The sequence below is a fragment of the Salvelinus alpinus genome, chromosome 30 (assembly GCF_045679555.1).
Source record: "Salvelinus alpinus chromosome 30, SLU_Salpinus.1, whole genome shotgun sequence".
In the NCBI taxonomy this organism is placed as follows: domain Eukaryota; kingdom Metazoa; phylum Chordata; class Actinopteri; order Salmoniformes; family Salmonidae; genus Salvelinus; species Salvelinus alpinus.
In genome coordinates, this window is record NC_092115.1 from 18703017 (window position 1) to 18991374 (window position 288358).

At 45.9% G+C, this 288358-nt stretch overlaps 3 protein-coding genes across 4 annotated transcripts; 1 reads left to right on the forward strand and 2 right to left on the reverse strand.

Annotated features, from left to right (window-relative positions):
• Positions 1–34368: 34368 nt before the first annotated feature.
• LOC139560170 (chromodomain-helicase-DNA-binding protein 7-like) lies at positions 34369–186694 on the reverse strand. Its single transcript, XM_071376718.1, has 38 exons — positions 186444–186694; positions 160560–162480; positions 155707–156101; positions 134667–134811; positions 129551–129676; positions 129364–129426; positions 117810–117865; positions 117349–117463; positions 117013–117096; positions 115236–115373; positions 114967–115088; positions 105886–106129; positions 104134–104310; positions 103648–103890; positions 103265–103451; positions 102467–102677; positions 102001–102196; positions 101481–101648; positions 101038–101217; positions 100579–100689; positions 94764–94972; positions 92464–92663; positions 91788–91950; positions 90940–91029; positions 49747–49850; positions 48127–48256; positions 47745–47863; positions 45581–45929; positions 45100–45308; positions 42905–43957; positions 42362–42522; positions 40208–40441; positions 39754–39921; positions 39198–39428; positions 37865–38074; positions 37431–37574; positions 36948–37052; positions 34369–36768 (listed from the first exon to the last, which is right to left on the reverse strand). Exons 2-38 carry the CDS (start codon positions 162318–162320, stop codon positions 35788–35790), a joined length of 9582 nt encoding a protein of 3193 aa, XP_071232819.1. The 5' UTR covers positions 162321–162480; positions 186444–186694; the 3' UTR covers positions 34369–35787.
• Positions 186695–191870: 5176 nt separating this feature from the next.
• LOC139560455 (ras-related protein Rab-2A) lies at positions 191871–210637 on the reverse strand. The gene is made up of 8 exons (XM_071377253.1): positions 210373–210637; positions 207143–207214; positions 205784–205851; positions 195386–195468; positions 194913–195005; positions 194367–194478; positions 193272–193340; positions 191871–192142 (listed from the first exon to the last, which is right to left on the reverse strand). Exons 1-8 carry the CDS (start codon positions 210416–210418, stop codon positions 192047–192049), a joined length of 639 nt encoding a protein of 212 aa, XP_071233354.1. The 5' UTR covers positions 210419–210637; the 3' UTR covers positions 191871–192046.
• A 10690-nt stretch (positions 210638–221327) lies between these two features.
• On the forward strand, positions 221328–235137 carry LOC139559958 (carbonic anhydrase-related protein-like). 2 transcript variants are annotated; one of them, XM_071376441.1, is made up of 10 exons: positions 221379–221575; positions 221814–221834; positions 223657–223848; positions 224137–224261; positions 225025–225120; positions 225911–225973; positions 226580–226628; positions 226726–226838; positions 233010–233199; positions 234852–235137. In XM_071376441.1, exons 1-9 carry the CDS (start codon positions 221503–221505, stop codon positions 233142–233144), a joined length of 867 nt encoding a protein of 288 aa, XP_071232542.1. In that variant the 5' UTR covers positions 221379–221502; the 3' UTR covers positions 233145–233199; positions 234852–235137. The 2 variants fall into 2 exon arrangements, with proteins under 2 accessions (XP_071232543.1, XP_071232542.1); XM_071376442.1 differs by lacking the exon at positions 221814–221834 and having other exon boundaries at positions 221328–221575.
• The last annotated feature ends 53221 nt before the right edge of the window (positions 235138–288358 follow it).

Sequence of the window (288358 nt, forward strand, 5' to 3'; positions counted from 1 at the left end):
AGGAGAAGAAAAAGCAGAGCAACACGTCTTCAAAGCAGGGGAGCGGCGAAGGGTTCCTAACAGCCTGTCCAGTAGCATTCTGTCCCCGTGATATCACGGCTCCACCCCCTCATTACGCACAGGCTCACTAGCAGGGGGAAGGGAGGAGAGGTAGGGGGTGAGAGAGGGGGAGAGTTGTTTTGTTGGAAGGGGGCTCGGCCAGAGGGGCTCTTTGTGTTATACAGCAATGTGGTTAATCGAAAGACCTATCATGGACGTCACAACCCCACCCCTCCTCCTCCCCCCTCGGAGTCCTGGGTGGTTAGGGGAGGGGATGGATGGCGTGAGGAGGGGGGGGGGGGGTGGAGAGAGGAGGAGGGGTTGATGAGGCTCGGGGGAGGGGATAGGTCATTAGTCAGCATGGTGAAAAGGAGAGCAGCAGGAGATAGGACACACTTTTTCATACTTCTCTCTCCCACTCTGTCTCTCTCTTTCTGTCTCTCTCTCTCTCCCTCTGTCCTCTCTCCCTCTATGTCCTCCCTCCCTCTCTCTCTGTCCTCTGTCTCTGTCCTCCCTCTCTCTCTCTCCCCCCTCTCAATTCAATTAAATTCAATTCAAGGGGCTTTATTGGCATGGGAAACATGTGTTAACATTGCCAAAGCAAGTGAGGTAGATAATATACAAAAGTCAAATAAACAATAAAAATGAACAGTAAACATTACACATACAGACGTTTCAAAACAATAAAGACATTACAAATGTCATATTATATATATGCAGTGTTGTAACAATGTACAAATGGTTAAAGCACACAAGTTAAAATAAATACACATAAATATGGGTTGTATTTACAATGGCACACTGTGGGATTTTAACCTAGTAGATATGGAAGTTTATCAAAATCGGGTTTGTTTTTGATTTCTTTGTGGATCTGTGTAATCTAAGGGAAATAAAATATGTGTCTCTAATATGGTCATACATTTGGCAGGAGGTTAGGAAGTGTAGCTCAGTTTCCACCTCATTTTGTGGGCAGTGTGCACATAGCCTGTCTTCTCGCCAGGTCTGCCTACGGCGGCCTTTTTCAATAGCAAGGCTATGCTCACTGAGTCTGTACATAGTCAAAGCTGTCCTTCATTTTAGGTCAGTCACAGTGGTCAGGTATTCTGCCACTGTGTACTCTCAGTTTAGGGCCACATAGCATTCTAGTTAGCTCTGTTTTTTTGTTAATTCTTTCCAATGTGTCAAGTAATTATCTTTTTGTTTTCTCATGATTTGGTTGGGTCTAATTGTGTTGCTGTCCAGGGGCCCCGAGGGGTCTGTTTGTGAACAGAGCCCCAGGACCAGCTTGCTTAGGGGACTCTTCTCCAGGTTCATCTTTCTGTAGGTGATGGCTTTGTTGTGGAAGGTTTGGGAATCGCTTCATTTTAGGTGGTTGTAGAATTTAACAGCTCTTTTCTGGATTTTGATAATTAGCGAGTATTGGCCTAATTCTGCTACGCGTGCATTATTTGGTGTTTTACATTGTACACGGAGGATGTTTTTGCAGAATTCTGCATGCAGAGGCTCAATTTGGTGTTTGTCCCAATTTGTGAATTCTTGGTTGGTGAGCGGACCCCAGACCTCACAACCATAGAGGGCAATGGGTTCTATAACTGATTCAAGTATTTTTAGCCAGATCCTAATTGGTATGTCGAATTTTATGTTCCTTTTGATGGCATAGAATGCCCTTCTTGCCTTGTCTCTCAGATCGTTCACAGCTTTGTGGAAGTTACCTGTGACGCTGATATTGAGGCCAAGGTATGTATCGTTTTTTGTGTGCTCTAGGGCAACGGTGTCTAGATGGAATTTGTATTTGTTGTGCTGGCGACTGGACCTTTTTTGGAACACCATTATTTTGGTCTTACTGAGATTTACTTTCAGGGCCCAGGTCTGGCAGAATCTGTGCAGATTATTTAGATGCTGCTGTAGGCCTTCATTGGTTGGTGACAGAAGCACCAGATCATCAGCAAACAGTAGACATTTGACTTCAGATTCTAGTAGGGTGAGGCCGGGTGCTGCAGCCTGTTCTAGTACCCTCGCCAATTCGTTGATATATATGTTGAAGAGGGTGGGGCTTAAGCTGCATCCCTGTCTCACCCCACGGCCCTGTGGGAAGAAGTGTGTGTGTTTTTTGCCTATTTTAACCGCACACTTGTTGTTTGTGTACATGGATTTTATAATGTCTTATGTTTTTAGCCCAACACCACTTTCTATCAATTTGTATAGCAGACCCTCATGCCAAATTGAGTCAAAGGCTTTTTTGAAATCAACAAAGAATGGGAAGACTTTGCCTTTATTTTGGTTTGTTTGTTTGTCAATTAGGGTGTACAGGGTGAATATGTGGTCTGTCGTACAATAATTTGGTAAAAAGCCAATTTCACATTTGCTCAGTACATTGTTTTCACTAAGGAAATGTCTGCTGTTAATGATAATGCAGAGGATTTTCCCAAGGTTGCTGTTGATGCATATCCCACGGTAGTTATTAGGGTCAAATTTGTCTCCACTTTTGTGGATTGGGGTGATCAGTCCTTGGTTCCAAATATTGGGGAAGATGCCAGAGCCAATTGTAATTAGTTGTCTGCATATTTTATCATTTCATTGAGGATACCTTCAACACAACAGGCCTTTTTGGGTTGGAGGGTTTTTATTTTGTCCTGTAGTTCATTCAAGGTAATTGCAGAATCCAGTGGGTTCTGGTAGTCTTTAATAGTTGATTCGAAGATTTGTATTTGATCATGTATACGTTTTTGCTGTTTGTTCTTTGTTATAGAGCCAAAAAGATTGGAGAAGTGGTTTACCCATACATCTCCATTTTGGATAGATAATTCTTCATGTTGTTGTTTGTTTATTGTTTTCCAATTTTCCCAGAAGTGGTTAGAGTCTATGGATTCTTCAATTACATTGAGCTGATTTCTGACGTGCTGTTCCTTCTTTTTCCGTTGTGTATTTCTGTATTGTTTTAATGATTCACTATAGTGAAGGCGTAGACTCAGGTTTTCTGGGTCTCTATGTTTTTGGTTGGACAGGTTTCTCAATTTCTTTCTTAGGTTTTTGCATTCTTCATCAAACCATTTGTCATTGTTGTTCATTTTCTTTGGTTTTCTGTTTGAAATTTTTAGATTTGATAGGGAAGCTGAGAGGTCAAATATACTGTTAAGATTTTCTACTGCCAAGTTTACATCTTCACTATTACATTGGAACGTTTTGTACAGGAAGTTGTCTAAAAGGGATTGAATTTGTTGTTTCCTAATTGTTTTCTGGTAGGTTTCCTAACTACATTCCTTTCATCTATAGCATTTCTTAATATTACTCAGTTCCTTTGGCTTTGATGACTCATGATTGAGTATTGCTCTGTTCAAGTAGACTGTGATTTTGCTGTGTTCTGATAGTGGTGTCAGTGGGCTGACTGTGAACGCTCTGAGAGACTCTGGGTTGAGGTCAATGATAAAGTAGTCTACAGTACTACTGCCAAGAGATGAGCTATAGGTGTACCTACCATAGGAGTCCCCTCGAAGCCTACCATTGACTATGTACATACCCAGCGTGTGACAGAGCGGCTGGTTATGTTGTCATAGTTGTGCCTAGGGGGGCATATGGGGGAGGGAATGCTGTCACCTCCAGGCAGGTGTTTGTCCACCTGTGTGCTGAGGGTGTCAGGTTCTTGTCCGGGTTCTGGCATTTATGTCGCCACAGACTAGTACATGTCCCTGGGCCTGGAAATGATTGATTTCCCCTCCAGGATGGAGAAGCTGTCTTCATTAAGGTATGTGGATTCTAGTGGGGGGATACAGGTAGCACACAGGAGGACATTTTTCTCTGTTAAGATCATTTCCTTTTGAATTTCTAGCCAAATGTCAAATGTTCCTGTTTTGATTAATTTAATGGAGTGAGTTAGGTCTGCTCTATACCAAATTAGCATACCCCCTGAGTCCCTTCCCTGTTTCACACCTGGTAGTTTGGTGGATGGGACTACCAGCTCTCTGTAACCTAGAGGGCAACCAGTGGGTCCGTCTCCTCTATACCATGTTTCTTGTAGGATGACAATGTCTGTATTTCCGATTTCTTTGATGAAATCCAGGTTCCTGCTCTTTAGATCAAAGGCAGATGACCTCAGGCCTTGGATATTCCAGGATAAGATAGTGAAGGCTTTGTGTTCCATAAAGTGTCCAATGTTGTTGGTCGTGTGGTTTGGCCTCAGGCCAGTAAGTGTGAGTAGAGCCTGCTGAGCATCTGGTACATACCATTGGCTTGGACTAGTGTACGAGTGGGGGTTGGGCCTGTTTGCCTGCTCAAGGCTTTGGCATATGTGTGACTTCCATGTTGATTCCATATGTGTGACTTCCATCTATTGGATCTATCACTCCAGTGTTTATCTGCTAAATTGTAATTACTTCGCTACTATGGCCTACTTATTGCCCTACCTCCTCACGCCATTTGCACACACTGTATATAGACTTTATTTTTTTCTATTGTGTTATTGACTGTACGCTTGTTTATTCCATGTGTAACTCTGTGTTGTTGTTTGTGTCGCACTGCTTTGCTTAATCTTGGCCAGGTCGCAATTGTAAATGAGAACTTGCTCTCAACTAGCTTACCTTGTTAAATAAAAGTTAAATATATATTTTTTTTAAAGATATATTGCTCCTGTGTGAAGTGTTGAGGCTGCGTTTGAGAGCGATGTCCTTTAGGGTCCGGGCGAAGGTGGGTACTGCTGCCTTGTAGAGGTGGACCTGGTCATAGAGGCTGTTCAAGTCCAGGGTGGAGTGGTGGGACAGGAAAACATTTGGTTTTTGAGGCACAGTCACAGGAAATACTTGCGTTTAACTGCTGTATGGTAGCGGGGTAGAAGTATTTTCGTGGTAGCAAGGTGGAGATAACCACTTGTGTTGGGGAAAGTAGAAGAAGCTTTTTCAATCACTCCCTTGAGTGCTGTGGCCACCCTTTCCTGCTGTGCTCTCAGATTGTTTATACCTGTGTGTATTAATATGTGGCTGGGTGAACCTAGTTGGTCCTCAGACAGAAGGTCTAGGGGGCGCTGGGTGTATTATTATGTGGCTGGGTGAACCTAGTTGGTCCTCAGACAGAAGGTCTAGGGGGCGCTGGGTGTATTATTATGTGGCTGGGTGAACCTAGTTGGTCCTCAGACAGAAGGTCTAGGGGGCGCTGGGTGTATTATTATGTGGCTGGGTGAACCTAGTTGGTCCTCAGACAGAAGGTCTAGGGTGCGCTGGGTGTATTATTATGTGGCTGGGTGAACCTAGTTGGTCCTCAGACAGAAGGTCTAGGGTGCGCTGGGTGTATTATTATGTGGCTGGGTGAACCTAGTTGGTCCTCAGACAGAAGGTCTAGGGTGCGCTGGGTGTATTATTATGTGGCTGGGTGAACCTAGTTGGTCCTCAGACAGAAGGTCTAGGGTGCGCTGGGTGTATTATTATGTGGCTGGGTGAACCTAGTTGGTCCTCAGACAGAAGGTCTAGGGTGCGCTGGGTGTATTATTATGTGGCTGGGTGAACCTAGTTGGTCCTCAGACAGAAGGTCTAGGGTGCGCTGGGTGTATTATTATGTGGCTGGGTGAACCTAGTTGGTCCTCAGACAGAAGGTCTAGGGGGCGCTGGGTGTATTATTATGTGGCTGGGTGAACCTAGTTGGTCCTCAGACAGAAGGTCTAGGGTGCGCTGGGTGTATTATTATGTGGCTGGGTGAACCTAGTTGGTCCTCAGACAGAAGGTCTAGGGTGCGCTGGGTGTATTATTATGTGGCTGGGTGAACCTATTTGGTCCTCAGACAGAAGGTCTAGGGTGCGCTGGGTGTATTATTATGTGGCTGGGTGAACCTAGTTGGTCCTCAGACACAAGGTCTAGGGTGCGCTGGGTGTATTATTATGTGGCTGGGTGAACCTAATTGGTCCTCAGACAGAAGGTCTAGGGTGCGCTGGGTGTATTATTATGTGGCTGGGTGAACCTAGTTTGTCCTCAGACAGAAGGTCTAGGGTGCGCTGGGTGTATTATTATGTGGCTGGGTGAACCTAATTGGTCCTCAGACAGAAGGTCTAGGGTGCGCTGGGTGTATTATTATGTGGCTGGGTGAACCTAGTTGGTCCTCAGACAGAAGGTCTAGGGTGCGCTGGGTGTATTATTATGTGGCTGGGTGAACCTAGTTGGTCCTCAGACAGAAGGTCTAGGGTGCGCTGGGTGTATTATTATGTGGCTGGGTGAACCTAGTTGGTCCTCAGACAGAAGGTCTAGGGTGCGCTGGGTGTATTATTATGTGGCTGGGTGAACCTAGTTGGTCCTCAGACAGAAGGTCTAGGGGGCGCTGGGTGTTTGGACACCAGACTTTAGACACACTGTGTTTGGGAAAACGTTTTTTTTCTTGTATATATTTCCTGTTAGAGTCCATAAGGAGTTATGAAGTTCCACTGGATATCATAAGGTGAATGCACCAATTTGTAAGTCGCTCTGGATAAGAGCGTCTGCTAAATGACTTAAATGTAAATGTCTTGCTTTTTCTCCTGTGGAAGTTGTCTCACCACAGTCCAGAGTGCAGATATGTCTCTCTCCACCTCCAGCTCTCCGGGTCTGGTTAAGAGAGTGTTGTTGTCCTGGACTGTTGTCTGGGTCTGTGCTGACTGGAGTGTAATCACCTGCTGTTCCAGCTCCACCTGCCTTACCTCCAGTTAGGTGAATTTATCCTTCATTTCAATTATGGAGTGCTTGTCTGTGGGGTTATATAATGAAGAGGTCTGGTCTGACCCGATCTTTCTCAGGGGAGAGCTTCTTCTGCTGAGCTAATTATTTGATTAGGTGAAAGTCCAGCTGAAACTGTTTGGGGTTGCCCTGTACCAATACTGTTCCAGACTTATAGAGATTTATATTAGCTGACTCAGAGTCCTCATTGTCTAATATCCTGAGTTTCCACCTGTCTGTAACACCCCACCCTCTTAACAGAGGGGTAGTGTTAATATAGCACTGTGCCATGCCAGGGGATGGTCTGTGTGGAAGATGAGGTTGCTGATGTTCCATTTTTATAATAGTCAGCAAAAAATGTCTCTTGATTTTCCATAAGGAGCTTCATGTTGTGCTCTTTTCGTGTCGTATCATTCTTTACATATTTTAATTACCTCTGAACAGCGGGAGGCAGCTTCTAAGGCCTCTCCATTTGGTTGGAGTAGACTGTGCTACGCTCCTGCCATTGTTGGGCTAAAGGGCTTTGACACCTCTCACTTGACACGTCAGTGCTAATTGAAGTTGTATCAAGCTTGGTAGCCTTAACTTAGCATTCAGTCCTTATAAAGTAATGTAATGTATTTTCTTCTTGGCTTTGGAAATAAAATATAGCTTCAGACTAAACATTACTCACTCAGTTCCAGGTTGGATGGTGTTTTCAGGTTTTTGTTGTTTTCCAGAGCGTTTGCTGTATAGCTTTGGAATAATCATCCTTGGTAGTTGTAAGCCTTCCAGGTGATTCCGTAATTCTGTCCAAGATCAGGTTGTAGGTTTTGAGTTTTGATTTGGAGTGAAGGTTACATTGTAGAGGGCAGCATCCTGTATATGTCCCTAACAAAAAAATCCAAGTTTATCTAACTTTCTAATCTTTTTTTAAGAACATGCTGAAAAATGCAGGAGCTCATCTGCTCATGAACTCTCTGCTCTGTCCTCCCTCTCTCCCTCTCTCTGTCCTCCCTCTCTCCCTCTCTCTGTCCTCTCTCCCTCTCTCTGTCCTCCCTCTCTCCCTCTCTCTGTCCTCCTTCCCGCTCCCTATCCTTCTCCCTCTCTCTCTCTCTCTGTCCTCCCTCTCTCTCTCTCTCTCTCTGTCCTCCTTCCCGCTCCCTCTCCTTCTCCCTCTCTCTCTGTCCTCCCTCCCTCTCTTTCTCTCTCTCCCTCTCTTTCTCCCTCTCTCTCCCTCTTTCTCTCCCTCCCTCTCTCTCTCTCTCCCTCTCAATGTTCAATTCAATGGGCCTTATTGGAATTTTCTCTCTTTATCTCTCAATATTCAATTCAATTCAAAGGGTTTTATTGGCATGGGAAACATGTTTACATTACCAAAGCAAGTGAAATAGATAAATCAAATCCAATTTTATTTGTCACGTGCGCCGAATACAACAAGTGTAGACCTTACAGTGAAATGCTTATTTACAAGCCCTTGACCAACAATGCAGTTTTAAGAAAATACCAAAAAAAAAGTAAGAGATAAGAATAACAAATAATTAAAGAGCAGCAGTAAATAACAATAGCGGTGCTATATACAGGAGTACCGGTACAGAGTCAATGTGTCAATGTGCGGGGGCACCGGTGTCGAGGTAATTGAGGTAATTATGTACATGTAGGTAGAGTTATTAAAGTGTATAATAACAGAGATTAGCAGCAGCGTGGGGGGGCGGGGGGGCAATGCAAATGGTCTGGGTAGCCATTTGATTAGCTGTTCAGGAGTCTTATAGCTAGGGGGTAGAAGCCTTTTGGACCTAGACTTGGCGCTCCGGTACCGCTTGCCGTGCGGTAGCAGAGAGAACAGTCTATGATTAGGGTGCCTGGAGTCTTTGACAATTTTTAGGGCCTTCCTCTGACACCGCCTGGTATAGAGGTCCTGGATGGCAGGAAGCTTGGCCCCGGTGATGTACTGGGCTGTACGCACTACCCTCTGTAGTGCCTTGTGGTCGGAGGCCGAGCAGTTGCCATACCAGGCAGTGATGCAACCCGTCAGAATGCTCTCGATGGTGCAGCTGTAATAAACTAAAGTTAAATAAACAATCAGAAATGAACAGTAAACATTACTCTCACAAGTTTCAAAAGAATAAAGACAGTCCTGGCTATTTAAAGTAACAATGTGCAAATCCCACACACACCACCCCCTCTGCGTTTGACACTATTGTCCCCTCTCCTCCTAATGACAGTGTGAGAGGGGGCTCAGTGTGAGAGGAGTCTCAGTGTGAGGGCCCTAGCGCCCTCTTCTCCTCCTAATGACAGTGTGAGAGGAGTCTCAGTGTGAGAGGAGTCTCAGTGTGAGGGCCCTAGCTGCCCTCTCCTCCTCCTAATGACAGTGTGAGGGGAGTCTCAGTGTGAGGGCCCTAGCTGCCCTCTTCTCCTCCTAATGACAGTGTGAGAGGAGTCTCAGTGTGAGAGGAGTCTCAGTGTGAGGGCCCTAGCTGCCCTCTTCTCCTCCTAATGACAGTGTGAGAGGAGTCTCAGTGTGAGGGCCCTAGCTGCCCTCTCCTCCTCCTAATGACAGTGTGAGAGGAGTCTCAGTGTGAGAGGAGTCTCAGTGTGAGAGGAGTCTCAGTGTGAGAGGAGTCTCAGTGTGAGGGCCCTAGCTGCCCTCTTCTCCTCCTAATGACAGTGTGAGAGGAGTCTCAGTGTGAGAGGAGTCTCAGTGTGAGGGCCCTAGCTGCCCTCTTCTCCCCCTAATGACAGTGTGAGAGGAGTCTCAGTGTGAGGGCCCTAGCTGCCCTCTCCTCCTCCTAATGACAGTGTGAGAGGAGTCTCAGTGTGAGAGGAGTCTCAGTGTGAGGGCCCTAGCTGCCCTCTTCTCCCCCTAATGACAGTGTGAGAGGAGTCTCAGTGTGAGGGCCCTAGCTGCCCTCTCCTCCTCCTAATGACAGTGTGAGAGGAGTCTCAGTGTGAGGGCCCTAGCTGCCCTCTCCTCCTCCTAATGACAGTGTGAGAGGAGTCTCAGTGTGAGGGCCCTAGCTGCCCTCTCCTCCTCCTAATGACAGTGTGAGAGGAGTCTCAGTGTGAGGGCCCTAGCTGCCCTCTCCTCCTCCTAATGACAGTGTGAGAGGAGTCTCAGTGTGAGGGCCCTAGCTGCCCTCTTCTCCCCCTAATGACAGTGTGAGAGGAGTCTCAGTGTGAGGGCCCTAGCTGCCCTCTCCTCCTCCTAATGACAGTGTGAGAGGAGTCTCAGTGTGAGGGCCCTAGCTGCCCTCTCCTCCTCCTAATGACAGTGTGAGAGGAGTCTCAGTGTGAGAGGAGTCTCAGTGTGAGAGGAGTCTCAGTGTGAGAGGAGTCTCAGTGTGAGGGCCCTAGCTGCCCTCTTCTCCCCCTAATGACAGTGTGAGAGGAGTCTCAGTGTGAGAGGAGTCTCAGTGTGAGGGCCCTAGCTGCCCTCTCCTCCTCCTAATGACAGTGTGAGAGGAGTCTCAGTGTGAGGGCCCTAGCTGCCCTCTTCTCCCCCTAATGACAGTGTGAGAGGAGTCTCAGTGTGAGAGGAGTCTCAGTGTGAGGGCCCTAGCTGCCCTCTCCTCCTCCTAATGACAGTGTGAGAGGAGTCTCAGTGTGAGGGCCCTAGCTGCCCTCTTCTCCCCCTAATGACAGTGTGAGAGGAGTCTCAGTGTGAGGGCCCTAGCTGCCCTCTTCTCCCCCTAATGACAGTGTGAGTGTGAGAGGAGTCTCAGTGTGAGAGGAGTCTCAGTGTGAGGGCCCTAGCTGCCCTCTCCTCCTCCTAATGACAGTGTGAGAGGAGTCTCAGTGTGAGGGCCCTAGCTGCCCTCTCCTCCTCCTAATGACAGTGTGAGGGGAGTCTCAGTGTGAGGGCCCTAGCTGCCCTCTCCTCCTCCTAATGACAGTGTGAGGGGAGTCTCAGTGTGAGGGCCTTAGCTGCCCTCTCCTCCTCCTAATGACAGTGTGAGAGGAGTCTCAGTGTGAGGGCCCTAGCTGCCCTCTCCTCCTCCTAATGACAGTGTGAGGGGAGTCTCAGTGTGAGGGCCCTAGCTGCCCTCTCCTCCTCCTAATGACAGTGTGAGAGGAGTCTCAGTGTGAGGGCCCTAGCTGCCCTCTCCTCCTCCTAATGACAGTGTGAGGGGAGTCTCAGTGTGAGGGCCTTAGCTGCCCTCTCCTCCTCCTAATGACAGTGTGAGAGGAGTCTCAGTGTGAGAGGAGTCTCAGTGTGAGGGCCCTAGCTGCCCTCTCCTCCTCCTAATGACAGTGTGAGAGGAGTCTCAGTGTGAGGGCCCTAGCTGCCCTCTCCTCCTCCTAATGACAGTGTGAGGGGAGTCTCAGTGTGAGGGCCTTAGCTGCCCTCTCCTCCTCCTAATGACAGTGTGAGAGGAGTCTCAGTGTGAGGGCCCTAGCTGCCCTCTCCTCCTCCTAATGACAGTGTGAGGGGAGTCTCAGTGTGAGGGCCCTAGCTGTCCTCTCCTCCTCCTAATGACAGTGTGAGAGGAGTCTCAGTGTGAGGGCCCTATCTGCCCTCTCCTCCTCCTAATGACAGTGTGAGGGAGTCTCAGTGTGAGGGCCTTAGCTGCCCTCTCCTCCTCCTAATGACAGTGTGAGAGGAGTCTCAGTGTGAGAGGAGTCTCAGTGTGAGGGCCCTAGCTGCCCTCTCCTCCTCCTAATGACAGTGTGAGAGGAGTCTCAGTGTGAGGGCCCTAGCTGCCCTCTCCTCCTCCTAATGACAGTGTGAGAGGAGTCTCAGTGTGAGAGGAGTCTCAGTGTGAGGGCCCTAGCTGCCCTCTTCTCCCCCTAATGACAGTGTGAGAGGAGTCTCAGTGTGAGAGGAGTCTCAGTGTGAGGGCCCTAGCTGCCCTCTCCTCCTCCTAATGACAGTGTGAGAGGAGTCTCAGTGTGAGGGCCCTAGCTGCCCTCTTCTCCTCCTAATGACAGTGTGAGAGGAGTCTCAGTGTGAGGGCCCTAGCTGCCCTCTCCTCCTCCTAATGACAGTGTGAGGGGAGTCTCAGTGTGAGGGCCCTAGCTGCCCTCTCCTCCTCCTAATGACAGTGTGAGAGGAGTCTCAGTGTGAGGGCCCTAGCTGCCCTCTCCTCCTCCTAATGACAGTGTGAGGGGAGTCTCAGTGTGAGGGCCTTAGCTGCCCTCTCCTCCTCCTAATGACAGTGTGAGAGGAGTCTCAGTGTGAGAGGAGTCTCAGTGTGAGGGCCCTAGCTGCCCTCTCCTCCTCCTAATGACAGTGTGAGAGGAGTCTCAGTGTGAGGGCCCTAGCTGCCCTCTCCTCCTCCTAATGACAGTGTGAGAGGAGTCTCAGTGTGAGGGCCCTAGCTACCCTCTTCTCCTCCTAATGACAGTGTGAGGGGAGTCTCAGTGTGAGGGCCTTAGCTGCCCTCTCCTCCTCCTAATGACAGTGTGAGAGGAGTCTCAGTGTGAGGGCCCTAGCTGCCCTCTCCTCCTCCTAATGACAGTGTGAGAGGAGTCTCAGTGTGAGGGCCCTAGCTGCCCTCTTCTCCTCCTAATGACAGTGTGAGAGGAGTCTCAGTGTGAGGGCCCTAGCTGCCCTCTTCTCCTCCTAATGACAGTGTGAGGGGAGTCTCAGTGTGAGAGGAGTCTCAGTGTGAGGGCCCTAGCTGCCCTCTTCTCCTCCTAATGACAGTGTGAGAGGGGGCTCAGTGTGAGAGGAGTCTCAGTGTGAGGGCCCTAGCGCCCTCTCCTCCTCCTAATGACAGTGTGAGAGGAGTCTCAGTGTGAGAGGAGTCTCAGTGTGAGGGCCCTAGCTGCCCTCTTCTCCTCCTAATGACAGTGTGAGTGGAGTCTCAGTGTGAGGGCCCTAGCTGCCCTCTCCTCCTCCTAATGACAGTGTGAGAGGAGTCTCAGTGTGAGAGGAGTCTCAGTGTGAGGGCCCTAGCTGCCCTCTTCTCCCCCTAATGACAGTGTGAGAGGAGTCTCAGTGTGAGGGCCCTAGCTGCCCTCTCCTCCTCCTAATGACAGTGTGAGAGGAGTCTCAGTGTGAGGGCCCTAGCTGCCCTCTTCTCCCCCTAATGACAGTGTGAGTGTGAGAGGAGTCTCAGTGTGAGAGGAGTGTCAGTGTGAGGGCCCTAGCTGCCCTCTCCTCCTCCTAATGACAGTGTGAGAGGAGTCTCAGTGTGAGGGCCCTAGCTGCCCTCTCCTCCTCCTAATGACAGTGTGAGAGGAGTCTCAGTGTGAGGGCCCTAGCTGCCCTCTCCTCCTCCTAATGACAGTGTGAGAGGAGTCTCAGTGTGAGGGCCCTAGCTGCCCTCTCCTCCTCCTAATGACAGTGTGAGAGGAGTCTCAGTGTGAGGGCCCTCGCTGCCCTCTTCTCCTCCTAATGACAGTGTGAGAGGAGTCTCAGTGTGAGGGCCCTAGCTGCCCTCTTCTCCTCCTAATGACAGTGTGAGGGGAGTCTCAGTGTGAGAGGAGTCTCAGTGTGAGGGCCCTAGCTGCCCTCTTCTCCTCCTAATGACAGTGTGAGAGGGGGCTCAGTGTGAGAGGAGTCTCAGTGTGAGGGCCCTAGCGCCCTCTCCTCCTCCTAATGACAGTGTGAGAGGAGTCTCAGTGTGAGAGGAGTCTCAGTGTGAGGGCCCTAGCTGCCCTCTTCTCCTCCTAATGACAGTGTGAGTGGAGTCTCAGTGTGAGGGCCCTAGCTGCCCTCTCCTCCTCCTAATGACAGTGTGAGAGGAGTCTCAGTGTGAGAGGAGTCTCAGTGTGAGGGCCCTAGCTGCCCTCTTCTCCCCCTAATGACAGTGTGAGAGGAGTCTCAGTGTGAGGGCCCTAGCTGCCCTCTCCTCCTCCTAATGACAGTGTGAGAGGAGTCTCAGTGTGAGGGCCCTAGCTGCCCTCTTCTCCCCCTAATGACAGTGTGAGTGTGAGAGGAGTCTCAGTGTGAGAGGAGTGTCAGTGTGAGGGCCCTAGCTGCCCTCTCCTCCTCCTAATGACAGTGTGAGAGGAGTCTCAGTGTGAGGGCCCTAGCTGCCCTCTCCTCCTCCTAATGACAGTGTGAGAGGAGTCTCAGTGTGAGGGCCCTAGCTGCCCTCTCCTCCTCCTAATGACAGTGTGAGGGGAGTCTCAGTGTGAGGGCCTTAGCTGCCCTCTCCTCCTCCTAATGACAGTGTGAGAGGAGTCTCAGTGTGAGGGCCCTAGCTGCCCTCTCCTCCTCCTAATGACAGTGTGAGAGGAGTCTCAGTGTGAGGGCCCTAGCTGCCCTCTTCTCCCCCTAATGACAGTGTGAGAGGAGTCTCAGTGTGAGGGCCCTAGCTGCCCTCTCCTCCTCCTAATGACAGTGTGAGGTGAGTCTCAGTGTGAGGGCCCTAGCTGCCCTCTCCTCCTCCTAATGACAGTGTGAGAGGAGTCTCAGTGTGAGGGCCCTAGCTGCCCTCTCCTCCTCCTAATGACAGTGTGAGGGGAGTCTCAGTGTGAGGGCCCTAGCTGCCCTCTCCTCCTCCTAATGACAGTGTGAGAGGAGTCTCAGTGTGAGGGCCCTAGCTGCCCTCTCCTCCTCCTAATGACAGTGTGAGGGGAGTCTCAGTGTGAGGGCCCTAGCTGCCCTCTCCTTCAGGCGCTGGCTCTTTGTAGTGTAATGTAGTGGCAGTGCTAAGCAGGTGGCTGGGTCTGTAAGTATGGCTGCTAAACAATCAGCAGCACCATCTCCTCATCCCCTTAGCAACAATATAAGGTGGGGGTTGGAGTGATAAACACACATCAATGTCCCAGTGTGTGTTGCAGTGATGTCAGGGCAGACAGAATGAAAAAAGAACTGTAATGAAAAATATACATTTTATCAATAATAATTTTGTCATCTTCATGTTTTATCATGTCTTTTCTGCATGATAACATTCTGAATTAGTACTTACTTCCAAAATGTGTGGTGATGTGGTACAAAATGCGCAAGGAGGCCAGGGGAAAGGTAGCCTTTCTCCCGCCCTTCAAACTCCATTGACATGACTTCTACCTTATACTGCCAGCTAACAGATGCCGAAAGGCAGGCCATTCATGGCCTCCGAGTGGCGCAGCGGTCTAAGGCACTGCATCGCAGTGTTAGCGGCGTCACTACAGATCCGGGTTTGATACTGGGCTGTGTCGCAGTCGGCCGTGACCGGGAGACCCATGAGGCGGCGCCAATTGTGGAGAAAAAGTACAAAATAAAATAATTAATTTTCATTGCACTCAAATAATAAATGTGCATGCGTATTAGCATGAAAAAAGCTGGAATGGCAGGAGTACAGGCAGAGCTCGCTGTGAACGTCACATGTCATCTGCCTCCGAGAGAGAGCGAGAGAGAGAACTCAATTAAGCCCCAAAACAGACTGGGGAGTATGGACATCGCTCAGCTCACAGTGGCGATCCATCTTGACCCAATCAATATTCAGTGTCATGGTGAGGTAATTTATGGGGCAGAATCTTTATGAGACAGAGAGAGACATGATAAAACACTGTAGCAGCTGCCTGAAGACGGATGCCTCTAAAACCTGTGTGCATATTTCACCGGGCCGCTCCTTTAATTTAACACCCAGGTCCCAAAATCTGAGCGACAGATATCGCCCAGGTAAAGTATGCGTAATGAGAGTATCGACATGGCTTGCTTTTACTGTGAAATACGGCGCCCAGATAAGGTCTTTATTGTGAATTACTGCACCCTTAATCCAAATGGTCTCTCAAAGATATGGGATGTTGGAATGCTGAAATTTACCTCCTGTTTGTTGAAAGTTGATTTGAATTTCAGAGATATGAGTGATTATTGATTTTGTAGGAGTATTTACATCAGAATGTCTCTGTGAAATACAAAGGTTTATATCATCCAATCAAACACAGCCCCTAGATTTGTGGGATAAGTCAAAAACATCTGAAAGTGCTTGTGGTGAAGGATTATGTGCAACCATTCAATCCGTAGTGCTGAAGATCTGGGCTACAGCATGATTGAAATTAAAAAGCAAAGTTTGCACATTCGCAGAGACCGCATTCACAGTAAACACTGCATATTCCGGCTCAATCAGAAATGACATTTCAATCCCGCTGTAGCACAGCTCTTCAGCTCTAGGGATTGTATCTAGCCCCAACTCAGCAGTACATTCATTAAACACACTTTCCCACCTCGTGGGGAGAATGTCATTTATTGACTTTCTCCAGGATTCCAGTTTCCATTTTGGATTGATTTGTGCCCTGAGTCTTTGTTAGGCCTTCAAGCTATAGGGAATCCCAATGGTTACATGCAGATTCTTTCTGATTTCACAGTTGTATATGTGCCCCCAATGCCAATTCAGTGTTTCCCAAACTCAGTCCCGGGGACCCCAAGGGGTGCACCTTTAGTTTTTGTTGCCCTAAAACTACACATCTGATTCATATTATCAAAGCTTGATGATGAGTTGATTATTTGAATCAGCTGTTTAGTGCTAGGGTAAAAACCACAATGTGCACCCAGGGGGCCCATGGACCAAGTTTGGGAAATCCTGCGTTCATTTCTATGAATAATATTGTTTGTCAGTCTGGCCTTCAAGCTACAGAGATGCTTTCACTGACGAATACAGCACAGTCTCTCTTGGGCCTCAGAGCTACAGGGAAGCTTTGCTGTGAAATATGGTTTATTTTCAGATTTCACAGCTACAGGAGGGACACTTTCCAAGGCTTCCTAAGGCTAAAGAGGATTTAATATCCCTGAGATATACTGTTTTCTCACTCGGGCCCTAAAACTACAGGGAAGCAGAATTTTACTACTATAAATTCCCTGGAGGACCATTGAGTGAAAGGCCCCTGGTTGGTTTCTCTCTCTGGGTTTTCACAGTTAGAGTGGCTGCTAAAATTCAGAGTGAAATCTGGTGTCACTGTGAAGGCCTTAAGTGACAGTACTGGAGGACTGTGTGTGGGTGCGTGTGTGTGACTCCATAGAGTCCAAAAGGACAGAAGAGCAAACACCCATCAATGAAACCATGATGAGTCACCACCTCAGGCCTGATTCAAATGACAGCGTTGTGCTGCAGCATATCTTAAACCATAGATTAAATTGGCTAATAATGTAGAATTATAGGACAGAAGTACATTGTACAAATCCTAGAGTTTGTGCTGTTGTCAGGGATTGTATCAAATTCTAGAGTTTGTTTGTACCCCTTATGTATGATACTTGACCCAAACCTTCCCATAATGCTGGCTAACTGGACTGACCTGACCGGACTGACCTTTCTAGGGAGTTTTTCCTAGCCACCGTGCTTCTACACCTGCATTACTAGCTGTTTGGGGTTTTAGGCTGGGTGTCTGTACAGCACTTCGAGATATTAGCTGATGTACGAAGGGCTATATAAAATAAAATTGATTGAAATTGATTGATTGATAACTGCATGAATGACAGCTGACAGGAAAAGTCAAAGAGCATTAGCAAGGTGTGGAGGTGAATAGTACTAACAGGGGTTTTCTATTGCAGTGTGAATACTGTACAGGTTTTGTGCTGTTGCTCTTTCAGCAGAAACCTAACCTAGCATCCAGGGCCTGATGGTTGGTTCTCTGTAAGTGAGAAAGTGTGCATGCATGAATGTCAGTGTGTAGGTGTAGGAGGGAGGAACTTATGTACACGCGTGTAAGCATGAGTGTGTTTTACTGCCCCAAGTGAATGTGTGAGTGTTTGTGTGTGCGCATCAGTGGGTCTTTGAATGTGTGAGGCAGGGGAGCAGCTTTCACTGGGGACAGGGGGGACATGTCCCCCCACATTCTGAAATGGCATTTTGGTCCCCCCAGTTTTATCATTGGAATGTGATACAAAACGAGGCTACGGTGTGCTTTAGGACCATGCGGACGCATCCGAGCGTCGGACAGGCTGTTTGGAGTGTTTTTCCGACTCAATAAAAAAATACAATAATTATGTCCCCCCCACTTCTAAAACCAAAGTTGCGCCCCTGGTGTGAGGTGTGAGTGTATAAGTGTGTGTGTGTGTGTGTGCGTGCGTGCATGTGTGTGCAGTGACAGGAGCAAGATACTCCTCATGCAGCCCGCCCTCAATGTCACGTGCCACTCATCCGTCTCCCGGGGAACCGGGTGGTGTGAGAGCGTGTGACACTTTTAAATCCCCTCAGGTGGAGAGGAGGACATCTGCCCCCTCCTTTCCCCTCCTCTTTTCTCTCCTTCCCCCTTTCCCACCCCTACCAACCGGTGTCTCCAGCACAGGTTACTGCGATCAATCACGTTGCCGTGACTGCGAGGCCCTGGGTCATCACGGCGATTGCAGATGGCTCTTTATCTGCGAGGAGCAGAGCCCCCGCCGCCATGGATGGGCTGAATTAGGATTTATCCGGATGGTCTGCACTTTCAACAAACAGCCTTCTGGACTGACTAGGGCTGCAGCCTGCAGCAGTATCTGGTGAGAGGTGGACCTCTGGGCAGCTTTAGGCCTGGAATAGCTATTTTGCCTGTCGAAATACTGGACTGACCAGATCTAGTTTGGAATATCTATTCTTCCTGTTGAAAAACTAGACTGGGCAGTTCTAGGTCCGCAATATCTATTGTATTTTGTCTGGTGAATGGGTGGGCTGGCTGGAGATAGCCCTCCCTTGGGTTGTGCCGTGGCGGAGATCTTTGTGGGCTATACTCGGCCTTGTCACAGGATGGTAAGTTGGTGGTTGAAGGTATCCCTCTAGTGGTGTGGGGGCTGTGCTTTGGCAAAGTGGGTAGGGTTATATCCTTCCTGTTTGGCCCTGTCCGGGGGTATCATCGGATGGGGCCACAGTGTCTCCTGACCCCTCCTGTCTCAGCCTCCAGTATTTATGCTGCAGTAGTTTATGTGTCAGGGGGCTAGGGTCAGTTTGTTATATCTGGAGTACTTCTGTGTTATCCGGTGTCCTGTGTGAATTTAAGTATGCTCTCTCTAATTCTCTCTTTCTCTCTTTCTTTCTCTCTCTCGGAGGACCTGAGCCCTAGGACCATGCCTCAGGACTACCTGGCATGATGCTTCCTTGCTGTCCCCAGTCCACCTGGCCGTGCTGCTGCTCCAGACCTGCTGTTTTCAACTCTCTAGAGACAGCAGGAGCGGTAGAGATACTCTTCATGATCGGCTATGAAAAGCCAACTGACATTTACTCCTGAGGTGCTGACTTGCTGCACCCTCGACAACTACTGTGATTATTATTTGACCATGCTGGTCATTTATGAACATTTGAACATCTTGGCCATGTTCTGTTATAATCTCCACCCGGCACAGCCAGAAGAGGACTGGCCACCCCTCATAGCCTGGTTCCTCTCTAGGTTTCTTCCTAGGTTTTGGCCTTTCTAGGGAGTTTTTCCTAGCCACCGTGCTTCTACACCTGCATTGCTTGCTGTTTGGGGTTTTAGGCTGGGTTTCTGTACAGCACTTTGAGATATCAGCTGATGTAAGAAGGGCTATATAAATTGATTTGATTTGATTATAGCCAGGTTTGTATGCAGACCAATGGAAAGGTGTGTGCATGCAGAAGTATGCCCAAATGGCATCCACAGATGTGTATTAACTCATTAGGATTAGTCTCACTCCAGCAGGCCAGCCTTCTATCCTGAGCACTGAGCAGTCACAGGCTGCATCTCAATAGTGATCATGGTTTCCTCTCCTAGTCTCCTTTCACCTTATCTGCACTTATGTGAAAGAGCTGAACAGTACAAGGGAGATTCTCTATAGTAGGACATTGCATTGCTTTCATCTATCCTTTGTTTTCAGGATCAGTGCAGATGAAAATTAAGCTATTTAGGAGAGGAGGCCGTTTATATACAAGACCATTGAATAACAGAATCAGGGAGGTTAGCTTGCTTCTGTCAATCTTGACATGCTTTTAGAAGGTTTGACCTTGTTGTATTGAAGTGCTTTGTGACATTAGGGATGTGAGGGAGCCCTGCACTTCAATGAAATCTAATCTAGCCTACAGTAATTATTCTTCTCTTTGAATCTAGCGTACAGTACAGAGTACACTCAGCCTCCACTACACTTAACCTTGAATAAATGCAATACGTTTGTCCTGTTAATAAGTACATGCATGAATTGAGGGTGTATTGAATATGGTTATAAGGAGACTGATTTAAAGCTGTTATCATTGTGTCATATTAAATGCAATAACTTTAAATACAGTTGAAGTCGGAAGTTTACATACACCTTAGCCAAATACATTTAAACTCAGTTTTATACAATTCCTGACATTTAATCCTAGTAAAAATTCTCTGTCTTAGGTCAGTTAGAATCACCACTTTATTTTAAGAATGTAAAATGTCAGAATAATAGGAGAGAGAATGATATCTTTCAGCTTTTATTTCTTTCATCACATTCCCAAGTGGGTCAGACGTTTACATACACTCAATTAGTATTTGGTAGCATTGCTATTAAATTGTTTAACTTAGGTCAAACGTTTCGGGTAGCCTTCCACAAGTTTCCCACAATAAGTTGGGTGAATTTTGGCCCATTCCTCCTGACAGAGCTGGTGTAACTGGGTCAGATTTGTAGGCATCCTTGCTCGCACACGCTTTTTCAGTTCTGCCCACATATTTTCTATGGGATTGAGGTCAGGGCTTTGTGATGGCCACTCCAATACCTTGACTTTGTTGTCATTAAGCCATTTTGCCACCACTTTTGTAGTATGCTTGAGGTCATTGTCCATTTGGGAGACCCATTTGCGACCAAGCTTTAACTTCCTGACTGATGTCTTGAGATGTTGCTTCAATATATCCACATAATTTTCCATCTTCATGATGCCACCTATTTTGTGAAGTGCACCAGTCCCTCCTGCAGCAAAACACCCCCACAACATGATTCTGCCACCCCCATGCTTCACGGTTGGGATGGTGTTCTTCGGCTTGCAAGCGTTCCCCTTTTTCCTCCAAACATAACGATGGTCATTATGGCCAAACAGTTCTATTTTTGTTTCATCAGACCAGAGGACATTTCTCCAAAAAGTACGATCTTTGTCCCCATGTGCAGTTGCAAACCGTAGTCTGGCTTTTTTATGGCGGTTTTGGAGCAGTGGCTTCTTCCTTGCTGAGCGGCCTTTCAGGTGATGTCGATATAGGACTTGTTTTATTGTGGATATAGACACTTTTGTACCTGTTTCCTCCAGCATCTTCACAAGGTCCTTTACTGTTGTTCTGGGATTGATTTGCACTTTTCGCACCAAAGTATGTTCATCTCTAAGAGACAGAACACATCTCCTTCCTAAGCGGTATGACGGCTGCGTGGTACCGTGGTGTTTATACTTGCGTGCTATTGTTTGTACAGATGAACGTGGTACCTTCAAGCATTTAGAAATTGCTCCCAAGGATGAACCAGACTTGTGGAGGTCTACAATTTTTTTCTGAGGTCTTGGCTGATTTCTTTTGATTTTCCCGTGATGTCAAGCAAAGAGGCACTGAGTTTGAAGGTAGGTCTTGAAATACATCCACAGGTACACCTCCAATTGACTCAAATGATGTCAATCAGCCTATCAGAAGCTTCTAAAGTCATGACATAATTTTCTGGAATTTTCCAAGCTGTTTAAATGCACAGTCAACTTAGTGTATGTAAACTTCTGACCCACTGGAATTGTGATACAGTGAATTATAAGTGAAATAATCTGTCTGTAAACAATTGTTGGAAAAATGACTTGTGTCATGCACAAAGTTGATGTCCTAACCGCTTTGCCAAAACTATAGTTTGTTAACAAGAAATTTGTGGAGTGGTTGAAAAACTAGTTTTAATGACTCCAACCTAGGTGTATGTAAACTTCTGTCTTCAACTGTATCAGATACAATTATTTTACAATACAACATGCAGTAATTAACCTGTCATTATTCATTGGTGTGTTGCTCAAGATTTTTATATTTCAGAGTATGTTCCATTAGTCATCCGATAAAATTGAGGAGTTTACCACATCGGTCACCGGCTTCGTTAACAAGTGCATCAACAACCTCGTCCCCACAGTGACTGTTCGTACATACCACAACCAGAAGCTATGGATTACAGGCAACATCCGCACTGAGCTAAAGTCTAGAGCTGCTGCTTTCAAGGAGCTGGACACTAATCCGGACGCTTATAAGAAATCCCGCTACGACCTCCGACGGGCCATCAAACAGGCAAAGCTTCAATACAAGACTAAGATCGAATCCTACTACACCGGCTCTGACACTCAAAGGATGTTGCAGGGCTTGCAAACTCACAGATTACAAAGGGAAACCCAGCCACGACCAGCCCAGCGACGCAGCCTACCAGATGAGCTAAATGCCTTCTATGCTCGCTTCGAGGCAAGCAACAATGAACCATGCATGAGAGCACCAGCTGTGTGATGTCGCTCTCCGTTGCGATGTGATTAAGACCTTTAACCCATAAGAGTCAAAGCCCTGTCTAAGCCAGGGAAGAATATCTTTTTAAATGAAAAATTGGATTTGGCCTTAGTGCTATTAGCCCACACAAACACATTGAATAACAGATTCACTACATTGAACAACAGATAGTTCCCCCCCAAAAATCTAAAGGAAGTTTGTTCTGAAGTGTCTGTCCTATATCTGAAAGATATAAGAAGATCAGAAGACTTTCTTTTTTTAATCTTTTTTTTTTTTTTTTTTTACATGTATTTAAGGTCCCCCGGTACCAGTTGAAAAAATGAATGGAAGTACAGCGCATTTGGAAAGTATTCAGACCCCTTCACTTTTTCAACATTTTGTTACCTTACAGCCTTATTCTAAAATGGATTAAATGAAACATTTTCCTCATCAATCTACACAATAGCCCATAATGACAAAGTGAAAAGAGGTTTTTAGAAATGGTTTGCTATGAGACTTGAAATTGAGCTCAGGTGCATCATGTTTCATCCTTGAGATGTGTCTACAACTTGATTGGAGTCCACCTATGATACATTCAATTGATTGGACATGATTTGGAAAGGCAAACACCTGTCTATATAAATTCCCAAAGTTGACAGTGCCAAGGCATGAGGTCGAAGGAATTGTCCGTAGAGCTCCGAGACAGGATTGTGTCGAGGCACAGACCTGGGGAAGGGTACAAAACATTTCTGCAGCATTTAAGGTCCGCAAGAACACAGTAGTCTCCATCATTCTTAAATGGAAGAAGTTTGGAACCACCAATATGTTTCCTAGTGCTGGCTGCGCGGCCAAACTGAACAATCGGAGGAGAAAGGCTTTGGTCAGGGAGGTGACCAAGAACCCAATGATCACTCTGACAGAGCTACAGAGTTCCTCTGTGGAGATGAGAGAACCTTCCAGAAAGACAAACATCTCTGCAGCACTCCACCAATCAGGCCTTTATAGTAGTGGCCAGACGGAAGCCACTCCTCAGTAAAAGGCCCACTTGGAGTTTGCCAAAAGGCACCTGAAGACTCTCAGACCATGAGAAACAAGATTCTCTGGTCTGATGAAACCAAAATTGAACTCTTTGGCCTGAATGCCAAGCGTCACATCTGGAGGAAACCTGGCACTGTCCCTACGGTGAAACATGGTGGTGGGAGCATCATGCTGTGGGGATGTTTTTCAGCAGCAGGGACTGGGAGACTAGTCAGGATCGAGGGAAAGATGAACGGAGCAAAGTACAGAGAGAAAAACTGCTCCTGAGCTCTCAGGACCTCAGACTGGGGCCAAGGTTCACCTCCCAACAGGACAACGACCCTAAGCATACAGCCAAGACAACGCAGGAGTGGCTTTGGGACAAGTCTCTGAATGTCCTTGAGTGTCCCAGTCAGAGCCTGGACTTGAACCCGATCGAACATCTCTTGAGAGACCTGAAAATAGCTGTGCAGCGACGCTCCCCATCCAACCTGACAGAGCTTGAGAGAATCTGCAGAGAAGAATGGGAGAAACTCCCCAAATACAGGTGTTCCAAGCTTGTAGCATTATACCCAAGAATAATCGCTGCCAAAGGCGCTTGAACAAGTACTGAGAAAAGGGTCTGAATACTTATGTACTTATACTTATTTGATATTACAGTTTTTTTATTTGTAATAAATGTGAAACATTTTCTACAAACCTGTTTTTGCTTCGTCCTTATGGGGTATTGTTTGTTGATTGATGAGGGGGGGGGGGGAAACGATGTAATCCATTTTAGAATAAGACTGTAACGTAACAAAATTTGGAAAAAGTTTAAGGGTCTGAATACTTTCCGAATGCACTGTATATATGGAGACTTAAGTGCCAAAAAGAAGGGGTTAAGGCAAGTCTTGTAAGACCTGTGGGTGTCCTAGAGCAAAACAACCGACATGCACATGTTCGTGAGAGTCTCACCTTTCCACAGAGGGGTCATATTAGAGTGTGTAGCCCAAACTGTACAGACGCTGCAGACAGTAGTTATCAGATCGGCTGTACCGACTTCAGATGAGTCACTTGTGGGGGTCATAGAGCACCATCGTGTTCCTGCGTCTCCTCTTTCTATAGAGGAGTCAAAATAGTTTTTAGGCCAAACCGTTTGGATGCTACAGACGATTTTGTGAGAAGACAGATATCTCTAGCTTAAACTGACTGATTAGATTTCCGCAGGGGCGCGGACATCAAACTTAGGGAGTTTTAAACAGGTTAATATTCGCAAGGCCGCTGGGCCAGGCGGAATACCAGGATGTGTACTCAGAGCATGCACTGACCAGCTGGCAAGTGTCTACACTGACATTTTCAACCTATCCCAGACCCGATCTGTAATACCAAATTGTTTTAAGCAGGCCACCATTGTCCTGTGTCCAAGAACGCTAAGGTAACCTGCCTAAATGACTATCGCCCAATAGCACTCACATCTGTAGCCATGAAGTGCTTTGAAAGGCTGATCATGGCTCACATCAACACCATCATCCCAGAAACCCTGGATGCACTCCAATTCGCACACTGCTCCAACAAATCAAATCAAATTTTATTTATCACATGCGCCAAATACAACAGGTGTGACAAATACAATTTGATTTGATTTGATTTAGTCCAGGTAGCCATTTGATTAGCTAGTTATCAGTCTTGTTAAGCAGTCTTATGGCTTGGGGTAGAAGCTATTCAGGGTCCTGTTGGTTCCAGACTCGATGCACTGGTACCGCTTGCCATGCAGTAGCAGAGAGAAGGGGAATAGAGACAAGGTAGAGTCACAATTCAACTGCTCAGACATGAGAGGTATGTGGCAGGGTCTACAGCCAATCACGGACTACAAAAGGAAAACCAGCCCGTCGCGGACCATGATGTCTTGCTCCCAGACAAACTAAACAACTTATTTTCTCGCTTTGAGGACAACACAGTGCCACTGACACGGCACGCTACCAAAACCTGTGGGGTCTCCTTCACTGCAGCCAACGTGAGTAAAACATTTAAACGTGTTAACCCTCGCAAGGCTGCCGGCCCAGACGGCATCCCCAGCCGTGTCCTCAGAGCATGCGAAGACCGGCTAGCTGGTGTGTTTACGGACATATTCAATCAATCCTTATCCCAGTCTGCTGTTCCCACATGCTTCAAGAGGGCCACCATTGTTTCTGTTCCCAAGAAAGCGAAGGTAACTGAGCTAAATGACTATCGCCCCGTAGCACTCCCTTCCGTCATCATGAAGTGCTTTGAGAGACTAGTCAAGGACCATATCACCTCCGCCCTACCTGACACCCTAGACCCACTCCAATTTGCTTACCGTCCCAATAGGTCCACAGACGACACAATCGCAATCACACTGCACACTGCCCTAACGCATCTGTACAAGAGGAATACCTATGTAAGAATGCTGTTCATCGACTACAGCTCAGCATTTAACACCATAGTACCCTCCAAACTCGTCATTAAGCTCGAGACCCTGGGTCACGACCCCGCCTTGTGCAACTGGGTCCTGGACTTCCTGACGGGCCGCCCCCAGGTGGTGAGGGTAGGTAACAACATCTCCACCCCGCTGATCCTCAACACTGGGGCACCACAAGGGTGTGTTCTCAGCCCTCTCCTGTACTCCCTGTTCACCCATGACTGCGTGGCCATGCACGCCTCCAACTCAATCATCAAGTTTGCAGACGACACTACAGTGGTAGGCTTGATTACCAACAACGACGAGACGGCCCTCGGAGTGTGGTGTCAGGAAAATAACCTCACACTCAATGTCAACAAAACAAAGGAGATGATCGTGGACTTCAGGAAACAGCAGAGGGAGCAGCCCCCTATCCACATCGACGGGACAGAAGTGGAGAAGGTGGAAAGTATTAAGTTCCTCTGCGTACACATCATGGACAAACTGAAATGGTCCACCCACACAGACAGCGTGGAGAAGAAGGCGCAGCAGCGCCTCTTCAACCTCAGGAGGCTGAAGAAATTTGGCTTGTCACCAAAAACACTCACAAACTTTTACAGATGCACAATCGAGAGCATCCTGTCGGGATGCATCACCGCCTGGTAACAACCGTAAGGCTCTCCAGAGGGTAGTGAGGTCTGCACAACGCATCACCGGGGGCAAACTACCTGCCCTCCAGGACACCTACACCACCCGATGTCACAGGAAGGCCAAAAAGATCATCAAGGACAACAACCACCCGAGCCACTGCCTGTTCACTCCGCTATCATGCAGAAGGCGAGGTCAGTACAGGTGCATCAAAGCGGGGACCGAGAGACTGAAAAACGGCTTCTATCTCAAGGCCATCAGACTGTTAAACAGCCATCACTAACATTGAGTAGCTGCTGCCAACATACTGACTCATCTCTAGCCACTTCAATAATGAAAAATGTATGTAATAAATGTATCACTAACCACTTTAAACAATGCCACTTTATATAATGTTTACATACCCTACATTACTCATCACATATGTATATACTGTACTCTATACCATCTACTGCATCTTGCCTATGCCGTTCGGCCATCGCTCATTCATATATTTTTATGTACATATTCTTATTCATTCCTTTACACTTGTGTGTATAAGGTAGTTGTTGTGAAATTGTTAGGTTAGATTACTTACTTGTTAGATATTACTGCATGGTCGGAACTAGAAGCACAAGCATTTCGCTACATTCACATTAACATCTGCTAACCATGTGTATGTGACAAATAAAATTTGATTTGATTTTAATAGGTTTGTCGTGCCCTCTTCACGACTGTCTTTGTGTGTTTGGACCATGATAGTTTGTTGGTGATGTGGACACCAAGGAAGTTGAAGCTCTCAACCTGCTCCACTACAGCCCTGTCAATGAGAATGGGGGCGTGCTCGGTCCTCCTTTTCCTGTAGCCCACAATCATCTCCTTTGTCTTGATCACGTTGAGGGAAAGGTTGTTATCCTGGCACCACACTGCCAGGTCTCTGACCTTCTCTACAGGCTGTCTCATCGTTGTTGGTGATCAGGTCTACCACTGTTATGTCATCGGCAAACTTAATGGTGTTGGAGTCGTGCCTGGCCATGCAGTCATGAGTGAACAGGGAGTACAGGAGGGGACTGAGCACGCACCCCCGAGGGGCCCCCATGTTGAGGATCAGCGTGGCGGATGTGTTGTTACCTCCCCTTACCACCTGGGTGCGGCCCGTCTGGAAGTCCAGGATCCAGTTGCAGAGGGAGGTATTTAGTCCCAGGATCCTTAGCTTAGTGATGAGCTTTGAGGGCACTATGGTGTTGAACGCTGAGCTGTAGTCAATGAATAGCATTCTCACAGAGAAATTCCTTTTGTCCAGGATGGAAAGGGCAGTGTGGAGTGCAAAAGAGATTGGATCATCTGTGGATCTGTTGGGGCGGTATGCAAATTGGAGTGGCTCTAGGGTTTCTGGGATAATGGTGTTGATGTGAGCCATGACCAGCCTTTCAAAGCACTTCATGGCTACAGATGTGAGTGTTACGGATCGGTAGTCATTTAGGCAGGTTACCTTAGTGTTCTTGGGCACAGGGACTATGGTGGTCTGCTTGAAACATGTTCGTATTACAGACTCAGGCCGGGACAGGTTGAAAATGTCAGTGAAGACACTTGCCAGTTGGTCAGCGCATGCTCGGAGTTCACGTCCTGGTAATCCGTCTGGCCCAGTGGCCTTGTGAATGTTGACCTGCTTAAAGGTCTTACATCGGCTACGGAGAGCGTGATCACACAGTCGTCCGGAACAGCTGAAGCTCTCATGCATGTTTCAGTGTTGCTTGCCTCGAAGCGAGCATAGAAGTAATTTAGCTCGTCTGGTAGGCTCGTGTCACTGGGCAGCTCATGGCTGTGCTACCATTTGTAGTCTGTAATAGTTTGTAAGCCCTGCCGCATCCAACGAGTGTCGGAGCCGGTGTAGTACGATTCAATCTTAGTCCTGTATTGATGCTTTGCCTGTTTGATGGTTCGTCGGAGGGCATTGCGGGATTTCTTATAAGCGTCCGGGTTAGAGTCCCGCTCCTTGGAAGCAGCAGCTCTACCCTTTAGCTCAGTGTGGATAGTGCCTGTAATCCATGGTTTCTGGTTGGGGTATGTACGTACAGTCACTGTGGGGACGACGTCATCGATGCACAAATTGATGAAGCCAGTGACTGATGTGGTGTACTCCTCAACGCCATCGGAAGAATCCCAGAACATATTCCAGTCTGTGCTAACAAAACAGTCCTGTAGCTTAGCATCTGCTTCATCTGACCACTTTTTTATTGACCGAGTCACTGCTGCTTCCTGCTTTAGTTTTTGCTTGTAAGCAGGAGGATAGTATTCTGGTCAGATTTGCCAAATGGAGGGTGAGGGAGAGCTACCTGCATTGACCCTTTAAAAAAAAAAAAAAACTATGCACAGACGCTGGACTCTACCCACACACATACTTACACCCTAAAACACACACACGCCCACACATACCATGCGTACATATGCATACTGATGCCACACACACACACTTTCCCACTCACCACATATGCTGCTACAGCTCAGTCTATGATCTATCCTGTTGCCTAATCACTTTACCCCTACCTATATGTACTGTACATAGCTACCTCAATTACCTCGTACCCTTGCACATCGACTCGGTACTGGTACCCTGTGTATATAGCAGAGGTGGGACTAAGTCATTGTTTTACAAGTCACAAGTAAGTCTCAAGTCCCAAGTCAAGTCCCAAGTCAAGACAGGCAAGTCCGAGTCATGTCTCAAGTCAAGACCAACATGTCTCAAGTCAAGTCTCAAGTCCTAAACTTTGAGTTTTGAGTCCTAACAAGTCATAATGTGCTCTTCACCAAATGTAATACCATTTCATATTTTTAACAAGAGTAATAATTAGTATATTACATTTACGCAAATCATAAATGCTTTTAAAAATATATATTTTTATTACTTTCCAACAAACTCTATATTTCCATGGAAATACATGGGTAGCCATGAGAAAGACCTGCCCCCCATAGCGATCGACTATCGAGGATCACTATGGGAGCGCAATCGGGCGATGTAGGCTTGTACACAATTGCCCAACCAATAGGGGGAGCTGTTAGCACTTTTTTTTTTTTGACATTGCCAAATTAAACTGCCTAGTACTCAATTCTTGCTCGTACAATATGCATATTATTGTTATTATTGGATAGAAAACACTCTCTAGTTTCTATAACCGTTTGTCTCTGAGTGGAACAGAACTCATTCTACAGAACTTTTCCTGACAGGGAGTGAGATTTCAGAAATCTTGGCCTCTGGTCCCAGGTCAGTTTTAATGTCCCTGTGAATGCTATGAGGATACAAACACTGCCTACGCCTTCCTCTAGATGTCAGTAAGTGGTGACAATTTGAATGGAGTCGATTGCGCAATCAGGGCCTGTATAAAACACCAAAGACCGGAAGGAGCTTTCTTTCGGACCCTGCGCTCGACGCACGATGGACGTCGGACTGGCCTCTTTCCAAGCCTTGGTTTAGCCAGTAATATATCGCCGGTCATGTTTTTACTCGTTATAGGTGTTAAAAACATCATAAGGTAGTTAATTTAAACCGTTTTATAGCAATTTATATCCGTTTAGTGCGATTTTGAGGCATTTATTTGTGACGTCCTTCCATGAGCTGGGCACTTTTCCTGTACATACCGAACGTTAGTGGCCATTTCGACGGGACAAGAGGACATCTTTCGACCAAAAGACGATTAGACCGGAGAAAGGATACATTGCCCAAGATTCTGATGGAAGAACAGCTCATAGTAAGAACTATTTATGATGATAAATCGCTGTTCTGTTGAAAAATGTTAAACGCATATATCGCCATTTTGTTTTGTGTAGCTTCGCTTTGGCGGACCCGGTATTGCACAGTAAGGATAATTTTAGAAATGTAATTCAGCGATTGCATTAAGAACTAATTTGTCTTTCGATTCCTGTCAACCCTGTATTTTTTAGTCAAGTTTATGATTAGTTATCGATTAGACTAGATCACTCTCAAAGATGGCGCCCGACATTTTCAGGCCAGTTTTGCTACTATTCTCATTGTATAACCACGTTTTTTTGTGGCTAAATATGCACATTTTCGAACAAACTCTATATGTATGTTGTAATATGATGTTACAGGAGTGTCATCGGAAGAATTCTGAGAAGGTTAGTGAAAAAATTTATATATTTTGGTGATGATAACGTTATCGCTCCCTTTGCCTTGAATTCATGCTGGGGTAACGTTTGCACATGTGGTATGCTAATATAACGATTTATTGTGTTTTCGCTGTAAAACGCTTAGAAAATCTGAAATATTGTCTGAATTCACAAGATCTGTGTCTTTCCATTGCTATGCTTTGTCTATTTTTATGAAATGTTTTATGATGAGTAAATTGGTAATACACGTTGCTCTCTGTAGTAATTCTAGTCGCTTTGGGGAGATTTGTGATGGTGGCTGCAATGGCAAACTATGATTTATACCTGAAATATGCACATTTTTCTAACAAAACCTATGCTATACAATAAATATGTTATCAGACTGTCATCTGATGAGGTTTTTTCTTGGTTAGTGGCTATTTATTTCTTTATTTGGTCGAATTGGTGATAGCTAGTGATGGAGTGGAAAAATAGTGGAGTAAAAAAAATGGTGTCTTTTGCTAACGTGGTTAGCTAATAGATTTACATATTGTGTCTTCCCTGTAAAACATTTTAAAAATCAGAAATGGTGGCTAGATTCACAAGAAGTGTATCTTTCATCTGGTGTCTTGGACTTGTGATTTAATGATATTTAGATGCTACAATTTACTTGTGACGCTATGCTAGGCTATGCTAGTCAGCTTTTTTACTGTGGGGGGTGCTCCCGGATCCGGGATGAGTACCAACTAAAAGTTAACACACACTCACTCTCTCTCTCGCTCTCTGTGGTTACAGTAGGCTAACGTGTGTCAATGGTTTTAGGAACAGTAGTAACATCAGTCAGGATTTAGGCTACCAACTGCCTAGCCAGTTGTAGCTCAATCTTGGGTGCAATGATCACGTTCCTGCACTGACTGACTGTGTGGAGGCTCATTGATTTAACATTACGTTAGCCTACACTAGCAAAGTTATAAATTATATAGCTGTCGGCTATATTAGCCACGACTTACCGTTCTTTGTGCAGCTTCAAATGTCGAACAAAGTTGAAAGTTGTAATTTTCTTCCTGCATGTTTTGCAAGTTGCAATCCGTTTTTTGTTGATACAGCGTAGTCTTTATATCTGAAAATAATAATTTTGGGTATCATCTTTCCAAGGGCTCCATCTGAATTCACCTGCCGACGTTCCTCTGCACTCCCATGCGCAACATTTCTCAGCTCGCACAATTTGATTGGCTGCTGTCCGATTCAAACTGTAATCCATTAAATGAAGAGTTGATGTGCTGAACACTTTTTTTAATAGCATAATCTTTTATATTTGGGCTTGGGGAGGGTATCATCGGCTATGAAAAGCCAACTGACATTTACTCCTGAGGTGCTGATCTGTTGCACCCTCGACAACCACTGGGATTCTTATTATTTGACCCTGCTGGTCATCTATGAACATCTCCACCCCTCATAGCCTGGTTCCTCTCTAGGTTTCTTCCTAGGTTCTGGCCTTTCTCGGGAGATTTTCCTAGCCACCGTGCTTCTACACCTGCATTGGTTGCTGTTTGGGGTTTTAGGCTGGGTTTCTGTACAGCACTTTGTGACATCAGTTGATGTAAGAAGGGCTTTATAAATACATTTGATTGATTGATTGATTGATCAAGTCAGTCCAAGTTAAGTCACGAGTCATTGGTGTTAAAGTCAAAGTCGAGTTGCAAGTCATCATATTTGTGACTCGAGTCCACACCTCTGGTACATAGGCATGTTATTTTTACTCGTTATTTATTATTCACTGTGTATTTATTCGTGTCACTATTTCCTTTTTTTCATCTATAACTCTGCATTGTTGGAAAAGTACCCTTAAGTAAGCATATCACTGTTAGTGTACACTTGTTGGCTTCGAAGCATGTGACAAATACAATTTGATTAGATTTTTTATTTTAAAAAATGTGTTTATTTTTCCTTTTCAAGTGTCCCTGTCTAACACGGAAAGCTTCCCAGACACAATTAATGCTGGGAAAGCACAGGAGAACTATGTATTTCACGACCCACTTCACAATTATGAGAGACGTTTGTCAGAGGAAAACCAGTCCCCTCTCCATCCGCTAGAGTAAACACACACAGGGTCTCCAACTCCCCACCACACGGGCTGCCTCGTCTGCCCCTCCTGTCAGTGTGTGTCATATCAGTAGGTCCATTGGGAAAGCTGCCATTTATGACAACTGCCCGAGTTACCAGACCGACAGCCACCAGCCAGCATATGGGGCCTCCAATGGCCCAGTTGATTGGAGCATGGTGTTTGGAGCACAAATCTTAGATTCCTGCATGGGCCAAATATGTTCAAAGGCCCAGTGCAGTCAAAATTGTTATTCCTGTGTTTATCATATTGTACAACAGCTGATCAAACTAACACTGAGTTTACCCCTCCCCACTCAGACCACTCCCAGACACTCCTAGCAAAATTGTTGTAAAATTGTAACATGGAATGAATAAATGTTTTTCCTCAATCTACACACAATACCCCATAATGACAAAGCAAAAACAGTTTTTTAGACATGTTTGCAAATGTATTAAAAATAAAACAGAAATACCTTATTTACAGAAGTATTCAGACCCTTTGCTATGAGACTCAATTTAGCTCAGGTGCATCCGGTTTCCATTGATCATCCTTGAGATGTTCCTACAACTTGGAGTCCACCTGTGGTAAATTCAATTGATTGGACATGATTTGGAAAGGCACACACCTGTCTATATAAGGTCCCACATTTGACAGTGCATGTAAGTGGAAAAACCAAGCCATGAGGTTGAAGGAATTGTCCGTAGAGCTCCGAGACAGGATTTTGTCGAGGCACAGATCTGGGGAAGGATACTAAAACATTTCTGCATCATTGAAGGTCCCCAAGAACACAGTGGCCTCCATCATTCTTAAATGGAAGAAGTTTGGAACCACCAAGACTTCTGAGAACTGAGTAATCAGGGGAGAAGGGCCTTGGTCAGGGAGGTGACCAAGAACCCGATAGTCACTCTGACAGAACTCCAGAGTTCCACTGTGGAGATGGGAGAACCTTCCAGAAGGACAACCATCTCTGCAGCACTCCACCAATCAGGCCTTTATGGTAGTGGCCAGACAGAAGCCACTCCTCAGTAAAAGGCACATGACAGCCCACTTGGAGTTTGCGAAAAGGCACCTAAAGGACTCTGACCATGAAAAACAAGATTCTCTGGTCTGATGAAACCAAAATTGAACTCTTTGGCCTGATTGCCAAGTGTCACATCTGGAGGAAACCTGGCACCATCCTGGTGAAGCATTGTGGTGGCAACTTCATGCTGTGGAGATGTTTTCAGCGGCAGGGACTGGGAGACTAGTCAGGAGAGGGAAAGATGAACGGAGCAAAGTACACAGAGATCCTTGATGAAAACCTGATCCTAAGCGCTCAGGATCTCAGACTGGGGCGAAGGTTCACCTTCCAACAGGACAACGACCCTAAGCACAAGGCCTAGCCAGAGCCCGGACTTGAACCCGATCGAACATCTCTTGAGACCTGAAAACAGCTGTGCAGCGACACTCCCAATCAAACCTGATAGAGTTTGAGAGGATCTGCAGAGAATGGGAGAAACTCCCAAATACAGGTGTGCCAAGCTTGTAACGTCATACCCAAGAAGAAGACTTGAGGCTGTAATTGCTGCAAAAGTTGCTTCAACAAAGTACTGAGTAAATGGTCTGAATACTTGTGAAAATGTTATATTTCGTTTTGCTGTTATTATGGGGCATTGTGTGTAGATTGAGGGAATACATTTTTTAATGAGGGTGTAACATAACACAATGTGGAAAACGTCAAGGGGTCTGAATACTTTCCGAATGCACTGTACATTGCTTTGGAAGCATCTGTTGAAAGACCATATCATGAGGCATATGTTAGAACATCCCAGTAAAAACCCAAGTTCATGACCTTTAGGACTCAATGACTGTGGTGAAATTCTCAAATGGCCTCACTACATCCATATTGGCTCCTTCTCATGACTATAAAGATCAGGACTAATTAGGGTTGTATGAGATTGCTTTCACCTATAAAGACTTTCTGATCAGGTGAGGAGCTGGCCATCAGCCACTCTCTCGGTAAGTGTCCCCTTCTTTCTTAGGGTAGATGGATAGTGTGGCTGTTCTAGTGTTTTGCAAAATTACATGTGCAGACAATTATTTTGCTATGAAATTAAATATGTCTGACGTGATTCTTAAGTGAATGTAGTTGATTTTATTGAATTGTTAGTGGATATTTGTAATAGACAGAAGCAATGAACACATTTGTCGAAAAGTGGTCCATCTGCACTTAACCCTTTATTTTCAGATTCTGGGATATTTACGTAATTTTCTGCTGCTTTCTGACAATATCACCACCATGAATCAACCAACGTCATTTAACACTCAAAATAGACATCTACATTTAACATCTAATTCCAAAACAGTCACAACAAGCACTCTGGGTTTGGTTTCCTAGGCGAATATCATGATTCACTTTTATTAAAAGCGTCATAACAACAGTTCATCATACGATGTTCCAAAAAAATAACAGACACACAAAAAAACCCATTTACAACGTATGTCTGTAAACTTCAAGGCTAGTTAGAATTGAGGTAATGCTGTTCAGCTTGGTGGCTAAAAGAAACAAAAAGTCCATTCAAAGATAAAAGGTACCTGATTATTTGACTCTTACACCAGTGCATCATCAGGAATAGAGTGAGACGAATAGATTGCAGAACTTTTTAATGTCATCATTTGTATGCGATTTCATTTCTCTTTTTCACCAACACTTGTGGTTGTAGTTGTGTTTAAATGGGAGAGCAATGTTTGAAACATTCAAAAGCTGCCTTCGGTTATTGCTGTCTCCCTCCGCGTTGTTAGAGAGAGGTCTCTCCTCTGCTCGGCTTTGTCAGTGTCAGACTAAAAACAGGCAGGAGACCCAGGGCCATCGGTCGCTGTGAAACTGGAAAACTGTTTCTATAACCAGTGTGACTTGGAAGAGTCAGACAATATGGGTGTTAATAGTAGACAGAAAACTGGTACTGAGAAGGGTAATGGGAGAGGAACGGTTGGAGGGTGACGGTAGGATCGTCCGATTGAAACGGGGGAACAGTCAGGTTGGATTGTTAGAGTGTAAGACTACAGGAATAGACAGTCGGGTGTGTGTGGGTGTTGACGGGTGTGTGTGTGATCGTCAGTGAGAGACTGGGAACAGTCAGATTATTAGGCCTGATTTGTGAGAACTTCATCCTGCTCTTAAAAGCAGAACAGTACAACAGCAAAATCTAAATTACCCATGATCCTTTTCATCAGCAGCATATAGACAGACGCTTAATGCCGTTAAATTGTACGCCACTGGAGAGTTACGAGATGCTACTTACTGTCACAATATCCACCAAAAAATTAAATAATAAATGAAACAGAAAAGCAGCATAGCACTATTGGAACGATTAATTCCTATAATAATATTTGAGGAAATTTCCCATTTCATCTAGAATGCACCGTTCAGTGAACAAAGACCAAAAATAACACCCGCAAAACTCTACTTCAGTTAGCTTTTTCCCTGACTATGCCATTAACAATACATTAAGAGCCTTTTAGCTACATATGCTCTCCCTGATTAAAATGTTTACCTGTCAAAGAAACAAAAACGAAAAAACAAATTCATATGTTTGGATATCAGTTTGGTGGGGGGGGGGATCAAAGGCCAGTTAGATTCAGTCACTCTTCTCTTCCTCAAGGGCATCCTCTCCTTCCTCCTCGGCCTCCAGGTCTTCCGGTGAGTCGGCTTCCTCTGCCAATGCTGAGGCCTCATCTTCTAGCGCAGACGACTCTGCAGTCTTCTCCAGGCTCTCAGCTGAGTCACTGTCATCAGCAGTCTCTGGGTCTGCGGTAGCGGCAGCAGGGCGGTCCAGGGCAACCTGGCCGGGCTCCTTCTCCTGGCCCTGAGCTCCAGAGGCAACCCCCATGGCTCCAGCCATGGCACTCTGCAGGTCGGCCAGGGCAGTGGGGGGGAAGCCAGGCAGGGTGAGACCTCCCAGGCCAGGGGGCAGGAACATGTAGGGGGAAAAGAGCCCCGGGGCCATGGTGGAGAGCAGGAAGGGATTGAAGGCCAGTGAGGTAGCTGACATGCCGGAGGCGGCCATAGCGGCAGCAGCCACATTCAGAGCCGCGGCCTCCCCATTAGCCTTGCTCGACTCTGCCTTCTCCCCAGTGTCGTCCTTCTCCTCATCCTGCTCTTGTCCACCCTCCCTGGCGTCTCTCTTCGATGTCTCGTCCGAATCGCCCTCGTCGTTGGTGCCGTTGGAGGCTACAGCAGGCGTGGCTGCAGCCAGGTTGCTTGCGAACAGGCCTCCCAGGCCAAACATGTTGGGCAGACCGCCCATACCAGCCATGCCAGGCAGCATGAGAGGCAGCATGGCCGAGGCGTGTTTAGCGTCAGCCCCCCCCATGCCGGGGAAGCCCATGAGCTGCAGCTGCAGACTCTGGAGGCTCTGTAGGCCCTGCAAGCTGGTGAGGTCCATGCCTCCAAACAAGCCGTTTATCAGCAGGGGGTTAAGGCCCCCAGAGGATGCCTTCTGGGCCGCTGCTGCCTTGGCGATCTCCGATTTGGGACGTCTTCCCCGACGACGGACACCCTCCTCACGCACCAAGGGCCCAGTCAGGAGACGGTCGAACATGGCCTCAGGGAGGAAGCCCTAAGGAAGGGAGAGGAGACCACAGTTAGTTTGGCAGTCAATGACAATTTAGCGATTAGGCATCAATTTCTTCAGAGTTCAAACTGCTTGTTGAAATTCCATCAGATAAAGTCAAAATATAAAACAAGTGCTGATTGGAATCATTTGATGGCTAAACAGGAGAATGACAAATGACTCACCGATTGCTTGACAATGTCAGTCCAGTCTGGAGCGACGGCAAAATCTGAGTTCTCCAGGAGCCATCTGGGAAGATCCTTCATGGGAGGGGCCATGGCGCCACCCATCTGGGAAAGAAATGGAACAAATGGTTCATAAGCTACCAATACCTTCAGTTCTGCTATGAAAAGACAAATTAGGTCTTTGAAACTGTTGCGACACAGCGACCAATACATTTGTGAAAATTGATTTATACCGAAATGAGCCCAAACCTTTCTTTCCCGAAATGAGCCCAAACCTTTCTGTACCGAAATGAGCCCAAACCTTTCTGTACCGAAATGAGCCCAAACCTTTCTGTACCGAAATGAGCCCAAACCTTTCTGTACCGAAATGAGCCCAACCCTTTCTGTACCGAAATGAGCCCAAACCTTTCTGTACCGAAATGAGCCCAAACCTTTCTGTACCGAAATGAGCCAAAACCTTTCTGTACCGAAATGAGCCCATACCTTTCTTCCGTTTCTCCGGTTGATCACGGGAACCTTCTCTTCTCCGGTGAGCGTGTTGATGTCGATCTTGTTGGGGTTCCGGCAGCGGTGTCTCTTTTGCTTGGGTTTGGGGAACTGGGAGGAGAGGAGCGTCTCCTCACTCTTCTACAGTGAGGCAGACGGGAGAAGGAACAGGGTTTAGGAACTATGACAGGACCAGACATCTGAGATTTAATACTTTATAGTATACTACAACCGTTACAAAATGGAATAGCTAAATGTTATATTTTGTAACCATAGTTGAATCACTGAAAGGGTTGTGGTAAGATTGATTTAGGAAAGGGAACAGGGGGTTGAAGGTAAAGGGTAAGTCATATTCCACATGAATGGATTGTTCCACTGGATAAGGAAATCTGATAAAAAAATATTTTATACAAAAAAAGTCTAGTACATACTGGTGTGTACGCAGTAGGCATGTCCATGGTGTATGTGGGGTGCTGTCTGAGCCAGTCACTCAGGTCTTTGTTAGAGGGGGTACCAGCCTCCCTGTCCTCCATAGCGCTGACAGAGGGGACACAGGCGGAGGTGCTGGGAATGTTGTGGCGGTGGGAACGTGGGGACATCTGCAACCCCTCCACTGAAGCTTTGGTCCTCTCTGAATCCTCCTGTTGCGCGAAGGCAGGAGAAACTCTGTTCATTACCATGTCAAATTAAATCATAATCTGTTCATTACCATGTAAAATTAAATCATAATCTGTTCATTACCATGTAAAATTAAATCATGATCTGTTCATTACCATGTAAAATTAAATTATAGAGTATGTGTGTGTGATTTATTAATTATTATTTTTAATCAGATATATACTGAGAAAGAATAAACGCAACATCAGCTATTTCAAAGACTTTACATAGCTCATAAGGAAATCAGTCAATTGAAATAAATTCATTAGACCCTGATCTATTGACTGGGAATACAGATATGCATCTGTTGGTCACAGATACCTTAAAAACAATTGGCCTCACAATGGGCCCCAGAGTCTCGTCATGGTATTTCTGCCCATCCCATAACCTCAAATCCACCATGAGGCACTCTGTTTACAACTTTGACATCAGCAAACCGCTCGCCCACACAACGCCATACACATGGTCTGCGGTTGTGAGGCCGGTTGGATGTATTGCCAAATTCTAAATCTACGTTGGAGGTGGCTTATGGTTGAGAAATTAACATTCAATTTTCTGGCAACAACTCTGGTGGACATTCCTGCAGTCAGCATGCCAATTGCATGCTCCCTCAACATTTTGGACATCTACTGTATTGTGTGACAAAACTGCATATTTTAGAGTGGCCTTTTATTGTCCCCAGCACAAGGTTTACTTGTGTAATGATCATGCTGTTTAATCAGCTTCTTTATATGCCACACATGTCAGGTGGATGGATTATCTTGGCAAAGATTAAATGCTCATTAACAGGGAAGTAAACAAATTTGTGCACCAAATTTGAGAGAAATAAGCTTTTTGTGATTATGGAATATTTATGGGATCTTTTATTTCAGCTCGTGAAACATGGAACCAACACTTTACAGTTGCATTTTCCTTCAGTGTAATTAGATGTTTTCATTCCTATCAAATTGATTTGAATGTAGTTTAGTCTAATTGCCTTTTCCCAAAAAGATCCAATATGTACAATGTTCAGGGCATTTTACAAAAATGTTCAAAACTATATCCATCTGTGTATTTTCTTTATAATTATTGACGTAACATGTATTTCTCTAGTAATGAGTCCTGTACCGTGGCTCCTCTCATGAACAGCAGCTCCAGCCCCTCCACATTTTTCCTGCGGCCCCGCCTCCTCCTGGTGGGCAGGTCAGCCTCGGCCAATGAGCAGTTGGCCCTGTGTCTGGAAGGTGTGGCCGGCTGCAGAAGCTCCATCTGTGCCTTGAGGGCAGCAGGTGAGACCATGCTGCTGGAGTAGCTCGCCGGGGAGGGCGCTGAAGACTTGTGGTGCTGGTGCAGAATACCCTGGAAAAGATAAACCAGTATGGAAACTTTTAGAGTAAACGAATAGACTAAAATACAATACCCGTAACAAAAATGTTTAATATAATACAGTCCATAGTGCTTTACATATTTGATTAATTTATATAAATAGTTGTTATGATAAATACATTTTATTTTAATGGGATCCATTTTAATCATACACATGATCCCATTGAGATAAAAAATATTGAAAATCAGGGACCTGACCCAAAACTATAATTAAAAAATGATACAATGCAGTTGTAAAAAGTGAAGCATAATTCTCATTTCTGAATTTAGTATTAATTCCTAATTCTAAAGACCGTGCCTTGGTAAGATCCATGGCCTGGCTCTGGGACTCTGCAGCGTGAGACTCTCTGAGCTGGGCCACCATATCCATCAGGTTCCTGCGCTTGGCCGCACGCTCTGCCTCTATCTCCACCTTCCTCCGCCTGCGACGACGCTGCTTCGGCAATGATATGCTCAGAGCATCCTCCTGTACGGAGGAAGGGAAGGAGGGAGGAAGAGAGGGATGATTAAGATGTGATCACAACAACAATTAAAATCAATGAAAGTAAATTGCAATGATGTAAGGAATAAGTGTTTTTATGATTAATAAAGGAATATCTATTTACAGACTGCATCAATACATTAACTTCAATCAATTTATTGTGAAGGACTAATATCTCGATAAATTGTGCAGTTAGAACGAACTAAACCTACTTTGGGAGGGTAGGGATAGAGTCTTCGGTTAGCGGTTTCAGGCCTAGCTAGCGACTTACATTAGCCTGGGGCGAGAGGGTGAGGTCCTCGCTGCCACTGAAGCTGGTCTGAGCGGCCGCTGCCATCGACAGTTCGGCCAGGCTCTGCCTCGGCATGGGGCTTTCAGACGTCATGGGGCCGGGGTATCCAGGCAACAGGCCCGGGAAGTCGAAGAACTGGCGTCGGTTGGCGGGCCACTTGCCCTTGATGACCGCATCGCAGATGTTGTCCATGCGATTGATCATGACACGGTCCTGGAAGGTCGGGACAGAGCAAAGAGGAATGGGTTAATTCTAGAGCAGGGGTTGGAACCTTTTATAGAATACCACTAGAGCACTGGACTAGTACTTTCATGATGGAGTGATGTCTGACTTGAACAGGGCTTTGCTTGTTTTCCAAAAATTCTTTACAAACTGATTTGTGTTGTATCAATAGAGAACTTAAAGGGAACTCATGGCTTCCATTTTTATGTCTGTGTGTGCAGTTTGACAAAAGTATGTGGACACTTGCTTGTCAAAAATCTCATTACAAAATCATGGATATTAATATGGAGTTGGTCTCCCCTTTGCTGCTATAACAGCCACTCTTCTAGGAAGGCTTTCCACTAGATGTTGGAACATTGCTGAGGGGACTTGCATCCATTCAGCCACAAGAATATTAGTGAGGTCAGGTACTGATGTTGGTCGATTAGGCCTGGCTCGCAGTCAGCTTTCCATTTCATCCCATAGGTGTTTGATGGGGTTGAGGTCAGGGCTCTGTGCAGGCCAGTCAAGTTCTTCCACACCGATCGACAAACCATTTCCGTATGGACCTCGCTTTGTGCACGGTGGCACTGTCATGCTGAAACAAGAAAAGACTTACCATAAAGTTGGAATCGTCTAGAATGTCATTGTATGCTGTGGCGTTAAGATTTCCATTCACTGGAACTAAGAGGTCTAGTCCGAACCATGTAAAACAGCCCCAGACCTTTATTTCTCCTCCACCAAACTTTACAGTTGGCACTATGCATTGGGGCAGGTAGCGTTTTCCTGGCATCCGCCCAACCCAGATTTGTTCGGACTGCCAGATGGTGACGTATTATTCATCACTCCAGAGTCCAATGGAGGCGAGATTTACACCACTCTAGCTGACGCTTGACATTGCGCATGGTTACCTTAGGCTTGTGTGCGGCTGCTCGCCCATGGAAACCCTTTTCATGAAGCTCCAACAAACAGTTAATGTGCTTACCTTGCTTCCAGAGGCAGCTTGGAACGCAGTAGTGAGTGTTGCAACCAAGGACAGATGATTTTTACGTGCTAATTGCTTCAGCACTCGGAGGTTCCATTCTGTGAACTTGTGTGGCCTACCACTTCGCAGCTGAGCAGTTGTGGCTCCTAGAGGTTTCCACTTCACAATAACAGCACTTAGTTGACCGGGGCAGCTCTAGCAGGGCAGACATTTGAGGTGGTGGCATCCTATGATGGTGCCATGTTGAAAGTCACTGTGCTCTCCAGTAAGGCCATTCTACTGCCAATGTTTGTCTGTGGAGATTGCATGGCATGCTAGCAGTTACACTAATGCTAGTTAGCAACTTCCTTCAAACTGCAGACAGACATAAAAATGGTACCCACGAGTTCATCTGACTCCGGGGAAGTAGATAACGGGCTTCATTGTCAAAATATTGAAGTATCCATTTAACACTCTGTCCAAGGAGTACTTTATGTACACCAAACATTAGGAACACCTTCCTAAAATTGAGTTGCGCACAATTTTTATCTTGATTATTCACCCTCAATGTCACACACATAATCCATGTCTCAAGGCTTAAAAATGCTTCTTTAACCTGTCTCCTCCCCTTCATCTACACTGATTGGTGGATTTAACAAGTGACATCAATAAGGGATCATAGCTTTCACCTGGATTCACCTGGTCAGTCTGTCACGGAATGAGCAGGTGTTCTTAATGTTTTGTACACTCAATGTATAAAGTGTGCGCATAACGTCCACTGACAGTTCCAACAATGTGTGTTTTTATATATTTGAATACATATGTTTAAAAAAATATATTTGTATATATTATTGGGAGTCACTGGTCAACATAACGTGTGTTTTCATTTGTGTATTCATATAATTCACCACTACATTAATACATATGAGAATGTATATCTGACTGAATGTATATCGTTTACTACCAACCTTGGGCCAGAAGGATGAGGTGGTTCTCTCCTGGAGGGCCGGGATGGCAGAGGGCTCTCCGTCCTCGAGGCAGAACCCGTCGCGGGTCTCGTCTCTGGCCGTGGTGCTCAGTGAGGCGTTGCTCTCCTCGTCAAAGTTCTTCTGCTCTGAGGTGGCGCCCGCTGAAAAACAACAATAGTGCTTTGTCAATACAAGCCACAGGAGAATCTACAAATGGCTTCATATATAGTACTTCCTTAATACTAGACACATCAGAATACTACAAGAACCATACAGTGTGTCCTCAATTCAAGCCTAAGCAGCTTAATTATACAAACACACAGCCATGTAGTCCTTTCTAAATGCCATCTAAAGCAGACCAACTACATACCGCCACTAACTGTTGTGTCTGGCTTCAACATAAAGCAGTAGACCCAACTGTTTGTCTAGACTTTTACAGACTCACTGTTGATGGTTTAAAATGAATTCAAACACCAATTGCCCTAAAATGGGATTTTTCCTTGTGAAAATACTTTAAGCAATGGAGTTAGGAGTAGGACCTACCTTCAGCTTGAGAGGACTTCTCAGACTTGTCGTCTTCCTCCATCTTCTCCTCATCGGGCCCTTTCTCAGCCACTGGTTTAGGAGACTTGGCAGGGCTTCCTTCTTTCTCATCTCTCTCTTCTTTCTTGGTTCCCTGCTCTTCTGATGCTTTAGGAGACTCTGGTTTCTCCTGGAAGTCCAGCTTTTTGTCCTGGTCCTTGGTCTCCTCAGTGGGAGCTTTGTACCCCTTCTCGGGTTTGGCCTCCTTGGAAGTCTCTCCGTCAGCGTCGCCGTTGACCTCCATTTCCTCCTCTTTGTCTTCCTCCTCTCCCTTCTCTTCCTCCTTCACCTTCTTGGGAGACCCGGCCTTCTCTTCCTCCTTCACCTTCTTGGGAGACCCGGTCTTCTCTTCCTTCTTCGCCTTCTTGGGAGACCCGGCCTTCTCTTCCTCCTTCACCTTCTTGGGAGACCCGGTCTTCTCTTCCTCCTTCACCTTCTTGGGAGACCCGGCCTTCTCTTCCTTCTTCGCCTTCTTGGGAGACCCGGCCTTCTCTTCCTTCTTCGCCTCCATCTCTTCTTCCTTGCCTTCGTCTGGTTTCTCAGGTTTAGTACATGGAATGTCGTTACCTTCCTCTTTCATCTCCTTCCCTTCTTCGTCCTCTTGGACAGGTAAGGATTTTTCAGCACCAGCAGTAGCTGTAGCCTGCTCAGTGGAAGAGGAAGAAGCAGTAGAGAGAGCTCCATCGCGGGGCGGCTGAGGCACCCCAGCCAATCCCCCCTTGGTGAACTTCCTGTGGGCCTCCAGGAAGCCCAGCGCAGGGTCGTTGAGGATGTGGTAGTCAGTGCGACTCACGCCGTGCTTGGAGGCGCCCAGGAGGAGGTCGTAGTCGTGCCGGCCGCAGTCCCACCACTCGGGCAGGTCGGAGCTAGGCTGGCAGAGGCGCAGGCGCTCACCTAGCAGGGAGTTGGGCAGCACCTGCTCGCGAATGCGACGCAGCAGCTCAATGCGGTAGAGGGTGCGTGAGGCGCGTTCCTCCGTGATGGGGTCGATGATCAGGGTAGGGTCTGGGAGCTCTGCCAGACAGAAAAGAGGGTGGGGAAGGTAAAGAGTAAGAGGGTGGGGTAGGTAAGGAGTAAGAGGGTGGGAGGGAGGAAGGAGAGTGGGGTAGGTAGGTAAGGAGTAAGAGGGAGGAGGGTGGGGTAGGTAAGGAGTAAGAGGGTGGGAGGGAGGAGGGTGGGGTAGGTAAGGAGTAAGAGGGTGGGGTAGGTAAGGAGTAAGAGGGTGGGTGGGAGGGAGGGAGGAGGGTGGGGTAGGTAAGGAGTAAGAGGGTGGGAGGGAGGGAGGAGGGTGGGGTAGGTAAGGAGTAAGAGGGTGGGAGGGAGGAGGGTGGGGTAGGTAAGGAGTAAGAGGGTGGGAGGGAGGAGGGTGGGGTAGGTAAGGAGTAAAAGGGTGGGTGGGAGGGAGGGAGGAGGGTGGGGTAGGTAAGGAGGAAGAGGGTGGGAGAGGTAAGGAGTAAGAGGGTGGGAGAGGTAAGGAGTAAGAGGGTGGGAGGGAGGGAGGAGGGTGGGGTAGGTAAGGAGTAAGAGGGTGGGAGGGAGGGAGGAGGGTGGGTTAGGTAAGGAGTAAGAGGGTGGGAGGGAGGGAGGAGGGTGGGGTAGGTAAGGAGTAAGAGGGTGGGAGGGAGGAGGGTGGGGGGAGGGAGGGAGGGAGGGAGGGAGGAGGGTGGGGGGAGGGAGGGAGGGAGGGAGGGAGGAGGGTGGGGGGAGGGAGGGAGGGAGGAGGGTGGGGTAGGTAAGGAGTAAGAGGGTGGGAGGGAGGAGGGTGGGGGGAGGGAGGGAGGGAGGGAGGGAGGAGGGTGGGGGGAGGGAGGGAGGGAGGGAGGGAGGAGGGTGGAGGGAGGGAGGGAGGGAGGGAGGGAGGGAGGAGGGTGGGAGGGAGGAGGGTGGGAGGGAGGAGGGTGGGAGGGAGGAGGGAGGAGGGTGGGAGGGAGGAGGGAGGTGGGAGGGAGGAGGGAGGAGGGAGGAGGGAGGAGGGTGGGAGGGAGGAGGGTGGGAGGGAGAGAGGAAGGAGGGTGGGAGGGAGGGATAGAGAGAGATGGGGAGAAAGGAAGAGTTGTTATCTGTCTTTTCAGGGAAAGGTCCTTTGCTTTAGCGCAAGCAAATTTAACTATGAGTGAGGGTTGTTGTGGTCGGAGACAACAGAACTAGATAATTACCAGTGTTGGCCTTGACCTGCATGCGACACACCCGCTTGCACATGGCCACGAAGGAGAAGTAGTATTTCTCCAGGCTCTCGTCACTCTTCTTGTCCAGCCGGGCGAAGGCCCTGAACTGGGTCCAGTCAAAGCGCTGGCGGTCCGTGTCATAGATCACACCAAACGTGGACACAACCCGGTAGAAGTCTGATTCCTCACGCCTGGTCCACCTCAGGGAACAAGACAAGGGAAGGGTTAATCCAACAACCAATGCATGCGTAGTATATTGATACGGAGACTGGAGCATTGTGGGTACTGTAGTACAGTTAGAAGTAGGGCTTCTCAAACGATCAAACAGGAACAGTTGATATTCGAGAGCTTCTTGTAGTTCTAATGCCTTCTATACAGCAGGCTAACAAATTCTACTGTTTATTATACACAAGTCATCATAAACTGTTCAAATGGTTTATCTTGTACAGCATCAGTCATCAGAGATCTATACCTCTGACGCCTCTCTTTGAAGGCGGCCCCTCCTTCCGCCAGGAGCCCCGTCGTCTCAGGCATAAAAGCGCCGCCCTTGGCCATATAAGGACTTCCCTCTGTCATGAATGCTCCGTCCTCCTGCACGTAGGCCCCTCCTCCGTCTGTGACCATGGAGAAGAGATGTTCTCGGGGCTGGCGGCGGCGGCGTCCGTCGGGCCGTGCCATGGCTTCCTGGCGGAGCTGCTCCCTCTTGTGCGTGCGCTGGTAGGCCGTGATGAGGCGGCGGAGTCTAGCGGTGAGGGCCGAGGCCGCCGGCCAGTACAGACGACCCGCCCCTCTGCTGCCTGCTACATTCTCACCTGGTTTAGCTGGGAGGAGGAATATTAGGACTACTAAATGAGTCTGCATACCGTTGAGAAGATTCTGAAGAGCAACTTTGGTTTCTTTGGATGCGCACATTGGTTATTTGATACAAAATAGAAATGTTTAAATTACTTAAATGATGGACTGATGAATGGTAAATGATCCTCTGATTTGTATCAGATTGCTAGCAAATGTCATTTTCAACCTTTTTATTCCACTTATCCCAAATGGTGTTTTGTAATATACAGTGGGGCAAAAAAGTATTTAGTCAGCCACCAATTGTGCAAGTTCTCCCACGTAAAAAGTAATTTTCATCATAGGTACACTTCAACTATGACAGACAAAATGAGAAAAAAAAATCCAGAAAATCACATTGTAGGATTTTTTATGAATTTATTTGCAAATTATGGTGGAAAATAAATAAAATAAAATCACCTACAAACAAGCAAGATTTCTGGCTCTCACAGACCTGTAACTTCTTCTTTAAGAGGCTCCTCTGTCCTCCACTCGTTACCTGTATTAATGGCACCTGTTTGAACTTGTTATCAGTATAAAAGACACCTGTCCACAACCTCAAACAGTCACACTCCAAACTCCACTATGGCCAAGACCAAAGAGCTGTCAAAGGACACCAGAAACAAAATTGTAGACCTGCACCAGGCTGGGAAGACTGAATCTGCAATAGGTAAGCAGCTTGGTTTGAAGAAATCAACTGTGGGAGCAATTATTAGGAAATGGAAGACATACAAGACAAGACCACTGATAATCTCCCTCGATCTGGGGCTCCACGCAAGATCTCACCCCGTGGGGTCAAAATGATCACAAGAACGGTGAGCAAAATTCCCAGAACCACACGGGGGGACCTAGTGTGGTAATATCAAGTAATGCAAGGGGAAGAAATGGCACAGCAGCCAATTTGGGATGGGGTGTGGATGACCACACACCATAGCAGTCATCATAGCAGTCAACCTTTGGTCCCACCTGCAGAGAGCTGGGACCAAAGTAACAAAGCCTACCATCAGTAACACACTACGCCGCCAGGGACTCAAATCCTGCAGTGCCAGACGTGTCCCCCTGCTTAAGCCAGTACGTCCAGGCCCGTCTGAAGTTTGCTAAAGTGCATTTGGATGATCCAGAAGAAGATTGGGAGAATGTCATATGGTCAGATGAAACCAAAATATAACTTTTTGGTAAAAACTCAACTCGTCGTGTTTGGAGGACAAAGAATGCTGAGTTGCATCCAAAGAACACCATACCTACTGTGAAGCATGGGGGTGGAAACATCATGCTTTGGGGCTGTTTTTCTGCAAAGGGACCAGGACGACTGATCCGTGTAAAGGAAAGAATGAATGGGGCCATGTATCGTGAGATTTTGAGTGAAAACCTCCTTCCATCAGCAAGGGCATTGAAGATGAAACGTGGCGGGGTCTTTCAGCATGACAATGATCCCAAACACACCACCCGGGCAACGAAGGAGTGGCTTCGTAAGAAGCATTTCAAGGTCCTGGAGTGGCCTAGCCAGTCTCCAGATCTCAACCCCATAGAAAATCTTTGGAGGGAGTTGAAAGTCCATGTTGCCCAGCAACAGCCCCAAAAGATCACTGCTCTAGAGGAGATCTGCATGGAGGAATGGGCCAAAATACCAGCAACAGTGTGTGAAAACCTTACAGAAAACGTTTGACCTCTGTCATTGCCAACAAAGGGTATATAACAAAGTATTGAGATAAACTTTTGTTATTTAGTCAGCACAATTGGTGGCTGACTAAATACTTTTTTGCTCCACTGTATGACAAAGCTAGACAGGCCAGTCATTCACTTACATTCACCACTCTCAACGTCCACAGTCTCCTCTTTGTCATCCAGGGGTGAGTTCGCGAAGTCCTCCATCTCATCTTTAAAGGTCATGCGGAGAGGCTTGTACTCTGGGTCTTCATCCTCTCTGTACACACAAGAAAACAGGGATGAAAGAAAGAGAAAGAAGAGGGAGAAATTACTCTTCAAATTAAAAACAGAATGAAACAAAGGAGCAGGGAAAAGAGGGGAACACAGGAAAGATAATGGAAAGATGAGGGAGATGGGAGGTTGGAATGAAAAGGAAAAAAAGGTGGTGAGAGAGAAAAGATGAACAAATGGAGAGAGACAGGAGGTGGAAAAGAAGAGGAGGAAAAAAGTGGTGGTGGTGAATATTGGCTAGTGTCTTACCCCTCCGGACCATCTGCCATCATGTCCGCCCCCCTCTGCTCTGCAGCGATGGCCTTGGCGTCGGGCATGCCCACCCGCTCCAAGAAACACAGCGCAGGGTCGGCACGCATCGAGTTATACTTCTCATAGCCTGGATAGACAGACAGGAAGACAGACAGGAAGAGAATGAGAGAAAATGGGTATGACAGTGATTGAATTACCGAGTTCTACTTTTCACATCGGGGGAGGAGGAGAGAGGGAGTGGGTGAGAGATTATTGAATTATTATGACTGGGAACCTACATGCACAGGAACAAGGCCCAGAACTAAGTCCAGTTTGAATGACAATTCACATTGAAACTATACAGGCGACACACACCTAGCCGTCAATCACGAAAGACACCGTAGCATCAATCATAAAAGATAACGAAATGCAATACAACGCCAGAAGGATCCACTTGCATACAGAGATAAAACTAAACCATTATGAAGTTCACAATCAGAATAAAACCCAACTGCCATCCGTATCAAACGCAGCTGAAGAGGAGAGAAAAACAGAAAGCATGACCCCAGGGCCCAGATGCAGACAGAGGGCAGCGCCTGTTGGAGTGTGTGTCTGACTGGTTGTGTCAGTGGGTGTGTGGGGAAGAAAATCTGTGTAAGTGTGTGTGAGGCTTTGCCCAAGTGTGCCAGCGAACGAGAGAGAGATGCCCGTTGAAGTCGTCCAAGCAGAACAGATAAAAGCCTGCAGATCCTACTAAGCACGGCGGTGGGAGGAGGGAGGGAGGATGGAGGCACAGGCTGGACAACCGTGACAGTGAGCAGACCAGACCATCAGCCCCCCCCTCCCTCCCCAAAGCCCCCGGCAGAACATCACATTTCAATTAGGATTTATGCGGTGACACATTGTTCCTAACCGCCGCTGCGCCCCGAGCCAAGCGCTAATCATGAGGGGGTTTATAGGCCATCACTCTTCCCTCTTGCAGTCCTGGAGAGTGTGCGTGAGTGTTGTGTGAGACAGTGTGTGTGTACGTTGTGTGCGTGTAGGGTGTGTGAGGCAGAGAGCAGCATCCTCCCCAGGTCTCCCAAGTGAATGAGGATTATGATTAACTATAGGCTAGCTGTATTGTATCCATGTGTGTTTGAGACAGCGCCCGTGTCTGTGTGTGTGTATGCTCGTCAGGGCTGAGGCACAGGGTGGCAATTACAGAGAATAATGACAATTATCCCAAATTAATATTAATCACCATCAATATAATTACCACTATTAAATCATTACAGCTTCTATCTTGTTTGGCACTGTAATACAATTCAAATGGTCCAATGTAAACCAGCTAGCTCATAGCTAGAAGAGATTAAACAGAAGTGCTTCAACCAACTGTGGTGGACAGAACACTGTCTAACCATGAAGTAGAACACGTCCACAACACCGACAGCCTCTTCTCGGGGGGCTGGACATGGCCACCAATCAATCACCTGATGTCTCACTGAGCCAGCTGTGCTCCGCGGTCGCTAAGGGAACACCAATCAAGCTGAAGAAGCCAGGGGTGTGTGTGTGTGTGTGTGTGTGTGTGTGTGTGTGTGTGTGTGTGTGTGTGTGAGTGTGTGTGTGTGTGTGTGAAGCGGAGGGGTTGGGCTTTACCGTGTTTGAAGACACCGATGAGCAGCGATTTGTCTGCCTTGCTGTCCCACCAATCGGCGGGCACCTCGGCGTGGAAAGGCTGCGGGATCCAGATATCCATTTCACTGTGGGCCCAAACCAAGGAGAGAGAGAGAGAGACAGACCGAGAGACAGGTGGAGAGACAGGCGGAGAGACCGGCGGAGAGGAAAACGGATTAAAAGGGTCTAAAATCAACACGCAATCATTTAATCTGATGTGTGTCTAATGGGCCCATTCTCCAGGGGTCTGGGAGGAATTATGGTCATTAGACAATTCTGGAACATCTCGACAGAGGCCAAATGGCACACTATTCACAATATTGTGCTATGACCAGAGCCAAAAGTAGTGCACTATATATGGAATAGGGTGCCATTTGGGAAGTAGACCCATCTGGAAGGAGACATAGGCAGAAGAGGCCTAACACCATCACCCCTACCAGACTACTGTCCACAACACCATCACCCCTACCAGACTACTGTCCACAACACCATCACCCCTACCAGACTACTGTCCACAACATCATCACCCCTACCAGACTACTGTCCCCAACACCACCACCCCTACCAGACTACTGTCCCCAACACCACCCCTACAAGACTACTGTCCCCAACACCACCACCACCCCTACCAGACTACTGTCCCCAACACCATCACCCCTACCAGACTACTGTCCACAACACCATCACCCCTACCAGACTACTGTCCACAACACCATCACCCCTACCAGACTACTGTCCACAACATCATCACCCCTACCAGACTACTGTCCCCAACACCACCACCCCTACCAGACTACTGTCCCCAACACCACCCCTACAAGACTACTGTCCCCAACACCACCACCACCCCTACCAGACTACTGTCCCCAACACCATCACCCCTACCAGACTACTGTCCACAACACCATCACCCCTACCAGACTACTGTCCACAACACCATCACCCCTACCAGACTACTGTCCACAACATCATCACCCCTACCAGACTACTGTCCCCAACACCACCACCCCTACCAGACTACTGTCCCCAACACCACCCCTACAAGACTACTGTCCCCAACACCACCACCACCCCTACCAGACTACTGTCCCCAACACCATCACCCCTACCAGACTACTGTCCACAACACCATCACCCCTACCAGACTACTGTCCACAACACCATCACCCCTACCAGACTACTGTCCCCAACACCATCACCCCTACCAGACTACTGTCCCCAACACCATCACCCCTACCAGACTACTGTCCGCAACACCATCACCCCTACCAGACTACTGTCCGCAACACCATCACCCCTACCAGACAACTGTCCCCAACACCACCACCACCCCTACCAGACTACTGTCCACAACACCATCACCCCTACCAGACTACTGTCCCCAACACCACCACCACCCCTACCAGACTACTGTCCCCAACACCACCACCACCCCTACCAGACTACTGTCCCCAACACCACCACCACCCCTACCAGACTACTGTCCCCAACACCACCACCACCCCTATCAGACTACTGTCCACAACACCATCACCCCTACCAGACTACTATCCACAACACCATCACCCCTACCAGACTACTGTCCGCAACACCATCACCCCTACCAGACAACTGTCCCCAACACCACCACCACCCCTACCAGACTACTGTCCACAACACCATCACCCCTACCAGACTACTGTCCCCAACACCACCACCACCCCTACCAGACTATTGTCCCCAACACCACCACCACCCCTACCAGACTACTGTCCCCAACACCACCACCACCCCTACCAGACTACTGTCCCCAACACCACCACCACCCCTACCAGACTACTGTCCACAACACCATCACCCCTACCAGACTACTGTCCCCAACACCACCACCACCCCTACCAGACTATTGTCCCCAACACCACCACCACCCCTACCAGACTACTGTCCCCAACACCACCACCACCCCTACCAGACTACTGTCCCCAACACCACCACCACCCCTATCAGACTACTGTCCCCAACACCACCACCCCTACCAGACTACTATCCACAACACCATCACCCCTACCAGACTACTGTCCACAACACCACCACCCCTACCAGACTACTGTCCACAACACCTCCACCCCTACCAGACTACTGTCCCCAACACCATCACCCCTACCAGACTACTGTCCACAACACCATCACCCCTACCAGACTACTGTCCCCAACACCACCACCCCTACCAGACTACTGTCCACAACACCACCACCCCTACCAGACTACTGTCCACAACACCATCACCCCTACCAGACTACTGTCCCCAACACCACCACCACCCCTACCAGACTACTGTCCACAACACCACCACCCCTACCAGACTACTGTCCACAACACCATCAGACTACTGTCCACAACACCATCACCCCTACCAGACTACTGTCCACAACACCATCACCCCTACCAGACTACTGTCCACAACACCATCACCCCTACCAGACTACTGTCCCCAACACCACCACCCCTACCAGACTACTGTCCACAACACCACCACCCCTACCAGACTACTGTCCACAACACCATCACCCCTACCAGACTACTGTCCACAACACCATCACCCCTACCAGACTACTGTCCACAACACCATCAGACTACTGTCCACAACACCATCACCCCTACCAGACTACTATCCACAACACCATCACCCCTACCAGACTACTGTCCGCAACACCATCACCCCTACCAGACAACTGTCCCCAACACCACCACCACCCCTACCAGACTACTGTCCACAACACCATCACCCCTACCAGACTACTGTCCCCAACACCACCACCACCCCTACCAGACTATTGTCCCCAACACCACCACCACCCCTACCAGACTACTGTCCCCAACACCACCACCACCCCTACCAGACTACTGTCCCCAACACCACCACCACCCCTACCAGACTACTGTCCACAACACCATCACCCCTACCAGACTACTGTCCCCAACACCACCACCACCCCTACCAGACTATTGTCCCCAACACCACCACCACCCCTACCAGACTACTGTCCCCAACACCACCACCACCCCTACCAGACTACTGTCCCCAACACCACCACCACCCCTATCAGACTACTGTCCCCAACACCACCACCCCTACCAGACTACTATCCACAACACCATCACCCCTACCAGACTACTGTCCACAACACCACCACCCCTACCAGACTACTGTCCACAACACCTCCACCCCTACCAGACTACTGTCCCCAACACCATCACCCCTACCAGACTACTGTCCACAACACCATCACCCCTACCAGACTACTGTCCCCAACACCACCACCCCTACCAGACTACTGTCCACAACACCACCACCCCTACCAGACTACTGTCCACAACACCATCACCCCTACCAGACTACTGTCCCCAACACCACCACCACCCCTACCAGACTACTGTCCACAACACCACCACCCCTACCAGACTACTGTCCACAACACCATCAGACTACTGTCCACAACACCATCACCCCTACCAGACTACTGTCCACAACACCATCACCCCTACCAGACTACTGTCCACAACACCATCACCCCTACCAGACTACTGTCCCCAACACCACCACCCCTACCAGACTACTGTCCACAACACCACCACCCCTACCAGACTACTGTCCACAACACCATCACCCCTACCAGACTACTGTCCACAACACCATCACCCCTACCAGACTACTGTCCACAACACCATCACCCCTACCAGACTACTGTCCCCAACACCACCACCCTTACCAGACTACTGTCCACAACACCATCACCCCTACCAGACTACTGTCCACAACACCACCACCCCTACCAGACTACTGTCCCCAACACCATCACCCCTACCAGACTACTGTCCACAACACCATCACCCCTACCAGACTACTGTCCACAACACCACCACCCCTACCAGACTACTGTCCCCAACACCACCATCACCCCTACCAGACTACTGTCCACAACACCACCACCCCTACCAGACTACTGTCCCCAACACCACCACCACCCCTACAAGACTACTGTCCCCAACACCATCACCCCTACCAGACTACTGTCCACAACACCATCACCCCTACCAGACTACTGTCCACAACACCATCACCCCTACCAGACTACTGTCCACAACACCACCACCCCTACCAGACTACAGTCCACAACACCATCACCCCTACCAGACTACTGTCCACAACACCATCACCCCTACCAGACTACTGTCCACAACACCATCACCCCTACCAGACTACTGTCCACAACATCATCACCCCTACCAGACTACTGTCCCCAACACCACCACCCCTACCAGACTACTGTCCCCAACACCACCCCTACAAGACTACTGTCCCCAACACCACCACCACCCCTACCAGACTACTGTCCCCAACACCATCACCCCTACCAGACTACTGTCCACAACACCATCACCCCTACCAGACTACTGTCCACAACACCATCACCCCTACCAGACTACTGTCCACAACATCATCACCCCTACCAGACTACTGTCCCCAACACCACCACCCCTACCAGACTACTGTCCCCAACACCACCCCTACAAGACTACTGTCCCCAACACCACCACCACCCCTACCAGACTACTGTCCCCAACACCATCACCCCTACCAGACTACTGTCCACAACACCATCACCCCTACCAGACTACTGTCCACAACACCATCACCCCTACCAGACTACTGTCCCCAACACCATCACCCCTACCAGACTACTGTCCCCAACACCATCACCCCTACCAGACTACTGTCCGCAACACCATCACCCCTACCAGACTACTGTCCGCAACACCATCACCCCTACCAGACAACTGTACCCAACACCACCACCACCCCTACCAGACTACTGTCCACAACACCACCACCACCCCTACCAGACTACTGTCCCCAACACCACCACCACCCCTACCAGACTACTGTCCCCAACACCACCACCACCCCTATCAGACTACTGTCCACAACACCATCACCCCTACCAGACTACTATCCACAACACCATCACCCCTACCAGACTACTGTCCGCAACACCATCACCCCTACCAGACAACTGTCCCCAACACCACCACCACCCCTACCAGACTACTGTCCACAACACCATCACCCCTACCAGACTACTGTCCCCAACACCACCACCACCCCTACCAGACTATTGTCCCCAACACCACCACCACCCCTACCAGACTACTGTCCCCAACACCACCACCACCCCTACCAGACTACTGTCCCCAACACCACCACCACCCCTACCAGACTACTGTCCACAACACCATCACCCCTACCAGACTACTGTCCCCAACACCACCACCACCCCTACCAGACTATTGTCCCCAACACCACCACCACCCCTACCAGACTACTGTCCCCAACACCACCACCACCCCTACCAGACTACTGTCCCCAACACCACCACCACCCCTATCAGACTACTGTCCCCAACACCACCACCCCTACCAGACTACTATCCACAACACCATCACCCCTACCAGACTACTGTCCACAACACCACCACCCCTACCAGACTACTGTCCACAACACCTCCACCCCTACCAGACTACTGTCCCCAACACCATCACCCCTACCAGACTACTGTCCACAACACCATCACCCCTACCAGACTACTGTCCCCAACACCACCACCCCTACCAGACTACTGTCCACAACACCACCACCCCTACCAGACTACTGTCCACAACACCATCACCCCTACCAGACTACTGTCCCCAACACCACCACCACCCCTACCAGACTACTGTCCACAACACCACCACCCCTACCAGACTACTGTCCACAACACCATCAGACTACTGTCCACAACACCATCACCCCTACCAGACTACTGTCCACAACACCATCACCCCTACCAGACTACTGTCCCCAACACCACCACCACCCCTACCAGACTATTGTCCCCAACACCACCCCTACCAGACTACTGTCCCCAACACCACCACCACCCCTACCAGACTACTGTCCCCAACACCACCACCACCCCTACCAGACTACTGTCCACAACACCATCACCCCTACCAGACTACTGTCCCCAACACCACCACCACCCCTACCAGACTATTGTCCCCAACACCACCACCACCCCTACCAGACTACTGTCCCCAACACCACCCCTACCAGACTACTGTCCCCAACACCACCACCACCCCTATCAGACTACTGTCCCCAACACCACCACCCCTACCAGACTACTATCCACAACACCATCACCCCTACCAGACTACTGTCCACAACACCACCACCCCTACCAGACTACTGTCCACAACACCTCCACCCCTACCAGACTACTGTCCCCAACACCATCACCCCTACCAGACTACTGTCCACAACACCATCACCCCTACCAGACTACTGTCCCCAACACCACCACCCCTACCAGACTACTGTCCACAACACCACCACCCCTACCAGACTACTGTCCACAACACCATCACCCCTACCAGACTACTGTCCCCAACACCACCACCACCCCTACCAGACTACTGTCCACAACACCACCACCCCTACCAGACTACTGTCCACAACACCATCAGACTACTGTCCACAACACCATCACCCCTACCAGACTACTGTCCACAACACCATCACCCCTACCAGACTACTGTCCACAACACCATCACCCCTACCAGACTACTGTCCCCAACACCACCACCCCTACCAGACTACTGTCCACAACACCACCACCCCTACCAGACTACTGTCCACAACACCATCACCCCTACCAGACTACTGTCCACAACACCATCACCCCTACCAGACTACTGTCCACAACACCATCACCCCTACCAGACTACTGTCCCCAACACCACCACCCCTACCAGACTACTGTCCACAACACCATCACCCCTACCAGACTACTGTCCACAACACCACCACCCCTACCAGACTACTGTCCCCAACACCATCACCCCTACCAGACTACTGTCCACAACACCATCACCCCTACCAGACTACTGTCCACAACACCACCACCCCTACCAGACTACTGTCCCCAACACCACCATCACCCCTACCAGACTACTGTCCACAACACCACCACCCCTACCAGACTACTGTCCCCAACACCACCACCACCCCTACAAGACTACTGTCCCCAACACCATCACCCCTACCAGACTACTGTCCACAACACCATCACCCCTACCAGACTACTGTCCACAACACCATCACCCCTACCAGACTACTGTCCACAACACCACCACCCCTACCAGACTACAGTCCACAACACCATCACCCCTACCAGACTACTGTCCACAACACCACCACCCCTACCAGACTACTGTCCCCAACACCACCACCCCTACCAGACTACTGTCCCCAACACCACCACCCCTACCAGACTACTGTCCCCAACACCACCACCCCTACCAGACTACTGTCCACAACACCACCACCCCTACCAGACTACTGTCCACAACACCACCACCCCTACCAGACTACTGTCCCCAACACCATCACCCCTACCAGACTACTCTCCCCAACACCACCACCCCTACCAGACTACTCTCCCCAACACCACCACCCCTACCAGACTACTGTCCCCAACACCACCACCCCTACCAGACTACTGTCCACAACACCATCACCCCCACCAGACTACTGTCCACAACACCATCACCCCCACCAGACTACTGTCCACAACACCATCACCCCCACCAGACTACTGTCCACAACACCACCACCCCTACCAGACTACTGTCCCCAACACCACCACCCCTACCAGACTACTGTCCACAACACCATCACCCCTACCAGACTACTGTCCACAACACCATCACCCCTACCAGACTACTGTCCCCAACACCACCACCACCCCTACCAGACTATTGTCCCCAACACCACCACCACCCCTACCAGACTACTGTCCCCAACACCACCACCACCCCTACCAGACTACTGTCCCCAACACCACCACCACCCCTATCAGACTACTGTCCCCAACACCACCACCCCTACCAGACTACTATCCACAACACCATCACCCCTACCAGACTACTGTCCACAACACCACCACCCCTACCAGACTACTGTCCACAACACCTCGCTCTGGATAAGAGCGTCTGCTAAATGACTTAAATGTAATGTAATGTACTGTCCACAACACCACCACCCCTACCAGACTACTGTCCACAACACCATCACCCCTACCAGACTACTGTCCCCAACACCACCACCACCCCTACCAGACTACTGTCCACAACACCACCACCCCTACCAGACTACTGTCCACAACACCATCAGACTACTGTCCACAACACCATCACCCCTACCAGACTACTGTCCACAACACCACCACCCCTACCAGACTACTGTCCACAACACCATCACCCCTACCAGACTACTGTCCCCAACACCACCACCACCCCTACCAGACTATTGTCCCCAACACCACCACCACCCCTACCAGACTACTGTCCCCAACACCACCACCACCCCTACCAGACTACTGTCCCCAACACCACCACCACCCCTATCAGACTACTGTCCACAACACCATCACCCCTACCAGACTACTATCCACAACACCATCACCCCTACCAGACTACTGTCCGCAACACCATCACCCCTACCAGACAACTGTCCCCAACACCACCACCACCCCTACCAGACTACTGTCCACAACACCATCACCCCTACCAGACTACTGTCCCCAACACCACCACCACCCCTACCAGACTATTGTCCCCAACACCACCACCACCCCTACCAGACTACTGTCCCCAACACCACCACCACCCCTACCAGACTACTGTCCCCAACACCACCACCACCCCTACCAGACTACTGTCCACAACACCATCACCCCTACCAGACTACTGTCCCCAACACCACCACCACCCCTACCAGACTATTGTCCCCAACACCACCACCACCCCTACCAGACTACTGTCCCCAACACCACCACCACCCCTACCAGACTACTGTCCCCAACACCACCACCACCCCTACCAGACTACTGTCCCCAACACCACCACCACCCCTATCAGACTACTGTCCCCAACACCACCACCCCTACCAGACTACTATCCACAACACCATCACCCCTACCAGACTACTGTCCACAACACCACCACCCCTACCAGACTACTGTCCACAACACCTCCACCCCTACCAGACTACTGTCCCCAACACCATCACCCCTACCAGACTACTGTCCACAACACCATCACCCCTACCAGACTACTGTCCCCAACACCACCACCCCTACCAGACTACTGTCCACAACACCACCACCCCTACCAGACTACTGTCCACAACACCATCACCCCTACCAGACTACTGTCCCCAACACCACCACCACCCCTACCAGACAACTGTCCACAACACCACCACCCCTACCAGACTACTGTCCACAACACCATCAGACTACTGTCCACAACACCATCACCCCTACCAGACTACTGTCCACAACACCATCACCCCTACCAGACTACTGTCCCCAACACCACCACCACCCCTACCAGACTATTGTCCCCAACACCACCCCTACCAGACTACTGTCCCCAACACCACCACCACCCCTACCAGACTACTGTCCCCAACACCACCACCACCCCTACCAGACTACTGTCCACAACACCATCACCCCTACCAGACTACTGTCCCCAACACCACCACCACCCCTACCAGACTATTGTCCCCAACACCACCACCACCCCTACCAGACTACTGTCCCCAACACCACCACCACCCCTACCAGACTACTGTCCCCAACACCACCACCACCCCTATCAGACTACTGTCCCCAACACCACCACCCCTACCAGACTACTATCCACAACACCATCACCCCTACCAGACTACTGTCCACAACACCACCACCCCTACCAGACTACTGTCCACAACACCTCCACCCCTACCAGACTACTGTCCCCAACACCATCACCCCTACCAGACTACTGTCCACAACACCATCACCCCTACCAGACTACTGTCCCCAACACCACCACCCCTACCAGACTACTGTCCACAACACCACCACCCCTACCAGACTACTGTCCACAACACCATCACCCCTACCAGACTACTGTCCCCAACACCACCACCACCCCTACCAGACTACTGTCCACAACACCACCACCCCTACCAGACTACTGTCCACAACACCATCAGACTACTGTCCACAACACCATCACCCCTACCAGACTACTGTCCACAACACCATCACCCCTACCAGACTACTGTCCACAACACCATCACCCCTACCAGACTACTGTCCCCAACACCACCACCCCTACCAGACTACTGTCCACAACACCACCACCCCTACCAGACTACTGTCCACAACACCATCACCCCTACCAGACTACTGTCCACAACACCATCACCCCTACCAGACTACTGTCCCCAACACCACCACCCCTACCAGACTACTGTCCACAACACCATCACCCCTACCAGACTACTGTCCACAACACCACCACCCCTACCAGACTACTGTCCCCAACACCATCACCCCTACCAGACTACTGTCCACAACACCATCACCCCTACCAGACTACTGTCCACAACACCACCACCCCTACCAGACTACTGTCCCCAACACCACCATCACCCCTACCAGACTACTGTCCACAACACCACCACCCCTACCAGACTACTGTCCCCAACACCACCACCACCCCTACAAGACTACTGTCCCCAACACCATCACCCCTACCAGACTACTGTCCACAACACCATCACCCCTACCAGACTACTGTCCACAACACCATCACCCCTACCAGACTACTGTCCACAACACCACCACCCCTACCAGACTACAGTCCACAACACCATCACCCCTACCAGACTACTGTCCACAACACCACCACCCCTACCAGACTACTGTCCCCAACACCACCACCCCTACCAGACTACTGTCCCCAACACCACCACCCCTACCAGACTACTGTCCCCAACACCACCACCCCTACCAGACTACTGTCCACAACACCACCACCCCTACCAGACTACTGTCCACAACACCACCACCCCTACCAGACTACTGTCCCCAACACCATCACCCCTACCAGACTACTCTCCCCAACACCACCACCCCTACCAGACTACTGTCCCCAACACCACCACCCCTACCAGACTACTGTCCACAACACCACCACCCCTACCAGACTACTGTCCACAACACCACCACCCCTACCAGACTACTGTCCACAACACCACCACCCCTACCAGACTACTGTCCACAACACCATCACCCCCACCAGACTACTGTCCACAACACCATCACCCCCACCAGACTACTGTCCACAACACCATCACCCCCACCAGACTACTGTCCACAACACCACCACCCCTACCAGACTACTGTCCCCAACACCACCACCCCTACCAGACTACTGTCCACAACACCATCACCCCTACCAGACTACTGTCCACAACACCATCACCCCTACCAGACTACTGTCCCCAACACCACCACCACCCCTACCAGACTATTGTCCCCAACACCACCACCACCCCTACCAGACTACTGTCCCCAACACCACCACCACCCCTACCAGACTACTGTCCCCAACACCACCACCACCCCTATCAGACTACTGTCCCCAACACCACCACCCCTACCAGACTACTATCCACAACACCATCACCCCTACCAGACTACTGTCCACAACACCACCACCCCTACCAGACTACTGTCCACAACACCTCCACCCCTACCAGACTACTGTCCCCAACACCATCACCCCTACCAGACTACTGTCCACAACACCATCACCCCTACCAGACTACTGTCCCCAACACCACCACCCCTACCAGACTACTGTCCACAACACCACCACCCCTACCAGACTACTGTCCACAACACCATCACCCCTACCAGACTACTGTCCCCAACACCACCACCACCCCTACCAGACTACTGTCCACAACACCACCACCCCTACCAGACTACTGTCCACAACACCATCAGACTACTGTCCACAACACCATCACCCCTACCAGACTACTGTCCACAACACCATCACCCCTACCAGACTACTGTCCCCAACACCACCACCACCCCTACCAGACTATTGTCCCCAACACCACCCCTACCAGACTACTGTCCCCAACACCACCACCACCCCTACCAGACTACTGTCCCCAACACCACCACCACCCCTACCAGACTACTGTCCACAACACCATCACCCCTACCAGACTACTGTCCCCAACACCACCACCACCCCTACCAGACTATTGTCCCCAACACCACCACCACCCCTACCAGACTACTGTCCCCAACACCACCACCACCCCTACCAGACTACTGTCCCCAACACCACCACCACCCCTATCAGACTACTGTCCCCAACACCACCACCCCTACCAGACTACTATCCACAACACCATCACCCCTACCAGACTACTGTCCACAACACCACCACCCCTACCAGACTACTGTCCACAACACCTCCACCCCTACCAGACTACTGTCCCCAACACCATCACCCCTACCAGACTACTGTCCACAACACCATCACCCCTACCAGACTACTGTCCCCAACACCACCACCCCTACCAGACTACTGTCCACAACACCATCACCCCTACCAGACTACTGTCCCCAACACCACCACCACCCCTACCAGACTACTGTCCACAACACCACCACCACCCCTACCAGACTACTGTCCACAACACCACCACCCCTACCAGACTACTGTCCACAACACCATCAGACTACTGTCCACAACACCATCACCCCTACCAGACTACTGTCCACAACACCATCACCCCTACCAGACTACTGTCCCCAACACCACCACCCCTACCAGACTACTGTCCACAACACCACCACCCCTACCAGACTACTGTCCACAACACCATCACCCCTACCAGACTACTGTCCACAACACCATCACCCCTACCAGACTACTGTCCACAACACCATCACCCCTACCAGACTACTGTCCACAACACCACCACCCCTACCAGACTACTGTCCACAACACCATCACCCCTACCAGACTACTGTCCACAACACCACCACCCCTACCAGACTACTGTCCCCAACACCATCACCCCTACCAGACTACTGTCCACAACACCATCACCCCTACCAGACTACTGTCCACAACACCACCACCCCTACCAGACTACTGTCCACAACACCACCACCCCTACCAGACTACTGTCCCCAACACCACCATCACCCCTACCAGACTACTGTCCACAACACCACCACCCCTACCAGACTACTGTCCCCAACACCACCACCACCCCTACAAGACTACTGTCCCCAACACCATCACCCCTACCAGACTACTGTCCACAACACCATCACCCCTACCAGACTACTGTCCACAACACCATCACCCCTACCAGACTACTGTCCACAACACCACCACCCCTACCAGACTACAGTCCACAACACCATCACCCCTACCAGACTACTGTCCACAACACCACCACCCCTACCAGACTACTGTCCCCAACACCACCACCCCTACCAGACTACTGTCCCCAACACCACCACCCCTACCAGACTACTGTCCCCAACACCACCACCCCTACCAGACTACTGTCCACAACACCACCACCCCTACCAGACTACTGTCCACAACACCACCACCCCTACCAGACTACTGTCCCCAACACCATCACCCCTACCAGACTACTCTCCCCAACACCACCACCCCTACCAGACTACTGTCCCCAACACCACCACCCCTACCAGACTACTGTCCACAACACCACCACCCCTACCAGACTACTGTCCACAACACCACCACCCCTACCAGACTACTGTCCACAACACCACCACCCCTACCAGACTACTGTCCACAACACCATCACCCCCACCAGACTACTGTCCACAACACCATCACCCCCACCAGACTACTGTCCACAACACCATCACCCCCACCAGACTACTGTCCACAACACCACCACCCCTACCAGACTACTGTCCCCAACACCACCACCCCTACCAGACTACTGTCCACAACACCATCACCCCTACCAGACTACTGTCCACAACACCATCACCCCTACCAGACTACTGTCCCCAACACCACCACCACCCCTACCAGACTATTGTCCCCAACACCACCACCACCCCTACCAGACTACTGTCCCCAACACCACCACCACCCCTACCAGACTACTGTCCCCAACACCACCACCACCCCTATCAGACTACTGTCCCCAACACCACCACCCCTACCAGACTACTATCCACAACACCATCACCCCTACCAGACTACTGTCCACAACACCACCACCCCTACCAGACTACTGTCCACAACACCTCCACCCCTACCAGACTACTGTCCCCAACACCATCACCCCTACCATACTACTGTCCACAACACCATCACCCCTACCAGACTACTGTCCCCAACACCACCACCCCTACCAGACTACTGTCCACAACACCACCACCCCTACCAGACTACTGTCCACAACACCATCACCCCTACCAGACTACTGTCCCCAACACCACCACCACCCCTACCAGACTACTGTCCACAACACCACCACCCCTACCAGACTACTGTCCACAACACCATCAGACTACTGTCCACAACACCATCACCCCTACCAGACTACTGTCCACAACACCATCACCCCTACCAGACTACTGTCCACAACACCATCACCCCTACCAGACTACTGTCCCCAACACCGCCACCCCTACCAGACTACTGTCCACAACACCACCACCCCTACCAGACTACTGTCCCCAACACCACCACCCCTACCAGACTACTGTCCCCAACACCACCACCCCTACCAGACTACTGTCCCCAACACCACCACCACCCCTACCAGACTACTGTCCCCAACACCACCACCACCAGACTACTGTCCCCACCACCATCACCACTACCAGACTACTGTCCCCACCACCATCACCACTACCAGACTACTGTCCTCACCACCATCACCCCTACCAGACTACTGTCCACAACACCACCACCCCTACCAGACTACTGTCCCCAACACCATCACCCCTACCAGACTACTCTCCCCAACACCACCACCCCTACCAGACTACTGTCCCCAACACCATCACCCCTACCAGACTACTGTCCACAACACCACCACCCCTACCAGACTACTGTCCCCAACACCACCACCCCTACCAGACTACTGTCCACAACACCACCACCCCTACCAGACTACTGTCCCCAACACCACCACCCCTACCAGACTACTGTCCACAACACCACCACCCCTACCAGACTACTGTCCACAACACCACCACCCCTACCAGACTACTGTCCACAACACCACCACCCCTACCAGACTACTGTCCACAACACCATCACCCCCACCAGACTACTGTCCACAACACCATCACCCCCACCAGACTACTGTCCACAACACCATCACCCCCACCAGACTACTGTCCCCAACACCATCACCCCCACCAGACTACTGTCCCCAACACCACCACCCCTACCAGACTACTGTCCCCAACACCATCACCCCTACCAGACTACTGTCCACAACACCACCACCCCTACCAGACTACTGTCCCCAACACCACCACCCCTACCAGACTACTGTCCACAACACCATCACCCCTACCAGACTACTGTCCACAACACCATCACCCCTACCAGACTACTGTCCCCAACACCACCACCACCCCTACCAGACTACTGTCCCCAACACCACCACCACCCCTACCAGACTACTGTCCCCAACACCACCACCACCCCTACCAGACTACTGTCCCCACCACCATCACCCCTACCAGACTACTGTCCTCACCACCATCACCCCTACCAGACTACTGTCCTCACCACCATCACCCCTACCAGACTACTGTCCACAACACCACCACCCCTACCAGACTACTGTCCCCAACACCATCACCCCTACCAGACTACTGTCCACAACACCATCACCCCTACCAGACTACTGTCCACAACACCATCACCCCTACCAGACTACTGTCCACAACACCATCACCCCTACCAGACTACTGTCCACAACACCACCACCCCTACCAGACTACTGTCCACAACACCACCACCCCTACCAGACTACTGTCCACAACACCACCACCCCTACCAGACTACTGTCCCCAACACCATCACCCCTACCAGACTACTGTCCACAACACCATCACCCCTACCAGACTACTGTCCACAACACCATCACCCCTACCAGACTACTGTCCACAACACCACCACCCCTACCAGACTACTGTCCACAACACCACCACCCCTACCAGACTACTGTCCCCAACACCATCACCCCTACCAGACTACTGTCCACAACACCATCACCCCTACCAGACTACTGTCCACAACACCATCACCCCTACCAGACTACTGTCCACAACACCACCACCCCTACCAGACTACTGTCCACAACACCACCACCCCTACCAGACTACTGTCCCCAACACCATCACCCCTACCAGACTACTGTCCACAACACCATCACCCCTACCAGACTACTGTCCACAACACCACCACCCCTACCAGACTACTGTCCCCAACACCACCACCCCTACCAGACTACTGTCCCCAACACCATCACCCCTACCAGACTACTGTCCACAACACCATCACCCCTACCAGACTACTGTCCACAACACCATCACCCCTACCAGACTACTGTCCACAACACCACCACCCCTACCAGACTACTGTCCCCAACACCACCACCCCTACCAGACTACTCTCCCCAACACCACCACCCCTACCAGACTACTGTCCACAACACCATCACCCCTACCAGACTACTGTCCACAACACCATCACCCCTACCAGACTACTGTCCCCAACACCACCACCCCAACCAGACTACTGTCCACAACACCATCACCCCTACCAGACTACTGTCCCCAACACCACCACCCCTACCAGACTACTGTCCCCAACACCACCACCCCTACCAGACTACTGTCCCCAACACCACCACCCCTACCAGACTACTGTCCACAACACCATCACCCCAACCAGACTACTGTCCACAACACCATCACCCCAACCAGACTACTGTCCACAACACCACCACCCCTACCAGACTACTGTCCCCAACACCACCACCCCTACCAGACTAATGTCCACAACACCACCACCCCTACCAGACTAATGTCCACAACACCACCACCCCTACCAGACTACTCTCCCCAACACCACCACCCCTACCAGACTACTGTCCCCAACACCACCACCCCTACCAGACTAATGTCCACAACACCACCACCCCTACCAGACTACTGTCCACAACACCACCACCCCTACCAGACTACTGTCCACAACACCACCACCCCTACCAGACTACTGTCCACAACACCACCACCCCTACCAGACTACTGTCCACAACACCATCACCCCCACCAGACTACTGTCCACAACACCATCACCCCTACCAGACTACTGTCCACAACACCATCACCCCTACCAGACTACTGTCCACAACACCATCACCCCTACCAGACTACTGTCCCCAACACCACCACCCCTACCAGACTACTGTCCACAACACCACCACCCCTACCAGACTACTGTCCACAACACCATCACCCCTACCAGACTACTGTCCACAACACCATCACCCCTACCAGACTACTGTCCACAACACCATCACCCCTACCAGACTACTGTCCACAACACCACCACCCCTACCAGACTACTGTCCACAACACCATCACCCCTACCAGACTACTGTCCACAACACCACCACCCCTACCAGACTACTGTCCCCAACACCATCACCCCTACCAGACTACTGTCCACAACACCATCACCCCTACCAGACTACTGTCCACAACACCACCACCCCTACCAGACTACTGTCCACAACACCACCACCCCTACCAGACTACTGTCCCCAACACCACCATCACCCCTACCAGACTACTGTCCACAACACCACCACCCCTACCAGACTACTGTCCCCAACACCACCACCACCCCTACAAGACTACTGTCCCCAACACCATCACCCCTACCAGACTACTGTCCACAACACCATCACCCCTACCAGACTACTGTCCACAACACCATCACCCCTACCAGACTACTGTCCACAACACCACCACCCCTACCAGACTACAGTCCACAACACCATCACCCCTACCAGACTACTGTCCACAACACCACCACCCCTACCAGACTACTGTCCCCAACACCACCACCCCTACCAGACTACTGTCCCCAACACCACCACCCCTACCAGACTACTGTCCCCAACACCACCACCCCTACCAGACTACTGTCCACAACACCACCACCCCTACCAGACTACTGTCCACAACACCACCACCCCTACCAGACTACTGTCCCCAACACCATCACCCCTACCAGACTACTCTCCCCAACACCACCACCCCTACCAGACTACTGTCCCCAACACCACCACCCCTACCAGACTACTGTCCACAACACCACCACCCCTACCAGACTACTGTCCACAACACCACCACCCCTACCAGACTACTGTCCACAACACCACCACCCCTACCAGACTACTGTCCACAACACCATCACCCCCACCAGACTACTGTCCACAACACCATCACCCCCACCAGACTACTGTCCACAACACCATCACCCCCACCAGACTACTGTCCACAACACCACCACCCCTACCAGACTACTGTCCCCAACACCACCACCCCTACCAGACTACTGTCCACAACACCATCACCCCTACCAGACTACTGTCCACAACACCATCACCCCTACCAGACTACTGTCCCCAACACCACCACCACCCCTACCAGACTATTGTCCCCAACACCACCACCACCCCTACCAGACTACTGTCCCCAACACCACCACCACCCCTACCAGACTACTGTCCCCAACACCACCACCACCCCTATCAGACTACTGTCCCCAACACCACCACCCCTACCAGACTACTATCCACAACACCATCACCCCTACCAGACTACTGTCCACAACACCACCACCCCTACCAGACTACTGTCCACAACACCTCCACCCCTACCAGACTACTGTCCCCAACACCATCACCCCTACCATACTACTGTCCACAACACCATCACCCCTACCAGACTACTGTCCCCAACACCACCACCCCTACCAGACTACTGTCCACAACACCACCACCCCTACCAGACTACTGTCCACAACACCATCACCCCTACCAGACTACTGTCCCCAACACCACCACCACCCCTACCAGACTACTGTCCACAACACCACCACCCCTACCAGACTACTGTCCACAACACCATCAGACTACTGTCCACAACACCATCACCCCTACCAGACTACTGTCCACAACACCATCACCCCTACCAGACTACTGTCCACAACACCATCACCCCTACCAGACTACTGTCCCCAACACCGCCACCCCTACCAGACTACTGTCCACAACACCACCACCCCTACCAGACTACTGTCCCCAACACCACCACCCCTACCAGACTACTGTCCCCAACACCACCACCCCTACCAGACTACTGTCCCCAACACCACCACCACCCCTACCAGACTACTGTCCCCAACACCACCACCACCAGACTACTGTCCCCACCACCATCACCACTACCAGACTACTGTCCCCACCACCATCACCACTACCAGACTACTGTCCTCACCACCATCACCCCTACCAGACTACTGTCCACAACACCACCACCCCTACCAGACTACTGTCCCCAACACCATCACCCCTACCAGACTACTCTCCCCAACACCACCACCCCTACCAGACTACTGTCCCCAACACCATCACCCCTACCAGACTACTGTCCACAACACCACCACCCCTACCAGACTACTGTCCCCAACACCACCACCCCTACCAGACTACTGTCCACAACACCACCACCCCTACCAGACTACTGTCCCCAACACCACCACCCCTACCAGACTACTGTCCACAACACCACCACCCCTACCAGACTACTGTCCACAACACCACCACCCCTACCAGACTACTGTCCACAACACCACCACCCCTACCAGACTACTGTCCACAACACCATCACCCCCACCAGACTACTGTCCACAACACCATCACCCCCACCAGACTACTGTCCACAACACCATCACCCCCACCAGACTACTGTCCCCAACACCATCACCCCCACCAGACTACTGTCCCCAACACCACCACCCCTACCAGACTACTGTCCCCAACACCATCACCCCTACCAGACTACTGTCCACAACACCACCACCCCTACCAGACTACTGTCCCCAACACCACCACCCCTACCAGACTACTGTCCACAACACCATCACCCCTACCAGACTACTGTCCACAACACCATCACCCCTACCAGACTACTGTCCCCAACACCACCACCACCCCTACCAGACTACTGTCCCCAACACCACCACCACCCCTACCAGACTACTGTCCCCAACACCACCACCACCCCTACCAGACTACTGTCCCCACCACCATCACCCCTACCAGACTACTGTCCTCACCACCATCACCCCTACCAGACTACTGTCCTCACCACCATCACCCCTACCAGACTACTGTCCACAACACCACCACCCCTACCAGACTACTGTCCCCAACACCATCACCCCTACCAGACTACTGTCCACAACACCATCACCCCTACCAGACTACTGTCCACAACACCATCACCCCTACCAGACTACTGTCCACAACACCATCACCCCTACCAGACTACTGTCCACAACACCACCACCCCTACCAGACTACTGTCCACAACACCACCACCCCTACCAGACTACTGTCCACAACACCACCACCCCTACCAGACTACTGTCCCCAACACCATCACCCCTACCAGACTACTGTCCACAACACCATCACCCCTACCAGACTACTGTCCACAACACCATCACCCCTACCAGACTACTGTCCACAACACCACCACCCCTACCAGACTACTGTCCACAACACCACCACCCCTACCAGACTACTGTCCCCAACACCATCACCCCTACCAGACTACTGTCCACAACACCATCACCCCTACCAGACTACTGTCCACAACACCATCACCCCTACCAGACTACTGTCCACAACACCACCACCCCTACCAGACTACTGTCCACAACACCACCACCCCTACCAGACTACTGTCCCCAACACCATCACCCCTACCAGACTACTGTCCACAACACCATCACCCCTACCAGACTACTGTCCACAACACCACCACCCCTACCAGACTACTGTCCCCAACACCACCACCCCTACCAGACTACTGTCCCCAACACCATCACCCCTACCAGACTACTGTCCACAACACCATCACCCCTACCAGACTACTGTCCACAACACCATCACCCCTACCAGACTACTGTCCACAACACCACCACCCCTACCAGACTACTGTCCCCAACACCACCACCCCTACCAGACTACTCTCCCCAACACCACCACCCCTACCAGACTACTGTCCACAACACCATCACCCCTACCAGACTACTGTCCACAACACCATCACCCCTACCAGACTACTGTCCCCAACACCACCACCCCAACCAGACTACTGTCCACAACACCATCACCCCTACCAGACTACTGTCCCCAACACCACCACCCCTACCAGACTACTGTCCCCAACACCACCACCCCTACCAGACTACTGTCCCCAACACCACCACCCCTACCAGACTACTGTCCACAACACCATCACCCCAACCAGACTACTGTCCACAACACCATCACCCCAACCAGACTACTGTCCACAACACCACCACCCCTACCAGACTACTGTCCCCAACACCACCACCCCTACCAGACTAATGTCCACAACACCACCACCCCTACCAGACTAATGTCCACAACACCACCACCCCTACCAGACTACTCTCCCCAACACCACCACCCCTACCAGACTACTGTCCCCAACACCACCACCCCTACCAGACTACTGTCCACAACACCACCACCCCTACCAGACTACTGTCCACAACACCACCACCCCTACCAGACTACTGTCCACAACACCACCACCCCTACCAGACTACTGTCCACAACACCACCACCCCTACCAGACTACTGTCCACAACACCATCACCCCCACCAGACTACTGTCCACAACACCATCACCCCTACCAGACTACTGTCCACAACACCATCACCCCTACCAGACTACTGTCCCCAACACCACCACCCCTACCAGACTACTGTCCACAACACCACCACCCCTACCAGACTACTGTCCACAACACCATCACCCCTACCAGACTACTGTCCACAACACCATCACCCCTACCAGACTACTGTCCACAACACCATCACCCCTACCAGACTACTGTCCACAACACCACCACCCCTACCAGACTACTGTCCACAACACCATCACCCCTACCAGACTACTGTCCACAACACCACCACCCCTACCAGACTACTGTCCCCAACACCATCACCCCTACCAGACTACTGTCCACAACACCATCACCCCTACCAGACTACTGTCCACAACACCACCACCCCTACCAGACTACTGTCCACAACACCACCACCCCTACCAGACTACTGTCCCCAACACCACCATCACCCCTACCAGACTACTGTCCACAACACCACCACCCCTACCAGACTACTGTCCCCAACACCACCACCACCCCTACAAGACTACTGTCCCCAACACCATCACCCCTACCAGACTACTGTCCACAACACCATCACCCCTACCAGACTACTGTCCACAACACCATCACCCCTACCAGACTACTGTCCACAACACCACCACCCCTACCAGACTACAGTCCACAACACCATCACCCCTACCAGACTACTGTCCACAACACCACCACCCCTACCAGACTACTGTCCCCAACACCACCACCCCTACCAGACTACTGTCCCCAACACCACCACCCCTACCAGACTACTGTCCACAACACCACCACCCCTACCAGACTACTGTCCACAACACCACCACCCCTACCAGACTACTGTCCACAACACCACCACCCCTACCAGACTACTGTCCACAACACCACCACCCCTACCAGACTACTGTCCACAACACCATCACCCCCACCAGACTACTGTCCACAACACCATCACCCCCACCAGACTACTGTCCACAACACCATCACCCCCACCAGACTACTGTCCACAACACCATCACCCCCACCAGACTACTGTCCCCAACACCATCACCCCCACCAGACTACTGTCCCCAACACCACCACCCCTACCAGACTACTGTCCCCAACACCATCACCCCTACCAGACTACTGTCCACAACACCACCACCCCTACCAGACTACTGTCCCCAACACCACCACCCCTACCAGACTACTGTCCACAACACCACCACCCCTACCAGACTACTGTCCCCAACACCACCACCCCTACCAGACTACTGTCCACAACACCACCACCCCTACCAGACTACTGTCCACAACACCACCACCCCTACCAGACTAATGTCCACAACACCACCACCCCTACCAGACTACTGTCCACAACACCATCACCCCTACCAGACTACTGTCCCCAACACCACCATCACCCCTACCAGACTACTGTCCACAACACCACCACCCCTACCAGACTACTGTCCCCAACACCACCACCCCTACCAGACTACTGTCCACAACACCATCACCCCTACCAGACTACTGTCCACAACACCATCACCCCTACCAGACTACTGTCCCCAACACCACCACCACCCCTACCAGACTACTGTCCCCAACACCACCACCACCCCTACCAGACTACTGTCCCCAACACCACCACCACCCCTACCAGACTACTGTCCCCACCACCATCACCCCTACCAGACTACTGTCCTCACCACCATCACCCCTACCAGACTACTGTCCTCACCACCATCACCCCTACCAGACTACTGTCCACAACACCACCACCCCTACCAGACTACTGTCCCCAACACCATCACCCCTACCAGACTACTGTCCACAACACCATCACCCCTACCAGACTACTGTCCACAACACCATCACCCCTACCAGACTACTGTCCACAACACCATCACCCCTACCAGACTACTGTCCACAACACCACCACCCCTACCAGACTACTGTCCACAACACCACCACCCCTACCAGACTACTGTCCACAACACCACCACCCCTACCAGACTACTGTCCCCAACACCATCACCCCTACCAGACTACTGTCCACAACACCATCACCCCTACCAGACTACTGTCCACAACACCATCACCCCTACCAGACTACTGTCCACAACACCACCACCCCTACCAGACTACTGTCCACAACACCACCACCCCTACCAGACTACTGTCCCCAACACCATCACCCCTACCAGACTACTGTCCACAACACCATCACCCCTACCAGACTACTGTCCACAACACCATCACCCCTACCAGACTACTGTCCACAACACCACCACCCCTACCAGACTACTGTCCACAACACCACCACCCCTACCAGACTACTGTCCCCAACACCATCACCCCTACCAGACTACTGTCCACAACACCATCACCCCTACCAGACTACTGTCCACAACACCACCACCCCTACCAGACTACTGTCCCCAACACCACCACCCCTACCAGACTACTGTCCCCAACACCATCACCCCTACCAGACTACTGTCCACAACACCATCACCCCTACCAGACTACTGTCCACAACACCATCACCCCTACCAGACTACTGTCCACAACACCACCACCCCTACCAGACTACTGTCCCCAACACCACCACCCCTACCAGACTACTCTCCCCAACACCACCACCCCTACCAGACTACTGTCCACAACACCATCACCCCTACCAGACTACTGTCCACAACACCATCACCCCTACCAGACTACTGTCCCCAACACCACCACCCCAACCAGACTACTGTCCACAACACCATCACCCCTACCAGACTACTGTCCCCAACACCACCACCCCTACCAGACTACTGTCCCCAACACCACCACCCCTACCAGACTACTGTCCCCAACACCACCACCCCTACCAGACTACTGTCCACAACACCATCACCCCAACCAGACTACTGTCCACAACACCATCACCCCAACCAGACTACTGTCCACAACACCACCACCCCTACCAGACTACTGTCCCCAACACCACCACCCCTACCAGACTAATGTCCACAACACCACCACCCCTACCAGACTAATGTCCACAACACCACCACCCCTACCAGACTACTCTCCCCAACACCACCACCCCTACCAGACTACTGTCCCCAACACCACCACCCCTACCAGACTACTGTCCACAACACCACCACCCCTACCAGACTACTGTCCACAACACCACCACCCCTACCAGACTACTGTCCACAACACCACCACCCCTACCAGACTACTGTCCACAACACCACCACCCCTACCAGACTACTGTCCACAACACCATCACCCCCACCAGACTACTGTCCACAACACCATCACCCCCACCAGACTACTGTCCACAACACCATCACCCCCACCAGACTACTGTCCACAACACCATCACCCCCACCAGACTACTGTCCCCAACACCATCACCCCCACCAGACTACTGTCCCCAACACCACCACCCCTACCAGACTACTGTCCCCAACACCATCACCCCTACCAGACTACTGTCCACAACACCACCACCCCTACCAGACTACTGTCCCCAACACCACCACCCCTACCAGACTACTGTCCACAACACCACCACCCCTACCAGACTACTGTCCCCAACACCACCACCCCTACCAGACTACTGTCCACAACACCACCACCCCTACCAGACTACTGTCCACAACACCACCACCCCTACCAGACTAATGTCCACAACACCACCACCCCTACCAGACTACTGTCCACAACACCATCACCCCCACCAGACTACTGTCCACAACACCATCACCCCCACCAGACTACTGTCCACAACACCATCACCCCCACCAGACTACTGTCCCCAACACCATCACCCCCACCAGACTACTGTCCACAACACCACCACCCCTACCAGACTACTGTCCCCAACACCATCACCCCTACCAGACTACTGTCCACAACACCACCACCCCTACCAGACTACTGTCCCCAACACCACCACCCCTACCAGACTACTGTCCACAACACCATCACCCCTACCAGACTACTGTCCCCAACACCACCACCACCCCTACCAGACTACTGTCCCCAACACCACCACCACTCCTACCAGACTACTGTCCCCAACACCACCACCACCCCTACCAGACTACTGTCCCCACCACCATCACCACTACCAGACTACTGTCCCCACCACCATCACCACTACCAGACTACTGTCCTCACCACCATCACCCCTACCAGACTACTGTCCTCACCACCATCACCCCTACCAGACTACTGTCCACAACACCACCACCCCTACCAGACTACTGTCCCCAACACCATCACCCCTACCAGACTACTCTCCCCAACACCACCACCCCTACCAGACTACTGTCCCCAACACCATCACCACTACCAGACTACTGTCCACAACACCACCACCCCTACCAGACTACTGTCCCCAACACCACCACCCCTACCAGACTACTGTCCACAACACCACCACCCCTACCAGACTACTGTCCCCAACACCACCACCCCTACCAGACTACTGTCCACAACACCACCACCCCTACCAGACTACTGTCCACAACACCACCACCCCTACCAGACTACTGTCCACAACACCACCACCCCTACCAGACTACTGTCCACAACACCATCACCCCCACCAGACTACTGTCCACAACACCATCACCCCCACCAGACTACTGTCCACAACACCATCACCCCCACCAGACTACTGTCCCCAACACCATCACCCCCACCAGACTACTGTCCCCAACACCACCACCCCTACCAGACTACTGTCCCCAACACCACCACCCCTACCAGACTACTGTCCCCAACACCATCACCCCTACCAGACTACTGTCCACAACACCACCACCCCTACCAGACTACTGTCCCCAACACCACCACCCCTACCAGACTACTGTCCACAACACCATCACCCCTACCAGACTACTGTCCCCAACACCACCACCACCCCTACCAGACTACTGTCCCCAACACCACCACCACCCCTACCAGACTACTGTCCCCAACACCACCACCACCCCTACCAGACTACTGTCCCCACCACCATCACCACTACCAGACTACTGTCCCCACCACCATCACCACTACCAGACTACTGTCCTCACCACCATCACCCCTACCAGACTACTGTCCACAACACCACCACCCCTACCAGACTACTGTCCCCAACACCATCACCCCTACCAGACTACTCTCCCCAACACCACCACCCCTACCAGACTACTGTCCCCAACACCATCACCCCTACCAGACTACTGTCCACAACACCACCACCCCTACCAGACTACTGTCCCCAACACCATCACCCCTACCAGACTAATGTCCACAACACCACCACCCCTACCAGACTAATGTCCACAACACCATCACCCCCACCAGACTACTGTCCCCAACACCATCACCCCCACCAGACTACTGTCCCCAACACCACCACCCCTACCAGACTACTGTCCCCAACACCATCACCCCTACCAGACTACTGTCCACAACACCACCACCCCTACCAGACTACTGTCCCCAACACCACCACCCCTACCAGACTACTGTCCACAACACCACCACCCCTACCAGACTACTGTCCCCAACACCACCACCCCTACCAGACTACTGTCCACAACACCACCACCCCTACCAGACTACTGTCCACAACACCACCACCCCTACCAGACTACTGTCCACAACACCACCACCCCTACCAGACTACTGTCCACAACACCACCACCCCTACCAGACTACTGTCCACAACACCATCACCCCTACCAGACTACTGTCCCCAACACCACCATCACCCCTACCAGACTACTGTCCACAACACCACCACCCCTACCAGACTACTGTCCCCAACACCACCACCCCTACCAGACTACTGTCCACAACACCATCACCCCTACCAGACTACTGTCCACAACACCATCACCCCTACCAGACTACTGTCCCCAACACCACCACCACCCCTACCAGACTACTGTCCCCAACACCACCACCACCCCTACCAGACTACTGTCCCCAACACCACCACCACCCCTACCAGACTACTGTCCCCACCACCATCACCCCTACCAGACTACTGTCCTCACCACCATCACCCCTACCAGACTACTGTCCTCACCACCATCACCCCTACCAGACTACTGTCCACAACACCACCACCCCTACCAGACTACTGTCCCCAACACCATCACCCCTACCAGACTACTGTCCACAACACCATCACCCCTACCAGACTACTGTCCACAACACCATCACCCCTACCAGACTACTGTCCACAACACCATCACCCCTACCAGACTACTGTCCACAACACCACCACCCCTACCAGACTACTGTCCCCAACACCATCACCCCTACCAGACTACTGTCCACAACACCATCACCCCTACCAGACTACTGTCCCCAACACCACCACCCCTACCAGACTACTGTCCACAACACCATCACCCCTACCAGACTACTGTCCACAACACCATCACCCCTACCAGACTACTGTCCCCAACACCACCACCACCCCTACCAGACTACTGTCCCCAACACCACCACCCCAACCAGACTACTGTCCACAACACCATCACCCCTACCAGACTACTGTCCCCAACACCACCACCCCTACCAGACTACTGTCCCCAACACCACCACCCCTACCAGACTACTGTCCCCAACACCACCACCCCTACCAGACTACTGTCCACAACACCATCACCCCAACCAGACTACTGTCCACAACACCATCACCCCAACCAGACTACTGTCCACAACACCACCACCCCTACCAGACTACTGTCCCCAACACCACCACCCCTACCAGACTAATGTCCACAACACCACCACCCCTACCAGACTAATGTCCACAACACCACCACCCCTACCAGACTACTCTCCCCAACACCACCACCCCTACCAGACTACTGTCCCCAACACCACCACCCCTACCAGACTACTGTCCACAACACCACCACCCCTACCAGACTACTGTCCACAACACCACCACCCCTACCAGACTACTGTCCACAACACCACCACCCCTACCAGACTACTGTCCACAACACCACCACCCCTACCAGACTACTGTCCACAACACCATCACCCCCACCAGACTACTGTCCACAACACCATCACCCCCACCAGACTACTGTCCACAACACCATCACCCCCACCAGACTACTGTCCACAACACCATCACCCCCACCAGACTACTGTCCCCAACACCATCACCCCCACCAGACTACTGTCCCCAACACCACCACCCCTACCAGACTACTGTCCCCAACACCATCACCCCTACCAGACTACTGTCCACAACACCACCACCCCTACCAGACTACTGTCCCCAACACCACCACCCCTACCAGACTACTGTCCACAACACCACCACCCCTACCAGACTACTGTCCCCAACACCACCACCCCTACCAGACTACTGTCCACAACACCACCACCCCTACCAGACTACTGTCCACAACACCACCACCCCTACCAGACTACTGTCCACAACACCACCACCCCTACCAGACTACTGTCCACAACACCATCACCCCTACCAGACTACTGTCCCCAACACCACCATCACCCCTACCAGACTACTGTCCACAACACCACCACCCCTACCAGACTACTGTCCCCAACACCACCACCCCTACCAGACTACTGTCCACAACACCATCACCCCTACCAGACTACTGTCCACAACACCATCACCCCTACCAGACTACTGTCCCCAACACCACCACCACCCCTACCAGACTACTGTCCCCAACACCACCACCACCCCTACCAGACTACTGTCCCCAACACCACCACCACCCCTACCAGACTACTGTCCCCACCACCATCACCCCTACCAGACTACTGTCCTCACCACCATCACCCCTACCAGACTACTGTCCTCACCACCATCACCCCTACCAGACTACTGTCCACAACACCACCACCCCTACCAGACTACTGTCCCCAACACCATCACCCCTACCAGACTACTGTCCACAACACCATCACCCCTACCAGACTACTGTCCACAACACCATCACCCCTACCAGACTACTGTCCACAACACCATCACCCCTACCAGACTACTGTCCACAACACCACCACCCCTACCAGACTACTGTCCACAACACCACCACCCCTACCAGACTACTGTCCACAACACCATCACCCCTACCAGACTACTGTCCACAACACCATCACCCCTACCAGACTACTGTCCACAACACCATCACCCCTACCAGACTACTGTCCACAACACCACCACCCCTACCAGACTACTGTCCACAACACCATCACCCCTACCAGACTACTGTCCACAACACCACCACCCCTACCAGACTACTGTCCCCAACACCATCACCCCTACCAGACTACTGTCCACAACACCATCACCCCTACCAGACTACTGTCCACAACACCATCACCCCTACCAGACTACTGTCCACAACACCACCACCCCTACCAGACTACTGTCCACAACACCACCACCCCTACCAGACTACTGTCCCCAACACCATCACCCCTACCAGACTACTGTCCACAACACCACCACCCCTACCAGACTACTGTCCACAACACCATCACCCCTACCAGACTACTGTCCACAACACCACCACCCCTACCAGACTACTGTCCCCAACACCATCACCCCTACCAGACTACTGTCCACAACACCATCACCCCTACCAGACTACTGTCCACAACACCATCACCCCTACCAGACTACTGTCCACAACACCACCACCCCTACCAGACTACTGTCCACAACACCACCACCCCTACCAGACTACTGTCCCCAACACCATCACCCCTACCAGACTACTGTCCACAACACCATCACCCCTACCAGACTACTGTCCACAACACCACCACCCCTACCAGACTACTGTCCCCAACACCACCACCCCTACCAGACTACTGTCCCCAACACCATCACCCCTACCAGACTACTGTCCACAACACCATCACCCCTACCAGACTACTGTCCACAACACCATCACCCCTACCAGACTACTGTCCACAACACCACCACCCCTACCAGACTACTGTCCACAACACCATCACCCCTACCAGACTACTGTCCACAACACCACCACCCCTACCAGACTACTGTCCACAACACCACCACCCCTACCAGACTACTGTCCCCAACACCATCACCCCTACCAGACTACTGTCCACAACACCATCACCCCTACCAGACTACTGTCCACAACACCACCACCCCTACCAGACTACTGTCCCCAACACCACCACCCCTACCAGACTACTGTCCCCAACACCATCACCCCTACCAGACTACTGTCCACAACACCATCACCCCTACCAGACTACTGTCCACAACACCATCACCCCTACCAGACTACTGTCCACAACACCACCACCCCTACCAGACTACTGTCCCCAACACCACCACCCCTACCAGACTACTCTCCCCAACACCACCACCCCTACCAGACTACTGTCCACAACACCATCACCCCTACCAGACTACTGTCCACAACACCATCACCCCTACCAGACTACTGTCCCCAACACCACCACCCCAACCAGACTACTGTCCACAACACCATCACCCCTACCAGACTACTGTCCCCAACACCACCACCCCTACCAGACTACTGTCCCCAACACCACCACCCCTACCAGACTACTGTCCCCAACACCACCACCCCTACCAGACTACTGTCCACAACACCATCACCCCAACCAGACTACTGTCCACAACACCATCACCCCAACCAGACTACTGTCCACAACACCACCACCCCTACCAGACTACTGTCCCCAACACCACCACCCCTACCAGACTAATGTCCACAACACCACCACCCCTACCAGACTAATGTCCACAACACCACCACCCCTACCAGACTACTCTCCCCAACACCACCACCCCTACCAGACTACTGTCCCCAACACCACCACCCCTACCAGACTACTGTCCACAACACCACCACCCCTACCAGACTACTGTCCACAACACCACCACCCCTACCAGACTACTGTCCACAACACCACCACCCCTACCAGACTACTGTCCACAACACCATCACCCCCACCAGACTACTGTCCCCAACACCATCACCCCCACCAGACTACTGTCCCCAACACCACCACCCCTACCAGACTACTGTCCCCAACACCATCACCCCTACCAGACTACTGTCCACAACACCACCACCCCTACCAGACTACTGTCCCCAACACCACCACCCCTACCAGACTACTGTCCCCAACACCACCACCACCCCTACCAGACTACTGTCCCCAACACCACCACCACCCCTACCAGACTACTGTCCCCAACACCACCACCACTCCTACCAGACTACTGTCCCCAACACCACCACCACCCCTACCAGACTACTGTCCCCACCACCATCACCACTACCAGACTACTGTCCCCACCACCATCACCACTACCAGACTACTGTCCTCACCACCATCACCCCTACCAGACTACTGTCCTCACCACCATCACCCCTACCAGACTACTGTCCACAACACCACCACCCCTACCAGACTACTGTCCCCAACACCATCACCCCTACCAGACTACTCTCCCCAACACCACCACCCCTACCAGACTACTGTCCCCAACACCATCACCACTACCAGACTACTGTCCACAACACCACCACCCCTACCAGACTACTGTCCCCAACACCACCACCCCTACCAGACTACTGTCCACAACACCACCACCCCTACCAGACTACTGTCCCCAACACCACCACCCCTACCAGACTACTGTCCACAACACCACCACCCCTACCAGACTACTGTCCACAACACCACCACCCCTACCAGACTACTGTCCACAACACCACCACCCCTACCAGACTACTGTCCACAACACCATCACCCCCACCAGACTACTGTCCACAACACCATCACCCCCACCAGACTACTGTCCACAACACCATCACCCCCACCAGACTACTGTCCCCAACACCATCACCCCCACCAGACTACTGTCCCCAACACCACCACCCCTACCAGACTACTGTCCCCAACACCACCACCCCTACCAGACTACTGTCCCCAACACCATCACCCCTACCAGACTACTGTCCACAACACCACCACCCCTACCAGACTACTGTCCCCAACACCACCACCCCTACCAGACTACTGTCCACAACACCATCACCCCTACCAGACTACTGTCCCCAACACCACCACCACCCCTACCAGACTACTGTCCCCAACACCACCACCACCCCTACCAGACTACTGTCCCCAACACCACCACCACCCCTACCAGACTACTGTCCCCACCACCATCACCACTACCAGACTACTGTCCCCACCACCATCACCACTACCAGACTACTGTCCTCACCACCATCACCCCTACCAGACTACTGTCCACAACACCACCACCCCTACCAGACTACTGTCCCCAACACCATCACCCCTACCAGACTACTCTCCCCAACACCACCACCCCTACCAGACTACTGTCCCCAACACCATCACCCCTACCAGACTACTGTCCCCAACACCACCACCCCTACCAGACTACTGTCCCCAACACCACCACCCCTACCAGACTACTGTCCACAACACCACCACCCCTACCAGACTACTGTCCCCAACACCACCACCCCTACCAGACTACTGTCCACAACACCACCACCCCTACCAGACTACTGTCCACAACACCACCACCCCTACCAGACTACTGTCCACAACACCACCACCCCTACCAGACTACTGTCCCCAACACCACCACCACCCCTACCAGACTACTGTCCCCAACACCACCACCACCCCTACCAGACTACTGTCCTCACCACCATCACCCCTACCAGACTACTGTCCACAACACCATCACCCCTACCAGACTACTGTCCACAACACCATCACCCCTACCACACTACTGTCCACAACACCATCACCCCTACCAGACTACTGTCCACAACACCACCACCCCTACCAGACTACTGTCCACAACACCACCACCCCTACCAGACTACTGTCCCCAACACCATCACCCCTACCAGACTACTGTCCACAACACCATCACCCCTACCAGACTACTGTCCACAACACCATCACCCCTACCAGACTACTGTCCCCAACACCACCACCCCTACCAGACTACTGTCCACAACACCACCACCCCTACCAGACTACTGTCCCCAACACCATCACCCCTACCAGACTACTGTCCACAACACCACCACCCCTACCAGACTACTGTCCACAACACCACCACCCCTACCAGACTACTGTCCCCAACACCACCACCCCTACCAGACTACTGTCCACAACACCATCACCCCTACCAGACTACTGTCCACAACACCACCACCCCTACCAGACTACTGTCCCCAACACCATCACCCCTACCAGACTACTGTCCACAACACCATCACCCCTACCAGACTACTGTCCACAACACCATCACCCCTACCAGACTACTGTCCACAACACCATCACCCCTACCAGACTACTGTCCCCAACACCATCACCCCTACCAGACTACTGTCCACAACACCACCACCCCTACCAGACTACTGTCCCCAACACCATCACCCCTACCAGACTACTGTCCACAACACCATCACCCCTACCAGACTACTGTCCACAACACCATCACCCCTACCAGACTACTGTCCACAACACCACCACCCCTACCAGACTACTGTCCCCAACACCACCACCCCTACCAGACTACTCTCCCCAACACCACCACCCCTACCAGACTACTGTCCACAACACCATCACCCCAACCAGACTACTGTCCACAACACCATCACCCCAACCAGACTACTGTCCACAACACCATCACCCCTACCAGACTACTGTCCCCAACACCACCACCCCTACCAGACTAATGTCCACAACACCACCACCCCTACCAGACTAATGTCCACAACACCACCACCCCTACCAGACTACTCTCCCCAACACCACCACCCCTACCAGACTACTGTCCCCAACACCACCACCCCTACCAGACTACTGTCCACAACACCACCACCCCTACCAGACTACTGTCCACAACACCACCACCCCTACCAGACTACTGTCCCCAACACCATCACCCCTACCAGACTACTGTCCACAACACCATCACCCCTACCAGACTACTGTCCACAACACCATCACCCCTACCAGACTACTGTCCACAACACCACCACCCCTACCAGACTACTGTCCACAACACCACCACCCCTACCAGACTACTGTCCACAACACCACCACCCCTACCAGACTACTGTCCCCAACACCATCACCCCTACCAGACTACTGTCCACAACACCACCACCCCTACCAGACTACTGTCCACAACACCACCACCCCTACCAGACTACTGTCCACAACACCACCACCCCTACCAGACTACTGTCCACAACACCATCACCCCCACCAGACTACTGTCCACAACACCATCACCCCCACCAGACTACTGTCCCCAACACCATCACCCCCACCAGACTACTGTCCCCAACACCACCACCCCTACCAGACTACTGTCCCCAACACCACCACCCCTACCAGACTACTGTCCCCAACACCACCACCCCAACCAGACTACTGTCCACAACACCATCACCCCTACCAGACTACTGTCCACAACACCATCACCCCTACCAGACTACTGTCCCCAACACCACCACCCCAACCAGACTACTGTCCACAACACCATCACCCCAACCAGACTACTGTCCACAACACCATCACCCCTACCAGACTACTGTCCCCAAAACCACCACCCCTACCAGACTAATGTCCACAACACCATCACCCCAACCAGACTACTGTCCACAACACCATCACCCCAACCAGACTACTGTCCACAACACCATCACCCCAACCAGACTACTGTCCACAACACCATCACCCCTACCAGACTACTGTCCCCAACACCACCACCCCTACCAGACTAATGTCCACAACACCACCACCCCTACCAGACTAATGTCCACAACACCACCACCCCTACCAGACTACTCTCCCCAACACCACCACCCCTACCAGACTACTGTCCCCACCACCATCACCACTACCAGACTACTGTCCCCAACACCATCACCCCTACCAGACTACTGTCCCCACCACCATCACCCCTACCAGACTACTGTCCCCACCACCATCACCCCTACCAGACTACTGTCCCCAACACCACCACCCCTATCAGACTACTGTCCCCAACACCACCACCCCTACCAGACTACTGTACCCAACACCACCACCCCTACCAGACTACTGTCCACAACACCATCACCCCAACCAGACTACTGTCCACAACACCATCACCCCAACCAGACTACTGTCCCCAACACCACCACCCCTACCAGACTAATGTCCACAACACCACCACCCCTACCAGACTAATGTCCACAACACCACCACCCCTACCAGACTACTCTCCCCAACACCACCACCCCTACCAGACTACTGTCCCCAACACCACCACCCCTACCAGACTACTGTCCACAACACCACCACCCCTACCAGACTACTGTCCACAACACCACCACCCCTACCAGACTACTGTCCACAACACCACCACCCCTACCAGACTACTGTCCACAACACCATCACCCCCACCAGACTACTGTCCACAACACCATCACCCCAACCAGACTACTGTCCCCAACACCATCACCCCCACCAGACTACTGTCCCCAACACCATCACCCCCACCAGACTACTGTCCCCAACACCACCACCCCTACCAGACTACTGTCCCCAACACCACCACCCCAACCAGACTACTGTCCACAACACCATCACCCCTACCAGACTACTGTCCACAACACCACCACCCCTACCAGACTACTGTCCCCAACACCACCACCCCTACCAGACTACTGTCCCCAACACCACCACCCCTACCAGACTACAGTCCACAACACCATCACCCCTACCAGACTACTGTCCACAACACCATCACCCCTACCAGACTACTGTCCCCAACACCACCACCCCAACCAGACTACTGTCCACAACACCATCACCCCTACCAGACTACTGTCCCCACCACCATCACAACTACCAGACTACTGTCCCCAACACCATCACCCCTACCAGACTACTGTCCCCACCACCATCACCACTACCAGACTACTGTCCTCACCACCATCACCCCTACCAGACTACTGTCCCCACCACCATCACCCCTACCAGACTACTGTCCCCAACACCACCACCCCTACCAGACTACTGTCCCCAACACCACCACCCCTACCAGACTACTGTCCCCAACACCACCACCCCTACCAGACTACTGTCCACAACACCATCACCCCAACCAGACTACTGTCCACAACACCATCACCCCAACCAGACTACTGTCCCCAACACCACCACCCCTACCAGACTAATGTCCACAACACCACCACCCCTACCAGACTAATGTCCACAACACCACCACCCCTACCAGACTACTCTCCCCAACACCACCACCCCTACCAGACTACTGTCCCCAACACCACCACCCCTACCAGACTACTGTCCACAACACCACCACCCCTACCAGACTACTGTCCACAACACCACCACCCCTACCAGACTACTGTCCACAACACCACCACCCCTACCAGACTACTGTCCACAACACCATCACCCCCACCAGACTACTGTCCACAACACCATCACCCCCACCAGACTACTGTCCACAACACCATCACCCCCACCAGACTACTGTCCCCAACACCATCACCCCCACCAGACTACTGTCCCCAACACCACCACCCCTACCAGACTACTGTCCCCAACACCACCACCCCAACCAGACTACTGTCCACAACACCATCACCCCTACCAGACTACTGTCCACAACACCACCACCCCTACCAGACTACTGTCCCCAACACCACCACCCCTACCAGACTACTCTCCCCAACACCACCACCCCTACCAGACTACAGTCCACAACACCATCACCCCTACCAGACTACTGTCCACAACACCATCACCCCTACCAGACTACTGTCCCCAACACCATCACCCCTACCAGACTACTGTCCCCAACACCACCACCCCAACCAGACTACTGTCCACAACACCATCACCCCTACCAGACTACTGTCCCCAACACCACCACCCCTACCAGACTACTGTCCACAACACCATCACCCCAACCAGACTACTGTCCACAACACCATCACCCCAACCAGACTACTGTCCACAACACCATCACCCCTACCAGACTACTGTCCCCAACACCACCACCCCTACCAGACTAATGTCCACAACACCACCACCCCTACCAGACTAATGTCCACAACACCACCACCCCTACCAGACTACTCTCCCCAACACCACCACCCCTACCAGACTACTGTCCACAACACCACCACCCCTACCAGACTACTGTCCACAACACCATCACCCCCACCAGACTACTGTCCACAACACCATCACCCCCACCAGACTACTGTCCACAACACCATCACCCCCACCAGACTACTGTCCCCAACACCATCACCCCCACCAGACTACTGTCCCCAACACCACCACCCCTACCAGACTACTGTCCCCAACACCATCACCCCTACCAGACTACTGTCCACAACACCACCACCCCTACCAGACTACTGTCCCCAACACCACCACCCCTACCAGACTACTGTCCACAACACCACCACCCCTACCAGACTACTGTCCACAACACCACCACCCCTACCAGACTACTGTCCACAACACCATCACCCCTACCAGACTACTCTCCCCAACACCACCACCCCTACCAGACTACTGTCCCCACCACCATCACCACTACCAGACTACTGTCCCCAACACCATCACCCCTACCAGACTACTGTCCACAACACCACCACCCCTACCAGACTACTGTCCACAACACCATCACCCCTACCAGACTACTCTCCCCAACACCACCACCCCTACCAGACTACTGTCCCCACCACCATCACCACTACCAGACTACTGTCCCCAACACCATCACCCCTACCAGACTACTGTCCCCACCACCATCACCACTACCAGACTACTGTCCTCACCACCATCACCCCTACCAGACTACTGTCCCCACCACCATCACCACTACCAGACTACTGTCCACAACACCATCACCCCTACCAGACTACTGTCCACAACACCATCACCCCTACCAGACTACTGTCCCCACCATCATCACCACTACCAGACTACTGTCCCCACCACCATCACCCCTACCAGACTGTCCCCACCACAATCACCACTACCAGACTGTCCCCACCACCATCACCCCTACCAGACTACTGTCCCCACCACCATCACCACTACCAGACTGTCCCCACCACAATCACCACTACCAGACTGTCCCCACCACAATCACCACTACCAGACTGTCCCCACCACAATCACCACTACCAGACTGTCCCCACCACAATCACCCCTACCAGACTACTGTCCCCACCACAATCACCCCTACCAGACTACTGTCCCCACCACAATCACCCCTACCAGACTACTGTCCCCACCACCATCACCACTACCAGACTGTCCCCACCACAATCACCACTACCAGACTGTCCCCACCACAATCACCACTACCAGACTGTCCCCACCACAATCACCACTACCAGACTGTCCCCACCACAATCACCACTACCAGACTGTCCCCACCACAATCACCACTACCAGACTACTGTCCCCACCACCAGACTACTGTCCTGATGCCCGCAATACAGACATGCTGGCTGGCACATGCACACACACACACCTTCATCAACTGGCACATTTATAGGCGTACACAGACGCACACACACACTCTTAGTCACTAACTAGCTGGCACATACACACTACATGACCAAAGGTATGTGGACACCTGCTCGTTGAACATCTCATTCCAAAATCATGGGCATTAATATGGAGTTGGTCCCCCCCTTTGCTGCTATAACAGCCTCCACTCTTCTGGGAAGGCTTTCCACTAGATGTTGGAATATTTCTGCAGGGACTTGCTTCCATTCAGCCACAAGAGCATTAGTGAGGTTGGGCACTGATGTTGGGCGATTAGGCCTGGCTCGCAGTCAGCGTTGCAATTCATCCCAAAGATGTTTGATGGGTTGAGGTCAGGGCTCTGTGCCGGCCAGTCAAGTTCTTCCACACGATCTCGACAAACCATTTCTGTATGGACCTCGCTTTGTGCACCAGGGCATTGTCATGCTGAAACAAGAAAGGGCCTTCCCCAAACTGTTGCCACAAAGTTGGAAGCACAGAATCGTCTAGAATGTCATTGTATGCTGTAGAATTAAGATTTCCCTTCATTGGAACTAAGGGGCCCAAACCATGAAAAACAGCTCCAGACCATTATTCCTGCTCCAACAAACTTTAAAGTTGGCACTATGCATTCAGGCAGGTAGCATTCTACTGGCATCCACCAAACCCAGATTCGTCTGTCGGACTGCCAGATGGTGAAGCCAGATGGTGAATCACTTCAGAGAACGTGTTTCCACTGCTCCATAGTCCAATGGCGGCGCGCTTTACAACACTCCAGCCGACGCTTGGCGTTGTCATGGTGATCTTAGGCTTGTGTGTGTTTGCTCAGCCATGGAAAACCATTTCATGAAACTCCTGATGAACAGTTCTTGTGCTGACGTTGCTTCCAGAGGCAGTTTGGAACTCGGTAGTGAGTGTTGCAACCGAGGAAAGTATATTTTCACGCGCTGCACGCTTCAGCCCTCAGCGGTCCCGTTCTGTGAGCTTCTGTGGCCTACCAACTTCACATCTGAGCTGTTGTTGCTCCTCCTAGACGTTTCAACTTCACAATAACAACACTTACAGTTGACCCGGGGCAGCTCTAGCAGGCCAGAATAATTGGAAAGGTGGCATCCTATGACAGTGCCACGTTGAAAGTCACTATGCTCTTCAGTATTCTAATGCCAATGTTTGTCTATGGAGATCTCATGGCTGTGTGCTCAATTTTATACACGTGTCAGCAATGGGTGTGGCTGAAACAATTTGAAGGGGTGTCCACATACTTTTGTATATATAGTGTATATGCGCGATTACACACTAACTGGCACACATATGCATGCACAAACAATAACAGCATTTTATTCAGCGTAGTATTCAGCGAAGAGCCTCAGATGCCATCAATACAGAGCACACGTTTCTGCATTATACATGCATGCACATCTGGGTGAGAGGCGGAACGAGGGGATGGAAGAGGGAGAGAGGGAAGATCAAGCAGGCATGGGCTCGGGTGTGTTGGAGGGAGAGATGAAGAGATGGAGGAGCATGGATGCCAACCTTGAGTCTGTTCCCTTTAGGATCCTGTCGGCGTGGTCACCGATGACTTCCTGTCGCAGATAGTAGAGCATACGGACCCTCAGTAGAACTCTGTGGGAGGGAGAGAGAGGGGAAAGAGGGGGAGGAGAGAGAGAGGAAAGAGAAAGAGGAAAGGGGGGGATATATATAGAGAGAGATTGGAGGGAGAAAGAAAATGATACGTAGGGGGAGGGTGAAAAAAAGGAAAGAGTGAGTGTTTAACTCTGGTTCGTGCACGTTTGCCAGCAGCAGTAGCTGGGTAGAGCAACAGTAGTGGCTCTTTGGCACGAACCCCTGCCCATCCATCATGCTGCCAGGCCTGATTAGCCACGCTGCGCACCAGCCCCCGCGCCTGACAGATGGCACCACATAATCACCCCTGTGTGTGCCGCCTTTCACCCGCATCCAACAGGTCTGCCTGGCACCTGGCCTGGCGCCAGCCTCGGCCCCAAAAACCTGGCCGTCGCAAAATCTCCCCAACAACAGCAGAGTAGAAAGAAGAAGAGCGGAGAGGAGAAAAGTTGTGACCAAGAAAGGAGGAGGAGGAGTAAATAGGACACTGCCTAGAACTAAACAAAAGACTGAAGTGAAAAGTGTGTTGGTGTCTGTCACTAGCAGCTCATGGGAAATAGGATTACTGGGGACTGTGTTTCTAAATGAAACCACCAACTGTGTTGGCCTATCCATGTGTGGAAACTTGTGCGTTTTGTGTTTGGTTTGAGGTTCGAGGTCAAAGGGCTGACAAAAGGCTCACTTGTTCTTGTGGCGCTTGAACGACATTGTTGGGGTTAGAGGTCAGGATTTGGGGTTAAAGGTCAGTTGTGACTTACTTGTTACAGTGGTGTTTGAGGTGTCTCTTGTAGCTGTCCTCCTGCAGTAGCAGGTCAGGGTTACAGCTGGCCAGCCACTCTGCCCTGGGAAGCTGGGGAGGGGCAGGCGGGGCTGGTTTCCCCTTCTTCCCCTTACGACCCCGCGGTACTGGAGTAGACAGACCTACAGGAGAGGGGGGAGTATAACAATGGGCAGACAAGTCATCTCTTTAAACAAGAGACCTGGGTTGGACAAGTCTAGTATCAGCAAAGACTTGATTATTTATTTAAACAATTTGAAATGGCTATTTGCAAACTATAATTGAAAACAATAGCAACTAATTGGGCCAATTGGGGTCCATGTTTTTAAGCGTTGGCTTCTGAGTGAAACCAATGAGGATTAAGGTCAAGGACAAGTCAAGGAAGTTCAGAATCGGAACCAGTTGGAACCAGACCGCCACAATGTTAGCGTAAGGTCAGGTCAGGAGTCGTGGGGAGGTGGGCTTGAGTGAGGGAGGGACTTAAGTGGTGGGACTGTGAAAAATCCTATGGAATTCAATGGATGTTTATTCACTCTACTCCTACAAGTGGTTATTGGGAGCAGTTCATCAGGGTGTTACTGAGTGGAAAGTGTGTGTTTGTTATGTTGTAGCTAAGCTATGGTTGTGCTGCGGTAGGAGTGTGTAGGGATACATACCGGAGTGGTTGGTGAGTGTGCGGCTCTGTCCGTCCTCAGAGGGCGTGATGAGGTCCCAGATGAAGCGCTTGATGTTCTCGTCGCCACGGTAGTGCAGCAGGCAGTAGGCCAGCAGGGCGCGGCAGATGGTCTCCACGTCTTGCTCCTGCAGGGGCCGCTTGAAACGCCCGCGGGACAGGATGTCTCCCCAGCGACCCCACCTAGCAGGGAGGAGAGAGAGAGGGGAATTTAGTCTGTCTGGAGTATTATCATTTATCCCGATGATTGACATTTACAGTCTCGGGCTGGGAGGTTTCATATTGTTACATCCCTCCCCATCCACTACAGTAAATGAAGAGAGGGGGGGGGGGGTAGGTGTGGATGGGGCTGTGTTATGTCTGACTCTCTGAACTTCAAACACGGTCCAATGTCACACCGCGATCTGATTCCGTGACACAGTTCGTTCATGACTGCACACTCAACTAACTGACATCACATCTCCCTACTGTGGGAGACCCAGAGTAGAACACCAACAAGTGACAACCGACCGAAGACTCGTCTCTCCCTAAATGCTTTTACACAACGGTGAGATAACCCTAGTTGGCATGCAACCCACCAACACCTAAATTCGAGTACAATCAATTTGACTTTGTGTGTGTTTGTGGGTCGATGGAGACTAGGCCTGGGTTAGTGAGGGGGATAGAGAGAGGGAATCAACGGCAGCAGCGTCAGTTGAGGGGAAGAGTCCTCAGATGTGATGGCTCTATAATTTCTATAAACAACCCCACCGCTGGTCAGACGTGGTTGGTGCGTGCAGCCAGCCGTAATCTGTCACTGTAGAAGGCAGTCGGGCACGGTGACTAATAGTGTGGGTGTGTGTGTCGGGTCACTGTGCATGTGTGTGTCGGGTCACTGTGCATGTGTGTATCGGGTCACTGTGCATGTGTGTATCGGGTCACTGTGCGTGTGTTTGTGATTGGTTCACTGTGCGGGTGTTGGGTCATATTAGGAGTGCATGCAAGATGGATCTGGGCTCGTGTGTGTGCAAGTACGCAGGCATGTTTAATGGTCCCATGTGTGTCGGAGCCTCAGATTGCTGTGTATGTTAAATGACCCTACATGTGAGTGGACAAGCATTAGCACTCTGTGACCATTATTTCCCCCCAGACCACTGCAGCATGTGTTTAGCCACTGAGGCAAGCACACATCCTCAACCTCATCATACTTACATTTACATTTAAGTCATTTAGCTGACGCTCTTATCCAGAGCGACTTACAAATTGGAAAGTTCATACATATTCATCCTGGTACCCCCGTGGGGAATGAACCCACAACCCTGGCGTTGCAAGCGCCATGCTCTACCAACTGAGCCACACGGGACCACACGGGACTACTTCAAGGACCTGGCAGCCGATAAACCAGACAGGATATGACATCTCTCAGGTAAACTTCCTGAGCGAAAAGATGTAGATATGGTAATATCCCTCTGGTAGGCTTGTGGCAGTGTCTGACATATTTCTTACATCCCCTGCAGTCTCAGGAGTCTAGCGGTAGATATTGGAATGGGCACGTCTCCATACCAAATTTACCACTATGGCAAAATCAAGTCGATCGCCTAGTCTGTCAAGACTGCAAAATGGATAGTTAACCAAATCATTAAAAACCTACTAAATTCACTCAGGTCTACGAGGGGTATGTAGTAGAGGTGTGCCAACCTGCCCATACTCTTAATCGTATCCGTAAATTGACAGTCGGATTGGATGATACTAGTGATGATCAGAATGTGCATCAGCGGTTCATCTTTTCCCTACCCTCTCCCCGCTAGTTAGATATTATGCACAATGATAGCTTGCTAGATATTATGCACATTGATAGCTTGCTATCATAGTATTAGGCTAGCAGGAGGCAGCAGCAATCTAAATGATCAAACCGAAAGAGAAGTGATTGGGTGAAATTTTTAAACAAGCGAGTGAACACAGAAATACAGCTCCAATCAAAGCAGCAGGATCAGCGTACAGCCCGCCCTTCTATTTACAAACAGACAAACTAGCCAGTTGAGTTTAGACTACGTAGCACTTCGCACTTGATTGAAATATGTAAGTTGGCACCCATAAATAAAAGTTTTAGATCACAGACAATTACAAAAACAAAAAGAATCTTGATAATATCAGGAAAATTGCTCATATCCTTTACGATAGCCGTTTTGTCCGACTTCTCGGCACGCCCCTAGTATCTAGAGTTACCCTTCCAAAAGGGCCAGGGTTTAGAGAACAGTCAACCTTTCTGAAAGACTAACAAACATGTTAGAGATGTCCACTCACCCATAAACCAGCAGGTTCTTCTCCACCCTGAAGCACTCGCTGCGGGGGTACCCGTGAGCTCGGTCCTGGGGCCGCCTGGGTTTGGTCAAGGGCTTCTCGTTCTCGCCGTCACTTTCCAGCTCGGAGAACTCGGCCAATTCGTCCTCCTTCATCGAGCTGTAGTGGCGTGTCTGCTTCCGCACCCTCGGAGTGTCAATCACAAGGGTGTTCTTGGAGAAAAAAAATGTGTCAAAAAACCCCAATCACACTTTCCTCTCCTCCATCTCCCAAGTGTTAAAATGCTAAAAAAAGGGTAGCATGTTTTTATTTTTTTATTATTGACCTCATTAGCATAGTTTCCCTGCTATGCTCAATATAGCTATAAAAAAAACAGCTGACGTGTCTGTTTATGCGGCTGGATTAAGTGCTATACTCCAGGGCCCTTCAGGAGAGGGAGCGGCGTAGGGTAGAGGAGAGGAGAGAAAAGGACTTGCTTTAGACTGACTAAGTGATGTCTCTGTTCCCCTCCGGAGGCAGCATAAGCTGCTTAATGCCTCTGGGTCCACTGAAGAGGGGAACGCAGGGTAATTAAAGAATATAAAGAGATTCCCACGGCCACCATTTTAAATTAGCTCGCCGTAGCCCAGTTATGACTGGGGCTCCACACATGGCTAGCCTGGGGTAATAAGACAAATTAATTAACGCTTTAGATTTGCGTATGAGGGAGAGAATACCACTGACCTCCGATATTGTAATGTGGCGTCTACAGGGAGGGGAAATGCTGGTTAAGAGCGCTGGGCCAGTAACCGAAAGGTTGCTGGTTTCAAATCCCGAGCCGACAAGGTGAAATAATCTGCCGTTCTGCCCATTAGCAAGGCAGTTAACCCCCTAAAGTTGATGTCCGTGCGGAAATCTAATTAGATTAATACAAAAATCTATTTAAGTTAGATGTTTTTTTGTTGCATTGGATGAATATTATTTATCGGCTTTTCTATTGATTTATTTTATCATCAGACAAAAGCCGGCTATTACCGGCTAATGGAAACCCTTGCATCGGCTACATCTTGATTTACCCAGTTTATCAATCAAGATTTACCATTAAAATAAATTACCACCATTATGTGGTTGTAGTTATATTGGTAAAAACAAAATTCTAATTGATTGTAAACTCAGCAAAAAAAGAAACGTCCTCTCACTGTCAACTGCGTTTATTATCAGCAAACTTGTGACTAACAAATGGAATAATGTGTCCCTGAACAAAGGGGGGGGGGTGTCAAAATCAAAAGTAACAGTCAGTATCTGGTGTGGCCACCAGCTGCATTAAGTTATGCTGTGCATCTGCTCATGGACTGCACCAGATTTGCCAGTTCTTGCTGTGAGATGTTACCCCACACTTCCACCAAGGCACCTGCAAGTTCCCGGACATTTCTGTGGGGGGGGGGGGGGGGCTAGCTCTCACCCTCCGATCCAACAAGACCCAGACATGCTCAATGGGATTGAGATCCGGGCTCTTCGCTGGCCATGGGAGAACACTGACATTCCTGTCTTGCAGGAAATCACGCACAGAACGAGCAGTATGGCTGGTGGTATTGTCATGCTGGAGGGTCATATCAGGATGAGCCTGCAGGAAGGGTACCACATGAGGGAGGAGGATGTCTTCCCTGTAACGCACAGCGTTGAGATTGCCTGCAATGACAACAAGCTTAGTCCGATGATGCTGTGACACACTGCCCCAGACCATGACGGACCCTCCACCTCCAAATCGATCCCGCTCCAGAGTACAGGCCTCGGTGTAACGTTCATTCCTTCGATGATAAACGCGAATCCGACCATCACCCCTGGTGAGACAAAACTGCAACTCGTCAGTGAAGAGCACTTTTTGCCAGTACTGTCTGGTCCAGCGACGGTGGGTTCGTGCCCATAGGCGACGTTGTTGCCGGTGATGTCTGGTGAGGACCTGCCTTACAACAGGCCTACAAGCCCACTGTCCAGCCTTTCTCAGCCTATTTGCGGACAGTCTGAGCACTGATGGAGGTATTTGTGGGTTCCTGGTGTAACTCCGGCAGTTGTTGCCATCCTGTACCTGTCCCACAGGTGTGATGTTCGGATGTACCGATCCTGTGCAGGTGTTGTTACATGTGATTTGCCACTGCGAGGACATTCAGCTGTCCGTCCTGTCTCCCTGTAGCGCTGTCTTAGGCGTGTCATGACTTTGGCCTGTTGGTGAGGTTTATGACCCCCATAAATACCTTTCCCCCCTTTCCTCTCTCACTAGTCTACAGAGTGACTCTTGGAAAGCCCTTTGTTAACAGAGAGTCGGGTAACATCAAAAGGGTGGTGAACAGAACCATATTTTGGTAGTCCAACCAGTTGAAAGTGTCCGTTGGTACTTAAAGAATATGATGTCAGATCAGTTGTCATCTGAGACATTCTTACTGATGATAGGACGACAAACTGTATCTTGGAAAGCCTACACATTCTAGTTAACAGATTCACATGGAATTGTTGTACAATTTAAATGTTTAACTTCCTTGGGGTAGGGGGCAGTATTTTCACGTCCGGATGAAAAGCATGCCCAGAGTAAACGGCCTGTTACAAAACCATGAAAGCTAGAATATGCATATTATTAGGATAGAAAACACTCTGAAGTTTCTAAAACTGTTTGAATGATGTCTGTGAGTATAACAGAACTCATATGGCAGGCAAAAACCTGAGAAAAAATCCAACCAGGAAGTGGGAAATCTGAGATTGGTGGGTTTTCAACTCAGCTCCTATTGAAGATAGTGGGATATTGGTAATGTTGCACTTCCTAAGGCTTCCATTAGATGTCAACAGTCTTTAGAACTTTGTCTGATGCCTCTACTGTGAAGTGGGAGCGAATGAGACGGGAATGAGTCAGAGGTTTGCCAGCAGCTGACCATGCGCGTTCACATGAGAGTTTGCTCCCGTTCCATTTGCTTTTCTGAAGACAAAGGAATTCTCCGGTTGGAACATTATTGAAGAATTATGTTAAAAACATCCTAAAGATTGATTCAATACATGGTTTGACATGTTTCTACTGACTGTTATGGAACTTTTTGACATTGTCTGCTTTTAGTGAACGCGCTTCGTGACTTTGGATTTGTTTACCAAACGTGCTAACAAAAGTAACTATTTGGACAAAAATGATGTACATTACCAAACAAAACAAAAATGTATTGTGGAAGTGGGAGTCCTGGGAGTGCATTCCGACGAAGATCAGCAAAGGTAAGTGAAGACTTATAAATGTTACTTCTGACTTCTATTGACTGCATAATATAGTGGATATATTTGGGTCTTGATTGGGCTCTGAGCGCCGACTCAGATTATTGCCTGGTTTGCTTTTTCCGTAAAGCTTTTTTGAAATCTAACACAGCGGTTGCATTAAGGAGAAGTGCATCTAAAATTCCATGCATAACAATTGTATCTTTTAGCAATGTTTATTATGACTATTCCTGTAAATTGTTGTGGCTCTCTGCAATATCAAAGGATGTTTTGGAACTTCTGAACGTAAGGCGCCAATGTAAACTCAGATTTTTGGATATAAATATGAACTTTACCGAACAAAACATACATGTATTGTGTAACATGAAGTCCTATGAGTGTCATCTGATGAAGATCATCAAAGGTTAGTGATTGATTTGATCTATATTTCTGCTTTTTGTGAATCCTCTCTTTGGCTGGAAAAATGGCTGTGTTATTCTGTGAAGAGTCACTCACCTAACATAATCGTTTGGTTTGCTTTTGTCGTAAAGCCTTTTTGAAAATCGGACACTGTGGCTGGATTTACAACAAGTGTATCTTTAAAATGGTGTAAAATACATGTATGTTTGAGGAATTTTAATTATGGGATTTCTCTTGTTTTGAATTTGGCGCCCTGCAGTTTCACTGGCTGTTGAAGAGGTGGGACGCTACCGTCTCACCTACCCTAGAGAGGTTAAATATTAAACTATTTGTGAAAAGATTAAATGTAATTTTAGCTTCTAAATGAGAGAATTGTTTCCATAAGTTAAATTCTGTTCACTCCGTGGCCCCGCCCAAGTGAACAGACATTGGTTGTAAACTATGAAACACGCCCTTCACTCCCCACTACATAAGCCCCTGTTAACGAAATTAACATGTGTGTTCCCGAGGACGACGGTCCATACGTTAAAAGGGCTAATATCAAACTACAGAACTAAGCCAACTTCAGCGTGGGCATAAAGTATGGCAACTTGGTATGAACTTTGAACTCTTATTCACTAAAGTAGTGATACCTCCTAGCCATTGAGTGAGCAGCAGCAGCAAAGTATCTCTTCTACCAAACACACGACGGTACGACAACATATCCGTTCTACCACAAGACATATTCTTCAAAGGACAAGGGAGATCTCTGTTGGGCCACACGGCCTTCCATCTACAACCAACCTATTGAAGCACCGCTCAGAGTAAATATTTCTTGCATTTTCCTTTTCCAAATGGGCGGTTATTTAGAATGCATAAGATTCTGTATTTACGATAGCAAGGTCCGATCAGAGACCAAATTCCTTTTTTCCTCAGTCTTCCCGCACTTTCATTCAAAACCCAACCCCCTTTCTTTGTGTAACCAGCCGTCATATCTTTTCCGTCCGCTAGGGACGTTTTCTTTTATGACATAATTAGTAATCAATGTATGACCCATCCTGTGTATGTGTAATTCTGTGTGATTGTTTAGGTATTTAGTAAATAAATAATGAAACCAAATTTTGCATTGCTGATTCAACTTGTTAGCCAGGGTTCGTGAAGATAACCAAAGAATTCTACAACTTCAGATGAGACTGAATAAGGTGACGATTAAGAATTGACCGCTATTGATGTAAAAGATTATCAGGTGTTTAAGAGTTTATTCGGAAGATAACAGCTCTATAAAAAATGTTGTGGTGCCCCGACTTTCTAGTTAATTACATTTACATGATTAGTTCAATCAGGTAAAATTAATTACAGAGAAATGATTTTATAGAATAGCAAGTCATATCACTTAATCCGGCATAGCAAAGACACGACAGGTCTCTCACAGTACACACATTGCAATTTATTGCCCTGGCCACATCTGCAGTCCTCATGCCTCCTTGCAGCATGCCTAAGGCACATTCAGTCAGATGAGCAGGGACCCTGGGCATCTTTCTTTTGGTGTTTTTCAGATTCAGTAGAAAGGCCTCTTTAGTGTCCTAAGTTTTCATAACTGTGACCTTAATTGCCTACCGTCTGTAAGCTGTTAGTGTCTAAACGACCGTTCCACAGGTGCATGTTCATTAATTGTTTATGGTTCATTGAACAAGCGTGTGAAACAGTGATTAAACCCTTTACAATGAAGATCTGTGAAGTTATTTGGATTTTTAAGAATTATCTTTGAAAGACAGGGTCCTGAAAAGGGAGGTTTCTTTTTTTGCTGAGTATATAATTGATTTATTAATGCATACATGGATGTCTCTGAAAAACATTGACGTAAAAAAATTCAAATGTAATGATATTGAACTCAAAAGATACCCAAAGATTAAACAGAGCAGTAGCTAAGTTTATCTGTCTGGATCAAGTGCCACTGTGACTTTGGCTAATTAGCCTTCTTGTTTTTGCCTTGGTATCATTTTGGAATAGAGTATCTTGATGGTATCTAATATCGTGATATTAAACCTGGTATTGGTATCAAAGTCAAAATGCTGGTATCGTGATAACACTACCGGTTACAGTTCAACCCTCAGCATTTTTTTTTTTTTGCATTCCTTGGGAGACAAATACTGACCAAGCCAAGTCTTTGCCCCTTAGGTCATCCCTGTTACGCTACATTTCCCACAAAGCTCACCCGTCCATTGATGGCTTCCATGTCGAGCTCTGCCTTCTTGGCCCACTTCTGCCAGAAGTCCGGGTCCTCCAGGGAAATGTCCGTCCTGTTCCCAGCAGCCACAAAACTCGCCTGGGGAGAAAGGTAAAAGAAGAAATGGTCCCAACGGTGAATCTCCTGAATGCATTTTCTCCGCCTTTCTTTTCCAACTACGCTTTTGATCTCAAATAAGTGCAGCTGGGTTGGTCACTGGAACAAGCTCCCACTGACACTGCACGATTCTGAAAGAGCCTGGCTCTCTACTGGTAATGAGCATAGAAATAGAATTACTAGAATGAGCCATCAGTACACCTAGACCCATTGACTTGAATGGGAAATCTGTTCTAGTAATTCAATTCCTATGTTACTGACCACTAAAATGAAGGAACACGCTACAAAAAGGGTGCTAAGAACACATGGGAGACAGCGTATTGAAGCTACCTTGGCGAAGGTGGACCCCTTGCCCTCGGACTCAATGGTGATGGTCTGGGTTCGTCTCAGGAGGATCTGGTCAATGTCCTCTTCGCAGAACTTCGAGCCCTCGTCCTCCTCGTCCATCAGAGCTCCGTAGGCTCCTTTACGGAGGAGGTCCTCCACCTCCTTCTTAGACAGCTGTGGAACCTGAGGTGGTGGAGCACATTTGAAGGTTTAGACTACTGAGCTCAGCATATCAACAATATTAATATCAACCTTTATTAAGACAATTAAGTATGGTTGAGAAGAACCTCTCTTCACAAAGGCAGGTGAGCAATCTGTTTTAGAGATGTATTCAACAGGGGCGCACACAGAACGTCAAAAAACAATACTAACATGTCCCCAAGCCTGGTCTTACTAATTAACTGTGTCAGAGCTGTGTTAACTGTGCGTGTGTTTGTGTGTCTTACCCCGTTGGCTGCGTTTTCTCGGCCACTCATGGACTGCAGCACAGCCTTGTCGAGGCCCAGCTTGAGGCTGGCCTTGTCAAACATCTCCCTCTCATAGGAGTTCCTGGTGATCAGCCTGTAGATCTTCACTGCCTTGCTCTGGCCAATCCTGTGGCATCTGGCTTGCGCCTGAGCGAGGGAGAGGAAAAGAGAGCGAGAGATATGAAAAAAATAAAAATTGCTTAGATTGAGTAAAGCATAGACCAACTGACAACAAACAAAGTCATGTAATGGTGTACCAGTGGTGTGATAACATTGTTTGTTTCCTGTTTTTCTTGTTTTATGAGTTTCTATGAACCTGTGTACTGCGTTTTGACATGTGTCTCGACTGTATCTTAACAGGACTGTCTTCTTTCAAAGTTTACTGAAGTAGCACTGTATTTACCTGTGTAGTAGTGACCACAGTATTCCATAAATTGCATCTTCAACTTGAGTACTTAACAAAGTGGTAACGCTCTATTTGCAAGCCCAGCCCACTCACCTGTAAGTCATTCTGGGGGTTCCAATCCGAGTCAAAGATGATGCAGGTGTCGGCAGCGGTCAGGTTGATGCCCAGGCCTCCAGCCCGGGTACACAGCAGGAAGACAAAGCGGTCAGAGTCCGGACGAGAGAAGCGGTCGATCGCAGCCTGCCGGAGGTTACCCCTCACACGGCCGTCGATACGCTCATACGGGTACCTGGTCGGATGGAGACAGTCATAGTCAGCTTTATCAACAGATTCAACACAATCAGAAAAAACAACCCACATTTCTGACTTTGTCATTGATGTGCTCGCGCAGATGACTAGTAAAATACATTACATTTATATATAGTATGAATTTGGCACACAGGGCCCCAGTTTCAGTCCCCCGGGTTAGGTAAGAGTGGAATGGAAGAGAAAATCTGTGAGAGAACATAAAAGGGGTACTTCAAATCAAATCTTCAGGGGTAAAAGATCAGATCTGTACCGTTTCTGGATGAGGTAGTCCTCCAGGATGTCCAGGCAGCGCACCATCTGGGAGAAGACGAGGACCCTGTGTCCCCCGGCCTTCAGCTTGGGCAGCAGCTTGTCGATCAGCACCAGCTTGCCCGCTGCCTGGATCATGGCCTGTAGGTGGAATTGGGGCATCTCGGCATGGTGGTTCTCACGGAAGTCGTCCAGGATCTTCTCCTCTGCACCTAGAACATCATAAAACAAACGGCCATGCATCAGAATCATTCAAAGCAGTGAGACTAAACCCAGCAAGTTCACAAACCAACCCAAGTACTAACAGAGGACACGTCCTGTGCCCCACCCAAGACAAATCAACACTCAGAGCATCCAAAATAAACACTTTAAGCCAAAAGACTGAGTGAGGACTATGTTAGTGTGTGTTAAGCCTTCCGCATGCTTCGGTTGGCACTTAGCTAAACCTGAACGAATGTGTTCACATACTCCCTTAGAAGACCTTCGCTTGAAAAATGTGAGAGAAAAAAAGCAGCAATAGTACTGTTTGTCCATCTTGGAGATGCCGTAGCCAGTATAAACGACCGAATTCATCTAAGATAACTCAAGAAAACTGTCATTCATTTAAACTTGTTTGTCGAGGAGATCTTAGACCAATCAACAACGAAGGGACGTAGACTTCGAGAAAAAATGTAGCGTGCATGAACAGCTGAAAAAACCTTTGCCGAAGACCAAAACGTCACAAACTGTTGTCATAATATATGCATAAACTGTTCCGGATGGGAAGCATGCGGACGCCTTTCGTGTGCGTGTTCCGTACCATTGATGAGGTAGGGGTGGTTGCAGCACTTCCTCAGCTCCATCATGGTGTTGAGCAGGTTGGGGACCTGTGCACCTCCGCCTCCCCATGCGCCACCTCCTCCTCCCGGTCCTCCTTTAGACAGGAAGGAGAAGTTCTTCTCCAGGATGGCCCGGTAGTACTTCTTCTGGATGTTGGTCAGCTCCACCTGAGAACAGGAGATGGGAACGAAATCAGTTAGGTAAACTCAGTGGAGAGAAATGACATCAGTTAGGTAAACTCAGTGGAGAGAAATGACATCAGTTAGGTAAACTCAGTGGAGAGAAATGACATCAGTTAGGTAAACTCAGTGGAGAGAAATGACATCATTTGACCATGAGGAGCACACACACAAAGTCAAACACCTCAATGATGGTCTCCTCCTTGGGGGCCAGGTTCTTCTCCACGTCCTCCTTGAGACGTCGCAGCATCATGGGCTTCAGGATGGCCTGCAGCTTCTGGACCTGCTCCTCAGTCTTGAGGTCTCCAAACTCCTGCATGAAGGTGTTCTCCGAGGGGAAGCGTTCCGGTTCCAGGAAGTTGAGCAGACTGAAGAGCTCCTCCACCGTGTTCTGCAGGGGCGTCCCGGTCAGCAGCACCTTGTGCTCCTTTACAGAGGGAGAGGACTTGGTTTTTACTATACTTAGGTCCTTCCAGTACATCATTATAGATGGTTTTTTACTACTCCTGTGATAGGAGAGGACAAAGGGGGAAACGTCCCATTGATGTCCATAAAATATGAACATTTTATCAATAACTATTGCTTATTTTCCAACAGGTTCAATGGCAAGTCTTCCAAAAAAACACAGGAGAAATGGAAGTTAACTAGACATCTCTCCATGTCAACTCACCATGTCCATCATCTTGAGACCCTCCAGCAGTTTGCAGTTCCTGTTCTTGAGGCGGTGAGCCTCGTCGATGACCACACAGCGCCACGGGACGCTGCGCAGCTCCGGACAGTCTGTCAGAATCATCTCAAATGTGGTGATGACCGCATGGAATTTGTACGCTCCCTTTATCACACGACCCTGAAGATGGAGGGAGGAGAAGAGGGAGAGCGAGGTCAGAACACAGGGAAGAGCGTCATGGTGTATGGCCAGTAGTTTTTCCTACTTGACTCAATCGGGAAAACTCTGGACCCTGGTCAGGGAAATCTGGCCTTTGGTCAATTTACTGAATCAAAATGGACTCAACATACAATGTAATAAACATATTTTCTCAAGTATGAGGTTAGTGGAGTAGGTTTACACATTTAAATGGCTGGTGGAGTAGGTTTCCACATTTAAATGGTTGGTGGAGTAGGTTTCCACATTTAAATGGCTAGTGGAGTAGGTTTACACATTTAAATGGCTGGTGGAGTAGGTTTCCACATTTAAATGGTTGGTGGAGTAGGTTTCCACATTTAAATGGTTAGTGGAGTAGGTTTCCACATTTAAATGGTTAGTGGAGTAGGTTTCCACATTTAAATGGTTAGTGGAGTAGGTTTCCACATTTAAATGGTTAGTGGAGTAGGTTTCCACATTTAAATGGCTAGTGGAGTAGGTTTCCACATTTAAATGGTTGGTGGAGTAGGTTTCCACATTTAAATGGTTAGTGGAGTAGGTTTCCACATTTAAATGGCTAGTGGAGTAGGTTTCCACATTTAAATGGCTAGTGGAGTAGGTTTCCACATTTAAATGGTTGGTGGAGTAGGTTTCCACATTTAAATGGTTAGTGGAGTAGGTTTCCACATTTAAATGGTTAGTGGAGTAGGTTTACACATTTAAATGGCTAGTGGAGTAGGTTTACACATTTAAATGGCTAGTGGAGTAGGTTTACACATTTAAATGGTTGGTGGAGTAGGTTTACACATTTAAATGGTTAGTGGAGTAGGTTTACACATTTAAATGGTTAGTGGAGTAGGTTTACACATTTAAATGGTTAGTGGAGTAGGTTTACACATTTAAATGGTTAGTGGAGTAGGTTTACACATTTAAATGGCTAGTGGAGTAGGTTTACACATTTAAATGGTTGGTGGAGTAGGTTTACACATTTAAATGGTTAGTGGAGTAGGTTTACACATTTAAATGGTTGGTGGAGTAGGTTTCCACATTTAAATGGCTAGTGGAGTAGGTTTACACATTTAAATGGCTAGTGGAGTAGGTTTACACATTTAAATGGTTAGTGGAGTAGGTTTACACATTTAAATGGTTAGTGGAGTGGGTTATGGTCACATTTCAGTCACTCCTTATTTGGTCGGTACGGTCAGTGTGGAGCTCTGATTAATGTTGTTAAATACCTGCCTGTCTAAAGTGCTTCTTGTGGGATTATTCCTAGATTAGGGTTAAGAACCGACTGTACCATACAATACTGTATCCATGTGGCTAGGAAGGCTTGAGTGTCTGTCACTTAGGCCTGAGTCTTGTGATGTTATGGTTTGTTATGTAATGGTAGGTTTATGGTGTGGTTGGGTTCACCTCGCAGGCCGGTGTTACATAGCTATAGTATCGTTGCATTAAGGTCATGTTACTTGTGCATCTGGCCTTAATGGTCTTGTTACGTCAGGTCATGCCTGTAGTGGATGGTACTGTTATAATCACGGTTACAGTACGGTCACGACGTACCTGCACGTCGCGGTAGTTCATTTCGTAGGCCTGTATGGTCTTGCGGCTGGCCTGGCTGCCATGGTAAACGATCACGTTGAGCTCGGTCCACGTGCGGAACTCCCGCTCCCAGTTTGGAATGGTGGAGAGGGGGGCGATGACCAGGAAGGGCCCGTGGATCCCCTTCAGGTAGATCTCATAGAGGAATGTGATGGACTGGATGGTCTTGCCCAGGCCCATTTCATCTGCTAGGATGCAGTTCCGTCTGGAGGGGAACAAAGAGAGAACATGATGAAAGGGGAACAATGAGTCACCAGTCACTGTATTAGCAGTAGTGAGTAATCTGAATGGGTCTCCTAGGAGGACAGAAAGGAGAGAAAACAGTGCAAATGAATGAGATGTAACAGGGATAGTCTGTCTGTCTCAAATGACACCCTATTCGCAGTGTAGTGCCCTACCTATGACCAGAGACCTAGATAGAGCACTATATTGGCAATAGTGTGTCCTTAAGTCTCTGTGCACTCTATTCGTGAGTGAGTAATCTAATGAACAGTTAGATAACCCTGTAAAGGCAAATCAATGACACTCAAACTAAGAAGTTGGCTGTGTGGCTATTGCATCATACTGACTGTGTGTGTGTTGTGTGCAGCAGTGGTAGATCACACATTAATGATTGGTGTGAGAAAAGCACAGATTGGGTACACACATGTCCCTGCAACACATGGGTTGGAGGACACAATATGGGGCATGGATGTGTTGATTGTATTTACACATGCTGGGTGACATGGTTCAGTATTATCTATGCAAGTGTGTTGGATAAACACATAGCGTATATGGTCCTACTTGTTATTGAGTAATTGTGGGTTATGAAGACAGACTTTAGTCAGTAGATATTGTATATTATACTATGTAATAGTTACATAATATATACAGTACCAGTAGATTAGAGGTCGACCGATTAATCGGAATTGCCGATTAATTAGGGCCGATTTCAAGTTTTCATAACAATCGGAAATCGGTATTTTTGGACACCGATTTTTTTATTTTTACACCTTTCTTTAATCCTTATTTAACTAGGCAAGTCAGTTAAGAACACATTCTTATTTTCAATGACGGCCTAGGAACGGTGGGTTAACTGACTCGTTCAGGGGCAGAACAACAGATTTTTACCTTGTCAGCTCGGGCAATTCAATCTTGCAACCTTACAGTTATCTCTTGACACAATGATGAAAATAATCATGGCCTCCAAACCTTCAAGCTGCATACTGGACCCTATTCCAACTAAACTACTGAAAGAGCTGCTTCCTGTGCTTGGCCCTCCTATGTTGAACATAATAAACGGCTCTCTATCCACCGAATGTGTACCAAACTCACTAAAAGTGGCAGTAATAAAGACACTTGAAAAAGCCAAACCTTGACCCAGAAAATATAAAAAACTATCGGCCTATATCGAATCTTCCATTCCTCTCAAAAAAAAAAATGAAAAAGCTGTTGCGCAGCAACTCACTGCCTTCCTGAAGACAAACAATGTATACGAAATGCTTCAGTCTGGTTTTATACCCCATCATAGCACTGAGACTGCACTTGTGAAGGTGGTAAATTACCTTTTAATGGGGTCAGACCGAGGCTCTGCATCTGTCCTCGTGCTCCTAGACCTTAGTGCTGCCTTTGATACCATCGATCACCACATTCTTTTGGAGAGATTGGAAACCCAAATTGGTCTACACGGACAAGTTCTGGCCTGGTTTAGATCTTATCTGTCGGAAAGATATCAGTTTGTCTCTGTGAATGGTTTGTCCTCTGACAAATCAACTGTACATTTCGGTGTTCCTCAAGGTTTCGTTTTAGGACCACTACTGTTTTCACTATATATTTTACCTCTTGGGGATGTCATTCGAAAACATAATGTTAACTTTCACTGCTATGCGGATGACACACAGCTGTACATCTCAATGAAACATGGTGAGGCCCCAAAATTCTGTCCAAAAAGGATGCAGAAAAATTAATCCATGCTTTTGTTACTTCTAGGTTAGACTACTGCAATGCTCTACTTTCCGGCTACCCGGAAAAAGCACTAAATAAACTTCAGTTAGTGCTAAATACGGCTGCTAGAATCCTGACTAGAACCAAACAATTTGATCATATTACTCCAGTGCTAGCCTCTCTACACTGGCTTCCTGTTAAGGCTAGGACTGATTTCAAGGTTTTACTGCTAACCTACAAAGCATTACATGGGCTTGCTCCTACCTATCTTTCCGATTTGGTCTTGCCGTACATACCTACACGTACGCTATGGTCACAAGACACAGGCCTCTTAATTGTCCCTAGAATTTCTAAGCAAACAGCTGGAGGCAGGGCTTTCTCCTATAGAGCTCCATTTTTATGGAATGGTCTGCCTACCCATGTGAGAGACGTAGACTCGGTCTCAACTTTTAAGTCTTTACTGAAGACTCATCTCTTCAGTGGGTCATATGATTGAGTGTAGTCTGGCCCAGGAAGGGTGAAGGTGAACGGAAAGGCTCTGGAGCAACGAAATGCCCTTGCTGTCTCTGCCTGGCCGGTTCCCCTCTCTCCACTGGGATTCTCTGCCTCTAACCCTATTACAGGGGCTGAGTCACTGGCTTACTGGTGCTCTTTCATGTCGTCCCTAGGAGGGGTGTGTCACTTGAGTGAGTTGAGTCACTGACGTGATCTTCCTGTCTGGGTTGGCGCCCCCCCTTTGGTTGTGCCGTGGCGGAGATCTTTGTGGGCTATACTCGGCCTTGTCTCAGGATGGTAAGTTGGTGGTTAAAGATATCCCTCTAGTGGTGTGGGGCCTGTGCTTTGGCAAAGTGGGTGGGGTTATATCCTTCCTGTTTGGCCCTGTCCGGGGGTATCATCGGATGGGGCCACAGGGCCTCCTGACCCCTCCTGTCTCAGCCTCCAGTATTTATGCTGCAGTAGTTTGTGTGTCGGGGGACTAGGGTCAGTTTGTTATATCTGGAGTACTTCTCCTGTCTTATCAGGTGTCCTGTGTGAATTTAAGTATGCTCTCTTTCTTTCTCTCGGAGGACCATGCCTCAGGACTACCTGGCATGATGACTCCTTGCTGGCTGATGACTCCAGGCTCATTGCCTGGTTCCTCTCTAGGTTTCTTCCTAGGTTTTGCCCTTTCTAGGGAGTTTTTCCTAGCCACCGTGCTTCTACACCTGCATTGCTTGCTGTTTGGGGTTTTCGGCTGGGTTTCTGTACAGCACTTTGAGATATCAGCTGATGTAAGAAGGGCTATATAATTACATTTGATTTGAGTTAACTAGTCCAAAGCTCTAACCACCTGATTACATTGCACTCCACGAGGAGCCTGCCTGTTACGCGAATGCAGTAGAAGCCAAGGTAAGTTGCTAGCTAGCATTAAACTTATCTTATAAAAAACAATCAATCAATCATAATCACTAGTTAACTACACATGGTTGATGATATTACTAGTTTAACTAGCGTGTCCTGCGTTGCATATAATCGATGCGGTGCGTATCGTTGCTCCAATGTGTACCTAACCATAAACATCAATGCCTTTCTTAAAATCAATACACAGAAGTATATATTTTTAAACCTGCATATTTAGCTAAAAGAAATCCAGGTTAGCAGGCAATATTAACCAGGTGAAATTGTGTCACTTCTCTTGCGTTCATTGCACGCAGAGTCAGTGTATATGCAACAGTTTGGGCCGCCTAATTTTCCAGAGTTTTACGTAACTATGACATAACATTGAAGGTTGTGCAATGTATCAGGAATATTTAGACTTATGGATGCCACCCGTTAGATAAAATACAGAACGGTTCCGTATTTCATTGAAAGAATAAACGTCTTGTTTTCGAGATGATAGTTTCCGGATTCTACCATATTAATGACCTAAGGCTCGTATTTCTGTGTGTTATTATGTTATAACTAAGTCTATGATTTGATAGAGCGGTCTGACTGAGCGGTGGTAGGCAGCAGCAGGCTTGTAAGCATTCATTCAAACAGCACTTTCCTGCGTTTTGCCAGAAGCTCTTCGCTGTGCTTCAAGCCTATCAACTCCCGAGCTTAGGCTGGTGTAACCGATGTGAAATGGCTAGCTAGTTAGCGGGGTGCGCGCCAATAGCGTTTCAAACGTGTCACTCGCTCTGAGACTTGGAGTAGTTATTCCCCTTGCTCTGCATGGGTAACGCTGCTTCGAGGGTGGCTGTTGTCGTTGTCTTCCTGGTTCGAGCCCAGGTAGGAGCGAGGAGAGGGACGGAAGCTATACTGTTACACTGGCAATACTAAAGTGCCTATAAAAACATCCAATAGTCAAAGGTTAATGAAATACAAATGGTATAGAGAGAAGTAGTCCTATAACTACAACCTAAAACTTCTTACCTGGGAATATTGAAGACTCATGTTAAAAGGAACCACCAGCTTTCATATATTCTCATGTTCTGAGCAAGGAACTTAAACGTTAGCTTTCTTACATGGCACATATTGCACTTTTACTTTCTTCAACACTTTGTTTTTGCATTATTTAAACCAAATTGAACATGTTTCATTATTTATTTGAGGCTAAATTGATTTTATATATGTATTATATTAAGTTAAAATAAGTGTTAATTCAGTATTGTTGTAACTGTCATTATTACAACAAAGAAGAAAAAAAAAAAAAAAGATTCATCCGATTAATCGGTATCGGCTTTTTTGGGTCCTCCAATAATCGGTAACCGCGTTGAAAAATCATAAATCGGTCGACCTCTACAGTAGATATCTTGTATATTATACTATGTAATAGTTCCATAATACAGTGGGGCAAAAAAGTATTTAGTCAGCCACCAATTGTGCAAGTTCTCCCACTTTAAAAGATGAGAGAGGCCTGTAACTTTCATCATAGGGACACTTCAACTATGACAGACAAAATGAGAATTTAAAAAATCCAGAAAATCACATTGTAGGATTTTTTATGAATTTGCAAATTATGGTGGAAAATAAGTATTTGGTCAATACCAAAAGTTTCTCAATACTTTGTTATATACCCTTTGTTGGCAATGACAGAGGTCAAACGTTTTCGGTAAGTCTTCACAAGGTTCACACACTGTCGCTGGTATTTTGGCCCATTCCTCCATGCAGATCTCCTCTAGAGCAGTGATGTTTTGGGGCTGTTGCTGGGCAACACGGACTTTCAACTTCCTCCAAAGATTTTCTATGGGGTTGAGATCTGGAGACTGGCTAGGCCACTCCAGGACCTTGAAATGCTTCTCACGAAGCCACTCCTTGTTGCCCGGGCGGTGTGTTTGGGATCATTGTCATGCTGAAAGACCCAGCCACGTTTCATCTTCAATGCCCTTGCTGATGGAAGGAGGTTTTCACTCAAAATCTCACGATACATGGCCCCATTCATTCTTTCCTTTACACGGATCAGTCGTCCTGGTCCCTTTGCAGAAAAACAGCCCCAAAGCATGATGTTTCCACCCCCATGCTTCACAGTAGGTATGGTGTTCTTTGGATGCAACTCAGCATTCTTTGTCCTCCAAACACGACGAGTTGAGTTTTTACCAAAAAGTTATATTTTGGTTTCATCTGACCATATGACATTCTACCAATCTTCTTCTGGATCATCCAAATGCTCTCTAGCAAACTTCAGACGGGCCTGGACATGTACTGGCTTAAGCAGGGGGACACGTCTGGCACTGCAGGATTTGAGTCCCTGGCGGCGTAGTGTGTTACTGATGGTAGGCTTTGTTACTTTGGTCCCAGCTCTCTGCAGGTGGGACCAAAGGTTGACTGCTATGATGACTGCTATGGTGTGTGGTCATCCACACCCCATCCCAAATTGGCTGCTGTGCCATTTCTTCCCCTTGCATTACTTGATATTACCACACTAGGTCCCCCCGTGTGGTTCTGGGAATTTTGCTCACCGTTCTTGTGATCATTTAGACCCCACGGGGTGTGATCTTGCGTGGAGCCCCAGATCGAGGGAGATTATCAGTGGTCTTGTCTGTCTTCCATTTCCTAATAATTGCTCCCACAGTTGATTTCTTCAAACCAAGCTGCTTACCTATTGCAGATTCAGTCTTCCCAGCCTGGTGCAGGTCTACAATTTTGTTTCTGGTGTCCTTTGACAGCTCTTTGGTCTTGGCCATAGTGGAGTTTGGAGTGTGACTGTTTGAGGTTGTGGACAGGTGTCTTTTATACTGATAACAAGTTCAAACAGGTGCCATTAATACAGGTAATGAGTGGAGGACAGAGGAGCCTCTTAAAGAAGAAGTTACAGGTCTGTGAGAGCCAGAAATCTTGCTTGTTTGTAGGTGACCAAATACTTATTTTCCACCATAATTTGCAAATAAATTCATAACAAATCCTACAATGTGATTTTCTGGATTTTCTTTCCTCATTTTGTCTGTCATAGTTGAAGTGTACCTATGATGAAAATTACAGGCCTCTCTCATCTTTTAAAGTGGGAGAACTTGCACAATTGGTGGCTGACTAAATACTTTTTTGCCCCACTATATATACAGTACCAGTCAAATTGGACACCTATTCATTCCATTGTTTTTCTTTATTTTTTTTTACTATTTGCTACATTTTTGGAATTTCTTTCCTTCTTAATGCGTTTGAACCAATCAGTTGTGTTGTGACAAGGTAGGGGTGGTATACAGAAGATAGTCCTATTTGGTTAAAGTCCATATGGCGAGAACAGCTCAAATAAGCAGAGAAACCACAGTCCATCATTACTTTAAGACATGAAGGTCAGTCCATCATTACTTTAAGACATGAAGGTCAGTCAATACGGAACATTAAGAACTTTGAACGTTTCTTCAAGTGCAATGATGAAACTGGCTCTCATGAGGACCGCCACAGGAAAGACCTAGAGTTACCTCTGCTGCAGAGGATAAGTTCATTAGAGTTACCAGCCTCAGAAATTGCAGCTCAAACAAATGCTTCACATAGTCTCCTCTGAACAGTGTCTGTTACTTGAACTGTGTGAATCAGGCCTTCATGGTCAAATTGCTGCAAAGAGGCCAATGCTAAAGGACACCAATAATAAGAAGAGACTTGCTTGGGCCAAGAAACACGAGCAATGGACATTAGACTGGTGGAAATCTGTCCTTTGGTCTGATGAGTCCAAATTTCAGATATTTGGTTCCAACCACAGTGTCTTTGTGAGACGCAGAGTAGGTGAACGGATCATCTCCGCATGTGTGGTTCCTACCGTGAAGCATGGAGGAGGAGGTGTGATGGTGCTTTGCTGGTGACAGTGATTTATTAAGAATTCAAGGCACACTTAAACAGCATGGCTACCACAGCATTCTGCAGCAATACGCCATCCCATCTGGTTTGCGCTTAGTGGGACTATCATTTGTTTTTCAATAGGACAATGACCCAACATACAGGCAGGCTGTGTAAGGGCTATTTCATTTATTATATATTTTTATTTAACTAGGCAAGTCAAACCTCTTGAAGCTAGGGGGCAGTATTTTGATGTTTGGATAAATAACATTCTCAAAGTAAACTGCCTATTTCTCAAGCCCAGATGCTAGAATATGCATATAATTGGCAGATTAGGATAGAAAACACTCTAAAGTTTCCAAAACTGTCAAAATATTGTCTGTGAGTATAACAGAACTGATATTACCGGCGAAAACCTGAGGAAAATCCAACCAGGAAGTGTTGTTTTTCTGAAACTACTCTGTTCCATTGCAAGCCTATCCTCCATTTAAAGGGATATCAACCAGATTCCTTTCCCTAAGGCTTCCACAAGGTGTGAACAGTCTTTAGACATAGTATCAAGCTTTTATTCTGAAAAATGAGCGAGAATGATCACATCGCGTCAGTGGACAGCCAGATGTCCTTAGATTTGTTCATGCGCGCGACACAGGAACGAGACCTATTCTTTTTCTCTTGTATTGAAAAGGCACCGTCCGGTTGAAATATTATCGATTATTTATTGTAAAAACAACCTGAGGATTGATTATAAAAAACGTTTGACATGTTTCTACGAACTTTACAGATACTATTTGGAATTTTCGACTGCCCGGTGTGACCTGCACGAGCCTGTGGATTACTCAAAACGCGCCAACCAAATGGAGGTTTTTGGATATAAAATAATCTTTATCGAACAAAATAAACATTTATTGTGTAACTGGGAGTCTAGTGAGTGCAAACATCCGAGGATCATCAAAGGTAAGCAATTAATTATATTGCTTTTCTGACTTTTGTGACCAATCTACTTTGCTGCTAGCTGTTTGTAATGTTTTGTCTACTGAGAGTTGTCCTCACAAACTCTTGGTTTACTTTCGCTGTAAAGCATTTTTGAAATCTGACACACCAGGTGGATTAACAACAAGCTAAGCTGTGTTTTGGTATATTGCACTTGTGTTTTCATGAAAATTTAATATTTTTTGTAATTTAATTTGAATTTGGCGCTCTGCAATTCAGTGGATGTTGACGAAAATGATCCCGCTAAAGGGCGCCAAGAGGGTAAGAACAAATTCTTATTTCCAATGACGGCCTAGGAACAGTGGGTTAACTGCCTTGTTCAGGGGCAGAACGACAGATCTTTACCATGTCAGCTCGGGGATTCGCTCTAACCACTAGGCTAGCTGCCACCCCTATTTGCCACCCCTATTATAAGAAGGAGTGATGGAGTGCTGCATCAGATGACCTGGGCTCCACAATCACCCAACCTCAAACCAATTGAGATGGCTTGGGATGAGTTGGACCGCAGATTGAAGGAAAAGCAGCCAACAAGTGCTCAGCATATGTGGGAAGTCCTTCAAGACTGTTGGAAAAGCATTCATCATGAAGCTGGTTGAGAGAATGCCAAGAGTGTGCAAAGCTGTCATCAAGGCAAAGGGTGGCTTTTTGAAGAATCTAAAATATATTTGGATTTGTTTAACACTTTTTTGGTTACTACATGATTCCATGTGTTATTTCATAGTTTACGTCTTCACTATTATTCTACAATGTAGAAAATTGTAAAAATAAAGAAAAACCCTTGAATGAGTAGGTGTCCAAACTTTTGACTGGTACTGTACATGTTATATAAGTGAGTCTCACACACGTCATATAGCTTAACACATGCACGAACGAACAGTAGGTTTTAGTACTTCTTACGTATTGTACCAGTTGAAGAGCAACCAGTTCACTCCCTCCAGCTGGTATTCCCTGAGTGCGTTGTCGTTTATATAATCCCTGGAACTCTCGGATTTCTGCCAGTTTTCGGTGGGAGGTCGCTCCTGTTCCAAATAAAAGCCTACCGTTAGTAGTTTCTGTGCGACCGCAGGAGCCCTAGCTGGCTCCGCGTTAAAGGGCTGGGGCCAGAAAATGTAAGAAAAAGGCAGCAGGAGAGTGTATAGTGTGTGTGAGGTTTTTATTTTACGCACCACGCGTTTGGTCTCGGGCTGACGGGCCGCCACGGCCTCGTACTCATCGATCTTGGCCTGGTCGATGTCGGCCTTCAGCTCCCAAGTTATATCCTCATAGGGCAGGGAACACCACTTCACCAGGTACAGCTTTACAGGCTGGGGGGGGCAGAGAGAGGTTGGGGTTAGTGTGTGTGTGTTGGGGCAGAGAGGGCGTTAGTATGTGGGGAGGAGATAGTGTGTGTTGGGGGTTAGAGCGCGCGTGCGTCCGGGGGCGTTAGTGCGAGCGCCGGGGGGGGGGGGGAGATAAGTGTGTTGGTTAGTGTGTGTGTTGGGGAGGTTAGTGTGCGTGTGTTGCGGGGGGGGGGGGGGGTTAGTGCGCGTGTGTGTTTGGGGGGGGTTAGTGCGCGTGCGTGTTGGGGGGGGGTTAGTGTGTGCGTGTTGGGGGGGTTAGTGTGTGTGTTGGGGGTTAGTGTACGTGCGTGTGTGTGTTGGGGGGGGTTAGTGTGCGTGTGTGTGTTGGGGGGGTTAGTGTGCGTGTGTGTGTTGGGGGGGATTAGTGTGCGTGTTGGGGGGGGATTAGTGTGCGTGTTGGGGGGGGTTAGTGTGCGTGTGTGTGTTGGGGGGGGTTAGTGTGCGTGTGTGTGTGTGTTGGGGGGGGTTAGTGTGCGTGTGTGTGTGTTGGGGGGGTTAGTGTGCGTGCGTGTGTGTGTTGGGGGGGTTAGTGTGCGTGCGTGTGTGTGTTGGGGGGGTTAGTGTGCGTGCGTGTGTGTGTTGGGGGGGTTAGTGTGCGTGCGTGTGTGTGTTGGGGGTTAGTGTACGTGCGTGTGTGTGTTGGGGGGGGTTAGTGTGCGTGTGTGTGTTGGGGGGGTTAGTGTGCGTGTGTGTGTTGGGGGGGTTAGTGTGCGTGTGTGTGTTGGGGGGGTTAGTGTGCGTGTGTGTGTTGGGGGGGTTAGTGTGCGTGTGTGTGTTGGGGGGGGTTAGTGTGCGTGTGTGTGTGTGTTGGGGGGGGTTAGTGTGCGTGTGTGTGTGTGTTGGGGGGGGTTAGTGTGCGTGTGTGTGTGTGTTGGGGGGGTTAGTGTGCGTGTGTGTGTGTGTGTGTTGGGGTGGGTTAGTGTGCGTGCGTGTGTGTGTGTGTTGGGGTGGTTAGTGTACGTGTGTGTGTGTGTGTTGGGGTGGTTAGTGTACGTGTGTGTGTGTGTGTGTTGGGGGGGTTAGTGTGCGTGTGTGTGTGTGTGTGTGTGTTGGGGGGGTTACTGTGCGTGTGTGTGTTGGGGGGGGTTAGTGTGTGTGTGTGTGTATTGGGGGGGGGTTAGTGTGTGTGTGTGTATTGGGGGGGTTAGTGTGTGTGTGTGTGTTGGGGGGGTTAGCGTGTGTGTGTTGGGGGGGGTTAGCGTGTGTGTGTTGGGGGGGTTAGTGTGTGTGTGTTGGGGGGGAGGGTTAGTGTGTGTGTGTGTTGGGGGGGGTTAGTGTGCGTGTGTGTGTGTTGGGGGGTTAGTGTGCGTGTGTGTGTGTTGGGGGGGTTAGTGTGTGTGTGTGTGTGTTGGGGGGGTTAGTGTGTGTGTGTGTGTGTTGGTGGGGTTAGTGTGTGTGTGTGTTGGTGGGGTTAGTGTGTGTGTGACTTCCTGTGAATTCCAAGATTAAAGGAAAGGGCAACGTTTGTTCGGAACTTAGAAAGGAACCTTGAGCCAAAGCATCAACTTCAATCAATGACATAACCAACCTTATTCCCACTTCTGAGGTCGTTTAGAGGACATATAGAACAGGAAGGAGGGAGAGAGCAAGAAAAGGAACGCACCTCTCCGTTCTCATCTGTGCTCTCTGACACGTCCAGTACCCGGTCCACCTCAACGTAGTCTGGGTTGAAAGGCTCGTCATCCATCTGGAGGGGGGAGGGAGAAAGGGATGAGTGAAGGATGGAGACGTTGATGTTAGTGGTATCATAGCAGAGAGTGAATGGCCTGGTTTCGTTCTGTGCAGTCTAGGTCCAATTCACCCAACCAAATATAACATGTCATTGAATCCTCTGAAGTTGAAAGTGGGGGGGAAGGGAAAGAAAGTGATTCTACAGCGGGTGTCAAAGCTGACAAAATGGCAGCTCAACACTGAGGGAAGACAGAACTGTGGGACTGACCTCTGTCACGAAGGTGGGGAGGGCATGCTTGGCCCTGAACCGCTTGACCTTCTGGTGGATCCTTTTGTCCTTCTCCAGCTCCTCCAGATCTGCCCAGCGACAGTGCAGGTAGGAGCTACACAGAGAGAGCGGGGGAACACACACCATTACATACATATACACTTTGAACTCTCACTCAAATACACACACCCGTGGCAGATGCTATAATATACACACCATATCTCATACACCATAAACACACCTCACAAAAAGACAACGCAAAATACAGACGCACCATCACAAAACCAAACGTGCTAATCTAGAGATTTATAGCATTATAGAATTTCCTCTTCGGTCCAAACATTAAACCTGTGGTTTACAGAGCGTTTTGTTTGATTTCACGTTAATCCACCATTTCCCCCCGAAGCTGGAGGAAATAAAATGACACGGTGAACCAAGGCCACAGTCGTATTGGTACTCACAAGCTCTTGAATTTCACATAGAATTCTTCCACTTCCATTTTCTCTCCCGATTCCATCTTTGGAAAAAGTTACATTTGTGTCAGTTGTTGATTAGAGTCAGAAAGTGGGTGAGTTTTAATGTTTCTCTAAAAATATATAAAATCAAGGCCACTGTTTTCTCTAACAAAGTAGTCATCTAACAAACGTCTTCTGGCAGAGTTCTGTATAGTTTAGGAGACAATAAGAAAACACTGACAATATCCCCCCTACCAACCATCTCCACATGGTGCTGTGCGATGACTCATGAAGCCCCTACCACGGCCGCCATATCCCTTCCCTGAGACGTGGAAATGTTGGACTTCCTGTATTATATTATATTTTGTGCTAAAATGTTAATTCTATTCTACTGAGCCATTTACTTTGTGTTGAAATTCTTCTATTACTTTTTATTGTTGTTGACTTGTCAATAAGGAACCTGCCAGTAAGCATTTCATTGGACAGTGTATATCATTTGTATCCTGTACATATGACTAATAAAACTTAAAACACGCACACACACGGGCCCGCTACACTGTGCACGCTCACAGACACACTCGGGCCCGCTACACTGTGCCCGCTCACAGACACACACGGGCCCGCTACACTGTGCACGCTCACAGACACACACGGGCCCGCTACACTGTGCACGCTCACAGACACACACGGGCCCGCTACACTGTGCACGGCCCGCTACACTGTGCCCGCTCACAGACACACACGGGCCCGCTACACTGTGCACGGCCCGCTACACTGTGCACGCTCACAGACACACACGGTTCCATTCAGAGAGCTGACCCAAGGACTGGCTTCCTGCCAGAATCACAGCGCTACGACAGACGCCAAACTAGCGTTTCCTCGGGAAGGGTGTGTGTGTGTGTGAGGAGGTGGTATGTGGAGGTGGAGGGTTTACCCATTCACAGCTACCCGCCAGACAGCCTGTGTGAGTGTTCATATTGTTTTGGCAGAGGTGAACCAAGCTTTATTTTGGAGCAGCTTTTTCAAAGGGTGTGAAAAAACAAACTCCCCCCCCACACACCTCTCCCCTACACACACACCTCTTCCCCCACACACACACACACCTCTTCCCCCACACACACCTTTCCCCCCCACACACACACCTCTCCCCTACACACACACACACTTCTTCCCCCTACACACACACACACACACTCTTCCCCCCTACACACACACACCTCTTCCCCCCTACACACACACACACACACACTCACCTCTACCCCCCACACCTCTCTCTCCACACACATTTCACCCCCTGCTCTCTCCACACACCCTCTCTCACTCCACCCCCCTCTCTCTCCACACACATCCCCCCCTCTCAATCCCCCTCACTCTCCACCCCCCCTCACTCCATCTATCCACACACACACCCCCCCCAGTCCACCCCCCTCTAACTCCACACACACCCCCACTTACACACACCCACAAACCCCACTAACTCAAACACCGCCCACACACAAACACAACACACCCTCACACACCAACCTCTCCCTACACACCCGCCCCTCTCACTCCACACACCCCCCCTCACTCACACAAACCCCACTTACTCACACCCCCCCTCTCACTCTCCACCCCACCATCCACACCCCCCTCACACAACACACCCATTCTCCACACCCCCCTCACTCACACCCCCCCTCTCACTCTCCACCCCACCATCCACACCCCCCTCACACAAACCACCCATTCTCCACCCCCCCTCTCTCACTCACAAACAAACCCCAAACAACCCCCACTCATTCACTCCACACACATACCCTCTCTCTCTACACCCCCTCTCTCTCTCTCTACACCCCCTCTCTCTCTCTACACCCCCTCTCTCTCTATACACCCCCTCTCCTGCCCATACCCCCCTTCATTCCACCCCCCCCCCCCCCACTCCTCTCACTCAATCACACAAACAACTCACACACACACCAAACAAACCCCACTCACACAAAAACACCACTCACATATCCCCCCTCTCTGTCTACCCCCCCGTACATAGCCTCCCGCCCACACCCACCCTCTCACTCCACACCCCCTCTCTCACTCCACATACACACGCCACCCCTCTCCACCCCTCCCCCCCACTCACACACACCCACAAACCCCACACTCAATCACACAAACACCACACACCCCCCATCTCTCCACACCCTCACTCCACCCCCCCTCTCCACACAGCCCTCTCGCAACAACCCCCCCTCTCTCCACACCCCCCCCCCTCTCCACACACAGCCCTCTCGCAACAACCCCCCCTCTCTCCACACCCCCCCCTCTCCACACACAACCCCCTCTCCACACCCTCCTGTCCACAACCCCCCCTCTCTATCCACACCCCTCTCGCCACAACCCCCCCTCTCTCGCCACACACACACCCCTCTCCACACACCTCCCCCTATCTGTCCACACACACCCCCATCTCTCCACACACAGACCCCCTCTCACTCTCCACCCCCCCTGTCCACAGCCCCCCTCTCTCCACACACACCCCCGTCTCACTCCACACACACCCACAAACCCCACTCAAACAAACTCCACACTCAATCTTACACACAAACCCCACTCATACACACAACCACCACAACCCTTCTGTCTCTCCACACCCCCCCCCTCTCACTCCACACCCCCCTGTCCACACCCCCTCTCTTACTCCACATACCCCGCCATATCCACACACACACACCCCCTCACTCCACCCCCCCCTCAGTCACACACACAAACCCCAAACACTCACTCTCTCACACAAACAAACCCCACTCACACAAACAAACCCCACTCACACAAACAAACCCCACTCACATACACAAACCCCACACACAGCTCTCACACAACCACGACACACACAGCTCTCACACAACCACCACACACACAGCTCTCACACAACCACCACACACACAGCTCTCACACAACCACCACACACACAGCTCTCACACAACCACCACACACACAGCTCTCACACCCCACTCACACAAAATACCCCACTCACTCACACACAAAAACACCACTCACATACCCCGCCTCTCTCTACACCCCCTCACTCCACCCCCCCCCCCGTACATAGCCACCTCACTCCACACCCGCCGCCCATACCCCCCCTCACTCCACATCTCCCTCACTCCACCCATGTCCAAACCCCCTCTCTCCACACCCCCCCTCAGTCACACACACAAACCCCACTCAATCACACCACACACACACACTCACACACAAACAAACCCCACTCACTCTCTCACACAAACAAACCCCACTCACTCTCTCACACACACCCCACTCACACACACAAACACCTCACTCACACACACAAACACCTCACACCCCTCTCTCACTCCCCACACAACCCTCCCTCTCTATCTATCCACCCCCCCATGTCAACACCCCCCCTCTCGCCACACACCCCCTCCACCCCCCCTCAATCACACACCCCACTCACACAAAATACCCCACTCACTCACACAAAATACCCCACTCACTCACACAAAATACCCTACACACTCACATACACCCCCCCTCTCTCCCTCCCCTCTCTCCACACACCACCCATGTCCAAACCCCCCCTTTCTCTCCACACACCACCCACTCACACCCACAAACCCCCCACTCACAAACCCCACAAATCACACACAAACACACCCCCCCTCTCACCACACACCCCCCCCCCCTCTCCACACACCCTCCTGTCCACAGCCCCCCCTTCTCCCTCCACACACAGACCCCCCCCCCTCTCCACACTCACCCCCATCTCTCCACACACACAGACCCCCCTCTCTCTCCACACTCACCCCCATCTTTCCACACACACCCCCCTCACTCCACACACACACACTCAAACCCCAAACACTCACACACAACCCTCCTCTCTATCTACACACAATCTCTCCCCACACCCCTCTGTCCAAAACCACCCTCCCTCCCTACACGCACATCTCTCCACACCCCCCCCATCACTCCACACACACCCCGCCTCACACCACACCACACCCCACCTCAATCACCACTCACTCACACACACACAAACCCCATAGACACCGCAAACACTCTCACACAAACATCACTCACACACACACAAAATATTCCACTCACACACAAAATATCCCACTAACACACAAAATACCCCACTAACACACAACATACCCCACTCACCACACAGACACCACACAAACCCCAATCACACAAACATACCCCTCACACAAACAAACCTCACTCACCAAAAATACAGACACCACACAGAAACACCACTCATACACCTCACACACACACCTCTCTCTCTCTCCCTCCACACAAACACACCCTCTCACGCCCCCCCCCCCCCCCCCCCACACACACACACACACACACATATACCTCTGACCACACACACACATATACCTATGACCACACACACCTCCCACCACACACACCCCTCTCACCACACACACACACCCACCTCACACAAACCTCTCACCCCCCCCCCCCCACACACACACATATACCTCTCACCACACACACATCTCACCACACACACACACTTCACCACACACACACCTCTCACCACCACACACACACACACCTCTCACCCCCCCCACACACCTCTCACCACAAACACACACCTCTCACCACACACACACCGCTGACCACACACACACACACACCTCTGAACACACACACACACACACCTCTCACATCCCCCCCACACACACACACACACCTCACCCACACACACACACACCTATCACCACACACACACACACACACACACCTCTGACCACACACACCTACTCACCCCCCCCCCCACACCTCTGACCCCACACACCTCTCACCACACACCCATCACCACACACCCACCTCTCACCCCCCCCCCCACACACCTCTCCACACACACACACCTCTCACCACACACACCTCTCACCACAAACACACACCTCTCCACACACCTCGCACCACACACACACACACCTCTGACCACACACACACACCTCTGACCACACACACAAACCTCTCACCACACCTCTCACCCCCCCCACCCCCACACACACACCTCACCCACAACTCACCACACACACAGCTATCACCACACACACACACCTCTCACCCACCTCTGACCACACACACCTACTCACCCCCCACACACCTCTCACCACACACACACACACACACACCTCTCACCACACACACACACCTCTCACCACACACACAACTCTCACCACACACACACACACCTCTCACCACACACACACACACCTCTCACCACACACACACACACACCTCTCACCACACACACACACACCTCTCACCACACACACACACACCTCTCACCCCCCCCCCCCCCCCACACACACCTCTCACCCCCCCCCCCCCCCCACACACACCTCTCACCACACACACCTCTCACCACAAACACACACCTCTCCACACACCTCGCACCACACACACACACCTCTGACCACACACACACACCTCTGACCACACACACAAACCTCTCACCACACCTCTCACCCCCCCCCACACCACACACACACGCCTCACCCACAACTCACCACACACACAGCTATCACCACACACACACACCTCTCACCCACCTCTGACCACACACACCTACTCACCCCCCACACACCTCTCACCACACACACACACACACACACACCTCTCACCACACACACACACCTCTCACCACACACACACACACAACTCTCACCACACACACACACACCTCTCACCACACACACACACACCTCTCACCACACACACACACACACACACCTCTCACCACACACACACACACCTCTCACCACACACACACACACCTCTCACCACACACACACCTCTCACCCCCCCCCCCACACACACCTCTCACCCCCCCCCCCCACACACACCCACCCCTCTGACCACACACCTCTCACCACACACACACCTACTCCCCCCCCCCCCCCACACACACACATACCTCTCACCACACACCCACCTCTCACCACACACACACCTCTCACCACACACACCCACACACCTATCACCACACACACACCCACCTCTCACCCCCGCCCCCACACACACACACACACCTCTCTCCACACACACACCTCTCCACACACACACACACACCTCTCACCCCCCCCCCCACACACACACACACACACACCTCTCACCACACACACACCTCTCACCACACACACACACCTCTCACCACACACACACACCTCTCACCCCCCCCCCCACACACACACCTCTCACCACACATACCCACACCTCTCTCCACACACACACCCACCTCTCACCCCCCACCCCCACACAGCTCTCACCACACACACACACCTCTCCACACACACACACACCTCTCACCACACACACACACACACACCTCTCACCACCCACACCTCTCACCACACACCTCTCACCACACACACACACCTCTCACCACCCACACCTCTCACCACAGACCTCTCACCACCCACACCTCTCACCACACACCTCTCACCACCCACACCTCTCACCACACACCTCTCACCACACACACACACACACACCTCTCACCACCCACACCTCTCACCACAGACCTCTCACCACCCACCTCTCACCACACACACCTCTCCACACACACCTCTCCACACACACCTCTCCACACACACCTCTCACCACACGCACGCACATCTCTCACCACACACGCACGCACACCTCTCACCACACACGCACGCACACCTCTCACCACACGCACGCACACCTCTCACCACACGCACGCACACCTCTCACCACACGCACGCACACCTCTCACCACGCACACCTCTCACCACACACACCTCTCACCACACACACCTCTCACCACACACGCACGCACACCTCTCACCACACACGCACGCACACCTCTCACCACACACGCACACCTCTCACCACACACGCACACCTCTCACCACACACGCACGCACACCTCTCACCACACGCACACCTCTCACCACACGCACAACTCTCACCACACGCACAACTCTCACCACACGCACAACTCTCACCACACGCACAACTCTCACCACACGCACAACTCTCACCACACGCACAACTCTCACCACACGCAGAACTCTCACCACACGCAGAACTCTCACCACACGCACAACTCTCACCACACACACAACTCTCACCACACACACAACTCTCACCACACACACACCGTCTGAAATGTAATGTAACATACAAGAGCGGCTGGTTTTGTAGGAACACAAAGCTGGAATGCTCTTCTCCTTTTCTCATTTCCTACTTTACCTCTCTACACAACCATCACTAGAACTACACCGTCACCCTGAAGTACCTGGACTTTTAAAGTGTCACTTCACCCATTTTTACATGTTGCCTTATTTTTCACTCTGACTATACCGGATCCCCACCAAACTGTTTTCCTGGTTTCAATAGAGAAAATTGGGAGACATTTTGCTTCATCATCACTTGCCATTGACTATAACACCAACTAAATGAAGTCTCCGCGCTACATTCACACCAACTAAATGAAGTCTCCGCGCTATATTCACACCAACTAAATGAAGTCTCCGCGCTACATTCACACCAACTAAATGAAGTCTCCGCGCTACATTCACACCAACTAAATGAAGTCTCCGCGCTACATTCACACCAACTAAATGAAGTCTCCGCTCTAAATTCACACCAACTAAATGAAGTCTGTGCGCTACATTCACACCAACTAAATGAAGTCTGTGCGCTACATTCACACCAACTAAATGAAGTCTCCGCGCTACATTCACACCAACTAAATGAAGTCTCCGCGCTATATTCACACCAACTAAATGAAGTCTCCGCGCTATATTCACACCAACTAAATGAAGTCTCCGCGCTACATTCACACCAACTAAATGAAGTCTGTGCGCTACATTCACACCAACTAAATGAAGTCTGTGCGCTACATTCACACCAACTAAATGAAGTCTGTGCGCTACATTCACACCAACTAAATGAAGTCTGTGCGCTACATTCACACCAACTAAATGAAGTCTCCGCGCTATATTCACACCAACTAAATGAAGTCTCCGCGCTATATTCACACCAACTAAATGAAGTCTCCGCGCTATATTCACACCAACTAAATGAAGTCTCCGCGCTACATTCACACCAACTAAATGAAGTCTCTGCGCTATATTCACACCAACTAAATGAAGTCTCCGCGCTACATTCACACCAACTAAATGAAGTCTCCGCGCTATATTCACACCAACTAAATGAAGTCTCCGCGCTACATTCACACCAACTAAATGAAGTCTCCGCGCTACATTCACACCAACTAAATGAAGTCTCCGCGCTACATTCACACCAACTAAATGAAGTCTCCGCGCTACATTCACACCAACTAAATGAAGTCTGTGCTCTAAATTCACACCAACTAAATGAAGTCTGTGCGCTACATTCACACCAACTAAATGAAGTCTGTGCGCTACATTCACACCAACTAAATGAAGTCTCCGCGCTACATTCACACCAACTAAATGAAGTCTGTGCTCTAAATTCACACCAACTAAATGAAGTCTGTGCGCTACATTCACACCAACTAAATGAAGTCTCCGCGCTACATTCACACCAACTAAATGAAGTCTCCGCGCTACATTCACACCAACTAAATGAAGTCTCCGCGCTACATTCACACCAACTAAATGAAGTCTGTGCTCTAAATTCACACCAACTAAATGAAGTCTGTGCTCTAAATTCACACCAACTAAATGAAGTCTGTGCGCTACATTCACACCAACTAAATGAAGTCTGTGCGCTACATTCACACCAACTAAATGAAGTCTCCGCGCTACATTCACACCAACTAAATGAAGTCTGTGCTCTAAATTCACACCAACTAAATGAAGTCTGTGCGCTACATTCACACCAACTAAATGAAGTCTCCGCGCTACATTCACACCAACTAAATGAAGTCTCCGCGCTACATTCACACCAACTAAATGAAGTCTCCGCGCTACATTCACACCAACTAAATGAAGTCTCCGCGCTACATTCACACCAACTAAATGAAGTCTCCGCGCTACATTCACACCAACTAAATGAAGTCTCCGCGCTACATTCACACCAACTAAATGAAGTCTCCGCGCTACATTCACACCAACTAAATGAAGTCTCCGCGCTACATTCACACCAACTAAATGAAGTCTCCGCGCTACATTCACACCAACTAAATGAAGTCTCCGCGCTACATTCACACCAACTAAATGAAGTCTCCGCGCTACATTCACACCAACTAAATGAAGTCTCCGCGCTACATTCACACCAACTAAATGAAGTCTCCGCGCTACATTCACACCAACTAAATGAAGTCTCCGCGCTACATTCACACCAACTAAATGAAGTCTGTGCTCTAAATTCACACCAACTAAATGAAGTCTGTGCGCTACATTCACACCAACTAAATGAAGTCTGTGCTCTAAATTCACACCAACTAAATGAAGTCTGTGCGCTACATTCACACCAACTAAATGAAGTCTGTGCGCTACATTCACACCAACTAAATGAAGTCTCCGCGCTACATTCACACCAACTAAATGAAGTCTCCGCGCTACATTCACACCAACTAAATGAAGTCTCCGCGCTACATTCACACCAACTAAATGAAGTCTGTGCTCTACATTCACACCAACTAAATGAAGTCTGTGCGCTACATTCACACCAACTAAATGAAGTCTGTGCGCTACATTCACACCAACTAAATGAAGTCTGTGCTCTAAATTCACACCAACTAAATGAAGTCTGTGCGCTACATTCACACCAACTAAATGAAGTCTCCGCGCTACATTCACACCAACTAAATGAAGTCTCCGCGCTACATTCACACCAACTAAATGAAGTCTGTGCTCTAAATTCACACCAACTAAATGAAGTCTGTGCGCTACATTCACACCAACTAAATGAAGTCTGTGCTCTAAATTCACACCAACTAAATGAAGTCTGTGCGCTACATTCACACCAACTAAATGAAGTCTCCGCGCTACATTCACACCAACTAAATGAAGTCTCCGCGCTACATTCACACCAACTAAATGAAGTCTCCGCGCTACATTCACACCAACTAAATGAAGTCTCCGCGCTACATTCACACCAACTAAATGAAGTCTCCGCGCTACATTCACACCAACTAAATGAAGTCTCCGCGCTACATTCACACCAACTAAATGAAGTCTGTGCGCTACATTCACACCAACTAAATGAAGTCTCCGCGCTACATTCACACCAACTAAATGAAGTCTCCGCGCTACATTCACACCAACTAAATGAAGTCTCCGCGCTACATTCACACCAACTAAATGAAGTCTCCGCGCTACATTCACACCAACTAAATGAAGTCTCCGCGCTACATTCACACCAACTAAATGAAGTCTCCGCGCTACATTCACACCAACTAAATGAAGTCTCCGCGCTACATTCACACCAACTAAATGAAGTCTCCGCGTTACATTCACACCAACTAAATGAAGTCTCCGCGCTACATTCACACCAACTAAATGAAGTCTCCGCGCTACATTCACACCAACTAAATGAAGACTCCGCGCTACATTCACACCAACTAAATGAAGTCTCCGCGCTACATTCACACCAACTAAATAAAGTCTCCGCGCTACATTCACACCAACTAAATTAAGTCTCCGCGCTACATTCACACCAACTAAATGAAGTCTCCGCGCTACATTCACACCAACTAAATGAAGTCTCCGCGCTACATTCACACCAACTAAATGAAGTCTCCGCGCTACATTCACACCAACTAAATGAAGTCTCCGCGCTACATTCACACCAACTAAATGAAGTCTCCGCGCTACATTCACACCAACTAAATGAAGTCTCCGCGCTACATTCACACCAACTAAATGAAGTCTCCGCGCTACATTCACACCAACTAAATGAAGTCTCCGCGCTACATTCACACCAACTAAATGAAGTCTCCGCGCTACATTCACACCAACTTAATGAAGTCTCCGCACTACATTTTTTAAAGAAATGCTCCACTGTGCCATACATCGATGTTGGAATATATATTTTTTTTTAAAGATGCAAATATGGATTCATGGGACAGTGGACCATTAAAAAATAAATACAAATTGTTGAGAGATAATGTAGAATGGGATTCTGATGTAATACCTTGTTAACAACGCGTCTACGCGTTGACCCCGAACAATGCGTCTACGCGTTGACCCCGAACAACGCGTCTACGCGTTGACCCCGAACAATGCGTCTACCAACTTTCTCTGTAATGAAACAAAATATAAAAACATTGTTTGAGGGACCAACCACAAGCACAGAAAGAGTGAAAATAAGTATACATGTAGAATTTGGTAACAAGTCTCGTAACTCTCACAACCCCAGCTCAATAGTCACCCGACTCCAAGTCCACACACGTGTCTCCTCTCCAGACCACTGCTAGACTGCTCTACGAAGCGGCTGTCTAAGAGGCAGGGTGTGTGGGTGTGTAATCTGCTTGGAGCTGGTCAAGCAGCACATCATAAGATGACACCAGGGCACTGGTACCCTCTCTCTCTCTCCACAGACTCAGCTGTCTGGGGGGTGTGTGCCTCACCTCTTTCTTCCCCATGCGTATAGACAGGATCTTCTCCACGACAGGCCCCTCTGTCTCCACCTCCTACAGTCACACAGATTGAACAACATTAGCACAGTCAAATGTAATGAAGAGCAATGAGCACAAACCTATTCACACATTTAATCTCTGGAACGCATGCACACCTGCACACATTGTGGGTGCTGACCTGCTGTTCAGAGTTGTTGAAGGGCGACTTGGGAGAGGGGGAAACATCTCCACCATCGTCTGAAATCCTGAACTCCAGTTCCTCTGTATAGCGCTTCCTCTTCACCTGACGACTGGAACGACGCTTCTATAGAGAGCGCGAGGAGAGAGAGAGAGAGCGCGAGGGGCGAGGAGAGAGAGCGCGAGGGGCGAGGAGAGAGAGAGCGCGAGGGGCGAGGAGAGAGCGCGAGGGGCGAGGAGAGAGAGAGAGAGCGCGAGGGGCGAGGAGAGAGACAGAGCGCGCGAGGGGTGAGGAGAGAGAGAGAGAGAGCGCGAGGGGTGAGGAGAGAGAGAGAGAGCGCGAGGGGTGAGGAGAGAGAGAGAGAGAGCGCGAGGGGTGAGGAGAGAGAGAGAGAGAGCGCGAGGGGTGAGGAGAGAGAGCGCGAGGGGTGAGGAGAGAGAGCGCGAGAGCGCGAGGGGTGAGGAGAGAGAGAGAGAGAGCGCGAGGGGTGAGGAGAGAGAGAGAGAGAGCGCGAGGGGTGAGGAGAGAGAGAGAGAGAGCGCGAGGGGTGAGGAGAGAGAGAGAGAGAGCGCGAGGGGTGAGGAGAGAGAGAGAGAGAGCGCGAGGGGTGAGGAGAGAGAGAGAGAGAGCGCGAGGGGTGAGGAGAGAGAGAGAGAGCGCGAGGGGTGAGGAGAGAGAGAGAGAGAGCGCGAGGGGTGAGGAGAGAGAGAGAGAGAGCGCGAGGGGTGAGGAGAGAGAGAGAGAGAGCGCGAGGGGTGAGGAGAGAGACAGAGCGCGAGGGGTGAGGAGAGAGACAGAGCGCGAGGGGTGAGGAGAGAGACAGAGCGCGAGGGGTGAGGAGAGAGACAGAGCGCGAGGGGTGAGGAGAGAGACAGAGCGCGAGGGGTGAGGAGAGAGACAGAGCGCGAGGGGTGAGGAGAGAGACAGAGCGCGAGGGGTGAGGAGAGAGACAGAGCGCGAGGGGTGAGGAGAGAGACAGAGCGCGAGGGGTGAGGAGAGAGACAGAGCGCGAGGGGTGAGGAGAGAGACAGAGCGCGAGGGGTGAGGAGAGAGACAGAGCGCGAGGGGTGAGGAGAGAGACAGAGCGCGAGGGGTGAGGAGAGAGACAGAGCGCGAGGGGTGAGGAGAGAGACAGAGCGCGAGGGGTGAGGAGAGAGACAGAGCGCGAGGGGTGAGGAGAGAGACAGAGCGCGAGGGGTGAGGAGAGAGAGAGAGAGTGAAGGGTGAGGAGAGAGAGAGAGAGAGTGAAGGGTGAGGAGAGAGAGAGAGAGAGTGAAGGGTGAAGAGAGAGAGAGCGAGGCTAAACAGGTGTACCATATTGGGCTAATGGCCCTGAATTAAGCCTGCAGTCATAACACACCTGGGTCCTGTTCAATACGCACACAAACAGGGCCTAAAATTTACTTTTTGATTTAAAATAATAATAATCTACCAGCCACTCAGATTTTTTACCAGGCCAAATATTGTCACAAAAAATTACAGCACAAAACTGATGAGCATGTGTTGTAATGTTTCTAAAACAATACATGTATTACTTGTAAGAAGTAAAGCGGTATATTGATTAATTTAAGATCTTTGTGACCTGGGCCTTTTAACCAAAATATCAGAGATTAGACAAATGTTCACCTGCCCCTTTAAGGGTGGGAGGTTTCCGTGGTAATGCACCCCCAGAGTCATGTGCCTGTGAGATTGAGAGTCTGACTAATAGCCGTGTTGTATTCTCTTCTCTAGCAGCTGAAAGTCAAACATAGAAAAACAACCTAGCTTGTGAACAAAACAATGGAAATAGAACAAGAAACACAAGGACAAAGTCTCACTTCAGTAGACTTTCGTTTCAAGTAAACTAGACCAACTGTTACGCCTGTCCACAGCGCTTCTAAAAACAAATCTTTCACTCAGCGCTTCACGTGCGCACAGCCCCCAGTCAAGCAGTGTTGCAGAGCGAGGTGGGATAGGCTATAGGATTCATGGTTCTTTGACCTTGTGTGATTCATTTACCAGCTATGAAACAAGACGGCAGAAACATAATACTTTTTATTCACAAATGCAAGTGAAATGCTCACACTGGAGCCCTGAGCATCTGCCAACGTGGCTGGTTCAATGGACAGCTTACCAGCCAATGTCAAAATCCACCCATATTTGGCAGGTGACGGGTGTTCATTTTTGGCCCTGCATACAAACAAAAATGAGTTGATTTTTGGACGAGTTTAGACGGTGCCTCAGTTTGTCTGTTTGGTGTTTAACGAACATGACCCAGGTATTTTATTGATCATAGAAAAATCACAGGAGAAATGTCTACAGATTCATTTTAAATCAGGAAAGCTCACTCCCACAACCTCCACAATCTACAGCACAGTCTAACCTAGGAGTCGGCCACACGACCAGTCTCTAGCTGGCAGTCTGTCCTGAAGGGATAAACCGTAACCGCTGCACACATGGTATTACATCGGTCAGGCAGTGCCCACTGTTGAAGACTGGTGAACATTGGGCAGTGCCCACTGTTGAAGACTGGTGAACATTGGGCAGTGCCCACTGTTGAAGACTGGTGAACATTGGGCAGTGCCCACTGTTGAAGACTGGTGAACATTGGGCAGTGCCCACTGTTGAAGACTGGTGAACATTGGGCAGTGCCCACTGTTGAAGACTGGTGAACATTGGGCAGTGCCCACTGTTGAAGACTGGTGAACATTGGGCAGTGCCCACTGTTGAACATTGGGCAGTGCCCACTGTTGAAGACTGGTGAACATTGGGCAGTGCCCACTGTTGAAGACTGGTGAACATTGGGCAGTGCCCACTGTTGAAGACTGGTGAACATTGGGCAGTGCCCACTGTTGAAGACTGGTGAACATTGGGCAGTGCCCACTGTTGAAGACTGGTGAACATTGGGCAGTGCCCACTGTTGAAGACTGGTGAACATTGGGCAGTGCCCACTGTTGAAGACTGGTGAACATTGGGCAGTGCCTACTGTTGAAGACTGGTGAACATTGGGCAGTGCCTACTGTTGAAGACTGGTGAACATTGGGCAGTGCCTACTGTTGAACACTGGTGAACATTGGGCAGTGCCCACTGTTGAAGACTGGTGAACATTGGGCAGTGCCCACTGTTGAAGACTGGTGAACATTGGGCAGTGCCCACTGTTGAAGACTGGTGAACATTGGGCAGTGCCTACTGTTGAAGACTGGTGAACATTGGGCAGTGCCTACTGTTGAAGACTGGTGAACATTGGGCAGTGCCTACTGTTGAAGACTGGTGAACATTGGGCAGTGCCTACTGTTGAACACTGGTGAACATTGGGCAGTGCCCCAGTATCAGCCGGCTGGGTCACCTGGATATTTGGGTTGGTTTAGTAATTTGCTGCTAACAGCTCCCATATGCCTGCATCAGAGTGGAGGAGTGTGTGTGTGATGATATTTTGATTAAATTCACTCCTGAATAACCCCAGGTCCAGTCCAAACCCCCAGGACCAGTCCAAACCCCAGAACCAGTCCAAAACCAGTCCAAACCCCCAGAACCAGTCCAAAACCAGTCCAAACCCCCAGAACCAGTCCAAAACCAGTCCAAACCCCCAGAACCAGTCCAAAACCCCGGGACCAGTCCAAAACCAGTCCAAAACCCCGGGACCAGTCCAAAACCAGTCCAAAACCCCAGGACCAGTCCAAAACCAGTCCAAAACCCCGGGACCAGTCCAAAACCCCGGGACCAGTCCAAAACCAGTCCAAAACCCCGGGACCAGTCCAAAACCCCGGGACCAGTCCAAAACCCCAGGACCAGTCCAAAACCCCAGGACCAGTCCAAAACCCAAGGACCAATCCAAAACCAGTCCAAAACCCAAGGACCAATCCACAACCAGTCCAAAACCCCAGGACCAATCCACAACCAGTCCAAACCCCCAGGACCAGTCCAAAACACCAGGACCAGCACAAAACACCAGGTCCAGTCCAAAACACCAGGACCAGTCCAAAATTGAACAAGAATGCCAGATAGCGTTTCAATCTGCACCCTAGTCCCTATATAGTACACTACTTTTTGTATGGTTGCATAATTTATTCAAACAATTAAGACCAGAAGTATGTCAATAAATGAACACAGCCATCTTCATAGAGGGTCTAGAACGTCGCAGATAGACCTGGGTTAAGAGGTTCTGAATGTGTAATCTCTGTTCTGACCAATACGTTTCTATTTGAGCGTTCTGTAGTGCTGAACAGTTTCATCCCAAACTTGTTCTACAACAAACACCACTAGCTACCATGATTAAGAGTAATAGCGGGTGTTTGTATAAAAGTGCTGCTTGCTTGTATTGTCACTACGCCACCCCCAGGCTCATGTCAACATTGGATCATTGTACCACCGTGACGTTACCGATGTTACTGTACCACCGATGTTACTGTGTGTGTTTACAACTAGCCTCTGCAGAGTCCCCCAACAACTGGATGTTCTGGTTTTCAGAGGAAATGGAAAGAGAGCCTGTCACATGACTTCCACGTTTGGATGTTAAAAAGGAGACTCAGGCTTAACTCCTCCTCCACATTTACTGGATTGGTTGAACAGTGCAGGAGATAACGAGAAAAAAAAGTGTTAGGAGTTTAAGACCAGTATGTAAGGGGTCTAGTTTCAGGCCAGTATGTAAGGGGTCTAGTTTCAGGCCAGTATGTAAGGGGTCTAGTTTCAGGCCAGTATGTAAGGGGTCTAGTTTCAGGCCAGTATGTCGGGGACCTCGTTTCAGGCCAGTATGTCGGGGACCTCGTTTCAGGCCAGTATGTCGGGGACCTCGTTTCAGGCCAGTATGTCGGGGACCTCGTTTCAGGCCAGTATGTCGGGGACCTCGTTTCAGGCCAGTATGTCGGGGACCTCGTTTCAGGCCAGTATGTCGGGGATCTCGTTTCAGGCCAGTATGTCGGGGATCTCGTTTCAGGCCAGTATGTCGGGGATCTCGTTTCAGGCCAGTATGTAAGGGATCTCGTTTCAGGCCAGTATGTAAGGGATCTCGTTTCAGGCCAGTATGTCGGGGATCTAGTTTCAGGCATTTATTTTACACCTGCTATGTTAGGTTAGCTCAAAACTGATGTTACTGTGTGTGTGTCACTAACATTACAGTGTGTGGTGTGTGTGCGCGTACCTGGACACTGTCGTCGTCGTCGTCCTCATCGGAGGGGCCTGGGGGTGACTTCTCCACATCGGAGCTGACCGAGGGCTCCCTCTTCCTCTTAGTCTCCTTCACACTGCTGCCACTGCCCTCCGCTGACTCCACCTTCTTAGTGCTTCTAGAGGCAGGAGGGGAAGAGAGGGATTAGGAGAAGGATGAAAGAGCGACAGAGAAGAGGACGGAGGGATTAGGAAGAGAAGGATGAATGAGAGGTTGATATGAAAGAGGTGGAGAATATGTAGAGAATGACTGATGAGAGTGAACACCATCTCATGTCATCTTAAAACAGGTATTACAGTCAGCTTTTGCTTCTGTCTCTGATAGTATGAAGTCAACAATGCTTGAAATAGTGTTTCCCAACTCCAGGCCTCGGGTACACTCAACAGCATACATGTTGCACTGAAGTACTGGAGTTAGGATACACTGGCCTAAAGTATAGTTAACTTTACACCACAATCTTTAAACTCCTGAAAAACTCATAATCTGCTTCCACTATATAGACTTTCCATGGCGTGAGGACCCACCGTAGACATCAGCGGAAACCATTTTGATGACTGTTGGAACAATCAACAATCATCTGTACACACAAGAGCATTTAGCAAGTTAAACCTGTGGTTTCAAAGTTGATGTTCAGATAAACAATGAGATGGAAGTCGTGTGATTTCTCGTAACCATCGTGGAGACGCCATGTTTTAAAGTAACAGTTTGAGGTCAATTCATTTCCTTGAGGCTGGATGATGGACGGTTGAAACATGAACAGCTAGAGAAGGGAAGAGGGAGGGAAGCTGTGTGTCTCTTTCCACACACAGAGAGAGCGAGAGAGAGCCCGCTCCGCTCCTCCCTGCCACAGATTACACAAAGCCCTGGGGGCGAGCAGTCTCTCCTTAGCTCACTCCCTTGCTGGCTCTACTCTAGGGCCCCCCTCTCCTTTCATTTGCAGCCAAGAGCAATCACATCGCCCTGGTAACCCGCGGTCACGTGATCCGCACCTGTTCCTCTGGCTGGACGCCACAGGCTGGAGCCATCTGCTCTACCCAGACACTCTACTCCTCTCCCTCTATCACTTATCTCCTCCTCCTACTGCTGCTACACTGAACAAAAATACAATGCAACATGAAACAATTTCAAAAGATTTTTACTGAGTTTGTCTGATTTTCTTAAATTAACTATTTTAATGAATGAATTAGGCCCTAATCTATGAATTTGACATGACTGAATACAGATATGCATCTGCTGGTCACAGCGATCTTTAAAAAAAAAGATGGATCAGAAACCTGTCAGTATCTTGTGGGACCATTTGCCTCATGCAGCGCGACACATCTCCTTCACATAGAGTTGATCAGGCTGTTGATTGTGGCCTGTGGAATGTTTTCCCACTCCTCAATGGCTGTGCGAAGTAGCTGGATATTGGCCGGAACTGGAAAAAGCTGTCGTACACGTTGATCCAGAGCATCCCAAACATGCTCAGTGGGTGATAGGTCTGATGAGTATTCAAGCCATGGACGAGCTGACATTTTCAGCTTCCAGGAATTTTGAACAGATCCTTGTGACATGGGGCCGTGCATTATCATGCAGAAACATGATGGCAGCGGATTAATGGCACAACAATGGGGCTCAGGATCTCGTCACGGTATCTCTGTGTTTTCAAATTGACATAAATCAAATGCAATTGTGTTCGTGCTCGTTGTCCATAGCTCTTGCCTGTCTATACCATAACCCCACCGCCACCATGGGGCATTCTGTTCACAACGTAGACATCAGCAAACCACTCACCCACACGACACCATACATGCTGTCTGCTACCAGCCCGGTACAGATGAAACTGGGATTCATTCATAAAGAGCACACTTCTCCAGCGTGCCAGTGGCCATCGAAGGTGAGCACTGAAGTCTAATGACGCCGAACCGCAGTCCGGTCAAGACCCTTTTATTTCAGCTCATGAAACATAGGACCAACACTTCACATGTTGCGTTTATATTTTTGTTCAGTGTACATAATTATATAACTCCATTGCGTTCCCCCCTTTCATCTTGGTTAGATAAGCTTCCCCATCTTCCCCCCTACTAATCAACCACAGACTTGCTCCTCTCGGTGCGCTCCTCTCCAATGCATCTTCCTCTAACAGAGGCTCTAGCTCTCTCCTTTCATTCTACTGTTCCATCTTATTGATCAGCTTCATCATCCCTTCGCTCTAATTCTCTTGCTTTTCTCTGTCAACCTAATATCCCTTTCCCTTGTTTTTTCACCCCTCTTTCCTTCATCTCTTTTCCACTTAGTCAGCCTCTCAACCTCTTCTCCTGTCTCCGCTCCTTCTCTAGCCCGCTATCAAGTCTCCCTTTCTCTCCTAACCACTCATTCTTCTCTTCCCTACTATCCCACTTACTCCTCAATACTGCTCTCCAGTAACAATGTCTTGTGGGCAGGGTTCAAGGCTGTGTGTGTATGCAACCAGGGGAGGAGGAAGGTAGCGGAGGCAGTAACACAGAGGGCTAACGCCTCTAACCAACTCTGTTATAGAATTGTTTTCTAAAATGTCATCTTTATTTAACTAGGCAAGAACAAATTCTTATTTACAATGACGCTAACCACGGACGACGCTGGGCCAATTGTGCGCCGCCCTATGTGACTCCCAATCATGGCCGAATGTGAAATACCAGGTTTTAGAAGATGGTGGCTGTAGTATGTAGGGCTAAAATACCAGGTTTTAGAAGATGGTGGCTCTAGTATGTAGGGTTAAAATACCAGGTTTGAGAAGATGGTGGCTCTAGTATGTAGGGCTAAAATACCAGGTTTTAGAAGATGGTGGCTCTAGTATGTAGGGCTAAAATACCAGGTTTTAGAAGATGGTGGCTCTAGTATGTAGGGCTAAAATACCAGGTTTTAGAAGATGGTGGCTCTAGTATGTAGGGCTAAAATACCAGGTTTTAGAAGATGGTGGCTCTAGTATGTAGGGCTAAAATACCAGGTTTTAGAAGATGGTGGCTCTAGTATGTAGGGCTAAAATACCAGGTTTTAGAAGATGGTGGCTCTAGTATGTAGGGCTAAAATACCAGGTTTTAGAAGATGGTGGCTCTAGTATGTAGGGCTAAAATATCAGGTTTTAGAAGATGGTGACTCTAGTATGTAGGGCTAAAATATCAGGTTTTAGAAGATGGTGGCTCTAGTATGTAGGGCTAAAATATCAGGTTTTAGAAGATGGTGGCTCTAGTATGTAGGGCTAAAATACCGGCCATTATGGTGCTCAACTACATTAACAAGTGGAATGTGTTAAAGTGGACCACTGGAATTCATCTGGAATGCGGTGTCTGAGGTGCACTGGGTGGCATTTATGCATGTGGTCCTCCAGCAGTGGTGTGTGATGCTCTATTCTGACAGGAAGACAGCGGAGGAGGAGAGGGAAGGAAGGAGAAGGTCCGAGGGGGGAGAGTTACAGGACACCTGCCGTTCGCTGGTGAGATGAGTCATACACAGCTAGACCCCCTGACACTTCCTCCTGCCCACACACACACACACACCACAGCTTTTGCATACTTGCTAAGGGCAATGCATGTACACAGGGGTATATACACAGAGCTTCAGCAGTGCCTGCAATAACTCTGGAGACATTAACAAGGTACGGTTAGCTCAGCCATGTCACTGGCTTGGGAGGTGAGGTGCCTCGGTGCAGAGAGAGTAAGCAACAAGATAAACAGATGGTATGGTGAGAGCTGTGTGCTGATTGAGGGCTGAAGGCACTTCTGTCCTTTCAGTATGAGCAGAAGACATTGTAGTACCACACTTCTAAATGCATTCACAATGCATCCAACGAATGTGGATCTAGCGTTCGTCTGCGCGTTGTTTTAAGGACGACCCGCTGTAGACGTCTGACTGGCGATATTTTTTTGCAAAATAGGTGCGCACGCGGTTAGCAAATTCTGTTCAGGGGCTAAGTACTCTTAACCAGCAAACACTATTGGTGTGTCTGAGCCCTTAAGGGTTAACACATGGTTTAGTTTGTTTGCATTCAGGGAGAGAAACACACACACAGGTGAGGTGGCTGCAGGTGTGCTTCCTTCCTGACAGCGGTGTGTACTGCAAACAAATCTAGGACACACCACACCATGTCACACCCATCTGTGGGTGTGGCAGCAAGAGGAGTGATGACACAGGAGACTACGGGCAGCTATTAATAGCTCAGCTTTCTCCCAGGATGACCTAGCACACAAACAAGGTCCAAAGCCAGCCGGGTACCTACCTGCCATTGGCTCACGGTCCATCCCCCTCTGGTCTGAAGCCTCACACTCCACCCATGTCAGTGAAGCTGGCTAGGTAAGCAGGGGACAAGTCCATTCGCTCCTCAGCGGTTTAAGCCAAACTGACACTCTACACAGTGCCAAGGACACTTTTTATATACACACACACACCAGTGAGGAAAATGATTGTAAAAGCAATATGGCGGAAGCTTTCACATAGCCACTTCTTTTAGATCAGTGTAGTAATACATCCAAGACTAATAGAGTAAACACCTGCTAAGATACTAATACATCCAGGACTAATAGAGTAAACACCTAGGTGCTAAGATACTAATAGAGTAAACACCTAGGTGCTAAGATACTAATAGAGTAAACACCTAGGTGCTAAGATACTAATAGAGTAAACACCTAGGTGCTAAGATACTAATAGAGTAAACACCTAGGTGCTAAGATACTAATAGAGTAAACACCTAGGTGCTAAGATACTAATAGAGTAAACACCTAGGTGCTAAGATACTAATAGAGTAAACACCTAGGTGCTAAGATACTAATACATCCAGGACTAATAGAGTAAACACCTAGGTGCTAAGATACTAATACATCCAGGACTAAGAGTAAACACCTAGGTGCTAAGATACTAATACATCCAGGACTAAGAGTAAACACCTAGGTGCTAAGATACTAATACATCCAGGACTAAGAGTAAACACCTAGGTGCTAAGATACTAATACATCCAAGACTAATAGAGTAAACACCTGCTAAGATACTAATACATCCAGGACTAATAGAGTAAACACCTAGGTGCTAAGATACTAATACATCCAGGACTAAGAGTAAACACCTAGGTGCTAAGATACTAATACATCCAAGACTAATAGAGTAAACACCTGCTAAGATACTAATACATCCAGGACTAATAGAGTAAACACCTAGGTGCTAAGATACTAATACATCCAGGACTAAGAGTAAACACCTAGGTGCTAAGATACTAATAGAGTAAACACCTAGGTGCTAAGATACTAATACATCCAGGACTAAGAGTAAACACCTAGGTGCTAAGACACTAATAGAGTAAACACCTAGGTGCTAAAATACTAATACATCCAGGACTAAGAGTAAACACCTAGGTGCTAAGATACTAATACATCCAGGACTAATAGAGTAAACACCTAGGTGCTAAGATACTAATAGAGTAAACACCTAGGTGCTAAGATACTAATACATCCAGGACTAAGAGTAAACACCTAGGTGCTAAGATACTAATACATCCAGGACTAATAGAGTAAACACCTAGGTGCTAAGATACTAATACATCCAGGACTAATAGAGTAAACACCTAGGTGCTAAGATACTAATAGAGTAAACACCTAGGTGCTAAGATACTAATACATCCAGGACTAAGAGTAAACACCTAGGTGCTAAGACACTAATAGAGTAAACACCTAGGTGCTAAAATACTAATACATCCAGGACTAAGAGTAAACACCTAGGTGCTAAGATACTAATACATCCAGGACTAAGAGTAAACACCTAGGTGCTAAGATACTAATACATCCAGGACTAAGAGTAAACACCTAGGTGCTAAGATACTAATACATCCAGGACTAATAGAGTAAACACCTAGGTGCTAAGATACTAATAGAGTAAACACCTAGGTGCTAAGATACTAATACATCCAGGACTAAGAGTAAACACCTAGGTGCTAAGATACTAATACGTATAGGCTTTATAGAGCAGGAGGCTAACACTGAGGTTATTTTTCCCTCTGAGGAGAGAGAACAGGGTCAAGACCAAGTTTGACTGGGTAGGTGTGGGCAGGCATGTCTAGGATTAGTTCAATTTTCCCCACCTCATGGTTGAGACCTGGGTTGGGGGCAATCTGATAACCCAACTTCAGAGTTGAACACTTCTGCCTGGAGCAATTAGACAGAGAAGGGTGTATTTAGTCCACCCGTCCAGTACAGGGTGGAGGTTGAGTGAATGTGCTGCCATCATGCTAAATTAAAACGACTGTCCTAGCCATCACAGAATGGAGGAAGGTTGCAGAGAAGGGACTTCGCCCCAGTTGATTGGAGCTCATTTAGCTGCCAGTGACGACGGCCTTTTTTGCTGTGCTTCATTCCGATGCCAGTCAGGCCTGGAGGCTAAATGAAGAAGCCTTGCCTTGATTACCATTAGCGGCCATTTTACTCCACAAGATTACCCACTCCCCCCACACACACTTCCATCCCCCTCACATGCATACTTTTCCCCCTTCCCCCTCACACACCTCCCCCATCTGCTGACCCCTGTGCTGTCACTGGCCCCTCCCTCTTCCTCTGGATGAAAGTGGCAGAAGGAGTGACAGCGCTGTGGAGGACGTTAGGAGATGAGGGATATGGGCAGTGGGATGGAGAGAGAGCAGAGAAAGAAATGGAGGTGGGGAGGCTCTGCTGACACATTCCTCAGGAAGCTCATGTTACTTCCTACACAATGAAAAGGACTCATCGCTCACTGGCTCGTTCACACGCTCTGTCCCCCTGCTTTGCATTTCCACCCAGGTCGGCAGAGAGAGTAAGAGGCATTGACCAGATGCTCAACATGCTCTGCTCAAACCTAATGGTCCGAAACTAAACTACACAAATAACACGGGACACTGGAAAATTAAGCTTTTACCATTTCATGCTGGAATATACAAGGTCTGAAGTAATCTGCCTTTGGCCTGGGAGACGGACCCACTTGTTGCACTTTAGGTTAGAGAGCTGGGAGTCAAATCCACCAAACTACCAGGAGTGAAACAGGGAAGGTACATTGTGTCCCGTGTGCTACATATTAGGCTTGGGCGGTATACTTTATACTACAAATGGAAATGTTTTTTTTTAATACCCTCAAAACCATTGAAACAAATTTTTTTACGCATTTGAATATTTGTAGTTACTTTAAGTAAATAACTGCAGACAACTTGAGCAATATGCTAGGAGATAAAGATTTCACTAATCACAATTCACTAATCACTATTTCTAATTCTGAAACTTAAATGGTAGTTTTGTGGTATTTCTTTACAAGCACACAGCAACGAGATACCAGAGCCTTGTGTCACTCACTGTAGTGCAGCATGCCCATGATCTAGTTACAGTGTGGAATTCACCACTAAATGTTACCAGTTAGATATTTTATAACTATTAGGTTAACATTCTAAAATGTGCTAAATGCTCTGCAGTTGTACATTTGGTTAGCCAATTTAGTAGCTAGTTAACCACTTAGCTAGATAGCTAACTTCTTCCAAAATCAACTTCGCCTGGTCACAGCAGAGAATCCCCTCCTTGATCAAGAGCCTTTCGGTCTAATATTTGTTATATACATGCAGGAAACAATTTTGCTGCATGCAAAAGCTGGGATGCTGGGACTGCCTTGTTTCAGGGGCAGAATGACAGATTTTTACCTTGTCAGCTCGGGGATTCAATCTAGCAACCTTTCGGTTACTGGTTCAATGCTCTAACCACTAGGCTACCTGCTGCCCCTTAACCGGTCTCCTCCCCTTCATCTACACTGATTGAAGTGGATTTAACAGGTGACATCAATAAGGAATCATAAGTTCACCTGGTCAGTCTTATGGAACAAGCAGGTGATCCTAATTTTTTGTACATTCATTGTGTATACAGACCACAAATTCAAATGGGCTAACATTATCACCAGCTCTGGTATCTAACCCCAATATTTGGAACCAAGGTCTGGTCAGCCCAAACCACAAAAGCAGAGACAAATTTGACCAATAATTACAGTGGAATCTGCATCAACAGCAACCTTGGGAAAATTATCTGCAGTATTAACTGCAGACCCCAGCATTTCCTCAGTGAACAAATTGGCTCCTTATCAAAATACCGTACGTCAGACAACGTATACACCCTGCAAACAAAAACAGTTGTCTCATGCTTTGTTGGTTTCAAAAAACCTTTTGACTCAACTTGGTCTGCTTTACAAATTGATAGAAAAACATGACATAATGTATGTACAAAAACAAGTGTGCTGTTAAAATTGGCAATAAAGATGTGTTCTCTAGGCTGTGGAATGAGACAGGGATGCAGCTTGAGCCCCACCCTCTTCAACATGTATTCACAACCCTTCACTTTCCACATTTTGTGTTACATTCTGAATTTAAAATGGATTCAACTGAGAAGTTGTCGTCACTGGCCTACACACAATACCCCATAATGTAAAGTGGAACATTTTTAGACACTTTTACAAATTACTACAAAAATGTAAAGCTGAAATGTCTGGAGTCAATAAGTATTCAACTCCTTTGTTATGGCAAGCCTAAGTAAGTTCAGGAGTAAAAATGTGCTTAACAAGTCACACAATAAGTTGCATGAACTCACTGTGTGCAATAATATATAGTTAATGATTACCTCATCTCTCTACCCAACAAATTATCTTTAAGGTCCCTCAGTCGAGCAGTGAACTTCAAACAGATTCAACCACAAAGACCAGCGAGGTTTTCCAATACCTCGCAAAGTAGGGCCCCTATTGGTAGATGGGTAAAAATAAAGGCATTGAATATCCCTTTGAGCATGGTGAAGTTATTAATTACACTTTGGATGGTGTATCAATACATCCAGTTACTACAAAGATAAAGACGTCCTTCCTAACTCAGTTGCCAGAGAGGAAGGAAACCGCTCAGGGATTACACCATGAGGTCAATGGTGACTTTAAAAACAGTTAGAGTTTAATGGCTGTGATAGGAGAAAAATAAGCATGGATCAACACAACAGTGTAGTTACTCCACAATACTAACCTAATTGACCCAGTGAAGAGGAAGCCTGTGCAGAATAAAAGATATTCCAAAACATACATCCTGTTTGCAACAAGGCACTAAAGTAATACTGCAAAAAAATGTGGCAAAGCAATTCACTTTTTGTTCTAAATACAAGTGCTATGATCAGGGCAAATCCAACACAACACCGAGTACCAGTCTCCATATTGTCAAGAATAGTTGTGGCTGCATCATGTTATGGGTATACTTGTAATCGTTAACTTATCTAGGATAGGGGGCCGCATTTTCACATTTGGATGAAAAGCATACCCAAATTCAACTGCCAGCTACTCATCCCCAGAAGATAAGATATGCATATTATTAGTAGATTTGGATAGAAAACACTCTGAAGTTTCTTAAACGGTTTGAATCATGTCTGCGAGTATAACAGAGCTTATTTAGCAGGCGAAACCCCGAGAACAAACCATTCAGATAAAAAAAAAAATTTGAGGTCACTCTTTTCAATTGATTTTCATTGGGAATACAGATTTCTAACTGACCTTCTTGCAGTTCCTACCTTTTCCACTGGATGTCAATAGTCTTTAGAAATTGGTTGAGGGTTTTTCCTTTGTGTAATGAAGTACGGCCATTTTGAATCAGGGTCACTTGTTGTGTCCTGTTTGTTAGAGGCGCATGACCAGAAGGCTAGCTACAGTTTGTTTTAATCCTGTATTGAACACAGATCATCCCATCTTCAATTTGATCGATTATTTACGTAAAAAAATACCTAAAGTTGTATTACAAAAGTAGTTTGAAATGTTTTGGCAAAGTTTACAGGTAACTTTTGAGATATTTTGTAGTCACGTTTCACAATTTGGAACCAGTGTTTTTCTGGATCAAACACGCCAAATAAATTGACATTTTGGATATATATCGACGGAATTAATTGAACAAAAGGACCATTTGTGATGTTTATGGGACATATTGGAGTGCCAACAGAAGCTCGTCAAAGGTAAGGCATGAATTATATTTTAATTTCTGCGTTTTGTGTCGCGCCTGCAGGGTTGAAATATGCTTCTCTCTGTTTACTATGGTGCTATCCTCAGATAATAGCATCGTTTGCTTTCACCGAAAAGCCTATTTGAATTCTGACATGTTGGCTGGATTCACAACCAGTGTAGCTTTAATTTGGTATCTTTCATGTGTGATTTAATGAAAATTTGATTTTCATATTAATTTATTTGAATATGGCGCTCTGCATTTTCTCTGGCTTTTGGCCAAGTGATACAGTAGCGTCCCGCCTAAACTCAGATTTTTGGATAAAAATATGAACTTTACCGAACAAAACATACATGTATTGTGTAACATGAGTGTCATCTGATGAAGATCATCAAAGGTTAGTGATTAATTTCCATCTCCATTTCTGCTTTTTGTTACTCCTCTCTTTGGCTGGAAAAATGGTTGTGTTTTTCTGTGGCTTTGTACTGACCTAACAATCGTTTGGTGTGCTTTCGCCGTAAATCCTTTTTGAAATCAAACATGTTGGCTGGATTCACAACAAGGGTAGCTTTAATTTGGTGTCTTTCATGTGTGATTTCATGAAAGTTTGATTTTTAGCAATTTATTTGAATTTGGCGCTCTGCATTTTTACTGGCTTTTGGCCAAGTGGGACGTTAGCATCCCACATATCCCAGAGAAGTTAAGAACTACAGTTTTGCAGGATAAAAAAAATAAATAGAATGGTGCTAAGCACATGAAAAATCCTAGAGGAAAACCAGGTTCAGTTTGCTTTCCACCAGACACTGGGAGATCAATTCCCCTTTCAGCAGGACAATAACCTAAAATACAAGGCCAAATCTACACTGGAGTTGCTTACCAAGAAGATGGAATGTTCCCGAGTGGCCGAGTTACAGTTTTAACTTAAATCTACTTGAAAATCTATGGCAATACCTGAAAATGGTTGTCTTGCAATGATCAACCAAAAATTTGACACAGCTTGAATATTTTTTTAAAGAATAATGGCCAAATGTTGCACAATCCAGGTGTGGAAAGCTCTTCCAGACTCACCCAGAAATAGTCAACTGTAACCGCTGCCAAAGGTGCTGAAACAAAGTATTGACTCAGGGTAGTAAATACTTATGTAAATTACATATTTCTGTATGTCACAGGGATGCAAACTGGTGAGGGACCAAAGGTGACGCTTTTGTTGCATAGAAACATGCAAAAAAAACTGCTAGGGGGAAATGCAGGTGTGAACAAATTAAACAAAGAATATGATCTACATGATCAGTCTGTGTAAAATAAAGTGGTTAATGTGAACCTAACTCACAGCTAAAACATGTAAAGAAAGCAATCCACTGTTATTTGTTGCCTAGACTTTACTGCAAATGACACTCAAGTCTTGAGAAAAAACAATACACTAATATTGCAGTTAGCCATGACAGCCTTTATAATAGAACATTTGAGACCACATACATCTACATTTTGCACTTTGGGAAAAAACATCTTAAAGTAGAAATAGAATGAAACAGGCATTCTATTTTTACTCTATTATAGTGGCCACTATAGTAGACATTGATCAAGTGCACAAGGCTACATTACATGTGTGCAAAAATAACATTCACTGAGTAAAACATTTTATAACCCCCCCACTCACACGTTACTGTCAAGTTCAGCACAACAAAAGCAATATCTTTGGGCTACACTGCGTGTTATTACACTGTAGACTTTCTGCCTGTGGACATCTGTTCTACAATGTGCCAGCAGAGCATGAGACCCTTTGTTGGCATAATTGATCTCTTTCTGGCAGAGTACATCTGGCATACCCCTTTTTATCCACTGTATTGAAAGAGGGAAAGCGTGTGGCGTTTCCTTCACCTCTCCAGCATAAGCCAGCTCCAGCAACACTTGTTCCCTGAATCCACTTGTTAACAAGCAATGCCTCATTTCCACCTAATTCTCTCATTCTGAAAATTAACCACAGAGGGAAAACAGTTCACGGATAGTAGTTAATTTCTTAGCTAGTTAACCTCTCTAGGGTATGTGGGACGGTAGCGTCTCACCTCGTCAACAACCAGTGAAACTGCAGGGCACCAAATTCAAAACAGAAATCCCATAATTAAAATTCCTCAAACATACAAGTATTTTACACCATTTTAAAGATACACTTGTTGTAAATCCAGCCACAGTGTCCGATTTCAAAAAGGCTTTACGACGAAAGCACACAAAACGATTATGTTAGGTCAGAGCCAAGTCACAGAAAAACACAGCCATTTTTCCAGCCAAAGAGAGGAGTCACAAAAAGCAGAAAGAGAAAATGAATCACTAACCTTTGATGATCTTCATCAGATGACACTCATACGACTTCATGTTACACAATACATGTATGTTTTGTTCGGTAAAGTTCATATTTATATACAAAAATCTGAGTTTACATTGGCGCCTTACATTCAGTAGTTCCAAAACATCCGGTGATTTTGCCACAACAATTTACAGAAATACTCATAAAAAACATAGCTAAAAGATACAACTGTTATGCATGGAATTTTAGAACCACTTCTCCTTAATGTAAGCGCTGTGTCAGATTTTAAAAAAGCTTTACGGAAAAAGCACACCATGCAATAATCTGAGTACAGCGCTCCGAGACCAACACAACCCAAACAGATATCCGCCATGTTTTGGAGTCAACAGAAGTCAGAAATAGCATTATAAATATTCACTTACCTTTGATGATCTTCATCAGAATGCACTCCCAAGGAATCCCAGTTCCACAATAAATGTTTGATTTGTTCGATGAAGTCCATCATTTATGTCCAAATACCTCCTTTTTGTTCGCGCGTTTAGCCCAGTAATCAAAATTCATTACGCGCGATCACTAGGTGCAGACAAAAAGTCAAAGTTCCGTTACAGTCCATAGAAACATGTCAAGCGATGTATAGAATCAATCTTTAGGATGTTTTTAACATAAATCTACAATAATGTTCCAACCGGAGAAATCCTTTGTCTTCAGAAATGCAATGGAACGCAAGCTAACTATAACGTGGACGCGCATTGCCAGCTCGTGGCTCTCTGGCAGACCTCTGACTCATTCCCCTCTCATTCACCCCCACTTCACAGTAGAAGCCTCAAACAAGGTTCTAAAGACTGTTGACATCTAGTGGAAGCCTTCGGAAGTGCCTAATGACCCCATTTCCACTATCTTGGATAAGCAAAGAGTTAAAAAACTACAAACCTCAGATTTCCCACTTCCTGGTTGGATTTTTTTCTCAGGTTTTTGCCTGCCATATGAGTTCTGTTATACTCAGACATCATTCAAACAGTTTTAGAAACTTCAGAGTGTTTTCTACCCAAATATACTAATAATATGCATATTCTAGCTTTTATGGCTTTGTAGCAGGTCGTTTACTCTGGGCATGCTTTTCATCCGGACGTGAAAATACTGCCCCCTACCCCAAAGAAGTTAACATTTCACACAGATTTCCAGGGTCCAGTAAGCAACTAACGCGTTATAACTTCAACGGCAAGGAGTCGTATACCAGTTAATATAATCTGATGTAACGTTTGCTAGCTAGCTGTCTGACTTTTTAGCCAGCTAATTTTCAACAATAAACTAAATTATTTGATCAGGTAAGTAGGCTAATGTTGCTAACAGAGAATTTGATCCAGCTACTATAGCAACATACACATTTTTATTTTATTTCACCTTTATTTAACCAGGTAGGCCAGTTGAGAAACCATAAACACACACGCTATATATCTCACACACACGTGCCAGAGCTGGCCGTCACATCAGACAGGTGGACCAGCCTCTGCCAGGACCACTATCTCACTGTTACAGTGCACTACACAAGCCAGGGCAGTGTAAAACAGAAGGTCCTCCACACCAGGGCAGTGTAAAACAGAAGGTCCTCCACACCAGGGCAGTGTAAAACAGAAGGTCCTCCACACCAGGGCAGTGTAAAACAGAAGGTCCTCCACACCAGGGCAGTGTAAAACAGAAGGTCCTCCACACCAGGGCAGTGTAAAACAGAAGGTCCTCCACACCAGGGCAGTGTAAAACAGAAGGTCCTCCACACCAGGGCAGTGTAAAACAGAAGGTCCTCCACACCAAGGCAGTGTAAAACAGAAGGTCCTCCACACCAAGGTAGTGTACAAATCACAACTGGCGAAGTAGTGGCAGAGGAGATCTCAGTTATTCTGGAAGAGTTTGTGATAGAGCCGAGCAAGATTGTAGCTGTGACTGTTGATAATGCTGGCAATATGGATGTTGCAATCAAGAGGACACACATCCTAAAAAATAGGATGCTTAGCACACGCGTTGAATCTGGCAGCACAGAAAATCTACAAAAGGACTTCCATTGATAAATGGGCAGCCTGAATCAGAGCAGTGGTCGTGTGGTTCAAGAGATCCTCGATCCAAAACAGTCTTGAAGGAAAAGCAGCAGCTCCTTGGTAAGAAGCCAGTTCAATCTATTAAAGTATTATTTTGAAATTCCCACATGTAACAATTGAATTCAATATTCAAGTGTATGTTGTTTTTTGTTGTTTCAGGCCTTCCGCAACACTCACTCATCCTTGATGTCAAGACCAGATAGAGCGAGTTCCATCTAATGATAGAGGTTCATGGAGCAGTATCCAGCGATCCAAGCAGCAGCCTTGGACCCACGACTGCGAAAGCAATGACCAAGGACAACCTGGACGCCTGAAGGACGAGGACTTCCATAAGGCTGAGGAGTTTGTCCAGCTCATGAGAATCCTCCATACATCCACACTGTGTGTGTCATGTGAAAATAATGCCACCTGTGGACAGATCATACCCATCCTCCACAAACTGGAAGAGCACTTCACTGTGAACATGAAGATACGTTTGTGGCAACCATCAAAGAGAAAGTGCTCGGAGAGGTTCTCCCACACCATCAGGATGAGGACATTCAAGCCTTCCTGCATGAGGCCACAGCAATGGACCGCAGATTTAAAGGGAGGCTGGTGAGTTACGCCACCTGGGACAGGCTGAGGAAGGCAACTGTTGAGGCCAATGTGACCGGAGCAACACCAGGGCTGTCAGAGGAGCCGGAGCAGACAGACACAGAGCACCAGCAACAGGAGGAGTCTGAAGGAGAAGGAGAGGAAATGGAGGAGACAGTCCCTCCATTGTACAAAACAAGGAGTGCCTTGGAGGAGCTGTTCTCAGAGGAGGACAGGGAGTTGAGGTTGACCATCCAACAGAACACCTCGTCCCTCACCCTCAGCAACCCTGTTGACCTCGAGGTCAAGCTCCCATCCCCATTGCTGAAGATCCTGTGGTGTGGTGGTGGGAGAAGAGATCTACTCTGCCCCTCACAATAATTGCAACAAGCTACCTCTGTGCTCAAGCCTCCACCACACCTAGCAAGAGGGCATTTGACTGCAGGCAACACAATAAGCCAGGAGAGGTCCCGACTTCTGCCAGAGAAGGCAAATATGTTGATCTTTCTCCAGAAGAACTGCTAAGAACTGATAGTCCTATTGCAACCTACCTGCATGCCCCACCCGTTTTGCTCTATACCACTATTTTATTTTGCAGGAAAATAGGTTATTTAATTTGATTTAGAGTTCCATCATCACAATATTAGAGTCTATAATAGTGGTTTGTTCAAAACATTACGGTTTCTTTTGCTGTAAATATTTTTATTTATTTAACATTTCAGAAAATAAAGCAATGTTAATTCTGTTCTTAATGTGTTTTATTTAATTTCCTGTAAAAAATAACAAAAATAACCGATAAGAATACCGTTAAAGTACCGGATCGATACGCAGTATCGGTAAGAGTAGTAATACTGTTAAAATCTTAATACCCATCCTGACTTCTCACCACTGTCTCCATGGTCAGGCTTCTCACCTACTAACTTTAGGTATTTTTTAACGTAAATAATCGATAAAATTGAAAACGGGATGATCTGTGTTCAATACAGGAGGAAAACAAACTGTGGCTAGCTTTCTGGTCACGCGCCTCTAACAGTACACTTCAAGTTACCCTCGTTCTGGATGGCCGTACTTCTTCATTACACAAAGGAAAAAACCTCAACCAATTTCTAAAGACTGTTGCCATCCAGTGGAAGCAGTAGGAACTGCAAGAAGGTCCCTTAGAAATCTGGATTCCCAATGAAAATCCATTGAAAAGAGAGTGACCTCAAAAAAAAAAAATCTGAATGGTTTGTCCTCGGGGTTTCGCCTGCTAATAAGTTCTGTTATACTCACAGACATGATTCAAACAGTTTTAGAAACTTCAGAGTGTTTTCTATCCAAATCTACTAATAATATGCATATCTTCTTTTCTGGGGATGAGTAGCAGTTAAATTTGGGTATGCGTTTCATCCAAACGTGAAAATGCTGCCCCCTATCCTAGAGAAGATAAAGGCATTGATGTTTATGGTTAGGTACATTCGTGCAACGATTGTGCTTTTTTCGCAAATGCGCTTTTGTTAAGTCATCCCCCGTTTGGCGAAGTTGGTCTTCACACAGTTCGCAACGAGCCAGGCGCCCCAAACTGCTGCATATAGCCTGACTCTGTTGCACAGAACGCAAGAGAAGTGACACAATTTCCCTAGTTTAAAAAAAATCATGTTAGCAGGCAATATTAACTAAGGTACACATTGGTGCAACGACAGTGCTTTTTCGCGAATGCGCTTGTTAAATAACCGTTTGGCGAAGTAGGCTATGATTAAATGATAAATTAACAGGCACCGCATCGATTATATGCAACGCAGGACAAGCTAGATAAACTTGTAATATCATCAACCATGTGTAGTTAACTAGTGATTATGTTAAGATTGATTGTTTTTTAGAGGATACGTTTAATGCTAGCTAGCACCTTACCTTGGCTCCTTGCTGCATTCGCATAACAGGTAGTCAGCCTAGTGGAGTGCAATGTAATCGGCCATGATCGGTGTCCAAAAATGACCATTACCGATTGTTATGAAAATGTGAAAATTAATCGGTCGACTCTATCACCTACCTCTTCGTTATCGTTCAGGGACGCACTGCTGTAACTAGCAAACTGCCTTTGCACCCTACTGCTGTCTTTCCAGACCATGCGCTGATGCTGTAACTAGCAAATTGGTTGTCTCTTCTATCTTCAGTGGCGTGCTGCATTCTTTTATGTGAACGATTGGCTGAGCCTTGGATACAGCCAGTACGGCTCCAAACACGCATCACTCGTTCGCTTTCAGCCAGTAGTGAGCCAAAGCCACCCCGCCCCCACTCCCAAACTTTTCTCATTGGATCGACACAAATCCCATAGGTCACCTATATCGGATTCAAAACGGATAATTTTGCCAAAAGGTGAATAGTTTGCATCCCTGATGCAATTTTCAATTGATTTGCAAAAATGTCTAAAAAGGTTTTCACTTTGTCATTATGGGGTATTGTGTGTAGATCTTTGAATAAAACATGTATTTAATCAATTTTGAATTCAGGTTGTAACATGTGGAATAAGTCAAGGGGTATGAATACTTTCTGAACATACGGTAGATCAATAAATTGTCATGGGCACTGGAACAGTCAGCAGCAACCGGCCTCCCCATACTGGACTGGGAAATCAAATGTTTGTTTACAGATGATCTGGTGCCTACAGAAGCACCTATATATCCAGCCAATTACAGAATCTCAGTAAGACTAAAATAATGCAGCTCCAAAAAAGGCCCAGTTGCCAGAACAAAAAGTACAAATTCTAATCTAGACACTGTTGCCCTAGAGCACACAAATAATTATATCTACCTCGGCCTAAACACCACCACAGTTAACTTACACAAGGCTGTGAACGATATGAGACAAGGCAAGGGCCTTCATGCCATCAAAAGGAACATAAAACTCGACATCCCAATTAGGATCTGGCCAAAAATATATATACTTCAAATCAGTTATAGAACCCATTGCCCTCTATTGTTGTGAGGTCTGAGGTCCACTCCAACCAAGAATTCACAAAATGTGACAAACACTCAATTGAAAATCTGCATGCAGAATTCTGCAAAAATATATTTAAAATGTACAACACAAAACCCCAAACAATGCATTCAGAGCAGAATTAGGACTATACTAGTTATCAAAATCCAGAAAAGAGCTGTTACATTCTACAACCACCTAAATAGGAAGTGATGCCCACACATTCCACCACAAAACCCTCAACTACAGAAATTAACCTAGAGAAAAGTCCCCTCAAACCGCTGGTTCTGTGGCTCTGTTCACAGAGCCCAAGGACAGCAACAATTGGACCCAACCAAATTATGAAAAAGCAAAAAGGATACCTATTTGACACACTGGAAAGAAATCAACCAGAAAACAGAGCAAGATGGGAATGCTATTTGTCCCTAAACAGAGAGTACACAGTAGCAGAATACATGACCACTGACTGACCCAAAATCCTTGATTATGTGCCGACTCAGTGAGCATTGCCTTGCTATTGAAAAAGGTTGCCATAGGCAGATAGGATATTTCCCCACTGTGCACAAAATGAGGTGGAAACTGAGCTGCACTTAACTTCTTATGGCTGCAGGGGCAGTATTGAGTAGCTTGGACAAAAGGTGTATTGGATAGAAAACACTCTGAACTTCCTAAAACTGTTTGAATGATGTCTGTGAGTATAACAGAACTCATATGGCAGGCAAAAACCTGAGAAAAAATCAAAACAGGAAGTAGAAATTCTGAGGCTGGTGGATTTTTAACCAAGCTCCCATTGAAATCCCAGCGAGATATGGATGAGTTTTCACTTCCTACGGCTTCCACTAGATGTCAACAGTCTGTAGAACTTTGATGACTCTACTGTGAAGGGGGGCCGGATGAGAGGAGAATTAGTCACCACTGCCACGAGGTGACCATTCTTTGACCATGCGCGTTCACATAAGAGGGCGCTCCGTTCCATCACTCATCTGAAGTCAATGTAATTCTCCCGTTGGAACGTTATTCAAGATTTATGTTAAAAACATTCTAAAGATTGATTCAATACATTGTTTGACATGTTTCTACTGACTGTTACGGAACTTTTGGACATTGTCACGTTTTAGTGAACGTGCTTTGTGACTTTGGAATTGTTTACCAAACGCGCTAACCAAAGTAGCTAATTGGACATAAATAACGGACATTATCCAACAAAATCAAGCATTTATTGTGGACCTGGGATTCCTGGGAGTGCATTCTGATGAAGATCAAAGGGAATATTTATCATGTAATTTCTGGTTTCTGTTGACTCCAACATGGCGGCTAATTTGACTATAGTTCTGAGCGCCGTCTCAGATTATTGCATGGTTTGCTTTTTCCGTAAAGTTTTTTGGAAATCTGACACAGCGGTTGCATTAAGGAGAGGTATATCTATAATTCCATGTGTATAACTTGTTTTATCATCTACATTTATGAGGAGTATTTCTGTTGAATAGATGTGGCTATGAACTATCACTGGATGTTTTTGTAACTAGTGAACGTAACAAGCCAATGTAAACTCAAGATTTTTTTATATAAATATGAACTTTATCAAACAAAACATACATGTATTGTGTAACATGAAGTCCTATGAGTGTCATCTGATGAAGATCAAAGGTTAGTGATTAATTTTATCTCTATTTGTGCTTTTTGTGACTGCTATCTTTGGCTGGAAAAATGGCTGTGCTTATTCTGTGGCTTGGTGGTGACCTAACAATCGTTTGTGGTGCTTTTGCTGAAAAGCATATTTGAAAATCGGACACTTTGGTGGGATTAACAAACAACAAGATTACCTTTAAAATGGTATAAGACACATGTATGTCTGAGGAGTTTTAATTATGAGATTTCTGTTGTTTTGAATTTGTCGCCCTGCACTTTCACTGGCTGTTGTCATATCATCCCGTTAACGGGATTGCAGCCATAAGAAGTTAACCTCCTGCCAAATGTATGACCACATTAGACATTTCCCACAGATCACAAAACCACAGCATTTTTTTTATAACAAATGACCAACCAGTGCCCCTCCGGACCTCACTCCTCATCCACCTAGGAGTTAGTGAACTCTGGGTCTTAACCTGCGTTTCTCACTGACTGGTCACATGAGTGAGGGGTGGGATAAAGAGTGCCGCACAGCTCAGCTGCAGTGATGGCAACAATTTTTGCTATTGGCTCCTTGATTTGTTGCTAGATGACGTTTGCCAGTGCCGCGACGACGTCACAGCACCAATTTGCCTTGTTGTGCCATAGCTGCGGTCCCCAACATAACGTTTTTCGTCCCATTTCCCAACGCACCCCCCCACGTGTGCTTTTCTGCCTGTGTATTCAGTGACTGTTGCACAGGCAGCTTCTCCTACTCTAGTTTGCACCAGAATTGAGTGAGAAAAGTCGCTAAATGCTATAAAAACCATCAAAAACCCACTGTCAAAAAACTCCAAAGGCAGCCTGAAATGAGGCTGTGTATTTGCTGCTAGACTCTTACCAAAAAAAGTCGCTGGAAAGGTCTGAAAATTCTGTAAATATAGCGACAAAGTCACTAAATTGGCAACATTGATAAGGTGATGTTGATAGCTTGAGGTGACCCTCCCATATGGCCTGGGAAACAGGCCAATGAAACGTAGATCAAATCTCTGATCTTGGAAATGCAGTTGCTGATGGTGGGGATGAGTATGCGCTATCAATTCCAAGTCGACTTCAGAGTAAGGTTTATCCAACAAAGTCCTAAAAGCATAAAAACTGACCTGAACACAAATCAGCTTTAAGACCCTAGCCAAAACACATTCACACCATTAGTAATACTGATCCCTGAGAAACACCAAAGCTTTCATTCAAAGCATTCAATAGCAGTAGTAATAGAGAAGCTGATTTCGAGGTATGGGCCTTGCCTAGATCTAGCCTAGCTAATGTAGTGCTGGTATAAATAGCCTAGATCTAGCCGAGCTTATGTAGTGCTGGTATAAATAGCCTAGATCTAGCCTAGCTTATGTAGTGCTGGTATAAATAACCAAGACGTAGCCTAGCTAATGTAGCGCTGATATAAATAGTTAGGCCTAAACTAAAGTGACATTTAGTACACTTAGTTTATGTAAAGCAAATGTAACCTACCTGGGCTTCTTGGCCTTGGGGGTAGTGCTCTTGGCCTTCTCCTTGGGCTCTTTGGGAGTCTTGGGTGTTTTCGGAGTCTTGGGCTCTTTAGGCTCCTTCGGTTTCTTCTTTGTCTTCACCACAAGCGATTCCTCCAGGGCACCTGTCAGACAGTTAACCTCCGCCCAGGGACCGTCCCCGACCTTTCGTTTCCCCTCCTCGCCACATTCCTCTATACATCCTCCTTTCTTCTTTTTTGGTTTCTTTTTCCCCTCTACTCTTTCCTCCACCATCACCTTTGCTTTCTTCTTTTTTGGTTTCTGCTCAGTGGGCTTCTTGTCACGGTTGGCTGGCTGGAGGTTTGCCCCCGAAGCGGGTGTCCTGTCAGAAGCTGTCATCTCAGATGACGTAGAATACTGCCAGGAGAAGGGGAAGGAATAATAAACTAGTAAATATTTTCGGCAGCAGGAGAAACAAAAACCAACCAACCGGTCTGAGGCGGTTCATCAGACAACTCAAGGTTTAAACCGTTTTTGTTTAGATTTGAACAAAAGATATCTGCCACAAGTCAAATTTCCACTGCCTACCCGAGTCCTTACCTATATCTCCATATGGCCATTACTAGCTTTATACTATTCTTAAGTTCAGCATGGTGACAACAATAACTTTACTAAATCTATAGCTCAATAGAGAAAGAGCAAATGTTTGACTTAAACCTAGAGACAACACATGTAATTTATTCAGACTGCTGGTTCAATTGAGAATTATATACCTAAAGAGAGAGGAGCTAGGACTCTAGCCTCAAATCCTAAAGAGGGACTTGGTAATTCTTGTCTAACCTCTATTCCTATAGAGACTGCGCTGGCCCTCTCCCCGCCACAGCCCCAGCTGAGCTGGGCTGATAGGAAACCAGTTGGCAGCTGTTTGGGGCTTCCAGCTGGGAGTGGGGAGGGGGGGCATCATTTATGGACATCAGCAAATGTACTGCAATATGCCACAGCGCTCTCCAAAAGGAGTCTTCGAAAACAACGCCCTTGTCTGAGCTAGTTCAAGTGTGTGCAAGTATTTCCACTAAATACAGTAGAGCGAAAGAAAGAAAATTCAAAAGAATGAAAGATGTGAGGTTCTGTTTGTAGAGCACTTGCTTTATCCCGGAGGCCCGCAGTTCACTCAAAGACAAAACTTGAGAAACCACATCAACTGCGGCAGTCGAATGCAAATTTCCTGTAAACAGGCGAGCAGACAGATTGGTTGCATGGTGCATGCCAAACATCACCAAGGTCACAGAGAAAGTGTTTACGCCCATCCCCAAACAGAGGTGTGCAGAAGACAGGCCGGCAATAGAAAGAGAGCGAGGCGAGAGAGGAGGGCTTGGGCTGCTGCTTTAAATGGATAAATGTCTCCTCTTGCCCAGCTTCCCCGATAATCAATCCCATGAATGACAATAGGCCCGCTGCGCGCACTTACTGCATCACTAATGTGACAGCAGCAGTGACGAATACGATACGGACGGTATTGGGTTTCATCTCTCGGAGGGGGAAGAGTGACGTACCGGTTAATCTGACAGCCAAAGTGCTCGCTCTAGAAGCTAAATACTCCTTAAAGTAGCAGAGGCCTGCCACTGCTGTTGAGTGGCTGTGGTCTTTCATACCCAACACTATCAGGGTTGGCAAAGGGCCTGACGTAGCCATCGAGACTAGAGGTCGACCGATTAATCGGAATGGCCGATTAATTAGAGGCGATTTCAAGTTTTCATAACAATCGGTAATCAGCATTTTGGACGATTGCAATCCACAAGGAGACTTGTGCAGTCTGACCACCTGTTATGCGAGTGCAGGCAGCAAGGAGCCATGGTAAGTTGCTAGCTAGCATTAAACTTATCTTATAAAAAACAATCAATCTTAACATAATCACTAGTTAACTACACATGGTTGATGATATTACTAGTTTAACTAGCTTGTCCTGCGTTGCATATAATCAATGCGGTGCCTGAAATTGTGTCACTTCTCTTGCGTTCAGTGTAAGCAGAGTCCGGGTATATGCAGCAGTTTGGGCCGCCTGGCTCGTTACAAACTGTGTGAAGACCATTTCATCCTAACAAAGACAGCAATTAATTTGCCAGAATATTACATAATTATGACACAACATTGAAGGTTGTGCAATGTAACAGCAATATTTAGACTTAGGGTTTCCACTCGTTCGATAAAATACAGAACGGTTCCGTATTTCACTGAAAGAATAAACGTTTTGTTTTCGAAATGATAGATCCCGGATTTGACCATATTAATGACCTAAGGCTCGTATTTCTGTGTGTTTATTATAATTGAGTCTATGCTTTGATAGAGCAGTCTGACTGAGCTGTGGTAGGCAGCAGCAGGCTCGTAAGCATTCATTCAAACAGCACTTTACTGCATTTGCCAGCAGCTTTTCGCAGTGCTTGAAGCACAGCGCTGTTTATGACTTCAAGCCTATCAACTCCCGAGATCAGGCTGGCAATACTAAAGTGCCTATAAGAACATCCAATAGTCAAAGGTATATGAAATACAAATGGTAGAGAGAGAAATAGTCCGATAATAACTACAACCTAAAACTTCTCACCTGGGAATATTGAAGACTCATGTTAAAAGGAACCACCAGCTTTCATCTGTTCTCATGTTCTGAGCAAGGAACTTAAACGTTAGCTTTTTTACATGGCACATATTGCACTTTTACTTTCTTCTCCAACACTGTTTTTGTATTATTTAAACCAAATTGAACATGTTTCATTATTTATTTGAGACTAAATTGATTTTTATTTACATATTATATTAAGTTAAAATAAAAGTGTTCATTCAGTAATTGTCATTATTATAATATTATTTAAAAAATATAATTTTTTTAATACTATAAATCCGCCGATTAAATCGGTATCGGCTTTTTTTGGTCCTCCAATAATTGGTATAGGTGTTGAAAAATCATAATCGGTCGACCTCTAATCGAGACGCTACAAATATGGTTATTTTTAATATTCAGTATTCCTTGAAAGAGCCACAGGGCGGACGATGATGCTAGTGATGTGACAATACCAGTATGGCAATATTTTTTATATGGCAAAAAGAAAACGCAAAGCAGACCAAACTCTATGGTCCTTTAAAAACCTACCATATGTAAAAGTGTGATATAGCTAGGAAAATAAACATTAGGGACGTTTTCCTAAATAAGTTAAATCCGATTCGTGTTTTGTTTCCATGCCACGATACTAACGAGTATCACGATACTGGTATCGTCCCGGACCGAAGTGATGCCGTCAAAAATAATTTAGTCTAGTGTACAGGCCCGAGTCTCTGCTGTTGGAGAACAATTGGCTGGCTCGTATTTAGCATTTCTTATTTTCAAGGTGACTCGTTTTTGAAACTAGCAGACCCGGTTTCATTCCAGGCTGGGGTTAGAAACCCCTGGGAGCCCCTGCCTTTCAAAAGCCCTGTGCCAATTAGGGTTACTGTCAGTTCAATTTCAATCCAGGAGATTTCTTTACAATGATGCAAATTCTTCACCCTTAAAACAAAATGGAAGGCTGTGGCCTAGGGGTGTAAAAGGCCCTAGAGGTGGGATGGCCAATAGTGATATTTAGATGTGTCACACACACTTTCTTGAGCGTTCTATATAGCAAGCAGCACCAAAGGTCATGGAACCAGCTCAGCGACCTTGAGCTGCTGACTAGCTTTTTAAGAGTACGTAGGTAGCCCGGTGCAGTGTGCACTACCCACCAATAACCATATTACAGCATACAGGGCAGACACGGCTAAGGGCTGCAGGAGTTGGTCTCAGACATTTAGGAATATGTAGCCCTGCATGCCACCCTATAACCAGCGAGAGTACTGCGAGACGGCTACCACGACTACGCATCAGAAAACACCATCATGGTCAGACATCCTCCAGGCGAATTTGCCTCAGCCAGACTAACAGATAATGGGGGTACGTTCTTGCAGCCAGGGACCAAAGCGCACCGAAGCGATGCTATGAGACTTAACTGTGTGCCTAACATCTAGGTCATTCGCATTGGACAAATCTACTCCGACATCTTAAATGTCAACCACAAAACTCCCCAGTCAGAGCCCCAGTAACGGGAGGATGGGGGAGGGGAAAACTCTGGTAAAGGGGAAGAGGAGGACTGGAGAGTGGTGACGATGGTGTGAATGACGATGGTGTGAATGAGGAAGACGCCTAATAGAGATGCTAAGTGCTGGATGTGTGTGCTGCCACAGGGCGACCATTGTATGTTAATGGGTCAGCAGAGGAGGCGGCTTTGAGCACAAAACAAGCTAATGGAACCCAGGGCACGTGACTGACACACAAACACACACACCGAGTGAGTTATTGAGAGCTGCTAACCTCCACTCCCCACCGGCTGCCCCATCCTCCCTTCTCCGCCCCATTTCTCCCTCCCACGACAGGGCACATCCTGCTGTACACCATTAACTCACACATGAGTCCTCCGAGACAGACAAGGCAAACACACACAGAGAGCGAGAGAGAGCGAGAAGGAATCGAGGGAGAGAGAGCAGAGCGAGCGGAAAGAGAGCAGACGGGAGAGGAGAGATGCTTAGAGAGCAGGAAGGGAGTATTCCCACTCAGAGAGAGGGGGTGGGGATGGGAGGGGGTTAGGAGATTAGCACAGTGGCGCCTGGATCTTGGGGAGGGCCAGGATATGCAGTGGAGAGGAAACAAACAGCTGTAAAAATCTATTTCCCCACACACAAACACCTCAAAACCCCCAATCAACAGAGCAACGCTGAGTTTTTAAATGTCATGCACCCACTCTCCCACACACACAAATACGTACATGAAAACAAACTCACAAAAAAAAACACACACAAACATCAAAGCAAACTCACCTGAATGTGAGGCACTTTCTGGGGGGTTGGAGGCGACTGGTGTCCTGCCGGCGCCCAAGGTGGCTGGTTGGGCGGGGAGCTCTGGTGGTGGGGGCCGGCCAGATGTGTCTGAGCCTGTGACGAGGGCAAAGCGGTCTGGGCTGGGTGCACCTGCTGCTGGAAGGCCACGGGAGGAGGCTGCAGCCCAGATTTGGGAGCCTGTTGCTGGGGAGGGAGCAGCCGCTGGTCCTGTGGTCCTGGAGGCTCACCGTGGGCCATAGGACCTGGAGGTCTCACCTGGTCGAGAGGGCCTCTCTGGTTGGGGGACATACCCGGGTAGAGCTGCTGGCTCGGGGGCATGTGGGGGTGCTGCTGTGGGTGGGAGAGGTGCTGGGGATGATGTTGCGGTTGCTGCACGCCCAGGGGAGTGGTGTTTCTCTGAGGGGCCATGGGGTTAGGGGCCTGGAGTGGCACTCCAGGGTACAACCCTACCTCGGGAGCAAGACCTGCACTAGGGGGTCGGACCTGTTGAGGCGGAGGTGTGACCGCGGTGGTTCCCATGCCCTTCATGGGGGACATGGAGGTGGGAGAGCCGTAAGATCCATGAGGTGGTGTGGGGAGGTGGGGCTGCTTATGGGGGGTGGCCTGGGAGGGGTGCATGGGCTGGCTGGTGATTTGGTTGGGGTGGACAGGCTGCTGGTGTACCTGAGGACCCGGGTAGCGCTGTGGGGCCCCCCCTGCGTTGGGGTAACACTGGACTTGTGCTGGCCCCATTGGCCCGCTGGCGCTACTGTTGTTGTTACTGGTGCTGCTGAGGCTCATGCCGGGACTCATCCCTGCACTGCCGGCTAATCCCTGATTATGGTTGCTGTACTGGGGGTAGGGGGGGTACGGCCCTGAGCTGGTTACAGCACCAGGAGAGGCTGCCTGGCCGTGCATGTTGAACCCCATGTTCTGGTGTGGCCTCCCGGCCAAGCCCTGGTGCTGCTGGTGAGAGGTGTGGGAGGCCATGCGGTCCTGGGTGTGAACAGGGCCCTGGCCGGGCTGGTGAAGAAACTGCTGTTGCTGTGCCGGGTGGCCCGTCATGCTGGAGTTCTGCTGGAGCCCCACGTGGCCCATGTAGTGGTTGGGCTCCTGGCCCATGCCCGGAGGGAAGTGGTTGATCCTGGGTGGCGTCTGGGTCTGGCCAGGGTGGCCCTGCATAGTGGCGTAGTCGGACCGGCCCATGTAGGGGCCCATACGGTGGCCGTGGTCCTGGGGCCCTGAGGGGTCGTGCTGCTGGTGGGATGGGGCCTGGGGCCCAGAGGGGCCGTGCTGCTGGTGGGATGGGGCCTGGGCGGATGCCTGTTGCTGCTGGAATGGAGGCCTGCCCTGCCCGGGGCCAGTCTGGGGGCCCCACGCGGCTCCTCCGTCAGGGAAGGACTGCCCGTGCCCATCGCCTTGGGCTCTGGGGTAGACATGGTGCCCCCCTCCGGGTTGTTGGGGGCTGTTGTGGTAGCGTGAGTGCGGGGTCACCATGCTGTTGACGGCGGGGCCGTTGTCCTGCTGCTGCTCGTAGCCTGCAAAGGGGTCGTAGGGGTGACCCATCTTGGGCTTTCCGGGGACGGCCTGCGAGGGGTGGTGTAGTGAGTTGGAGGAGAGCGACCCGTAGTCCTGGTGCTCCTGCTGTCCTACGGGGTTGGGCTGGCCCTGGGGGAAGCCACAGTCCCCCAGGCCCTCCAGCCCGTCCGAGAACAGGTTGGCATCATCCCCGAACAGGCTCAACATCCCCGGGTCAGCCATTGCTGCTGGAGGGAATGAGGCTCCAGGGAACCTGCGCTCACACAGAGGTGGATGTCCTCAAAGCCTAATCCGCTAAATGATCTTCAGCATGTCACTCCATATTTCCCTAATTCTCCCAGAGAACGAGAATGCAGAGTCAGGCAAAGACAGGTTACAGGACCTGGAGGGAGAGGAGGAGAGAGAGAGATAAGAACAGTGTTAAGCAGGGGCTATTATCAGACGAGGTCCATTGTGCAACCTTACTCCCGTTCTTTCACCTCCTGCTAACTGAATTGGAGTTCTTAAAGTGGCACATGTTCAGCAGTTTAAACAGTTGTAAGCAACCCCTCCCCCAAGATGGCCCTTTCATCCCATCCCCCACCACCCCATCCCACCTCTGTTTCCATTTGCTTTCAAACAAAAGATTTTCCTCACCGAGAGAGAGAGAGAGACAGGCACCAAACCTAAACCCATTCATTCTTTAGGGAAAGAACAAAGGCCTGGGCAGAAGCAGGGGTGTTTAAACAGCAGCAGCTGCCAGATCAGCCCGGCAGATGTGAAAATACAAGGAGGGAGCCACCTGCTCAAGTGTGTTTTGTTGGTCAGAGAGAAGGAGAGAAAGAGGCAGAGATTCAGAGTGTGAATGTGTAAGGGAGTGAGTGTATGCACATATATTTTAGCTGTGTGTGTGTGTGTGTGTGTGTCCTCGACCTGCTCATCCCCTGAGCTCTGTAATCAGATGAGCAGGGGTTATTATGGAGGTGTGAGAAACCAGGCTGAAAAGAGAGCCAGCACAGGGATTGGATGTCCAACTCAACACGCGACGTGTGTTTGTGGGCCTGTGCGTGTGCGGACTTGAGGCTGTGTGTGTGCTTGTATTACTATCCTCATGGGTACTGGAAATACACAAAAGTCCCCACAAGGACAGTAAAATAAGGAAAATTCTCCTCATGGGGATATTTCCCAGAGGACAAAGCCTCTCCTCATGGCTGCTAGCACCACTACCACTGACCTTACGTCAATGAGCAGAAGGGAAACCATTTCCTGCAAAATAGCGACTTTTCAAAAGGGGACATTAGCATAAGCCCTTGTAAAACAATTCGGAGACACTGAATTTCACCTACTCAAACAAGTTAAGAAATCCCTGAGGTGAGAAAGAGAGCGCATCTCACAACATGCTTTAGCAACATAGTACAAAAGGAATTAAGAAACTTGCTGGGCGACTCACCAGATGAAGAAACAAGCTGTAACCGATCTCTAAAGACAAACCACAACACAGCTAGCAGTGTCGACAGAGAGAGGAGACAGATGTAGCCTAGGCCTACGCAGCAGTAAAAACACAGTATAGCAAACAGATATACTACAACATATTTTACTTATACTAGAATTGCTACATTTGTAGAACAACCATAATACACTTATTGCTTACATCTACAGATACGATTGGACAAGTCTCAACTGCGATATAGACCTAGAGTTCAGACTACGACATCTCCTAATACTACCACTTACAGTACTCGTCTCCACAGTCACCTTCAATTATACGCCCACACCATCATGCTCCGTACATTCTGCGTAGTTTCAGCCACAGTAGAAGCCCAGTGAAAATATATGATAACAAGTCAGTAGCAATCAACACAACACTCACAAATTCATTTAATTCCACTTGGGCCTTCGAGGAAAAGACACGAGGGATGGAGAATGAACGAGGCAGAGGCACACTTCCTTTCTAAATAAAAACTGTCATATTACAGCATGGCCGGGAAAGGATCTCTTCCGTCATCTGGCTTACATTTGGAGAGCTTGAGTCTTATGGTTTAAAATGTCCCTTTCATCATCTCAAAGATTCCACTGAGCAGGAGGAATTTCCCTGCTTCCTCACCTCCTGGGCCATAGATCGCCTCTGCTGCCATTCAGCAGCTCAGCTCCTCCAGGATAGAGAGAGAGCTCCCATGGCCTCCTTATGACACCACACCCTGGGGGTGGAGACGAGGCAGTGGAAGTGTGTCTGGAATGGAGTGTGTGTGTCAGTGTTCATTTCGTCAACAATATAAATGACAAATACTCAGCAACGACCCATTTTTCCTGACAGACGCCCTGGAAAAACCGGTAACTATTACAAATTACTTTTCATTTTAGTCTATGAGACGAGAATATTTCATGCAATCTCTCGTCGGCAGACTTGACGTCTTTCAGTTGCGCGGTCTGATTGAGCTAATCTACCTGGCTCTCCCACACAGGGGTATTTGGTAATACCAGCACTGAACACATGGGGCGCTGTTTTCAAAACACCATTGATACTCTAATCCGAAGGTTAGCAATGCTAACATGTACATGTAAAATCCCAAAGAGAATGCTAAATGCTAACAAGCACATTGTGAACATTTTGTCGTTTCTGACCAAAACTACACAAATAAGTAAAAAAATGCTACTCTTTTGCTGCAAGCACAAGACAAATATTAGCAGGCAAGGCTCGTGATCCAGAAGGGTATTCTCTGTAGTTCCCAAGTGAATGTTTGATTTTGAAGAAGCTAACCACTTAGCTAACTAGCAAACCAAATGCACAACTGCAAAGCATTTGAAACATTTTAGACAGTTAACTTGATAGTTATAAGATATTTAGCTGGTAAATATTTAGCTGTGAAAAGCATACTGTAATTATACTTAAATATAATATGCAAAAACTTCAACTATGTTACTGAGTTACAGTTCATACAAGGAAAATCAGTCCATTTAAATAAATTCATTAGGCCCTAATCTATGGATTTCACATGACAATGCAGGGGCGCACCCACTTGGGAGCCAGGCCCAGCCAATGAAAATGAGTTTTTCCCAACAAAAGGGCTTTATTACATACAGAAATAATCCGTTTCATCAGCTGTCCAGGTAGCTGGTCTCAGACAATCCCACAGGTGAAGAAGCCGGATGTGGAGATCCTGGGCTGGCATGGTTACACGTGGTCTGCGGTTGGACATACTGCCAAATTCTCTAAAACGACATTGGAGGCGGCTTATGGTGGAGGAACCAACATTCAATTCTCTGGCAACAGCTCTGGTGGACATTCCTGTAGTCAGCATGCCAATTGGAAATGTTATTGACCCCAGCACAAGTTGCACCTGTGTAATGATCATGCACTAACAGGGATGCAAACTAATTTGTGCACAAAATATGAGAGAAATAAGCTTTGTGCGTATGAAACATTACTGGGATCTTTTATTTCAGCTCATGAAACTAACACTTTACATGTTGTGTTTATATTTCTGTTCAGTATAGATCACCTGGCGCATGCTGCACAACAGTGAGTGACACAAGGCTCCGGTATCTCGTCGTTGTGTGCTTGTAAACAAACACCACGTGACATGTGACTGGGGACTACCGTAAGCTTCATAATGTGTCAGGTGAAATGAAGAACGCAATGTACTTTATCTCCTAACGTATTGCACAAGTTGACTGCAGGTATTCACTTAAAAAGTAGCTACAAATATTCAAATGTATTTTATAAACTTCAAAAATAAGTTGTTTCAACAGTATTGATGGAATTGAAAAACCATTGTGGCTTTTTCCAAATACCCCGGTATACTGTATATAGTGGTATACTGTATATACAGTAAACCACTCAAGCCTAACTTAGGTTATTTTTGCTTTGATCACATCAGAAATTCTATTTTCCCATGCAAAAATACTAATACTATTTGTTGAATATTAGGAGTGCAGTAATACTTCTGGTATTTTTTGGAGATTCTCATCTTTTCAATTAAACCACTTATTTACCCCCTTGACAGCTATTATAGGAAGGAAATCAGAGCTATAAATTGTTTATATCCTATATGGTAAATTAGGGCTAGCATTGGTAACAATCTGCCACAATATCAATGTTGCCAGCTAAGGTATACGAGGGGATAGTAGGCGGAGCTGGACAAGGCTATCTGAATTTGCACATGGAAGTTAGAGGTAGCCTAAATTTTAATTATTTAATAGAAAAAATATGCACTGACTGTGACTAAAAGTAGACTAAAATTGTCCTGAGTTTAAGTTGACTGATAACTAAGGATGAAATGACAAAAATGGTATAACACGACAGATGCCAAAATGAACAGTGCGTGAGTGTCGTCAGGATGGTGTAAATCTGTGTACATGTCTGTGTGTAGGGTGATTGAGTGCCAGGCAGTAGGCTAGTAGGGGGCGGAGCAGAGCCATGCCAAAAGCTGCAAATTTGAATCCCTTCGATCTGATTTGGAGTCTCAGCTGGCGGGCTGACCGTTCACCTAATTCCCTCTAGTGAGAATATTTTGTTTTATCTGCGAGCCAGATGCAATCATCAAAAGAGCCACACCTGGCTCGGGAGCCATAGGTTCTTGAAATGAAAGGCATCGAGCATCCTGAGCTAACCGAAACTGAGTGGCTCCTCAAGTTTTACTATCTCGTAGATATGACTGAACATCTGAACCAGCTCAACGTGAAAATGCAAGGCATTGGAAATACAGTGTTATCCCTTCAACAAGCTGTGTTTGCTTTTGAAAACAAGCTAGAACTTTTCATCATGGATCTTGAAACAGGTCGTTTACTACATTTTGAAAAACTGAGCCAATTTAAAGATGCATGCACAGCAAGTGAGCCTCTTCAAAACTTTGATCTCCACCAGCTAGTTCGCTGCACATCCAGTCTCCTACAGTCCTTCAAAGCACGCTTTGGAGAATTTCGTGAGCACACTCGTCTTTTTAAGTTCATCACCCTTCCAAACGAGTGTTCACTGAACACAGCCGACCTGAGTTACATTCCTGGTGTCTCCGTCAGAGATTTTGAAGCAGAAGTGGCTGACCTGAAGGCCTCAGACATGTGGGTGAATAAGTTCAAGTCACTGAATGAAGATTTGGAAAGAATCACACGACAGAAAGCGGAGTTGGCGAGCAAGCACATGTGGACAGAAATGAAAACTTCAACCCGAAGACCAGCTGATTCTCAAAACTTGGAACGCGCTTCCTGTCACATACCACACACTGCAGCGTGTGAGTATTGCTGTATTGACCATGTTTGGATCTACGTATGCATGTGAGCAGTCATTCTCACATCTTAAAAACATCAAGTCCAAACTACGATCACGTTTAACAGATGAAAGCCTCAACGCTTGCATGAAGCTTAACCTCACCAAGTACCAACCAGACTACAAAGACATCAGCAAATCCATGCAGCACCAGAAGTCGCATTAATGGTGAGTATTATAACAACATTATTTAAGAATAAATTCAGAGGCTTATTATACTGACATTTAGTTGAATTCACTTTTAAAATATATTATATGGCTCTCACTGAAATAAATGTCCAAATTTTTTGCTTTCATGGCTCTCTTAGTCAAAAAGGTTCCCGACCCCTGCTCTACAGTGACATGTGGCTTATTGACAGGTCCATTCCCATGTCTCTTTCTCTACACCCCGGTGTGTGTGTGTGTGTGTGTGGGAGAGGGAGGTGGTTTGGAAAGAGAACAAGCGAGAGGTATAGGGGATTGCAAAATCCAAGATGGCAGGATGTCAAGTCGTTTGTGAAAAGTAGATTTTAACCTACTAATAACCTATTAATTTATGGTTGAGGAAATCCACAATGTCCTTGTTGTGTAGTGCAAACTATTTTGTTTTGCTGGTGTAAAGATAGCAGGTCTCCCTCAACTCGGATACATTTCCCCCCCCTCACTATTTGCACTTCTTTACTTGAGGTTTACCAAGGTAACCCCATCTCTGGCTGGCCGAGTTCTTTCTTCAGCTTTCCCTCCACAGAGTCTCGACCAAGCTGCTCCTCTTCCCTCTCCGCCTGGCTGTCAGAGGCAGCTCAACAATCCCCAACCCGCTCTCTCAATCTACTCACACACATACACACTGTCCCTCTCTCCCCTTACCTTTCATTGGCCTCTATTTCTTACATCTCTCAGAGATAATGACAATTTGTGTTATTGCTTTGTGCACTGACTTTACTGAACATTGTTGGCGGGAATTCGCTTTTTTCACTCCGTCCAAGTGCCGATGCATTTGTGGCATGATGTGAACAGTACGAATTTGTGTCACTACCAAAGTCTAATGGTTTTAAATGACTGTTTTGTATTGTCTGGAAACTCGCTTGCAGGAGGTCTCTTAAAAAAGAGAAGCCGTGCAAGGTTATTAAACAGAGGTGCCTAGTTATTCTTCTTTTGTTGATATCAGGTAACGTGCAACCTAACCCTGGCCCTGATATGCAATGTCTCCAAACCCCCTCTGATTTTAAATCTACATCTGTTTTTGGTATTTTTCATTTAAAATGTACGTAGCTGGTTGTCAAAAATGGATGGGGTTAGGATTTGGGTTAAAACAACTGATGCAATTGTGTTTCCTGAAATCTGGCTCAGCAGGTCTGTTCTTGATAAGGATATTTGTATAAATGGTTACAATGTGTATCACACTGATCGGGTTAAGAAAGGTGGGGGTGTGGCTATATATGTAAAAACTAAATTCCCTGTAAGTGTGGCAAAGTCTGAAACTATTTGTAAACAGTTGGAATTTCTTGCTTTGAATATTGAGGTTTCAAAGGGTCTCTCTATAACTGATTGGCTGTTATAGACCCCCCCCCCCCCCCTGCGACTGGCTGTTACAGACCCCCCCCCTCTGCATCTGTGACTGGCTGTTATAGACCCCCCCCCCCTGCATCTGTGACTGGCTGTTATAGACCCCCCCCCCCCCTGCATCTGTGACTGGCTGTTATAGACCCCCCCCCCCTGCATCTGTGACTGGCTGTTATAGACCCCCTCTGCTCTCGGTGATGCATTTTCTTCTCTGATGAACCTTATGTCTAAACTTCTTTACAGTGAAGTGATCTTGATTGGTGATCATCAACTGGTGTTGGTTAAAGGTGTCTGATGATTTTAAACTGCTTTGTAATTCTATGAATCTTACCCAGTTGATTAACTCACCTACTCGCCCAAATGTCCAGATAAATCTACCCTGACTGATTTGATATTGACAAATGTTCCACAAATATTCTGCGGTTGGTGTTTTTTGTAATGATTTAAGAGACCATTGGGCTGTTGTTGCTGTTAGAAATACCCCGATTCCTAAAACAGACGAGTTTTAATGAGCAGGCTTTCGTTCATGATAAGTTTTATTTTGACTGGAGCAGATTGAGCTTATTCCTGATGTGGAAACTGCCTGGACATTCTTTCATGATGTTTTTTTCCAAATAGTAAGCAAACATACCCCATTCCGCAGGTTCAGAGTTAAAAGGGAGAGATAATCCATGGTTTTCTTCGGAGGCGTCTTGTATTTTTCACGACCGTAATCTAGCCTGGGCTAAAGCAAGGAAATCATGTTCTGATGCTGATTGGCTTATTTTTAGGCAGCTACAAAACAAGTGTTCTTTTCTTCTCAGGAAGACCAAGTCTGAATATTTTATGTCTGTTACCACTGATAAACTGAATGACACTAGACCGTTTTGGAAGGCTATTAAGTCTGTCTGGAAACCGTAATGTTCATGAATTACCGTCATGTGTATTGAAGGACTTTGTTGCTGTATATATGACAAAACTGAAGTGCTGAATTGTTTCAATGAGCCCTTTGTATCATCTGGTAGGCTGTTTGATTCAGTGTCCTCAGTCTCCTTACAACCCTGTGTGGACGAACCAGCGAGAGCAGGTCAAACTTTGAGCTTTTTGCCATTCTCAGTGCAGGAGGTGCATAATCCTTAAAATCAGAGAAAGCCTGCAGGTCCTGATCTTCTTGAGCCCTGCTTTTTAAATCTGTCAGCTGATTTCATAGCTGAACCACTTACATATCAGTTCAATCAAACCCTGGAAAGTAATGAAATTCCAAATATCTGGAAATCAGCATTTGTCCTACCACTTTTAAAAAGGGGAAGATCCAACCCTTTTAAGTAATTATTAGGCTAATCTCAAAGCTGTTACCACTGGTGAAAATAGTTGAAACCCTTGTGAGTGAACAGCTAAAATAGTTATATACTAACTATTTTATCAATGTACCAATCTGGCTTCAGGAAGAAGCATAGCACAATTACAGCAGCCATGAAGGTTTTAAATGATATCACTGAAGCCCTTGACAAAAAACAGCATCGTGTCTCACTTTTTATTGATCGCTAAGGCTTTTGATAGCGTTGATCATGCTATACTGAGGCAGAGATTGTTGAATGTAGGTCTTTCGGAGCATGCAGTTGCATGGTTTGCTAACCATCTGTGATAGAACTCAGTGCACTCAATTTGATGGGCTCATGTCTGTTAAATTGTCTGTCTAATGGTGTGCCCCAGGGCTCTGTACTCGGTCCCCTCTTATTCACTATTTATATAAATAAGACAACAAAAAAATGCGCAACTTCACTTTTATGCTGATACTGTTATTTGTTGTGTCTCGTCTCACTAAAGCGTTCCAGAACTTGCAAACTGCTTTTTATACTGTTCAACATACCTTGTGTCAATTGAAGCTTATCCTCAATACTGACAAAACTAATGGTATTTTCTGAAGCAAGAAATAGATCTCTGAACCTTTCACCTATTACTACTTGTCAGGGCAATGAGACTGAGACTAACCTCAAATATCTTGGAATTTTAATTGATGACGGCCTCTTTTAAATTGCATATTCAACAGCTTACAAAAAAATTAACTGAAGTTGGGATTTTATTTTAGGAATAAGGCCCGTTTTTCATTTGAAGCCAGAAGGAGGCTAGTATCAGCTACATTTATGCCTTTACTAGATTATGGGGATATTTTAAATATGAATGCTTCCACTCAGTGTTTGAGATCAATTGACACCCTTTACCTTGGTGCTTTGTGATTTCTTTTAAACTGCAAAACCCTTATGCACCACTGCACTTTGTATACCAGGGTTGGCTGGCCTGGTATAAGCCATTTTGGGTTTACTACCATTTTATTTGGGCATTTTTATTGTTCAGAAATGTGGTGGGTACTCTCTTCGTTCACAAGACTATCCTGCTAACTGTTCCAAATGTCCGAACTGAATTTGGTAAAAGGGCTTATGTACTCTGCGCCATCGTCTTGGAACGCCTTACAAAATACTTTTAAACTGGAAGAACTTGTCCCGATTGGTGTTTTTAAATCACTGGTGAAAGATTGAGACTAATTCCCTGACCTGTCAATGTTTTTAATTTGCTGTTTTATGATTTTGTTACATGGTTTTTACTAGATTACTTGTAGTTTTGCATGTTGTCTGTCTGTAATTGTGTAATTACTTGGTGCTGCCTATCTTGACCAGGACAGACTTCAAAAAGAGATTTCAAATCTCAATGAGCCCTTCCTGGTTAAATAAAGGTTAAATAAAATAAATATAGGGGAGGGAGCCAGCGAGAGGTGGAATGAGAGAAAGATGGAGTTCAGTCAGCAGGCCGTGTGACGACCGATGAGTGGGCGGTCAGGCATGCCCTAATGCAGAAAACATTAGGAGGCACCTGCCAGTACACACACTAACAACCAGACCAACACTTTCTCTCTTGGGGTTAGACTACGTGTGGTGTACTCATACAGCGCCTTCGTAAAGTATTCAAACCCCTTGACTTTATCCACATTCTTAGGTTACAGGCTTACTCTAAAATGTATCAAATTGTTTTTCCCTCTCTCAATCTACACATAATGACAAAGCAAAAACAGGTTTTGCGAAATGTCAAATTTATAAAAATAAACAAATATCTAATTTACATAAGTATTCAGATCCTTTACTCAGTACTTTGTTGAAGCACCTTTGGCAGCGATTCTAACATTGAGTCTTCTTGGGTATAATGCTACAAGCTTGGCACACCTGTATTTGGAGAGTTTCTCCCATTCTTATCTGCAGATCCTCTCAAGCTCTCAGGTTGGATGGGGGTCATTGCTGCACAACTATTTCCAGGTCTCTCCAGAGATGTTCGATCAGGTTCAAGTCTGGGCCACTCAAGGACATTCAGAGACTTGTCCCGAAGCAACTCTTGCGTTGTCTTACATGCTGACCAGACCGCACGCTTGCGTGCACATGTTGATTTTGTCCCCCCACACCAGACGCGATCAGGAGACGCAGGTTGAAATATAAAAAAATTCAGAAGCAATTATATTAGTTTGGGGACAGGTCAAAAAGCATTAAACATTTATGGCAATTTAGCTTGCTTGCTGTCGTTAGCTAATTTGTCCATGGATATAAACTTCGGGTTGTCATTTTACCTAAATTGCACAAGGTCCTTTACTCTGACAATGAATCCACAGATAAAGCGGTAAACCTCCGTCTTATTCTTCTGGTGGTTGGCAACCAACTGGATTCTGGATGTCAGGTCATCTTTAAAATCACCCACGTGGGTATATGCGCCTAAAAACCAGAGGAGATTTGAGAGAGCGTTGAGCATCACAAATAGCACCAAGTTATATTTTCGCAGCTGGCTACGTGAGCAGTGTGGGTGCAATGATTGAACAACATGTAAGTGTACATTTATTTAGCAGCACACGCAACGTGTCCGGTCAGCATGTAAGGGTCGTTGATTGGCATTCAGGCCAAATATTTTAATCTTGTTTCATCAGACCAGAGATTCTTGTTTCTCATGGTCAGAGTCTTCAGCTGCCTTTTGGCAAACTGCCTTTTACTGGCTGTCCTCCTGGAAGGTTCTCCCATCTCCACAAAGGAACTCTGGAGCTCTCTCAGTGATCGAGTTCTTGGTCACCTCCCCGACCAAGGCCCTTCTCTCCCGACTGCTCAGTTTGGCTGGGCAGCCAGCTCTAGGAAGAGTCATGGTGGTTCCAAACTTCCATTTAAGAATGGAGGCCACTGTTTTCTTTGGGACCTTCAATGCTGCTGACATTTTTTTGGCACTCTTCCCCAGATCTGTGCATGGAAACAATCCTGTCTCGGAGCTCTACGAAGAACTCCTTCGAGCTCATGCCTTGGTTTTTGCTCTGACATGCACTGTCAACTGTGGGAGCCTATATAGACAGGTGTGTGCCTTTCCAAATCATGTCCAATCAATTGAAATTACCACAGGTGAACTCCAATCAATTTGTAGAAACATCTCAAGGATGATCAACAGAAACAGGATGCACCTGAGCTCAATTTCGAGCAACATAGAAAAGGGTCTGAATACTTATGTAAATAAGGTATTTACGTTTTTTATTTTTACTACATTTTCCAAAAGCTCTAAAAACCCATTTTTGCTTTGTCATTATGGGGTGGTGTGTAGATTGCTGGGAATTATTTTTCATTTAATCCATTTTAGAATAAGGCTGTAATGTAACAAAATGTGGATAAGTCAAGGGGTCTGAATAATTTCCAAAGACACTAGCTACCCAAACCATAACTACTAGTCGACAGCTGTCTCTAACTACCATTGTACATGAACAAGTCACAAAATTGATTGTAGCAAGTGAAAGAACAACAGACAGTGGGGCTAGTTATTTTCCCCCCTGCTATCCTGTTGGTTTAACTGAAGAGACATTTGTCCAGGCAATCCCCAAAATGTGACCAGGAGACATTTCCTGTTCGTGGGGAGGTGAGCTGACAATGGACATACGATACCATTTTTGTTTTCACACTAACACAATACCATCATCATAAGCCTTTCATTAGAAATACTTTCAGAACATAGCCGTGACCATGTATAGAAGGTAGACAGTGTGGGGAAGGAAGGGAAGTTGAAATGTTGATTGTTTCAGATAGCGTGACCACAGGTCTTCATAAAATGTGCGCTACCGTTTTGTTTTGAAGGCTGGCTGGCTGGCTGGCACGCCCAACGGCTGTGCTGCTATTGACACGAGCAACGGTGACAAGCAGACAAGCTTCCAATTATACGTGATTAGGGATAATTCAAAACAGTTGGCCTCCACTTTAGCTACTCTCACAGTGCTCGTGGTTTTATGCAGTTTAGATTGCGAGAGGACTAGGAACAACATTGAAAATTCAAATGAGAAAAACCTGACGTATGTATCCCAAACTGCACTGTATCAGTATGTGTTTATATACAAAGGAATGATTCAAGTCAGAACAAAAGAGCAAAAGCAACAGACTACTTTCCCAGTTGGAAAGGTAGAGAAGTTCTGCCTTCCAAATGCTCTTGTTCACACCATTCTAAACAGGCCTATTTTTATTTTACCTTTAACTTGGCAAGTCAGGTAAGAACAAATTCTTATTTACAATGACGGCCTATCCCAGCCAAACCAATTGTGTGCCGCCCTATGGGACAACCAATCACGGCCGGTTGTGATACAGCATGCAATCGAAACCAGGGTCTGTAGTAACACCTTTAGCACTGAGATGCAGTGCCTTAGTATAGGGCTCCCGGGTGGCGCAGTGTCTAAGTTCTCCAGTAGCGTTCAGTGGTGTTTGTTTACACATTTGAGTGTGCTCAAGAAATTTGAATATTTGACACTGAAAAGGAGGGGGTTCATTTCAGCCACTTAATTTTATGCAACAGCAACTAGCCTACTTCTCACTTCATAAACACCCTAAGCTAATGACGGATTATGTTCTTTAGCTTTAATGATAACACTAATTATGTAAATGTATGTGCGAGTAGCAAACAAGCTTAACTATGAGAACAGTTTCACTGCAGGGTATCTAAACAGGTTGGTGCAGAAACTGTTCAATGATTTAATTTCAAGTGGGTTAGTATAACTGGCTATCTACTACTGATATATTACAAGTAGAGCAGGTGGTCCAAGTTTGTTGGCTACTGGCTAGACCTCTGCTTGGCTAGACCTCTGCTCATCTAATGACACTAAGTCATTTTCACTTGGCATGTTGAAAAGATCTCAAAAGAATCTGAAGACACGTTTAGCATTACTAATTGGGTACCTGACAAATGACTGACATGTCCTAACCAAACTGTCAACATTTCAAGATTAATTGTCATACTCAACTGTCTGCTCTCTAATGTATAGCCTACTTAAGGCAGTCCCAATTGAATAAACTTGAACACTGCCAGTGTAACTTCCAAAAGCTAAACACACTTCTATTTCTAAAATAATGGTCACAGGGGTCCTATTTTTAGACATTAAATTACACATAAAACATTAGTAAAATGCCTCAGAGCTCTCAATGTCTTGGTCCCACTAATCCAGAGCTATCTGATTCAGTGGTGTCCCTGTGGACTGGCCTGGTATAACCACCTGGGGTGTCTCCCTCCCTCAGCCTTGAGAGCCCTCAGAGTACAGGTGGCACATCATGCCCCAGCGAGAGGCCAGCCTTCCAGAGGCACACCTTACCACTAGCTATCCTTTTATCTATCCTAACCCTCTCCATCCCCAATCTACTAAACTCCCTCTACTACTACCCCCCACAAGGAGGGTAGGGATGTCTGTTGTGGCTAATCGCACAGTGTGAATGTGAATAGATGTGAGAAGATGGGGGAGGGTTGAGCAGGGATGCAGAGCAGAATGTTTGGGCTGTTATTTGCATGAGGGAATCTGGTTATTTCACGCACGGCTGCCTTTCTCTTAAATGTAAAGTCCCCATATTTGGGGACGCTATTTGATTTTTTCTATTCAATTCAGTCTGGTATGAGAACAGTAACCCCTATCTGCAAAAGCAGGATGTCTGCAGAAAGCTGAGTATCTTGGTTATTGATCTATGCCTTCAAAATCTTGTGTGACTTACTACACTATATGGGCATATGAATATATAAGGGCAGGACGAGACGATGACCTCATTTCAAGATGGCCGCTACCTACATTTCAGTTAGCGTTGTGAAGCATAAACACGGAATACATTGATAAACACCGAAAGACAGGACAGATCATGAGGATTTCGACACAGCCTACGAAGATTGCTTTCTAGAAGGATTGGATCCACTAAGGAAAATTTGACTTTATATTGCTAATTTAATATATGTATTTCATTTTTATAAGTTGTCTGCTTTTTGTACTTTTAGTTTACATTAGGCCTATGTAACAAGTCATTTCAATGTTAAATAATTCCTAAGTATTTATTATCTGTTTCATATTAGTTAACTGTTCTAAGTTTCATCCTTGTAACTTTGGAGAGGCCACTAAACTCATGGCCACTGTTTATTTGTGGTTCCCACCTCTACCCTTGGAGACAAAGTGTTACTGTTTGCATTGTGTGTGTGTGTGTGCTTCACACCTTCTGTGTGAGTCACTGTACAGATATAGTTTAGGCTTGGTGTTTTTACTTCACAGCAATGTCGTTTTGTAAATTAAGTCATCTGTAATTCTGTGTCTTACAACAATATATTCCTTTATTTTATTCACCATAGAGTGGAGGATGTAGAGGATTTGAATGATGACGTTTGGGAGCCACCCCTCCCCAGCAAGCCCCGCCTGCCGGTCAAGGTCTTCAGTCCCCAACTGCTGTGTCAATCATCCTGACTGATGGTTCTACATCCACTTTCATAGACCTCTTGAAAAATAAAATAGGACAAATAGTGCCACAAGCCCTTAACAGAATCGGTTTCCCCAAGACCAAGGCAAATGACATCACAAAGACAGCGGAAAGGGGGAGCAGACGTTGGATCAGGACTAACACGCTGCTTTTTGTGAAATGGAAGGGAAGTAACCATGCTCACCACACAGCATGAGGCATTCAATAACAACCATGTCTCAAGGAGGGTGAAAATAACAATGGGGCATGGGTGAGGAAGAATGTCCCCGTTTCTGTGAAGGACTACAATGCCAATGGGGCATGGGTGAGGAAGAATGTCCCCGTTTCTGTGAAGGACTACAATGCCAGCATGGGGGTTGTCAACCTATTTGATCCTCTGATAGGCTACTACCAGGTCCTCCACCAGTATAAGACTACTTTGTGGACATTGCTACAGTAAATGTTTTCATTCTCCACAAGCAGATGTCCAAAGCAAAAGGTCAAACCCCTCTCTCCCAGTTGGCCTTCCGAGAGCAGCTGGTGTTGGAAATGGCTGAATTTGGGGCCCAAAGCAACCTCACAAGACCCCCCACTCAAGGTGAGCATCATTATCCAACACGCATGCCAAAAGATAAAAGGAAGAACTGCAAGTTTTGCACAAAACACAGGGGGAAAGAAGGGGTGAAATAACAGTACACCTTCTGTTTCCTGGCAGAGGGACTGCTTCAAAGACTACCACGACAGGCACAAGCTATGGTGAAAGTGAAAGCTAATCTACACCTGGGATGTAAAATGAACACAAAGGCCATTTGTAAATAGTTCCGCTTATTTCTATTTTTGCACTTTTTTTTGCAAAGGACACATGTAACCAAGTGTGTGTTAGACAAGACATTTTTATATATGTGTTGCATTTCTATTGTTTTTGTTGGATATGCCTAGGCTAAACATTCAGGCACTTTGGAGGTTGAAAAAAACACTTGGATATCCCCTGTATGTCCCCCGACACCACCACAATGTTTGAGAGGTTGGTATGGTAGAGATAGTGTTTCTATACTGAACAAATAGCATTTAGTGAATGCAAATATGTAACAGCACTGGAATGATCTAATTTACAGACATAAGTCACTTTGGAGAGGTTACGGGACACTTGGACACGTCCTGTGAACACACCTGACACCACTTACTAAAACATCTGCCCATTTCTAGTTGTTAGGTCTATCAATCCCATTTTTTCTGATATTGTTCACATGTTGTGGAAGCCATCTGATGCGTTTCCAGGTCTACTCATCAAAATTCACTTATAGCTTTTCAATGAAAGATGACTTTCATAATAAAAATAATTGTTTGTGTGTGCTTGATCTTGTGTATTCTGAACTATATAACTCCTGTCTTCTGAGCATTTCCTCATAATTGCATAGATTTCTTCTTTCCAAATATACCCAGTTTTTCATTGTCAGAATCGTGTAATTACACATGAATAGCAGCTACTTTTGGGTATGTCTATGTAGGCGGAAATCTACATTTTGCCATTACATTTAAGAGGTTAATGGACTTTCACTTGTCTACAGCAGGGAGGGGTAAAACAGGAAGGAGTTCTGTTTATGCAATCTGCTCTCCGCTTTAAACATGTGGGCGTAATATCTCCCGAAAAAATCACTGTCCAACTCCGAGGCATTTCCCTGGTCAAGAGTGGGGCAGAGGGGAGGAGTATTCTGGGGAATACAAAAGGTCGTCAGTAATATATTCAGCAGAACTTGACTCCCAGGGAATGGCGGCACCTTGCCTTCCTCTTTGGCACTCCTCGTCTGACTGGCAGAGGGACCTGATGCAGCTCCCCCCTAACCACTCACCCCTGGGGCTTTTGGGCTGGCCCGTAGCAGGCCTGGGACCGGCAGCCATGCATGTGGCCGTGACACTGGCATGTGGGAATAAAGGGGAGGGGGGCTTTAACTTCCTGTCAGGGATGTCTGGCTCAGCAGAAAAAAATGACAGAGAGACAGGGGAAGAGAGAGACAAAGTTAAGAGGGAAGACGTGGGGAGAAGAAGTTCAGCTTTGGAAGGTTTCATCTGTTTCTGTCTGGAGTCCGTGGCATTGAGGGAATGTTTGTATGAATGGCTCAATTCATTAATTTGTTCTTCCATAAATTCAGTCTGAAACAATCCCCCAAAACTGTACTGTAGTTTGTGTGTGCCATTTTTCCTTGAAGAGTCTTGTTTGCAAATCATCCAGAATTATGTGCTTAGAGTGCATTTACAGGTTATATGTAAATAACAAAATAAAAAAATGGGCTGGGCCATACTAAAAATGTATCCCAAGTTTGCTCCAGCACAATTGTTTTTATGTTGAGATGACTAATCAAATCAAATTTTATTGGTCACATGTTTAGCAGATTTTATTGCGGGTGTAGTGAAATGCTTGTTTCTAGCTCCAAAAGTGCAGTAATATGTAACATGTAATATCTAACAAATCTAAGTAAAATAATGGAATTAAGAATATATACATATATGGACGAGCAATGTCAGAGCGGCATAGAGTAAGATACAGTAGAATTGAATTCTACTACTAGTCTCTGCTTTAAAACAGACTATTGAGCAATTTAATTGGCACCACAAATACCATGTTCAAAGTTGGTCTTACTATAAGTTTAACAGTTTCCGTGGTGAAAAGTTAAAACCCAAAACCTCTATCCTTCCATTAAGAATCAATTACAGGATTCCCGGGCCTCCCAGAGAGATAAATCATTTCCCAGCCAGTGGCTGTGAGTGCGACTGGGTGGGAGGTGGTGCAGGGGCTACCCATGCCCAGTTAAAAGCTGAAGCCTCCAGGAGGGTTTAAGACGTCAGCATGCTTCAGTTTGGCTAGCGCCTAGCCAAAATTGGCTGGCCGAACAAGTGTGCTTGTTTGTTCATATTGAGATGCCGTAGCCAGCATACACTCCCCACAAAAGTTAAAATGAAACTAAAATAACGCAAGAAAGCTGTCATTAATTAACATTTTTGCAGAGGAGATCTTAGTTTAATTGCACCAACCATCTAAGATGTTTGGTGCAGTATTTCTCAATTAAAAAATGTGCATTGAAAACAAGGTATTTCTCGTTGAATGAGACGGTGGAAGAATCCCTACTGTTGCCCAATCACCAACGAAGGGGTGTAGACTTCGGTTCCGAACTTCAGCTTGCATTTAGAGAAAAATGTGTTCCCGAACAACCTACGTCCAAAACATCACAAAATACTGTAATTAATTTATACAAACTCTTCCGAACTGTTTCAGATTGGAAGCATGCGGATGGATGCCTTTAACCTATTGGTTTTATGACACGCTGCCTCAGGGCAAATGATTTCTGGCTGTACTTCCGGAGGCCCTTCCGACAGAACACAAAACTCTCCTTAGATCAGTGTAGGGGCAACTTCATCCCTCTCCTGCGGTAGGACTCAAAAGTCATGAATGGTGTCTCCTTTTCTACCGCTGCACTGATACGCGAGCCCTTGTCTTTTGCTGTATTGCTTTCACCTACACTGAGTGTACATTAGGAACACCAGCTCTTTCCATGACAGACTGACCAGGTGAAAGCTATGATCCCTTACTGATGTCACTTGTTAAATCCACTTCAATCAGTGTAGATGAAGGAGAGGAGACAGGTTAAAGGATTAAGCCTTGAGACATGGATTGTGTATGTGTCCCATTCAGAGGGTGAATGGACAAGACAAGATTTAAGTGCCTTTGAACGGGGTGTTAGTAGGTGCCAGGTGCACCGGTTTGAGTGTCAAGAACTGCAGCGCTGCTGGGTTTTTCACACTCAACAGTTTCCTGTGTGTTTCAAGAATGGTTCACCACCCAAAGGACATCCAGCCAACTTGACACACGTATGGTAAGCATTGGAGTCAACATGGATAGTGTGTCAACATCCCTGTGGAACGCTTTCAACACCTTGTGGAGTCCATGCCCTGACAAATTGAGGCTGTTCTGACGGCAAGTGGGGGGGGCAAACTCACTTTTAGAAAGTTCCTCTAATGTTTTGTACACTGAGTGTATATGATCATACTATCATTTCAAATCAATGCCGAGGAAGGAACTACTTTACACTAATCTAGTGAGATGCTACCCTGACTAATGTCTTTAAATCTCCTCTAGGCTATCTTGAGATGAATTATCCTTCAGACACTAACACTTAAGCACAATACTGAATCTCAGCTGTGACTGTGCCATGGTTTGAATAAGAGGATGAGGACAGAGAAAAGGCCACCTAATGAATGGACAGAGGGAAATACCCTCTACTTCTGTCATAACTAGATGAGGCTACTGGATGAAAATGGGCATAGAGAAATACAGATTTGACAAAAGCTGCCTCGCAGGAGCCATACAAAGGTGAGCAGAGTGAATAATACAATCTAATCAGCTGTGGCCAATCTTTAAACACGTTCTGTTTAGAAGAAAGGAACTGACACACAAGCAAGGCTTGGGGGCTGGCTAGGCTTCACTTCAGATAGATTTGAGTAGCTGCTTCTTCACCACTACTAGAGGTAGACAGATGGGCGAAGAGGGGGGGTTGCTTGTTTTCCAGGCACAAGAGGCCAGCACAGCCCCCTGCTAACCCCGGAGAGGAGAGGCAGAGGAGCAACGGGAGGCCTGGGGGAGAGGGACATGATGACAGAACCATGCGAAGCTTCTTCCACTGACAGGAGCAACAACCGCCACATAACTAAACAAAATGGCAGCGATAATAAGTGGTCAGATCTGATGATCCACACAGACAGTGTCCATAGCATTCATACAAGGACTCAGTTGAGATTGAGTGTTCTTCTGACAGATGAGGCTGCCGAGACAGGATCCGGACTGCCGTTCCAGGTGTTAGGTAATGACAGCAAGGCAGAGGGGGGTGGGAGAAAGAAGTGTCTGTTTCTTACACGCATTAGCCTATCGTAACGCAATAAACCCTGGTTTAAATCTTTATAAATCCACATTAGATGTGTCAAACTGCTTTGGCAACAAATCCGGCTGATTTAGTGGATATATGGAAGAGAAGTACCTTTACCTTTCCACATTTGCTTATATATGAAATGGTTGCCATTTCCCCACAAATTTGTCAAAATATCAGTATTGACCCCTTTCAATTGAGAACTATTCTGAGTGTGTCAGCTAGACGCCTCTTCAAACAGTGCTTCTAATCAACTTAAAACTGTCTTTATAGAACCATTTAAGTCCTGATTAAGTCAGAGTAGTAGTTTGAATGTACAACTGAAACCAGTAGGAGTAAAGATGCTGTGGAAGCTTACCAGCATGCATTGCTCTAGCAGGTATTCCCAAACTGGGTTACGACAAATAAAAATGTGATGCACATTTTCTATTCCCGACATACCCAGGGCCTCTTATCTGTTGACAGAAAATAAAATTAAACCATCTAATGTTCAGCAAAACAACAATGTCAAACGTTTTTATTTATATTTAAATGTAACCTTTATTTACCTAGGCAAGTCAGTTAAGAACAAATTCTTATTTACAATGACAGCCTTTCGGGGAACAGTGGGTTAACTGCCTTGTTCAGGGGCAGAATGACAGATTTTTTACCTTGTCAGTTCGGGGATTTGATCCAGCAACCTTTCGGTTACTGGCCCAACACTAACCAGGGTGAAGGTTTACGCAGACATTTAGAAATGGAACATGACAATTTGAAAAATAAGCCAGAGGAGTTTGAGCGAGAATGAAGATGACTTTCGAGTAGTAAGACATGTATAAAAGCAACAGATACCATTAAGAAGGGGCTAGAAGAGTGTTATATGGTGAGCTACTGAGTGGCTAGGACAGGCAAGCCCCATACTATTGTGGAGGACTTAATTCTTCCTGCTGCCGCAGATATAGCTGGGACAATGCTACGGGAAACGGCATCAAAAAAAACTAAAGGACAATGCCTTCATCAAACAACACTGCTTCACGACTCATCAGTGACATGGCAGGAGATGTTTTGAAACAATTACAGCGTCGCATACAAGCCAGTGAATTCTATGCGTTACAGCTGGATGAGTCAGATGTGGCGGGCCTGGCACAGCTCCTGGTATATGTCCGTTACGTTTACGGGGGGTCAATTAAGGAATCCATCCTCTTCTGCAAATCAGGACAACATGAAACAATATTTTTAAAGTAGTGGACAGCTTTGTGACATCAAATGACTATGGTGGTCAAGGAGTGCTGGTATCTGTACTGATGGCGCAAAAGCCATGACAGGGAGACATAGTGGAGTGGTAACACGTGAGCATCAGTTGCTCCCGATGCCACTTGGGTACACTGCAGCATCCACCGAGAGGCTCTTGCTGCCAAGAGAATGCCTTTCAACTTGAAAGACATTTTAGACACTACAGTGGGAAAAGGTGAACTTTGTTAAAGCAAGGCCCCTGAACTATTGTGTATTATGCTTTTTCAACATACAGAAGTGCACCGTTATCAAGGGGCAAAGTATTGACACGTTTTTTTTTTGAATTGGGAGACGAGCTTAAAGTTCTCTTTACTGACCATAATTTTCACTTGTCTGACCGCTTGCATGATGACGTGTTTCTCACAGGTCTTTCCATCATTGTATGATTTGTGTGCAAATGAACTCAAGCGTGCAGACAATGTCAAATGTGATATAGCGAAGCACCCGAGTGAGCTGGGTGCGCAATTACGCAAGGACTTCCCCGAAACGGACAACACAAACAACTGGAATCGTTATCCCTTTCACGCCCCGCCTCCAGTCCACTTACCGATATTTGAACAAGAGAGCCTCATCAAAATTGCAACAACCGGTTCTGTGAAAATTTGATTTAAATCAGAAGCCACTGGCAGATTTCTGGACAGGGCTGCGCTCAGAGTTTCTTTCCTTGGCAAATTGCGCTGTTACGACACTGATGCCCTTTGCAACAATGTACCTATGTGAGAGTGGATTCTCAGCCCTCACTAGCATGAACACTAAATACAGGCACAGACTGTGTGGGAAATTATTTAAGACAGACTCTCTCCAATACAACCCAACATTGCAGAGATATGTGCATCCTTTCAAGCACACCCTTCTCATTAACCTGTGGTGAGTTATTACATTTTTGATGAACAAATAAGGTTTTATGTAAGATGCTCAAATAAAGAGCAATGGCAAAACACATTTGAGAGTGCTCTGACCCTGGTGCTAGAGGGGGTAGGCAGCTGGAGGTTGAATGTTTGAAGGGGTACAGGAAGATAAGGTTTTGGAACCACTGCTCTACACCATAAAAATGGGGAGGGGGGCTGCTAAACCATGCTAATTTTCACAGAAAAAACAACATGGCACTGTTTACAAGGGCCCCTAGTGTTCACTCTGTCAAGAGGGAAACAATGTATCTGTTTCGTCTTGGTTTCCCCTAAACTCTCCATCTTTGCATTTTAAGTTTAGTTTCTCGAGCGTGGCCCCTGGGGATCGACGGTGTATGCTTGTTAGAATCCTGAAGTTGCATCTATTTTTACATTTTAGTAATTTAGCAGACGCTCTTATCCGGAGCGACTTACAGTAGTGAGTGCATACATTTTCATACTGGTCCCCTGTGGGAATCGAACCCACAATTCTATGCTCTACCAACTGAGCCCCACAGGACATACGGGGCTAAGATCGGAGACTGGGTTTTGAGTCATGTTTCTTTTAAATACTGACACCACAGATCTTCAAATCTGATCTCGCATACATCTTGCCGAACCACAGGTTTCTCTCCAGTCTAAAGATGGATGAACTGGCACAATATCATACAAATATTAGGTAGAAGAGATCACTCCCAAAGTACTGTATGCAATTTTCCTACACTTGTGCTAGGTGGATTCAGAAATGCCACGGTCATAATCCTTCAAATGATCTTGAACTGACAGGGCCTTGGATTTTTTTTGTCAGATAAATATATATTTTTGCAAAAACTGTTTAACAGTAGGGCATCAAAGAAAGCTGATCTCAACACTGGTACCATTGCTAAAAACGTTTGTTCAAGAGAACCCCAACACACTTCATGAAGTTAACGCAGCTATATAAGCCAGTCGAATAAAGTACCTCAACAACCACAAGAAAGGGCAGGCTATGGTGGAAGCCACAATAGTTAAAAACATCTGTTCTGCCCGACATACCCGGGACCTCTTATCTGTTGGCTGAGTGACCCAACTGACTTTAGAAGCTGCCATCTTAGGTTAGAGACTTCACCGAAGGTGGGGTAGTATTTCATGGGATGCTCCATTATCAGTGAACACTTAGCTAGCTTGGTCGTTCAATAAACGTGTATTTTCTATGTGCCCTGTTTCCCCCCCGAAAAATAACAGGTCGTTTTCGTTCTGTTATGAAAGGTTGAAAGTAGTCACGTCTGTAGTTGCTGGCGTCCCATTATGCTGGTTGACTGATTACAAAATAATGGAGAGAGAAAGACCGACGCGTTCGGGAAAATAATCGTCATCTCGCACTTAGAAATTCGGCCAGGATCTATACAGCGGCAGGTGCTTTTTAATCGAAAATACATGGATGAACCAACGGTAACAAGTGAAGTTATTTCAAGTTCACCCAGATCCAATGTTTAATGATAAACAAGCCCCCTTAAACGTTAAAATGCGGAAACGCACTAAACAAACTGCAACCGGATCACTTGCTGTTGATCAAAGTGGCACCACAGGAAAATGTTTGTGCAGGTTTTTTTTCGACGAGCAACAACCGCCATCAATGTAATCCACTGGCACATGATTAGCCTTTGGGCTAGCAGCAAGACAATGAGGGCGATGATACAGTGCTCGAATGTTGGCTACAGGCTAAACTTCTCCACTAAACAATGGGGCCACCTCCAACTAGCTAGCAGCAAGCTAATTAAGGCTATCATTACGCACAGTTGACGTTAACGCAGAGCTCGCCTAGTTATTCCCTACTAAAATATAACAATCCCGAACCATATAACCTGAATATAGTCTTTAACAATTATATATAGATATAAGGGAGGGGAAAAAACATGGCTAAACAGGGTTGACCGTCTGGCCTCAAGCAACCCTCTGTCCATATTCATCGTTCAATAACACTACAGACAGGCTACTTTTTTTATCTCGTCATTAGCAAGTTAAATACCATGTGAATAAACTCAATTTAAGAAATGCAAATTGGGCTTCTGTCTGAACTATGTATCAAAATCCAGCTGTGTGGTATGCAGTATATATATATATTTTAAATTAGTTTTCATGGCTAGTGTGCATCCAGGGAATATCCCTTGCGCTAGCAACCTACAGTATTAAATAATTCAGCTCGGACACCGACTCACCTCTAACTACATTTGAGCCACCTCGTGTCTCACTAGCTGAACACAAAATTAGCTAGCTAACCCAAGCTAACGAACACTCACCCTTGCCTATTGTATTATAAATAAATAAATACAATTCAAACTGTTTCTAAATTCAACAAGTTGTTTACATTTGTCTACTTATCGAGATCTCGTCGTGTTGGCTATGTAATATTCTTCACATTGTGAAAAAAAAACTATTGGACTCAGAGCGGAAGGCGAGTTAAACTTGCTAATTGTAGTTAGCGTTTCAGCATGGTAGTTTACGGACCTGCAATAACTTGTTGGAAATTATTGTATCCCCTTCTCATTTACTTAAAATAATAAGCTGTGTTTAAAGTAATTTACTAAATAGACTAAAAGTCAGTTTCCAAACAAACTTGCATGGTAGATTAAAAGTCGATTGTAAGTGGGAAAACTCGTTCTATAACATTACATGGGTTACTTATAGGTAAGAGTAACACACAACTAATTTACCATGTGAACAAATGGGATATAGAGCGACTACGGAATTCAACCATTCAAAAATCATTGCTTGCTTACCCAACAAGCTTGGTCAATTCAGGTTCTCAAATTAACTCCCGTTAGTATCTCCAGTACAATCCTTTCTGGTCCGTTAATAAATGACGAAATTCAAGTTATTTTATCATGTTCGGCGTGTCGGTATCCCGTCTTCACCGACTCGGTTTTTCTCCTTTGTGTTAATTTCACTCAATTCGAGTTTAATCCGATCGATCCCTGCAGTCGCGTACTCGAGTCGTCTCTTCCAGATACTCTCTCACCTTCTACGGGCAGGGGGCGCGTTCATGGCTCCAATGGATAAACATGCGTGCGCGTGAATGACCCTGCTGGGCTGTGACGAATGTGCGCTTTATTTTTCAGTTCTTGAAACATAGTAGCTGCACCTTTTAATTTCTTATTTTGGCGTAGGGTTATGGGAGTTATTCATACATGTAGTGTGGACATCAACTTGCTTTTAAATTTATCCAATTGATTCTCAAATTATAAACTGGAACTTGGCATGGGATAATGACGTCTATAAATAAAAGCTTATTTTTCTGTTAAAACCTCAAATTATATGGTATTCTAAAAGCTCATACAGGTTCAAAACATGTTCCCAATTGAAATGGAACTGTATCAACTGAAATGAGTGGATGGTTTTATTTGTTGTTTGGAGCATCAGTTCGTCCCCGATAATGAGTTTCATAATAATTCCATGTGAACTGCAGATTAATAATTATGATTATTAGAGATGGACATCATGCTAGTTCACGATTCAAATTGACATAATACTTGCTCTTCTACCGAGCATGAGACCCTATTCTACCTGGTCCCTTGGGCACGCACAGGGCCAACCTGAGACATAGTGGATTTCAGAGTAGTTCGAGTCCTTGAATTTTGCGAAGTTTAAAGCTAAACATGTGCAACCATTTTCGATAGAAATATATCAAAATGAAGAAATATATATTTCACACTTGTGTGAAGGTCTCATCCTTGATGAACACTACAGAGGAATCATCGGTCCCTTGCGCGGTCATTCATTTGCTTAGCATAACAACCTGTCCCACAGGAGTACGGTTTTTAAAGGCGCAGGCATCCACTTTCTGTATGCCCAAATAAATATCCTCTCAAATCGACTGTATATATTTTTGTGTTTACATGTTTATGTGGTGATGAATATATGCTTGTAAATATTCCAATGGATCACTTATACATTTTGCAACATAATTTATTAGAGTATGTCTTTAAACAAATAAATGTCCTTTGCGTTTGTGGGTCACACTACTTGAATTGCATTTACTAAAATCAAACTTACATTTTTGAAACAGTTAATCCAATTTATGCAGCGGGCATACTACTAACGTTTCAGAGGGTTCACTAATCTGTTCAACACAAGATTTTCCCTTTTCCTTTCTTTACTGCTTTCAAAAGTAGGTCATGAGAATTGTAAGGATTTGATCATGTGATCTCACCTATAACATCATAAGCTGTTGCTGTGTGTGCTACCAACAAAAAACTATTTCAGGTTAGATCCTAATGTTAAGGGATGTAATGGGGATGATGAGTAAAGATTATATCTCATGAACTATATCTGACTGCAATAAACCCCCACCCAACATAGATTTTTGATTTGCTGTATGCCTATTTGACAAACCTTGCGCACTGGGCCGGTTTCCCAAAAGCATATTAAAGAATAAATGGATTGTTTGAACTATAGGATCATATGGTTCTAAGGATGAACTTAGCCTTAGAATGCTTTTGGCAAACCAAGCCCAGAGCAGTGGTTCTTTTATAATAGACTAAAGCACACAAATAAGGTGAAATAAGGTGCATTTCCAGTAAGTTATGTGGAATTATTTCATAACGACATAGGAGACTTAGAAATTAAATCACACTTTCGATTGAATATCACCTGAAAAGTATCAAGGCCTACCTGAAACGCATGTAACACAGAGCAAAGAAGTGTGTTAAAAAGCCAGTTGAATTGGTACTGGGTGCATATGCCCCTTTAACCTTAGTGTTAATAATTTAATGCGCAAATCATAGTCCACAGACATACAGTAGCTACGCAGCTCTGCACCATCTGAGGATGCAAAGACCAAACGTGCGCATCCCCACAATTCCCAACCAACTCGGCTCCAGTATGAATCCGCTATTCATTTGAATGTGTTGACAGTTGAAGAAATTGCTTGAGCCATGCTGAAATAATCAGAAAGTATGAAAGCCAACAGTCCAATATTCTAGAACACTGCTGTGTGTAGGGGTACACATTTTGGACTATGATAAATACATGGAAAGGGTGCAGTGATCATTTGAGAACCAAGCCTGTATGAAAGTGTTTCCCAAACTCAGTCCTGGGGACCCCAAGGGGTGCACATTTCGTTTTTTTGCCATAAAACTACACCGCTGATTCAAATAATCAAGCTTTGATCATTTGAATCAGCTGTGTAGTGTGCCATGAAGAAAAACCAAAAGGTTCACCCCTTGGGGTTACGAGGATGCTGCATGATCTTACAGGAATTCCAAAACTCCAGGCAGCTCTGAGGACACACATGCTTCACTTTATAAATTGATAAATCAAGAGATACAATACAGTATGGATCCATATATAATTGTTTCATTCATATACCAACACAGACACTCAGAAAAGTACTATAGGGAGATGCAAAATGCAAAACATTAACTCTAAAAAGGAAATTACAAAATGTAAGTTTAAACATTGCACATTTCTTCCACATAAATTTATATTTCAGTTTATAATTTTTTATTATTTGTGATGGTTTTTCTTAAAAATAAAAAAATGCTAACACAGCAAACGTCTGGGGGGGGGTCACAGACACTCCAGGTTCGGCTTTTCCCGCGCCGCTCTTACAACTGACGCGATGTTCACCATAATATCTACTAACAGAACGCACTGCCAAAGAAAGCAAGGCTTTACACAGCCACTCACACACCTACAGGAAAACGCTGCTCTGCACTGATGCTCCACAGCGGACTGCTTGGAAAACAAAATCCTGAAGAGAAAATATGTATGCATCTACGTATGCACGCAGATATGCAGACTTGTATGTATAAATAGACAATCGTGTGTGCGCATGTAGGTACACATGTATGCATTTAGGAAGACATGTACTTTCTTAATATACGTGTATACATACACACACATTTAGAGCAAGGGTTCTCAATCCTGGTCCTGGTGATCCAAAGGAGTGTACAGTTTTGTTTTTGCCATAGCACTGCACACCTGAGTCAAATGATCAACTCATCATCAGGCTTCAATGATTAGAGTCAGGTGTGTAGTGCAAAAATAAAAATGTGCACCCCTTTGGGTCCACAGGACCAGGATTGAGAACCAGTGATTTAGAGTATGCATGTCTGAATGTATGCAACGCGTGTTTGAATGTAAAAAACATTGCTGTGTATGTGCTGTGCATGTATAAGACTATGCATATGTAGTTAGTGGAATGATTCCTTCGCAACCTGATTATATTTTTCTATTGTTTTTCTGCTGTCCCAATCTTTTCGTTAAGGCAAACAGCTGAAATCCCTTTCCAGAGTAGAAGTGATCAAATTCTGGGGTTTGTGGTTATTGAACACAGGTAAACACAACATTTTGGCATTAAAATAGATAAGATGCAGAATATTGAGCCAAAGTTTCTATACACAGTCATAGCAGATCTAGGGCACAGAGAGATAGCGAGGGGAGGGGGATGGCAGATGGCAGGACAAACTAAAAGTAAAATCTTAAAATGGTGTCAAAGTAGGTTTTTTAGCAATACTGTTGCAGTTTCAAGCTCTATTCGTACAGTATAGATTTTCAGGAAATTCAAAGAATTCTAGCTCGGTCAACATACACCAAAGCAAGAAAGGATTACTATATATATATACAGAATGTGAGTGATAAATACAGAATTAAAACAGCCCTGTTTTTTCTCCTTTTAGCTTCTTCACTTCAGACATGGCCGCTGCTCGACACAACTCTACGTTTCTTTTTCTCTTTTATTTCAAACTTCTGTGTTCACCACACGTTCCCAAAGCTTTCTTTCTCCCACATGAAACCAATTAAAATACTAATTGATGACCAAGCTTGTAGTGTTCGATACAATTCAGCTTTAAGTCAAAACGTCCCAAAAAGAAAGACATGATCCACAACTGGCTCACAGATGTACAGATAGATAGGAGTCCCTATCCTAAAGCATCCTGCCTGTTTGATGTACAGATAGATATGAGTCCCTATCCTAAAGCATCCTGCCTGTTTGATGTACAGATAGATATGAGACCCTATCCTAAAGCATCCTGCCTGTTTGATGTACAGATAGATAGGAGTCCCTATCCTAAAGCATCCTGCCTGTTTGATGTACAGATAGATATGAGACCCTATCCTAAAGCATCCTGCCTGTTTGATGTACAGATAGATAGGAGTCCCTATCCTAAAGCATCCTGCCTGTTTGATGTACAGATAGATAGAAGTCCCTATCCTAAAGCATCCTGCCTGTTTGATGTACAGATAGATAGGAGTCCCTATCCTAAAGCATCCTGCCTGTTTGATGTACAGATAGATATGAGACCCTATCCTAAAGCATCCTGCCTGTTTGATGTACAGATAGATAGGAGTCCCTATCCTAAAGCATCCTGCCTGTTTGATGTACAGATAGATATGAGACCCTATCCTAAAGCATCCTGCCTGTTTGATGTACAGATAGATATGAGACCCTATCCTAAAGCATCCTGCCTGTTTGATGTACAGATAGATATGAGACCCTATCCTAAAGCATCCTGCCTGTTTGATGTACAGATAGATATGAGACCCTATCCTAAAGCATCCTGCCTGTTTGATGTACAGATAGATATGAGACCCTATCCTAAAGCATCCTGCCTGTTTGATGTACAGATAGATATGAGACCCTATCCTAAAGCATCCTGCCTGTTTGATGTACAGATAGATATGAGACCCTATCCTAAAGCATCCTGCCTGTTTGATGTACAGATAGATATGAGACCCTATCCTAAAGCATCCTGCCTGTTTGATGTACAGATAGATATGAGACCCTATCCTAAAGCATCCTGCCTGTTTGATGTACAGATAGATATGAGACCCTATCCTAAAGCATCCTGCCTGTTTGATGTACAGATAGATATGAGACCCTATCCTAAAGCATCCTGCCTGTTTGATGTACAGATAGATATGAGACCCTATCCTAAAGCATCCTGCCTGTTTGATGTACAGATAGATATGAGACCCTATCCTAAAGCATCCTGCCTGTTTGATGTACAGATAGATAGGAGTCCCTATCCTAAAGCATCCTGCCTGTTTGATGTACAGATAGATATGAGACCCTATCCTAAAGCATCCTGCCTGTTTTGCCACAATAGTAACAGTAAACCCTACCATTCTACAACCCAGACAGGCTCCAATGCTCCGATGCAGGACAAGCATTTTTGCCCCAGGACCGGGGGTACTTTAACGTGTTTTGCTTGGTATATTTTGACTGACAGTCATGGAGTATACAATTAGACTCTCCTGTGGCAAGGCTGTGTGGAGGGAGGGGTTAAGAAAATGTTAGTGAGCCCGACCAGTCCAGAAGAAACGCGAGGGGCAGGATGGGTGGTTGGGGGAGGGGTTATGAGACAGAGGGGCAGGGTGTTCAGCAGCATCCCCCGCCAGCCTGTTGGCCCCCCTGGCTACCGGAGAGTGTGGAGTTGGTGGCAGCGTGCTGGGGCCCAATCTTAATGCCGTTAGCCTGCCGAGATAAAACCACAACACAATGCAACCGGTTAGTCAGGAAAATGGAACGTGATGATGGTCAGGTGTGGTTCGACGATTTAGAGTTTGAGTGTTTGTGTTTTTCTGGGGTGGATGAAATGGATAGAACAACAAATATCAATGGTGACAAATTATCTTTGGCTCACAGTCACATGCACACTCTTTCGTAAGCATCTCTCCCACACACACCAGCAAGTGGCACTTTCATCAATTGCCCCACTTTCATCTCTCCAGCCCTTTAGTGGCTGAAGAGAACGCAGAGTGGCTAAAAGGCATCACTCCACTGTGAGCCTGTGCTGCTGTGGCTTTAAGCAGTAGTAGCTATTAAGTAAACTCTGAATCGTTCTAAATCACATTTATAGTGTTCAGGGAAGAGGAGGAGGGTGGAGAAGGGGGCGGTTCTCACGACGCCTGCCAGCAAGCGACGGGAATTCTGACCAGGGCTTCCCCCTACGTCAGTCAGCTGATGCGGTTTGGACCGTGTGCCTGGCCTCACTTTTTCCCTCCCTCTCCCCCTTATTTTTTTACCCTTTACTACCTCTCAAAGAAAGCATACCCAATGGCTGCTCAGGGGCTCGCCTCCTTCACGCTGGCTGTAACCTTGTGGGATGTGAGGAATTTATGCGCTGGCCAGCAGCCAGGGCTAGCGGAGAGAGGGAAGGAGAGAGGGAGGGGAGAAGGGAAAAACAGTGGAAGTTTTGCTTGGCTCTGCAGACTTCCTTTAGAGGAGAGAGATGGGGTATGGGCCGCTACAAATAAGCTGATGTGGAGGGGCTGCCTCGAAAATATGAATATGGGTGCAGTGTCTCCTAGGAGCATGTGACTATGTAAAAGCGTAAGCTAACACAATGTCTTTCTGGCCTTCAAATTTGCCTTTTTTCCAATAGGATGTATCCAACGTCTGCTCTGTCAAGGTTTTATCCTCTTCACTCTGTTTATGACGTGGGCTTAGGGCACTAAGAAGGGAGCAAGGGCATTTGACCACTTGGCCATATCTCAGTTGATGACTTAAAACTCAGAAGTCAAGCCATGTCAAGAAGATGGTCTTAGTCAAAGCTGCGGTGTACAAAATGTACACCAAATGTGTCTCTCCCATGTCAAATGACCTCATTGTTGATGTCGAAGACACCCTCCTGGATCTTCTCGTAGATCTCCTTCGCTGTGTTGATGAATGCCTGAAAAGAGAGAATGCCTAGTTAGTATAGGATCAGAGCTGAAATCCACAACATCTAGACGTGACCGTTGTAATAACTGATAAACTTCCCTGCAAGATATCAAGCCTTGGACCAGTCAAACCATATATGTGGTTCTCGTTAACTGAATAAGTTCTAAAAAGAGTGGGATTTACAGGAGTTTAGCCTCTGGCTTGTTGCCACAGAAAATACATCTACAGCGCTCCGCTGTACAAACGACACAAGCAGACGTATAAACAGAGCCTTAGTTTTAGCCTGAATGTACAGCATGGTAGGCCTTATATAATCATTACCTTATGTACACCTCAAAAGCGAGACTAGTCCAGGGTGCCCATCTATAGTAAATACTGCCTGTAATTCAGCTTTTTACCACAGAGGGAGGCCTACTTTAGAATTTGAAAACAAATGTCCACCTCAGTTTAGCTCAGGAGGCTCCGGCCTGATCTGGTCCCCTCTAACCTCCCTGCCTCTTCACACATGAAAATGTTTAACAGCAACAGATGGGTTTCCCTCAGCCTGAGGCAGAGCTCCCCCACCTGACCATGGAGTCCCAGGGCATAACCCAGAGACCCAGCATTAGCCTCAACACATTACTCTCCATATAGTGCATACGGTAATAGCACGGGAGCCTGATTGGCATTCGGCTGTCACTTAGGACAGGAGAGCAGAGGGGAGGCTATGAATGTAGGCGATGTACACGTCACTGTGAGGGAGAGGGGGACGGATGGAGATAGAGGAGGAGAGGTATCGGGAGGATTCAGGGGACACTAATGAGACAAAATAATCATATCAGGGGTTTCTGCTGGGGGGAGGGGTTATATAAACCAGTCTCCCCCTGCCTTAAATCCTCAGAGCCTGGCTACCCAGCACACTGGAGAACAGATGTGTATGTGTGCGTTGGAGTGTTTGAGCAAGAGAGGTGGGTATATTAATAGGTGAACGTGTCAATGTGAGAAAATGTTCACAAACAAACAAATGCACACACAATACAGTGTGAGCAGGAGGTACCTCTTCTACGTTGGATGCGGTCTTGGCGGAGGTCTCCATGAAGATAAGGCCGTGCTCTCTGGCGAAGGCCTCTCCCTCCTCCTTCTTCACCTCTCTCCTGGACTCCAGGTCACTATGGAGAAAACGCCACACACATTCAGTATTTCACACACATTACCATAGACCTGTTATGCTAGTATGGTCTTGTGTGTCTCTGTGTTTTATTGCAAATGATCTGTTAATTCATTCTGTTATGTTTTCCAGTTAGGAGATATGTCATTAACTAGAGTACACGAGCACACAGGGAGCAGGGCTGTGAACTGGGTGGGTGTATCTCAATTGTCAAAAATGGCTTGCTCACACTTTTTCCTTTCCTTCATTTGAAAGCAAAGAACACAAAGCATCCACCATTTAGACTTGACATAACCCACGCTTTCAGATAAGTATGGACAAAGACAAAATGAAGAAAGGATGCCATTTCAGACCCGAGGCATAGCCTGTTTAGTAGCCATGACAACCATGACTAGGTTGTTTGGTAACCATGAGTGACAGGGAGATGAATCTGACCTCTTGTTCCCAATGAGCATGATGACCATGTTGGAGTTGGAATGTTGGCGAGCGTCCTCTAACCAGGTTGTCAAGTGGTTGAAGGTGTCCCTTCTAAAACAAAAACAGTTGAGCAACACTTAACATAAGAACAATACATTTTCCTTTCCTAGTAAACTAATGCATTATCATGTCCTTCATTAGGTGAATGTAGGTCCCTTTTGTAACAACAGTTGACCCACATGAGCAAAATAAGGGCATTGGTGTGGGAGATTAAATTACATCCAAAATGTATTATACAAACAAATCTCAGTGGCTCCAACTATTGTTAAACTGAATGAACTGGATAAGAAAACAACATTTCCTTTCCTCCTAAACAAACTAATATATATATTTTACATTTGTCAAGAGCAATACCTAAATCCTAGGGTAGACTTAATGGCCAAAGTATTTACATAGATAAGGCCTGGGGAGAAAATGGCCGCCAGACTGACCTTGTGATGTCATACACGAGCAGGGCGCCAGCTGCCCCTCTGTAGTAAGACCGGGTGATGGAGCGGAAGGACTCTTGGCCGGCCTGAAAAACACACACACACAATTAGTGCCAAAGACAAACAGACTTTGTCTTTGCTTTAACAGAGCGTCTGTGTGTGTACAAAGTTCAGCACAGAAGCATAGTAACCCATAGAAAGTGTACAAACAATAGCCAGCAGTACTTCAAAGTAGTAGTAGTAAGCTGAACAAAGCAACTACTCTTAAAGGAGTCTTACTTCAATGCTCAAGGGTGTGTTGGACAAAATACCAACACAGATGTACTGTGTTACTAGGGTCAAATCAAATCAAATGTATTTATATAGCCCTTCTTACATCAGCTGATATCTCAAAGTGCTGTACAGAAACCCAGCCTAAAACCCCAAACAGCAAGCAATGCAGGTGTAGAAGCACGGTGGCTAGGAAAATCTCCAGAGAAAGGGCAAAACCTAGGAAGAAACCTAGAGAGGAACCAGGCTATGAGGGGTGGCCAGTCCTCTTCTGGCTGTGCCGGGTAGAGATAACAGAACATGGCCAAGATGTTCAAATGTTCATAAATGACCAGCATGGTCAAACAATAATAATCACAGTAGTTGTTGAGGGTGCAGCAAGTCAGTACATCAGGAGTAAATGTCAGTTGGCTTTTCATAGCAGCTCATTAAGAGTATCTCTACCGCTCCTGCTGTCTCTAGAGAGTTGAAAACAGCAGGTCTGGGACAGGTAGCACGTCCGGTGAACAGGTCAGGGGTTCTTCTGAGCCCATGTCCTGAAAAACTCCTGGCCCGAGCCATGTTTTACTCATGCATGTCCTGCCTAGTGCCTACTACTCTCTTCCAGTCCAGGCTTTCCAGCAGCTTTCTCCTAATCCATATACATTCCCAACACCATAGATATTCCCAACCAGAGAGCCAAGCCTCCTGATTTTCCTTGTGCAGAGAGGCAGAGCACAGGCAAACCTCTGTCACTGTGTACAAAAGACTCCTCTCTTTCTCTGCATCCCATACCTGACTGACTGACTGACTCCTCATAAACAAGGGGCCCATTGTGTTCCACTATAGCCCACAATACAACATTCTACCTCTCCCCCCACACTCAGTGTTGGGTTAAAACAGTAGGCAGGCAGATCAGACCTGTCGATAGATGCCATTGTCAGCAGCTTATAAAATGGCTAGCAGCCGTTGTACCTTGGCTTACTCTACGCTGTTCTACCTCAATTCCGGCCTGGCAGCAGGTGAGTGAGAACCAGGCAGCCCAGCACTGCAGCACATTTGAATTCAATAAGGCCCAGTCAGTGAGTCAGTGGCAACAGTCCCCCTGAGGCAGCTGCTAACGTTGGAGCTAATGGAGGCCATTGTGAATAAATGATGAATGACACCTTTATGCCTGCCATCTGCCGGATCTCAAAGGTTACAGGAACGCCAGAAATGCAGATTTTGGCTATTACATCACTCCCAGGGCAGGAAGTACCTCCCTACTCCTCCTCCTGTGCTCACACACATGCCGGAACACACACACCGATACAGCTACACAGACGGTACACATGCCCTGTGTTTGATTTGAACTCTGTCTTGGCAGGGTGGACATGTAGTGGTCTGGGGATGTAAGCTAAACCACAGATCATTCTAATAGAGAGGGTATATTCATAGTGGTGTTTCGAATATATAAAAGTGAAAGTGTTTCTCAAAATGCCAGCTAGATGACCAAAGTGCCCAATCAAAGGTTGCCATTCTTATCCCCCTTGGCATCAATTTCTGCTGAATTCCAGGCTTACCTTTTAATCAACCAAAATGCACCTGTGTTGCCATGTGGCCTAGTAAGCACACAGCAGCTGGCTCGGTCTGAAGGCCAAAAGGCCTTGCACCATTCATCAGAATTACTGCTGAGATTCTATTCTTATTTATAGAACTGTGTCTCCCCCTACAGGCCAATATAAATACTACACTAACACCAAGATCACCATATCCTGTAGTGTTCATATTTCCTCAGCACAGTCAGTAGGGCTCTATAAAATCTGCATTAAGTAGAAAATGCACGAAATCATGGAATCCAAACTTTTAAACGGAATTTAACAATATATTAAACTTGAAATTAATAAATTTGCCCAAGTTAAATCATACGACATGAAACTGCATCAGTGTATTTTCCTGCAAAGGCACAGGAATGCCTCTGTGTGTGCCCGGTGCACGCGTATGCCTACATTTATGTAACCGTCAGTGATGATGTAATGATTAGCTTCTTCTGGTAGATATGGAAAGGCTTCCCCAAAATGATCCTTTTTTTTAATGTACTACAAAAGTAGCCTATACCCATTTCATGACATTGCCCTCTTTGGGTACAGCGAGCACCATCCCCCTCTCTGTCTCCTACACTCAGGCTGCTGCGACCTCAGGTCGTAGATTCCTGGAGGAGATTATCTCCTTATGGCCACAGTATAGAGAGAAAGTGAGTTTTCATAGAGAGAACAAAGGAATTTCTTCCACCTCACAGAACTTGAGGTCCGAACAACATTTATGTTCTGGAGAAGGTATAAAAGATCGGTGAAGAATCCAGCTACGAACTTGTCCGTTTGGTACAATTTTGTGAAACTCATGGGAGACAATACGGCCACATTACCATAACGCTGTTTATACAATAGCCTCAGATATGAGGCTTACATCTAATTGTTGTATAAGATGAATGAGTGAGGATGATACTGTTTGTGGAATTGTGTAATGTGATTTTGGACTGTTTAATGAAGGAAACTCCAATTCCCTTTGGAGTTTAACTAAATCAGAGGACCGCCCATGAGCAGTTAGGACCTGGCGTCATGAGACAGCCTTTTTCTGCTCTTCCGAATAAAACCCCCACCCGGGTTTTCTATCACCAGACCAGCTTACCTCGATAACGAGAGGGACAAGGTTTGAGAGGAGACCATAAAGCTAAGGTTTGAGTAGATGGCTGAATCTTTTAACCACATGGTTAAACTCTTAAGACTATCGATACCGACAGAATAAGAACAAGTCTTTGATATTAATTACTAGTCTGCAGCTAGGAATTCGGTATCATTGAACGCGAAGATCGACAACCGCCGAAACATCTATTCTATAACGACATGAATGAATGTCACTCTGAACTATCCATTCTAACCGCGACAGAGACAGGGCGGACAAACGCTCCAACAGAAACAAACTTTTTAACAGAGATCCCAACGACACACTGAGCGTAGATATATATATTGATTGCAATTATTCCCGAAGGGGTGGGCGTTCATGTGCAAAGGATTAGCATTTCAATTGTTATAATTTCTCATCTCAGTTTACCCCCACTTCCCTTTTTGTCCACCAAGCCGCGATACCAGTTTATCCCACTAGGGAAACGCCGTTATCATTTCCTTGTAACTCTCTACTGTTTGTTTATGCATTTCTGTGAATGACTTAGTAAATAAATTATTTAAGACAATTGATGTATGGATGACTCATAGTGAAGACTGGGTTCGTGCAGATAACCAACAATTTACGACGTTTGGAATGAGACTAACATGAGGTAAATAATAATTCATTAATTCGAAGACTAATTGATCAGATATTAAATATCTGAAAGTTATATTAGGAAAATTATAACCTGAATATTTTCCTTGGTGCCCCGACTTCCTAGTTAATTACAGTTACATGATTAATCAGTTTAATCGCGTAATAATAATTAGAGAGTTATTTGATAAATAAGTGTTCAGTTTAATGATGCCAAAGACACGACACCTACCTGGCAGAACAATATGATGATAGTTTTCATCAATCCAGTGCCAATTAGTTTTGCACACACCAAAAAAATGTAATATTTTTCCTAGACCTCAAAAGTCTCATGATGTGGTTTAAGCAGTGTTGTGGACTTAAAGATCTACAAATTGGATGTTCTATATATTTTTTAAGTATGATTTTGAGAGCTAAATAAAAAAATAAAAAGAAACTTAGAAAAACAGAATGGGATGGAATTATATGGAATTTGGGAAAATCTAAAAGAAAAATAAGGCCAAAAAATGTAAACAGCTTTAAAAATGGGCCCTAGCAAAGCACAGGGAATCCCACAGAATTAACAGTAGGGCACACTGAGAAACCCTAATTAACACTTCAATCTTCACTCCTAATTAGGGATGTTAAATGGTTAACGGCTAATTGGATAGGCACCGAAAACACATTTGACTGGTCATGCTTATCAGTCTATAGGTTAATTTGCTTAATTTAGTGTAATTAAAAATTGCGGTGTGTGTTAGCCGTCATGCATCTTATTTATGACATGCGCACAGCATATAGAGCCTAGTTTGAGAAGCGGAATAGCCTATCAAATCAAACTCCAATTTATTTGTCACATGCTTCGTAAACAAGAGGTGCAGACTAGCAGTGAAATGGTTACATGTCTTCTCAACAATGCAGAGAAAAGACAATAGAAAAGTAACACGTAATAATAAAAGTTCACAATAAGTAACGATAACATGGCTTTATACACGGGGTACCATTCCTGAGTTGATGTGCAGAGGTACGAGATAATTGAGGTAGGTACAGTGGGGCAAAAAAGTATTTAGTCAGCCACCAATTGTGCAAGTTCTCCCACTTAAAAAGATGAGAGAGGCCTGTAATTTTTATCATAGGTACACTTCAACTATGACAGACAAAATGAGAAGAAAAAAAAAAATCCAGAAAATCACATTGCAGGATTTTTTATGAATTTATTTGCAAATTATGGTGGAAAATAAGTATTTGGTCAACAACAAAAGTTTCTCAATACTTTGTTATATACCCTTTGTTGGCAATGACAGAGGTCAAACGTTTTCTGTAAGTTTTCACACACTGTTGCTGGTATTTTGGCCCATTCCTCCATGCAGATCTCCTCTAGAGCAGTGATGTTTTGGGGCTGCTGCTGGGCAACACAGACTTTCAACTCCCTCCAAAGATTTTCTATGGGGTTGAGATCTGGAGACTGGCTAGGCCACTCCCGGACCTTGAAATGCTTCTTACGAAGTTCTATTTTGGTTTCATCTGACCATATGACATTCTCCCAATCTTCTTCTGGATCATCCAAATGCTCTCTAGCAAACTTCAGACGGGCCTGGACATGTACTGGCTTAAGCAGGGGGACACGTCTGGCACTGCAGGATTTGAGTCCCTGGCGGCGTAGTGTGTTACTGATGGTAGGCTTTGTTACTTTGGTCCCAGCTCTCTGCAGGTCATTCACTAGGTCCCCCCGTGTGGTTCTGGGATTTTTGCTCACCGTTCTTGTGATCATTTTGACCCCACGGGGTGAGATCCTGCGTGGAGCCCCAGATCGAGGGAGATTATCAGTGGTCTTGTATGTCTTCCATTTCCTAATAATTGCTCCCACAGTTGATTTCTTCAAACCAAGCTGCTTACCTATTGCAGATTCAGTCTTCCCAGCCTGGTGCAGGTCTACAATTTTGTTTCTGGTGTCCTTTGACAGCTCTTTGGTCTTGGCCATAGTGGAGTTTGGAGTGTGACTGTTTGTTTGAGGTTGTGGACAGGTGTCTTTTATACTGATAACAAGTTCAAACAGGTGCCATTAATACAGGTAACGAGTGGAGGACAGAGGAGCCTCTTAAAGAAGAAGTTACAGGTCTGTGAGAGCCAGAAATCTTGCTTGTTTGTAGGTGACCAAATACTTATTTTCCACCATAGTTTGCAAATAAATTCATTAAAAATCCTACAATGTGATTTTCTGAATTTTTTTTCTCATTTTGTCTGTCATAGTTGAAGTGTACCTATGATGAAAATTACAGGCCTCTCTCATCCTTTTAAGTGGGAGAACTTGCACAATTGGTGGATGACTAAATACTTTTTTGCCCCACTGTATGTACATATAACTAGGAATAAAGTGACTAGGCAACAGGACAGAAACTGTAGCAGCAGTGTATGTGATGAGTCCCAAAAAGTTAGTGCAAAAACTATCAATGCAGATAGTTAAATAGTTAACCAATAGCTACCCGGACTAACTATTTAACAGTCTTATGACTTGGGGGTAGAAGCTGTTCAGGGTCCTTTTGGTTCCAGACTTGGTGCATGGTACCGCTTGCCGTGCGGTAGCAGAGAGAATAATCTATGACTTGGGTGGCTGGAGTCTGACAATTTTAAGGCCTTCCTCTATACCAGGCTGTGTCAGAGGTCCTGGAAGGAAGGGAGCTCGGCCCCAATGGGCCGTACTCACTACCCTCTGCAGCGCCTTAGTAATTGCCATACCAAGCAGTCATGGAGCCAGTCAAGATGCTCTCAAATGGTGCAGCTGTAGAACTGAGTATCTGAGGCTCCATACCAAATCTTTTCAGCTCCTGAGGGGGAAGAGTAATTATCCTACCCTTTTCATGACTGTGTTGGTGTGTGCGGACCATGATAGATACTAAGTGATGTGGACACCGAGGAACTTGAAGACCTCGACCAGCTCCACTACAGCCCTGTCAATGTGAATGGGAGTGTGCTCGGCCCTCCTTTTTCTGTAGTCCACGATCAGCTCCTTGCTGACGTTAAGGGAGAGGTTGTTGTCTCATCGTCGTCGGTGATCAGGCATACCACCGTCGTGTCATCAGCAAACTTAACGGTGTTGGAGTCGTGCGTGGCAACGCAGTCGTGGGTGAAGAGGGAGTACAGGAGGGTACTAAGCACGCACCCCCAAGGGGCCCATGTTGAGTGCCAGCGTGGCGGCTGTGTTGTTGCCTACCCACACCACCTGGGGACGGTCTGTCAGGAAGTCCAGGATTCAGTTGCAGAGGGAGGTTTTCAGACTCAGGGTCCTTAGCTTAGTGATGAGCTTGGAGGACACTATGGTGTTGAACACTGCGCTGTATCACCCATCAGACAGCACTAGAGCAGCTGCTCAAAGAGCTGGTACTGGACTGAAACGTGCTTTTGTAAGCCCAGGCATTAAGCAACAAATACCAATTCTAAAATGCAATCGCATGTTAAACTGTTTTGACGGCCACGATTAAACAGAGCTACTATTTTTATTTCTCAATCGGTAATTAAAGCGCGCCTCCAATTTGTTATTTGAGTGCATAGGCTATAGTCAACAGTATGCAGGCTATCAGTGCGTCACCACCACTTTGCAACGTGAGCTTGAGGCAGTGCTTGTTTGAAACTAGAGGTCGACCGATTAATCGGAATGGCCGATTAATTAGGGCCGATTTCAAGTTTTCATAACAATCGGAAATCGGTATTTTTGGACACCGATTTGGCCGTTTTTTTTTACACCTTTATTTAACTAGGTAAGTCAGTTAAGAACACATTCTTATTTTCAATGACGGCCCAGGAACGGTGGGTTAACTGCTTGTTCAGGTGCTGAACGACAGATATTTACCTTGTCAGCTCGGGGATTCAATCTTGTAACCTTACAGTTAACTAGTCCAACGCTTTAACCACCTGCTTTACATTGCACTCCACGAGGAGCCTGCCTGTTACGCGAATGCAGTAAGAAGCCAAGGTAAGTTGCTAGCTAGCATTAAAAACGTATCTTATAAAAAACAATCATTCATAATCACTAGTTAACTACACATGGCTGATGATATTCCTAGTTTATCTAGCGTGTCCTGCGTTGCATATAATCGATGCTGTGCGCATTCGTGAAAAAGGACTGTCGTTGCTCCAACGTGTACCTAACCATAAACATCAATGCCTTTCTTAAAATCAATAGACAAGTACATATTTTTAAACCTGCATATTTAGTTAATATTGCCTGCTAACATGAATTTCTTTTAACTAGGGAAATGGTGTCACTTCTCTTGCAACAGAGTCAGGGTATATGCAGCAGTTTGGGCCGCCTGGCTCGTTGCGAACTGTGTGAAGACTATTTCTTCCTAACAAAGACAGCCAACTTCGCCAAACGGGGGATGATTTAACAAAAGCGCATTTGCGAAAAAAGCACAATCGTTGCACGACTGTACCTAACCATAAACATCAATGCCTTTCTTAAAATCAATACACAGAAGTATATATTTTTAAACCTGCATATTTAGCTAAAAGAAATCCAGGTTAGCAGGCAATATTAACCAGGTGAAATTGTGTCACTTCTCTTGCGTTCATTGCATGCAGAGTCAGGGTATATGCAACAGTTTGGGCCGCCTGGCTCGTTGCGAACTAATTTGCCAGAATCTTACATAATTATGACATAACATTGAAGGTTGTGCAATGTAACAGGAATATTTAGACTTATGGATGCCACCCGTTAGATAAAATACGGAACGGTTACGTATTTCACTGAAAGAATAAACGTTTTGTTTTCGAGATTATAGTTTCCGGATTCGACCATATTAATGACCTAAGATTCGTATTTCTGTGTGTTATTATGTTATAATTAAGTCTATGATTTGATAGAGCAGTCTGACTGAGCGGTGGTAGGCAGCAGTAGGCTCGTAAGCATTCATTCAAACAGCACTTTCGTGCGTTTTGCCAGCAGCTCTTCGCAATGCTTCAAGCATTGAGCTGTTTATGACTTCAAGCATATCAACTCCCGAGATTAGGCTGGTGTAACCGATGTGAAATGTCTAGCTAGTTAGCGGGGTGCGCGCTAATAGCGTTTCAAACGTCACTCGCCCTGAGACTTGGAGTGGTTGTTCCCCTTGCTCTGCATGGGTAACGCTGCTTCGAGGGTCGATGTGTTCCTGGTTTGAGCCCAGGTAGGGGCGAGGAGAGGGACGGAAGCTATACTGTTACACTGGCAATACTAAAGTGCCTATAAGAACATCCAATAGTCAAAGGTATATGAAATACAAATGGTATAGAGAGAAATAGTCCGATAATAATTATAACCTAAAACTTCTCACCTGGGAATATTGAAGACTCATGTTAAAAGGAACCACCAGCTTTCATATGTTCTCATGTTCTGAGCAAGGAACTTAAACGTTAGCTTTAGTAAATGGCACATATTGCACCTTTACTTCTCCAACACTTTGTTTTTGCATTATTTAAACCAAATTGAACATGTTTCATTATTTACTTGAGGTTAAATTGATTTTTATTGAAGTATTATATTAAGTTAAAATAAGTGTTAATTCAGTATTGTTGTAATTGTCATTATTACAAAAAAATTATTATATATTTTTTTAATTTAAATGTATTAATATATATATATATATATATGATTATTTTTATTTTATTATTAAAAAAAAATATATAATCTTTTTTTCTTTATTAAATCGGCCGATTAATCGGTATCAGTTTTTTTTGGTCCTCCAATAATAGGTATCGGCGTTGAAAAATCATAATCGGTCGACCTCTATTTGAAACCTGAACGTTTTACTTTATTTCATATTATGAGTCATGTCTTACCTTGCTTCAAAGTACCCTAGCCGAAATCCAGCCATAGAAACGTAAAAAGACTTCCTCATGACATCAAACCAGCATTTCTCTGCTGTTCTATTGGTTTTACATCAACTTTTGTTGTCCAGAAGCCAAAGTCACAATCCTAGTCATATTAGCAACCCATCCTAGTGGTTATTAGATTCCCCCTCTTTCTAACAGACATTTTCATTATGGAACCGCTCTCATTATGTGTACTGTTTAGAACAGTGTTTTCCTGTAAAATGCATTTTGGTAAATGTAAAAATACGTTTTATTTGCTGCTTCATTACAAGAGTTGAATGTTCAATAATAGACTATAGCCTTGATATTGTTGCATGTCTCCATTAACTACTTCGTGAAAAATGTCCGGTCCTTGTATGCATGCACAGTACAGTATTTTCTGTTGGTCACATCATTTTACTGTTTGGAAAGAATGTAACCGTTTGTTGACTGGTTAATGAGGGTCAGTTAGTATGCAACAAAAAATATTTCAAAATAGAAAACTTCTCACAATGACAAAGCTGAGGTTATTTGAGAAGAGGGTGAAACATGTGAACAGCGAACTGACACAAATGCTGTTGTGTAGGGCTCTGTCATTCTTCTCTTTACAAGGCAAGCAACATGTCCATAGTGACACAAAATGGTGATACACATCCTGAACAAAACGTCAATAGCATGTACTGTATGTTGAAAAGAAAACCTATTTTCCCCAGGTGTACAAGATTCCATTGACTCCAAGATTAAAAAATCTCCTTATCACTGATAAGATACAGATGTACAAAAGAGTATTCCGAGAAACTCATGATTACAGTCGACCCCTGATAAGTGCACTTGAGATAGGCCAAGTATAAACTGTTTAATTGGCAGAATGAACCTGTATCACTTCAACAGTACATTGACTACATTCTTTATGATTGAACTGCATGCAGTAGTTGATAACTTAACTGGTGAGAACTGTCCCACACTGCTGCATGTATCAGGAGTCGACTGTATCGTGTGTTCAGGTAAATAATCATATCTGTTCAATGTGCAACAGGGCAAGTATCTTACCGTGTCCCAGATCTGCAGCTTGATCTGTTTACCATCTATGGTGATCATCCGCGCCCCAAACTCCACACCTGGGAAAGACACACCCACCACAAGCACACAGTCAGTCTACAACTCACTTGCATGAAAACACTAACACCAAGATTCAATGGAAATCATGCATGGTTTGTACTATATAGGATCCTTGGGACGTCCCTACCCTAAACATTTTAAATGTCAAATTCAATGACCTGGTCAGGTCATGTGGTATGGTAAAAACCTTGGCGCTAATCATGAGGTGTAATCCTAAACCCGAAACTAACTTTAACGACTAGCCTTATTAACCATAACCCACTAGCCCTAACCACCTAGACCATGGTTGCCCTAGCACTAGATTGATGATTAGTTGGTTATTTGAATCAGCTGTGTAGTGCTAGGGCAAAAAACAAAACGTGCACCCGGGGGGGGGGGGGGCAGGACTGGGTTTGGGAAACCCTGTTCTAGAACCCCTCCCCTGCTTCCACTACAGAAACACCCTAAAAGCCTATGGTGAATAATGGTTAGAGCTGACACAGTGTAGTAGAGGAGACAGACACTGGCCAAACATTAAATGATTAATAAAATAGTCAAACTGAATGAAATTGTTGCCAGTAACAGTGCAGTCACTAACCCTCTTGATAACATTTTACTCGCCCTAGCAGAGCTGATGTGTGTTAAGAGTGAGGTGTTCTGTTATTCGTGTCTGGAAGTAGCTAGCAAGCTAAAATAAAATCCATCTCCCTCATCGTCACAGGTTAGACCAGAGGAGAGATGAAAATCCTTAAGAAATTAATTAACACAAGGGCAGGGCGTGACATTAACGCTTGTCCGCTTGCCTGGGGCAACTAAAAAAAAAGTTGTCCGATATGGAGATCACAATATGGAAACAATTAGGCTGCGCCAATCAGAATTGGAACAAAGCCTTTACACCCAGTAGCTCTCCAGATGGAGGCTTGACGGATCACATGTGTTTTATACAGTAGCATATCAGTGCAATATTTCACTTTGTGGGGGGAGGAGATATAATGCATGGGATCAGAGACCAGCAGCCTTACATTGTCAATACCAGTGAAAATAATGAACGTTATTTTGTGAAGTGGGTCCTTGCATCATACAACACAATTTGTCACCTTTTTGGCCCATGGTGTTATACCTTTTTTGGGGGAGGAGGGGCAAGTGACCTGAGCTTTCAGACAAGTGGCTAAAAAAGTTAATGTCAATCCCTGGACGTGGAGATCTGAGCCGAGCACATATGATTTAATTGAGGTCCCTCCAGTGCAGAGGCAGGATACATTTCAATCACAGTCGTTGTTAAACGTTATAATGAATATAGAGGAGTCTTACCGATAGTGAGGTCGTGCACCGGCTGAAACCGCTTGTCTGTGAACTGTAATAATAGGCATGATTTCCCCACACCTGTAAAACAAACATGCACAGTTAAACAGAGGCACACACAGGAACAAATAGGCACTCTGTCTGCATAAGTAACATAATTTAGCCAGTCACACACACGTTGGAAAACCAACAACACATCTGGTTGCACACACACATTAAACAAGTTGAATCCCAGTCTTTGATATGATGTGTCAGAACAAAAAATTACATAAGGAGGGTAATTTAATGAGATAAAAATGTCAGACTGTATCAGGCCCTACAGCCCTCTGACTACACCCACACAATGGTAAAGAAGCTCATAGTCAGCCCTGCTGAAGCCAAGAGGCTTGTCAAACAAGTAGAATTCTGGTTGTCATTTTTTCTGGAGTATGTAGAGGATGCATTAAAACACATTCAGGGTCAGATATTGTTTTATTCCCTCAATGGTTCAGAGTGAGATAGTGTTATCCGGTCCTAGATCAGTGGTTAAGAAGAGCCATTTCGTCCTCAAGCTTGTTTCTTTAGGAGGACCTGTGTTCGAGGCACTGTCAACATGATGATGAAGCTCCTGATAGGGATGGACATTTTATCAAAAATGTCAACACACAAATGTCATGACTCATGAGGTTGTTTGGTGTGATGAAACAAAGATATTCCTAGGTAGCACTGACCATAATGAATGCAATAATTAGCCTAATGATGGGCGGCTAACTCCATTTATTACAAAGTAGACCTAAATATGTGTGGCGTGCGCCTGTGTGAGAAAAAAATTACGTAAAACGTGACAGTGAAACACACTGCCATATCGTGGAGGGACCTGTGAAAACATGTGTCCCGCACTGTATGGTTATAATGCAAACAGGTGAAACCTTTTGGACACCAGAGAAGGCTATCATTAGTGTTTCTATGGGTTACCACCACTGTTGCTAGGCAGGGGAGTCAGGGTGATAGAAGACATCATGAGAAGGATGTAACAAAACAAAGCTATGTCACCCTTTTAACTGTGTACCTGCTAGCCAATCAGCCTCTAGCGCTGAATAGATAGTCCATCTGGTTCTTTAGTGGTCAGGTCATTATCTTAAAGCAACAGTAATTAGACAGGGGTGCCAAATCAAAGACTAGCCTAATTACACAACCCCCCCCCCCCCCCATCACTAATTGTGCATTTGATTGGGCAGGAAGAGATGTACAACTGGATTTAGATTCAGGTGAAAACTAAGGTTTATGGTATGGAGGCTGAGAAATAATGCATCCTTTTGGATAGGGGTTTCTCAACTATCACCTCATCTAGCCAAGTTACCAACCACATAGCATAGACTATATCTAACTGCTTGAACAGCTGGGATAGCCATACCTACACAGCAAAGACATGTAGAACGTGAGTGAGTAATGTGAAAACACTGAATGATCAACAACTTGGGTTGCAGGGGGTCACATGATGGCCCCCAGTGAAGCCAGGGCGATGACAGGTCTGCAGTGTTGCAACTAGGGCTGTGACGATACCAGTATAGCAAAAAAAAAAATCCATGGCAGAAATTAAAACAAAGCAGACCAAACTCTTTGGTCCTTTAAAAACCTATTGTATGTAAAATAGTGTGCTATAGTTTAGAAAATAAATAAATGTGACTCTGGATGACAACATGATGTTTGTTTCCACATTAGGGCTGTTTTTCTTGAAGTGTAAACCCTTCGTGTTTTCTTTCCTAGCCACAATATTAACGAGTATCGCAATACTGGTATCATCCTGACCCTACTAATTATACAAATAAAACAAGGGGGAAACCTCTGCTGGATGTAGCCTGGTGAAAAAAATGCACTGACAGATTTGTACTCCCAAATGCTGACCACTGTTTTGGGTTGGAAATGATGTCTCCAGTTTGAAACAAGCATCATATGATATGCGGTCCTGTAAGCAAATAGTCTGGTTCAAGTAAAATTATGCCCTTTCATCTCAGAGAAATGCAGGGGAGCAAGCTGCTTAATCTGTTATTGGCCTTCCTGTAAACAGGGTACACTTCCCTTCACTGATACTTTCAAACAGAGTAAACCACAGTAAATTGTTACTTTTAAAAAGGCAGCATGTACAAGCCTTGAATGTACAAGCCTTATTGATCAATTAATAAACTAAAGTCATGGAAGTCTTAGCATCACAACATTCCCCCTGTGGACTTGAGATGCCAACCAGGTACATGTGTTTATTTCTCAGCATCAAACACTGTCAATCTGTAGTCAAAGAGATAGGTAATCTCAGTATCCCTCGTTTTCCCTGGGTAAAATGCATAGCAAGCGGTGCTGCTGTTAGGCTATTTCAACAAGGATCCGGCTTGAGCAATAGATGTATAACAGATCTAATCAAATAAGATGATGCACATAGTTGTACTGTTCTTGATAAACAAGTACCTACGTCGCCTGCTTCTAACGCAACCTGCAATAAATTATCTGGACAAAAATGTAGGTTGGCTTTGGCAGCATCCACAATATTTGGGAAACCTACTACCGGTAAATCCACCTCGTCTAGGTAAACAAACGACAGTGAACTGCTTAACTTCATTAACATAACACCCGTGTAAAAGTACATTATGTCGGGTTAACAACACGAGCATAAACGCCTAGACAGCTAAACTAGAATGCTGCCGTAGTAGGCAACCGTACAAAAAAAGTATGTAAAACGCCATTTCGAGGGAGTGTGGCCTAGCAATACAACCGCGCAAAAGAAAGACAGCTCAAAACCTTGGCTTGACTCTGTCCAAGTGACTGACATAGTCAGTGCAAACGCCCATGTTGCAGAGAAGCTGTCAAACTAGCTGTTGTTTATGTCGCTGTAAACAGCTACTTTACCAACGTTAGCCTATTAGCTAGCAATGTAACGTTAGGTAGCAAAGATAGCTTAGCACCCCCACCCTCAGTGCAAAACAGAAGGACAATAGGCAGTCGGCTTGTTGGATCTGTTGCTAAACTAACACGCTACTAGTTGACCACAACATTATGCGATGTAAGGTGGAAATTTTAGGGGGGATTATTTCACGTTAATGACAAGCTATTATCGACGTTTGCAAGCGAGAAATCTGTCAGTCATCCCACCTCTTGCGTCTCCGCTTTTACCACGTCATATTGGACTCTCCAACACTGCGGAAATAAAAGATAGCTGCTTGCTAACTATCGTTAGCAATATTTGCTGCCATTGACTAGTGCTTGCTTACCTGTGTCTCCGATAATGATGTATTTGAAAAGGTATGCATATGCCATGGCCACTGGGTCCTGTGTCAACCTTCCTCTGCCGTTGTTTTGTGTAATTGAAACCGTATGAAAATGGTCTATGTAAACGTCTCGGTAATCGTTAAAGCTTCGCCTTTCTAGCCTCCTTTCTCTCTTCGAAGGGAAGGAACAATAAACACCTCCAAGCTTCGGCTGAAAACGTCATACGTTCCGCCCTCGCCACGCAAGCTAAAAGCAATTATTCACCCCAGTTGCCACTGGTAGTAGGCTATTAATTTATATTATGTCACTTAGACTCTTTAAAACAAATCTAAACCTGATTAACTAAACAATTTGCAAGACATGTAATTAGTGTGCACATGATATAGCATAGCTGTTTAGACCTACACAATCTGATGTAGGCCTAGTAGTCCTAGTTAAAAAAGGGTCCCCCTTAACGCATTCCATTCTCTCCCAAGGAGCACCTGTAAATCCATTTGTTTTCATTCTTTGATAGTTGCTTGCAGATTATTTAAAACCCCTTATGACATGTCAATATGAATTTTGTTGGGAGCAGAGAAGGGTCAGTGAAAGACACTCAAAAGGGGTGCATGATATGTCCACCAGAACTGTTGGAGAGCAGAATGACAACGAGGTAAGTATTTTCTCTTTAACAGGAAATAGTTGATTACCAATGCAATGCATATTCTGCTGTGGTGTACATGACCATGAAGATACACAAATCAGGCTACTATTCTGGAACCCACTCAGACCTGTGATACCAGAAGTGCCCCATTACTTCAATATTTTTTCTTAATTGATTTGCCATTTCTTTTAAAATGCTGAAAACTCCACTTATGTATATGGGAAAACTCATTCTGGGCAAATCGCCTGTGGAACAAGAATAACAATTATTTACATCACAGCTACTTCAGCCATATGTTATATTTCTGCAAAATAAAAGCTCTGCTATTGAAATGTATTAATTTAGGAAGGACTGTCCAGAGTTATACCTCAATAGGGTAGAGTGCATGGGGCAAGTTTCTGCCTGCCAACCTGGGAGCAATCAAATGGCACAGCCTGTCTGCCAACCTGGGAGCAATCAAATGGCACAGCCATTGGTGCCACGAGGGTGGTGTGTGGGCAAGGGAGCTGGCCAGGCCCCTGGCTTTGAGGCATTGTGACGGTCCTATTAGGGTACAGCACTGTAGGGTATCTGCTGCCCCATAGACCTGCTGTCCTTCCTAAATTACCTGAACAGGTAACCAAATGGTTACCTGGACTATTTGCATTGTGTGCTCCCCCAACCCCTCTTTTACGCTGCTGCTACTCTCTGTTTATCTTATATGCATAGTCACTTTAACTATACATTCATGTACATACTACCTAAATTGGCCCGACCAGCCAGTGCTCCCACACATTGGCTAACAGGGCAATCTGCATTGTGTCCCACCACCCGCCAACCCCTCTTTTTACGCTTCTGCTACTCTCTGTTCATCATATATGCATAGTCACTTTAACGATACCTACATGTACATACTACCTCAATAAGCCTGACTAGCAGGTGTCTGTATATAGCCTTGCTACTCTTTTTTCACATTTCTTTTTATTGTTGTTTTATTTCTTTACTTACCTACATACACACACACATACCTTATTTTTTTCTCGCACCATTGGTTAGAGCCTGTAAGTTACCATTTCACTGTAAGGTCTACACCTGTTGTATTCGGCGCACGTGACAAATTAACTTTGATTTGATTTGTAAGAGTTAAATATGTTAGCAGGAGATCACCAGAGAGAGCAATGACTGGCTGGCACAGTATTGGAGCAATATTCAACTGCTTTCATGGAGTAAGAATTCACTCCTTTGGAAAGACTGCCAGAGTTCCCCAGATACAAGCTTGTTCTGTAAAACACATCAACATATTTTCAAAATTAGTGACATTCTCACATTGAAATTCAACAGTCATCAATTGATTTAAATTGATCTGATTAATTGGAGTGAATACCTCAGCATTGGGCTCACTTTTGTCGATCAACTCCGTATGGCCTGATCCCAGACAATCTGAGGGAGCAATGTGAATCAAGCCACAGAGAAAAAGATGAATCCACTGAAGTGTCTGTATAAAGAATAGAAATAACAGGTTCTTTATGGAGTTGTCTTTGTCATCAGGTAGATGAACCTCTTTCTTTTTGCCACCAATGACCCAGCTGAGACAGCCTCCACTGTTTGGTGATTTCTGTACTGCAGGGGTCTCAGGCTAATCTGCTTGGCCTCGGGTTGGTGGTGGTCATCATAGCAGGGTCCACAACATATCTACTTCGGATATCTGCGACAAATGGGAGAAGTCAGGAGACTCCGCTCATGTCACTACACAGAACAATTACTACTAGCTGACAGTAGGAGCATCTTGCGCTGATACTCTGTTACAGCCCAAAGTATAACAGCCTTACAACCATATGAATAGCAGCCATTCCTCCAAACAGCCAGCGTACCTGCGTAGAGGGAGGGGATCCTCTCCACAGGTATCATTCCTCCACCACCACCTCCCATCATCCCCATGGTAGAAAAAGAAATACCCAGATTCTGCATTCAAATCTAATTTTATTTGTCACATACGTCAAATACAACCTTACCGTGGAATGCTTACTTACGAGCCCTTAACCAACAATGCAGTTGAAGAAATAGATTTAAAAAAATATTTACTAAATAAACTAAAGTAAAAAATGTAATAAAAAGTAACACAATAAAACAGAGTCAATGTGTGGGGGTACAGGTTAGCCAAGGTAATTTGTACATGTAGGTAGGAGTAAAGTGACTATGCATAGATAATAAACAGTGAGTAGCAGCAGTGTAAAAACAAAGGGGGGGTCAATGTAAATAGTCTGGGTGGCCATTTCATTAATTGTTCACTATTCTGGGCGACTTTAACAACACCAGTCTGAGCCATGAGCTGTACAGTTACAAACAACTGTTGAAAGGCCACACAAGAAAACCAAAAACTTTAGATCACTGTTACAACAACATCAAAGGAGCATACCACGCTACCCCCGCATCCCCTTATACAGACAGAAACTGACAACCGCCAAGCCTTTTTTTTAAATGGTGAGGAAATGGACCGGTGAGGCCATAGGGAAATTTAAGGACAGCCTGGAATCCAACGATTGGGATATTTTCAAAAATGAAAATACCACAATTCACGACTTTTGACAGGGTCACATCTTACATCAGTATCTGTGAGGAAAACTGCATTCCAACCAGCACTTTTGACACATTCAGCAAAGACAAACCCTGATTCAATGCAGAGCTGAAAGGTCTATGCTCTGCCAAAGAAGGCACATAGGAGTGGCATTAGGAGTGGTAATATGGACCATTACAGATTGGCAAAGCAGCAACCAAATTGACAATGGACATTACAAGGAGATGCTAGAACAACAACTCTCCACCTATGAATAAACAGGTACAAATTATTTTGGTTTAGGCATATGCTCTGGGGTCCTATTGTCACGCCCTGACCATAGTTTGCTTTGTATGTTTCTATGTTTTTTTTGGTCAGGGTGTGATCTGAGTGGGCATTCTATGTTGTATGTCTAGTTTGTCTATTTCTATGTGTTTGGCCTGATATGGTTCTCAATCAGAGGCAGGTGTTAGTCGTTGTCTCTGATTGGGAACCATATTTAGGTAGTCTGTTTTGTATTGTGGGTGATTGTTCCTGTTTCTGTGTCTTTTTGTATGTCACCATACGGGACTGTTGCGTTTTTGTCCGTTTATTGTTTTGTTCTTTGTTTTCAAGTTTTCTAATTAAAATGGATAATCATCACGCTGCATTTTGGTCCTCCGATCCTTCTTACTACTCCTCCTCAGATGAGGAGGACGACGATCGTGACACCTATAATCTAATAACGTCAAGACTGGACACTAGATCATAAATTATTTGTTGTATTTCTGTTATGTTTTAGCCTACTTTTCATTATTTCTGTGATTCTTTTTTTTTCTCCCATTATACTGTAACATGGTTGACCTTGACCTTGACAAAGCCCTTGGCACTATTTTTCTTGCGTGCTGTTGTGCAACCCAGTGCAGGCCAGGTTAGGTTGATTAATACCAGGTGTGATGAGACCTGGGTGCGGCCACCCAGAGGAAGGAGCAGGTGAGAGGGAATAAGAAATTGATTTTGGTGATTTGAGATCTAAGTTTGACTCAGTTTTTGAAGAATAATGTATAGTTTGATGCCCAATACTAAACTGTTACGAGGTGTTTTGCTAATTTCCACATTTGCCAGCTCAACATGGATTGATAGAACCTGTGCATAGTGTTAGGCAGAGCTCCCTATGATCTTGTTTAAACCTGGTAGTATGTCAGCGTTCCATAGCCTATAGCCTATAGGCCAAAAAAGAGATTTGCTAATCTCAATCTGATTGAGGTGGCAGGTAGCCTAGTGGTTAGAGCGTTGGGCCAGTAACCGAAAGGTTGCTAGATCAAATCCCCGAGCTGACAAGGTCAAAATCTGTCGATGTGCCCTTGAGCAAAGCACGGTACACTTTACTTGACACCCAGCGTTATGTCACGGTCGTAGCCATGTCATAACCTGTCATAATATGGTCATAAAACGGCCATGACTCATATATTTACACTTGTTGTGTCATATATTGCACTATTTTATGACACCTAGTAGTTTTTTGGGGTATCTGTACTTTACTCTTTGTATTTTTGACAACTTCTACTTTTACTTCACAACATTCCTAAAGAAAATAATGTACTTTTTACTCCATACATTCTCCCTGACACCAAAAAGTACTCGTTAGATTTTGAATGCTAAGCAGGACAGGAAAATGGTCCAATTCACGTACTTACAGTATCAAGAAAACATCTATGGTCATCCCTATTGCCTCTGATCTGGTAGACTCACTAAACACAAATGCTTCGTTTGTAAATTATGTCTGAGTGTGCCCCTGGCTATCCGTAAAAAAAGAAAAGAAAATAGTGCCGCCTGGTTTGCTTAATATAAGGAATTTGAAATGATTTATACTTTAACTTTTGATACTTAAGTATATTTTAGCAATTACATTTACTTTTGATACTTAAGTATATTTAAAACCAAATGCTTTTAAACTTTTACTCAAGTAGTATTTTACTGGGTGACTTTCACTTTTACTTGAGTCATTTTCTTTTAAGATTTACTTTTACTCAAGTATGACAATTGTGTACTTTTTCCACTACTGCATATAAGCCATATAGACCTAGCACGTATAGATCTAGTACATATGTCAGTCATCAGTCAAAAAGAGGGTGTCTTGTCCTGCTCCTGAAATTAGCTTCTGCATTCCTCTCAGTCATCAGCAACAGAGCATTGGGGTAGGTGCATGTCTGACATCAATGTGGGCACAATTACAATAATCATTTAATATAGTCAATTTTAGAAAATGACAATGAAAATAAAAATGATAACATAAGCATACTGTTGACAAGTAGGCTATGGTTTTATGGAATGTTTTGCCTTGTGTGGTAGGTTTTGTGGGTTTTGACCCTCTTATGTAGGTGTCATAACCAGCCATAAAGTAACGCAATATGTCCCATTAGGTCTAAATATATGTGTCATGACATTGTTATGACCATATTATGACAAGTTATGTCTGCTGTTATGACATATATTATGACATAGTTATGACCATATCAAAACGTGTTATGACGCTGGGTGTCTAGTAAAGTGTTACCCACAGTTAACCCTAATTGCTCCTGTAAGATGCTCTAGATAAGAGCGCTTGCTAAAATGTAAATAGAATCTGTCTTTCCCAACCAATTTTTTATTAGCCTATCCCCAATTTTTTCTTCTACATTGATTTAATAAGAAGTTTCAGGGGGAACAGAAAGCTAGGTTGAAAATAATGTATCCCCGGCATAGAGCAGGATAGAGGCCTCTAGTGGCCAAAAGGCTGTTATAAACTGGTTGGTTTGAGCCCTGAATGCTGATTGACTGACAGGCGTGGTATATCAGACCGTATACTACGGGTATGACAAAACACTTATTTTTACTGCTCTAATTCTGTTGGTAACCAGTTTATAATAGCAATAAGGCACCTCGGGGGTTTGTGATATATGGCCAATATACCACGGCTAAGGGCTGTGTCCAGGCACTCCGCGTTGCGTTGTGCTGAAGAACAGCCGTGGTATATTGGCCATATACCACACCCCCTCAGGCCTTATTGCTTAATTATAGCATTGGCAGCGCCATTGAGGGCTTCCATCATTTTAATGCAGTCAACTGGGTGGGACTTCAAACTTTATTGGCTGATCCCTGCTGATGACCCTGTTGGAGGGAGTAGCCAATTGTGAAGAAGAAAATGTACTACTTCTGAATGGAGATTGCCTTAATGGCGGTGCCCGTGTGCTCACAGACAAAATAATGTGAACTAACCTGAACTAAAATATGAACGCAACATGTAAAGTGTTTGTGCCATGTTTCATGAGCTGAAATAAAAGATCACAGAAATATTCCATACTCACAAAAAGCTTATTTCTCTCAAATTTTGTGCACAAATTTGTTTACATCCATGTTAGTGAGCATTTCTCCTTTGCCAAGATAATCCATCCATCCACCTGACAGGTGTGGCATATCAAGAAGCTGATTAAACAGTATGATCATTACACAGGTGCTGCGGACAATAAAAGGCCACTCTAAAATGTGCAGTTTTGTCACACAACACAATGCCACAGATGTCTCAAGTTGAGGGAATGTGCAATTGGCATGCTGATTGCAGGAATGTCTACCAGAGCTGTTGCCAGATAATTAAATGTTAATTTCTCTACCATAAGCCGACTCCAACGTCGTTTTAGAGAATTTGGCAGTACGTTCAACCGGCCTCACAACCGCAGACCAAGTGTAACGATCCTAGCACAGGACCTTCATATCCGGCTTCATCTCCTGTGGGATCGTCTGAGACCAGACACCCGGACAGCTGATGAAACTGTGGGTTTTTACAACCGAATAATTTCTGCACAAACTGTCAGAAACCGTCTCAGGAAAGCTCATCTGCAGTTCGGCGTCATAACCGACTTCAGTGGGCAAATGCTCACCTTCTATGGCCACTGGCACGCTGGACAAGTGTGCCCTTTACGGATGAACCCCCATTTCAATTCTACCGGGTAGATGGCAGACAGTGTGTGCGTTGTGTGGGCGAACGGTTTGCTGATGTCAATGTTGTGAACAGAGTGCCCCATGGTGGAGTTAGTTATTGGGCAGGCATAAGCTACGGACAACGAACACAATTGCATTTCATCTATGGCAATTTGAATGCACACCGTGAAGAGATCCTGAGGCCCATTGTTGTGCCGTTCATCCGCCGCCATCACCTCAGGTTTCAGCATGATGCACGGCCCCATGTCGCAGGGATCTGTACACAATTCCTGGTATCTGAAAATGGTCTAGTTCTTCAATGGCCTGCATACTCACCAGACATTTCACCCATTGAGAATGTTTGGGATGCTCTGGGTCAACATGTATGACAGCGTGTTCCAGTTCCTGCCAACATCCAGCAACTTCGCACAGCCATTGAAGAGGAGTGGGACAATGTTCCACAGGCCACAATCAACAGCCTGATCAACTCTATGCAAAGGAGACGTGTCGTGCTGCATGAGGCAAATGGTGGTCACACCAGATACTGACTGGTTTTCTGATCCACACCCCTACCTTTTTTTTAAAGGTACAGTAAGTGTCCTGCAATATCCTATATTGTCCACCAGAGAGCGGTGGTGTTATTGACTTTAGACTTTAGATCCAAATTGAATAAGGTGCCTTGGACAGGAGTTGAGAATCAGATCTGGCATACTCTGATGGCTGGAGAAACTATTTGTTATAAGAAATGCCTACAGCATTATAAAAATCTGACAAAATACATTTTAATAATACTATATTATAACACTAATAGATTTAGTGAGTGTATATACAGTACCAGTCAAAAGTTTGGACACACCTACTCGTTCAAGGGGCTGTTCTTTATTTTTACTATTTTCTGCATTGTAGAATCATAGTGAAGAAGACATCAAAACTATGAAATAACACATATGGAATCATGTAGTAACCAAAAAAGTGTTAAGCAAATCAAAATATATTTGAGATTTGAGATTTTTCAAAGTAGCCACCCTTTTCCTTGATGACAGCTTTGCACACTCTTGGCATTCTCTCAACCAGATCATGGGGTAGTCACCTGGAATGCTTTTCCAACAGTATTGAAGGAGTTCCCACATATGCTGAGCACTTGTTGGCAGCTTTTCCTTCACTCTGCGGTCCAACTCATCCCAAACCATCTCAATTGGGTTGAGGTCAGGTGATTGTGGAGGCCAGGTCATCTGATGCAGCACTCCATCACTCTCCTTCTTGGTCAAATAGCCCTTAAATAGCCTGAAGGTGTGTTGGTTCATTGTCCTGTTGAAAAACAAATGATAGTCCCACTAAGCGCAAACCAGATGGGATGGTGTATTGCTGCTGAATGCTGTGGTAGCCATGCTGGTTAAGCGTGCCTTGAATTCTAAATAAATCACTAACAGTGTCACCAGCAAAGCACCCCCACACCATCACACCTTCTCCTCCATGCTTCATGGTGGGAACCACACATGCAGAGATCATCCGTTCACCTACTCTGCATCTCACAAAGACACGGCGGTTGGAAACCAAAAATCTCAAATTTGGGCCAAGCAAGTCTCTTCTTATTATTGGTGTCCTTTAGTAGTGGTTTCTTTGGGGGGGGGTCTCAATATCAGGAAGGTGTTCCTAATGTTTGGTATAGTCAGTGTATACAAGGTTGTTATCAAAATGAATCAACAAAGAATATGAGAAAATTAACATAACTACAGTATATGAAGAAGTCAAGATTAGAAAAGAAAGAAAAGTAGACCAGTTTCCAAAATATATCCAGAATTTATTCGCGTTCGAAGAGGATTATCAGGCTAAAGTCAGGCTATTTAAAAACAAATAGTTTTAACCTCATATCTGGTCCTATGGGATCTAAATGACCTCATTATGAAGATTTTGACAGAGAGTGGGATATGCAATCTATTCAATTTAGGAAATGAGGGTCAAGGTGGTTTCTTAGTACAGAATATTAAGCGATTAATCAATCTTATTCTCTTTGACAAATTCTACACTTTGCGACAGGCATATGACACAGCGGGATTTATCATATCTTGCCGGAACAGTACTGGTCAGTTCTAGTCTATAAGCTAATCATCTATGTTTGCATCTATTGACAATTAAATAATTGGTTTACTTTGTGCTGTAAGTAAGGAGCCTTGCACAAGACTTGTGCGAGCAGGAATGGCTCATAGGAGCTGGAGTCGTGTTTCTGTAGCATGAGACAGTTTGATGTACACCACCTCGACAGGACACTTGTCTTACCCCCAATCTCTCTCCTTAATTCTGAGTGCCAAGCAGAGACGCACTGGGTACCAGTTTTTGTCTTCGGTATGACTTGGCCGGGGATCAAACTCCTAACCTTCCAATCTCAAGACAGACACAAGGCAACAAGGCCACTAAGTGCTGAGTTAGTCAACAAAAAGCCTAGCCAGTGGCGCAGTGGTCTAGGGCACTGCATCGCAGTGCTAGCTGCGCCACCAGAGTCTCTGGGTTCGCGCCCAGGCTCTGTCGCAGCCGGCCGCGACCGGGAGGTCCGTGGGGCGACGCACAATTGGCATAGCATCATCCGGGTTAGGGAGGGTTTGGCCGGTAGGGATATCCTTGTCTCATCGCGCTCCAGCGAATCCTGTGGCGGGCCGGGCGCAGTGCGCGCTAACCAAGGGGGCCAGTTACACGGTGTTTCCTCCGACACATTGGTGCGGCTGGCTTCCGGGTTGGAGGCGCGCTGTGTTAAGAAGCAGTGCGGCTTGGTTGGGTTGTGCTTCGGAGGACGCATGGCTTTCGACCTTCGTCTCTCCCGAGCCCGTACGGGAGTTGTAGCGATGAGACAAGATAGTAATTACTAGCGATTGGATACCACGAAAATTGGGGAGAAAATGGGATAAATATTATAATTTTTTATTAAAAAATTAAAATATAAAAGCCTAGCCAGTAAAGGACTTCCACAGGAATCTGCACGTGTAATATGTGACAACAATTTTACATAAACCTATTTTTCAAGAATAGTGTTAATCTGTTCTCTTTGCACAAACAGATAGAATTTTTTTCCCCGGAAATCTCTGAGGAAACACAAATCTGGACAAACGGATCACATTCTAATATTGAAATGCTGACTCAATTTCTTCACCTCAAAAACATCAGGATCATAATATCTATTCCTAACAGTGACCCCTCTGAAAAGCTCTCCACTTCTCTTCCCCGTCTCCCTCTCCCTCTCTTTTTGTTGTTGTTGGTATTGATCCCCATTAGCTGTTGCGAAAGCTGCAGCTACTATTCCTGGGGTCCATACAGAACATGAAACATGACATAATACAGAACATTAATAGACAAGAATAACTCAAGGACAGAACTACATACATTTAAAAATGGCACACAGCCTACATATCTAGGTCAAATAGGGGTGAGGTGTTGCTTTATCTGTTTTTTCAAACCAGGTTTAAAAAAACAGCAATATGAGATGGAAGGGAGTTCCATGCAATAATGGCTCTATATAATACTGTACGCTTTCTTGAATGTGTTCTGGATTTGCGGACTATGAAAAGACTCTTGTTGGCATGTCTGGTGAGGTAAGTGTGTGTGTCACACTTACCCCACCACACACACACACACACACACACACACACACACACACACACACACACACACACACACACACACACACACACACAGATCTTCCTCTCCTTACACCACAGTGAATTGCTGAGCTGTTTATAAGGTGCTCCACTTTGACAGGGACTTGACTCATCCAATGCAAGCTTTCGCTGTCTGTGTGGGGCGGGGACTCTGTGGGCTGCTAGTGCTGAAAGAGAGTTTTGAAACTTACCTAGAGTGTCTGTTGATGGGAGAGTCTACACTGCAGCCGAGAGAGAGATAGAGAGAGACTTTCACTCTCTCCTATTAGATGGACTGAGCAGGAAGAAAGAAAACGGATAAAATCAAAAGCCAAAGACTTTGACTTAAAATCAAAGCAAGTGTGTTCAGTAAAAAGACTTGTTCCATACTGCCATGGCAGACAGCATGATTGAGGAGTCTGACTACTACCCTGGGAAGGATGATCTGGACTGGGGATATCAGGAAGGTAAGGGCTTTGGAGGTTTTTAGTAAACACTTGTGTACCGAACACTTGTTTCCTTTTTTCTCACAAAACATAACTTTCTTTACCATTTAGGCACTAAACAATGCATTGATATGGAAATTCTTTCTTCTCAGATATAAACAGAAAAAATAGCCATCTCTTCTCTCTCCCTCTCTCGTTCTCTATTCTCTCTTTCCCCCTCTTTCGTTCTCTCTTCTCTCTCTCTCTGTCACACATACAGTAGGTAAAGAACCCAAAGAAGGTAGGCTATTTTGATCAACGCACTTCTTATTGGGGTAACTTGATCATGCAAATGATGTATAGAGCTGAACTTGAGATTCTGGAGTCACACCCATGATTAAGTATTCTAAGAGAGTAGTGGTCTAGCTACCATGCTTTTATGGTTCTGGGCTTTTAAGAACTCTTGTCCAGGGCACCATTGTGTGCATTGTCTCAAAATGCCTCTGGGCTCTTGGAGGGTAATTGTCAAGGTTTCCAGTAGCTGGAAAAAAACAAGAGAGCTTTTATAACCAAAGTCAAGAGCTAAACTTTTAGTAACTAATGTTGTTATTGGTGTTGACTTGAAATAAAAAGAATCTGGTTGGTAGGGGATAAAGTCATCCATACACTGAAAGAGAAGAGAGGACTTGTCTGTAGCGCTAACTAACTTAGCCTCATAAGCCAATGACTGTTTCCGCACATTCTTTTTATTCTGTTTTTCACACTGTGTATTCATATATTCACACAGCTCATTCTAATATATCTACTACTCTACATTGCATTTTGTTACACTGTTTATTCACACGGTGTATTTATATACTGGATTCTTGACATGGCTCACTGTCATTTATCTACCTCTGTACATTTCATTCTTACCCACTGGGCACACACTGGTTGAATCAACGTGGTTTCCACGTCATTTCAATGAAATTTCGTTGAACCAACGTGGTATAGATGTTGAATTGACGTCTGTGCCCAGTGAGTAGTATATATTTTTGTATACGCATAGATTGCATTTGGATTACTGATAGTGTTGTTTGGCTTGTTAACTGGATTTGATGTGTGACATTTGTGATTTCTTGTTCTAGTTTTTGATTATTATTTGTGTACTTGTTTGACATTTTACTGCATTGTAAGGAACGAGTAACAAACAATTCGCTGCACCGCTATAACATCTGCTCAACTGTGTACGTGACCAATAAAGTTTGATTTTGTGCTCGGGGCTCTCTCTGCGATTCCAAGCAATGGTTTCATCATCTTAATTACAACTCTAAATGTGTGTGTGAGGTCAGACATTTCAGAGTGGGAGTGACTTTGTCCAGTTTATGTCCCATCTGGGGACTAGAGACAGAGATATATACTCTAGGTGGGTGTGTCCCTGACAGATTGAGTTATCTAAAATCTGATATGACAAATTGAGTTTTGCACTCTCTCTGCGCTTACAGCCAAGTGATAAATAACTTTGAAATAATTCAGGGCATGCTATGGAAAGAGCAGAGACCTAAGACCGCTAGCTAACAGAATGTTCTTACAAAGTATGAAAAGAAGTGACAATGAGAAGGAGAAGATTGACAATGTGACAATGAGAAGTACTCTTTGTGAAAGATTGAAGGAGGGGGTATGACGAAATATGAAAAAGAGAGGAAGATAGTGTCAGTGAGGTATAGACAGAGAGGAAGAGGATCAAGTAAAAAGAGAGAAAGTGTGAGCGGTGTTAAGAGAGAAGCGCAAGAACATCCTTGTGTCCCTCTGGTGAGGGTTATTCCTGGTACAGACTCCCCAAGTGCTCAGTTCAGTGACACTCAGGGATTGGTGTACTCTTAGCCCAGTTTAGCTTCAGTGTGTGTGTTTGTGCGTGTGTGTGTGCGTGCGTACACATTTGTGTGTCCTCAGACATACTTTGTTTATGCTTCTTGTGTATTCAAAGGCTGGATTTACACTCCACCAGACATACTCCGTCACCACTTTGTGACTTCACCACACACCATAGAGGTCTCAGTGCAAGCCAGAGGTTGTAACCTCACTGAGGTTACACTAAGGAGAGCATTTGGTGGAGTTTAAGTCTAAGTTGTGTGGGTTTTCAGGTGTAGAGTGGGGTTTGCTGTTCCCTGATGCGAATGGGGAGTACCAGTCCCCGATCAACCTGAACTCCCGGGAGGCCCGTTATGACCCTTCTCTCCTGGACGTGGGGCTCACGCCCAATTATGTGGTGTGTCGGGACTGTGAGGTCATCAACGATGGACACACCGCACGTATCATTCTGAGGTCCAAATCAGGTGAAAGTTGATATTACATTACCACAGTATCATCAAAACAATGAATGGGTTAACTGTACCTGAACACTCCACTAGACTGGGGATCTTGCATACACCTTTTCAATGAGCTCATATTAGCCGTAATAACTGAACGTTGAGTCAATGACTGTGTGCTGCGTGTGATACACACTTAGAGAAATCAGAGTTGCACCAGAATTCAGACCTACATTCAAAAACCCCAGGTAATTTAATGTGGTCTTCATTTCGTGTGTCTGCTCTCCCATGACACTCTGGGTTTCCTGTCTGCAGTGGTAACTGGTGGCCCATTGCCAAGTGACCACGAGTATGAGCTGCATGAGGTGCGCTTCCACTGGGGCAAGGAGAACCAGCGGGGGTCAGAACACACCGTCAACTTTAAGGCCTTCCCCATGGAGGTATGAGTCTCAGCCAAACACACACACACACACACACACACACACACACACACACACACACACACACACACACACACACACACACACACACACACACACACACACACACACACACACACACACACAGTCTACTTCAAGGCCATGACCATGGATGTTTGTCTCAGTTAGAGGCCACTGTCACAGAACTCAGACAGAGGGAGTTGGTATGTTATTTTCACATAAAACAAGGTTATTTCAGGTCAGGGCTTTTGTAACGGAGTCCTGTATGGCTCAGTTAGTAGAGCAGGGTTGTAATTCCTTGGGCCACCTATACACAAAAATGTATGCACAAATGACTAAGTTGCTTTGGATAAAGCATCTGCTAAATGGCATATATTATTATTATTATTATTATTATTATACAGTATATTAGCTCATTACTATGTTTCATGTATTTACAAATCACTGAGACCATTGATGTAAACAAGCGTTTGAAAGGCCCTAAAGAAGCTATGCCGCTGGTGCTTTGGCTTTATAAGCTTCCTTCTCTATCACAGGTGCTTGGTACTCTATTTCAAATTGAAGAGTGCACTTACGTCCCATACACCTGCTCTGTCTCGGCCCTGTCTTCTACAGCCTCATTCTGCCTATGATCTTTCTGTCTGTCTGTCTGTCTGTCTCTTTCTTTCTCTGAATATTATATGTGGTTGATCTCTTTTGTGATCAACTTCCCTATAATATGATACAATATAAACATGATACAATAAGTGTGCTTCCCCCCCAGCTCCATCTGATCCACTGGAACACAACGCTGTTCAACAGTGTGGAAGAAGCCCTGGCGAAGAAGAACGGAGTTCTCATCATCGCTCTGTTTGTGCAGGTATTGATTGGTTCACTCTGTAGTGATATGAGTCCTCTCTTCTCATGGTTAGTATGGTTAGAGACTTGTCAACTTGGTACTGTAATTTATATCATATCATATATTCATATGAGCTTTGACACTAAAGTCAACATATGTCCACTTGTTTTTGAATTGGACTGAGAAAACCCCCAACATTCAAATAACCACAATAACATTTTATTGACGTGTGCTGGCTTGAGGCTTACTGTTTACCTAAACGTATAAAACCGTCTGTTTTAAGTGAACCCATCACTTTGTCCTTCCTGGTTTTGAAAGCTCCAAGAGTTTCCCCGCCCACCACCACATCCTGGCAGGACTCACGTCAGCAGCCCCATGTTAAGACCTGTTAACGTCACAACATAATGCTTATATGTTAGGACAGTGATATTCGAACTCGGTGTCGCAAAAACTGCAGTGGGGTCGCCAAATTATTAATATTATTTAAATATTTTTTTCTTTTTTAGGAAGAGTACAAATTATTGTATGGGACGTTTTTGAGAAAGAATTTCAAAAATGTAATTGGTTTATTTTCATTTTGATAAGAGATTAAAATGTAATGAATTAAAAATCGAAATGGATGGATTTTTAATTAAGGTTGTGTTGGGGTGGGGTGGGGTGGGGTCTTGAAAAAAATGCTAAAACAAATGGGGTCCCCAGAAATTCTGGCAGAATAAAAGGGTCCCTGCTGAAAATGTTTGAATACCACTGTGTTAGGACCCTCTTTCCTTAACTCTTTTTGACTCAATGCCCTTGACGTTGTTTCCTTCAGATAGGGAAGGAGCATCTTGGGTTGAAGGCCATAACAGAAGTGCTGCAGGACCTACAATACAAGGTAAGACGTTGCTGTCCATTTTGTTGTCCAAGTTATATTGTTATGGCGATGATGTTATGGTTATGAGTTTTCATGGTGATGAGAGGGAAGATGTTATGATAAATTACTGATATGACCTAAGGGTGTAGAAGCCAAATGCTTAACTGAGAGATAGAGGAAGACATACAGAACATAGACATTGAAATTAGGGTCCGTGCTATCAGGGTCCTTGGGACGTCCCTACTCCAATGAAGTTGACATTTAAAAGGGTTAAAGTGATGGTTAAGGTTAGGGTAAGGGTAGGAGTTCAAGTCCCAAGACGTCCCTACCCTAAATAGCATTAACCATCAAATTAGGCAGTTAACAGACAAATCAGCAGAGCTGCAACGGTTGGAGCATGCAGCAATTTATTAATTTATTGATTTTTCAATGAAACCTGATGCAATTAATGCTCCAGATTGATTTGAGACCATGTGAAACATTTAAGATTAGACAGGAGAAATGTTGATGCAGAATGTGAAGGAAGAGGTCCAGTAGTACAGATGACATGGTGGCTAAATGAAGAGTACATTACAAATGAAGCAAAACAACCAATATTCTTTGTTTTATTTTGACTTATCTATACAGGGGAAGACCAAAATAATACCGTGCTTCAACCCCAACACACTACTTCCTGGTGAGTCCTTCATCTAATTGTGTATAATTCCTGCTTCCATGTATGGTGTGACACAGTATTAGATGAAGTTATGGTATGTGTTTGTTGCTCCCTCCAGACCCTCTCCTGAGAGACTACTGGATGTATGAGGGCTCCCTGACCACACCTCCATGTAGTGAGAACGTCACCTGGATCCTGTACCGCTACCCACTCACTATCTCACAGTTGCAGGTAGGCCATCTGACACAATGGCCTGGTTCAAGCAATTACATCAGCAGTTGTCACACTTAAATCTTTTGTCTTGCCAATTCACCCTCTTCATACACAATCAATGTCTCAATTGTCTCAAAGCTTAAAAATCCTTATTTAACCTGTGTCCTCCCCTTCATCTACACTGATTGAAGTGTATGTAACAAGTGACATCAATAAGGGATCATAATGTTTTGTACACTGTGTACTGCCGACGTGATCGCCCGATGTGGTCAACAACAGGCTATTCTGTTACGATGTCGACGAAGAACCATCTACCAGCCCCGGCCCACTAGCTTTTCTGAACGCTGTGTCCCCTGCTCGCTTAGCGTAGTAGTGACAACCGAACGGCACCCTGACTCACCTATTGCTGCTCTTTTGACCCTATGATCACTCGGATACACAGCTGATGCCCCCTGGACTGTTTCAATAACATGGTACCTCATTTTGTTTACCTGTCAGCCCCAGCCTCGAACTCAGGTCTTGTATGTACCTAACTGACCCGCTCTGCCCATTCATCGCCATTTACCCTTTGTTGTCTTAGCTCTCCTGATCAACACCTGTGATTGCTTTATGCCTCTCTCTAATGTCAGTATGCCTTGTCTACTGCTGTCTTGGCTAGTTCTTATTGTTTTATTTCACTGTACAGCCGTCAGTCCCGCTCAACATGTCTTAGATAGCTCTTTTGTCGCACCCAGACTTCACCTGGCTTAACTGGTGCCTCCAGAGACTAAACCTCTCTCATCGTCACTCAACACCTAGGTTTACCTCCACTGTACTCACATCTTACCATACCATTGTCTGTACATTATGCCCTGAATCTATTCTACCATGCCCAGAAATCTGCTCCTTTTATTCTCTGTTCCCAACGCACTAGATGACCAATTCTTACAGCCTTTAGCCATACCCTTATCCTACTCCTCCTCTGTTCCTCTGGTGATGTAGAGGTTAACCCAGGCCCTGTAGCCCCTAGTTCCACTCCTATTCCCCAGGCGCTCTCATTTGTTGACTTCTGTAACCGTAAAAGCCTTGGTTTCATGCATGTTAACATTAGAAGCCTACTCCCTAAGTTTGTTTTATTCACTGCTTTAGCACACTCCGCCAACCCTGATGTCTTAGCCGTGTCTGAAATCCTGGCTTAGGAAGGCCACCAAAAATTCTGTAATTTACATCCCCAACTACAACATTTTCCGCCAAGATAGAACTGCCAAAGGGGGTGGAGTTGCAATCTACTGCAGAGATAGCCTGCAGAGTTCTGCCATGCTATCCAGGTCTGTGCCCAAACAGTTCAAGCTTTTACTTTTAAAAATCCACCTTTCCAGAAACAAGTCTTTCACTGTTGCCGCTTGTTATAGACCCCCCCTCAGCCCCCAGCTGTGCCCTGGACACCATATGTGAATTAATTGCCCCCCATTTATCTTCAGAGTTCGTACTGTTAGGTGACCTAAACTGGGATATGCTTAACACCCCGGCCGTCCTACAATCTAAGCTAGATGCCCTCAATCTCACACAAACTATCAAGGAACCTACCAGGTACAACCCTAAATCCGTAAACACGCACACCCTCATAGATATCATCCTGACCAACCTGCCCTCCAAATACACCTCTGCTGTCTTCAACCAGGATCTCAGCGATCACTGCCTCATTGCCTGCGTCCGTAATTGGGTCCGCGGTCAAACGACCACCCCTCATCAATGTCAAACACTCCCTAAAACACTTCAGCGAGCAGGCCTTTCTAATCGACCTGGCCCGGGTATCCTGGAAGGATATTGACCTCATTCCGTCAGTAGAGGATGCTTGGTTATTCTTTAAAAGTGCTTTCCTCACCATCTTAAATAAGCATGCCCCATTCAAAAAATGTAGAACTAAGAACAGATATATCCCTTGGTTCACTCCAGACTTGACTGCCCTTGACCAGCACAAAAACATCCTGTGGTGTACTGCATTAGCATCGAATAGCCCCGCGATATACAACTTTTCAGGGAAGTTAGGAACCAATATACACAGGCAGTTAGGAAAGCAAAGGCTAGCTTTTTCAAACTGAAATTTGCATCCTGTAGCACTAACTCCAAAAAGTTCTGGGACACTAAAGTCCATGGAGAATAAGAGCACATCCTCCCAGCTGGGAAACACTGTCACCACCGATAAGTCTACAATAATCGCTAATTTCAATAAGCATTTTTCTATGGCTGGCCATGCTTTCCAGCTGGCTACCCCTACCCCGGTCAACAGCTTTGCGCCCCCCACATCAACTTGCTGTTCTGAAAGAGCTGCAAAACCTGGACCTCTACAAATCAGCTGGGCTAGACAATCTGGACCCTCTCTTTCTAAAATTATCCACCGAAACTGTTGCAACCTCTATTACTAGCCTGTTCAACCTCTCTTTCGTATCGTCTGAGATCCCTAAAGATTGGAAAGCTGCCACAGTCATCCCCCTCTTCAAAGGGGGAGACACTCTAGACCCAAACTATTACAGACCTATATCTATCCTACCGTCTTTCTAAAGTCTTTGAAAGCCAAGTTAACAAACACATCACCGACCATTTCGAATCCCACCGTACCTTCTCCGCTATGCAATCTGGTTTCCGAGCTGGTCATGGGTGCACCTCAGCCACGCTCAAGGTGCTAAACGATATCATAAGCACCATCGATAAAAGACAATACTGTGCAGCCTTCTTCATCGACCTGGCCAAGGCTTTCGACGCTGTCAATCACCACATTCTTATCGGCAGACTCAACTGCCTTGGTTTCTCAAATGACTGCCTCACCTGGTTCACCAACTACTTCTCAGATAGAGTTCAGTGTGTCAAATCGGAGGGCCTGTTGTCCGGACCTCTGGCAGTCTCTATGGGGGTGCCACAGGGTTAAATTCTCTGTATACATCAATGATGTCGCTCTTGCTGCTGGTGATTCTCTGATCCACCTCTACGCAGACGACACCATTCTGTATACTTCTGGCCCTTCTTTGGACACTGTGTTAACAAACCTCCAGACGAGCTTCAATGCCATACAACTCTCCTTCTGTGCCCTCCAACTGCTCTTAAACGCAAGTAAAACTAAATGCATGCTCTTCAACCGATTGCTGCCCGCACCTGCTCGCCCGTCCAGCATCACTACTCTGGACGGTTCTGACTTAGAATATGTGGACAACTACAAATACCTAGGTGTCTGGTTAGACTGTAAACTCTCCTTCCAGACTCACATTAAGCATCTCCAATCCAAAATGAAATCTAGAATCGGCTTCCTATTTCGCAACAAAGCCTCCTTCACTCATCCTGCCAAACATACCCTTGTAAAACTGACTATCCTACCGATCCTTGATTTCGGCGATGTCATTTACAAAATAGCCTCCAACACTCTATTCAGCAAATTGGATGCAGTCTATCACAGTGCCATCCGGTTTGTCACCAAAGACCCATATACAACCCACCACTGCGACCTGTATGCTCTCGTTGGCTGGCCCTCGCTTCATATTCGTCACCAAACCCACTGGCTCCAGGTCATCTATAAGTCTTTGCTAGGTAAAGCCCCGCCTTATCTCAGCTCACTGGTCACCATAGCAGCACCCACCCATAGCACACGCTCCAGCAGGTATATTTCACTGGTCATCCCCAAACCCAACTCCTCCTTTGGCCACCTTTCCTTCCAGTTCTCTGCTGCCAATGACTGGAACGAATTGCAAAAATCACTCAGCTGGAGTCTTATATCTCCCTCACTAACTTTAAGCATCAACTGTCAGAGCAGCTTACCGATCATTGCACCTTTTCACAGCCTATCTGTAAATAGCCCACCCTACTACCTCATCCCCATATTGTTATTTCTTTTTTTGCTCCTTTGCACCCCAGTATCTCTACTTGCACACTCATATTCTGCACATCTATCACTCCAGTGTTAATGCTAAATTGTAATTATTTCGCCACTATGGCCTATTTAATGCCTTACCTCCCTAATCTTACTACATTTGCACACAGTGTATATAGATTCAATCAATCAATTTTCAATCAATCAATTTTATTTTATATAGCCCTTCGTACATCAGCTAATATCTCGAAGTGCTGTACAGACACCCAGCCTAAAACCCCAAACAGCTAGTAATGCAGGTGTAGAAGCACGGTGGCTAGGAAAAACTCCCTAGAAAGGCCAAAACCTAGGAAGAAACCTAGAGAGGAACCAGGCTATGAGGGGTGGCCAGTCCTCTTCTGGCTGTGCCGGGTGGAGATTATAACAGAACTATGCCAAGATGTTCAAAAATGTTCATAAGTGACAAGCATGGTCAAATAATAATCATGAATAATTTTCAGTTGGCTTTTCATAGCCGATCATCAAGAGTTGAAAAACAACAGGTCTGGGACAGGTGGCGGTTCCATAACCGCAGGCAGAACAGCTGAAACTGGAATAGCAGCAAGGCCAGGCGGACTGGGGACAGCAAGGAGTCACCACGGGCGGCAGTCCCGACGCATGGTCCTAGGGCCCAGGTCCTCCGAGAGAAAGAAAGAGAGAAGGAGAAAATTAGAGAGAGCCAAGATTTTCAAAATTTCCATAAATGACAAGCATGGTCAAATAATAATCAGGAATAAATCTCAGTTGGCTTTTCATAGCCGATCATTAAGAGTTGAAAACAGCAGGTCTGGGACAGGTAGGGGTTCCATAACCGCAGGCAGAACAGTTGAAACTGGAATAGCAGCAAGGCCAGGCGGACTGGGGACAGCAAGGAGTCACCACGGCCGGTAGTCCCGACGTATGGTCCTAGGGCTCAGGTCCTCCGAGAGAAAGAAAGAGAGAAGGAGAAAATTAGAGAGAGCCAAGATTTTCAAAATGTTCATAAATGACAAGCATGGTCAAATAATAATCAGGAATAAATCTCAGTTGGCTTTTCATAGCCGATCATTAAGAGTTGAAAACAGCAGGTCTGGGACAGGTAGGGGTTCCGTAACCGCAGGCAGAACAGTTGAAACTGGAATAGCAGCAAGGCCAGGCGGACTGGGGACAGCAAGGTGTCATCATGCCCGGTAGTCCTGACGTATGGTCCTAGGGCTCAGGTTCTCAGAGAGAAAGAGAGAACGAGAGAATTAGAGAGAGCATACTTAAATTCACACAGGACACTGGATAAGACAGGAGAAGTACTCCAGGTAACCAACTGACCCCAGCCCCCCGACACAAACTACTGCAGCATAAATACTGGAGGCTGAGACAGGAGCGGTCAGGAGACACTGTGGCCCCATCCGAAGAAACCCCCGGACAGGGCCAAATAGGAAGGATATAACCCCACCCACTTTGCCAAAGCACAGCCCCCGCACCACTAGAGGGAAATCCTCAACCACCAACTTACAATCCTGAGACAAGGCCGAGTATAGCCCACAAAGGTCTCCACCACAGCACAAACCAAGGGGGGGCGCCAACCCATTTTTCTATTGTGTTATTGTCACGGCCGTCAAAGGAAGAGGACCAAAGCGCAGCGTGGTGAGCGTACATATTCCTTTTATTAGGTGATGACGCCGACAAAACAATAAACAATACAAAAACAACCGTGAAGCTAAAGGCTATGTGCCACAAACAAAGTTAACTTCCCACAAAGAAAGGATGGAAAAGGGCTACCTAAGTATGGTTCCCAATCAGAGACAATAATAGACAGCTGTCCCTGATTGAGAACCATACCCGGCCAAAACATAGAAATACAAAATCATAGAAAAACAAAACATAGAATGCCCACCCCAAATCACACCCTGACCAAACCAAATAGAGACATAAAAAGGCTCTCTAAGGTCAGGGCGTGACAGTTATTGACTGTACGTTTGTTTATCCCATGTATAACTCTGTGTTGTTTGTGTCACACTGCTTTGCTTTATCTTGGCCAGGTTGCAGTTCTAAATGAGAACTTGTTCTCAACTGGCCTACCTGGTTAAATAAAGGTGAAATAAGAAAATATAGAAAATAACCAGAATAGGGCTCACATGGAAGGAGGAGTTTAAAATAGCCCAGGACAGGCTATGCTACAGTAAAATGCTAATATTTATCCACACCATAATCACTACACAGAACACTTAATTAATCTATCACCACTCATTCCCTTCCATGTAACTTCTCTCTCTTTCTTCCTCCAGTTCCCTAATTTCCCTCATCTCATCACTCTCTTTCTCATCCCTCTCTCCCAGATAGAGGAGTTCAGGAGGCTGAGGTCCCATCTAAAAGGTGCTGAGCTTCCTGAGGGAAACGATGGGATGTTGGGAGACAACTTCCGCCCCACTCAGCCCCTTAGTGACAGGACGGTCCGGGCTGCCTTCCAGTGACACCCCCTCCCCCAGTCCATCCTCCATGGGGAATACCTAGCTACATGTTCCACAGGTAAAGGTCAACAGTTAGACTGTTCTGAGCCCCTCACAACCTCACATATAGTTTCAGGCCCTTAGAAGGTTTGTTTTTAGAAGTTGTGGCCCTCTTTCTTGCGGAGAGGTACTTTTACCAATACAGCCAATAGTTTAGCAGCGGTCATGAGTGGCGTAGCGGTCTAAGGCACTGCATCGCAGTGCTAGAGGCGTCACTACAGACCAGGGTTTGAGCCCATGCTGTATCACAACCAGCCGTGATTGGGAGTCCTATAGGGGGGCGCACAATTGGCCCAGCGTCCAGGTTATGGGAGGGTTTGGCTGGGGTGGACTTTACAAGTAGGCCGTCATTGTAAATACTAATTTGTTCTTAACCTACTTGCCTCATTTAAAAAGGTTAAATAAAAATAAAATATTGATGCATAGCCTAGGTTCTTCCATGACCTGGATTGATGGATAATAATGTATACCACAAAGAACCATGTATCAGGGTCACATTGGCTTGCCCTGGAAGTTATAGTTTAACGGAAATAGGTCAGGTATTTCCCAGAGGTACAATCATAATGGTACCACTAAACACTGGAGCAGTGGCAGAGCTATAGTAATAATGAGCTAACCCAGTTCTCCCACTAATCTAGGACTAGCTGTGTTGTGTGTGGACCGGAGCGATATATCTATTTTAGAGCTAGCATTGGGAACACCTAGGATACTGGCAAATTACTCATTTTGAAAGGAGTGGGTGGATTTGGATGTGCTCAATTGAGGGCACATGGACAAAGTGTGTCTAGACTCACAACTGTATTATGCAAACAGTGAAGAGAAAGAACAGGATTGTATCAGAGAGCCAGATAAACCCATTGTTTGGTAGTTTGACAGTGTAAGTATAAGTATATCAACGTTTCAACTGGGTGGAAAAGGTTGTATAATAGTTGTGAGCTGCTATGTAGCTACAGAGGGAAATGCCAGAGGGACTGTGGAAGAGATAGTGGAGTATTGTCTCTGGTAAGGGATATTTAAGTGGTCATGTGACCTGGCCAGACCTGAGAGGGGCCAGGAAAGGGGGAATAGAGGAAGAAGTAGGAGGGATAGAGGAAGGGGGTTCTGAAGGGACTCCAATTGCATAATTAAGCAATACCTTAAATTACATTGCCAAACCATTCGTAGTTAATTATAAGGGAATAATGCATGTAATTACATTGTAGCATGTTTGTAAATGCAGGTACTGTAGATAAATGGGTCTGCCAAATGTTAGTTCTGTTTACCATGGAAATACAAAAAGGACGGTGGTCAGTACTGCATAATTGCATGTACTTACAAGATATAATTGTAACAATCATATAAAGTGCATAAGTGATTTTATAGGTTATTGCACCAGTAGGTACTCTGGAATAAGGATTATGTGACAAAACGTGTGGCCGAAAACATCACATTTCTAGCTCTGTAACCATCATAGCTCACCCAAAGAAAACAGGATATTAGTTTGTGGATTTAAGAGTGGAAAATATTACATCTTAACATTGCACAATGTCCAACAATTCCAATCCAAAACATGGGACTTATAAAATAACACTTTGCTCTTCTATCTGCCACCTATGTTTCCAAAGTCATAGGGTGACATTATTGCTGGAATGTTCCGACATCTACAAAATATTCCCTTTTTTCTTTTCATAGTGAAACAAGAGGAGGAGATGAAGGAGGGGAGAGGGAGAAACAACCTTGCTGACTCGGCTGGATGGTTGGATGTTATGTTACATTGGATCACTTGGACTGGGAGAGAGCTAACAAAGGCACCATTTTACTCTGTGTTGATGAAGGCAGTGCTGACAGATCAACCGGCTGACTTCACCTGTGACCTGGAACCAATGGAACCAATGGCATTAATAGGTGTCATATATCAGTTTTCAAACAATGTAAAAAAAGATATATATTGAGTTAATAAAGTCGCATACAAACATGGTCTCTTTTTTTCTTTCTTGAGTAAGACAGCTCCAAAATGCAGGTGTTTCAGCCTAGCTCAGTGCTTTCTGTGGAAGGACAGCCAGCGGAAAATAAAGTGTAGGAATTGGTAATCTTCTCTAGTTGCGCTGTGATTGGCTCAGTCTTGTCACTCACGGAGACACTGCGTCACAGCAAAATCTATAGGGAGAGCTAGAAAGTTCAAGCCCCTTTGGGTGCTGCCATAGATTTATATTAGAAGTGCCCATCCAAGAAGGCTCAAGGTCATTGGCCACAGATAGCAAGCTAGATAAGCAGTTATCATCATGAATCACGTCGACAATCTACTGCCAAATCCTTTTTAATCCTTGTCATATGAAGAGAAATTATAGATAAAAAGTATTGGTGCTCATCGGCCATTGGACATAAACATTACACAACATGTTGGACATAGCAAATTCAACAATGAGGTGGTGGAAGGAATCAGTGGCTAACTGCAAGCGTTGCAAAGCAATCACCATTTTTCTTCCCTTGCCTGCTATTCGGTGGAGAAGGTGTGTGGTCCAAGTCTGGGTTTAAGGGTCTCTTTTCCAAGCTTTAAAGGATAAACATTCACAAGTTAACAAGGTTAGGTAGGTTACGTTCAAACGGCTCTCCTGTGAAGTCGTGGCTTGCAACGTACACGTGTTTTCCTGAATCGGGTCACAAATTACAGTTACTAGTTACCTGTCCAAAATTGTAATCAGTAACATAACTTTTGGATTATCCAAACTCAGTAATGTAATCTGATTACATTCAGTTACTTTTAGATTATTTTCCCCTTAAGAGGCATTATAAAAAGACAAACATGTATGTTACCAATTGAATGACATCAATTGCAGGATAAATCAATGTTAAAGTTTACATAGCTGGCCATATATGGATGTTAAATTTTACTTTATGCGTCGGTTATGTAGGCTTCTTCTAACCCATCGCTTTCTACCACATATAGTAATACGATTCAATTAGACATTGATTTTTTATGTAAATATATATCAGAATTCCAGTCATTCCAATAAATGTTATACCCCTTGATCTTCAAGAATAGGACTTGGAAATATGAAGGTATAGATTAGCCAAATTGTTTTACCTGAGCATAACCCCAAAACTAAGGACTTCTTAGCCAGCCCTACTCTGTTGTTTATGATTTTGTTGTCATAGAGGACTGAGTGGGCTCATTGATTCAAGTTGGAAAAATAAATACTGCGCTCATTGAATGGCATGCTTTGAGCACTACTGAAAAGTGCTATTTACATGTGAAAAATTAATGCCATATGCTGCATTTGCTATAGGCCTATTGCTGACCTTTTTGTTGGTGACACTTTGGTATCTTCATAATATGTGTCACGTTCCTGACCTGTTTTCTGTTTAGTTTTGTGTGTTAGTTGGTCAGGACGTGAGTTTGGGTGGGCATTCTATGTTGTCTGTTTCTATGTTGGTTTAGGGTTGCCTGGTATGGCTCTCAATTGGAGGCAGGTGTTTGGCGTTCCTCTAATTGAGAGTCATATTTAGGTAGGCTGTTCACAAGGTTTGTTTGTGGGTGGTTGTCTCCTGTGTCTGTGTCGATGTTTGCACCATACGGGACTGTTTACGGTTTGTTCATTTCATGTAGTCTGTTCCTGTTCATTTCGTTCTTCACGTTGTATGTAAGTTCGTCGTTCAGGTCTGTCTACTTTCGTTTTGTTATTTTGTTAGTTTATTCAAGTATAGTTTGTTTCGTTTTTGTCTTGTTAATAAAAGATTCATCATGTCATTTCACTACGCTGCGCCTTGGTTTAATCCCTGCTCCTCCTCTTCGGATGAAGAGGAGGAGGAAAACCGATACAATATGTAGCTGTTTAAAGGGCAAATCCACAGATGAAACAATAATAAAACATACACTGGCTAAGGAAGATTGGAAGAAAGTGTTATGGACAGACGAATCTAAGTTTGAGGTGTTCGGATCACAAAGAAGAACATTCATGAGACGCAGAAAAAATTAAAAGATGCTGGAGTAGTGCTTGACGCCATCTGTCAAGCATGATGGAGGCAATGTGATGGTCTGGGGGTGCTTTGGTGGTGGTAAAGTGGGAGATTTGTACAGGGTTAAAAGGTATCTTGAAGAAGGAAGGCTATCGCTCCATTTTGCAACGCCATGTCATACCCTGTGGATGGTGCTTAATTGGAGCCATTTTCCTCCTACAACAGGACAATGACCCAAGCACAGCCCCAAACTATGCAATAACTATTTAGGGAAGCAACCAGCAGTCAGCTGGTATACTGTCTTTAATGGAGTGGCCAGCACAGTCACCAGATCTCAACCCTATTGAGCTGTTGTGGGAGCAGCTTGACCGTATAGTACTTAAGAAGTGCCCATCAAGCCAATCCAATTTGTGGGAGGTGCTTCAGGAAGCATGGGGTGAAATCTCTTCAGATTACCTCAACAAATTGACAACTAGAATGCCAAAGGTCTGCAAGGTTGTAATTGCTGCAAATGGAGGATTCTTTGACGAAAGCAAAGTTTAAAGGACACAATTATTATTTCAATTAAAAATCATTATTTATAACCTTGTCAACGTCTTGACTATATTTCCTATTAATTTTGCAACTCATTTCATGTATGTTTTCATGGAAAACAAGGTCTTTTCTAAGTGACCCCAAACTTTTGAACGGTAGTGTACATCAATACGGGATCAAAGCATTCCCCTGGATTCACCTGGTTAGTCTATGTCATGGAAAGAGCAGGTGTTCTTAATGTTTTGTATACTCAGTGCATGTGGGCAGGTCTGTTTTAATGATGTATAATAATTTCAGGAGACTCATAAGCTGATATTTGTTGAGATATTTCGGTTGGCTTCTAGCTCCTGTCCTTGCGGTATTGAAAGCTGAAGAGTGTTTTGGTGTTTTTAGATATCTGATATCTAGTGGTAGGAAGCTTGACAATCGACGTTTAGACCACAGGGTGCCCTCTCTTGTAAAAACAAAGGAAACATGCATCAAAGGTAAATTACCTCAAGGGCTACAGACACACAGAATGGCTCAGATTTATAGGTTATGAAAATGAAACAATGAGAGACTTGTTGTGATGTTTTTAGACATTTTAGACGTTATGGTACTGTGGTTCTTGTACTGATAGTCATTTGATGATGATAAAGATGACTATTACTGTAAGTTAACAAGAAAAGGTCAAACTGTTCTTAGTAATACATTTGTCACTGGTGTTATGTCAACCATCTAGCCTGTTACATGGACCTACTCAATTTCCCATTACACCACTAAAAAAGTTCACTACCATCCAACTAACTGCCAAAATAAAGGAAACACTTGAGTAAATGAGGGATATAAAGTATATTCAAAGCAGGTGCTTCCACACAGGTGTAGTTCCTGAGTTTATTAAGCATTTAACATTCCTTCATGCTTAGGGTCATGTATAAAAAGGCCCAGTTGCTCATTATTTTGGCTACCATGGCTAGAAGAAGAGATCTCAGTGACTTTAAAAGAAGGGTTGTGCGTGCATGTGTGTCTCTCAGTTACCAAATCTCAACCCAATTGAATACTTATGGGAGATTTTGGAGCGGCGCCTGAGAGAGCGTTTTCCACCACCATCAACAAAACACCAAATTATGTAATTTCTCGTGGAAGAATGGTGAATCACTTCTTGACAGTAATGTACTGTTAAACCAAAGTTTATTTGGAATTTACGGTAACATCCTATACTTTTTTAAAACTGTAGCTTACAGGTAACTAGCTGCCAGTAAATTACCGTAAAAACAACAGGATTTTTTTTCAGTGTACATCCTGGTATAATCACACCTACCTATCTAACACACAACTAATCTGCCCATAGGGAGCTCTCATCTCACAGCGCAACAGTACAACAAAGTTCCACACACAGTATTAGCATAAGCTTAAACACACAGCTAAGCCATAAACATGCTGTAATACAGTACCGGACTGTGACTGAGGTCCCTGAGACCATAGCATCAGAAATCCTTTGCCAACAGCACCTGTTGAGTTCAAAAGGATTGTGAGTTGGGCAAGGAGTTTTTCCTGGCCAAGAATGGCTACATTTAAAAATTTATATTTGAATCATTTAGCAGACGCTATTATCCAGAGTGACTTACAATTAGTGCATTCATCTTAAGATAGCTGGGTGAGACAACCACATATCACAGTAACAGCAAGTATATTTTCCCTCAATAAAGTAGTTATCAGCAACATCAGTGCTACAAGCATGTCCAAACAAGCATGTCAATGCAAATAGTCCGGGTAACCATTTGATTAGCTGTTCAGGAGTCTTATAGCTTGGGGGTAGAAGCTGTTAAGAAGCCTGCTGGTACCGCTTGCCATGCGGTAGCAGAGAGAACAGTCTATGACTAGGGTAGCTGGAGTCTTTGGCAATTTTTAGGGCCTTCCTCTGACACAGCCTGGTATAGAGGTCCTGGATGGCAGGAAGCTTGGCCCTGGTGATGTACTGGGCCGTGCGCATTACCCTCTGTAGTGTCTTGTGGTTGGAGGCCGAGCAGTTGCAATACCAGGCGGTGATGCAACCAGTCAGGATGCTCTCAATGGTGCAGATGTAGAACTTTTTGAGGATCTGAGGACCCATGCCAAATCTCTTCAGTCTCCTGAGGTGGAAAAGGCGTTGTCGTGTCCTCTTCACGGCTGTCTTGGTGTGTTTGGACCATGATAGTTCGTTGGTGATGTGGACACCAAGGAACTTGATGCGCTCAACCTGCTCCACTACAGCCCCGTTGATGAGAATGGGGGCGTGCTCGACCCTCCTTTTCCTGTGGTCCACGATCATCTCACTGCCAGGTCTCTGACCTCTTCCCTATAGGCTGTCTCATCATTGTCAGTGATCAGGCCAACCACTGTTGTGTCATCGGCAAACTTAATGATGGTGTTGGAGTCGTGCTTGGCCATGCAGTCATGGGTGAACAGGGAGTTCAGGAGGGGACTGAGCACGCACCCTGAGGGGCCCCCGTGTTGAGGATCAGCGTGGCAGATGTGTTGTTACCTACCCTCACCACCTGGGGGTCAGGAAGTCCAGGATCCAGTTCCAGTTGCAGAGGGAGGTGTTCAGTCCCAAGGACCTTAGCTGAGTGATGAGCTTTTAGGGCACTATTGTGTTGAACACTGAGCTGTAATCAATGAATAGCATTCTCACATAGGTGTTCCTTTTGTCCAGGTGGGAAAGGGCAGTGTGGAGTGCAATAGAGATTGCGTCATCTGTGGATCTGTTGGGGCGGTATGCAAATTGGAGTGGGTCTAGGATTTCTGGGATAATGGTGTTGATGTGAGCCATGACCAGCCTTTCAAAGCACTTCATGGCTTTGAAAAAAATCCATCCAGGAAGTGGGATTTTTTCATGTTTGTAGTTTTCCATTGACTGCCTATACAGATTCCATTTACTTAGGACTCAAATTGCACTTCCTATGGCTTCCACTAGATGTGAACAGTCTTTAGAAATTGTTTCAGGCTTGTATTCTGAAAAATGAGAGAGTAAGACCACTCTGAATGAGTGGACACTGCAGTGTCCCAGAGGTTTTTCATGCGCACGACCGAGAGTGCACTTTTCTTGTTTTCCTTTTATATTGACAAAGCTTTTGTCCGGTTGAAATATTATTGATTATTATGACTAAAAACAACCTGGGGATTGATTATAAACATCGTTTGACATGTTTCTATGAACTTTACTGATTTTTCGTCTGCCTGTTGTGACTGCCTTTGAGCCTGTGGATTACTGAACAAATGTGTGGATATAAAGAGGGACTTTATCGAACAAAACAAACATTTATTGAGTAAATGGGAGTCTTGTGAGTGCAACCATATGAAGATCATCAAAGGTAAGTGATTAATTTTATCGCTATTTCTGACTTGTGTAACTCCTCTACTTGGCTGGTAACTGTTTGTAATGATTTGTCTGCTGGGCGCTGTTCTCAGATAATCGCATGGTATGCTTTCACCGTAAACCCTTTTTGAAATCTGACACCGTGGTTGGATTAACAAGAAGTTCATCTTTAAACCAATGTTTAACACTTGTATGTTTTATGAATTTTTATAATGAGTATTTCTGTTTTTGAATTTGGCGCTCTGCAATTTCACTGGATGTTGGCCAGGTGGGACGCTACCGTCCCACACCCCCTAGAGAGGTTAATGTCCCGTTTGTAGGATAGTCTTGATCGGAGCTCATTCAGTTTATTTTCCAATGATTGCACGTTGGCTAATAGGACTGATGGTAGAGGCAGATTCCTCACTTGCCATCGGTTCCTTACAAGGCACCCCGACCTACGTCCCCATTATCTCCGTCTCTTCTTCATGTGAATGACAGGGATTTGGGCCTTGTCCGGTGTCTGAAGTAAATCCTTAGCGTCCAACTCGTTAAAGAAAAAATCTTTGTCCAGTACGAGGCGAGTAATCGCTGTCCTGATATCCAGAGGCTCTTTTTGGTTATAAGAGATGGTGGCAGAACCATTATGTACAAAATATAATTTTTAAACACATACAATAGCACAATTGGTTAGGAGCCCGTAAAACGGCAGCCATCTTCTCCGGCGTCATTCTATCCAGCATGTTTTACTGTTTGTGGCCTTGAAGAGAGCAGAACACAAGATAAAGAGACTGGAATTAATTGGTGTCGTGACCGGAACTGCAGTGCGTTCGCCAACATTTTTATTTTCCTTTTTAGGAACAAAAAATGAAGAGTACAGATTATTGTATGGGACAGTAAAAGATAATTTGAACATTTTAATTTTATTGTGGAAATGTATTTACTGGTTTAATTTCATTTTGATAAGAGACAAAAATGTTATTAATTTAAAGTTATTTGTTGACATAAAAATGTACTGATTTTAAGGTTGTGTCATTACATTTGGGGTGGGATGGGGTCCCCAGAAATTCGAGCGGAAATTTTTTGAATACCACTGCTGTAAAAAAAAAAAAGACAACTATTCATACAAATATTGGGTTTATTCATAAAAAGAATAATGCCATTCAAATATTTTCCATCTGTCATAAAAGATATACATTATAATTCATTATATGATTGCTACACAGTTACAAGAGCAACTTAATATATAGTGTGATGGATTTCAGCAGGAAACCATATACAGTGCAGCAATACTAGCACGACAATGTGGCCAGACAAGTCTTACAGTGCCCTCCTCTGTCTGAAAGACTAATGGCACCATAGAAAACAGAGCCCCCTCAAATGTTAGAGAAAACACACTGCACCTCATTACCATGCCTCGTACACTGATCAAATCAAATCAAATGTATTCATATAGCCCTTCGTACATCAGCTGATATCTCAAAGTGCTGTACAGAAACCCAGCCTAAAACCCCAAACAGCAAGCAATGCAGGTGTAGAAGCACGGTGGCTAGGAAAAACTCCCTAGAAAGGCCAAAACTTAGGAAGAAACCTAGAGAGGAACCAGGCTATGAGGGGTGGCCAGTCCTCTTCTGGCTGTGCCAGGTGGAGATTATAACAGAACATGGCCAAGATGTTCAAATGTTCATAAATTACCAGCATGGTCAAATAATAATAATCACAGTAGTTGTCAAGGGTGCAGCACCTCAGGAGTAAATGTCAGTTTGCTTTTCATAGCCGATCATTAAGAGTATCTCTACCGCTCCTGCGGTCTCTAGAGAGTTGAAAACAGCAGGTCTGGGACAGGTAGCACGTCCGGTGAACAGGTCAGGGTTCCATAGCCGCAGGCAGAACAGTTGAAACTGGAGCAGCAGCTCGGCCAGGTGGACTGGGGACAGCAAGGAGTCATCATGTCAGGTCGTCCTGAGGCATGGTCCTAGGGCTCAGGTCCTCCGAGAGAGAAAAAGAAAGAGAGAAAGAGAGAATTAGAGAGAGCATACTTAAATTCACACAGGACACCGGATAAGACAGAAGTACTCCAGATATAACAAACTGACCCTAGCCCCCGACACATAAACTAATGCAGCATAAATACTGGAGGCTGAGACAGGAGGGGTCAGGAGACACTGTGGCCCCATCCGATGATACCCCCGGACAGGGCCAAACTTCCCACTTCAACTGTAGCAAACACGACACCTGGGGCAGCAGGTACCCTAGTGGTTAAGAGCATTTGGGTAGTAACCGAAAGGTTCGAATACCCGAGCTGACTAGGTGAAAAATCTGGTGATGTGCCTTTGTGCAAGGCACTTAACCCTAATTGCTCCTGTAAGTTTCTCTGGATATTGTTTTTTTTATTTAACTAGGCAAGTCGGTTAAGAACAAATTCTTATTTTCAATGACGGGCAACCCGGGAACAGTGCCTTGTTCAGGGGCAGAATGACAGATTTTCACCTTGTCAGCTCAGGGATTTGATCTTGCAACCTTTTCGGTTACTAGTCCAATGCTCTAATCACTGGGCTACCTGCCGTCCCGATTGTGGGCGAACCAAGGTCTGTAGTGACGCCTCTAGCACTGAGATGCAGTGCCTTAGACCGCTGCGCCACTCAGGAGCCCATATGAGTGTCTGCTAAATGACTAAAATGAAAGGTCACTGGTAAAGGAGGTCACATGACTGTGGCTAGATGTACTGTACGCTAATACCCTGACTACACTGCTCGCATCGCGTGCGCGAGCGTTGCAAAATACATTTTGAAATCTATATTATTCAATTATTGCACCCACACTGATCGTGCGCACCAACGAGCGTCTGCGTTGCCAAATGCTAAAATAGAAGTCAGTTCTATTTGTGATGCAGATCGCGCAGCAAGTCCTGCCTCTCCCTCCTCCTCATTGGTTTATAGAAGATGGTACCCACGTGCCATCTCCTTATTGGTTATACCCACGTGGGTGACTGAAAGACGAACGAGGTCAGTGCCGGTAATGCACCTAATTTATGAACGTAACCAATCGCAATATAAAGTCAAGAGGTGGCGCAGTGGCACAATATAAAGTCTCCCGGGTGGCGCAGTGGTCTAGGGCACTGCATCGCAGTGCTAGCTGCGCCACCAGAGTCTCTGGGTTCGCGCCCAGGCTCTGTCGCAGCCGGCCGCAACCGGGAGATCCGTGGGGCGACGCACAATTGGCATAGCGTCGTCCGGGTTAGGGAGGGTTTGGCCGGTAGGGAGGGTTTGGCCGGTAGGGATATCCTTGTCTCAGTATGTAAAAATGTAATAAAATGTATGCACTCTACTGTAAGTCGCTCTGGATAAGAGCGTCTGCTAAATGACTAAAATGTAAAATGTAAAAAATGTAAGAGAAGAAAAAGCCTGGAAGAAGGAGAGATGACTAGAAACGATTCGGTTGACCGTTTTATGTGTGGATTAATTGGCGGAGAGGACCTTGTGCATTTCAGGTAAAATAACAACTCAATGTTTATATCCCAGTACAAATTAGCTAGCAACAGCAAGCTAGCTAAATCGGACAAATTAGCTAGCAAGTGCAAGCTAGCTAGCTAAATTGCCATAAATGTTTAATACTTTTTGACCTGTCCTCAAATTAATATAATTGGTTCAGAGTTTGTTTTGATATTTTAGCCTGCGTGTCGTGATCGATTTTGGTGTGGGGGGACAAAATACATTTATGCATGATGGTGCACGATGGTGCACGTGCGCACGCTGGTTTGGGTTCCGTGTAATAGGGTGAGTCTCAGTGCAAAGACATGTATTTGACACAAATTTACCATCATTACCTTATCTGTTTGACAATCCTCTGTTTTTGTGACTTAATATTTCTTATCTGTTAGTCAAACTATCTTAAGATTCACCATTTAATTCTTTAAAATCATGGAGTTAATTGCGTGCATGCAGGGGAGTCATATGGGGGGAAGTTAGGACGATTCTAAGGGCCTGTGACTGCCTGTCACGTACTGTATATACTCCCTCTCCGGCCTCTAGATCATCAGGCTGCTGATTATCCTCCTTGATTATCTTCTCTATATCTGTCACTCCCCTTGGTTCTTTCCTCAGGTGTTATTGACTCTGTTTTCATGTCGGTGCGTTGTTTGTGTTTCGTGTTTATTGTTTTGTTTATTTATTGAAACACTCCCTGTATTTGCTTCCCGACTCTCAGCCTACTCGTTACAGAATAACACCTCACCTAAGGGAAGCATCAGGGAGTGTTTTTTAATTTAATTTTTGTGTCAGGGTAATGACGTTGGGTCCGGGAACTGCTACAGGCTCTCATGCTTCAACCAGATCGCCAGGCTGCCCTGCCTCAGCCGGCTCGTCAGGCTCTCATGCCTCAGCTGGATCGCCAGGCTCCCCTGCCTCAGGCGGCTTGTCGTGCTTTCATGCCTTAGCCGGATCGCCAATCTCCCCTGCCTCAGCCGGCTTGTCGTGCTTTCATGCCTCCGCCGGATCGCCAGGCTCCCCTGCTTCCACCGGTTCATCAGGTTCTCATGCCTCAGCCGGATCGCAAGGTTCCACTGCCTCAACCGATCTGTCAGGTTCCCGCGCCCCAGCGTGACAGGTTCTCTCGCGCATCAGCAGGGGTGACTGGTCCACTCCTGATCCCCGGGTTCGTCCCCTTTGACGGTGTCCTGCGGCTGGAGCCGCATGTTGGGGAGGGGGTGCTGTCACATTCTCCCACTCCGTCCAATAGGTCATCAGGCTGCTGAATATCCCGCACACCTGTCACCATCGTCTTGCGCACCTGCACCTCATGACACTCACCTGGACTCCATCACCTCCTTGATTATCTTCCCTATATCTGTCACTCCCCTTGGTTCTTTCCTCAGGTGTTATTGACTCTGTTTTCATGTCGGTGCGTTGTTTGTGTTTCGTGTTTATTGTTTTGTTTATTTATTGAAACACTCCCTGTATTTGCTTCCCGACTCTCAGCCACTCATTACACTGACAGGGGTCCTAATTATTAGAACATTAGGTACATTTATTTCAATATTAAATTATTAAACTATCATCATGAATATAATATTTTATTTACAATGTACTAATAAAACTAACGGTTTCTTTTTCTTTTCTTGTTTTTGGCAAAAAGTAAACATCCAGAGAGCCTCTGTATTCTGGCTTCCAAAAACGAAAAGAAAGACAGGAGAGAATATTTGTCACAAAGGAAGGTGGGTGTAGTCCGTGAGTGGTGGAAATTAACCTGTTAGCTTAGTCCATAGTGAAAGGCTACTTTTGCTCCCGTAACATTAGTTACTTAATATCTTCACAGAAAATTCTGAGTGTTTACATTTCACTCCTATTTTAGCCGACATTTAATCAATGCAGGCAAACTTTTAGCAAGCTATTCATACTAAATCAGTTGTCTCTGCCCCTGCCTGGTGCCAGGCCCAACACATGTAGCTTCAGGCTCAGCAGCCCTGTCTCCCCATCCCCATACCACTGAACCAGCCCTGTCTCCCCATCCCCATAACCCTGAACCAGCCCTACTCCCAACTGAAGGAGGTGAGCAGCATTGTGTTGAATGACATGTCAGTTGGCATTGAGGACAGGAATGTGATTCTCCAGTCAGGAAAAATCTCACTTGACACAAAGGCTGCCAATATCAGAGCCTTAAAGGAAGAGATGCAGACTCTTAGAGATGGAAGTCTCTCCTGTCTGAGGCAACACTGATTGCTACGCAAATGTATGTTGCACCTCAATTTAGCACGGAACATAGCCGCCAGAGGAAAAGGAAGAGATTCCATGATGAGACCCCTCAAGAGGAAACAGCTCAGGACAGTGCAGCAACGGTGTTTCGGAACACAGTTTTTTACTGCTATGGACAACATCATAAGTGACTTGGACACTAGGTTCCACACCACTGCAGAAATTGTAGAATCATTTTCTGCTGTTCTGAAAGTTGGGCAGATTAGTGAGGATAAAGTCCCTTCTGTGTGCCAACCACTGATCATGAAGTATTCCAGAGATCTTACACCTGAGTTTCAAAACGAAGTAAGACACCTGAACACTGTATATGCTGCCACTTTCCCCCCTAACTTGTCCCCGCTTGGTCCCCTGAATGCAATTTGTAAGATGCAGCTGCAAAGCATTTTTGGAGAAGTGTGCATTGCTTTATGTATATTTTGCACACTGCCTGTGACTGTTGCTGATGGCGAGAGAGCTTTCAGTAAGCTAAAATTGATAAACTATTTGAGGTCCACTATGTCCCAGGACAGGCTTTGCAGTCTTGCCATGCTGTCCATTGAAAGTCAGTTAGCTAGAAAGCTGGACTTCAAAGACATTGCTAGCAAGAAGGCTCTGTGCTGGGCTCTTGGTGAGTAAGGCTGAGCAAGGGCCAGTGATAACTGTTAAATGGCATGGCTATGGATATTGGATCACTATACACATGATGCCCACAAGCTGAGAACAAGACTGAGAACAGACTGAGGACAAGATATATCTCAAGTAATGGCTGGATTGCCATGAAATTAGTTGTGCACAATCAAGACCCCGAGTGGAAGAAACCTATTGATTTGATGACCACTTGACCTTTCCTCTAGCGCCACCATCAGGCCTTTTCATTTCCATTTTGTTTTCCATTTCCACTTTTACAGCTGCTTATTTTCTAGTTCAAAAATCTGCTACTGATTTTATTATTTTGTTTGTTATATTATTCTATAGATGATGATGTTAATTTATTTTAATTGAAGAGGTTAATGTATATTTAAGTTATATTTATTTTAAGTTATTCATTAATGTTGAGAATTTTCCATTCAAGAATTTTACCATTAAAATTACATTTAGACTGTAAAAGATGGCCTTTTGCACATTTCTTATAGAGTGTATCAGTCCTGCATCAAATAGTGAATTCCACTGTATGCAGAATGCTGCATGCATGTCTGCGCAGTGTTATATTTTCACAGCTCAGTGTCAGTAAATATCGTACAGTAAATATTGGACTACAAGAGAGTTGCAAGCCTGCAAAGGTAGTTATTTAAAGCTTTGAATGGGTCGATTGGGTTCTGGAGGTGTGTGGTTACAGCAATTGCGCAGGGTTGGTGTGGCCTGTGGTGGTGGGGCCCAATGTGATATCTTTTCATGGGGCCCAAAATCCCTGGCGGCGCCCCTGTGTGCTTGCATCATTCACAGCAATTGCCGCCATAGTTTCCTTACTTATGTATCTGAGTTGCAGTTCTTCAGTGAAACAGCTGGGGGCACTCTAATCCAATCCTGCGAGAACCTGGTATCAACTACAGCAGTACAGAGATGGAGAGGCATGGAGAGTGGATATGGAGGAGAAGAGGGGAGACAGGGGGAATGTTCCGGGCCACAGAGCATCTAACTGTCTTATCAGCTGTGGCTTTTCACCCACCGAGAGAGACTATTGGAGATGATGGAACATCTCGTCTGACATTTCTTCTATTGTTCAGTTTCTTCCTCTCTCACAGAGAGGGAGGATAGAAAAAGCTACAATATTATATGATCGAGAGAGAGAGATAAAGCAAGAGAGAGGAGAAAAGAGAGAGAATTCAAATTGAGCCTTTCTGTCGTAAAATGTCCCTCTTGCATCCTCAAGAGATTGCAATTGTATAGCACAGTGTACCTTCACTTCACTAGTTGCTCTCTCACTGAGTAAGGAAAAAAGGCATCCAGGCACTAGCCTGGTTGCCATCTCTGTTCAGGTATTAAATTCCACTCCTTGCCACTCCTGTCATTTGCCAAAGAGACTGGCCTTTCGGCAATCTTCAAATATGAACATTCTATCATTAATGAGCTCAAGGAGATTAGAAGATTTGGTCCTGGTTCGATAACCCTCAAAGCTATCATCCAATCACAATGTTTATGCAAATTAGACTGATAGGAAAACATTCTAATTCATACATTTTATTGGATACATTCTAACTTTGGGCATTCTGACTTAGTACATTTCATTGTAAACATAAGCATTGGGCGTCAGGAGAAAAGAGGATTCATGTTTATTGCATTTTGACCACCACATCATGCCAGATAAGCTCTCACCATTCAAACTTCCGCTCCAGTTCATTGAAAACGCTGTAACCTATTTTATATCCAGTAAGCAAGAGCAAGGTGCTTATTTCCTCGAATATACAGTGGCCCAGTGGCCGGCAGTGGGAGAAAATGGAGCGTGATGGATTTTGGCCGACATTCTGCACATTTTCTCATCGATTAAACCTTTGATTTCCATACAGTTTTCTGTTTCAAAACTAGATCTGTAACAAACAGAGTGGACTGCGTTTTGTAGACTTTACCCTTTGCCAAAGTTTTTAAAAATTGGCTTGTTTAGAAGGAGTTCAAGGGCGAATTGAGTTATTGCAGACGCCCACTTCACAGAGTAAACGTTCCCAACGGAAATGTGCAAATAAATGCTAGAATGTGCCATTAGGATCTCACTAGCTCATGTTTACCTATGCCCACCTCTTTGCTTGTTCTTTGAATGTTTTTATTTAACTAGACAAGTCAGTTAAGTACAAATTCTTATTTACAATGACGGCCTATCACGGAAAATGCTGGGCCAGTTGTCCGCCGCCCTATGGGACTCCCAATCACGGCCGGTTGTGATACAGCCCAGGATCGAACCAGGGTCTGTAGTGACACCTCTAGCCCTGAGATGCATTGCCTTAGACCGCTGCGCCACTCAGGAGCCCTCTATGATTAATTTGCTCCCATTGGAAACAACAGGATCTGGTCTATCTTGGGTTAATTATACAAATCTTAGTCCTGTGTTTATTTGTTATTGGAACATACAATCTACCTGCAGTGAAGCCGCTCAACATTTACATTATATTCAGTCATTTAACAGACTCCCATCCAGAGCGATCCACAGGAGCAACCAGGGTCAAGCGCCCCGACCAAGAGCACGTCGACAGATCTCCCACCAAGTCAAAAACAGGGACGTGTTACATGTAGTTTTGTAATTGACTAAAACAAGCAGACAACCAGAAAAATAATTTAGACTCAGAGTATAATCCCAGTCGGTATTAGATAGAATGTGTGGCCCACCTGCCTGTGGGGAAAACAACCTATGGTTACCTAGGTTACCCCATTGGATTACAGCAAAAACCTGACCTTTTTGAAACACATGTTGTCTGCTTGCTTTAGTCAATTACAAAACTACATTTAAGAACATGTCGAAAGATGACTTTTCAACATTGCCACGAGAATGAGTGCTAGCTAGCTACCGACCAGAACATTAAGGTATCCAAGACCAACAACACAAACAAACTGACTATGGAGCTACAACTAGTGAGTGGAATTACAAAAATACTTTACTAAACAAGTGAAATGTCTTACCTGTGATGAAATGTTTCCATACACACATAGCTACGTATGGCCTACTTGGACCCTGGGTCTCTTAATTTCCCACTCCTCCATGCCATGCCAAATAGCCTGAATCCCCAGGGCTCTTCTTGCAGGCTCTATTTCCCTACATGGGAGCATTGTGAACCGCAGGTTGGGATTTTTGACCTGGTTACATATACATTGAACAATACAGCAACTTTCGGCATGTTTTGTTATTTCTTCTATGGGAAAGCATGTTTACTTACCCCAATTTGTGGTCGTGGTCGAGGGGAATTCCTTCTTATGACATGACTATGGACTCGGAGTATCCTCCTATTTGTCCACCTCAGCATTCTCTCAGTGGGTAATAGATTTATCTCCATAGAGCAGATGATGTTTGACGCAGAGATACTGACCATAGTTCAGCGATGGGGTCTTCTATTGTTCTGCGCACATTCAGAGGTTTATTGATGTACCTCTTAACGTGACCCTTTTGACTCAAGTTGTTTGGACAATAGAGACAGAAGCCAAACAGATGGGCAGGTCTCCACACACAGAAGAGGAGGAGAGACTCTGACCTTGGTAAGCTATAGCTGCCATAACATTACACCAATGTTATTCTGTACCCAGTCATTCACATTACAGCAAACCAAGTGTGGTAATGAAAGTGTAATGACAGGTAATGATGGCCGATCCTTACTCTGTGAGGTGGGGGAATGAGTGTAGATAGGTATAAGTATCTAATAGGTTGGTAATAGCTAGGCCAGGGGTGTCAAACTCTATTTCCCTGCATGTCGCATTGGGTCTTCACTGAGGTCCGGGGGGGCGGCACATAAAATGTATCATATTTCCTCGCCATCAGGATTTGCTAAAAAAACGATTCTATCCATCGCTTTTGGAATTTTCTATGGTTCCTGACTGTCGACTAGCTTTCATTTCGATGACTTTTAGCAAGCTGGACAGAGTGAAGAGACTATAAATGTACAGTATCAGTCAAAAGTTTGGACACACGTACTCATTCAAGGGGTTTTCTTGATTTTGACTATTTTCTACATTGTAGAATAATAGTAAAGACATCAAAATTATGAAGTAACACATATGGAATCATGTAGTAACTTAACAAGTGTTAAACAAATCAAAATATATTGTATATTTGCTATTCTTCAAAGTTGCCACCCTTTGCCTTGATGACAGCTTTGCACACTCTTAGCGTTCTCTCAACCAGCTTCATGAGGTAGTCACCTGGAATGCATTTCAATTAACAGGTGTGCCTTGTTAAAAGTTAATTTGTGGAATTTCTTTCCTTCTTAATGTGTTTCAGTTGTGTTGTGACAAGGTAGGGGTGGTATACAGAAGATAGTGCTATTTGGTAAAAGACCAAGTCCATATTATGGCAAGAACAGCTCAAATAAGCAAAGGGAAACGACAATCCATCATTACTTTAAGACATAAAGGTCAGTCAATCTGGAAAATGTAAAGAAATGTGAAAGTTTATTCAAGCGCAGTCGCGAAAACCATCAATCGCTATGATGGAACTGAATCTCATGAGGACCGCCACAGGAAAGGAAGACCCAGAGTTACCTCTGCTGCAGAGGATAAGTTCATTAGAGTTACCAGTCTCAAATTGCAGCCCAAATAAATGCTTCACAGCACGCTCTTGGCATAGGATCTTAATTTGTGCCAGTGTGCTAAAGCAGGAAAATAATCCTGCAGCAACAGGAAATGTGAATTATTCTGTTGATTATAATCCACGATTTTCTTTTAGGGTTTGATACATTTTTTGTTACAGCAAATCTAGTCTGAAATTTTTAAGTCGAAATTTCAAACTTTAGAAGCCTTTTTAATCCTAGAATACAATACACATTTGCATTTCCTGCCGTGCAGGAAAATTCTCAGCAACAAAAGAGTGATCAAATTAAGATCTTACATCTGTATCTAGTACCCCAATTTGAAGGTGTCATAAGTATTTGGACAAATTAATTTATATGTGTATTAAAGTAGTCAAAAGTTTGGTATTTGGTCCCATATTCCTAGCACACAATGACTACATCAGGCTTGTGACTGTACAGCAGTTTGTTTTGGTTGTGTTTCAGATTACAGTGCCTTCAGAAAGTATTCATACCCTTTGATTTATTCTACATTTTGTTGTGTTACAGCCTGAATTCAAAATTGATTAAATTGTATTTTCTTCTCACCCATGTATACATAATACCCCATCATAACAAAGTGAAAACATGATTTTAGAAATTTCAGCAAAATTATTGAAAATGAAATGCAAAAATATCTCATTTACATAAGTATTCACACCCCTGAATCAATACATGTTAGAAGCACATTTGGCAGCGATTACAGCTGTGAGTCTTTCTGGGTAAGTCTATAAGAGCTTTGCACACCTAGATTGTACAATATTTGTCCATTATTCTTTTAAAAAATTATTCAAGCTCTGTCAAATTGGTTGTTGATCATTGCTGGACAACCATTTTCATTTCTTGCCATGGATTTTTAAGCAGATTTAAGTGAAAACTTTAACTCAGCCACTCAGGAACTTTCACTGTCTTCTTGGTAAGCAACTCCAGTGTAGATTTGGCTTTGTGTTTTGGGTTATTGTCCTGCTGAAACGTGAATTAATCTCCCAGTTTATGGTGGAAAGCAGACAGAATCAGGTTTTCCTCTAGGATTTTGCCTGTGCTTACACCATTCCGTTTCTTTTTTATCCTAAAAAACACCCCAGTCCTTAACGATTAGAAGCATACCAATTAAACATGATCAAATCAAATTGTATTAGTCACTTGCACCGAATACAACAGGTGAAATACGTACATGCGAGCCCTTTCCCAACAATGCTGAGTTTAAAAGTACGAAAATTAAAACGAGCAAATAAGATAAAAAAGGAAATAGTAACACAATAAAATAACAATAAGGAGAAAGTTAGAGACAAAAAGATTATACCACAACACATGCTAACCTCTCCCCATTACCAATACCAGGGTAGGGTAGCATTTTGGGGGGGTATGATATTTATGCGTCTGTAACTTTCTCACTCATCATTAGTCACGATTAATTCATGATTATCCATAATCATGGTAGCATCCATATTAATGTTGAAGTGTTCAGAAACATATTCTATTCTTATTTAGAATAAAACTGACTCCAAAATGACATAATACATTACTTACCATTAATTTATGTTGGGCACAAACTAATCTAAAACACAACCAAAACAAGCTGCAAATACATCCAACAAGTTTGTAGAGTCACAAGCGTGATGTACCGTGCTTCTACACCTGCATTGCTTGCTGTTTGGGGTTTTAGGCTGGGTTTCTGTACAGCACTTCGAGATATTAGCTGATGTACGAAGGGCTATATAAAATAAACTTGATTTGAACTTGATGTAGTCATTGTGTGCTAGGAATATGGGACCAAATACTAAACTTTTGACCAAATTGAATACAGTATAAGTGAACTTGTCCAAATACTTATTACACCTTCAAATGGGGGGACTAGATACATGGAGTGCATTCATTTCTAAACGGCAAAACGTATGTATGAAAATACCATCAAATAGAAGGTGACATTCTGTTCTGTCGCCTCAAAAGAAACATTTGATCTCAAACCCAAAATGCTGGAGTATATAGCCAAATTATACGTTTTAGCTTCACTGTCCAAATAAATACATAGGGGAGTGTACGGGCGTGTGTTCCTGCATACATGTGTATGTATTACGTGAGTACATACCCCAGGTATCTGTGAGGAGGGTACTGACCCCACCCTGCATTTCGTTGGACATGTGTTTCCTGTACATACAACTTATAAAACTTGAAACTTAAAACTATACTGTATAGCAGGGGTTGACTGCAGCTGAGGCCTGAGTGGAGTGGGCCATTCCTGGAGTGCAGCAGAGCATCGTAGGGACAGATTGGAGCTGATGTGTGATTGTGTGAGGGCAGGGACCCAGAAAATAGCCTGCTATTGAGCCCACTCTCTTTGGAGGGGGCAGCAACACAATGTCCCATTCAAACCCTGGGTGTTGCACAAGTATACCCATGGATACTGATGGTAAAACACAAATATGAAATGTACTTCCTGGTTGGTGTGATACTGAGCCACCCATGGTATACATTTGGGTTTGGGTGTGAGTGAGGGCATAGAACCAGCTCTGCTCATTTTCAACAGTGTCGTAATCCATTGGTGTAGAGACCTCTCTGATCTCTTGTGGACAGACTACGTCACATAGAGACCTGAGGCTTGTTAGAAATGATGTCTATTCATGAGTGTGAAATGGTACTCTCAGTTTACAACAGCAAGATCACTGTAAAATAATCTTTGGTAAAAGAGGTAGAATTGTGGCAGAGCGGTAATCTTTTTCTGACCAACAGCAACTAGGCTAGAGCCTGGGTGCCAGAATGTTTATACTTTAGCCAACTAATTTGTCTTTGTCACGCCTAACTGAGAAAAATGCAGTGTCAAACTAGTCACCACCACACTCCTCCACACTGACACGTTGCATGGGTTGTGCTCTGTAAGTTTGATGGACCTAGCCTGTGTTCTATAAGCTACTGTATCACTGCTGCTCTGCATTGCAGTATGTACTGTAAATTATTTTGTGTTCTCTGGAAACTATGCTTGTTCTCAGTTCAATAAGTTTGGCTTGATCTTGCTCATCTGTTATTTCTGATCTCTCATCTCTGTATCATGTAAGTTATTCCTCATTGTTTATAAATTAAACCTATTCTCTACATTCAGCTCGGTGTGTATTACTTTTCATGACTCTCTACCCCAAAGGGAACGAAGGGAGGAGGGGGGAGGGGAGCATGTAAATGCAGCTGCCCCTTATAAAACATTCCTGTCGTTCTCAAACTCAAATGTCACACCGGAGTCACGGAGCCAAGTCAAACATCATGCACTTTATACCGTTTATGACATGTATACACTGGATGATTGATGGATCCTACTGAAAAAAAGCTCTTCTGTTATTTCACTACTCCTTTGTGAGCCATTGGTGGCTTATCATCAATGTATTGATTAGTAATTTGTTATGCTTGGGATTACGGGATAGGGTCTGGCCCTAGGTGTCTGATTATGAATTGCAATCAAATTTGCCAAACAAATTTGTCTAAAAGGAGAGAGACAGAGAGCAAGAGAGAGAGAGAGAGACAAACAGTGTAAGACAAAGAGAGAGAGAGAGACAAAGAGAGAGAGAGAGAGACAAAGAGAGAGAGAGAGAGAGAAAGACAGGGAGAGAGCAAGAGAGAGAGACAGAGAGAGAGAGAGACAGAGTGGGAGCAAGAGAGAGAGACAGACAGAGTGAGAGCAAGAGAGAGAGACAGACAGAGTGAGAGCAAGAGAGACAGACAGAGTGAGTGAGAGCAAGAGAGAGAGAGACAGAGAGAGAGCAAGAGAGAGAGACAGAGAGAGAGAGAGACAGAGTGAGAGCAAGAGAGACAGACAGAGTGAGAGCAAGAGAGAGAGACAGACAGACAGAGTAAGACAAAGAGAGAGAGAGAGAGAGAGAGAGAGAGAGAGAGAGAGAGAGCAAGAGAGAGAGACAGAGAGAGAGAGAGATAAACACAGAGCACAGAGACCCAGATAATGGTCAATTACGCCATTACTACTGTGAAACTTTAAGACTCTATAAAACTCGTACACTCAGAACCAAAAAATAACAGTACAACAGCAAGCAGCTAACACTAATTGAGGAGTCCATAAACGCAAACAACTTCTGGCAAAATTGGGAAAAAAAAACCAAAAAAAGAGGAATTAGCGATACAAAATGGTGACATTTTAAAACACTCTACAACACTGGTCAAATTGACGCAGAAGCAGAATAATGTCAAATTCATGAGAAGTTGAATGGATTAGAAAAAGCTATAAAGGACAATCAAAATCCATTGGACTCCCCAATTACTGACCAGGAGCCCTATAAAAAACATCAGGCCCTCAAATGTAAAAAACCATGCGGACCTGATGGCATCCTAAATGAGATGCTCAAATTCAATAGTGCAAAATTTCAATTGGCTATATTAAAACTGTTTAATTTGATCTTGAGTGTAGGTTATTTCCTTGACATCTGAAATCAAGGACTCATAACCCCAATCTTTAAGAACGGAGACAAATTTGACCCTAACAATTACAGCGGCATTTGTGTGAACAGTTACCTGGGTGTAACGGTTGTCGTCGGTGGAAGGAGAGGACCAAAGCGCAGCGTGGTTAGGGTTCATCTTATTTAATAAATCCAAAACTGAACACTACAAATACAAAAACAACAACAACAACAACAACAACAACAACAACAACAACAACGTTAAAACCGAAACAGTTCTGTCTGGTGCAGACACACAAAGACTGAAAACAACCACCAACAAAACCCAACAGAAAACAGGCTACCTAAATATGGTTCCCAATCAGGGACAACGATTGACAGCTGCCTCTGATTGAGAACCATATCAGGCCAAACACAGAAAACCAACACAGAAATAGAAAACCTAGATTACCCACCCAACTCACGCTCCGACCAACTAAAACAAAAGACAAAAACAAAGGAACTAAGGTCAGAACGTGACACTGGGGAAGGTTTTCTGTAGTATTATACATGTAAGAGTTCTAAAGTTCCTTAATAAGCACAATGTCTTGAGTAAAAGTCAAATTGGATTTATACCAAAACATCGCACAATCGATCATATCTACACCCTACACACCCTGATGGATAAACATGTCCACCAAAAATAATATCAAAATGTACGCTTGCTTTATCGACTTCCAAAAAGCATTTGATTCTATTTGGCATACAGGACTGTTCTACAAAGTTATTGAAAGTGGTGTAGGGGGTAAAACATATGACATATTTAAATCAATGTATACTGGCAATACGTGTAGCATCAAAATTGTCAAGAAAATAACAGAATTCTTTAACCAGGAGTGGGGCCTTCGCCAGGGTTGCATTCTGAGCCCTGCACCCTTCAATATTTACATCAACGAATTGACCACTATTCTAGAAAAATCCTCAGCCCCTGGTGTTAGTCTCCACAATTCAGATGTTAAATGTTTGCTCTTCATGGATGACCTGTGTCTGCTGTCACCCACAGCACATGGCCTAGAAGCAGAACCTGGACCTGCTAGAGCAGTACTGCCAGACCTGGACCCTGGCAGTAAACCCCCAAAATACAAAAATAATGATTTTCCAGAGAAGATCCAGATCTCATGGAATTAGACTGAAGTTCTCAATTGGTTCAAAATATATAGAGTACTGCACACACTACATTACTTAGGTTTAAAAATAAGCTCAACTGGATACCTTAATGAGGCAGTGAATGAACTGAGAGAGAAAGCCCACAGGGCATTCTACACCATTAAAAAACAAATTAAAATGGAAATACCTATTAAAATGTGTCTACAACTAATTTAATGTGTCATTAAACCAATTGCACTTTATGGCAGCGAGGTGTGGGGTCCACTTGCAAAAGAAGATTTCACCAAATTGCACAAACACCCAATTGAAACCTTGCATGCAGAGTTCTGTAAGATTATCCTACATGTCCAGAGGAAAACTACAAACAATGCATGCAGGGCAGAAATAGGCCAATATCCACTAATAATAAAAACTAAAAAAAGAGCAATTTAGTTTAGAAACATCAAAAATACAGTGACACCCTCTCATATCATCACCAAGCCCTGCAATGCCAAGAGCTGAGCAAAGAAAAGAGTCCCCTCATCCAGCTGGTCCTGGGGCTGAGTTCACAAACCTGTTCTACTAACACACTGAAGCCTCAGGACCAGAACATCCAATCAATCAGAATAAACCAAATTACAACACAGTCAAAACAAAACTACATTACTTATTGGGAAACACAAGCACAAATCAAAATGCAGTGCAATCTGGCGCTAAATCGACAGTACACCATGGCTAACTATTTGACCATGGTTACTGATCTAAACCATAGAAAAACCTTGACAAAGTACAGGCTCAGTGAGCACAGCCTTGTCATTGAGAAAGGTAGACACAGGAAAACCTGGCTCCCTGTCGAGGAAAGGCAACCACTGCAACACAGCAGAACTTGAGACAGAGCTGCATTTCACAATTAGAGTGTTCATTTCCCAAATTTGAAGGTTAATAATAGTGTTTAACATGATTTCTGAATGTCTACCTCATCTCTGTACCCCACACATACAATTATTTGTAAGGTCCCTCAGTCGAGCAGTGAACACAAATTCAACCACAAAGACCATGGGGGTTTTCCAATGGCTCGCAAAGAAAGGCACCTATTGGTAGATGGGTAAAAATAAAAATAAAAAGCAGACATTGAATATCCCTTTGAGCATGGTGAAGCTACAGTAGACCTGGCTTAGTTTACTAATTGGGTTCAAAGCACAGGTGCAGACTTCATAGATATGTAAAATGGAGCTGAAGTACAGGTGCAAACCTGGTTTGTGTGAATATTGGTGCTGAAGTACACCTGTTTTTATGACAATTGGGGCTGACATGTCTCAATTTAAAAATAATCTATATTGGGTTAGACACCTGGTCTGTAAAAATATTGGGACTACAAGTGTAGACCTGGTTTATATGAATGTTGAGGCTTGGGCACTGTGGCAGACCTGTTTAATATGAGTATGCCCATGGATTTACCTGTTTTATATGAGTATGCCCATGGATTTACCTGTTTTATATGAGTATGCCCATGGATTTACCTGGTTTATATGAGTATGCCCATGGATTTACCTGGTTTATATGAGTATGCCCATGGATTTACCTGGTTTATATGAGTATGCCCATGGATTTACCTGGTTTATATGAGTATGCCCATGGATTTACCTGGTTTATATGAGTATGCCCATGGATTTACCTGGTTTATATGAGTATGCCCATGGATTTACCTGGTTTATATGAGTATGCCCATGGATTTACCTGGTTTATATGAGTATGCCCATGGATTTACCTGTTTTATATGAGTATGCCCATGGATTTACCTGGTTTATATGAGTATGCCCATGGATTTACCTGGTTTATATGAGTATGCCCATGGATTTACCTGGTTTATATGAGTATGCCCATGGATTTACCTGGTTTATATGAGTATGCCCATGGATTTACCTGGTTTATATGAGTATGCCCATGGATTTACCTGGTTTATATGAGTATGCCCATGGATTTACCTGTTTTCTATGAGTATGCCCATGGATTTACCTGGTTTATATGAGTATGCCCATGGATTTACCTGGTTTATATGAGTATGCCCATGGATTTATCTGGTTTATATGAGTATGCCCATGGATTTACCTGGTTTATATGAGTATGCCCATGGATTTATCTGGTTTATATGAGTATGCCCATGGATTTATCTGGTTTATATGAATGTTGAGGCTTGGGCACTGTGGCAGACCTGTTTTCTATGAGTATGCTCATGGATTTACCTGGTTTATATGAGTATGCCCATGGATTTACTGGTTTATATGAGTAATGGGGTGTAGGGATACACAAGGCTCATACAGGTAATGGGTCTGGATGGACTTGTGTTGCCCATTTAAATCCTTTCGGGCAACAATTTTGTGGTAGGAAAAAAGATAATGGGGCCGTACTATGAGTTTATCTATTAAACTATTAGTGTATACAGGTCACAGGTCACAGGACTAAGATATGCAAATATCAGGGTTGGGGTTTGCAGCGAATAGCTGGGTATAGGTTACTGTTGGTGACCTGGGGAATATAGGAAAGAGTGTAACAGGGCTGAGATAGACAAGTAATCGGGATGATGTGTATTGGCAAAGGAACTGGGGTCTCGGAGTAACAAATAGGGCATTCAAGGCTAGGTTACGGGTGTATCAGTACTTGATTGTATCAATATTAGGGTATTGGCATGTTGGTGTCAGGGTTAGGGCATGGGGGTAACAGGGTTGGGGTGTGTGGGTTATTGGGTTTAGGTGTGTGGGTGTTAGGGCCAGGGCATGGGGTAACAGGGCTGGGGTGTGTGGGTTATTGGGTTTAGGTGTGTGGGTGTTAGGGCCAGGGCATGGGGTAACAGGGCTGGGGTGTGTGGGTTATTGGGTTTAGATGTGTGGGTAAGTGGGCTGAGGTACATAGATATTGGGGCTGAGGAAAAGGGTCTGTTAATGTTATTATAGGCAGAGCACTCTATGTTCCCATCGGTCATATTTGTGACCGAGAATAAAACATATTTTTGTACATACTTTTCAATATAATAATAATAATAATAATAGAGCTATATGGATTACATGTTAGGTTACTAATGGCGTAAGATTAACATGGTCTGGGAAAAAATGTGGGAACAAATGGGTTAAACATGGAAAGTACACATTGACAACAGTGGTGTACTGTAGTAGTGTAACCTATAACCTCAGCTCTCATAGTTACAGTAGTGTGTTTTGTGTATTCTCAGCAACATTGATAGTAACAGTTTATTATTTCTCATAGCAGCCAATGTTCTGTGCACTACTCCACTGGTTCCAGGCAGTCTGGGCTCTACAGTTAGCCTATATAGAGGGCTTTTTGTTCAAGTCCCGCTGGACCAGTCTTGTTCTACGTTATATCCTTTTCTGACAGCAAGAGTCTGTAGTACACCACCGCAGTGCAAACAAAATCAGCTTAACACAATATTATTACAGATGAACAAAATGAAACCAGATGACCCAAAGCAATCTATTTCTCCGAGGTTTATTGCCTCATAATTTTCACCTTTTTTCATTAAATCTTTCATTTTTCCCTCTCTTTTTCCTGCTTTTAAACAAGAGGTGATTTGATATCTCAACACAGAGTCATTTCCCTGTTTATTGACTGTGGCACAGGTACAGAAACACGCGCAGTGGAGCGTGGGATACGCTCAATCTGGAGGACTGGAGGACTGAGGCGACAGTAAAGAACATACAAGCTACGGTTCCCTCAACAGAACACCGATATGGGTTTTCTTGCAAGATTACAACAGATAACAGCGCCACATCTCATCTGCTGCACTTTATGGATTTAGTAACTGATGATTTTGATTGTAAAAGATTGTAGATCTGTGTACAATTTTAGCGCAGTTGATAGTAAAAGTACTTCAATTACAGTAATAGCAGTGATTGGCACGGTTGTCTGTACATGGCGGTTCTACTGTGGTCAAGTGGTATTGGCATATATGCACATTGCACAAATGTGTGAAACACTATTACTCTGCAACCCATTATCATTGAGCCAGGAGATTCTTTCTGATCCAATGTGGTCGTGTTTATTCTTGCATCCTACTCATTTCAGTGCCTACACAGTCTATGTCAAAACCAAAGTATTTTTAAGTCTATGGTTCTGCCGTATTAACTTCCTGTTGCTTTTCTATCAGCAGCCTGTGTGAAAGAAATAAACCTGATAAACCTGCACGGTGTTACATGGAAACATCATGGGTGAATTAGGGCCAATTTGACCTGCTTGCAGACAGCCTGTCCTCAGGGTCATTACCCATCAACCTCCCCATCAACCCTAACCCATCCCCTGATATGTCTCAGAAATATTCCACTCACGAAAATAACAAAATGGTGCTTGTGATAGAGATGATGGATAGCGACTATTTGCCATTAATTACAGTAGAGGGTAAAGGAGAATGATGGGTAGAAAAAAAAGAAGAAAAAAAGAAGAAAAAGAAAGATGGTGGCGGATGGTGGTGGGGATTTGCTGAGAATGTTTTCCAGGGTAATATTAGTGTAAGCTAGGGCTTGAATACTGCCTTTGAGGGATGGGGGAACGGGGAACTCTGTCTCTGGCAAGGGTCCTAGAATCACAGGGGCAGAGCAGAGGCTGGTGAGGTCATGTGGTTGTCCACAGTAATTGCCGGGTTCACAGAGGTATGCAGCCAGGCCACATTTGAGCCTTTTACCTTGAGCTCTATGACAGATGGAAGCAGAGCCATGGCTTGTGGTTTTGCCAATGCACTTTACCATCAGTCCTGGAGTTGGATCTATTGCAAATAGGGAATGATATGCCCTGGGGTATGCTTATACAATGAAGCCTATACAGTGCCTTCAGAAAGTATTCACACAACTGAACTTTTTCCACATTTTGTTGTGTTACAACCTGAATTTAAAATTGATTACATTTAGAATGTTTGTTACTGGCCTACACACAATACCCCATAATGTCAAAGTGGAATTATGTTATTAGAACATTTACAAATTAATACAAAATGGCAACAAGCTCAACAATTCACATAACAAGTTGCATGGACTCACTCTGTGTGCAATAATAGTGTTTAACATGATTTCTGAATGACTACATCATCTCTGTACCTCACACATACAATTATCTGTAAGGTCCCTCAGTCGAGCAGTGAATTTCAAACATAGATTCAACCACAAAGACAAGGGAGGTCTATCACTTTGAGCATGGTGAAGTAATGAATTACACTTTGGATGGGGTATCAGTACACCCAGTCACTAGAAAGACACAGGTGTCCCTTCTAACTCAGTTGCCAGAGAGGAAGGAAACCACTCAGGGATTTAACCACGATGCCAATGGTGACTTTCAAAATCAAATCAAATTACATTTTATTTGTCACATGTGCCGAATACAACAGGTGTAGACCTTACCGTGAAATACTTACTTAGAAGCCCTTAACCAACAATGCAGCTTTAACAAAAGGGAGTTAAGAAAATGTTTACATTTTTTTGTTTTATAATAATAAAGAGTCTAGATAGATGTAGGTTAAAAGGCATTGTCATGCCCTCTTTACCACTGTCCTGATGTGTTTGGACCATGATAGTTTGTTGGTGATGTGGACACCAAGGAACTTGAAACTCACGTCCCGCTCCACTACAGCGCCGTCGATGTGAATGGGGGCGTGTTCAGCCCTCCTTTTCTTGTAGTCCACGATCATCTCCTTTGTCTTGATCACGTTGAGGGAGAGGTTGTTGTCCTGGCACCACACTGCAGGTCTCTGACCTCCTCCCTATAGGCTGTCTCATCGTTGTTGGTGATGAGGACTACCACCGTTGTGTCGTTGCGAACTTAATAATGGTGTTGGACTCGTGCTTGGCCATGCAGTCGTGGGTGAACAGGGAGTACAGGATGGGACTAAGCACGCACCCCTGAGGGGCCCCCGTGTTAACAATCAGCGTGGCAGATGTGTTGTTGCCTACCCTTACCACCTGGGGTCAACCCATCAGGAAGTCCAGGATTCAGTTGCAGAGGGAGGTGTTTAGTCCCAGGGTCCTTAGCTTAGTGATGAGCTTTGTGGGCACTTTGGTGTTGAACACTGAGCTGTAGTCAATGAACAGTATTTTCACATAGGTGTTCCTTTTGTTCAGGTGGGAAAGGGCAGTGTGGAGTGCGATTGAGATTGTGTCTTCTGGGGATCTGTTGGGGCGGTATGGGTCTAGGGTTCCGGGATGATGGTGTTGATGTGAGCCATGACCAGCCTTTTAATGCACTTCATGGTTACTGACGTGAGTGCTACGGGGCTGCAGTCATTTATACAGGTTATCTTTGCTTTCTTGGGCACAGGGACTATGGTGATCTGCTTGAAACATGTAGGTATTACAGACTCGGTCAGGGAGAGGTTGAAAATGTCAGTGAAGACACTTGCCAGTTGGTCCGCGCATGCTCTGAGTACACATCCTGGAAATTCGTCTGGCACCATGGCCTTGTGAATGTTGACCTGTTTAAAGGTCTTGCTCACATCGGCTACAGAGAGCTTGATCACACAGTCGTCTGGAACAGCTGGTGCTCTCATGCATGCTTCAGTGTTGCTTGCCTCGAAGCGAGCATAAAAGACATTTAGCCCGTCTGGTAGGCTCTCGTCCCTGGGCAGCTTGAGGCTGGGTTTCCTTTTGTAGTCTGTAATAGTTTGCAAGCCCTGTCACATCCGACAAGTGTCAGAGCCGGTGTAGTAGGATTCAATGTTAGTCCTGTATTGACTCTTTGCCTGTTTGATGTTTCGTCTGAGGTCATAGTGGGATTTCTTATTAGCGTCCGGATTAGTGTCCCGCTCCTTGAAATCAGCAGCTCTAGCCTTTAGCTCGGTCCGGATGTTACGTGTAATCCATGGCTTCTGGTTGGGGTATGTACGTACGGTCACTGTGGGGACGACATCATCGATGCACTTATTGATGAAGCCGGTGACTGAGGTGGTATACTCCTCAATGCCATTGGATGAATCACGGAACATATGCTAGCAAAACAGTCCTGTAGCATAGCACCCACGTCATCTGACCACTTCCGTATTGAGACAGCCACTGGTACTTCCTGCTTTAGTTTTTGCTTGTAATCAGGAATCAAGAGGATAGAATTATGGTCAGATTTGCCAAATGGAGGGCGAGGGAGAGCTTTGTATGCATCTCTGTGTGTGGAGTAAAGGTGGTCTAGAGTTTTTTTCCCTCTGGTTGCACGTGACATGCTGGTAGAATTTAGGTTTGCCTGCATTAAAGTCCCCGGCCACTAGGAGCTGGAGGAGCATTTTCTTGTTTGCTTTTGACCTTATACAGCTCGTTGAGTGTGGTCTTAATGCCAGCGTCGGTTTGTGGTGGTAAATAGATGGCTACGAAAAATATAGATGAAAACTCTCTTGATAGATAGCATGGTCTACAGCTTATCATGAGATGTGCTACCTCAGGCGAGCAATACCTAATATTAGACATCGCGCACCAGCTGTTATTGACAAATAGACACACACCCCCACCCCTTGTCTTACCGGACGTAGCTGTTCTGTCCTGCCGATGCACGGAAAACCCAGCCAACTGTATATTATTGGTGTCGTCGTTCAGCCACGACTTGGTGAAACATAAGATATTTGAGTTTTTAATGTCCTGTTGGTATGATAGTCTTGAATGGAGCTCATCCAGTTTATTCTCCAGTCGGCACTATTGGCACGTTGGCCAATAGAACGAATGGTAGAGGCGGGTTACCCACTCGCCGAAGAATTCACACAAGGTACCCTGATCTGCGCCCCCTGTATTTCCTTATTTTCTTCATGTAAATGACGGGGATTTGGGCCTGGTCCGGGAGCAACAATATATCCTTCGTGTCAGACTCGTTAAAGAAAAAATCTTTGTCCAGTTCGCAGTGAGTAATCGCTGTTCTGATACCCAGAAGCTATTTTCGGTCATAAGAGACGGTAGCATCAACATTATATACAAAATAAGTTACAAACAATTGGTTAGGAGCCCATAAAACGGCAGCCTTCCCCTTCGGCGACATTCTTCTTCTTTAAAACAGTTACAGAATTGAATGGCTGTGATAGGACAAAACTGAGGATGGAGCAACAATATTATAGTTATTCCACAATATCAAACGAATTGACAGTGAAGAGAAGGAAGCCTGTACAGAATACAAATATTACAAAAGAAGGGCTGGGAAGTTTTTCAAGATAAAAAAGAAATGGAATGGAGCTAAGCACAGGTTAAATCCTAGAGGAAAACCTGGTTCAGTCTGCTTTCCACCAGACACTGGGAGATGAATTCAACTTTCAGAAGGTGAGGCTCCTGAGTGGCGCAGCGGTCTAAGGCACAGCATTTCAGTGCAAGAGGCGTCACTATATTACATGGTTTGAATCATGGCTGTATCTCATCCAGCTTTTATTGGGACTCCCATACGGTGGTTCACAATTGTCCCGGGTTTGTCCGGAGTAGGCTGTCATTGTAAATAAGAATTTGTTCTTAACTGACTTGCCTGGTTAAATATAATCATTTAAAGGACGCTAACCTAAAACACAAGGCCAAATCTACGCTGGAGTTGCTTACCAAGAAGGCAGTGAATGTTCCTGAGTACAGTTACAGTTTTGACTTGAATCTACTTGAAAATCTATGGCAAGACCTGAAAATGGTTGTCTAGCAATGATCAACAACCATTTTGACAGAGCTTGAAGAATTTTGAAAAGAATGATTGGCAAATGTTGCACAATCCAGGCGTGGAAAACTTACCCAGAAAAACTCCCAGCAGTAATTGCTGCCAAAGGTTCTTCTACAATGTATTGGCTCTGGGGTGTGAATACTTATGTAAATTAGATATTTAATTTTCAATAAATGTGCAACATAAAAATAAAAATGTAGTTTTCACTTTGTCATTATGGGGTATTGTGTGTAGATGGGTGAGAAAAAATCTATGGAATCCATTTTGAATTCAGGCTGTAACACAACAAAATGTGGAATAGGTTAAGGGTTATGAATACTTTCTGGAGGTATATGGACGAATGCTACAAGAGAGACAAATGTTAACTTAAGACTTGTGGTTCTTCAATGCAAATCTTTCGTTGACATCAATCCATTATTTCTTTGAAGCTGCATGCACAAATCTCAAGATAGGATTTGAACTCACTGTACATTTGAATGTTGGAATCTCTGTTGGTTGTTGTCTATATTTACAGCTCTTGAACCATCAAAAAAGGCCGCTGAAACTCTTGAGTATCCAGTTTTGCTGTCATTCTCCAAACCACATTTGAGCCTAGTGTTTGAATTATGGGGAACGCTTTGGGGCCCTCCATAACATCATCATAACACATTCATAATCAAATCAACATAACACATTCATAAGCAACACAGAGGGCATTGACCTTTCATCTTTAACCTTTTTGTCCTTCATTGTGTTACCAAACCGCCATTACATCTCTCAGAGTAGCTTCTTAACGTGTATATACTCTGAGGTTCTCTCAGAGCCCGTCGGACAAAAATGCAAACAGCCACATCTTCTAACGGCTTGATTAAGCACTCAAGGTCAGAGTTCTACGGTAGTGGAGAATCTCCAAGAAGCCATCTTCGTTTATGGAGTTACGATAACTCATCCTAGAGCCATATTTTAGCACCATATAGAGAGTGTAGAGAGGATAGAGAGTTCTTGTGGGTTTTAACCCTTTGAAGCAGGAATCATTATGGGAAAAAGTCAGGCATTCTTAAAGTACCAACCCCCCACCACAACACAACCCAATCCATTATTTATCAATGCAGATTCCCCTGCTATCGATGGTCCTCTCTGTTGAAGACTCTCATCACATTGACAGTTGAGCATTAATAAAACATAACTTCTTTGCATGATGTCGTCTATACGCCAAACACCCGCCATCAGAATGCCAGAATATTATTATCTCCTTCTTGTCTGCCACGAGGTGATCTGAAGAAAGAGCAAGAAAGGGAGACACAGGTGGTGATTGCTTTTTACTTCAGAAGACCGGCACAAGCACCTTAAGTCCTGTTTCATCTAAGCACTATACAGATTCTGGTGGTGGAGGTGGGATGGGCCTGTGTTCCAATTTGATCAATATACGATATGCACAGTTATTGTTTGGTTTTGATCAATAAAAATAACTATTCTTTTTATTGTTGTTGTTTTTATTATCGTATCACCTTTAAGATCCTGAATGTGGAAACATTTTAATGTAAGCGTATGCCTTGTCTTACATCAGTAAAGAAATATCAACAGTGAGGTTATTAAAGTGAGAAAAGCGTATTTAGCTTTCCTTTAGGTCAATGTTCAGACCATCGAAATAGAATAATGGTGTTTAATGTTATATGGTGTTTTCATGGTGTTAAGATGAAACACAGCAACAACACACATTATTGTGAACAGTCGCAGGGGGCACACAAAGAATTTCACCGAACCACTCAGCATATACAGTATCACAATGGTTGACAGCCTGTTCCATCTAAGATGGAAGAGGTAAAATGATTAAGAATATTGTACTTGGTTGCCATGGCACTGTGGATTTGCTCATCTCGCAGAAGTGTAATCACTACAGTTTCAATGACGGCCAATCACAAGGCACAATAATAAGAAGCAGAGACATGGAGATAGTGGTGCTTGAGGGATATTTCCATGGCAACAGCAATAGTAATAATCCTGATGGTTGATGTGCCATTCTGCTTTTTCCTGTTTTGACTGTTGCATCTCTCGCTCTCTCGCTCTCTCGCTCTCTCGCTCTCTCTCTCTCTCTCTCTCTCTCTCTCTCTCTCTCTCTCTCTCTCTCTCTCTCTCTCTCTCTCTCTCTCTCTCTCTCTCTCTCTCTGTCTCTCTCTTTCTCTCTTTTTCCCTTCAGCAAGGCTTCATATAGTTTATTAGTCTGTCAGGCTAGTTTATGAGATGCTGTTGAGAATGCAATAACCTTGTTCCTGCCCATAATGACATGCCACATTTAGTGTTTACACAGTCCCTGAGTATAGAACAATCATCAACAAATTCATCATTCTTCAACACAATCTACTATTGAATCTTGAGTAAACAAACTGATAACTACTGCACCTAGGTTGTATGAAATTAAAGCAACAGGATGTTAAACCTCATACAGAAATAGTTATCCCATGATGAGTTTTTTGATAATTACGTTGACTTGATATGGAAAATGTAATGGTAATGTTATTTGAGTAGATACATTGTGTGTGTGTGTATGTGTGTATGTATGTACAGTTGAAGTCGGAAGTTTACACACACTTAGGTTGGAGTCATTAAAACCCGTTTTTCAACCACTCCACAAATTTCTTGTTAACAAACTATAGTTTTGGCAAGTCAGTTAGGACATCTACATTGTGCATGACACAAGTAATTTTTCCAACAATTGTTTACAGACAGATTATTTCACTTATAATTCACTGTATCACAATTCCATTAGGTCAGAAGTTTACATACACTAAGTTGACTGTGCCTTTAGACAGCTTGGAAAATTCCAGAAAATTATGTCATGGCTTTAGAAGCTTCTGATAGGCTAATTGACATCATTTGAGTCAATTGGAGGTGTACCTGTGGATGTATTTCAAGGCCTACCTTCAAACTCAGTGCCTCTTTGCTTGACATCATTGGAAAATCAAAAGAAATCAGCCAAGACCTCAGAAATAATATTGTAGACCTCCACAAGTCTGTTTCATCCTTGGGAGCAATTTCCAAACGCCTGAAGGTACCATGTTCATCTGTACATACAATAGTACGCAAGTATAAACACCATGGGACCACGCAGCCATCATACTGCTCAGGAAGGAGACGCGTTCTGTCTCCTAGAGATTAACGTTCTTTGGTGAGAAAAGTGCAAATCAATCCCGGAACAACAGCAAAGGACCTTGTGAAGATGCTGGAGGAAACAAAAGTATCTATATCCACAGTAAAACGAGTCCTATATCGACATAACCTGAAAGGCCGCTCAGCAAGGAAGAAGCCACTGCTCCAAAACCGCCATAAAAAAGCCAGACTACGGTTTGCAACTGCACATGGGGACAAAGATCGTACTTTTTGGAGAATTGTCCTCTGGTCTGATGAAACAAAAATAGAACTGTTTGGCCATAATGACCATCGTTATGTTTGGAGGAAAAAGGGGGAGGCTTGCAAGCCGAAGAACACCATCCCAACCGTGAAGCACGGGGGTGGCAGCATCATGTTGTGGAGGTGCTTTGCTGCAGGAGGGACTGGTGCACTTCACAAAATAGGTGGCATCATGAGAAAGGAAAATTATGTGGATATATTGAAGCAGCATCTCAAGACATCAGTCAGGAAGTTTAAGCTTGGTCGCAAATGGATCTTCCAAATGGACATTGACCCCAAGCATACTTCCAAAGTTGTGGCAAAAGGGCTTAAGGACAACAAAGTCAAGGTATTGGAGTGGCCATCACAAAGCCCTGACCTCAATCCTATAGAAAACTTGTGGGCAGAACTGAAAAAGAGTGTGCGAGCAAGGATGCCTACAAATCTGACCCAGTTACACCAGCTCTGTCAGGAGGAATGGGCCAAAATTCACCCAACTTATTGTGGGAAGCTTGTGGAAGGCTACCCGAAATGTTTGACCCAAGTTAAACAATTTAAAGGCAATGCTACCAAATACTAATTGAGTGTATGTAAACTTCTGACCCACTGGGAATGTGATGAAAGAAATAAAAGCTGAAATAAATCACTCTCTCTACTATTATTCTGACATTTCACATTCTTAAAATAAATGTGTGATCCTAACTGACCTAAAACAGGGAATCTTTACTTGGATTATATCTCAGGAATGTGAAAAACTGAGTTTAAATGTATTTGGCTAAGGTGTATGTAAACTCCCGACTTCAACTGTATGTGTGTGTGTGTGTGTGTGTGTGTGTGTGTGTGTGTGTGTGTGTGTGTGTGTGTGTGTGTGTGTGTGTGTGTGTGTGTGTGTGTGTGTGTGTGTGTGTGTGTGTGTGTGTGTGTGTGTGTGTGTGTGTGTGTGTGTGTGTGTGTGTGTGTGTGTGTGTGTGTGTGTGTGTGTGTGTGTGTGTGTGTGTGTGTGTGTGTGTGTGTGTGTGTGTGTGTGTGTGTGTGTGTGTGTGTGAGTGTGTGTGTGTGTGGACACCCTGGGCATGGTTCTTTAGTGTAAGCTCAATGGAACAACGTCTCGCCATACTGGTTCATTCCACTGCTATGAGGTTGGTAATGACTCTACTCTGCAGTGAGCCACACAAGTAAACCACCATTCTTCTCAAAACAGTTAGTCTAATAACCAGTGGATAGATCACTGGACTTGGATAATGTTATTGCACTGGGGAACCTATTTAGTAAACTAGTGTTCTTTAGCTGTTTGCTGGGCTTGTCATTTATTTTTATCCACTAAACTTCAGTTATTCCACTATATTCAGTTATTCCACTATATTCAGTTATTCCATTATATTCAGTGGACCACAGTTATTATGTTCTGTCTAAATGTTGTGTTTTTCAAGTCCACACTGAACCAAAAGGTTATCGACCTCATTCAGCTACTGGTATTCCACTCTCCCCTTGGTAGTATTCAGAGTATTCTCTGAGACAGGTATTCTGACCACGCGTTGTAATGGTAAACCTTGCATCTGCCCAAACAAGACCGTACCCTACTACCAGATCCAAACCATGAGATTGTTATTGCTTTCAGGGTATTCAGTTATCATAATGCATCATCAATATCAATATCAAGACTTATCTATCAACACAGATGCCCATTTTTACATGACAACACAGTGCTACTTGAGCAATATGAGAAAACAAAACACATTTAACCCTTTATAGTACTTCAACTGAAATGAGGAGATGATGTAAGGAGGAGAATATAAGCGTATAAGCTGCAGGGTTGTGGGACTTGGGCTGATGAGAAGAGGAGGGAGGGTGGAGAAATCTCTCCAGCATGAACCCATGTGACATTATTCAATCTGATGGTGATGTGCCCCATTTAAGAGACTGAATCAATCTCACTGTGTCATTGTGTTAGAGCATTCAGGCGTTAGTGTGTGTGTGTGTGTGTGTGTGTGTGTGTGTGTGTGTGTGTGTGTGTGTGTGTGTGTGTGTGTGTGTGTGTGTGTGTGTGTGTGTGTGTGTGTGTGTGTGTGTGTGTGTGTGTGTGTGTGTGTGTGTGTGTGTGTGTGTGTGTGTGTGTGTGCGCGCGCGTGTGCGTGCGCGCGTGTGTGTGTGTGTGCGTGCGTGTGGAATAAAGAAACATTTCTATCCAGGATCCTTGGAATGTCCCTCCCCCATTGAAGTTGACATAAAAAATGGTTAAGGTAAGGTTTTACTTATTTAACTAGGCAAGTCAGTTAAGAACAAATTATTATTTTCAATGACAGCCTAGGTACAGTGGGTTAACTGCCTTGTTCAGGGGCAGAACAACATATTTTTACCTTGTCAGCTCGGGGATTTAATCTTGCAACCTTTCAGTTACTAGTCCAACGCTCTAACCACTAGGCTACCTGACGCCCCAGGTAGCCTAGTTAAGGTAAGGTAAGGGTTAAGGTAAAAGTAAGGGTTAAGGTTAAGGTTAGGTAAGGGTTTTGGTTATGGTTATGGTTATGGTTATGGTTATGGTTAAGGTTAGGGCAAGTGTAGGGGTTAACATTAAGGTTAGGATTTAGGGTAGGAACATCCCAAGTATACCAGATAGCACTAACCCTCAACAGTACCATCAGAGTTACAAATCCATCTATATTGATACAGTTCCACACATTACCACCAAGTCCATATTATCTCATGTATATAGCTAGTGTGTTGCGGACTGTCACTCCACATAAAGAACAATATCACATTAGTTCTAATCAAGCCAAGCATGATTTGTCTCACAGTTGAAAAATGTTGACGTATTAATCACATTAAAATGGTGACATATTAATCAGTGAGGTAGATAAGGAGATAATAGTGGGGGAGACGGATAAACCTTCAGACAACTCTAATATAAACTAATGAGCCAGTCACAATTACTGTCTCCTCTGGACAGACAGACAGGCTCACATCATGGGAAAGGCTTGTCAGTAGCCTTGCTTCACTGTGGCAGGTTATAGATTTCAGGGATGGTCTTGCACAGGCTAGTGTAGAGAAGACAGGCTACTGACAAGCCATTCAATGGTAACTGGAGGATACTTGTGCACAATTCAAGAATATAAAGTTGGGCAAAAAGGTTTATGTGTATGAGAGTACAATGAGTATAAGGTGTTACGGAAGATGTATTTGTGTGTTTGTGTGTGTATGTACTGTATGTCTGTCTGTCTGCTCTGTTTATCTGGCTGTCTCTCTATCTGTCTGCTCTGTTTATCAGGCTGTCTTTCTGTCAGTCTGCTCTGTTTATCTGGCTGTCTCTCTGTCTGTCTGCTCTGTTTATCAGGCTGTCTCTCTGTCTGTCTGCTCTGTTTATCTGGCTGTCTCTCTGTCTGTCTGCTCTATTTATCAGGCTGTCTCTCTGTCTGTCTGTATTTTTGACTGTGAGAGGCAGACGCCCTGTCAGATTGTGTAGTCTGAAGAGTGAGTGCAACTAATGTCTGCTCCGTTTTGACAGGCTGTCCACTCCACATTGGAGAATCACAAGCCAAATTGGATTTGATCAGATGGACCTCCTTGGAAGACCTGGTTGTCAAGGTGACCGGAGGGAACCTAAACTGAGCTATCAGATCGAGCTGATAGGTTTGATCAATTGAGGACACTAAATGGGTCACTATGCATGCACAGGAACAAACAATAACAGATATCGTAAAGACAATAACAACAACATCATTATCATCACCACATCATCATCAACAACAACATCTTCAACAACAAAAACAAAAGCTGCATCATCAACACCAACATTACCATGTTCATTATAGTGTAATTACTGTGGTGTAATACGTTGTGTGCTGGCGTGTTGTAATACAAGGTATAATGTATACCGTGCGTGTCATTTAATATTATACCATATTATAACTCACAATCACAGTGCAACGTGCACAATAAAATGCACCTCAAGAGGCGTTCTATCAAATGCTGTTTACCTATGCCGTATGTTTGCATAGCTATAGCTTATTACATATGTAGGGTCTGAATACTTATGTAAATACGGTATTTCTGTTTTTTATTTTTAACACATTTGCATTATGGGGTATTTTGGGGTATTGTCATTATGTGGTGCTGTGTGTAGATTGATGAGGATTTTTAAAATGTTATTATCCATTTTAGAATAAGGCTGTAACGTAACAAAATGTGGAAAAAGTCAAGGGGTCTGAATACTTTCCGAATGCAATGTATAGCTTATTACAAATGTATAACATAAAGTTAAATTGGTACAAGACATAACTAGCTGTATATCAATGATAGAGCATCCCCTCAGCTACAGTTAGTGACAGCCTGACACAGTATGTCAGAGCAGCACTATATCCCACTGTAAGTATTCCAGTATGGATCAATGTGACGTAAATGTGTCTCCCTTCTCTTCGCAGCGCAGTTCTGTAATAAATAGCCTGGCATGAAATAATGATGAGATATGTGATAAAAAATAAAAAAAGCACCAGAAAAATAGTGTTGAATGATGCATGGGCCTCTGGCTAAAAATGTGCAAATGAATTCTATGTACTTGAAAATCATCTATGAGGAGATTGTCAGATCACAGGAATTGTGTGTGTGTGCGCACGTGTGTGTATGTGTATGTGTGTGCATGCTTGCGTGCGTGCCTGTATTTGTGTGTCAGAGAAAGAGAGAAAGAGACCGAGGGAGAGAGCGAGACAAAAGACAGAGAGAGAGAGAGAGAGAGAGAGAGAGAGAGAGAGAGAGGAGACAAAGAAAGAAAGAAAGAAAGAAAGAAAGAAAGAAAGAAAGAAAGAAAGAAAGAAAGAAAGAAAGAAGAGAGTGAGTGATAGAGGGTGAAAGTGTGAGGGTCATAGCAGTACAGTGCCTTCAGAAAGTATTCATACCACTTGATGTATTCCACATTTTGTTGTGTTACAGCCTGAATTCAAAATTGATTAAAAATAAATCAATCACCCATCTACACACAATACCCCATAATGATGACACACCACTGAGTCAATACATGATAGAATCACCTATGGCAGCGGTTACAGCTGTGAGTCTTTCTGGGTAAGTCTCTAAGAGCTTTGCACACCTGGATTGTACAATACTTGCCGATTATTCTTGAACAAATTCTTCAAGCTCTGTAAAATTGGTTGTTGATTATTGCTAGACAACCATTTTCAAGTCTTATCATAGCACATTTTTACACCTGAACATATTTAGGCTTCCAATAACAAACGGGTTGAATACTTATTGACTCAAGACATTTCAGCTTTTCATTTTTTATTCACTTGTAAAATAAAATCTAAAAACATAATTCCACTTTGACCTTATGGGTTATTGTGTATAGGCCAGTGACAAGAAAAATCTATATTTTATCCATTTTAAATTCAGGCTGTAACACAACAAAATGTGGAAAAAGTCAAGGGGTGTGAATACTTTATGAAGGCACTTAACATAATGAACATATTATATTTTCTCCATGTTTGCTTGGGGTGTATTGCACTGCATGAAACAAAGGAAAGATATATTAGGATTGGTAGCCAATTACCTATTGTGCTCCAGACTCCACACTGTATTGATTTAAAGGCTAATACCCTATCTCTTAATACAATTGTCTGTCTCGTCTTACAATAAATTTGTGAAGTTGTGGAGTGGTTGAAATGATTTGATCCTTCTTATTACAAATCCACGTCTTAAGAGTGGACATTTGGGGCATGTAAAAAGTAGGCATTTGTGGAAAGCCATCTAGTGATTCACATGAGTGATTTATGTTATGTTGATGTATATTCTTATCAGGGACATGTTGTGTTGCATTGTAATACGTGGAGACTATTTGCTCTGGGGTAGTTGTAATGACATCATACGTGATGAGTTAGTGCTAAGTAGAATATACATGAGGAGACCATGCTCTAGGCTAGTTGGTAGAATTTCATGCTAATGAGGAAAAGTATTGCATTCCATGCTAATGAGGAAAAGTATTGCATTTCATGAAATGTTTCTCAGGATAAACCAGTTTCCAGTCAGTATATGTCTCTCTGCACAAGGGCTGTGCATTTCTAATGCAAAGTCAGTGCTATGACACAAACCATTCAAAATCAAATCAGGAATTTCATGAAAAACTGCAGCATGCCTGTTTTCTTTGTGTGTGTGTGTGTGTGTGTGTGTGTTTGTGTGTGTGTGTGTGTGTTTGTGTATGTGTGTGTGTGTGTGTGTGTGTTTGTGTATGTGTGTGTGTGTGTGAGAGAGAGAGAGAGAGAGAGAGAGAGAGAGAGAGAGAGAGAGAGAGAGAGAGGGTTTATGGAGAGAATATGAGGTTTTGTGGTGTGTGGAGGAGAAGTATGCTGGTGTGCATTAATGCCATTTTTGAGGGGGAGGGTTGTGTGCGGGGGGATGGGCCAATGTAAGACTACTTATGTATGCTAAGTGTATGTTGGATGATGGTGTGTGTGTGCGTGTGTGCGTGCGTGCGTGTGTGTGCATGCGTACGTGTGTGCGTGTGTGTGCGTGTGTGCATGCGTGCGTGTGTGTGCGTTCTTCTGAGTGTGAATGTGTGTATCTGTGTGCAGGGATTAACGTTAAAGTCTGAAAAGCACTTGCCCATTTGGCAGGTCAGGAGTATTTCTTGGGTTGCCAGAAGATTATGATCACTTGCCAGAAAATCTAAAGGAGCTGTTCTTTGTATTTTGGTTGTTATCAGAAGAAGAAAATCTCAGCGCATGCTCAACTTGCACGACTGCTAAATTGACTTGCCCCAGGCATAAGGGCAACATATAGTCTCAATCTCTGGTGTGTGTGTGTGTGTGTGTGTGTGTGTGTGTGTGTGTGTGTGTGTGTGTGTGTGTGTGTGTGTGTGTGTGTGTGTGTGTGTGTGTGTGTGTGTGTGTGTGTGTGTGTGTGTGTGTGTGTGTGTGTGTGTGTGTGTGTGTGTGTGTGTGTGTGTGTGTGTGTGTGCATGCTTGCCTGTGTGCGTTCATGTGTGTGTAAACAGTGGCCTTGATCCACAGACATTTTAAATAAACTGATTAATGGATGTATGGAATAATGAGGATCCTATAGAATGTGTCTGCACAACTACCTGTGTGTGTTAATGCACAGTGTGTGTGTGCATGCGCATTTACGTGTGTGTGTGTCGGCCCACCTAAGTAGGTGTGTGTGTGTGTGTGTGTGTGTGGGCGCCCACGTAAGTGTGTGTGTGTGTGTAACTCTAAACCCCGTAATATTAGTCTGCAGCCTCCTGCTTTGAATGCCAGTTCATATTCTAAAAGGTTAATGGAACAGAGAACTCATTGTGCGTTTTGTTCACTGGATGTGGGCATTGTATTGTTCCTTAACCAAATGTCAGGGTTTCTCCAAATGTTAATGATTTCAACTGTTTCTCATGCTTTGCTTGTGTGCAGGGTATTTGGCCAGTCAGTAGTTCATAGGACTCAATGCAGTTGGTGTTAATGACTAAGTTTCTTATTTAAAGAGCTGTGATGACACTTCTTATTAAATATAACCATGCGTAAATCCTCTCTGTTGTTGACTTAATTGCTGATGGATGTAACTAGAAGTAGCCTATAATCATCAACGTCTATAAACTGTTCCTGTACACTAGTTTATATTTCTTATTTGTGTTTTAACAAACTCAGAACAAATGAGTCATTCATTTATCAATAATCTGTCATAACCAATATACTCGATCATTTTAACAAGATAGTGGACCCTAAAGTAAAATAAAGTGTAACCAACGCTTTTCAGTGTACCAGCCTTGATCAGGGTGCTAAACAGGGGAGCGAGACTTCCCACCCAAAAATGTGATGAAGCCAAAGCGTTTTAGAGGCTTGCTTTGTCATATTGTATTGAGATTAACAGTCATTGAATGAAAAGGTGCTGACAAGACATGAATCGGACAGCTGCTTTGAGCTGGCATTCCACATTGCCTCCACCACAGCAGCCATATCTAAATGCACAGAGGGCACTCACACTATACAGTACAGGGCCTTCGAAATGTATTCAGACGCCTTGACTTTCTCCACATTTTGATAGGTTAAGGCCTTATTCTAAAATTGATTAAATAGTTTGGAGCAGGTTTTCATAAAGAACTCTCTGTACTTTGCTCCGTTCATCTTTGCCTTGATCCTGACTAGTCTCCCAGTCCCTGCCGCTGAAAATCAACCCCACAGCATGATGCTGCCACCACCGTGCTTCACCGTAGGGATGGTGCCAGGTTTCCTCCAGACGTGATGCTTGTCATTCCAGCCAAAGAGTTTGGTTTCATCAGACCAGAGAATCTTGTTTCTCATGGTCTGAGAGCCTTTGGGTGCCTTTCGGCAAACTCCAAGCGGGCTGTCATGTGCCTTTTACTGAGGAGTGGCTTCGGTCTGGCCACTCTACCATAAAGGCCTGATTGGTGGAGTAGTGCAGAGATGGTTGTCCTTTTGGAAGGTTCTCCCATCTCCACAGAGGAACTCTAGAGCTCTGTCAGAGTAACCATCGGGTTCTTGGTCACCTCCCTGACCAAGGCCCCTCTCCCCCGATTGCTAAGTTTGGCCGGGTAGCCAGCTCTAGGAAGAGTCTTGGTGGTTCCAAACTTCTTCCATTTAAGAATGATGGAGGCCACTATGTTCTTGGGGACCTTCAATGCTGCAGAAATGTTTTGGTACTCTTCCCCAGATCTGTGCCTCGACACAATCCTGTCTCAGAGCTCTACAGACAATTCCTTAAACCTCATGGCTTGGTTTTTGCTCTTACATGCACTGTCAACTGTGGGACCTTATCTAGACAGGTGTGTGCCTTTCCAAATCATGTACAATCAATTGAATTTACCACAGGTGGACTCCACTCAAGTTGTAGAAATATCTCAAGGATGATCAATGGAAACAGGATGCATTTGAGCTCAATTTTGAGTCTCATAGCAAAGGGTCTGAATACTTATGTAAATAAGGTATTTCTGTTTTTATTTTTTAAATAAATTAGCAAAAAATATGCTTTGTCATTATGGGGTGTTGTGTGTAGATTGATGAGGATGTTTTACTTTTATTATCCATTTTAGAATAAAGCTGTAATGTAACGAAATGTGAATACTAAAAGTCAATACTTTGAAAGTGAATACTTTCTGAAGGCACTGTATATATACATGCTTTACCATGCACAGATACAGGAGCCTGACATCTGATTCCAGTAATATTTATGTCATTTTTGATCACTATGATGTCACTAAAATTCAACTCCTGTTTTTGTATCGCTTTAGTCCATTTTTAACAGGTATGTGGTACATTTTCACAACTCTTAGTACAAAACTCAAAACAGATCATAAAAAAGCAGTTGTTTCCAAACTCTATACACATTTTCATTTGACTAAGTACAACACACAAAATCATACAGTCCCTTTTTCATCCATTTTAATCTGTGTTTCATCTAGAAATACATGTTTCACATTGCAATACATATTCATATAAAGTAATTGCCTTTCACAATGCAATACTCACATTATTTTAGATATTATTCTCTTTCTTTTGTTAAAATAGATTTTACTATTGCTTAATCCGACTTGCTGTTAATTGAGGATCATGTAAACGTTTGGTAAACCTATAAATTTAACATGTCAACTGGTTTGTCTACTACAGGTTTTGACCTACGTAATGAAAATGTATGTCTGTAAAGCAGAAACATAAAAAGTGTGATATCGTATGTAGTCGATGTACTACTATGATGACTATTGGATATTGACACGATGAGAGATGTACTGTATGTAACAAATCAAATCAAAGTTTATTGGGTGCGTACACAGATTAGCAGATGTTACCATTGGTGGAAAAAGTAACAGTGACTCAAGTAAAAGTGAAAATCACAGAGTAGAATACTACTTGAGTAAAAGTCTAAAAGTATTTGGTTTTAAATATACTTAAGTATCAAAAGTAAATGGAATTGCTCAAATGTACTCAACAGTAAAAGTAAAAGTTCCTTTAAGCAAACCATATTAAGCAAACCAGACCGCACAATTGTCTTTTTAAAATTTTATTAACGGATAGCCAGTGGCACACTCCAACACTCAGACAGTAATTTACAAACAAAGAATTTGTGTTTAGTGAGTCCGCCAGATCAGAGGCAGTAGAGATGACCAGGGATGTTCTCTTGATATGTGTGAATTGGACCATTTTACGGTCAAAATGTAACAAGTACTTGTGGGTGTCAGGAAAAATGTTTGGAGTAAAAAGTACATTATTTTCTTTAGGAATGTAGTGAAGTAAAAGTAAAAGTTGGCAAAAATATAAATAGTAAAGTAAAGTACAGATACCCCCAAAAAACAACTTAAGTAGTACTTTAAAGTATTTTTACTTAAGTACTTTACACTACTGGATGTTACAGCAGGTACAACGAAATGCTTGTGTTTCTAGCAGTGCAGTGATACATTATCAATACAATACCAATACGCAAATAATCCATTAAGTCCAAAACAAGAAAAATGCATCCCCTATACAGTACATATGTATCCAAAATGAAGTTGCTGGGGTCTTATTGATGGCAGGAGGGCATTACAATACTGTAATACCGTAATAGATGCCATTACGCAGCAGACACTTTTATGTGACGACAGTCCACACATCTTGGTATGTGACCCCAGTGGGAATCAAACCATCACCTCTGGTATTGCTAGTGCCATGCTCTTATGAACTGAGCCAAGTACAGGACCACTACAATACATAAGTACAATACAATACTGTAAAATACAATACACTATTACATAAAGGTGAAAGATGTATTATTCCCATCCCCATGAGCGTACCATCCTCCTTCAGGCCATGCAATGATTTAAATTCAGACCTATGCCAGGTTTGGATTCGCCATGCCAACAGCCTGTACCCCCAGGTGCATGAACAATGGGAATATTTACTGTGATTTTGATGAGAACCTATAGCCAAATGCTCAAGACAGGCTTGATGCAAACTAGTGCCTGCTAAACATGATGTTTCATTTAAATAAACTGTAGTACCGTATAGCTCAGTTGGTAGAGCATGGCACTTTCAACACCGGGGTAGTAGGTTTGAATCCCACAGGGGACCAGTATGAAAAATGTATACGCTCACTACTGAAAGTTGCTCTGGAGAAGAGCGTTTGCTAAAATATAAGATTATTACATTGTGAAAGATGTCTTCAATGATCACACATGGCATACTGTAGATATTATGGACATTTTATATTCAGTCAATTTTAATGGCCTAATGTGAAAACAGTGCAATGTACTGTAATTTACAGTACTGTAGCATACTACATTCAAAGGCCAATTTTGAAACACGTATTTAAACAATTTTGCGATTGGATTAACTGGTTGTTAAAATAACTAAATTCAGGAAGATATTACAGTATTTTGTGTTTTGGGGATTAAATCAATGTTCTTATTATATTTCACAGTAAACTCATGTTTCGGATCAATGGTTATGTGGTGAAAGATGTCTACTAACAAAATGAATGCACAGTGAAAGGTTTTGAATGTAAAACTGGCTGTGTTACAAGTGGTACCAGTTTGGAGTTTTGTAAAATTCACTACATACTTGTGAAAATAGTACCAAAGTGATGATTTAAAAAAAAAATGTATGTCAGTCATGTGTTGTGTAGTAATGCTGTTGGAAATGTTAGAAGATCCTATCTGACAGTCATTGACCAATATCATAATCTTTATCTATCTACTCATACTGTATGTCACTCCGTGGTCCCTCTGCCTCAACCACTACCTAAGTGTTTTATGTAGTATGAATGTGTATCTTCAGATGAGTATAATGACCTAAATGACCGAAATGGTGCAATTACACAACACAATATATAAACCAATGCATTATGGGTAAGATCTAAGAGGAAGTCTACACTACGGAGTTAAGCTGGTGCTTACTGTACAAAGGTCATATTGACCTCTCTGCCTCTTTATATAATCTTTACAATGAGCAGAAGACAGATCTATCTTATTACTTTTCTCTCTCTCTCACACACAATTCAATTTCTCTCTCTCTGTCTCGCTCTGTCTCTCGCTCCTTTTCTGTTTCTTTAAAGCCTGTATATACATTGAGTGTACCAAACATCAGGAACACCTTCCTAATACTGAGTTACACCCCTTTGCCCTCAGAACAGCCTCAATTCGCCAGGGCAGCTTTCCACAGGGATGCTGGCCCATGTTGACTCTAACGCTTCCCACAGTTGTTTCAAGTTGGCTGGATGTCCTTTGTCAACTTGACTCAAGAATCTGGTTTCTGGTTTATTAAAATGGACCACAACAGAGGTCTTATCTTTGGAAAATCCCACCAAGAGAGAGCAAGAGGAGAGAAGAAGAGCATTTTGGATTTTACAGTAGAATGTCGACTGACAGCTGAATGACAATGAACCACCCTGGTCAAGTCTCGCCTCTGACACCGCCTTGTATAGAGGTCCTGGATGGCATGGAGCTCGGCCCCAGTGATGTACTGGGCCGTACACATGACCCTCTGTAGCGTCTTGCAGTCAGATGACAAGCAGTTACCATACCAAGCAGTGTTGCAGCCAGTCAATTTTATTTCAATTTTTTTATTTCACCTTTATTTAACCAGGTAGACTAGTTGAGAACAAGTTCTCATTTGCAACTGCGACCTGGCCAAGATAAAGCATAGCAATTCGACACATACAACAACACAGAGTTACACATGGAATAAACAAAACATACAGTCAATAATACAGTAGAAAAATAAGTCTATATACAATGTGAGCAAATGAGGTGAGATAAGGGAGGTAAAGGCAAAAAAAAGGCAAAAAAAGGCCACGGTGGCGAGGTAAATACAATATAGCAAGTAAAACACTGGAATGGTAGATTTGCAGTGGAAGAATGTGCAAAGTAGAAATAGAAATAATGGGGTGCAAAGGAGCTAAATAAATAAATACAGTAGGGGAAGAGGTAGTTGTTTGGGCTAAATTATAGATGGGCTATGTACAGGTGCAGTAATCTGTGAGCTGCTCTGACAGCTGGTGCTTAATTAAAGCTAGTGAGGGAGATAAGTGTTTCCAGCTTCAGAGATTTTTGCAGTTCGTTCCAATCATTGGCAGCAGAGAACTGGAAGGAAAGACGACCAAAGGTGGAATTGGCTTTGGGGGTGACCAGTGAGATATACCTGCTGGAGCGCGTGCTACGAGTGGGTGCTGCTATGGTGACCAGTGAGCTGAGATAAGGCGGTGCTTTACCTAGCAGAGACTTTTAGATAACCTGTAGCCAGTGGGTTTGGCGACGAGTATGAAGCGAGGGCCAACCAACGAGAGCGTACAGGTCGCAATGGTGGGTAGTGTATGGGGCTTTGGTGACAAAACAGATGGCACTGTGATAGACTGCATCCAGTTTGTTGAGTAGAGTGTTGGAGGCTATTTTATAGATGACATCACCGAAGTCGAGGATCGGTAGGATGGTCAGTTTTACGAGGGTATGTTTGGCAGCATGAGTGAAGGATGCTTTGTTGCGAAATAGGAAGCCGATTCTAGATTTCATTTTGGATTGGAGATGCTTAATGTGAGTCTGGAAGGAGAGTTTACAGTCTAACCAGACACCTAGGTATTTGTAGTTATTATTATATATTCTAAGTCAGAACCGTCCAGAGTAGTGATGCTGGACGGGCGAGCAGGTGCGGGCAGCAATCGGTTGAATAGCATGCATTTAGTTTTACTTGCGTTTAAGAGCAGTTGGAGGGCACAGAAGGAGAGTTGTATGGCATTGAAGCTCGTCTGGAGGTTTGTTAACACAGTGTTCAAAGAGGGGCCAGATGTATACAGAATGGTGTCGACTGCATAGAGGTGGATCAGAGAATCACCAGCAGCAAGAGCGACATCATTGATGTATACAGAGAAAAGTGCCGGCCCGAGGATTGAACCCTGTGGCACCCCCATAGAGACTGCCAGAGGTCCGGACAACAGGCCCTCCGATTTGACACACTGAACTCTATCAGAGAAGTAGTTGGTAAACCAGGCGAGGCAATCATTTGAGAAACCAAGGTTGTCGAGTCTGCCAATAAGAATGTGGTGATTGACAGAGTCGAAAGCCTTGGCCAGGTCGATGAATACGGCTGCGCAGTAATGTCTCTTATCGATGGCTATCGGTGGTTATGATGTCGTTTACGACCTTGAGCGTGGCTGAGGTGCACCCATGACCAGCTCTGAAACCAGATTGCATAGCGGAGAAGGTACGGTGTGATTCGAAATGGTCGGTAATCTGTTTGTTAACTTGGCTTTCGAAGACCTTAGAAAGACAGGGTAGGATAGATATAGGTCTGTAGCAGTTTGGGTCTAGAGTGTCACCCCCTTTGAAGAGGGGGATGACCGCGGCAGCTTTCCAATCTTTGGGAATCTCAGACGATACGAAAGAGAGGTTGAACAGGCTAGTAATAGGGGTTGCAACAATTTCGGCAGATAATTTTAGAAAGAGAGGGTCCAGATTGTCTAGCCCGGCTGAGTTGTAGGGGTCCAGATTTTGCAGCTCTTTCAGAACATCAGCTATCTGGATTTTGGTGAAGGAGAAATGGTGGGGGCTTTGGCGGGTTGCTGTGGAGGTTGCCGGGCAGTTGACCGGGGTAGAGGTAGCCAGGTGGAAAGCATGGCCAGACGAAGAGAAATGCTTATTGAAATTCTCAATTATAGTGGATTTATCGGTGGTGACAGTGTTTCCTAGCCTCAGAGCAGTGGGCAGCTGGGAGGAGGTGCTCTTATTCTCCATAGACTTTACAGTGTCCCAGAACTTTTTTGAGTTAGTACTACAGGATGCAAATTTCTGTTTGAAAAAGCTAGCCTTAGCTTTCCTAACTGCCTGTGTACAGTGGGGCAAAAAAAGTATTTAGTCAGCCACAAATTGTGCAAGTTCTCCCACTTAAAAAGATGAGAGAGGCCTGTAATTTTCATCATAGGTACACTTCAACTATGACAGACAAAATGAGAAAAAAAAATCCAGAAAATCACATTGTAGGATTTTTTATGAATTTATTTGCAAATTATGGTGGAAAATAAGTATTTGGTCAATAACAAAAGTTTATCTCAATACTTTGTTATATACCCTTTGTTGGCAATGACAGAGGTCAAACGTTTTCTGTAAGTCTTCACAAGGTTTTCACACACTGTTGCTGGTATTTTGGCCCATTCCTCCATGCAGATCTCCTCTAGAGCAGTGATGTTTTGGGGCTGTTGCTGGGCAACACGGACTTTCAACTCCCTCCAAAGATTTTCTATGGGGTTGAGATCTGGAGACTGCCTAGGCCACTCCAGGACCTTGAAATGCTTCTTACGAAGCCACTCCTTCGTTGCCCGGGCGGTGTGTTTGGGATCATTGTCATGCTGAAAGACCCAGCCACGTTTCATCTTCAATGCCCTTGCTGATGGAAGGAGGTTTTCACTCAAAATCTCACGATACACGGCCCCATTCATTCTGTCCTTTACACGGATCAGTCGTCCTGGTCCCTTTGCAGAAAAACAGCCCAAAAGCATGATGTTTCCACCCCCATGCTTCACAGTAGGTATGGTGTTCTTTGGATGCAACTCAGCATTCTTTGTCCTCCAAACACGACGAGTTGAGTTTTTACCAAATCGTTGTATTTTGGTTTCATCTGACCATATGACATTCTCCCAATCTTCTTTTGGATCATCCAAATGCTCTCTAGCAAACTTCAGACGGGCCTGGACATGTACTGCTTAAGCAGGGGGACACGTCTGGCACTGCAGGATTTGAATCCCTGGCGGCGTAGTGTGTTACTGATGGTAGGCTTTGTTACTTTGGTCCCAGCTCTCTGCAGGTCATTCACTAGGTCCCCCCGTGTGGTTCTGGGATTTTTGCTCACCGTTCTTGTGATCATTTTGACCCCACGGGGTGAGATCTTGCGTGGAGCCCCAGATCGAGGGAGATTATCAGTGGTCTTGTATGTCTTCCATTTCCTAATAATTGCTCCCACAGTTGATTTCTTCAAACCAAGCAGCTTACCTATTGCAGATTCAGTCTTCCCAGCCTGGTGCAGGTCTACAATTTTGTTTCTGGTGTCCTTTGACAGCTCTTTGGTCTTGGCCATAGTGGAGTTTGGAGTGTGACTGTTTGAGGTTGTGGACAGGTGTCTTTTATACTGATAACAAGTTCAAACAGGTGCCATTAATACAGGTAACGAGTGGAGGACAGAGGAGCCTCTTAAAGAAGAAGTTACAGGTCTGTGAGAGCCAGAAATCTTGCTTGTTTGTAGGTGACCAAATACTTATTTTCCAGCATAATTTGCAAATAAATTCATTAAAAATCCTACAATGTGATTTTCTGGATTTTTTTTTCTCATTTTGTCTCATAGTTGAAGTCTACCTATGATGAAAATTACAGGCCTCTCTCATCTTTTTAAGTGGGAGAACTTGCACAATTGGTGGCTGACTAAATACTTTTTTGCCCCACTGTATATTTGTTCCTAACTTCCCTGAAAAGTTGCATATCACGGGGGCTATTCGATGCTAATGCAGAACGCCACAGGGTGTTTTTGTGCTGGTCAAGGGCAGACAGGTCTGGAGTGAACCAAGGACTATATCTATTCCTAGTTCTACATTTTTTGAATGGGGCATGCTTATTTAAGATGGTGAGGAAGGCACTTTTAAAGATTAGCCAGGCATCATGTGCTGACGGGATGAGATCAATGTCATTCCAGGATATCCCGGCCAGGTCGATTAGAAAGGCCTGCTCGCAGAAGTGTTTTAGGGAGCGTTTGACAGTGATGAGGGGTGGTCGTTTGGTCGCAGACCCATTACGGATGCAGGCAATGAGGCAGTGATCGCTGAGATCTTGATTGAAAACAGCAGAGGTGTATTTGGAGGGTGAGTTAGTTAGGATGACATCGATGAGGGTGCCCGTGTTTGGAGTTGTACCTGGTAGGTTCATTGATAATTTGTGGGAGATTGAGGGCATCAAGCTTAGATTGTAGGATGGCCGGGGTGTTAAGCATGTCCCAGTTAGGTCACCTAGTAGCACAAGCTCAGAAGATAGATGGGGGACAATCAATTCACATATGGTATCGAGGGCACAGCCGGGGGCAGAGGGAGGCCTATAGCAAGCGGCAACAGTGAAAGACTTGTTTCTGGAAAGGTGCATTTTTAGAAGTAGAAGCTCGAATTGTTTGGGTACAGACTTGGATAGTAATACAGAACTCTGCAGGCTATCTGTGCAGTAGATTGCAACACCGCACCCTTTGGCAGTTCTATCTTGGCGGAAAATGTTGTAGTTAGCGATGGAGATTTCAGGGTTTTTGGTGGTTTTCCTAAGCCAGGATTCAGACACGGCTAAGACATCCGGGTTGGCAGAGTGTGCTAAAGCAGTGAGTAAAACAAACTTAGGGAGTAGGCTTCTAATGGGCTTCTTTAAACATGCATTAAACCAAGGCTTTTACGGTTACAGAAGTCAACAAATGAGAGCACCTGGGGAGTGGGAGTGGGGCTAGGCACTGCAGAACCTGGATTAACTTCTACATCACCAGAGGAACAGAGGAGAAGTAGGATAAGGGTACGGCTAAATGCTATACGAACTGGCCGTCTAGCACGTTCGGAACAAAAAGTAAAAGGAGCAGGATTCTGGGCTCGATAGCATAGATTCAAGGCATAGTGTACAGACAAAGGTAAGGTAGGATGTGAGTACATTGGAGGTAAACCTAGGCATTGAGTAATGATGAGAGAGATATAGTCTCTGGAGACGTTCAAACCAGGTGATGTCATCGCATATGTAGGAGGTGGAACAACATGGTTGGTTAAGGCATATTGAGCAGGGCTAGAGGCTCTACAGTGAAATAAGACAGTAATCACTAACCAGGACAGTAATGGACGAGGCATATTGATATTAGAGAGAGGCATGCATAGCCAAGTGAACATATGGGTCCAGTGAGTGGTTGGGCTGACTGGGGACATGGCGATTCAGACAGTTAGCAGGCCGATGCTAACAAGCTAACAGTTAGTAGGCCGGGGCTAAACAAGCTAGCAGTTAGCAGACCGGGGCTGGCAAGCTAGCAGTTAGCAGACCGGGTTAGCAAGCAAGCAGTTAGCAGGGGCTAGCAGTTAGCAGACCGGGGCAGGCAAGCTAGCAGTTAGCAAACCAGGGCAGGCAAGCTAGCAGTTAGCAGACCGGGGCAGCCAAGCTAGCAGTTAGCAGACTGGGGCTAGCAAGTTAGCCTTTGGGGGACATCGCGATGGGGGTGTCTGTTTTTGCCTCTTTGTGTGGTGACGTCGATAGACCAGTCGTGGAATTAGTAGGGTTCCAGGTAGCTCTAGGTAGCTAGCAGGCCTAGCAGGTTAGCAGAATGGGCCTTCAGCGGGCGTCGCGCCTGAGGGGCCTGTTGGAGTCCTCGTGCAGATTATGTCGGTATTCCAGTCGTAGAGGATCGGCGGGGTTCCGTGCCCCGTACCGGCAGTAGAAGGGGTCCGGATATTGTAGCCCAGGAATGGGCTTCAGTGGTAGCACAGGAGCCCTGGCCGGGCTAGCTTCAGGCTAATTGGTGCTTGCTCCGGGATGGAAACGCTAGCCAGGAGTGGTCACCCGGGATTGCGGTTAGCTAGTTGCGAAGATGAAAAGATGAAAGTGTTCAGAGTTTGCGGTAGGAATCCAGGGATATGGAGAGAAATAGGTCCGTTATGCTCTGGTTTGAGTCACGTTGTTCGAACTGGCGAGAGCTTTCCGAGCTAAAGGTTAGCTGATGACCTCTAGCAATGGTTTGCTAACTGATAGCTGGTAGGTAGTTAGCTGGCTAGCTTAAGTTGAGGGATTCCAGATCCGAAGTAAATAGAAATACTTTAGAAAAAACATTGGGTGAGGCGGGTTGCAAGAGAGTATTTAGAATTTGAGGTTTAGGAAAATATTTTTAAAAGATATGCGAAGAAAAATATGTAAAAAGATATATACAAGGGACACGACAGG

What these genes read in the sequence shown, in the direction of transcription:
- LOC139560170 (XM_071376718.1), bottom strand. Translation starts at nt 162,320, where the DNA reads ATGGCTGACCCGGGGATGTTGAGCCTGTTCGGGGATGATGCCAACCTG. An exon ending in AGAAAGTGCCTCACATTCAG is followed by an intron (nt 156,102 to 160,559) that starts GTGAGTTTGCTT and finishes TTCTCCTGGCAG; the next exon opens with TATTCTACGTCATCTGAGAT. An exon ending in TGCCTACTGCGTACACACCA is followed by an intron (nt 37,575 to 37,864) that starts GTATGTACTAGA and finishes GCCTCACTGTAG; the next exon opens with AAGAGTGAGGAGACGCTCCT.
- LOC139560455 (XM_071377253.1), bottom strand. Translation starts at nt 210,418, where the DNA reads ATGGCATATGCATACCTTTTCAAATACATCATTATCGGAGACACAG. An exon ending in GGTGCACGACCTCACTATCG is followed by an intron (nt 205,852 to 207,142) that starts GTAAGACTCCTC and finishes TGTCTTTCCCAG; the next exon opens with GTGTGGAGTTTGGGGCGCGG. An exon ending in ATGCTCATTGGGAACAAGAG is followed by an intron (nt 194,479 to 194,912) that starts GTCAGATTCATC and finishes TTTTCTCCATAG; the next exon opens with TGACCTGGAGTCCAGGAGAG.
- LOC139559958 (XM_071376441.1), top strand. Translation starts at nt 221,503, where the DNA reads ATGGCAGACAGCATGATTGAGGAGTCTGACTACTACCCTGGGAAGGAT. An exon ending in TTAAGGCCTTCCCCATGGAG is followed by an intron (nt 224,262 to 225,024) that starts GTATGAGTCTCA and finishes CTTCCCCCCCAG; the next exon opens with CTCCATCTGATCCACTGGAA. An exon ending in TGCAGGACCTACAATACAAG is followed by an intron (nt 225,974 to 226,579) that starts GTAAGACGTTGC and finishes TTATCTATACAG; the next exon opens with GGGAAGACCAAAATAATACC.